This window comes from Oryx dammah, unplaced genomic scaffold, assembly GCF_014754425.2.
Source record: "Oryx dammah isolate SB20612 unplaced genomic scaffold, SCBI_Odam_1.1 HiC_scaffold_10, whole genome shotgun sequence".
Taxonomy (NCBI): Eukaryota; Metazoa; Chordata; class Mammalia; order Artiodactyla; family Bovidae; genus Oryx; species Oryx dammah.
The window spans coordinates 76001551-76289908 of record NW_024070194.1 but is presented as its reverse complement, the minus strand read 5'-3'; the positions used below and the strand labels follow the sequence as shown (position 1 = coordinate 76289908).

Sequence of the window (288358 nt, the reverse complement as noted above, 5' to 3'; positions counted from 1 at the left end):
TTTTGTGCAATTCTGACTGACAGGTGGCTTTTGAGGATGGAAGAACAAAGTAATGGGTACAGAAAGTGACAAAGTTTGTGGAAAGTGAACCATGAAAAGAGAGTTTTGTACATGTTTTAAAATAAGCTTAAAATAAATTTAATTAAGTTTACCTTTTAAATAAAGTAAGCTGGTGCAAAAGCTTGAATTTAGCTTTTCTCTCTGTTAAAGTGAAAGTGAAGTTGCTCAGTCATGTCCGACTCTTTGGAACCCCATGGACTGTAGCCTATCAGGCTCCTCCGTCCACGGGATTTTCCAGGCAAGAGTGCTGGAGTGGATTGCCATTTCCTTCTCCATTTCTCTCTGTTAAGATGACACCTTTTCTTCAGATGTTGAACTGCCTCTGATAATAGATTTAAGTTTTTTTATCTCTGAAATCCTTTTGTTGCTTTGGTTAAGTGAATAGCTATTGTTTCACAGTGACCTATAACCATATCTGACTGAGTGTTCTAAACCTTTTTGATATTTGTTGACAAAACTTCCTATATCATTCTAATGAAGATTTCTAGCTAACTTTGGGATGCCTCAGAGGGCCCCTGAAACATCTCAAAAGAGAAATATTATACTAATTAGGTTCATTTTGTGTACAGAATTACATGGGGAGTATTGTCAAGTGAGTAACAAGTCTCAGGCTATATTGTATGGTAAATGTTACTAACATAGATATCCTAGAAACTGGATAGGAGAAGGCAATGGCAGCCCACTCCAGTACTCTTGCCTGGAAAATCCCATGGACGGAGGAGCCTGGTAGGATGCAGTCCATGGGGTCGTTAGGAGTCGGGCACGACTGAACAATTTCACTTTCACTTTTCACTTTCATGCATTGGAGAAGGAAATGGCAACCCACTCCAGTGTTCTTGCCTGGAGAATCCCAGGGACAGGGAGCCTGATGGGCTGCCGTTTATGGGGTCGCACAGAGTCAGACACGACTGAAGCGACTTAGCAGCAGCAGCAGCAGCAGCAGCAGCAGCAGCAGGAGCAGAAACTGGATGGAGTTCCTAAAATTCTGATATGTTTGGGTAAAATGTTATTAGGCATAATTCTAGTTACTATCTCAAAATATTGCCCTAGCAAAAACCAAGTTTTGCAAAACTGCTTCTTCTTCAAGAAGATTTATAGAAAGGACTTTGGATAAAAAACAAGTTTCTGAACTGGGTAAAGATTCAAATGGAAAAATCTGATGACTTCACAAAGGTTAGAAAAGGATTAAATAAACTGGTGAATATGCTTATAACTTTTAATGGTTTCTATCTGAAAAATTACTGATTTGAATCTGTGTTTTCCAGGTTTTCCCTGGTGGCTCAGACAGTTAAGCATCTTTCTACAATGCAGGAGACCTGGGTTCGATCCCTAGGTCGGGAAGATCCCCTGGAGAAGGAAATGGCAATCCACTCCAGTGCTATTGCCTGGAAAATTCCATGGACAGAGGAGCTTGGTAGGCTACAGTCCATGGGGTCGCAAAGAGTCAGACATGACTGAGTGACTTCATTTTCCTTTCCTTTTCCAGATTTAAGAAAAAACCTTCTGCTCAAACTAACTATGATGGTAATTTGGTAAAATTATATTTATAAACCAATTGAAGCATTTATCTTTTCTCTCTATGTGAACCCTCCAGAGACTGGAAGCTCTTAGTTTCCAGTTACTTTATCAGATAAGTTAGGAAGGTTATCTCACTAACAGAAATCTCAAGGAATTTTGGAGACCCTAAGAAGGGAGGAACTTACTTAGATCTGTCAGGCAAAATATGTGATAAAACTCTCCTAACCATAAAAGGTTTTATTTTAAAATTTCAGTCTGAGACTTTATAAAAGTTTCAGCAAAGCAAAAAGGTGTATGATCAATTATGGTTATATAAATCATCAGACCAAGTTTACTGAGACCATACCTATGTTACAAACAAGTCTTAATTTTGTTATATTTGGTAAAAATGATGGTGATTTTAGGCGAAAAAAGATGTTTCAGTGAATGTTAAATCCCATTTTGTTAATGGAGGTCTGTATCTACTAAGACTCATTTCCTGGATAGTTCTATGCTGCTAGGATGTATCAATGTAAAATTTAATTGAATTGTTAAAGGTCACACTAGGGTTGTTTCTGAAGCTTATCTCAGTAATCTGTCTTTGGATGATGATCAGATGCCTCACCCATGACCTGCAATCAAGACTGGAAGAAAATATAGTTTAAGGACCTGTCTCCAACCTGGATGGAAGGACCTTTCTATCAGGTTCTCTTAACTAGCTCATGCCCAGTGAAACTGAAGGGAAATTGACTCAGGTTAACTCCCACTTCCAAAGGCCCCTAAGCTGGACTGGACTATAGAGAGGCCTGCTGAACTCAGACTCACCTTAAAGCAATGCTCAAACAGAAGAAACTAACCTACACTAAGATGAGAAGATCATGTCCACATCCTAAGTAGACAGCTTGCTCAAGATGCTGATCTGACTTATAAGATCATTTATAATGTTTTCTTGATTCCTTGTTCTTATGCCTGTCAATCAAATGTTTTCTATCATGGACATGCATCTATGCTAGTTTGAAACACAATCCAATTGTTGGGTTGTGGCCAATTACCTGTGTCTAGTACTTCTCGGTTCAGTTCAGTTCAGTCGCTTAGTCATGTCCAACTCTTTGCAACCCCATGAATCGCAGCACGCCAGGCCTCCCTGTCCATCACCAACTCCCGGAGTTCACTCAGACTCATATCCATTGAGTCCGTGATGCCATCCAGCCATCTCATCCTCGGTCGTCCCCTTCTCCTCCTGCCCCCAATCCCTCTCAGCATCAGAGTCTTTTCCAGTGAGTCAACTCTTCTCGTGAGATGGCCAAAGTACTGGAGTTTCAGCTTTAGCATCATTCTTTCCAAAGAAATCCCAGAGTTGATCTCCTTCAAAATGGGCTGGTTGGATCTCCTTGCAGTCCAAGGGACTCTCAAGAGTCTTCTTCAACACCACAGTTCAAACACATCAATTCTTCGGTGCCCAGTCTTCTTCACAGTCCAACTCTCACATCCATACATGACCACAGGAAAAACCATAGCCTTGACTAGATGGACCTTAGTTGGCAAAGTAATGTCTCTGCTTTTGAATATACTACCTAGGTTGGTCATAACTTTTCTTCCAAGGAGTAAGCGTCTTTTAATTTCATGGCTACAGTCACCATCTAAAGTGATTTTGGAGCCCAAAAAAATAAAGTCTGACCCTGTTTCCACTGTTTCCCCATCTATTTCCCATGAAGTGATGGGACCAGATGCCATGATCTTCGTTTTCTGAATGTTGAGCTTTAAGCCAACTTTTTCGCTCTCCTCTTTCACTTTCATCAAGAGGCTTTTTAGCTCCTCTTCACTTTCTGCTATAAGGGTAGTGTCATCTGCATATTGAGGTTATTGATATTTCTCCTGGCAATCTTGATTCCAGCTTGTGTTTCTTCCAGTCTGGTGTTTCTCATGATGTACTCTGCATAGAAGTTAAATAAGCAGGGTGACAATATACAGCCTTGATGTACTCCTTTTCCTATTTGGAACCAGTCTGTTGTTCCATGTCCAGTTCTAACTGTTGCTTCCTGATCTACATACAGATTTCTCAAGAGGCAGGTTAGGTGGTCTGGTATTCCCATCTCTTTCAGAATTTTCCACAGTTGATTGTGATCCACACAGTCAAAGGCTTTGGCATAGTCAATAAAGCAGAAATAGATGTTTTTCTGGAACTCTCTTGCTTTTTCCATGAGCCAGCGGATGTTGGCAATTTGATCTCTGGTTCCTCTGCCTTTTCTAAAACTAGCTTGAACATCAGGGAGTTCACAGTTCATGTATTGCTGAAGCCTGGCTTGGAGAATTTTGAGCATTACTTTACTAGCATGTGAGATGAGTGCAATTGTGTGGTAGTTTGAGCATTCTTTGGCATTGCCTTTCTTTGGGATTGGAATGAAAACTGACCTTTTCCAGTCCTGTGGCCACTGCTGAGTTTTCCAAATTTGCTGGCATATTGAGTGCAACACTTTCACAGCATCATCTTTTAGGATTTGAAAGAGCTCAACTGGAGTTCCATCACCTCCATTAGCTTTGTTCATAGCGATGCTTTCTAAGGCCCACTTGACTTCACATTCCAAGATGTCTGGCTCTAGATTAGTGATCACATCATCATGATTATCTGGGTCGTGAAGATCTTTTTTGTAACTTCTGGGTTACCTTCGTGCATTTCTGTTCTCTAGGGCTCTGATTGGTTACTCCCTAGGAAATGTATTTTAGGTGAGTGTTCAGTCCTGTTCTGGGATCCCCTCACCTGGCCAGGATCATTCAGACTCAGTCAGAATGATGAACTAAGTCTCAGTAAAAAAAAATTAACCTCTCATCTATTAAAAGGAAAACTCCCACCATCATGGGGAGGATCTACATGGTTAACACCAGGCTATGGTCATTCAAGGTTAAAGGCTCCTCTATGTTGGGAATGAATTATGAGACAAGACTGGGTGCTTTATGAACTATGCTTATTATTACCCTTAGAGAGAGTGATTGGTATGGAACTCAGTGGATTTGTGGCACTAATTTATGGCTTTGACATCTACAGGAATGGATACAAAGGTGTAGGGATTTCCATGAATTTAAGGTCATACACATTAGCAAATTGGAGGTAACCCTACCCAATCTACCATTGGTATGATCCCAATGGGTCAAAGATCTATATTCTACTGGCATGGCCATTTAGCAGCTTGTGTGTGTGTGTGTGTGTGTGTGTGTGTGTGTGTGTGAGCCTTCGTTGGGGTTAGAGATTGTAATTGGCCATACTGAAGCCTTAACAACTTTCATAAGCTTTAAATGATAGTAACAGGATATTAGCCTATTGAATTCTGAGACCTCTATGATGACAAAGGCAGTGCTACAAAACTGCAAGGCCCTTGATGCCTTGCAGCATTTCAGGGAGATATCTGTGCTATAATTCAAAGTGAATGCTATATTTATATTTCTCCTGATAAATCCTTTAATGTAACACATTTGATGAACCACATGAAAAATCAGATTTCTGCTTTAAGTGACCCATTCCCTAGTCTTGATGAGCTTTTAAAAGCAAAACAGACAAACAACAACAACAACAAAACTGGTTTGGTGTGGGAGGCTCATGGCTAAAGTAAGTAACTGTTAGTCACTCAGTCATGCCCGACTCTTTGTGACCCCATGGACTGCAGCCCACTAGGCTCCTCTGTCCATGAGATTTTCCAGGCAAAGATACTGGAGTGGGTTGCCATTTCCTTCTCCAGGGGATCTTCCCAATTCAGGGATCAAACCCGGGTCTTCTGCACTGCAGGCAGATTCTTTACTGACGGAGCTACAAGGGAAGCCCCATGGCTAAAGTATTTACTTTTAATTCCCCTGATGTCATTAACTATATCATTTGCTTGTTTCACAAGATTATTATTTCTTGTATTACCAAGTGTATGACTGAGCCTCCAACGGAAATAATGATGACTAGGCTTGAAGCAGCTGACCAAATGTATAGTTCGATATATGATCAATGACCGTAACAGTGTAACTCTGGATTTGGGAAGATGCAATGAAAGGGGAATGCTTTCCTCCTGGACCATAACTAGAAGACAGGTGTCCAGGGATCTTTGACTATTAAGACCTAGTCCAGGAACAGCACATTGAGTGGCCTATCAATAAAAACTTTCTTTAGAGCTGGGAACTAGCCTTCTCAGCAATGCAGAACAAAATGGTAATGAAAAGTCCCCCAAAGTATGCCTGGATTTGTGACCACAAGGGGGCTGTGTCAACTACAAATTGGCACTTACCAAGATCATCGCCAATGACTGAACAGCAAAGGCCTTTGCCATCTGCCTCTGCAGAGACTGAACCCCATGCTGCTATAGCTGTTGACCTTCAACACCCCCTGAGGAAGTTCAGGTTGGAGTGAGGCACTCTGTGCTCCAGGGAATCTGGTGGGACAGGTCTTTACGTTAAGTTCAGTTCAGTTGCTCAGTCGTGTCTGACTCCTTGCGACCCCATGAATCGCACCACACCAGGCCTCCCTGTCCATCACCATCTCCCGGAGTTCACTCAGACTCACATCCATCGAGTCCGTGATGCCATCCAGCCATCTCATCCTCGGTCGTCCCCTTCTCCTCCTGCCCCCAATCCCTCCCAGCATCAGACTCTTTTCCAATGAGTCAACTCTTCGCATGAGGTGGCCAAAGTACTGGAGTTTCAGCTTTAGCATCATTCCTTCCAAAGAAATCCCAGGGTTGATCTCTTTCAGAATGGACTGGTTGGATCTCCTTGCAGTCCAAGGGACTCTCAAGAGTCTTCTCCAACACCACAGTTCAAAAGCATCAATTCTTCCGTGCTCAGCCTTCTTCACAGTCCAACTCTCACATCCATACGCGACCACTGGAAAAACCATAGCCTTGACTAGTCGGCAAAGTAATGTTTCTGCTTTTGAATATACTATCTAGGTTGGTCATAATTTTTCTTCCAAGGAGTAAGCGTCTTTTAATTTCATGGCTGCAGTCACCATCTGCAGTCTTTAGGTAGTTGGATGTTTTCAGGAACAGATTTTATAATCTCAATCATTGTATCTCCTCATATCTAGAGAAGCACTAAGTCCATTCCTGGTGACATCAGATCCTCATGACTGACAAAAACCTTTTGTAAAATGAGTGCTTCATGGTATTGAATTCCGCCTTCACCAAAACCTTACATATTGTCTTCCCCCCACTGCTGCTTTGGAGCAGTCTCTCAGAGCTATCTGAGATGCTGCCTCCTGGGCTGCAATCCTCATTTTGCCCCAAATAAAACTTAACTCACAACTCTCAAGTTGTACATCTTTTTTTAATTGACACTTGCTGCATGAGAAGGGTGAGGGGGACCCTGTATTTCATGTCAAGAACTAAATTTTTTCCTCTTAAAATATTTGCTATAACAATCTTAATCCTAATCTGTTTTCCAACCCCCTCCCCTTACCCCATCAATTTATCCATTCCCTTGCTTTGAAGCAAAAAAAAAGACCAAAAGTACCTCAAGAAGAGGAAGAACTCACAAACACAGAAACATAGTCTCAAAATAGATGTTCTTATGTTTCAAAATGTTACTCTCAAGAGACACAAAAATGCATGAGCATGAAATACACCAAAAGTAATTTTGGCACATTTCCCAATTTGCCAGCATGTAACAAATCCTAATTCTTTAACTTATCCTAAATCCATCAACTTCAGAAGACCTGGGTCAAGTAATTCTGAAAATAAAAGATGGACGTTAGTAACTTGTATTTACATTGTGTTGTATTGTTTGCAAGATGCTTTTGAATACTTACCTTAGAAAAGAAAGAAAGTGAAGTGGCTCAGTCGTGTACTACTTTTTGCGACCCCATGGACTGTAGCATACCACACTCCTCTGTCCATGAGATTTTCCAGGCAAGAGTACTGGAGTGGGTTGCTATTTCCTTCTCCAGAGGATCTTCCTGACCCAAGGATCAAACCAGGGTCTCCCGCATTGTAGGCTTTACTGTCTGAGCCGCCAGGGAAGTCCTAAAATACCTCCAGCTCAGATGTTACCTCCAGTCCTACATGAAAGTGAAAGCGTTAGTCACTCAGTTGTGACGGACTCTTTGCAACCCTATGGACTGTATCTACCAGGCCCCTATGTCCATGCAATTCTCCAGGCAAGAATACTGGAGTGGATTGCCATTCCCTTCTCCAGGGGATCTTCCCAATCCAGGGATTGAACCCAGGTCTCCTCCAGGGCAGGTAGATTCTTTACCGTCTATGCTACCTGGGAAGCCTGGTGTAACCCTGTAACACCCTGTGGGTTCTGTTTTGCTGTCTTCACTTAGAGGCCTAGAGCAGTTCATCTATTTGCCACCAACCAATATGGTGGTGGTGGTGGTGGTTTAGTCACTACGTCATGTCCTACTCTTGTGACCAACCAACGTGGAGCTAGACTTTTAGAACAAAAACAAAACACATTGTAAGGCTGCCTTTCTTGTGGATTTAGAGGTAGAAATGAAATGTGTACTGGGGGTGAACTCTTTTTGCTTTCGTAGGAGACACTTTAGGAAAGTCCTTCAGATGGTAACCAAACATTCTAGTGCCCTGGAGAAACACTCAATAGAAGTGAAGAAACTGAATGAGGTGTGCTACTGAGAAAGAAGTGCCTTGTTCAGAAACAAGAAGCCACTATCTCCCCAGAACAGAGTTCTCCTTAGCGGCTATTAGGATGTGAATTGATACTTCATTTCCTGGGCAGGGATCAGGGACAGGGGTTGGGGGTCTGTACTCCGGAGGATCCTAAAAAAATTGGACTCTTGAAATGGGAGATAGAAAGAGTCCCAGAGCAGAGATAAATTGCTGAAATTCTAGGAAAAGCGTATCTAGTATTCTAAGTTTACCCTTTTCTGCATTGCGATTTCCTTCCGGCATCTTTAAGCGTCAGTAAGTTCTGTTGTACTCAAAAGGTACATGCAAATGGTTCTTTGAGGACTATCTCAGACCATATAGATGTCAACCCAAAATAGGAACAATGATAATAATGCAGGAAGCTGCAAACAAGACTTTATTTGGCGTTTTAAGAATTTCAGCTCCAGAGACATAGATTGAGGTAAAACCAAGAGTGTTCCAAGGAAGTGAAAGAGTCCAGGTTTAAAAAAAAAAAAAAAGAAAAAGGCCCCAAGGTTGTTAAAAGTTGCCTGACAAAAATCATGATTCACTCTGACTGCAGTCAGAAGATACTTGTCCTTAAGGAATCATGAGTTACTTTTAGAGAAAAGGTCTGATAAGTAGATAGGCTATCAGATGTTCCAGACGATATCATCAGGTCAAAGCCATCCAGACTCCTTCATGGTCTTGGGGCTTAATTTCAGAGCAATACTGACTCTATCTTAATTTCCCTTTCATAGCGAATAGCTACATACAAAGAGAAGGGGGGTGGGGGCAGAGACTTGGAGAAGCAGAGAGGGAGGGGAGTGGGGAGAGATGAGTCTCCATATGGTACCTGAGCTGCTAAGGATACAAGTGGACCGGTGGAACACTCCCATGCTCCCCAGTGGTCTCAGAATACCTGCTCACGTCCAAAGGGAGCTCCAACTTAAGACCACCAGATAATAAAAGAAAGAGGGCATCCCACAGTACAGGACACCTGGGTACAACTGTTACCCCAACATGCAGCCAACCCAAACACTGTGGGTACAACTGTTACCCCAACATGCAGCCAACCCAAACACTGTGGGTACAACTGTTACCCCAACATGCAGCCAGCCCAAACACTATGGGTACAACTGTTACCCCAACATGCAGCCAAACCAAATATTGAGACACTGAGGTTTGCAGTGGAAAGCATGTTTATTCACAAGGTAGCCAGCGAGGAGATGGGAGAACCACTCTCAAATCTGCCTCCCTGAAGGTGAGGGGCTCAGGGTATTTATGGGATAAAGAATAAAAAAGCAGTGTGGTCTGAAGGGTGGAGGGCACAGGGAAAGGTGACTGGGGAAAGGCACAGTCATAATTGTGCCTAAGGGTGAGTAATGGCTGATAGGGGACCAATCCTGATGAGAGGGTTGGAACTTTCCACCCCACCCTCTGATTTCCAGGAAGGAGAGAAGGCCTGGAGATTGAGTTTCATTACCAATGGCCAGTGATTTATTCAGTGGTGCCTTTGTAATGAGATATCCATAAAAATCCAGAAGGACAGGGTTCAGAGAACTGCTGGGTTGGTGAACAAATAAAAATTGAGGGAAAAGTCAGTCACAGAAGCTCCTTGACTTTTTCCCCATGTCGTGCCCTGATGCATCTCTTTCTTTGGCTATTGATTTATTTATTTTGTATTAAACCAGTCATCTAGTGAGCACATTGCTTTTCTGAATTCTATGAACTGCTCTAGGAAATTAACTGAACCCAAGGAAAGGAGGGGATTGTGGGGACTGTGGGAATCTATTGACCAGAAGCATTAAATGTACAATTGGCATCTGACGTGGGGGGCAGTCCTGTGGGACTGAGCACTTCCCCTGGGGCATCTGATACCGTCTCTGGGTAGACATGTCAGAATCGAGTTGTCAGACTCCCAGCGAGTGTCAGAGAACTGCTTGGTGTAGGAGGAAACCTACCGCATGGGAACTGGGTGCATAATCTTACTGGCCCTTAGTAAGCGCCATGTGTCCATCTAGGCGGATGACAAATATCCTATGTATACCAGCTAATGGTCCAGTGATTTTCAAATTTATTCTAGGAAAAATGAAAACTGCAAGTTAATTGGAATTAAAATGTTCTAGCCCCTTGCATTTTGGCATTTTAAAAAACATTGTTTTTCAAAACAATAGGGAAAAAAAAAAAAAAAAACCCTTCTGTGCACTTTGGGGTTGGCTTCCAGCTCCTCACAGGTGGCGTTTGCATTGGTCTGACAGTAAATCTGTCCAGGATGCTCAATAAACAATAGTGTGCCTCCAGTTGGATTTTCAATTATACCAAACATGTCATCTGATGTCTGGAAGCCCGAGGCTGCTGAAGAAAAGACTGCCTTTGCAAGGTTATTTAAAGGAGATCTTTGTTTACATGCCCCAAAATATCCTCACCTCATATATCTCTTCCAGTCTGACATGCTCTCTTTAAATCCCAAAGGTTTTCTGTGTTCAGAAGCTCCTTATCTATTATAATATGAAAGTCCCTGGGGGGTGGGGTGGGGAGAATTCTTCATCAACTTATATTTCAAGTAGAACTGCAGCATCAAAGGCTAACAATTTCTTGCAACCCAGGGTGATGGGAGAGGTGTATGGAAGTTAGGGAGGAAGGTGTGGGGCAAGGACAACTGAGGATGAGTTATCTCTAAGAGTGGAGGCAGATGAGAAGGATGGGCTCTGGAAACAGGACAAGGTTCAGATGCTCACGAAACCAGCGTCCATGTCTCTCAGCTTCTACTTCCTCCCCTAAACAAGAGCAGAACAATATGTCCCTTACAGGGTGGTCTCAAACAAGTGAGGTAAGTGGACCCTGCTTGTCACTCTGCCCATTAGAAGAAAGTGACAGTCACAAACTCCACTCTGGGCTCTGGGGTCATGGGGGTCCAGGGGTCAGGGCTCTGGGGTCGTGAGGGTCAGGCCTCCTCCACCACTTGTGTGACCCTGGGCATCCCTGGACCTCCATGGATATAAAGTGCAGACACAGCCTACTCATAAAGAAGGTTATATATGAGGGATTTTTTTTTTAACTTCTAGTTAGAAAACCATATCATTCAAGTCTGTTGCATTATGTTAACCATTTAAAGGAAGTCATCAATTGATATTAGGTTGATGGCTTATTCATTATTCATCTGAACCAGAACTAATCAAACTAGTTATTCATTAGTCAGAAATGTTTGTAGCATTATAGTTGAAATACTATGTTTCTGGTGTGTTAGTGGGTAAGTCTTGTCTGACTCTCTGCGAATCCATGGACTGTAGCTCACCAGGCTCCTCTGCCCATGGGATTCTCCAGGCAAGAATACCAGGAAGGGTAGCCATTCCCTTCTCCACGGGATCTTCCCCACCCGGGATCTTCCCCACCCGGGATCTTCCTCATTGCGTGCAGATGCTTTACTGTCTGAGCCGACAGGGAAGACCATCTGTCTCATAGCTATACTGAAAAATACCTGAGGAACTATGACACCTAATACAAAGGAAAATGGAGAAAAAGTGAGGGCGAAATTTTAAAAGTTCAAGTTTCTTGTGTTCAGACCCCACTCCCTACCCCCACCCCTGTGCCCCAACTCCTCCACTCATTTCTCGGTGAAACGCTTTTTTCCGTCTCAGCCACAGGGTGTCAGTCTAAGCTTAGTCATTGTCTCTTTTTTTCCCCGGAGCCTGAACAGATTTCTTTCTTCCCTTCCCTTCCTCTTCATTCCCAGCAGATGGAGCATCTCTGGATCTCCGGCACCAAGTACACCGCCATCCTTTCCTTGAACTCCGAGCACTTCTAAGGGTCTCCGCTCTGCTCGGCGTGCAGTCTCGGGAAGAGCCGCCCGTCCTTCCCGCCGCCTCGGGAGCGCGGAGTTCCCGTGCGAGCGAGCGCATCCGCGGTGCTTCCTGCGCAGGGACAGAACCTGCTGTCCTGACTCGAGGGACGGACCCAGCGAACCTGCCTCCCAACAGGGGCGGGGAGACGGTACAGGGCTGGCTCAGCATCTCCGCGGTGCGCTCCCGGAAGAAAATGGCTTTCCCTCTTGTAGCTTGTCCCCTTCAAAGTTGTCATCAGAACCTTCCCTGGGGATGAGAAATAAATTCGGGAGCTTCTAGAATCACGTTCTCTCCACGCATCAGAAAAGGCAAAAACAAGCAAACAAAAATGCAGCTTATCTTTGCTTTGGGTATGAGGAGCCTCTAGCTTCCTTGAAAACAATGTTCAGTGTCAGAGATCAATGATTCAGGCTGAATTCTAGAGCTGGAGTTGATTCTGGAGTGATGAATTTGAACTTAGGACACATGCCCGTCTGCCAGGAGCTGGGTGAAAAAAAGAAAAGAAAAGAAAAGAAGGTCCAGTTGTGACTCTCAGGGAAGACTGAAGAGCTTCGGTAAGACAAGCAAGGAAAACATCAACTTAGCTGCTGCCTTTTGCCAGAGGAAGAGATCTGTAGACATTTCTCTAAAGAAGACATCCAGATGACCAACAAAGATGCTCAACATCACTGATTATTAGAGAAATGTAAATCAAAATTACAGTAAGGTACCAACTCATACCACTTAGAATGACCATCGTCAGAAAGTCTACAAATAATAAATGCTGGAGAGGATGTGAAGAAAAAAGAACCCTCCTACACTGTTGGTGGGAAGGTAAATTGGTGCAGCCACTATGGCGTTCCTTGAAATACTAAAAATAGAGTTACTGTGTGGTCCAGCAGTTCCATCCTGGAGCATGTATCCTCGAAAGATGAAAACCCTAATTTGAAAAAAATACATGCACCCGTGTTCAGAGCAGCATTACTCACAAGAGCCTAGACATGGAAGCAACCAAAGGGTCCATTAAGAGAAAAACTGATAAAGAAAATGTGGTGTATATACAATGGAATATTACTCAGCCATAAAAAAGAATGAAATAACACCATTTGCAGCAACCTGGGTGGACCTAGAGATTATCATACTAAGAGAAATGAGTCATGAAGAGAAAGACAAATGTCATGTGATATCACTTATATGTGGAAGATAAAAAATAATACACATGAACTTATATACAAAACAGAAATAGACTCACAGACATAAAAAACAAGCTTACAGTTACCAAAGGGGAAAGAAGGAGAAGGATAAATTAGGAGTTTGGGATGAAAATATACACACTTCTATATATAAAATAGATAAACATTAAGGACCTACTGCATAGCACAGGAAACTAAGGGACATGAATTTGAGCAGACTCCAGGAGACAGTGAAGGACAGGGAAGCCTGGCGTGCTATAGCCCATGGGGTCACAAAGAGTCAGACACAACTTAACAACTGAACAACAACTGTATATATATGTGTATATCTCACTTTGTGTTTACTTGAAACTAACACAACATTGTAACTCAGCTATAGTTCAGTTTAAAAGCACTTACATAACTGCTGCTGTCACCTGCCTAGGCCCCAGCATCAAGGCAGGTGCAGGGAGCCCTGGGGCAGGTGTCAGGAGCCAGGGGTTCTGAGACTTGCTCTGCTGAGACTGTAAGAACTTGAGAATGTGCCTTTGCAGTCTGGGCCTATTTTCTTCCCAAAAGGCAGCCTGTTGCTTCTAGCAGTGTGCAAAACCAGTCTGTGCCATGGCCCCTCCACTAGGGTAAGCAGCCCAGGCCCCTGCTTGTCTCTTGCTCTGCCCTTGGGCCCCCAGAATGATGGCCATCAGTAATTTCCATCCAGATGAACTGCTATGCTTGTGGAAACTTTGGAGAACACAATCCAATGGAAACAGTCTCGGACCTTTCCTGCAGCTGATCTACGGGGATCTAGTATCCGGACACAAAAGTAAGGCATCCTCTTTCTGACTGACTTCACTCCATATGATATTCTCAAGGTCCAACCACATCTCTGCAAATGGCAGGATTTCATTCCTTTTTATGGCCAAGTAATATTCCACTGTATATACGTACCACTACTTCTTCATCTACCTCTCTGTCAATGGACATTTAAGTTGCTTCTGTGCCCTGGCTGTTGTAAACACTGCTGCTATGAACACTGGGGTACAAATTATGGTTTTCTCTAAATATATGCCCAGTAGTGGGATTGCCCAGTCATATGGTAGTGCTATTTTTGCTGTTGAAAACAACACAACACTGTAAAGCAACTATACTTCAATAAAAAAAATTTTTTTTTAAGTAGGACATTCTAAGTAAATGGGCCTGGAAAGGGGCTTGATGTGCATGCCTGTAAAATGGGACACATGTTGGTATATTGTTCACTGGACAGGGTTGTGTAAAAAAACATTCAAATGTGATGCCCTAGGATGACACCTTCAAGATCATGGTCAACTCTGATGAAAGGGAAGAGGAGACAGCAAGGAGAGCTGGATTTTGGTTAATATTTTTCTCTTTAAAACACTTTTTTTTTTTTTTATACGGAGAAAAACATGTTGCCTGTTAGGATGCAGATGGTGTATGAATGGTCTCTGTAGCCTGGGTGCATCTTCCCCTGGAGCCTCGGGGCCTCGGGATACACTAAACCCACAGGGCAGCAGGTTTCTGCTGCTCCAGGAGTCAGCTCCAGGGTAACTTCCGTGGACAGTGAAGGAAAGGGACTGCACGAGGCTTGTTCAGCTTCCCCAGGGAGCAGGTGGCTCAGAGTGTGAGAAACTCAGCAGTGGTCAGAGCAGCTCCAGGCTCCACCTAGAACAAGTCAGGCCTGTGAGCTGCCTTTGGCTTCTCCTCTCAGAACTGTGTGCAGAAGAGAACATGACATGCAGGAGGAATGTCATGTTTTGAAGGAGGCTTTGCTAAGGTTGGACAGAAAATTTGCCCAGCCAGTCGCTGCCTTACTCCTGTCCCAAGAAAAAAATGCAGTAGGGGAAGGGGCTGTGAAGCAGGAGGGAGAGGGGAGGGCTAGCTTCTTCTGGGGTGCAGAGTGTGATGTGTGAGTCAGTGGACCCTGTGCACAACCTCCGCTCCCAGCTCAGCCACCTGGGGCAAGTTCCCTGCATATGTCTGTAGCTCAGTCTTTTCCTTGGTAAATCCTTCCAGTAATAGAACCCACCTCTGCTTGTTAGGAGGTTAAAACCACAAGATTCAAAACAGTGCCCATGTACTGCTGCTAAGTCACTTCAGTCGTGTCCAACTCTGTGCAACCCCATAGACGGCAGCCCACCAGGCTCTGCCGTCCCTGAGATTCTCCAGGCAAGAACACTGGAGTGGGGTGCCATTTCCTTCTCCAATGAATGAAAGTGAAAAGGGAAAGTGAAGTCGCTCAGTCGTGTCCGACTCTTAGCGACCCCATGGACTACAGCCTAGCAGGCTCCTCCGTCCATGGGATTTTCCAGGCAAGAGTACTGGAGTGGGGTGCCATTGCCTTCTCCAGTGCCCATGTACAGTGCTCAGTGTATGTTAGTTCTGGTCATCTTTACTGTGATTTACTAACTACCCTGATTATGAAAAGATGATTTCTCTGAGCCTTAAATTTCCCGCCTAACTCCAAGTCCCAGAGAGATAATAGTTGAAATTTCTATAAGGACCACCTACTGCAAAGTTGTAATGAAATCCAGACCCTCCTCAACTGGGTCCCATTGACATGAACAAGGAACTCCCCAGCCTGAGCTCTGCATCAGAATCACCTGAGCCTTTATAAATAAAAATATTTTTAAAGGATGCATGTGTGCATGCTAAGTCGCCTCTGTCGTGTCCGACTCTTCGCAACCCTCTGGACTAACCCACCAGGCTCCTCTGTCCTTGGCATTCTCCAGAGAGAATACTGGAGTGGGTTCCCATGCCCTTCTCCAGGAGATCCTCCTGAGCCAGGAATAGAACCCGAGTTGCTCCTGTCTCCTGCATTGGCAGACATGTTCTTTAACACTAGTGCCACCTGGGAAGGCCTGAAAGGATGATACATCATAATAGTCTAAACTGGTAATGTTAACTACTGGCATAAGCAAATGCAGTCACCTCTTGGTATCCTTGGGGGACTGGTCCTGGGACCCTACAGATAGCAAAATCCATGGATGCTCAAGTCCCTTTTGTAATATGGTAGAGTAGTTGCATATAACATACACACATCCTCTTACATACTTTGTTATCTCTAAATTATTTGTAATACCTAGTACTCTGTAAATGCTTGTAAAGTTAACCTCTGAAAATGCAGAGGTTAGGAGCACTAACCTCCCCCAAACCACAGTCTAATATCTGAGTATAATTTTACGGTCAGCTCTCCATGTCTACGAATCCCTATGGTACTATAGTCAATATTGGGTTGGCCAAAAAGTTCATTCAAGTCTTTCTGTAAGCTATTACGAACTTTTTGGCTAACCCTATATTTAACAAGTCTATGTTGTTGAAGGGTATTTAAATACAATGTGTAAAGGCTATGAAATAGTTGTCAGCATGCAACAAATTCAAACTTTGCCTTTTAAAATTTCCTGGAACTTATTTCAAATATTTGCCACCCATGTTCAGTTGAATCCATGGATGTGAAACCCACGACTGTAGAGGGCTGACACAGTAAAATAAGCAGTTCTGTCAGTGGAAGGTCACAACTTGACCTTGTGACTCGAAATTATCTTCTTTGATGGCAATTTCCATTTCTGTTTAGACCACAGTACCTAGAAGTCTGTCTCTAGCCCAGGTTTCCAGGGACATACCCCTAGAAGAGTTCTTCATTCTATATTGTCCGTGCTCTTCAGCCACTGACCACAGGAAACAGATCTGTGGTTGAATAAGGTGGTTTATGGCTTATTAAAACAAGGGAAGCACTGTGGAGAACTTTGGGGTCTCTCTTTAAGAGCAAGATAAAGGTTGCAAGTTTCTAGACTATATGGTCTGGGCCTGAGTTAGGTGGTCTAGAGGAAAGTTCAAGGAATTGAAGCTTTGCTCTGCAGTGGATGCTGTCAGGAAGTGGAGTTGATTATATGATGGGATGACTTTACCTTATCTAAATTTTGGGAGGCTTTTCTTCTCCAGGCTCCCCTGTTGAGTTGGAGCTGGGCAGGGAGGGGCCATACTGAGACCAGTAAGCAGAGGCCAGACCCGGCCATGGAGCAGACTGTCCCGGAGCCACTGAGCAGCCAACTCCATCTTCCTCACGGTGCTCAGTGTGGGTGGCACCTGGGTCTGCATCTCCACGACCACAACGCAAGATTTCTGGAAGGCTCGGGGTACCTGCCAGTGAGGCCCGCCATCCCGTTACAGAAGGAGCCACAACCATCGACAGATTTTGAAAGTCTGAGAAATTGTCAGCACTGCCAAGTGTTGGAGAAATCTTTTCTGCTCCTTTGATGGAGAGAAATGAGCAAATCCAATCCAACAGTAGGCTATGGAAGACAGTCATCACAGGCTGAAAGGAAACTGTCAATGAAATGTGTGATTCACTGCTTATCACCTTGAACTATGGTCACTCAATGCCAGGAAGGTGCTAAATCGTGTACAGTGAGAGAACAGAATAAATAGTGTGCAGCTCAAAACAGAAGCTGAAGGAGCAGTGAGACAGTGGAGGAGGAAGACCCTGAGCTCACTTCCTCCTGTGAGCACACCAAAAATGCAGCTACTTACAATGAGAGCACTCTAAAGACGAGAAGAAAATATCTCTTACAACTAAGGATGTAAAGAAAGAGCCACGATGATATGGGGAAGAGGGACCACGTAGAAGGACTTGGTCCCTTTTCCCTTAGTCACAGGCTGTTTTACTCACCTAGAGTATGTAGCTGAAGCAGGAAATGTTTGCGACAGTGTAAACTCCCCCCTTGGTTGGTTAAGAGGAAATTCACATATTGTGATTATTCATGTCAACTCTGGCCAATAAATTTAAACTGGTTTGCTCGGGTTCCAAAGAAGAAATGGTGCCATCCACAATATCTGCTAGGGTCAGAAATAAGTCTTGAACTCAATGCAATTTTTCCAGTTGCATTATCCCTACCATGGGGTCACTATTCCCAGTGTATGTGTGAAGGGGTCTGTTATCCCTCTCGGAATTCTCTCAAACTCTATTTGCCTCTTTCTGGAGGTTTCTGGATATTTATTCCTCAGGGAAACATGGTCTCCTAGAGAGATGATAGTTTTAAATATCCAAAAGTTTCTAATAATTGTCCTGAATATGCAAGATTCGTATGAGGCAGATGATACACACCAAGCTATGCTTCTATTTGGGATCATTCTGAGAGCCATGTAATCGGCAGAGCCTAGTGGGGTGTGAACTCTACTGGGATTATTAGACATTAGTTTGCAACAGTACTGACCCAATATTTTATCCCTCAAGGAATTAAACAGTTCCGGTAAAGCAGCCTGGAGTATATCTGACTATTGGACCAGTCTTATATCAGTCTCCACTGGGGCAGGCTTTTTTGAGAGGACTGTAATAGCTTTTAGCAGAAGCACTGTGTTGACGTAAGTTAAGGTTCAGTTCCGATAGTCTGAACTTGGATCAGTTATGTGAGAGAAACTTATGTACTAGAAATAAATGTAGGAGAAAATTTACCTTAAATTTTTGCAAGGATAGTTATTAAATTTTTGTCCAGAAACTATTGCCTGAGAAAAATACACCAGAGTGGTTTAATTTTCCCCAAGCAGCAGAAAACTGTGGCATGGGGTGGAGGGGTCAGAAGGGACAGGTTGAAGATAATGTGAAGATGTTGTCATAGGACCAGAAATGATTTTTTTTTAGTATCATTTTTTTTAATGTACTTATTTTCTAATTGAAGGATAATTTTTTACAGGATTTTGTTTTTTTCTGTCAAACAACAACATGAATCAGCCACTATTTGATTCCAAGGGGAGGGGTGCTGAAGAACAGAAATGTATCTTGTCCTGATGCCTTGGGTGAAAGCTATCTTGTGGGCTCTCTGTCTTAGATTAAAGAAAGGAAGGCGGCAGGACCATGGCTACCAGACAGGTGTTAGTCCGCTGTTTTTTATGTAATACCAAGTCCTTTGTGAGGCATCCATGGGACATGTGTTACTAGGCTGTGTTTACTCCAAAAATTGAAGAGACTCAAAGCAGAAAGAGGATATCAATGTGTTTTATTGTCTTCAATATCTGAGAGAGAAAAAGAGACATGTGCCTCTACTGCTGGGTAGAGAAGGTTGAAGAATGAATGACGCAGGAGAAAAGACAAGCTCTCAAAGAGCTGGGTTTCTGTGTCCAGGTGAGCACCCTCACAGGACTACCGTTATGTACATTTAGGGGTAAGCGGTAACCAGCACCCAGCCCTGACCTCGTGGGCGGCCTCAGAGGGTAAATCACTAACACTTCTACCCTGCTGCCCAAGTGCTCTGCTGCCGACACAGGAGCCATCATCAGCTAAGCCAGTATGCACGCGCCACCAAAGTCTGGGGTGTGCGTGTGATGGTTAGGATAGTGTAGTCAGGGTGATGCTGCTGGTGCTTCTCCGAGGACGGTGCTTCTTGCTGATTCTTTGTTCTGCTTGGTAACTGTGCTGATTAGATTTCTCAGCTGTCCTGTCTCAAATGCTGTCCCTTTAAAACTGCTGTGCCTGTACAACAAAGATGAAAAGTGATAAGAACTGGCTGATGGGAATCCTGACTGTCTGTATGGGATTATATTGTTTTTTCTGGAAATCCTAAAGTTATTCCTCCCATTAACTGAGCATTGACCCATTCTAATAAAAAGCATACATTTTAAAATTATTCCGTGGACAAATTGTAACCAATTTTGAACGTAGCAGTAAATTTAAATATATGTTTGGAGGACTCAGTTTTGTTTTTGTTGTCATTGTACTTTAGCTGTCTTCTGATATTTGGGTTATTTCATTTTTCTTCCTCACCTCCCCTGTAACTGTTTTTTTGAAGCACCATGTGGGATTCTAATTAAAACTTTATAATCTGGTCATGTTAAAAATTGCTTGATTTCTGTTCAGATGTTACTTATATCGCCTTTAATACCAAGTCCTTTGTGAAGGTTTTTTGAGAAACTTCTTATCTTCTCTTTATAAAGAGCAGATAAAACAAGAGTAACTATGTGCTGCCAAATCTCTTCCTCTGTGAGACATATCTATTCATTTTCCAGAGGTTGACATTTTCTTCTTACAAGCAACCTTTCTGTACTATAAGACTAAGGCTGATTTGGGGAAGATTTTAGTTAAAGTTCATTTAGAACCACATTGTAAGGCATGTAATAGTTCAAAATAGATCAAAATTATAATAAAATATTAAGAATGAGCTTCAACTGCTAACACATATGGTATAGTACAGGCATATCCCATTTTATTGGGCTTCACAGATACTGTGGGTTTTTGCTTTGTTTGTTTGTTTGTGCAAATCAAAGGTATGTAGCAACTCTGCATTGAGCAAGTCTCTCAGCACCATTTTCCCAACAGCATTTGCTCACTTCATGCCTCTGGGTCACATTTTGATAATTCTTAAAATATTTCAAACTCTTTTCATTATTACTATTGCATTTGTTTTGGTGATCTGTTATAAGTGATCTTTGATGTAACTATTACAACAAGATAAAGACTTTCTCAAGGTTAATGCTAAACAATGATTAGCATTTTTTAGGAAAAAAGTATTTTTGGTATGTACATTGCTTTTTAGATGTAGTGCTATTCTACACTTAATAGACTATAATTCATTTTTATATACACAGATAAACAACAAATCTGGTGTGACTCACTTTATTTCAGTGGTCTGGAATCAAACCCTTGTTATCTCCAAGGTATGCTTGTATGTAGACATAACAAGGACTAACTTCTTCAATTCCTGTCACCAGAAATCGGCCCCTATTTAACTGGCTACTGTAGAGAGTATTAAATATAGAACTAGCCTGAGTTTTTCCTTATGATACCCTTGCCACCATTTGAAGAGTCTTCCAGGTTCATGGACATTGACCCATTTCCATTAGTAAAAGCACATAAAATAAATGCACACGTTTACCCACACTGCATTCAGATGTGTGGGAAAAGACGGCATCTTTATTTCTCTAAAATTAACTTATTTTATCTCACAAGTGCCACCTACTGGGTTGTCTGTGTGCCTGTGACTGTGTATGGGAGTTCAGATGCACCAGAATTTTCAAGAAAATTTTTTTGTTGAGGGAAAATATGCATAAGAAAATATGCAAGTATCTAAGTGTTCAGCTTTGGGATTTTCCAAAAACGCACCCATGGAGTGAGCACCCAGATCTAGGAAGGGAACATTACCAGCACCCTCAAACCACCCCCTCAGGCCACTCCCTGCTACTAAACCTAGAGCGGGTGGTGGGCAGTAATTGATATAATTCAATCTGGTAACCCGGATCTGTTTCAATATTTTAAACTGTTTAAAAAATTGTCCTTTATGTAACATGCTCAATCTGTCACATGATATATTCCCTTTTCCCCCTTTTCTGTGCTCAGCAGAGAGAGCATCTAATTATGGAGGCGGTGGGGCAGAGGTGTTGCCGTGATCTGAAAGCAGGAGGGTCTCAGACCTGCAGTCAGAATCCGCACGGGTTTTGGGAAGAGCCGATGCTCACTCTGCTGTCCTCAGCTTCTGGTATTCTGGTATCTGGTGTCACTCAGGTACCGCACAGTTGAGCAGCGCCTGGTTACTGCTTCTGCTAACCGGGCCCCCATCAGTGCCTCAGTTCTGGATGATGCTGTGAATGCCTTTGGTTTAAGGCCATGATTGGCCTAGACGGTTCTACAGTGATGCTTCTTTCTCTACCACAGTGAGCTTCAGGCAAGATCCTTGACCTTTCTCCCAGGTCCTCTATTTCTCCTCTGAAGGGGGATGTAGGAGATTTCAGGTCCCACCCATGCCACGTAGGAACTGAGGACACCTTGGGGAGACCTGAATTCAAGCTCTTTCCTAGTGCCTAAGTACACAATGCGGGAGACATGGGTTTGATCCCTGGGTCAGAAAGATCCCCTGGAGAAGGGAATGGCAACCCACTCCAGTATTCTTGCCTGGAGATTTCCATGGGCAGAGGAGCCTGGTGGGCTACAATCCACGCAGTTGCAAAGAGTTGGGCACGACTGAGCAACTAACAGGCAAGTACATTTCACTTGAACACAGTGAAGCTATCTTCCCCAGGGTCATAAATGTGAACTTGGTCTTGAAAGGGCGACTAGACACACGTCTGATCACCCATCCACGCCCTGGGCTGGGTCTTTGGTGCCTGCAGGAGAGTCGTTGCCCATTTTCAGGTTAGAAGTGGCCCTATGCTGTGCTCTCTTAAGGTCTGCAGAGCCTCCCCAGTGTTTCAGGGAAGTGAGCCGTCTCCCCAGCGTTCTTGGGCTGCCCTAGACCTATCCGTAGGTTTGCATGTTAAAAGCCCAGCCACACTAATAGGAGTTAGAACCTCAGCACCTGATACATTCCCTGCTCCACCTCCCCCTCCATCCCCTTTGCTCCCTCTCTTTAAAGCAAAGGTTGAGTATTTAAAGCAATAATCCTCAGGCTTTTCTTTCTTTGATATTATATCCCTCCCAGGGCAGTAACCTTCCACTGGGCTTTTCTCTCCTCCACTGTTTGCCCATTCACCCTTCTCCCAGCAGCCATGGATGGAAGAGGTAGAAAAACTCTATGATCCGAGCTGTCCACACTGTTTATCTGTTCAATGGGACCACCGGAGTTTTAGAAGATTTTCACGTAACAAAGCCCGATTCTCAAGACTTTGATTTAAAAACAACAGCAACAATTATTTTATATAACAGGTTATCTTCTTTACTCTTTCCATTTCTGCTAGAACAATTCTCATCTCTCGCCATCCTCCCAAACCCTCACTTTACCCGTCTGCCCAAGGAGACAAGGTACTTCAGGAAACTAGAGAGGCCATATGTACAGAAACCTAAAATAGAAGAGCGTATTCGTTTATTTCAAAATGCCAATCCTAACATACAGAAATGAATTAATGTAACACACAGGAAGAATAATTTTAGCATTTCCTGTCAGTAGTACTGCACTAACACAGAATCATACATTGTAAACTCTTATTTACCAGCTTCAAAAGCATTAAGATTTGAAAATTTTAAAAATGTATATTTATTTTTATAGAATATTGTTTATGGGATGCTTTCACATAAATTATCTCATCTTATTCTTAGTGAAGTACGTATTACTGCCCTTATTTGGAGGTCTAGGGAAGTAAAACTCTTTGTCATCAGCATATAGTGAGATAATGATATGAAACCATGCTTGTATATTAAAACCCATCTTTCAGTTCACTTCAGGTCAGTCACTCAGTTGTGTCTGACTTTTTGCGACCCCATGGGCTGCAGAACGTCAGGCTTCCCTATCCATCACCAACTCCCAGAGCTTGCTCAAACTCATGTCCACTCAGTCAGTGATGCCATCGAACCATCTCATCCTCTGTCGTCCCCTTCTCCTCCTGTCTTCAATCTTTCCCAGCATCAAGGTCTTTTCCAATGAGTTGGCTCTTCACATCAGGTGGCCAAAGTATTGGAGTTTCAGCTTCAGCATCTGTCCTTCCAATGAATATTCGGACTGATTTCCTTTAGGATTGATTAGTGTGATCTCCTTGCAGTCAAAGGGACTCTCAAGAGTCCTCCAACGTCACAGTTCAAAAGCATCAATTCTTCGGCACTCAGCTTTCTTTATAGTCCAACTCTTACATCCATACATGACTACTGGAAAAACCATAGCCTTGACTAGACAGACCTTTGTTGGCAAAGTAATGTCTCTGCTTTTGAATGTGCTATCTAGGTTGGTCATGGCTTTCCTTCCAAGGAGCAAGCATCTTTTAATTTCATGGCTGCAGTCAACATCTGCAGTGATTTTGGAGCCCAAGAAAATAAAGTCTGTCACTGTTTCCATTGTTTCCCAATCTATTTGCCATGAAGTGATGGGACCAGATGCCTTGATCTTTGTTTTCTGAATGTTGAGTTTTAAGCCAACTTTTTCACTCTGCTCTTTCACTTTTATCAAGAGGCTCTTTAGTTCTTCTTTACTTTCTGCCATAAGGGTGGTGTCATCTGTGTATCCAAGGAAACAATGTTTCTATATTAAAACCCATTTTTCACGTACCCCTGAAGGTAAAAGTTAAAAATAGCAATCAGGATAGACTCACTTGTTTTTGAGAAGAACTATCTTTCTGAGCCAGTTTTGTCATGAAATGTGTAATGAGCCCATTATTTTGGGAGGAATTGAACACTGGCAAGGTAATCTTAGTGCTTCCAAATGAGGAGATAGTTGTCCCATTTAAATATGTGCTGGGCTGTGGGGTTACATGACCGCAGAGCTGAATGTGATGTGATGTGGTTTCATGCTTTGCTTCATCAGAAAAGGACTAGAGTCAGTTCTCTGGTTCTTCCATTCTGAAAGACACTAAAAATCTGCTTTTCTTGGGACAAAGCACGTACCCCAGTATATGGCATCAGGCCAGGAGCTTTGTATGGCCAGTGGAGAAATCAAAGGGAAATGGCAACTCATGAATTCTCAGAAAACAGAATTTTAACTTTTCCCTTTGGGCATTGCAGTTCCTAGATGTTATCCAAGTGTCCTGAGAGTAGAATTCGCACCCTTTCTGTACGTTATGATTTTGTCCATGCTGTTTGTCAGAACAGACTTGAGAGAAGAACTACAGAGTGGGAAAGGGGTCAAAGACCGGCAAGAGGGGACTGAGCCTGCAGCTTGAGGTGTGAGGGGCACAGGTGGGCTTGAGAAACTTTCTAGCGCTCCTCTGGGGTCTCAGAAGTAACTGTCAGGACCCACGGGGCTGCTGGAGAGGGAGTGGAGGGTTAGGGTGGGGCTTAGAGCAAGGACAGGTGAACAATATGGGAAGACCTCCTCCCATATACTGGAAATAAATTGGGTGCAGAGCTAGTCATTTTTGTGTTTATACTAAGTCATGCCCGACACACTGCGACCCCATGGTCTGTAGCCCGCCAGGCTCCTCTGTCCATGGGATTTCGCAGACAAGAACACTGGAGGGGGTTGCCTTTTCCTTCTCCAGGGGATCTTCCTCATCCAAAGATTGAACCTGAGGTTCCTCCATTTGCATGCAGATTCTTTACCACTGAGCCGCCAGGGAAGCTCAGAATTAGTCGTATTTGGAGGTGTCATATTTGGAAGTAATTCTAACCTGTGTGGGACTTCCTAGGTGGTTGTCATAAAGAATACGCCTGCCAGTGCAGACTCAGAGGAGACTCGGGTTTGATCCTGAGTCGGGAAGATCTCCTGGAGGAGAAAATGGCAGCCCACTTCAGTATTCTTGCCTGGAAAGTTCCATGGACAGAAGAACTTGGTGAGCTATAGCAATGGGACACAAAAGGTCAGACACAACTAAGCACGCTTGCACTTAACCTGTGCCATTTGGATCAGCTAGAAACATAAATATTATCTTTCTCATATATACCCTTCAAATTCAATTAAGGAATATCACCACACCATCCGAAAAAAATTAGCTGGTTTTGTTTTCTTTCTATTCTCATGCCACCTCTGTTCGCACCCACTCGCCAGTCGACAGGAGACATTTGTTAGTGACACGGCTATTTCATCGTCAACCACAAGATGTCAGCGCAAGCTCAGTCTTACCATTTCCCACGCCCGCGGAATCAAGCTTGTTTTCTTCCTGTCCGGGAGGAACTTAGAGATTTCAAGATACTCGGGGTCAGGTACAACGACCACAGAGGGTAAGGGTCTTCATGGGTAAGACCCCCGGCCTCGCGATTCCGAGCAGACGGAGCACCAAGCACACCGCCGTCCTTTCCTTGATCACTGCTCACTTCAAAGGGCCTGCGCCTCCTGGGTGTGCAGCCTCGGGAGGAGCCGCCCTTCCTCCCCACCGCCCTGGGAGCGCGGAGTTCCCGGGGCCGAGCGAGCGCATCCGCTGAACCCCTGCCCTGACCCGCAGGGAGGACGCGCTGTATCTGCCTCCCAGCAGGAGCTCCGAGACAACCCCGGGGCGCTTTCGGGTCTCTGAGATGGAGAGACGGATGAAAACAGCTTTTCCTCTTGTAGCCTGCCATCGTCTGTTAGAAGAACCTACCCTGTGGTGCGGGACGCCTGTGGGAGCTCCTAGAATCACGTTTTTGCCACACATCAGAGAAGGGAGAAAGGAGGCGTGGAGCCGCCCTGTGAATTTTGTAAGGGTGGAAATAACCGCTTCCAGACACGTCCCATCATGCACGGGCTTTCGGCTTTTTCCTGGGCCAGCCTAGCGCTGGCGGTCACCGGTAATGACCGGTGGAGGACACCACCATGCGTATGGAGCAGTGAGACCCACCCCCAGGGCACGACAGACTCCCCCAGACTCCCAAAGGCCCCTTTTATCAAGGCTGTTGGGGAGGCCGGTAGTTGGCAGATTCTGCTTCACCGGATGAAAATCTGAACCAAAACAAACAAGGAAAAAGAGCTGCCAAAAAGTCACATGAGAATGCACCCTCTTCTCAGTAAATCATTTAGAAGTGCATACCCTGTGTTTTACCTTTGAGAAGTTCTGTGTAGTTAGAGTGACTACTTGAAGGGTGATTTGTGAAATTTTAATCATTTGGAATGCATTTTTTTGTCCAATCACTAAATCTCAACATAAGGGGGTAAAAAGAAGAAAAGGCTTTCCTCTACTTTCCACAGTATTGTTTTCCTTGGAGGTCTGCTGGATTTCCTTGTCTAGTCCCTTAGGTGCATATTCAGCAGAGTCAGTGATATTATAGTCACTTTCAATTCCAAGATTATATTCATTTAAAATTTTAATCTAAATGCCCATTATATGATATGTGCTCAAACACTCAGTCGTGTCCAACTTTTTGCAACCCTATGAACTATATAGCCCACCAGGCTCTGTCTGTGGGATTTTCCAAGCAAGAATACTGGAGAGGGCTGTCATTACCTGCCAATTCAGGAGACATGGGTTCCATCCCTAAGTTGGAGGAGGAAATGGCAACCCACTCCAGTATTCTTGCCTGAGAAATCCCATGGACAGAAGAGTCTGGTGGGTTATAGTCCATGGGGTTCTCAAAAGAGTCAGACACGACTTAGTGAGTAAACAAACTCTCTCTCTCTCTCTCTCTCTCTCTCTCTCTGTGTGTGTGTGTGTATATATATATATATATATATATATATATCCTCTCTCCTCTTCTCCAAGCAAAGGCCCCCATTTCAGAACGGATGAGACAGTGATCCTCTTTTACTCCAGCAATTTGGAGCTGGTAATGGGAAGACATCATTGACCTCTGAGATCGCTCCTGATTCTCTTCTAGCCTTGGGCTCTTCTGGTGTTGGGTGAGGAAGAAAGGTTCAGGGAAAATAGTAAAAGCAGCCTTTTTCCTGAGTGAGTTTGCCATTTTTTTCTCTGGCGGCTGCTGCTTCTGAGCTCCCACAGACTGGCCACCAAACACTCCAAGTGAAAGACACTTTCAAACACTGGCCCTTCCCAGATTTCATGCATAAAATCTTTCAAAGGTCTCCCTGCTTCACAGTTTGCTGCCCCTTTCCAGTTTCCTTTATATTCCTTTCCTGGTGGAGACTCCCTGATGGAGACTCTAGTTCTCCACCTTTCCTGGTGGAGACTCTAGTCCTTGGTGAGCAGGCTTTGCTTTTAAGCAACCGTCTCCAGTGAAGAGTTGATGTATCTGCGTGCTTAGTGTCTCCGTCATACCCAACTCTCTGCAAACCCCTGACTGTAACCCACCAGGCTCTTCTATCCATGGGATTTTCTGGGCACGAATACTGGAGTGGGTTGCCATTTCCTCTTCCAGGGGATCTTCCCAACCCAGGGATTGAACCCGAGTCTCCTGCATCTCCTCCACTGACAGGAGAATTCTTTACCACTGTGCCACTTGGGAAGATAAAATGACACAAAACTGGCTCTTTTCTATGATGCCACTGTAGCCAGCTCTGCATTCCAGCTGTGGGTGTGCAGATATCTCTGTCACTGGTCCTTGCTTTCTGCCCTGGCCCTTGTCTTTTCTCTCCATCTTCAGTTGGGATTGGGAAGGTGGGTGAGCCTACAGGCCTGGGGAGACATCCATCAGGGGAAGAGATGCAGCTTTCCCCCTTTGCAGGCACCCCCATCTTTATGAGTGATTTTGTTAGAAATGTCATCATTTGGTTTTGGAGATCAAAACACGTCACTATTATGAACACCCGTTTCCCCAGGCTGATACCCACACTTCTTATGAATTCCCCTGCTTCTCCTGGTGCTTCTATATTTGGCTGACTTTGATGAATACTAAAGATGATGTGTCTCACTGTGGGAGGCCTGGAGCTGGGCCTAGTCCCATTGGTTTTAACAAGATGGGTGTGTAACTCACTTTGTCCTTAGGTTCACTGTGTTAAAGAAAAGTAGACAACTCTAATATGTTTTGAGTACTTACTTTCTTTCAACTAACTATTACAGGAAGACAGTAAACTAATATGATTCTCACTTGTTAAATGAGGAAAATTTAAGCTTTAAATACTCAGAGGTCTTACAAATAGCTGATAGAAGAAGAGAAGTGAAAGGAAAAGGAGAAAAGAAAAAATATACCCATCTGAATGCAGAGTTCCAAAGAATAGCAAGGAGAAATAAAAAGGAGAAAGACTTAAGTGAACAGTGCAAAGAAAAGGAGGAAAACAATAGAATGGGAAAGACTACAGATCACTTCAAGAAAATTAGAGATACCAAGGGAACATTTCATACAAAGATGGGCACAATAAAGGACAGTAAAGTACAGAAGTAGCATGGACCTAATAGAAGCAGAAGATGTTAAGAAGAGGTGGCATGAATACACAGAACTATACAAAACAGATCTTCATAACCCAGGTAACCACAATGGTGTGATCACTCACCTAGAGACAGACATACTGGAGTGTGAGGTCAAGTTGGCCTTAGGGAAGCATCACTACAAACAAAGCTAGTGGAGGTGATGGAATTCCAATGAGCTATTTCAAATTCTAAAATATGATGCTGTTAAAGTGCTGCACTCAATATGCCAGCAAATCTGGAAAACTCACAGGACTAGAAAAAGTCAGTTTTCACTCCAATCCCAAAGAAGCACAATACTAAAGAATATTCAAGCTACTGCACAATTGCACTCATTTCACATGCTAGCAAAGTAATGCTCAAAGTTCTTCAAGCTAGGCTTCAGTATGTGAACTGAGAACTTCAGATGTATAAATTGGACTTTTAAAAAGACAGATGAACTGGTTTTTTGTGAACTACATGGTCAAAGGCTTTGGCATAGTCAATAAGGCAGAAGTAGATGTTTTTCTGGAACTCTCTTGCTTTTTTGATGATCCAACAGATGTTGGCAATCTGATCTCTGGTTCCTCTGCCTTTTCTAAATCCAATTGGTACATGCCTTTGACTGTGTGGATTACAACAAACTGTGAAAAATTCTTAAAGAGATGGGAATACCAGACCACCTGACCTGCCTCCTGAGAAATCTGTAGGCAGGTCAAGAAGCAATAGTTAGAACTGACATGGATCAACAGACTGGTTCCAAATCGGGAAAGAAGTACATCAAGGCTGTATATTGTCACCCATTTTACTTAACTTATATGCAGGGTACATCATTCGAAATGCCAGGCTGGATAAAGCACAAGCTGAAATCAAGGTTGCCGGGAGAAATATCAATAACCTCAGATATGCAGATGACACCACCTTTGTGGCAGAAAGTGAAGAAGAACTAAAGAGCCTCATGATGAAAGTGAAAAAGGAGAGTGAAAAATTTGGCTTAAAACTCAACATTCAGAAAACTAAGATCATGGAATCTGGTCCCATCACTTCATGGCAGATAGATGGAGAGACAATGGAAACAGTGAGAGATTTTATTTTCTTAGGCTCCAAAATCACTGCAGATGTTGATTGCAGCCATGAAATTAAAAGATGCTTGCTCATCAGAAGAAAGGTTATGACCAACCTAGATAGCATATTAAAAAGCAGAGACATTACTTTGCCAACAAAGATACATCTAGTCAAAGCTGTGATTTTTCCAGTAGTTATATACCAATGTGAGAGTTGGACTATGAAGAAAACAGAGCAGCGAAGCCCAGCTCTCCAATTGTGGTGTTGGAGAAGACTCTTGAGAGCCTCTTGGACTGCAAGGAGATCAAACCATTCAATCCTAAAGGAAATCAGTCCTGAATATTCATTGGAAAGACAGATGCTGAAGCTGAACCTCCAACACTTTGGCCACCTGATGCGAAGAGGCAACTCTTTGGAAAAGACCCTGATGCTGGGAAAGATTGAAGACAGGAGGAGAAGGGGACGACAGAGGATGAGATGGTTCAATGGCATCACCGGCTTGATGGACATGAGTTTGAGTCAGCTGTGAGAGTTGGTGATGGACAGGGAGGCCTGGCATGCTGCAGTCCATGGGTTCCCAAAGAGTTGGACACGACTGAGTGACTGAATTGAACTGAACTGAGGAACCAGAGGTCAAATTGTCAACATCTGTTGGATCATACAAAAAGCAAGGTAATTCCAGAAAAACATCTACTTCTGCTTCATTGACTACACTGAAGCCTTTGACTGTGTGGATCACAACAAACTGTGGAAAATTCTTCAAGAGTTGGGAATACTAGACCATCTTACCTGCCTCCTGAGAACCTGTATGCAGGTCAAGAAACAACCATTAGAACCAAACATAGAACAATGGACTGAATCAAAACTGGGAAAGGAGTACACACAAAATTGTCAAGGATATATATTGAAATACTTCTCAGCCATGAAAAAATGAATTTTTACTATTTGTAGCAACATGGATGGACTTGGAGGGTATTATCCTAAGCAAGATAAGTCAGATATAAAAAGGCAAATACTGAATGATGTCGCTTATATATGGAAGCTAAAGAATACAACAAGCTAGAGAATGTAACAAAGAAAGAAGCACATTCACAGACATTAGAGAACAAACTAGTGGTTACCATAGCAAGAGGGAAGGGGAAGGGTTAACGTGGTAGGGGATTAGGAGGTACAAGCTACTAGATATAAAATAAACTGCAGGGATATATTGTACAACACAGGGAATATAGCCAATATTTCATAGTAATGATAAATAGAATATAACCTTTTAAATTGTGAATGACTTATTGTATACCTATAGTATATAATATTGTACGTCAACTACATTTCAATTTAAATGTCAAAAAAATGTTTTAAAGAGTTGTTGAGGGCTTACCGTGAACAGAGAAGAAATGGAATGTGATATGTTATCATCTTTAAACTAGTTTTCAACTGGGAAAGGGCCGAAAGGCATAGAGAAAATGAACTATAATCAAAAGTGAAAGTGAAAAATTCTATAACAAAGGTAAACATCAAATTCTAAAGGGATTCTGAAGTTCAGGTACAGGTTTGGGGGAGTGGATGTCTAGAACATTACAGTCTGAGCTGAATCCTGGGGAATGGACAGTCCGTGGAGATAAGAGATGTCAGGGACAACTTGAGGGTGGAGAACAAACAGCAGGAAAGAAAGCAGAGAGGCAAGAAATCTCTTAGCACATTTGGGGAAAGCTAGTTTGGCTGGAATGTAAAGTGTAGAATTTATATATTCAGGATTGAGAGATAAAGTCAGAAACTTAAGTAAGGGTTGGATCAAAGAGAATCTTCGATGTCAGGCTGAAGTTGTGACTGAGATGCCATTCAAAGAATTTGAGCTGAGAATTATTTCACTGGAGTTGAGCCTGAGGGCAGTAAGCCTTGAAGATGCACATAGGATCCATTAGAGTGGGAGAAACTGAAAAAGTGAAAATAAAAGGTGGAACAATCAAGCAACCATTACAGTTATCATGGGATATATTATAAGAGGAAATATTGGCAAAGAAGTGTAGCAACTGGAATCTTGCTACACTGATGGTTGGAGTATAAAGTGGAACAACCATTTTTCAGAGTTGTTTGGCAAATTTCTTACAACGTTTAACCCTATCTTAAGGCTCAACAATTTCACTCTTAGGTACTTACCCAGGAGAATGAAAATATATGTCCACAAAACACTAGTTAGGGAGTTTGGGACTGACACGTACACACTGCTATATTTATTTTTTTTAATTCTTTTTTTTATATACTTTATTTTTTTTTACTTTACAATTCTGTATTGGTTTTGGCATACATTGACATGAATCCACCACGGGTGTTAAAATGGATAGCTAACAAGGACTTCCTGTATAGGACAGGGAATTCTGACATTCAACATTGCTGAATCTCAAAAATATAATGTTAAGGACATCAGATAAGAGTCTGTGCCTTTTGATGTCATTTACATGAAGTCTAAATTCAGGGAAGTTCATCTATGGCAACAGAAATAAAAAACATAGTGGATGTTAAGGGGGGAAAAGAAAGGAATGGATGGAGAATGGGGTGGAAAGCTGTGTGAGGGCACTTCTTAAAAGGTGCAAATGTTCTGCATCCTATTTTTGGTGGTGGTTACATGTATTATATAATTGTTCAAAACATTATCTGAACATGTGACAACTCTGCACTTTATTTTATGTTAATAACATCTCAGTTTAAAAAAAAGAAAAACTAGGACATTGATAATATAGTACCCCCTCAACCTCCCTGAGAAAAACACCTAACAAGTCAAAACACTCAAATTTATTATCTGAGAAATGAATCAAAATAAAATGGCAAAAAGCTGGTTCTTTGAAAGGATAAATAAAATTGACAAACCATTAGCCAGACTTATCAAGAAACAAAGAGACAAAAATCAAATCAATAAAATTGGAAATGAAAATGGAGAGATCACAACAGACAACACAGAAATACAAAGGATCATAAGAGACTACTATCAGCAATTATATGCCAATAAAATGGACAACCTGGAAGAAATGGACAAATTCTTAGAAAAGTACAACTTTTCAAAATTGAACCAGGAAGAAATAGAAAATCTTAACAGACCCATCATAAGCACGGAAATTGAAACTGTAATCAGAAATCTTCCAGCAAACAAAAGCCCAGGTCCAGATGGCTTCACAGCTGGATTCTACCAAAAATTTCAAGAAGAGCTAACACCTATCCTACTCAAACTCTTCCAGAAAATTGCAGAGGAAGGTAAACTTCCAAACTCATTCTATGAGGCCACCATCACCCTAATACCAAAACTTAACAAAGATACCACAAAAAAAGAAAACTACAGGCCAATATCACTGATGAACATAGATGCAAAAATCCTCAACAAAATTCTAGCAATCAGAATCCAACAACACATTAAAAAGATCATACACCATGACCAAGCGGGCTTTATCCCAGGGATGCAAGGATTCTTCAATATCCGCAAATTAATAAATGTAATTCACCACATTAACAAATTGAAAAATAAAAGCCATATGATTATCTCAATAGATGCAGAGAAGGCCTTTGACAAAATTCAATACCCATTTATGATTTTAAAAAAACTCTCCAGAAAGCAGGAATAGAAGGAACATACCTCAACATAATAAAAGCTATCTATGACAAACCCACAGCAAACATTATCCTCAATGGTGAAAAATTGAAAGCATTTCCCCTAAAGTCAGGAACAAGACAAGGGTGCCCACTTTCACTGCTACTATTCAACATAGTTCTGGAAGTTTTGGCCATAGCAATCAGAGCAGAAAAAGAAATAAAAGGAATCCAAATTGGAAAAGAAGAAGTAAAACTCTCACTGTTTGCAGATGACATGATCCTCTACATAGAAAATCCTAAAGATTCCACCAGAAAATTACTAGAGCTAATCAATGAATATAGTAAAGTTGCAGCATATAAAATCAACATTCAGATATCCCTTGCATTCCTATACACTAATAATGAGACAGTAGAAAAAGAAATTAAGGAAACAATTCCATTCACCATTGCAACGAAAATAATAAAATACTTAGGAATATACCTACCTAAAGAAACTAAAGACCTATATATCGAAAACTATAAAACACTGATGAAAGAAATCAAAGAGGACACTAATAGATGGAGAAATATACCATGTTCATGGATCAGAAGAATCAATATAGTGAAAATGAGTATACTACCCAAAGCAATCTACAGATTCAATGCAATCCCTATCAAGCTACCAGCGGTATTTTTCACAGAACTAGAACAAATAATTTCAAGACTTGTATGGAAATACAAAAAACCTCGAATAGCTAAAGCAATCTTGAGAAAGAAGAATGGAACTGGAGGAACCAACCTGCCTGACATCAGGCTCTACTACAAAGCCACAGTCATCAAGACAGTATGGTACTGGCACAAAGACAGAAATATAGATCAATGGAACAAAATAGAAAGCCCAGAGATAAATCCACACACCTATAGACACCTTATCTTCAAAAAAGGAGCCAAGAATATACAATGGAGTAAAGACAATCTCTTTAACAAGTGATGCTGGGAAAACTGGTCAACCACTTGTAAAAGAATGAAACTAGATCACTTTCTAACACCACACACAAAAATAAACTCAAAATGGATTAAAGATCTAAACGTAAGACCAGAAACTATGAAACTCCTAGAGGAGAACATAGGCAAAACACTCTCTGACATAAATCACAGCAGGATCCTCTATGACCCACCTCCCAGAATACTGGAAATAAAAGCAAAAATAAACAAATGGGACCTAATTAAAATTAAAAGCTTCTGCACAACAAAGGAAACTATAAGCAAGGTGAAAAGACAGCCTTCTGAATGGGAGAAAACAATAGCAAGTGAAGCAACTGACAAACAACTAATCTCAAAAATATACAAGCAACTTATGCAGCTCAACTCCAGAAAAATAAATGACTCAATCAAAAAATGGGCCAAAGAACTAAATAGGCATTTCTCCAAAGAAGACATACGGATGGCTAACAAACACATGAAAAGATGCTCAACATCACTCATTATCAGAGAAATGCAAATCAAGACCACAATGAGGTACCATTTCACACCAGTCAGAATGGCTGTGATCCAAAAGTCTACAAGGAATAAATGCTGGAAAGGGTGTGGAGAAAAGGGAACCCTCTTACACTGTTGGTGGGAATGCAAACTAGTACAGCCACTATGGAAAACAGTGTGGAGATTCCTTAAAATACTGGAAATAGAGCTGCCTTATGACCCAGCAATCCCACTGCTGGGCATACACACGGAGGAAACCAGAATTGAAAGAGACACACGTACCCCAATGTTCATCGCAGCACTGTTTATAAAAGCCAGGACATGGAAGCAACCTAGATGTCCATCAGCAGATGAATGGATAAGAAAGCTGTGGTACATATACACAATGGAGTATTACTCAGCCATTAAAAAGAATACATTTGAATCAGTTCTAATGAGATGGATGAAACTGGAGCCAATTATACACAGTGAAGTAAGCCAGAAAGAAAAACACCAATACAGTATACTGACACATATATATGGTATTTAGAAAGATGGTAATGATGACCCTGTATGTGAGACAGCAAAAGAGACACAGATGTATAGAACAGACTTTTGGACTGTGAGGGAGAGGGAGAGGGTGGGATGATTTGGGAAAATGGCATTGAAACATGTATACTATCATGTAAGAAACGAAGCACCAGTCTATGCTCGCTCGATACAAGATACAGGATGCTTGGGGCTGGTGCCCGGGGATGATCCAGAGAGATGATATGGGGTGGGAGGTGGGAGGGGGATTCAGGACTGGGAGCTCGTATGCACCCGTGGTAGATTCATGTCAATGTACGGCAAAACCAATACAGTATTGTAAAGTAAAATAAAGTAAAAATAAAATTAAAAAAAAATTTTAAAAAAAGAAGTTCCCTGAAAAAAAAATAAAATAAAATGGCAGAAATAATAGTTGAACAAGACCTAAGTGTGAGCAATAAAACCAGTAAAAAACAAAACACAAACAAAAAAAAAATCTGTAGTATATATGAAATAACATACTCAGGTTTAAAATATGAATATAATTATTTTTGTAAGAGATAGTGAATGTTATAAAATTAATACTTTAATAGTCACCTATATCTCAAAGGCTAAAATTACAGCCCCAAATTCTGAAGTCACTGGGAAAAGATAAAGCAGTGGTTTGTTCAAAGAAATCTATAATTAAAATGACTAAAGTCCTACTGTAGAAAAAAATATTATGCTCAAATGTCATATTTATATATTTAAAATATATAAATATATATTTATATTCATGTGTAAACTCTTTTTAAGGAATATTTTTTCAATTAGGTTCATGGCTCATAAAAGTTGCTTTAAGGATCAAACTGATTTGGCTGCCTATATTTCTCAGCATGAAAAATAATATAGTGCTTACAAAAGTATGCCCTTCTATCCATAGGGCAGATAGAGCTCATGTACAAAAGATAGCATACAGCTTTATGCAATTAGCTTATAAAGCAAAATTAAATTACTGTTCATTATCTTTCATCCAGATAAGCTCTATGAAGCATATACTTAAGATTACCTGTTTGGGAAGTCAAAAATTATATTTCCTATTCAAAAACAAGATAGAGACCTGTAGAATCTGTTGTTCTTGTGACTTACTTGGGGAATAAAAGTGAGTTAAGGGCAATAGAAAGTCCAGTTGAGAAGGAAAATGTAGCCTTGCACTATGCAACAAGTACAAGTATAACTCATGTACTTCTTTTTAGAAGGAGAGATAAGCTGTTACCTAGAGGTATATTTTCAGTGATAAGCAGGTAATATTCTGTGTAGAAATGCCAGAATTCTGTGCAAATATTGTGTAGAAAGTTGAGAGTGTGAGAGAGTGAAACAGAATGCAAACTCTGGAAAGGCACCAGGATAGTCTGGGGCTCTCCATGCTCCCACTCTGGCTACTAGTTACTTCTCTCAGCCTCTACTGCTCTAAGAGACTGGCACATGGTTGCTGGAAATAAATGGAATGACTCTTAACAGGCGAGTAGTTGAATAAATCATGGTAAATGTCTATAAAGAAATATTAGATAGTTAATAGATGGAGTTAGTTAGATCTATTTTGACATTGTGTACTGTTTATATGTTACTTGAGAAAAAGCAAAATTCAGTATTCATATTGGCAAAAACAATTCATAAACGGAAAAAAATCCCCATATAAAGTATGAAAACATACCAATAATATTGTCCAGATTTGTGGGAAAAGTTGACAGATCTGTTTACAATATGCATGTCAACTGCTATAATGAAATGGCTTAGAAAATATGTGGACTGTATAGGAAAATTCAGTAAAGCTGGGTTAATATGGATGGATGGATGAGTGGATGGATAGGAAAAAAGATGGAAGAAAAGAAAGGGGGAAGAAAACTTATTTTTCTTCAAAAATATGAAGGCATTGTTCTATTGTTATTCTAATATCTGAGGTTTCCAATGATAAGTCTATTACCAAAATATGTTCTTATCCTTATTGCTCTGATATTTCACAATCGGGATCTAAATGTGAGTCTTTCTATTTAAAGAATTTGGTTCATGATTTTCCCTGTTATGAAAATTTTCACTATTATGGGTTGCAATTCCAGCACTGTCACTTATCACCTAGATGATCTTAAGTGTTTTACTTAATTCATAATTTTCACTATTATTTAATAGTTCTTTACCAAATAGACCAGCACTTCCCAACAGAACATTCTATGATAATGGAAATATTTCATGTCTCTAATAGCCAGTATGGAAGCCACTAGCTATACATGGCTTTTGAGCCCATGAAATGCAATTCATGTGATTAAAGAAGTGAATTTTTGTTTTAATTTCCTTTTAACTGCTTCATATTCCAATAGCCACATGTAGCTAGTGGCTACCATGTTAAACCACAAGTATGAAGACCTTTATTCATCCATATAGAAGTGCTTTTATGAGGTATAATTATTAGAATCATAAATCAGGAGGTGAAATTTTTAGTTACGTAATTTAGAATGCCATAGCCAAAGGAAAAACAGCATATGAGAGGTTTAAAAGGGAGCCAGTCTTCTTCTTCCTGAAAATACTAAGCTTCTTAACTCTGTTTCTTTTCTTTTCTTTCTTTCTTTCCTTTCTTCATCTCATTTAAGAATTCCAGGTGTGTGGTATAGACCTGTCTACATCACAGCAAAGGAAGTAGCATAGTTTACTGGATTGCACAAGCCCAAAACCATCAACAGTGCAGGAAATGCGTGAGGCACTCCCCAGAAGGTTTCATTAGGATAGATCTTATTTCACCTGTAATGATCTTACCCACCAGTCCTAATGAGTGACTGACTCACGCTGGGTCTTGAACTCATGCCAAAGCAGTACGTATTCACAGCTGAGCTCTCACTGAGCATCCTCTTGTTTCTATTATTTGAGACACTGGACATCTCCTTGAACATCAGGGATGTGTCCATTTCAACAGTAGACCCATCCATAGAGGGACTTCTTCCAAAGCTATTGCCACTAAATACAAAATATTTTAAGAATATGGATGGATATTTCAACCATTTCTTCAGATTATATTCTGCATAGCATAGGCATAGTCTTGTGAAAAGAGTTCTGGATGTTGTGTCGGGAGGAATGGTCTATAACCCCAGTTCTGCCATTAGCCAATGTGTTCTTCCTGTCATGGACACTCAACTGCACTAAGCCTCAGTTCCCCCAGCTGCAAAGGGGGTGGGGGGATCTTCTATGACATCAACGTTAGCATCTCCTACTGCTTTCTAGTTGGAAAGGTTGTGTCCCCCAGAACTGACCCAGGTAAATAGGTAGGGGACGGGGCAGACTGAGGGTTCTGTTTCCTTGTTGCTGGATCCTCAGAACAGGGCATCCTGGTGGAAGGAAAAACAACCTGCTGCCTGGTGACTGGATGATGTTAGGGACTTCTAGAACACATTTCTGTGTCCAGATGATGTCATTTCTCACCGTCCGTCTGGAGACTCCTCAATCACATGTGGACTAAGACGTAGGAGACTGGCAGCCCAGCGGGGACTCTGCAGGCAAGAGCTCCTTCCCCGCCACAGCTAGAGCTTCTCAGCCTGGCTGTGGGCAACAGTAATTTGGAGCTCTCAGCGTCACTATAAGCGTCTTGCTTCCACACTCATAATCATTGACCCCATTTGTCTTGAGGCTTTCTTGCTTTATCTTTAATGGCCTGCTTTCTACTTTAGGAAAGCAATTCCTGAGAGTATTTTGGGGTCATTGTGGGTGGTTCATGCCCCTTCCGTAAAGACTGCATTTTACATCCCTTTAATATGCATTTCACTTTCATAAATGAAAGTCTATAGGATATCTACAAAGGTGGAGTCCATAGAATAAACCTATTCAAAACAGAATGCCAGTTTCATTTTCAAATAATGGGCATTACTTTTAAAACAATGGATTTAACTGTTGGAAAAAAATATATAATAAATATACCATGAAGTGTTCAAAAGTCTGGAAACACAGGGGAAAATGGTATATTTATTACTTCATCTACTCGGTGGACATGAGTTTGAGCAAACTCCAGAAGATAGTGAAGGACAGGGAAGTTCTACAGTCTCTGGGGTCACAAAGAGTCAGACACAACTGAGCTACTGAACAACTGCAACAATTGTTATTATACAGATGGGAAAATTGAGTCTCTGAATGGCTGAGAGCTCAGAGTTGGGTAAGGAGTGGATCAGATCCAGAATCCAAGCCCATATTGGTTTGTGTATCTTGTCCCACATTAGGTATAAGCATCTCAAATTAGAACATGTCTGTATATTTTTTCTCACTGAAAGATTATAAATACCAAGACACCAACCAACTCACCTTAAAAGTGATTCAAGACTTTAACAAAAATCATTATCTTTTCATTAATTTACTTAAAGAATGTTGTGAAAATTTTCATGTACTTTTAAAGAGAAAACTTTTTATCCTGAAGCCCATTTTTGTGTAGAATGAACGTGTTATCTTTCTGTGACATTAAATATATGTGCATATCAAAGTTCCTTGCTAAAAGTAGAAAGCTTAATTGCAGGGTGCATCGTGTCTAACCTGTTTATACCACATATGGCCCAATATCCTGAGCAGCTACAATAATAAAGACCTAAGCAATCTTCAAATGCTTGGGCTGAATACGAGATTGTAATAGGCTCTGCCAACCTCCTCACTTTACAGATGAATAAACCGAGGCTCATTCATTCATTCAGCACACCTTTGTTGGACATCTGCCGTGCGCCTTTCATAGCATTCAGATCAGTAGGTTAGAAAAAGATGAATCTGCCCAGAGAAGTCAAGTGATTGCCCAAGAGCACACACAGTCACATGCCACATCTGGGATAATGACAGCTGGGGCACGGGGATCAGAACACCTAAGACTGAAATGAGCTGGCACCTCTCTGACATTATTCATGAAGAGGCTAGTGGTAAGAGGACCAATGGATACAAACTTACTGAGTACAGAGGGAAGAAAGTCTGAGGAACATTTTTTAAATATTAAAGCCTAAGAACTTCACAATACTCTGTAACTATCTATAAGGGAAAAGAATCTTAAAAAAAAAAAGAACAGATATATGTGCATGTATAACAGATTGAGAGAGTTAGGGTGAGTGCCGAAGAATCGATGCTTTTGAATTATGGTCCTGGAGAAGACTCTTGAGAGTCCCTGGGACATCAGGGCGATCAACCAGTTCATCCTAAAGAAAATCAACCCTGAATACTTATTGGAAGGACTGATGTTGAAACAGAAGCTTCCATACTTTGGCCACCTGATTCGAACAGCCAACTCATTAGAAAAAACCCTAATGCTGGGAAAGACTGAAGGAGGAGGAGAAGGGGGCAGCAGAAGATGAGATGGTTGGATAAGATCACTGATTAAAGAACATGAACTCAGGCAAACTCCGGGAGATAGTGAGGGACAGGGAGGCCTGGCATGCTACAGTCCATGGGGTTGCAAAGAGCTGGACATCACTTAGCGACTGAGCAGCAACAGCATAACATACTCACTTTGATGTGTACCTGAAACCAACACGACATTGTAAACCAACTATACCCCAGTAAATCTTTTTAAAAAACTGAAAGCATCAAAGACATATTTCCAGGCTTCTCTAGCCATGTCACTTGGATTGAAGAGGCATGGCCAGATGGACAGTTGAACATTTAACAGCAGATTCTTCAGAGAAACCCAGGCTTTGGGGTGGTGTGAGACTCAAAACGTATAAGGTGAACCCCATTAGACGCTCAAGCAGTAGTTCTTGCCATGGTGCTTCGGACTCACATGTTTCTCTCCTCCACCCTACTCTGCAAGTGAAACCTAAGGGCATGCCTGCCTAAATGGATACCAAACAACAGATAGAATCAAGCCTTTCTGAGAAAACTAGGAGGCTAAGGGGAAAACAGCAAAAGCAAATCCATTTTGATATCACTTCCCCACCAAGGAACCCACCCACCATGTGAGCATAGCACACTGAAATTTGTAATGGAAACCTCCCACACTTGTTCTAGAAAGGATTAGAAGAGGCAATCCAGGCCACCACGGCTCCCAAACCATTGCTGATGCCTCCACCAGATCCTTGGCCTCTGGGCAGACCCAATTTACCTTCAGGAACAATGAGATCATAAAAAGACTAACACACCATTGCTTATGCCTCCAAAGCCTACTCAGTCTTAACTCTGCGGGAGAGGGCCTTCATCTGTGAAACTCCCTTTAGATTTTTTCTGGCCTCAAGAAGGTTGCCTTTGGAACTAGAATGCTTCCAATGACTGAGAATCTAGCTAAGGTGCAAGGGGCCCGTTTCTCTATGCCCCCTAAGTGTGTCATAGTATTTTGTAATGATTTACAAAATCAATATTATTTTTGTTGTTGTTCAGTCACTAAATTGTGTCTGACTCTTTTGTGACCCCATGGGGTGTAGACAACCAGGCTCTCTCTGTCTATGGAATTTTCCAGGCAAAGATACTGGAGAGGGTTGCCGTTTCCTTCTCCAGGGGATCTTCTCAACCCAGTGATTGAACATACATCTGTTGAACTGGCAGGCAGATTCTTTACTCTAAGCCATCAAGAAAGCCCAAATGTTATTCTTAAAAGTCTTCGATCTCTTTTCTCATTTAACAATCATTAATGAGCTTTCCTCCAAGCCAGTCTTAGAGATCTAAGGCCTTCCTTATCATAGCTGCAAAGCTGTTCATTCTATGGATGTACCACAATTTGCCCAATCATTGCACAGCTAATGAACATTCAGCTTGTGTCCAGGGTTTTTTGTTTGAGGCCATTTATTTTTCTATTAAGAGCAGTGCTCTGAAAAACTTGATACATGTGATACACATATCTTTGAGTCCTAGTACTTATATAGGATAGATTACTACAAGCAAAATCTTTGGATCAAATTGCACGAGCATTTTTATTTTACCAGTTAAAGCTTGTTAATTTCTCAAAATTAGCAACAATTTGACACTCACTATTGGATTTCCCAGGTGGTGCTAGTGGTAAAGAACTCAATTGCCAATGCAGGAGACTTAAGAGACGTTTGTTTAATCCCTGGTTTGGGAAGATCCCCTTGAGGAGGGCATGGCAACCCACTTCAGTATTCTTGCCTGGACAATTCCATGGACAGAGGAGCCTGATGGGCTACATCCCATAGGATTGCAAAGAGGTGGGTATGACTGAAGCAACTTGGCACACATGGGATACACGCATCAATGTATGAAAGTACCTATTTCCTTGAATCATTGCCAACATTGAAGGTTGCTATACTCTAGCATTTTTGTCATTCTTATAGCTCTTGGTGGACTTCTATACTTAAAAAGATAGATTTGTAATTTTTCGTTTCTTTATACTTTAAAAGTGCTGATGTGCTGTTATAAAATGTTCGTTTTTTAAATCAAAAAGCTTGCATGTTCCTATTTTGCCTATCAGATTTTTATTACAATAACAGTTTTAGAATGTAACAGATATAGAAAGCAACCATCATCTCTCATAAATATTTTCCAGTTCTTGTCCATATGCATTTGAATTTTATGAAGATATAGTTCTCGCATAGTGTAATTTTGTACTTTCAATTTTTTACTATGCATTACAAAATAAATACTGTCCTTGTCTTCCATTTTACCAGCTGCTTAATGTTTCATGGTGTATATCTGGGAACTAATTAATGATTCATCCATTGTTGACTGTCTGAGCTACTTTCTGGTTTAACATTTACAGATAACTATGAAGTTAAAATATTCATAAATATCAAACCATCCTTTTTACAGCAGGTTTTCCTTGGAAAATGTTCAAGGACAGAGCAGAATAAATGTGTTAAGAGACCTTGAAATAGAATGACACACTCTTTTCCAGAAGTGTAGTACCTATTCATCTGGGCACAAGCAGAGGGTTAGATTTCTGAATGACATGCAAAGATCTCTACATAAGAACTTGGCAAGCTTTATTTTTCAACAGCTTTTTTTTATATATGTATAACATTTTAAAACTATGGTATTCAGAAGGGATTCTTAGATGAGGAAATGATTAGAAGAGAATGTAAGGGGAAATAACATGGCCTTGTTTATGTTCTGTTTCTTGAATTGGAAACTGATTAGTCAGATGTGTTCAGTTTGTGAGAACTAGAAGAGATGGGGCACTTTTCTCTATGTGTGTCGTACATCGATAAATGTGTAAGAAACATGCTGCTGGAGTTCCATGGGAATGTCTGTCACATTGCAGAAAGACACCTGAATGCTCTGAAGTACTTTGCCAAGCACAAACTTTGGAGTGAATTTGAATGCCTATATACATCATATATTTTGCGCCACATACCATCAAGAATGTTCCAAAGTCCTGCGGGGGTTAGGAAATTGCCCCAAGTCTCAGATGACCAAACATTCTTTGTTTCCTAAACTTTGGGAGCAGTCTGCATGCGGCACCATCTGGATTACCAGATCTGTCCACCAGGAGCTTACTATTTCTCAAATTAAACTTTGGGAAATTTATCTGGTGACAAAGCCCAGAAAGGTTAGATAAAGTTCTGAGATCCGCAGCTAACTTGTGGAAGAACTAGAATTAATCCCAGGCCTCCAGATCCCCAGAATGGGTTTTTCCCAACTTCTCTGCGGCCTGAGAATGTTAGCCATATGGCTGTTGCTCAAACTCCGGCCAGGCCTGGAGTCAGCTGTGTTTTCAGTCCTTCCCCAAATCATTCTTAGCCTTGCCTCTTTGTTACTTTGGAACAGGTAGTCTTCTCCTGGGAAAACCGTGGACTGTTTTTTTTTTTTTTTTTTTGGAGTATAATTGCTTTCCAGTGTTGTGTTGGTTTCTGCTAGAGAACCAAGTGAATCAGCTACGTGTATACATACATCCACTCCCTCTTGAGCCTCCCCCTACCCGCTCAGCCCGCCCCATCACAGAGCACCGAGCTGAGTTCCCGTGGTGCACAGCGCCTTCCCTCTAGCGGTCTGTTTTACACAGGGCAGTGAATACGAGTCAACGCTACTCTCGCAGTTCATCCCAACCCCCTCCTCCGCCCGTATCCACATGCCCGTTCCCCACATCTGCATCTCTGTTCCTGCCCTGCAAATAGGTGCATCTGTACCGTTTTTCTAGATTTGATATATATGTGGTATTTGTTTTTCTGCTTCTGACTTACTTTACTCTGTATGATAGACTCTTGCTCCATTCACACCACTACAAATGATCCCATTTTGTCCCTTTTTATGATTTAATAATATTCCATTATATATAAGTACCACATCTTCCCTAATTCCTTCATCTGTTGATGGACATTTGGGTTGCTTCTATGTTCTGGCTGTTGTAAATAGTGATGCGATGACCTTTTAAGTACAAAGAAGACATACAGATGGACAAAAACCACCTGAAAAGATGCTCAATACCACTGATTATTAGGGAAACCCAAATCGACAGTGTAATGAGGTATCACCTCACTATGATTGTCAGAATGGCCATCATAAAAAATCTACAAACGATAAATGCTGGAGAAGGTGTGGAGAAAAGGGAACCCTCTTGCTCTGTTGATAGGAATGTAAATGGATATAACCACTATGGAGGACAGTATGAAAGTGCCTTAAAAAACTAAAAGTAGAACTACCATGTTACCTAGCAATCCCACTACTAAGCGTATACCCCAAGATAACCGTGATTCAAAGAGAACCATGTATTTTATGCTTTGCACCTGTTGCTTCCTTCACCTAGAAGATCTTCCTGTGTTCAGTTCCTTGAATATCTGACCTCCTTGAACATACTCCACATGGCACTCTAAATAAAGTAGCTTTTACAAATAAGGACTATCCCAAAACACAGATACCAAATTTTCTCCCAGTTCTCATCAATTGCAAGCCCCAGGTCTGACCCCCTCCCTCTTGAGGTCTGTCTGTTCCTGCTCTGTTCCCATGGCACTTGTACGTCTTTATAGTTTCATGCACTCTGGGGTGGGCAGTGAATCCTCTGCCCTTCCTTACAGCCCTCTGAACTAAGCTTTATTAATGTCTCCACTTAACAATGAATAAACCGAAGTTCAGAAAGGTGAATGGACTTGTCCAGAGTCACACCATATCATAATCCATAGCACATACTTTAGCCTCTGATTCTATAACCTCTTTCACTTAGTTGTCTAAATATTTACTTAGGATTTATTCAAAGTACATTAAACTGGATGCCCTGGGAATTAACTACTTTTTATATGTTAGATAAATCTCTTCCACCTAATGTAGAAGCTCCTAAGTAGAACAGAGGGCACCCTGCTTGGCAGCCTCTTCCACTGCCTAGCCCAGCCTGGGGCCTAGAATCAGTATGTACCTAATACCATGCTAATTACCTTAGGATCCTCTCAGCATGCCAGCAAGATAATAAGACGCCAATCAGCAGTCAACCATTCTTTTCCTGAGATTGATTTCAGGGTCTTTCATTTCCTGGTCATTCTTCTTATTATTATTAGAAAAAAATTTTTCCTTGGGTTTTTTAAAATGATTTTTAAATTCAAGCCAGACCTAAGCAAAAGTGGAAATTCCAACCTCCCAAAATCGTATGGCAAATCATTGACTAGTTTGTCATTAGAAATTCTTTTCTGAAATGGTAATAGGCATATCAAGTTTCAGGGAAAATATACAATAAATTTTTAAACATTAACAATTCATAAATGCCTTGAATTTTCAGAATAAAATTCAATGGCACCAACAGCGCAAATGAAAAATAAAAACAAGTAAATTAGACTTCATCAAAATTTTAAAATTTTGTGTTTCAAAGAATACTATCAAAAAAGTAAAAAGATAACCTACTGAATGGGAGAAAATATTTGCAAATCATATATATGACAGACTATTTGTAACTAGAATATATAAAGAATTCTTACAACCTAACAATAAAAGGACAAATAACCCAATTTAAAAATAGAGGAGTTGAATAGAATCCTTCTTCCATAGAAGATATGCACATAATCAACAAGCTTATGAAAACATGCTCAATATCACTATTAATCAGGGGAATACAAATCAAAACCCTAGTGAGACACTACCTCATGCCTGCTAGAATAACTATAATAGGGGGGAAGAAAAAGAGAGATAATTAAAACTGCTAGTGTGGATGTAGAGAAATCGGAATGCTCATCTGTTGCAGCATGCAGTGAAAATGATACTTCAGACTGGAAAACAGTCTGGCAGTTCCTCAAATGTTAGAGTTAATATTGTTGTTGTTCTGTCACTCAGTCATGTCTGACTCTTTGTGACCCCATGGACTGTAGCACACCAGGCTTCCCTGTCCTTCACTGTCTCCCAAAGTTTGTTCAAACTCATGTCCATTGACTTAGTGATGCCATCCAACCATCTCATCTTCTGTTGCCCTCTTTTCCTCCTCCCCTCAATTATTCACAGCACCAGGGTGTTTTCCAATGAGTCAACTGTTCACATCAGGTGGCCAAAGTATTGGAGCTTCAGCTTTAGTATCAGTCATTCCAATGAATATTCAGGGTTGATCTCCTTTCGGATTGACTGGTTTGATTCCTGCTGTTCAAGGGAGTCTCAAGAGTCTTTTCCAACACCACAGTTCGAAAGCATCAATTCTTCAGTGCTTATCATTCTTGATAGTCCAACTCTCACATACGTACATGACCACTGGAAAAACCATCAGTCAGTTCAGTTCAGCTGCTCAGTCGTGTCCGACTCTTTGCAACCCCATGAATTGCAGCACGCCAGGCCTCTCTGTCCATCACCAATTCCCAGAGTTCACTCAGACTCACGTCCATCAAGTCAGTGATGCCATCCAGCCATCTCATCCTCTGTCGTCCCCTTCTCCTACTGCCCCCAATCCCTCCCAGCATCAGAGTCTTTTCCAATGAGTCAACTCTTCGCATGAGGTGGCCAAAGTACTGGAGTTTCAGCTTTTGCATCATTCCTTCCAAAGAAATCCCAGGGGTGATCTCCTTCAGAATGGATTGGTTGGATCTCCTTGCAGTCCAAGGGACTCTCAAGAGTCTTCTCCAGCACCACAGTTCAAAAGCATCAATTCTTCGGCGCTCAGCCTTCTTCACAGTCCAACTCTCACATCCATACATGACCACTGGAAAAACCATAGCCTTGACTAGACAGACCTTTGTTGGCAAAGTAATGTCTCTGCTTTTGAACATGCTATCTAGGTTGGTCATAACTTTTCTTCCAAGGAGTAAGCGTCTTTTAATTTCATGGCTGCAGTCACCATCTGCAGTGATTTTGGAGCCCCCCAAAATAAAGTCTGACACTGTTTCCACTGTTTCCCCATCTATTTCCCATGAAGTGATGGGACCGGATGCCATGATCTTCGTTTTCTGAATGTTGAGCTTTAAGCCAACGTTTTCACTCTCCTCTTTCACTTTCATCAAGAGGCTTTTGAGTTCCTCTTCACTTTCTGCCATAAGGGTGGTATCATCTGCATATCTGAGGTTATTGATATTTCTCCTGGCAATCTTGATTCCAGCTTGTGCTTCTTCCAGCCCAGCATTTCTCATAGAAGTTAAACAAGCAGGGTGAAAATATACAGCCTTGACGCACTTCTTTTCCTATTTGGAACCAGTGTGTTGTTCCATGTCCAGTTCTAATTGTTGCTTCCTGACCTGCATACAGATTTCTCAAGAGGCAGGTCAGGTGGTCTGGTATTCCGGTCTCTTTCAGAATTTTCCACAGTTTATTGTGATCCACACAGTCAAAGGCTTTGGCATAGTCAATAAAGCAGAAATATATGTTTTTCTGGAACTCTCTTGCTTTTTCCATGATCCAGTGGATGTTGGCAACTTGATCTCTGGTTCCTCTGCCTTTTCTAAAACCAGCTTGAACATCAGGAAGTTCATGGTTCACATATTGTTGAAGCCTGGCTTGGAGACTTTTGAGCATTACTTTACTAGCGTGTGAGATGAGTGCAATTGTGCGGTAATTTGAGCATTCTTTGGCATTGCCTTTCTTGGGGATTGGAATGAAAACTGACCTTTTCTTTGACTAAACCCACCTTTGTCAGTAAAGTGATATCTCTGTTTTTTAATATGCTATCTAGGTTTGTCATAGCCTTTCTTCCAAGGAGCAAATGTCATTTAATTCCCTGGCTACAGTCACCATCCACAGTGATTCTGTATCCTAAGAAAATACAGTCTGCCACTGTTTCCATTTTCCCCACCTGTTTGCCATGAAGTGATGGGATCAGATACCATGATCTCAGTTTTTTTTAATATTGAGTTGTAACCCAGCTTTTGCACTCTCCTCTTTCACCTTCATCAAGAGGTTCTTTAGTTCTTCTTCAGTTTCTGCCATAGGGTGGTGTCATCTGCATATCTGAGATAATTGGTATTTCTCACAGCAATCTTGATTCCAGCTTGAGCTTCATCCAACCTGGGATTTTGCATGATGTACTCTGCTTATAAGTTAAATAAACAGGGTGACAACATACAGTCTTGACATACCCCTTTCTTAACTGTAAACCATTCTATTGTTTCATGTCTGGTTCTAACTGTTGCTTCTTGACCTACATGCATTTTTCTCAGGAGCCAGGTAAGGTGGTCTGGTGTTCCCATCTCTTTAAGAGTTTTCCACAGTTTGTTGTGATCCACACAGCCAAAGGCTTTGGTGTAGTTAATAAAGCAGAAGTAGATGTTTTTCTGGAACTCTTTTGCTCTTTCCATGATGCAACGGATGTTGGCAATTTGATCTCTGGTTCCTCTGCCTTTTCTAAATCCAGCTTGTACATCTGGAACTTCTCAGTTCAGGTATTATTAAAGCCTAGCTTGAAGGATTTTGAGCATTACATTGCTAACATGTGAAATGAGAGCAATTATATAGTAGTTTGAAGATTCTTTGTCATTGCCTTTCTTTGTGATTGGAATGAAAACTGACCTTTTCCAGTCCTGTGGCCACTGCAGAGTTTTCCAAATTTGCTGGCATATTGAGTGCAGCACTTTAATAGCATCATCTTTTAGAATTTTTATGTATGGTCTAGCAATTCCTCTCCTATGTGTATACTCAAAAGAAATAAAAATCTATATACAAATATTCACTGCAGCATTACTCATAATAACCAAAAAGTGGAAACAATCCAAATATCCATCAACTGATGTATGGATAAACAAAATGTGGTATGTCTATATAATGGAATATTCAACCTTAAAAAAGGAATAAAGTAGTGAAAAAAAAAAAAAAAAGCCATTCCCCAAAGAACACATATTGTATTGGTTTTGCCATACATTGACATGAATCCACCAATACAGTATTGTAAAGTAAAAAACTAAAATTTAAATTAAAAAAAATAAATTTAAAAAATTTTTAAAAAAGAACACATGTTATATGATTCCATTGATATGAAACGTTCAGAAAAGGTAAAACTGTAGAGACCAAAAATAGATGAATAGTTGTCTAACTAGAGGAAGATGGTGGGGAGGTAGGGGGAGAGGGAAATTGAGGAATGAACAGTAACTTCTACAGGGTGTGCAGTTTCCTTTTAGAGTCATGAAGATGTTCTAACATAGATTTGGTGATGATTGCACAACCCTGAGTAGCGTGAAGTCATTTTCCCTTAAATAAAGGAAATCAGTGAACTGTGTGCTCTTCAGTTTCAAAACACTAGAAGAAAATATCTGATGACCTACCTCTGCCTGCAAAAGATGCAAAGGTATAACTGATGTCCATGTTACTTGTGGTCTGTTTCTATGAATTTTTTCAGACTTCCCTATGTACATGTGATATCTTCATACCCATCATCATACTACTATGGCAAGAACTAAATATTAAATAGTTCAAAATGGAGTGAGGGAAAGTTGTCAGATTCCCAGAACTGGAAAAACAGGTTGAGTTTAGATTTGGTATGTTGCCAACTTAAGTTTCCTTCACTAGCTCAGTCACAGGAGGAAAAAAAAAAAAGTCGCCATTTGGAAAAAGAAGATGATGTGTCAACAAATATCTTCTGGATGTTTAACCAATCTTGGTTACTGGGCAACCAACACCCTATTCAAAGGTCAAAACCCGGTTAATATACAACCTTACCTTCCCCACTTCCTTTCAGAGTAGAATGAATTCATCACAGTGGGTTGTGTATGTTGTTGGTGCATGAGAGAAGACAAATCTGGGGAAGAAGGAAACTTACTATGATAATAAGAGTAACAATTTTATGATTCTATACAATGAATGCTATCCAGCAAGAAGAATGAACAAATTACAGTTACATGCAACTGTATCAAAAAACCTCACAATCATAATGTTGAGGAAAAGAAACAATCTCTGCTGCCAGAAGTCAAGATAATGACTACCCTTGGGAAAGTTAAGACTGGAGGGAGTCCAGGGCTAAACCATTCCCTTAAGTCTACTTATTCAATATATTTTCTCTATCTGGATGTTCAAGAAGAAATGCAGCTCTTCAAAATGTCATGAACCATGAGATCAGGGCAGGAAAAAAACAATGAATACAAGCTAGTCTGAAGAAGGCCAGAATTCTTATATATGTTATAAGATACTTTATACGTTATACCACTACAGATACCATTTGACTTTGAATGACACCTTTCTTGGGGTTTGGCATGGTGAGAAAAAGGAAAATAATCAGGATTGACTGGCTGATTTTGAATCTGAATACCAAGCATTATCTTTTGTGCTTTTCTCTTTCCTCCGTAGAGAATAATTCATTTGATCAGCAGTTACTCATTAATTGTGTTGTCATCTATTCCTTTTCTGAAAAATATTGGTTTAGATCTTTTAATTTTAAGGAATAAATTCTATTTTACATGTACATTCCTTGCCTTCACAGTTAGATTCTTAATTGCTGGCAAGCAGGCAAGTCTCTTCAGTTGTGTCTGACTCTTTGCGACCCTATGGACCATAGCCTGCCAGGCTCCTCTGTCTATGGGATTCTTGAGGAAAGAATACTGGAATGGGTTGCCATTTCCCTCTCCAGGGGATCTTTCCAAACCAGGGATCGAACCCACATCTTTTGCAGCTCTTACACTGCAGGCTCATTACCACTGAGCCACCAGGGAAACATCTTGATAGCTAACCACTTATTATTCCTTGATTCTTGAGAGTCCCTTGGACTGCAAGGAGATCAAACCAGTCAATCCTAAAGGAAATCAGTCCTCAATATTCATTGGAAGGACCGATGCTGAAGCTGAAACTCCAATACTATGACCACCTAACATGAAGAATTGACTCATTGGAAATGATGCTGGGAAAGATTGAAGATGGGAGGAGAAAGGGACGGCAGAGGATGAGATGCTTGGATGGCATCACCTTTGTGATGGACATGAATTTGAGTAGGCTCTGGGTGTTGGTGATGGACAGGGAAGCCTGGCTTGCTGCAGTCCATGGGGTCACAGAGTCAGACACGACTGAGTAACTGAACTGAACTTAACTGATTCGTTGATTCAACTGACATGCATTACCCAGATCCTACAGGCATAAAGTAGATACAAAAATTATTGGCTCAGCAGTCTTCATTTCTTACCACATGTTGCTTTGAATTTAAATATCCAAAGCTAACAGTTTGCTTTTTCTTGAAAATACTTTAAATGAGGACCCTAAGGTCTTCCAATACTTTAAACCTTACAGGAGGATTGCATGTGTAATCCTAAGAAATTTTAACCTCAACGCTGTTCAGGGTAACAGGGTCAGGGGTTAAAAACATGCTTGATAACTATTGAAAACACAGCTGTCTTACAGAGTGTTTTTTAACTACCTGGGACCTAAAATTAAACAAACCATTCTCTGAGCCTCCATTTTTAACGTGCCAAATAGAAATTTTACTACCTATCATTGTGAAGATTATTTTGAAGACTAAATGAAATGTGGAAGAACCCTGAGAAACTGTTGGGAATATTGCTGATGGAGCAAAAAAAGGATGAGAGTGGCAGTTTAGACACCAAAGAAAGAGTTTTTTATGACAAATGGCAATAGTATAGTCTTCAAAAGAAAAAAGCTTAATTCCCAAACTTTGTTTTCAAATGAAATTTCATAAAATGAACACATCAAGGATTTTATTCAACCTATCATCAATAATCAACAGTAGTATGTTAACTGGGTCAAAGGAGAATTTGAATAATGGACAAATATTGATGTAGATAGATATAAATAGAAATGAATTTTCTAATAAGTATAAAATGGAGTAGTGTCTTCTAAGGTGATGCAATATAATGTTTGGGGTAATCTTTTCAAATTGGCAGAAATGATTATATCTCTGCCAGTCCATATTTATCTGCATTGTTAGCCACAAGAATCATCATAGCCTTTGCTATCAGTTTTCTACATATTGACTTCTACGCCCACAGAATTGTAAAATAGTGAACATAAAACCAATCAAAAAGCTTGCAGAATCAGATGTTCTCCTCAGAATTCACAAACCGTGAAAGGATACTGCATAAATTTTCTCACTTATTTCCAAGTCATGAGCATTTTTTTTCTTACAAATTTATATACAGTATACTTCAGTGTATGCAGCTGAATGGAAATAATATGAAATACTTAAGCTCACACACATCCATTTCAGATACTATAGTGGGACATTATGTTTGCTTGCTTTCTTCGTATGTGTTCATTTGTTTCTATGTCGTAAGGTAGGTAGGTGAATAAGTGTTGTAAAGGATTATTCTGATATATGTTATTCTAAAACATATGGATTATTATTAGAATAATACATTAACTAATGGGCATCATCACAGTCCTCCCCATCCCTCTTCCTAGCTGTTAAAATGTTCTATTCTCATTGAACTAAGAGGGAGAGCTTACAAAAAGAGAATGCAGAGGAATAAAAAGATTAAATAAATAAACTATTCTGGACTTCTGTGTTCCAAAAGTGAAGTGCTTAGGGGAACACAAAAACACTCACATGAATGACAGCAGCAGGTCTGGGGAAAGAGGGGTGTTCTGGGGGACTAGAGAGATGCTTCCAGGTTCAGAAGAGGGTGATTAGAAGGGAAGTAAGGCGAGCAGAGGCACAGATGGGTGGCAGTGAGAGGGGCTTGTCCTGCACCCCAGGCAGTGCTGCTTAGCAGGAGACACTCCCTTGAGCAGGAACCTAGGTGAATGGTGCCCTGGGCAAGTTTGTAAGGACCCCTGACTCCTAGTCTGGCAGAGGGAGCAGAATGACTTCTTTGCCTTCCCACATAACGCAGGGAAAGCATAGAGAAATCTGAAATGTGCCAGAATTGAAGTGGGCAGAAGGGCAGAATTAGAAGATACCCAATAGCATATACCAAGGACCAAGTGAAACAGGAGGGAAGGGGGCAGTTCGTGTGTGTTTGCTAAGTCACTTCAGTACAGTCTGACTCTTTGTGACCCTAGAGACTGTAGTCTGCCAGGTTCTTCTGTCCATGGGATTCTCCACGCAAGAATACTGGAGTGGGTTGCGATGCCCCCCTCCAGGGGATCTTCCCAGCCCAGAGACTGAACCTGTGTCTCTTATGTCTCATGCATTAGCAGGTGGGTTCTTTACCACTAGTGCCACCTAGAAAGCCCCAAAGACAGGGTACAACCTTTGAAAGAATGATATGGCCCAGGGACACAGAATAACCTGATTAGAACCAAATGGGCCCAAGATAGCCAGCAAGGTGACACCCACTAGACCTTGAGCCTCAGCATATGCTCACTGTAACACATCAGCAAGCTACATGACCTCCCACAGGCACATGAGGGTTCCAACCATCAAAGATCAAAACGTGAATGGTGGCCGAATTCTTGGAAATCTCTGCCCCTTCCCCAAAATAGCTTGAATGATCCTGCCACTCATTCAGTTCAGTTCAGTCTCTTCAGTTCAATTCAGTTCAGTTCAGTCGCTCAGTCGTGTCCGACTCTTTGCAACCCCATGAATCACAGCATGCCACGCCTCCCTGTCCATCACCATCTCCCGGAGTTCACTCAGACTCAAGTCCATCGAGTCCATGATGCCATTCAGCCATCTCATCCACGGTCGTCCCTTTCTCCTCCTGCCCCCAATCCCTCCCAGCATCAGAGTCTTTTCAATGAGTCAACTCTTCACATGAGGTGGCCAAAGTACTGGAGTTTTAGCTTCAGTGTCATTCCCTCCAAAGAAATCCCAGGGTTGATCTCCTTCAGAATGGACTGGTTGGATCTCCTTGCAGTCCAAGGGACTCTCAAGAGTCTTCTCCAACACCACAGTTCAAACGCATCAATTCTTCGGCGCTCAGCTTTCTTCACAGTCCAACTCTCACATCCATACATGACTACTGGAAAAACCATAGCCTTGACTAGACAGACCTTAGTTGGCAAAGTAATGTCTCTGCTTTTGAATATACTATCTAGGTTGGTCATAACTTTTCTTCCAAGGAGTAAGCGTCTTTTAATTTCACAGCTGCAGTCACCATCTGCAGTGATTTTAGAGCCCAAGAAATAAAGTCTGACACTGTTTCCACTGTTTCCCCATCTATTTCCCATGAAGTGATGGGACCGGATGCCATGATCTTCGTTTTCTGAATGTTGAGCTTTAAGCCAACATTTTCACTCTCCTCTTTCACTTTCAGCAAGAGGCTTTTGAGTTCCTCTTCACTTTCTGCCATAAGGGTACTGTCATCTGCATATCTGAGGTTCTTGATATTTTTCCCGGCAATCTTGATTCCAGCTTGTGTTTCTTCCAGTCCAGCATTTCTCATGCTGTACTCTGCATATAATTTAAATAAGCAGGGTGACAATATACAGCCTTGATGCACTTCTTTTCGTATTTGGAACCAGTCTGTTGTTCTATGTCCAGTTCTAATTGTTGCTTCCTGACCTGCATACAGATTTCTCAAGAGGCAGGTCAAGTCATGTCCAACTCTTTGTGACTCCATGGACTGTAGCACACCAGACCTCCCTGTCCATCACCAACCCCCGGAGTTTACTCAAATTCATGTCCATTGAGTTGGTGATGCCATCCAACCATCTCATCCTCTGTCGTCCCCTTCTCCTCTACCTTCAATCTTTCCCAGCATCAGGGTCTTTTCTAGTGAGTCGGTTCTCTGCATCAGGTGGTCAAAGGATTAGAGTCTCAGGCCGTTTCTTCCTTCTGCGATGACCCACACCCTGTCTATGGAGTGTATTTCTCTCTAAATAAATCCACTTCTCTGGTATCACTGTCTCTCACTGAATTCTTTCTGTGATGAGACACCAGAACCCAAGAACCTGAGCCTCAGTAAGTCCAGATACCAGGTAGGTGGTTCTCATTAAAATATTGTGGGTAAGAGTCCCAAGCAGCGTTTTGGCTGGTTTTGAGTCCCAGCACATGAGTTCAAGTCCCAATCTGAGGTGAATGGTTTCACAAAGACATTGACATTCTCGAAGTCTGCTGTCTCCATCACAACCTGATCTCACGAAAGCTCCTCATAACTAGATTGCCAGACTGAGATTATCTTAACCACCTGATGGAATGAAGAGACGGTGCTCAAAATTAAAACTGAGTAGTAGGAAAAGGTTATATTTGGGCACAGCTGAGTCATGGGCTGTTATTTATGTGCTGTACATATGGCGGCTGTGCACCACAGCACAGTGAGCTCAGCCCTCAGCACGTCCGTCATTACTGTGCATCGTTACTCTGCACCCTGTTACCAGGTAAGGGGTCCTGCTCAGCCGTTGGTTGGTGCTTCAGTGGGCACCACCCACAAGCAACCAACTGTTAAGAAACAATAGTTAGTAAAGGGATTCAGACCACAGTGGAAGGGTGGTCGTGACATGGAGAGTCAGGTAAGAGGCAGACCCTGGCCTTCTGCCTGAGGCCCTGCAGCTCACCCAGCCTTGGGCCAGTGGGTAAGCTGAAGGGCCTGGGGAACAGACTGGGAATTACTCCCTGCAGGGCTCCAGAGCCCTCACTAAGGCCCTCCACCAGCCTTGGCCCAGCCCACGAGGCAGTGGTGAACCTCTCTCTGATTTGGGCAGCCTGAGGCGACTGAGAGCCAGTTGGGCTGGATGGCTGACTCTCTTGGGGATGACAGCTCGGCAGAGTGTGGGAACCAGGCCCTGAAGGAGCGGCCAACTGCATCCTCTTCACCAAGACTGGGATCATGGAGCGGGAAAGTTGCACATTGGGACCTTTGCCGTTCCTTGTCAGGACAGAGAGTAACATTCATTTGATAGAGATTTAGAGGAACATTGTTACCTGACCACGGTCTGACCTCAAGAACAAACATCTGACATCAAGAAGTCTGCAACAACGAATCCCTCCCTCCCTCACCTTTTCCTTTTAAAGGGCCTTGTTGAGAGCTTTCAGTCACTGTGGAGTTCTTAGGGCATGAGCCACCCATCTCCTTGTATGAACCTGCAGTCGATTCTTCTCTGTTCCAATCTCTAATGTTTTGGTATTGATTGGCCTCACCGTGCTTGGGGCACATGGGCTTGGGATTTGGTAACAGCTGTGCTTAGAGAGGTTCAGCCCACCAACAGGCCCAAAGCTCGATCTCCAAGGATCCACAATCCTGGACCTCTTATTACCAGCATCAGAAAGGCTTAGCCACATGCCTCTCGGAAGCTTAGAAAATTTCTCCATCCCGAGGCATAGAATAACCTGAGGACTCACCTCCAGGGTCAGGCCACTAGAGGGTGGATTTATCCTTTGAGAATCTGGAACCAGATAGATTTTTTTTTTAATTGGAAGCTAATTACTTTACAATATTGTGGTGGCTTTTGCCATACATTCACATGAATCAGCCATGGGTGTATATGTGTTCCCCATCCTGACCCTCCCTCCCACCTTCCTGGAACCAGATAGATTTTTAAACTGCCCAGTAAGGGTGTAAAGTGACCCAGTCATACTCAGGAGTCCAAATATATTACCTAGGAGAGACAGGAGATATAAATGCCTTTCATGGAGTCTTCGCATTCAAGAAGTTTGGAAATAGGTTTTAAACAACAGTATTTTATGAATATTTTTAAGGGACTCCTTCCCTAGTATTCCAGTGGTTATGACTCCAGGCCCCCAACATAGGGAGCCCAGGTTCAATCCCTGGTCAAGGAACAAGATGGTGCATGCTGAAACGAAGATCAGGCACAGCAAAATTTTAAAAATTGGCCTTGACATATACCCACTGGTATATTTAAAATGAATAAGCAACTAGGTCCTCCTGTATAGCACACATGGAACTCTGTGCAATGACGTGTGGCAGCCTGGGGGGAGGGGACGCTGGGGGAGGGATGGATACACATGTATGTACGACTGCATGGCTTAGCTGTGCACCGAAAGCTCTCACAATGTTTAATCAGCTATTCTCCAGTATAAAATCTAAAGTTTAAAAAAAAAATATTTAAGAGCCTTTTATCTTTCCTGCATTGCTGCCACAGTGATGTGGCAATGAGCATATCGCCCTGATTGTGGGAAAGATGGCCCAGGGTCAGACTCTGGACCATCTGTGGTGAGATGTCTAACAGTCATCAAAGTCTACCTTTCTCTCTTCTTCCCAGATGCACAGCTAGCTTCATGGCATTTCCCAGCCTCCTTTACCGTGAAGTATGGCCAGGTGCCTGAACTGCAGCCAGCGGAATTAGGAAAACAAGATGAGTGTCACTTCCAGGCCTGACCCATAAAACTCTCCCGGGGACGCTGTTCTTGCTGTGCCTTTTCTCTTATGGTCAAGGGAAGGGAGTGGATCACAATGGCCTTGGAAGGCACGATCTGATATGGCCTGGGTCACTTCAGTGGACCTCACCCTTGAGCCGAGTTATACGGTTCCTGTCAATGTCCAGGGCCCGTCCTGGTTTCCTGTGTAGAACTAACGATTTGCAGTCACAGTCCCCAGCAGAGCCTTCTCAATGGATGACCTCATCTCACTGACTAAGCTTAGCTTGTGATCTTTGGACCTTTCTTCCTTAACTCCACAAATGTCATGATATTATCACTAACGTTATTTATGGTGGCTCAGTGGTAAAGAACCTGCCTGTCAATGCACAAGACTCAGGTCCGATCCCTGGGCTGGGAAGATCTCCTGGAGAAGGAAATGGCAACCCACTCCAGTATTCTTGCCTGAGAAATCCCATGGACAGAGGAGGCTGGTGGGTTACAGTCCATGAGGTCGCAAAGAGTCAGACACGACTGAGTGACGAGCAACAACAGTATTTGTGAGTAAAGGAGGAAGAGAGACTCAAAACTTCTGTACCGCATGCTTTCCGGTGTTCACTCACATAATCCATGTAGCAGCCCTGGAGGTCGTGATGATCTTTTATAGATGGAAACAAACAAGATTCAGAGAAACACATTCACTCAATCCCAGCAATGCTAGTTATCTATGCCACCCAGCCTTCACAAGATACATATAACTAAAATCAAAGTTGAGGCTGTTTCATTGGACAAAGACCATTCAGGTCACTGTTTATTCACATTCATTCTATGTTCTACCTTCTAAACTTGCAGGCAAAACAAAGCTACATGATGCATGTGCTGTAATGTGAAGCATCAGCACCACTGTGTGCCAGGAGCATGCATCTGTATTTTAACAATGACGTCACCACCTGATGGTATGTGACTCCCGCAAGAATGTGACAAGAGCTGAAAAAAGGAAGGAGACTGTTTTGAATTCTGAGTGCTCTTGAGCTAATTCTTATCACATACTTGTGGTTTGGCACCATATCCAAGAGCTTAGAGACAAATAGGCAAACGCTCGTGATGCCTGGTTACTATGTAATGTTTCTGAGTCTCTCCCTTCCCTTTCCTAGGACAAGTGTCCCCTCAGGTCTGAAGGTAAATGGCCTGTGAAATGAATAACATGTTCTGACTCAGTCAGTCCAATGGTTCACAAGCTTGATTGGATGATTGCTTATGCCTTTATATTACACTTAGCACTAGAAGGAGTGGGTTAAGAGCTTAAAGTAAACACAGTTTTCCCTCTTCAATCACAAGACATTTAATTCTCCCAAAACCCTCTTGATAAAAAAAAACACACAAATTGGAATCTTAAAGTTCAAAGAACCTTGCGTGCAGTCGCTCAGTCATGTCTGACTCTTTGCGACCCTATGGACTGCAGCCCACCAGGTTTCTCTGTCCAAGGGATTTCCCAGGCAAGGATACTGGAGAGGGTTGCCATTTCCTTCTCCAGGGGATCTTTCTGACCCGGGGATCCAACCCACATTTCCTGCATCTCCTGCATTCGTAGGCAGATTCTTTCCCACTGAGCCACCCGGGCAGCCCTTCAGCCCTTGATAAAATTCACTGAATTCATTGAATTGTTCAAACAAAGCTTAGAGTTTGAAAAAAAACCATTCAAACCCTTAAGATCTGTGTATTTAACTATCTGTAAATATCTACCTTAAAAAAAAAGAGAACAACCACAAACAAATCTTAATGAGATATCACTATACACTCACCCGAGAGGTGAACACATTTAAAAGACTGACAATACCGAATGTTGCTAAGGATGTAGAACACCCAGAATGCTCATGGTCCAAACACCTGGAACACTTGTCAATATCATCCAAAGATGAGTATGTGCACACTTCATGTCCCAGTGATTCCATTCCATAGATACTCAACATTAATGTATGTATATGGTTACAGAGAGATACACTGGAAAATTCACAGTGGCAACATTAGTTAAAACAATCCAAATGGCCACCATGTAATGAATAAATAAATGGTGGTATGTTCATAAAATGGAAACTCTATACAAGTGAGAATGAACAAGTTATTGGTACCAAAGGAAAATCTCGTAAGGCAATAAATGACTGAAGGAAGCAGACACAAAAGGATATATTCTGTATAATTCTCTCTGTATCAGATTTAGAGGCAGAACAAATCTGTGATATAGAAATGGAGACACTGTTTTCTGTGGCAGAGCATGAGAAGAGGTCTGCATGCTAGACATGTCCTATTTCTTGATCTGATTGTAGTTTCCAGAGAAGTTCACTTGTTCTTTTTTTTTTAGACCCACAATCAAAGAGATAACTTTATTAGTTTCTTCAACAAGAGACAGTAACATCAACTTTTTTAAAACAGAAATCTCAGGTCATTTGAGAGGCCAAATAGATCCAAAGAAGAAAGATGATAAACAGTTAAATTAATCAAAAGGCACTACACCACCACCTAAAACCTACTACCGCAGTGGTAGTGGGCTAAGGAAGATTAAGCTACAGCAGAATTATCTCATGTTAATGTTACAGATCATAGAGCAGGAATTGAGTTTGTTTTCCAGAAAACTATGGCACAACAATCGCTTGGGACCAAGTGGATATTTGGCCAGGAAAAGAAGATCAGGCCAAATGGAAAGGAATAGGAACAAAAAAAGAATCCAAGTGACAGAATCCAAGCAAAGGGTGATGGATCAGGCTTTTTCCTCCCAAGAATCGTTTGCTCTATGGTGGGTTGCTTCCCCTCAGGCTCCTGCCCTAGGGCTTCTCCAGCCTCACAAGGGCTCAGCAACCAGATCTGGGTTCAGGTTGCCCTAGGTTCTTGCATAATTTAGTACAGACTTTAGAGAACTTATCACACATTGCGGGGTGGCAGGGGGTGGGGGGATGCTGAAGCATTCACATGCAAAGTAGTCTGAGCTTCCCCAAACATATTTGGACACTCTACACAAAGCTTTCCAAAGTCCAACATCTTGTAGAAGCTGAACAGTTAAAGCTGCAAGGCTCACAAGATCAAAGAAGCCAGTATGAGACAATACAGGTAGAAAATCCCAGTGGCTACTGTCACTCTATATTTCTCTAACGTATTGGGTTGACCAAGAAATTCATTCAGGTTTTCCCATAAGCTGTTAAGGAACAACCCAAATGAACTTTTTGGCCATTACAATAGTAGTATCGCTTATATAACTGATGTGGGATGTAGAGAACTACACTGCAACAAGCTGGGTCTTCTGCTGGATTTTTCATCAAATACCAAAGAAAAAAAACAAGGGGTGGGGCTCACTTTATTTTTGAAAAACCTCAGGAGTTACTCTATTATAAAGGGATATGGCTGAACAGATAGGAGATGGATTCTCCATTGTGAGTTCTCCTGATGGCTTCTGGAGGATCATGGAGATGTCAGTCACCTGTATTTTGGAGCAATGCTTCATCTTATCCTCCTGAGGTATGGTATTGGTGACTACTACTGCTTCAAAGCATGCATTATTAATGTGAGAAATGGCTGGGCCAGAAAAGATTCCATGAGTCAGGACAGCATAAATCCTGGTGGCTCCAGCTGAGAGAAGTTTGTCAGCTGCATGGCAGATTGTGCCACAAGTGTCAGCCATGTCATCCACGAGGATGGCCACACAGTCCTCTACGAGTCCTTCATGTCCCCTACGAGCACCATGCGGTCCACTTCATTGGCCTTCTTCTGTTCTTTGTGAATCAAGGCAAAGTCCACATTCAACCGGTCTGCGATGGAAGTCACTCTCTTTGCTCCTCCAGCATCAGGTGAGACAATTGTGCCGTTCCTCCACTCAGAGATGTTCTCCCTTATCCACTTGAGGACTGCTGGCTCTGCATACAAATTGTCTACTGGAATATCAAAAAAGCCCTGAATTTGAGAAGCATGAAGGTCCATGGTGATAATATGATCCGCGCCTGCTAGAGAGAGCATATTTGCAACCAGTTTGGCTGAGATTGGAGCCCAGCTCTTATCCTTCTTATCCTGCCGGGCATAAGGGAAGCACGGGATGACTGCAGTAACCCGACTGGCTGAAGCAATCTTGCAGGCATTAATCATAATCAAAAGCTCCATGAGATTGTCATTGATTTCACTGCAGCCACTCTGAACAATGTAGACATCCTCTCCACGAACACTTTCTCCGATTTCCACACAGGTCTCCTGGTTGCTGAATTTCTTAGTCACCACCTTGCCCAGTTCCAGGCCCAGGTGGTCGGCAATCTTCTGGGATAGGTCCTGGTGGGAGCTGCCGCTGAAGATTTTGATGTTCGGCATCTTGGCCAACTACCCTAGGCTCTCTTTGCTTAACGATCACTGCTGCTGCCGCCGAGACCTGAACCAAGTCGGCCTGGAGACTCAGTACTAAGCACTCGCGTTTCTACTCCGCCATCTTCAGTGTTCTTTGGTGTATGAATATTAGATTGCAATAAAAAAAAAAAAAATTCCCAAAAGTAGTTTGGGATAGTCTATTTGAGAATGAACCTATGGAAACCTTTAAAAATATGCATTTACTGTATTGCTTCAAAACTAAAAACAATAAACTAAAGATACACTCTGTGATTTTTTTCTCTTTTATCTATTTCAAGTTAGTAGTTATAGGTACTGTGGTAGGCGGCGTAATGGCCACACAAAGATGTCCATACCGTCATCCCTGGAACTTGTAAACATGTTATCGATCACAGCAAAAAGGATTTTAGGAAGTGATTGAAATTATTCTGACATTATCTTGGAGTATCCAGATCATCACAATCTAATCACATGACTTCTTGAAAGAGAGAACCTTCCCAGCTGTAGTCAATCAGAGATGCCATATTGCCGGCTTTGAGGTGGAGGAAGGGGGCCATAAGCCAAGGAATACGGGTGGCCCCTAGGAGCTCGAAAAGCCAGTGAAACAGATTCTCCCCTAGGACCTCTGATATCTTTTTTCAAAAATTAATTTTTACTGGAGTATATTTGCTTTACAATGCTGTGTTATTTTCTACTATAAAGCAAAATAAATCAGCTATAAGTATACACACACACCCCTCTCTTCTGGATTTCCTTCCCATTTAGTTCACCACAGAGCATTGAGCTATACAGTAGGATCTCATTAGTTATCCATTTTATATATAGTATCAATTGTGTGTGTGTATATATATGTCAATCCCTGCTGATACCTTGATTTTAGCCCCGTGAGAGCCATGTCAGAGTCCTGACTTACAGAACTGCAAGGTGATGAATCTGTGCTGTTTTAGCCGAGTCTTTGATAATTTATTACAGCAGCAATAGAAAACTAATAAAGACACTGAGCACATAATTTCCATTTATCATCCCTGGGTAGCTAAAAGCAGGATCTCTGCCCAGGAAAGCTTTAAAGAAAGGATAAATCATTTTACTTTTTCTCCAAATAAAATACATGCTACAAGAATCTGTGGAGCTTGCTCCTCATTCAAATGAGGGCTTTTATGATATTGTAACTCAAAATGCATGGCTTTCCTTCCCCTGACTAGGGTGTAGAGACCTTCACACAAATATCTGACAAATATTTCCTGTAGGAAGCACAAGAGCACAGCTTTCCTGTCTCTCTCCCAAATTTATTGACATTTTACTCAATGAACGTATTGAGGTTTTTCATATGCTATCTCTCCTAATATTCAGGGCAATCTGATGTCATAATTCAAAAGATCCAATCGGATCTCTGATCAACTAACTGGGCCCTGTTTGTCTTTGATTAGGTTTCCCCCAAATAGACTCTGAGACAAGGATTCAGATGCAAGCAGTTTATTTGGGGATGTTTTCAAGAAGAATGATAGGTAAAACCGGGAAAGGAGGAATGCTAACAATAGATGCTTTCACATGAGGGTTACTGTCAAAGGGAAAGGGGCACAATCCCTCTGGGACTCTAGAGAGACTGTGCACACCCCTTAGAATCATCTCATAGAGAAGAAAAAGTATGGGGCTTTTATAGACAGCTCTTTGCCCTCGTTGGCTGAGGATTGCTCCCAGGGATGTGACTCCCCAGCACATCTGGCCTCGTTGCACAAGCGGAGCACACACTGTGGCCAGAGAATCTGCTCAGGCACAGAGAGATGCAGGAAGCAGCTGGCAGATCAGAGGACTGTCTGTTGGAAGGCAGAAGCAGTGACTGCATCTGCAATGGTGGGTATGACTTGCTTCAAGCAAAGGTGTGTGTGTGCGTGCTCAGTTGTGGCTGACTCTTTGTGACCCCATGAACTGTAGCCCACCAGGTCCCTCTTGTCCATGGAATCTTTCAGACAAGATTACTGGAGTGGGTTGCCATTTCCTACCCCAGGGGATCTTCCAGACTCAGGGATCAAACCCTCATCTCTTGCATCTCCTGCATTAACAGGCAAATTCTTTACCACTAGCACCACCTGGGAAGCCTTCAAGCAAAGGTGCATGTATATTTAATTGCTCAGTCATGTCTGACTCTTTGCAACCTCATGGAATATAGCCCTCCAGGCTCCTCTGTCCATGAAGTTCTGCAGGCAAGACTGCTACAGTAGGCTGCCATTTTCTCCTCCAGGGGATCTTCCTGAGCCAGGGCTCAAACCTGGGTCTCCTGAATTGCAGGCAGCTTCTTTACTGTCTGAGCCACCAGGGAAGCCACTAGGGAAGCAAAGGTAGGTGGTGATAAATATGTTGTTCTTGACTTTCTCAATCACAGTGGTGTGCAAAACCCAGATGCGTCAGAACTACACTTCACTTGACCTTGGTTAAAAGTAGCAGTTTCCATCAGAGAGCAGACAAATTAATGCAGTCACTTTCTGGGGTTTTTCTGAGAATTTTAGTGACTTCTTGGTCAATTCCAATTTCCAGTTTGGTGACAAGTTTCCAGCTCGGTCATGTGTTTTTTTCCCCTTGTCCCTCTCTTTCTCCGTTCTAAGGTTGCTTACACCATAGCCCACTCTGGAAGGAGCAGAAAGTGAGCAATCGTCTTTCCGTTCTCCTGGGTTTCCACGTCTGGCCTGCCGTGCTGTCTGCTCAGTCTCACTCTCTGCAACAGGGAAGCACGGGGCTTCCCCAGTGGTGTGCTGGATGCTCTCTGGCACCAACACACACTTCCAGGCAGCCTGCTGCTGACTAGCCTCCAGGACACAGCAGCAGTCCCTTTCTAGCCTTTCTGGGTCCTCACTAACAGCCTCCTTGATTTCCTGGCAGCCTTGAAGGCACTAACGACTTCACAGTTGCTTCTCAGCCCTGCTTGGAACCCACAGAAGTATCCAGATTTCCTCCCACTCCCTTGGAGAGCAGAGGATATCAAGAATGGTGTAAGCAATCCCCTCCCTGGGCATATATCTGGATAGAACTATAGTTCACAAAGGTACATGTACCTATACGTTTATGGCACGATAATTCACAACAGCCAAGACGTGGAAACCAGCTAGATGCCCATTGACAGATGAATGGATGAAGAGGATGTGGTGCATACATACAGTGGCACACCACTCAGCTGTAAAAACTTGAAATAGTGCCATTTGCAGCAGCATGAATGGACCTAAGCAGCAGTCCCCAACCTTTTTGGTACCAGGGACCTGTGTCGTGGAAGACAATTGTTCCACAGACTTAGGATGGGGATGGTTTTGGGGTGATTGAAGCATTTTACATTTATTGTGCACTATATTTCTATTATTATTACATCAGCTCCACCTGAGGTCATCAGGCATTAAATCCCAGTGTTTGGAGACCCTTGAAACAGAGATTTATTCTGCCTTATTGACTATGCCAAAGCCTTTGACTGTGTGGATCACAATAAACTGTGGAAAATTCTGAAAGAGATGGGAATACCAGACCACCTGAACTGCCTCTTGAGAAATCTATACAGAGGTTAGGATGCAACAGTTAGAACTGGACACAGACCCACAGACTGGTTCCAAATAGGAAAAGGAGTACATCAAGGTTGTATTTTGTCACCCTGTTTATTTAACTTCTATGCAGAGTACATCATGAGAAACGCTGGGCTGGAAGAAGCACAGGCTGGAATCAAGATTGCCGGGAGAAATATCAATAACCTCAGATATGCAGATGACACTACCCTTTTGGCAGAAAGTGAAGAGGAATTAAAAAGCCTCTTGATGAAAGTGAAAGTGGAGAGTGAAAAATTTGGCTTAAAGCTCAACATTCAGAAAACAAAGATAATGGCATCCGGTCCCATCACTTCATGGCAAATAGATGGAGAAACAGTGGAAACAGTGGCAGACTATTTTTGGGGGCTCCAAAATCACTGCAGATGGTGACTGCAGTCATGAAATTAAAAGACGCTTACTCCTTGGAAGGCAAGTTATGACCAACCTAGACTGCATATTCAAAAGCAGAGACATTACCAACAAAGGTCCGTCTAGTCAAGGCTATGGTTTTTCCAGTAGTCATGTATGGATGTGAGAGTTGGACTATAAAGAAAGCTGAGGGCCGAAGAATTGATGCTTTTGAACTATGGTGCTGGAGAAGACTCTTGAGAGTCCCTTGGACTGCAAGGAGATCCAACCAGTCCTTCCTAAAGGCAATCAGTCCTGGGTGTTCATTGGAAGGACTGATGGTGAAGCTGAAACTCCAATACTTTGGCAACTTGATGCAAAGAGCTGACTCATTGGAAAAGACCCTGATGCTGGGCAAGACTGAGGGCAGGAGGAGAAGGGGATGAGGACAGAGGATGAGATGGTTGGATGGCATCACTGACTCAGTGGACAAGAGTTCAAGTAAACTCCAGGGTTGGTGATGGACAGGGAGGCCTGGCATGCTGCAGTTCATGGGGTTGCAAAAAGTCAGACATGACTGAGCAACTGAACTGATTGACTGACTGAACTAGAGATTATGGAACTAAGTGAAGAAAGTTAGACAAGGAAAGACAAATGTCATATGATACGGTTTAAATGTGGAATCTAAAGTATGGTACAAACGAACTAATCTGTAAAACAGAAACAGACCGACTGACAAAGAAAACAAACTTTCCGTTGCCAAGGGGGTCGGGGAGGTTTGGGAGTTTGGAATGGGAGTTTGGGGTTAGCAAATGCAGATAAAGTATATATAGGATGGATAAACAACAAGGTCCTACTGTATAGCACAGGTATATTCAATACCCTATAATAAAACATAATGGAAAAGAATATGACAAAGAATGCATATAGATATATATGTATGCATAAATAAATTACTTTGCTGTGCAGTAGAAATTAACACAACATTGTAAATCAGCTCTACTTCCACTTCAATAAAAGATTTTTAGAAAGCAAGCTGTGAGGTGTCCTCTGGCTGCCTGCCTTCACCCCTTCCTCCTGCTCTCCCAGCTCCTTGTCCCATCTACCATTCAAAGAGGACTCCAGACTTCCTGTCTCCCTTGGAGAAAGTTGACCTGTCTCTCCTCACACTTACAAGGTCTCTTTTCTCATCTATTTTCCTATGCATGCCTTACATTTGCACATTCATGCCACTCCCTCTGCCTGAAACCTTCTTTTCCCATCTTATCTCCTGATCCTCTCCCATTCACGTTCCAAGTCTCTTTCAAATCCAGCCTTTGATGTGTGGTTTTCCATGACTTGGCAAAATCAGCTGCTCCCTTATCTATGCTCCCTGGATTTCTCGAACCACACCCCCCACCCCAATCCCCCCCCCACACACACACTTATTGGACTAGAGCTCTTGATGTGTCTCTCTTGCCCACAATTCTTTGGAGTCAAATTCATCTTTATTTCCTAAGAGCCAGGAATAGTGATTGGCCTATTTCGGCAATCATTAATTTGAAGGAAATCTAATTGAACTGCATCTAATAGACCCATCTCAGAGGTTCGTTGTTAATAGAACTCTGCTTTGATACAGGATAACTGGGCTTCATGTATATATTATCCATCTTATTTCAACCATTAAAGAGGTAACAAAATAAAACTTTATTAAAATGTTGTCCTATAACATGGTTATGAAGTTTTATTTTTAAACTAAAAATGAAATAAACTTGAAATAAGCTTATCTTAAAGATTTAATTTTTAAAAATCCATATTTTGACATCATTTGATATATATTCAGTCCAGTTCCCTATGCCCACAGAAGCCTGACAATGAGAACTGAGGCTGTAGAAGATCTAAAGGAGCAATCAGTGATTAGATTATCACAGCTCTGCTTTATTAAATGCACTGAACTTACTAATACATGAGCTAATGAAGGAACCTGATGTCCAAGGAACAGCAATACAGGAAACCAGGACATCATTGCAGCTGCCAAAGAGCTGGGTCTAAGCACACAGTGGAACAACTGTATGAGAAGAAACAGGATCCACCAAGATGCTGTAAAATGACTTTAGATTTTTTTAAATTCACTGGTGGTTCAGATGGTAGAGAATCTGCCTGCAGTGTGGGAGACCTAGCTTTGATCCTGGATTGGGAAGTTCCCCTAGAGGAGGGCATGGCAACCCACTCCAGTGTTGTCGCCTGGAGAATCCCGTGGACAGAGGAGCCTGGCGGGTTGCAGTCCATGGGGCCCCAGAGTCAGGCACGAGGGAGAGACTAAGCACAATGTGGAAACACGGCAAGCAGCAGACCATAAAGAGGTGAGCGGTGGAGGATCCAGAACGAACGCTCTCTTCCTACATTAGCAGGGAAGAACAGATTGCTGCGCAGTCTGAACTCAGAGCTCCCTGATGACACAATTGCAAAATATGGGGCCAGCCAGCGCCTGGGGACCTGAGTCAGCCCTCCCTGATTCCAACGCCCTGGGCGCACTCACACCTGTTGATTCTCTTTCCCCTTAGGAATGATATCAGGAACCTCAACTTCCCCAAGAGCCTACATTTGTTCCTTAAAGTCAGGTGATTGCATTTCCAATCCTGGGAATATTGAATTGAATAGGGGCATGATAAAGAAAATCAACCCATAGTATTAATTCTTGTCTATTAAGTTTAGGAATAATCTATGTGTGTGAATGAGCTAAAGAATCTATAATCATTAAGTTAGTATACATAACAGAATATTAAGTATTTTATAGACAGTATTAAGATATTGAGAAGAACTTGGATTTGTCATATAAATTTATTTTAAATGTGTTAAAATTATATGATTCATGTTTGTGCTTGGCTAGGTTTTTCTTGCTCAGGCTAAAAGTTTCCCCAATAGCCATTGAAAGTATTCAAAATAAAATAAAAGTGTTTTATGTTTTAAATTTTAAAGGTATTAAATTAAGTTTTAAATGTTTGAAGGTAGTGCTTTACTAAAGTTTGTAAATGGCATTGTTCCTATGACAATTTAGCCTACTCAACATACATCAATCACATATTGTTCAATTCAGTTCTGAATAATCTCTGTTTGTTTCCAAGGCAACCCATTCAATATCACAGTAATCCAAGTCTATGCCCCAACCAGTAACGCTGAAGAAGCTAAAGTTGAACAGTTCTATGAAGACCTACAAGACCTTTTAGAACTAACACCCAAAAAAGATGTCCTTTTCATTATAGGGGACTGGAATGCAAAAGTAGGAAGTCAAAAAACACCTGGAGTAACAGGCAAATTTGGCCTTGGAATGCGGAATGAAGCAGGGCAAGACTAATAGAGTTTTGCCAAGAAAATGCACTGGTCATGGCAAACACCCTCTTCCAACAACACAAGAGAAGACTCTACACATGGACATCACCAGATGGTCAACACCGAAATCAGATTGGTTCCATTCTTTGCAGCCAAAGATGGAGAAGCTCTATACAGTCAACAAAAACAAGACCAGGAGCTGACTGTGGCTCAGATCATGAACTCCTGATTGCCAAATTCAGACTTAAATTGAAGAAAGTAAGGAAAACTGCTAGACCATTCAGGTATGACCTAAGTCAAATCCCTTATGATTATACTGTGGAAGTGAGAAATAGATTTAAGGGCCTAGATCTGATAGATAAAGTGCCTGATGAACTATGGACTAAGGTTTGTGACATTGTACAGGAGACAGGGATCAAGACCATCCCCTTGGAAAAGAAATGCAAAAAAGCAAAATGGCTGTCTGGGGAGGCCTTACAAACAGCTATGAAAAGAAGAAAAGCGAAAAGCAAAGGAGAAAAGGAATGATATAAGCATCTGAATGCAGAGTTCCAAAGAATAGCAAGAAGAGATGAGAAAGCCTTCCTCAGTGATCCATGCAAAGAAATAGAGGAAAACAACAGAATGGGAAAGACTAGAGATCTCTTCAAGAAAATTAGAGATACCAAGGGAACATTTCATGCAAAGATGGGCTCGATAAAGGACAGAAATTGTATGGACCTAACAGAAGCAGAAGATATTAAGAAGAGTGGCAAGAATACACAGAAGAACTGTACAAAAAAGATCTTTATGACCCAGATAATCACGATGGTGTGATCACTCATCTCGGGCCAGACATCCTGGAATGTGAAGTCAAGTGTCCTTTAGAAAGCATCACTATGAACAACGCTGGTGGAGAAGATGGAATTCCACTTGAGCTATTTCACATCCTGAAAGATGATGCTGTGAAAGTGCCACATTCAATATGCCAGCAAATTTGGAAAAGTCAGCAGTGGCCACAGGACTAGAAAAGGTCAGTTTTCATTCCAATCCCAAAGAGAGGCAATGCCAAAGAATGCTCAATTGCACTCATCTCACATGCTAGTAAAGTAATGCTCAAAATTCTCCAAGTCAGGCTTCAGCAATACGTGAACTGTGAACTCCCTGATGTTCAAGCTGGTTTTAGAAAAGGCAGAGGAACCAGAGATCAAGTTGCCAACATCCACTGGATCATGGAAAAAGCAAGAGAGTTCCAGAAAAACATCTATTTCTGCTTTATTGACTATGCCAAAGCCTTTGACTGTGTGTATCACAAAAAACTGTCAAAAATTCTTCAAAAGATGAGAATGCCAGATCACCTGACCTGCCTCTTGAAAAATATGTATGCAGGTCAGGAAGCAACAGTTAGAACCTGACATAGAACAAGAGACTGGTTCCAAATAGGAAAAGGAGTACATCAAGGCTGTATATTGTCACCCTGCTTATTTAACTTATATTCATAGTACATCATGAGCTACGCTGGGCTGGAAGAATCACAAGCTGGAATCACGATTGCCAGGAGAAATATCAATAACCTCAGATATGCAGATGACACCACCCTTATGGCAGAAAGTGAAGAGGAACTCAAAAGCCTCTTGATGAAAGTGAAAGTGGAGAGTGAAAAAGTTGGCTTAAAGCTCAACATTCAGAAAACGAAGATCATGGCATCTGGTCCCATCACTTCATGGGAAATAGATGGGGAAACAGTGGAAACAGTGTCAGACTTTATTTTGGGGGGCTCCAAAATCACTGCATATGGTGACTGCAGTCATGAAATTAAAAGATACTTACTCCTTGGAAGAAAAGTTATGACCAACCTAGATAGCATATTCAAAAGCAGAGAAATTACTTTGCCGACTAAGGTCCGTCTAGTCAAGGCTATGGTTTTTCCAGTAGTCAGGCTATGGTTTTTCCAGTAGTCATGTATGGATGTGAGAGTTGGACTGTGAAGAAGGCTGAGCACCGAAGAATTGATGCTTTGGAACTGTGGTGCTGGAGAAGACTCTTGAGAGTCCCTTGGACTGCAAGGAGATCCAACCAGTCTATTCTGAAGGAGATCAGCCCTGGGATTTCTTTGGAAGGAATGATGCTAAAGCTGAAACTCCAGTACTTTGGCCGCCTCATGCGAAGAGTTGACTCATTGGAAAAGACTTTGATGCTGGAAGGGATTGGGGGTAGGAGGAGAAGAGGACGGCCGAGGATGAGATGGCTGGATGGCATCACTGACTCGATGGCCGTGAGTCTGAGTGAACTCCGGGAGTTGGTGATGGGCAGGGAGGCCTGGCGTGCTGCAATTCATGGGGTCGCAGTCAGACACGACTAAGTGACTGAACTGACCTGAACTGAATGGTCAGAAAGGCTAAATAAAGTAGTTTTCTATTATTTGGCCAATTCAATCAAATTTCCCAAATCATAAAAATTTCTGTTACATCTTTATTTGGTGTTTGATGATTTTCAGGATAACAGTTGAAGGAGAGATGTCCTATCTGGGAGTCACTCTGCACCCAGAAATTCTAGAATTCAAAACATACTCATGTGGCTTTAGAGAAGTCACCTAGCACATTGGAATTTTATTTTTTTGCATCAGTATCACCCTCTATTATAAAAGTAAAGACCGAGTCACTGAGAATTAATGGATTACAGATACCATATACTTCTGACCATTTGTTTTATTTGTTTCCTCCATTTTCTACCAACTTTCCATTTCTCAATAGGTTCCAGAACTTTTTCAGAACACACTACCAAGCCTCTGAACACCCCTTTCTTGCCTACCCTTAGAAGCTTGCAAATGGACCAAAAAAAAAAAAAAAAAAAGCCCCTTTAGGAAATACCGCAGGCCATCAATTAAGTACTTAGATTTTTGCCTTTAATACACTAATGGGCAGATTTACTTTAGTCTTCAATTAAGAGATCTCTTGAATAGAAGATATGCAAGGTGCTGCTAACTGCTTCCCTGTGAGGGTAGAAATTACAACTGTCTTGTTCATTGTTGTATGAAAAGGCTTAGCTAATGGCCCAAGATACAGTAGTTATTCAAACATTTGCTGAGTTTACTGGTTGATCTAAAAGCACACCTAGTTATTTATACTCAATATTTAGTTTGTGTTTTAGTGATTGATTCTTAACCCATTTGGGTTGCTTTAACAAAATACCATAAATTAAGTGCCCCATTAAACAACAGAAATTTATTTCTCTCAGTTCTGGAGGATGAGAAGTCCAAGATCAAGGCACCGGAAGACTTGGTGTCTGGTGAGAGTTTGCACACTAGACAGCCGCCTTTCTGATGTAACACATCAGGGCTGAAGGACCAAGGGACATTCCTGGGCTTCTTATAAGGGCACTAATCCCACCACAAGGGTTCCACCCTTCTGACCTAATCATCTCCCAACAGCCTCACTAGCTAATAGTTTCACCTCTGGGAATCTGGATTTCAATATGTCAATTTAGGGAGCATCAGTTTAGTTCAGTTCAGTCGCTCAGTCATGTCTGACTCTTTGCGAACCCATGAATTGCAGCACGCCAGGCCTCCCTGCCCATCACCAACTCCTGGAGTTCACTCAAACTCACGTCCATCGAGTCTGTGATGCCATCCAGCCATCTCATCCTCGGTCATCCCCTTCTCCTCCTGCCCCCAATCCCTTCCAGCATCAAAGTCTTTTCCAATGAGTCAATTCTTCGCATGAGGTGGCCAAAGTACTGGAGTTTCAGCTTTAGTATCATTCCTTCCAAAGAAATCCCAGGGCTGATCTCCTTCAGAATAGACTGGTTGGATCTCCTTGCAGTCCAAGGGACTCTCAAGAGTCTTCTCCAGCACCACAGTTCCAAAGCATCAATTCTTCGGTGCTCAGCCTTCTTCACAGTCCAACTCTCACATCCATACATGACTACTGGAAAAACCATAGCCTGACTACTGGAAAAACCATAGCCTTGACTAGACGGACCTTAGTCGGCAAAGTAATGTCTCTGCTTTTGAATATGCTATCTAGGTTGCTCATAACTTTTCTTCCAAGGAGTAAGTATCTTTTAATTTCATGACTGCAGTCACCATATGCAGTAATTTTGGAGCCCCCCAAAATAAAGTCTGACACTGTTTCCACTGTTTCCCCATCAATTTTCCCATGAAGTGATGGGACTGGATGCCATGATCTTTGTTTTCTGAATGTTGAGCTTTAAGCCAACTTTTTCACCCTCCTCTTTCACTTTCATCAAGAGGCTTTTGAGTTCCTCTTCACTTTCTGCCATAAGGGTGGTGTCATCTGCATATCTGAGGTTATTGATATTTCTCCCGGCAATCTTGATTTCCACTTGTATTTCTTCCAGTCTGGCGTTTCTCATGATGTACTCTGCATATAAGTTAAATAAGCAGGGTGACAATGTACAGCCTTGACGTACTTTTTTTCCTATTTGGAAACAGTCTGTTGTTCCATGTCCAATTCTAACAGTTGCTTCCTGGCCTGCATACAGATTTCTCAAGAGGCAGGTCAGGTGATCTGGTATTCCCATCTCTTTCAGAATTTTCCACAGTTGATTGTGGTCAATGCAGTCAAAGGCTTTGGCATAGTCAATAAAGCAGAAATAGATGTTTTTCTGGAACTCTCTTGCTTTTTCCATGATCCAGCGGATGTTGGCAATTTGATCTCTGGTTCCTCTACCTTTTCTAAAACCAGCTTGAACATCAGGAAGTTCACGGTTCATGTATTGCTGAAGCCTGGCTTGGAGAATTTTGAGCATTACTTTACTAGCATGTGAGATGAGTGCAATTGTGCAGTAGTTTGAGCATTCTTTAGCATTGCCTTTCTTTGGGACTGGAATGAAAACTGACCTTTTCTAGTCCTGTGGCCACTGCTGACTTTTCCAAATTTGCTGGCATATTGAATGTGGCACTTTCACAGCATCATCTTTTAGGATGTGAAATAGCTCAAGTGGAATTCCATCACCTCCACTAGCTTTGTTCATAGTGATGCTTTCTAAGGTCCACTTGACTTCACATTCCAGGATGTCTGGCTCTAGATGAGTGATCACACCATCGTGATTATCTGGGTCATGAAGACTTTTTCTGTACAGTTCTTCTGTGTATTCTTGCCACCTCTTCTTAATATCTTCTGCTTCTGTTAGGTCCATACAATTTCTGTCCTTTATCGAGCCCATCTTTGCATGAAATGTTCCCTTGGTATCTCTAATTTTCTTGAAGAGATCTCTAGTCTTTCCCATTCTGTTGTTTTCCTCTATTTCTTTGCATGGATCACTGAGGAAGGCTTTCTCATCTCTTCTTGCTATTCTTTGGAACTCTGCATTCAGATGCTTATATCATTCCTTTTCTCCTTTGCTTTTCGCTTTTCTTCTTTTCATAGCTGTTTGTAAGGCCTCCCCAGACAGCCATTTTGCTTTTTTGCATTTCTTTTCCAAGGGGATGGTCTTGATCCCTGTCTCCTGTACAATGTCACAAACCTTAGTCCATAGTTCATCAGGCACTTTATCTATCAGATCTAGGCCCTTAAATCTATTTCTCACTTCCACAGTATAATCATAAGGGATTTGACTTAGGTCATACCTGAATGGTCTAGCAGTTTTCCTTACTTTCTTCAATTTAAGTCTGAATTTGGCAATCAGGAGTTCATGATCTGAGCCACAGTCAGCTCCTGGTCTTGTTTTTGTTGACTGTATAGAGCTTCTCCATCTTTGGCTGCAAAGAATGGAACCAATCTGATTTCGGTGTTGACCATCTGGTGATGTCCATGTGTAGAGTCTTCTCTTGTGTTGTTGGAAGAGGGTGTTTGCCATGACCAGTGCATTTTCTTGGCAAAACTCTATTAGTCTTGCCCTGCTTCATTCCGCATTCCAAGGCCAAATTTGCCTGTTACTCCAGGTGTTTTTTGACTTCCTACTTTTGCATTCCAGTCCCCTATAATGAAAAGGACATCTTTTTTGGTGTTAGTTCTAAAAGGTCTTGTAGGTCTTCATAGAACCATTCAACTTTAGCTTCTTCAGCATTACTGGTTGGGGCACAGACTTGGATTACCATGATATTGAATGGTTTGCCTTGGAGATGAACAGAGATCATTCTGTCGTTTTTGAGATTGCGTCCAAGTACTGCATTTCGGACTCTTTTGTTGACCATGATGGCTACTCCATTTCTTCTGAGGGATTCCTGCCTGCAGTAGTAGAATAATGGTCATCTGAGTTAAATTCACCAATTCCAGTCCATTTCAGTTCGCTGATTCCTAGAATGTCGACGTTCACTCTTGCCATCTCTTGTTTTACCGCTTTCAATTTGCCTTGATTCATGGACCTGACATTCCAGGTTCCTATGCAATACTGCTCTTTACAGCATTATACCTTGCTTCTATCACTAGTCACATCCACAGCTGGGTATTGTTTTTGCTTTGGCTCCATCCCTTCATTCTTTCTGGAGTTATTTCTCCACTGATCTCCAGCAGCATATTGGGCACCTACTGACCTGGGAAGTTCCTCTTTCAGTATCCTATTATTTTGCTTTTTCTTACTTTTCGTGGGGTTCTCAAGGCAAGAAAACTTTAAGGAGCATATAAACATTCAAACCAATAGCAGTAGATATTTTCAAACTCAAAACCACCACTCACTCAGACAGACCTTCACATTTATTTTAAATGGAGGTGATATGAAACAATAGCCACACTGATTGTACATATCCAAGGTACCTGATGTTTGAAAAGAATTTCACATATTTCATTATGGCAAGTTTCAAAAGTGAGAACATGTAGTACATACTGCCTGAAAGTCATTGTGTGATTACCCAAAGTTGGCAGTCGAGATTAGAAAGAAAAAAAGAGAAGCAGATTTCAACTGTGGTTTGAAATGTTTTCTTTTGTTTTTAATTTGCATTAAATATAGTTTACATTCTGTCTGCCCTCTGAGAGATAAGGATAAGAGGCTTATGGAAGATTCCTGATGGGAGAGACTGACTGTGGGGAAACTGGGCCTTGTTCTGATGGATGGGGCCATGATCAGTAAATCTTTAATCCAATTTTCTGTTGATGGGTGGGGCTCTGTTCCCTCCCTGTTGTTTGACCTGAGACCAAACTATGGAGGAGGTAATGAAGATAATGGTGGCCTCCTTCAGAAGGTCCCATGCATGCACTGCTGTGCTTAGTGCCCCCGACCTTGCAGCAGGCCACTGCCAACCCTTGCCTCCACTGGAGACTCCTGGGCACTCACGGGTAAGTCTGGCTCAGTCTCCTGTGGGGTCACTGCTCCTTTCTCTTGGGTCCTGGTGCCTACAAGGTTTTGTTTGTACCCTCCAAGAGTCTGTTTCCCCAGTCTTGTGTAAGTTCTGTAATCAAATCCCACTGGCCTCCAAAGTCAAATTCCATGGAGGTTCTCAATCCCTTTGCCAGATCCCCAGGTTGGAAAATCTGTTGTGGGTCATAGAAATTTCTTAACAGTGTGAAAATTTCTTTGGTATAATTGTTCTGCAGTATGTGGGTCGTCTGCTCAGCAGCTTTATGGTGGGGTTATTGGTGACCTTCTCCAAGAGGGCTTATACCACAGGCTGTGTGAATAATCAAATGGATCACATAGACCACAACCTTGTCTAACTCAGTGAAACTATGAGCCATGCCATGTAGGACTACCCAAGATGAACAGGTCATGCTGGAGAGTTCTGACAAAATGTGGTCCGCTTGAGAAGGAATGGCAAACCACTTCAGTATTGTTGCCTTGAGAACCCCATAAACAGTATAAAAAGGCAAAAATATATGACCCTGAAAGATGAACTCCCCAGGTTGGTAGGTGCCCAGTATGGTACCGGAGAAGAATGGAGAAATGAATCCAGAAAGAATGAAGAGATGGAGCCAAAGGATGTGACTGGTGATAGAAGTAAAGTCTGACTCTGTAAAACAAAATCTTGCATAGGAACCTGGAATGTTAGGTGCATGAATCAAGGTAAATTAGAATGGCCAAACAAGAGATGGCAAGAGTGAACATCGACATTTTAGGAATCAGCAAACTAAAATGGGTGAATTTAACTCAGATGACTATTACACCTACTACTTTGGGCAAGAATCCCTTAGAAGAAATGGACTAGCCATCATAGTCACAAAAGAGTCTGAAATGCAATACTTGGGTAATCTCAAAAACTACAGAATGATCTCAGTTCATTTCCAAGGCAAGCCATTCATTATCACAGTAATCCAAGTCTATGCCCCAACCAATAATGCTGAAGAAGCTGAAGTTGAGCGGTTCTATGATGACCTATAAGACCTTCTAGAACTAATACCAAAAAAAAGATGTCCTTTTCACCATAGGGGACTGGAATGCAAAAGTAGGACGTCAAGAGATACCTGGAGTAATAGGCAAATTTGGCCTTGGAGTACAAAACAAAGCAGGTCAAAGGCTAATAGAGTTTTGCCAAGAGAACTCACTGGTCATAGCAAGCACACTCTTCCAACAACACAAGAGAAGACTCTACACATAGACATCACCAACGGTCAACACCGAAATCAAATTGATTATATTCTTTACAGCCAAAGATGGAGAAGCTCTATACAGTCAGCAAAAACAAAACCAGGAGCTGACTGTGGCTCAGACCATAAACTCCTTATTGCCAAATTCAGACTTAAATTGAAGAAACTAACCAATAGACCATTCAGGTAGGACTTAAGTGACATAAGGGATTAGATCTAATAGACCAGAGTACCTGAAGAAATATGGACAGAGGTTCGTGACATTGTACAGGAGACAGGGATCAAGACCATCCCCAAGAAAAAGAAATGCAAAAACGCAGTTGTCTGAGGAGGCCTTACAAATAACTGAGGAAAGAAGAGAAGCTAAAGGCAAAGGGGAAAAGGAAAGATATACCCATTTGAAAGCAGAGTTCCAAAGAGTAGCAAGGACAGATAAGAACGCCTTCTTCAGTGATCAGTGCAAATAAATAGAGGAAAACAATAGAATGGGAAAGACTAGAGATCACTTCAAGAAAATTAGAGACACCAAGGGAACATTTATGCAAAGGAGGGCACAATAAAGGACAGAAACTGTATGGACCTCACAGAAGCAGAAGATATTAAGAAGAGGTGGCAAGACTACTCAGAAGAACTATACAAAAAAGATCATCATGACCCAGAAACCACAATGGTGTGATCACTCACTTAGAGCCAGACATCCAGGATGCCAAATCACGTGGGCCTTAGGAAGCATTACTACAAACAAAGCTAGCGGAGGTGATGGAATTCCAATTGAGCTATTTCAAATCTTAAAAGATGATGCTGTGAAAGTGCTGCACTCAATATGCCACAACATTTGGAAAGTTCAGAAGCAGCCACACGACTGTAAAAGGTCAGTTTTCATTACAACCCCAAATAAAGGCAATGCCAAAGAATGTTCAAACTACTGCATAATTGCATTCATCTCACACACTAGCAAAGAAATGCTCAAAATTCTCCAAGCCAGGCTTCAACAGTACATGAACCATGAACATCCAGATGTTCAAGCTGGATTTAGAAAAGGCAGAGGAACCAGAGATCAAATTGCCAACATCTGCTGGATCATCAATAAAGCAAAAGAATACCAGAAAAAAATCCACTTCTGCTTTATTGACTATTCCAAAGTCTTTGACTGTGTAGATCACAACAAACTGTGGAAAATTCTGAAAAAGATGGGAATACCAGACCAGCTTACCGGCCTCCTGAGATATCTGTATGCAGGTCAAGAAAGAGCAATTAGAACTGGACATGGAAAGACAGACTGGTTCCATATTGGAAAAGGAGTACGTCAAGGCTGTATAGTGTCACCCTGCTTATTAAACTTACATGCAGACTGCATCATGTGAAATGCCAGGCTGGATGAAGCTCCAGCTGGAATGGAGATTGCCGGGAGAAATATCAATAACTTCAGATATTCAGATGACACCACCCTTATGGAAGAAAGTGAAGAACTAAAGAGCCTCTTGGTGAAAGTGAAAGTGGAGAGTGAAAAAGCTGGCTTAAAACTCAACATTCAAAAAATGAAGATCATGGCATCTGATCCCATCACTTCATGGCTAATAGATGGGGAAACAATGGAAACAGTGACAGACTTTATTTGGGGGGGCTCCAAAATCACTGCAGATGGTGACTGCAGTCATGAAATTAGAAGATGCTTGCTCCTTGGAAGAAAAGTTATGACCAACCTACACAGCATATTAAAAAGCAGGGACATTACTTTGCCAACAAAGGTCCATCTAGTCAAAGCCATAGTTTTTCCAGTAGTCATGTATGGATGTGAGAATTGGACTATGAAGAAAGCTGAGGGCTGAAGAATTAATGCTTTTGAACTGTGGTGTTGGACAAGACTCTTGAGAGTTCCTTGGGCTGCAAGGACATGCAACCAGTCAATCCTAAAGTAAATCAGTCCTGAATATTCATTAGAAGGACTGATGCTGAAGCTCCAATACTTTGGCCACATGATCAGAAGAACTGACTCATTGGAAAATACCCTGATGCTGGGAAAGATTAAAGGCAGGAGGAGAAGGGAATGACAGAGGATCAGATGGTTCGATGGCATCACTGACTCACTGGACATGAGTTTTAGTAAGCTCTGGGTGTTGGTGATGGACAGGGAAGCCTGAAGTGATGCAGTCTATGGAGTCACAAAGAGTCAGACATGACTGAGTGACTGAACTGAACTGAACTGAAAATATAGTTGAGTTACAACATTGTCTTAGTTTAAGGTGTAGAGCAAAGAGATTCTGTTGTACATATGTATGAATAAAAATATAAATATTCTTTTCTTTACTTTCTCTCCTATTATAGGTTATTACAAGATATTGAATAGAGTTCCCTGTGCTACACTGCAGATCCCTGTTATTTATCTATTTTATATATCATCCTCATCATATAGTCGCTCAGTCTTGTCTGCTTCTGTGACCCCACGATCTGCCAGATTCTTCTGTCCATGGGATTCTCCAGGCAAGAATACTGGAATGGGTTGCCAGTTCCTTCTCAGAAGTCTGTATATGTCAGTTCCAAATTCCTAACTTGTCCCTCCTTCCTTCCCCTTGACATGTTTTCTTTTGATGTGTTTTTTGCCCCCTTGTCAAAAAGAAAGAAAGAAAAATGTGAAGAAAAAGAGGAGAAAGAAGGATGGGGGAAGGAAAACACAGGAAATTCAAAAAGAACAGGGATGGAGAGGAAGAGGAGGGAAAAAATCTGAAAGGGTGGAAGCATCTAAGGTTCAGAAGTTTCACATCAAAATCCTTACTCAGAAATAATTTTGTAGGGTCAACAGAGCTCTGTTAAAATAACACCATGTACTTAATGTGTCTTTCTAAGGTGAGGCAGTCAGACTAGCAGTTACCAGCACTCCTTCTTACTTTGTCTTCTTTCTTTTATATAAATCTAGAAGGAAATGAGCCAACACAGATTTAGCTCCCAAATCTTAGCGGAGCAACCATAGAAGACAGTAGTCCTTTCTGCAGACAAAAGCTGGGAGAAATGCAATAAAAATTCTGATCCTGAGACCTGAAAGGGAGGGCACACTTAATACTTTTAAAAATGTGTTTACTTCTGATTGGAGGATTAATTGCTTTACAATATCGTGCGGGTTTCTTCCCTACATCAACACGCCTCAGCCATAAGTATGCACACGTCTCATCCCTCTTGAACTTCCCTCCCATGACCCACCCCGTCCCACCTCTCCAGGTCATCACAGAGCTCTGGTTTGAGTTTCCTGAGTCATACATCAAATTCCCACTGGCGATCTATTTCACATGCACTGGTATTGGTTCCATCATTTGGCCCAGGTCTCTATGGGAAAGGATACCTTCACAGGCAAAAGCATGGTTGGGAGAAGCATTCTGATCACTTCCTTTGTCTGCCACATCTTCCTGGAGGGGAGACAAATCCTGCCCAAAAGAGCTGAGAACCAGGACATGAGGCTTTGACAACAGGACTACTTCCGTCTTTTTGTTGTGTTTGCTTGTTTGTGTTCATTGACCCAAGAAATGCGTTTCTTTTCTAAGTGCCTGATGTTAAGGAAGTCTCCATTCAAGAGGACCATGAGGGCAGGCTTGGGAGGACTCAAACAGGCTGTAAATAATTAATGCTGTCCAACAATCTGTCTCATCACAAGGCCTTTAGATCTGGTGACTAGTGCATTGAGAGAATAAGAACTGGTAAGTAAACCAGAGCTATCAGGGCTAGAATGTTGCCTCCAACACCTGTGTTCATAACAAACTCCCCCATCAGAGGTTAGCCCACAAAAAAGGCTTTATCTAACTTTATAGCTGGAGAAATCAAGGTAAAGAGAGAAAACCACTTTCCCAAGGACACATAATAAAGGTAATGCAGTTATGCGTGTTCAGTCACTCAGTCATGTTTGTGACCCTATGGACTGTAGCCTGCCAGCCTCCTCTGCCCATGGAATTCTCCAGGCTAGACTACTGGGGTAGGTTGCCATGCCCTCCTCCAGGGGATCTTCCTGACCCAGAGATTGAACTCACATCTTTCTGGATCAGTTAGTACTTCTTGATGACACTGGTTTTGACATGAGGTAGGTTCTGAACAGTTTTCATTTGCCATTTTTGCATTATGGTAAAGTATATATGATATCAAATTTACCATTTTAACCACTTTTAAGTGTATAGTTCAGTGGCATAGGGTACATTCATATGGTAATCATCACCACCATTCATGCCCCAACTTTTTCCATCTTTTCTGACATTAAACAGTAACTTCCCATCTCTCCTCCCTCTAGCCCCTGCCAACCACTTCTGAACATTCTTTTACAGCAAAAAGAAGTGTTGACTTTGACCTTAGTTTACAACCAGAAATGTAATTAGATGTAGGAGCGGGGTGAGGAGGGGGTAAATGTCAATTCAACACTGACTGTCTTTGGTAGGAGACACCTGGGGACTGTACCGTGGTATGTGTGTGTGTGTCTTTAAAAGATTCTCCACCTCCCGGCCGGCCAGCCTCCTCACCATTTGCCACTGGGTTTTGCAGCCTGCCGGTTGCCTCAGTCCAGGCTAGGAGCTGGCAATCTCCTTTGTAGTTTCAGGAGCAGTTTTGTTGCCATGGAGGCCACATTCTGATTTGAGGAATGTAAAGGTAATCCTTTGCTTTTAGTTCCAAAGATCTGCCCCAAAGATAGGCTGTTGCTCTTCTTCTGGAAAAGCCTGATTGGTAGGTTTCCTCCAAGCGCTCAGTCTGAAGTGCTTTACCCTATTCCCTCGCCAACTTCAAAACTCAAGCTCTCCCAGGGCCTCTGGAAGGGAGTCTGTGGCTTCCATCGATTTCCCCGCAAATGGCTGATCCTGGAGGTGGTGCTGTTTGCAATGGGACGCTTCATAATCAGAGTGTTGCCGACTGTCACGGGGGAAACTGCTGGAAGAATGGGGTGGTGAAAGAATCCCAGGTAAGAGGCGATCCCTCCCCCTTCATCTGAATGATTGGAACATTTCAATATTTTGTTGTAAAGCTCTTTGAAGCTGTCCTCATTGAAAGTCCTTGGCAGGAAGTGTTTTCCATGTTTGGACTCTGCTTCGGCTCATTTCAAATGCTTGGCTACTAAAAAGTTTAGATATGGGTTAAGGAGGGAATTTCTTCTTTATACAGGAGAGGCGATATGTAGACCCAAGAGCTTTCAACTCCTAATATACAAACATCCCTAGTAGTTGTTTTCTCTCAAGCGTTTTGCAAGCGTTGTTGCAAAGGCTAAAATTCTTGAGCTGAATTTCAGTCCCTCAGAAAATCACAACAGACTGCGTTCACCATGCTTCATAAGAAATAAAAAAGGAAGTGAAAGTAAACACTGCTGAGATTATGTGGAGTGGGTGGCATTTTCCCCTGGTAGAGGAGGAATGCCTCTCTGTTTGAAAGGCGACTTCTTTTCGGTGTTCCGTGGGGCCTTGTCAGAACTCACAGCTTGATTTGGGGCCAAAGTCTTTCTTTGAAATTTGACATCACAAGCATTCCTTTTTATAAGACACTTCAGAAAGCGTGGCTTATTGTTACATGCTGCACACAGGAACCAAACAGACTTTGAATTGTTTTCCCATGTGAGGCTTTAAAAAAATGTTTTCACTCCTGCCCTGGCAGAATGTTTGAGGAGAATGTGCTGAGGAGGAGGAGGAGGAGGAGGAACCCCAAAAATGTTGTCAGCTTATTCAAAGAGGGAGCCAAGCCGGGTCTGCAAGCTACTTGTGAAAACAAGCAGGCAGTCTCCAGCTTCTCACTGGATGCCCAGCCCTCTGCTCTGAGCCGCAGGAGGAGCAGGGTGACCTCACCTGCTCCGGAGCAGATTAGCATAGGCAAACTGGCAGCTTTACTCATGGAAAATGAGAAGCTGAGTGGCAAGGAACCCACTCGAGAGAACTGGGGGGAAGGGGGGAAAGTCAGATGGGTCTAAGATCACAGGACAGGTGGGGCTGGTTGGAGGCCAGCTCACGATTCAGTGAATTAAATTCATGTGTCCAGTAGGATGAAAGCGGTAGAGAGGGGGAATCGCTCTGGAGTATGGGTCATTTGTAAATAGGCTGTAGTCTCCAAAAGGTGTTCCTGTCTCAACAAAAGGCCTTACCCTAGCCTTCAGGTGTCCACTAAAACCCTCAGGTCTGGCCTCCTCCAGCTGACTATTCAATTAGTCAAAAAGTTCATTCGGGTTTTTTCATGCTATCTTCCTGACAAACCCAAATGACCTTATTTGGCCCTCCCAACATAATGTGAAGAAAAAGTATTCAAGTCTCATTATTCGCATGAGGGGGATCATACTAATTCCCACCAATTCTTCATCACTGCATCAATTCAGATCATTACCACTGAAGACTCTCTTTGCCCCTAAAATGACTGTAACACTGGCCCCTGGCCTACTCACCTTCTGAACCATCCCCACCCTGAGGGCAGATTCCTTCTCTCTGTCCCTACTTTATCTTAGTTCTGTAACCACCCTCTAGTGTTTGAGGCTAGAGACTTAGCTAGATGGTGAGACCACTCCTAAGTAAGAAGAAAAGCCAGAATCCAGATTTGTTACTAAGTGCTCCTACAAGACTGCAAATAACTTTGAATTTATCGACACTTCCCTAAGAGCAGCAGGAAATATTAGGGCAGCCACTGCCTTTTCCAACAGCTCTTTCTGAAGGAAGGAACATCCAGAACCTATTTGCTCAGATATATTTAGGTGTTACTAAGTTGAAATTGGCTTCCACTGAGAGCCTCAATTATGCTTAAAAAGTATGTTCCAGAAAGAAGAAACTCTGCTGGGTTCTTAGAGCAGTAGGGCAGACAAGGGTCTGTTTTCCCCTCTGTGGTTGTGGGTGTGGTCGTCTTTACCATCATGATCCTCAGTCACTGGCTTTAGTCCATTTCGCTTTGAGGACACCTTAAGCAAACTGAGGCTTGACCAAAAGCCTTGCAGCTTGAACCCAGTCCTTACAGAACAAACTCACTCTTGGAACCCAACCACCATGTTTGAAGGAAGCCAAAGCAGCTCAGGAGAAGCCCAAGCAGAGAAAAACCAAGTAACCCAGGCAAGATGCAGTGCCAGCTGGTAGGCTGAGTGAGTCAGCTATCTTAGACGTGGGTGCCTCAGCCCTGGAGTCTGTCTGTTCCAATTGTTCTTCACGGAGTAGAGATGACTTATCCCTACTGCTGCTAAGTTGCTTCAGTTGGGTCCGACTCTTTGTGACCCCATGGGCTGTAGCCCCCCGCAGGCTCCTCTGTCCATGGGACTCTCCAGGCAAGAATACTGGAGTAGGCTCCATTTCCTTCTCCATGTCCCCACTGGCCCTGCTCAGATTACAGATTCTTGAGCAAACAAGTGGTATTTATTTTAAGAATGGTGGGGATTTATTAAACAACAATAAACATGTAAACACATGGATATTCTATTTCTTTAAAATGCCTAGAAAAATCGTTCTACAGTCTTATTACAACCATTCTCAATGCCTTCAATTTGAGGAAACAGTTTTTGCCATCAATCTTTGGCAAAGATTCCCTTTCCTAAGCTTTATATTTTTATCTTGTTTTATCTTGTATTCTGCATAAGGACTTAAGGTGAGTGTCTGGCTGGTAAAACCAAACACAATGAACTCATATGACATCAGTGCAAAAGCACAATCATTTAAAGGCTGTCAAATCCAAAGTGTAATTATTCAACCTGAGGAGGTCTGTAACTTGCTGCCTTACCTAAGAAATAGCAGGCAAAGAAGGATGCATGTGTTCAGGTTTAGCTGTTTTGTTGATTGAAAGAATATACATTTTTAAGTCTATTTAATATCTTCCAATTATAAATTAATTTTATCTATTGGTTAAAGTTTCCTAGAAAATGATTCTCTTTAGAAATACAAGTAGAAGTAGATTGACATTAACCTAATCATTTTCAAGGAATCCACTACATTTATTTTGAAATACACTTGTTTTAATCTTCCTGCTAAGTACTGTCATCTCTCTTAGTTGGCCTGAACTAACATTTTACTGAAATTCTAAAGTATGCCAACCCATAAATTCATGTGAGAAGTTGTTGCCACCATATTATTGTTAGAAAGTCATAGGGCCATTCATTCACAAATTAAACATTTGGAAACAAACAAACACTATGAGCAGGGCTCAGAGAAGTATTCAAAACTGTTCTCCATAACCTACTTCATCCATCACAATTCTCTCTAAATAATGCTTCACTCTAAAGCTTTACACATTGAAGATCGTTTGATTACAGCAGAGGTTGAGATGACAAATACCCAGCAGGCAGGCAAGGCCTGGGGTGGACAATAGAAAGTGGTCAGCATGGGTTAAGACTTCCCAGGTGACTCAGCGGTAAAGAGTCTGCCTGCCAAGCAGGAGATGCAGGATCAATATCTGGATTGGCAAGATCCCCTGGAGAAGGAAAGAGCAACCCACTCCAGTATTCTTGCTTGGAAAATCCTATGTGCAGAGGAGCCTGATAGGTTACAGTCCATGGGGTTGCAAAGAGTCCATCATGACTTAGCAACTAAACAACAGTAACAAAACATGGGTTTACCTGAGTAGAGTGAAGCAACTCAGGTAACAACAACAACAAGTACTCAGGACAGTGTTGTGTGGACAGATTTTATGATTTTCAAAAGAAGCTGGAAATCCAGATGGGGGAGGAGGGGAAGAGCATATCCTAATTTTTAAGTATTGCCATTTAATCCTTCAGAAAGCCAATAGTGTAGATTTCAAGGAGACATTGCTACCAGCCACAAGCCTGTAATCTCTGAACTATTGTTGTTTAGTCACTAAGTTCTGTCCAACTCTCTGTGACCCCATGGACTATAGCCCACCAGACTCCTGCATCCATGGGATTTTCACAGCAAGAATAATAGAGTGGGTTGCATTTCCTTCTCCAGGGGATCTTTCAGACCCAGGGATTGAACCTGCATCTCCCACATCTCCAGCACTGCAGGCAGACTCTTTACCACTGAGCCACGAGGGAAGTCCCTCTGAGCTACAGGATGAGAAAAATAAGAGGTCCTACAGAGTGAGGTTATTGATGTTTCTCCCGGCAATCTTGATTCCAGCTTGTGCTTCTTCCAGTCCAGCGTTTCTCATGATGTACTCTGCATAGAAGTTAAATAAGCAGGGTGACAATATACAGCCTTGACATACTCCTTTTCCTATTTGAAACCAGTCTGTTGTTCCATGTCATATTCTGACTGTTGCTTCCTGACCTGCATACAGATTTCTCAAGAGGCAGGTCAGGTGGTCTGGTATTCCCATCTCTTTCAGAATTTTCCACAGTTTATTGTGATCCAGTCAAAGGCTTTGGCGTAGTCAATAAAGCAGAAATCCCATCACTTCATGGGAAATAGATGGGGAAACAGTGGAAACAGTGTCAGACTTTATTTTGGGGGGCTCCAGAACAACTACAGATGGTGACTGCAGCTATGAAATTAAAAGACACTTACTCCTTGGAAGAAAAGTTATGACCAACCTAGATAGCCTATTCAAAAGCAGAGACATTACTTTGCCGACTAAGGTCCGTCTAGTCAAGGCTATGGTTTTTCCTGTGGTCATGTATGGATGTGAGAGTTGGACTGTGAAGAAGGCTGAGCACCAAAGAATTGATGCTTTTGAACTGTGGTGTTGGAGAAGACTCTTGAGAGTCCCTTGGACTGCAAGGAGATCCAACCAGTCCATTCTGAAGGAGATCAGTCCTGGGTGTTCTTTGGAAGGAATGATGCTAAAGCTGAAACTCCAGTACTTTGGCCACCTCATGTGAAGAGTTGACTCATTGGAAAAGACTCTGATGCTGGGAGGGATTGGGGGCAGGAGAAGAAGGGGACGACAGAGGATGAGAGGTCTCGATGGCATCACCAACTCGATGGACATGAGTTTGGGTGAACTCGGGAGTTGGTGATGGACAGGGAGGCCTGGAGTGCCTCCCTGGGGGTCGCAAAGAGTTGGACACAACTAAGCAACTGAACTGAACTGAACTGAATATTTCTTTTACTATAAAACTGCGTTTATATCCCGCCTTACAACCTTGAGTAAAAATGAACTCTCCAGGGAGATATTTCTTTTCTGGTGGCTTTTCACAACCCAGCACCCCTCAGGATTTCCCAGGGAACCACTTAAGGAAGAACGATAGTAGGAAAACGAGCTTTGACCTCAGCTAGAATTGGGTTTGAGTCCTAGTTTGCCCCTTACTAGCCGTGCCTCATCAGAAAGGTAGCTTCATGTCTCTGATCCATATTTCATAAGGCAATGCTGAAGATTTGATGAGATAGTGTATGCAAGGCTCTCAGTAACTCTCACATGTGTGAAGTGAAGTCGCTCAGTCGTGTCTGACTCTTTGGAACCTCATGGACAGTAACCTACCAGGCTCCACGGTCCATGGGATTTTCCAGGCAAGAATACTGGAGTGGGCTGCCATTGCCTTCTCCAGGGGATCTTCCCAACCCAGGGATCGAACCCGGGTCTCCTGCATTGCAGACAGATGCTTTACCATCTAAGCCACTAGGGAAGCCCCCTAGCTCACATGTGAAGTTGACAATAAATGGTAGCTTTTATCTGTGGAAGTTAGCCTGCAGCTATCTCTTACTCCTCTACTGCTATTTTAAGAATGTTCAATACAATGCCTGGCATGTAACAGATGCTCAATAAATGATAGTCTTATGCCTTGAATTCCCTTATCCAGTCATGGCTTTATTTTACTTGGTCTGTCAGCAGCACTTGTCACAAATAATCATTCCTCCTCCTTCAAGCACTTTGCTCTCTTGGCTTCCAGGTTATGACCCTCTTATATCACCAGCTCTTCCTTTGCAGTGTCTATTCCTGGCTTTACTCATCTCCTTGACCTTTAAACAGTGGAGTGACCCAAGGCTCAGTCCTTGTACCCCTTCTCTTTCCTAACTGTAAATATCTCCTTATTGAACCTTGCCCCATCACTGTACAAACATCACTATCCATGTTTATGTATTATGCGTACATATGCCATTTCCAATGGCTTACTTGATATTTCACTTGGAGAATCAAAGGCATCTCCAACTTAACATGCCCAGAACTGAGCCCCTGATACTCCTTCTATCCCAAACACGCTTTCTTTAGAGTCTTTCCCACTGCAGAAAATGACAACTCTAGTCTTCCAGTGGCTCAAACCAAAAACATGAAATCATTCGTGACTTTTTCATTTTACATTGAATGAGTCAGCAAATTCATGATCTTCTCTTCACAGAATATCCAGAATCTGACCACTCCTCACCTCCCCAAGCAACCTCTCTGGTCTCAGCCCCCACAATCTCTCACCTTGATCGTTTTGGAAGCCTCATCCTTTTTCCCCATTCTCTGGTTATCCACTACTGAATAACCACCCATACCAACCAGAGCGACACTAAACAAAAACCATTTTGTTATGATCATGGACTCTGCTACCTAGCACTTCGATTGGGGGACCTAGAACAGCTGAGCCTGGAGGATTCGCCTACAAGATGGAGTCCTCACTCCCATGTCCCAAGCAGTCTGAGATGGCTGAGAAACAGGGTAAGCCAAGGCTGTGGGCTGCATCGCCCATATGTCCCCACCAGCAAGGAGGGCTCCAAGAGTTTTCTCATAAGTGAAGCAGAACTCTCACAGCCTTCTGTACTGTAGCCTCAGAGGTCAGCTTCATGAACATCTGTTGAAGCAGTCACAAGCCCACCAGGTTCAAGTGCAATCTTTGAGAATAAACAGGCATATAATGCCTACTTAGATTTTTACCAAAAGTAAAGGAGTAAATTTAAGAATATGCTTGGAAAGCAAGTCGATCATGATGTTATTGTGTTTGTTATGATGTTACTTTGATTGAGGCAGACTGTCTTTATTATGCAAGACTCTTGTAAGTGTAGAGATTTTTTTTCAATTGCATTATATTTTTTTCCATTGGTATTATAAATGAAGACAGAACAAAGTAGAATGTTTTGTGATGTCATATGGCAATTGCATTTTTGTCTTTCTCTGGGTAAAAATGTATTACATCTGTAATTAAAGTCTTTTTTAAAAGCAAAAGCAAACAAATTTAAAAAAAAAACACCCACTTTTCAATGGAAAGATGATTAAAAAGCTTATAGACATCTTTTAAATTTCATATCCTGCTTCCACCCCTGCTCCCCCTCCACTACCATCAGCAAGGCTGCTCTCAATACAGCAGCAGAATGATCCTGTTGAAATGACATCAAGAGCTCACTTTTCTGCCCAAATCCTCCCCATGGACCCCATTTCACTCAGAGTAAAGGCTGAGATCCTTACAATGACCACAGGCACCATGGGCACTCTGATCCATCCATGACTCAGCTCCTGCCCCTTTCTGGGTGCTTGGGGTGTTCCAGTCACACTTGAGCCAGGAGCCCAGGACCTGCCCACCCAGGGATACCCCACATCCTCTCCCGTTTGTACTTCCCAGAAGTCCACGTGACTCTACCTCCCTCCTTTCGAGTCAAATGCTATCACAATCCTATCAGAATTGCGAACCTCCTTGCTTCCTGCCTCCCTTAACTGCTTGTTTTCTTTAGTACTTAACACCGTCTGCACGTACACACATAGATTTATTTCCTCTGTATTTGCCTGCCTCTGGTTCTAGAATGGGAGCTAGCCTCTGGCTGAGATTTCCATCTTACTCACTGCTGAATCCCCAGAACCTCACCAGAGCCAGTACACAATAGGTGCTCAATAATGGTTGCACAGTGATTAAAGACCTGATTTCAGCTTGTTTTATTTCCTTTGCTGGTTCTGGTTCTTTAAAAGACGGAAAAGGCCCCTTGCCTGGAAAATCCCATGGATGGAGGAGCCTGGTGGGCTGCAGTCCATGGGATCGCTAGGAGTCAGACATGACTGAGCGGCTTCACTTTCACTTTTCACTTTCATGCATTGGAGAAGGAAATGGCACACACTCCAGTGTTCTTGCCTGGAGAATCCCAGGGACGGGGGAACTTGGTGGGCTGCCGTCTCTGGGGTCGCACAGAGTCGGACATGACTGAAGCGACTTAGCAGCAGCAGCAGCTTATGATACACAGTCTACTTTGTAGGTTTTGAAGTGTCTAACCTCTTATTAATTAATTACTAATTTAATTATTAGTAAGTAATTAATTAGTAATGAAAGGTTTCCTATCCTTTGTTGGAGAACATAACTACTGTTTACTTCCCTCTTTTTAAAAATCAGTAGATCGTTAGATTATTTTGTGTGACCAGATCACTACCTACTTTTATGTCGATATCCAAATATTAGGTATAATCTAAGCCTGGGGTTAGGGAACCTACTTTCAGCAAGCAGAACTTTTTAAAGGAAATTAAAAAAGAAATAAATATTATTAATTTATCCTGATGATTCTACTACCTCTTAATAGAAGATGAAATATGCCTGCATTAGAGGGAAAATGACTAATACCTCAGGGTATAGAGACCTATTATCTGGTTTTAATAAAAATCCTGCATTCTCAGGATCGCATATCCAAGAAAAACCAGAATAACCTGCTTTCCCATTCATGACCCTGTATATGAGATGATTTTCAATGTTTAATTTAACAAATTTTGCATCACACTGTATGCTAGGAATTTTCTAAATACAAGCTTATTTGATTCTCAGAAGCTTATGAACTTTATTATGCAAAGCATTTTTATATTATAGAAAAGTTCAGTAAATTTGCTTAAGATTAAACCTCCTGTTAGTGGAGACTGGCCCCAAGGTCTGTGTTTTTAATCATTAGAAAAAAAATAGAAAAGCCTTTTCTTTAAACTTTTTTTTTGTGAATAATTTCAAACTTACAGAAAATTAAAAGAGTTCTGCAATGAATACTCATATACCTACCACGTAGAATCTGCAATGAACACTTTATTGTATTTGTTTCACCACACTTTTTTCTGTCTGCACTTCCCTCTACTCAGCCATCAATCCATATGTTTGGTGCATTTCAAAGAAAATTGTAAAATCAGTGCATCCTACTACTAAGTATCAGCCGAACTTCAATATTTGTCCATAGCTCTTTTTTTTTTTTCTTTTGAGGCAAAATTTACATTGAATTTTGGCTTATATCACCTTTTGATTTCTCTTGTTGGAAAGAGTTTCATAATGTAGTTTTGAATGTAGCAAGATTTAACCTCTGGACAAAAATACTGAGTGGTGTGTAAATTCACATCTAGTGAGATGGAAGCTGGGCTTCCCAGGTGGCACTAGTGGTGAAGAACACGCCTGCTAATGCAGCAGACGTAAGAGACGCAGGTTTGATCGCTGGGTCAGGAAGATCCCCTGGAGGAGGGCATGGCAAGCCCATCCAGTATCCTTGCCTGGGAAATCCCATGGACAGAGAAGCCTGGAGGGCTACAGTCTGTAGGGTTGCAAGGAGTCAGACACGACTGAAGTGACATCCCAGCACAGCAGAGATGAAATGAGGGCTCAGCAGAGACTCTTCCTCTTGAGGAACTCCCCTGCTGTACATCTGTAATTCTGCAGGGATCAAGAGCCATTTTCCTCTTTTTTTTTTCTTTAGTATAATCCAGCTAACAGGAAAGGAACTTAGTATAGAAATTCTTACAATTCCATTCCATGCCCTGTCTTTCTTACATGTGGAGGAATGAGGTTCAACAAAGCTAAGTAGCTATCTCAGAGGTCACAGCAGTGTGAGACACCCTCATCATTCTAGTCTCTTGATACCTCGACCAAGGACCTTTCTGGAAAGGTCCACTTTATTGGAAACCTCCCACCTGTGAAAGTAATCAGCCAGGGACTAAGGTATTTGATGATTCATAGTGGTACCTGCTATTGCAAATTCTTTAGCTTTGACTTCAAAATTGATGCTGCAAAATTGCATTTGTCTCATGTAAGATGTAAAGACCTCTTTTTTCCTATTTCCTCAAATAAAAGACACATGGAGGGAGCCTCCTTCTTTGTGTATCTTAGAAAAAAATATGTCAGAGAAATCAAGATTTATTGAGAGTTAATGATTGCTGCCACACACAAGATCCCACCAAATGTTTATGCTTGTTGAAATATTGTTAATTCTCGCCTATCACTTTCAAATTTCACATTAAGGATCCAAGATTCAAGGAAGTGAGATAGTCACCCACATGGAAGGCAAGTAATAGGAGGCTATTATAACCCCTAATATCACATAAGGGCTTCCCAGTCAGCACTAGTAGTAAAGAATCTGCCTGCCAGTGCAGGAAACATAAGAGACGCAGGTTTGATCCCTGGGTTGGGAAGATTCCCCTGGAGGAGGACATGACAACCAACTCCAGTACTCTTGCCTGGAGAATTCCATGGACAGAGGAGCCTGGTGCACTATGGTCCACAAAGAGTCGGGCATGACTGAAGTAACTTAGATGCACCCATGCAATATCACATAAACTGTTGCCACATCTCACAGCCCTACTGTTCTCTTAAAATGAACCGTCATGTAGAGATTGGGAGTAGGGCCTCCCCTTTGCACTGCTTGGGCTTGAATTTCAGCTTCACGTCATCATTTTGTGACCTTGGGAAAGTGGCTTAATCTCTGTGCCTCAGTTTCCTCATCTGGAAGATGAGGATAATAGTCGTGTCTGCCCAATGGATTCCTTGTAACAAATAAATATGATAGCACATGCAAAGATTCAAAATGATTTCCTGAAATTTAACCAGTGCTTGCTTGACCCCTTTTCACTTTCAGCATCAGCTGTAATGATCCTTATATCCAAGATCTTGTTGGACTCTCACAACCATGCTGTGAAGTTTTGAAGGCTATTAACCCATTTCATGGATGGAAAAAACTGGGCTCAGAAAAATAATGAGACCAAAGACACATGGATGAAGGGGAAAGAGTCGGACAAGAATCTCAGACATTTTTCAAGTGTCTAAGAATCTTAGACATTTCCCTCTAAGTTCAGGGATGTCTCAAAGGACTGGACACATAGTAGGCCCATACTCTGCACATCAACTCCATCAACTATTCCTTACAAGAACAGGTAGGAAGTTACAAGAAATCAGTGCTTCTAGTCTTCAGTAGATATATTCATAGCAAGAGATGAAGTGCTATTTTGGTCGTTACACTTAGAAGAGCAGCTTTGGGGGTCAGTCGTAGTAATTTTTTTTTGTAAAAGTCTTGAATAATGATAATTTCTATCTTCGATTTTCATAGCCAGGCAGCAGTGATTTTACATGGCACATCAGATAGCACAACTTCCTATAAATCTTTCTTTAAAACTCATTGACCTTTGTCTTTACATGTTTATGGCATATAGCATGTGTGTTCCTCAGAATTACCTTCTTCTGAGCCTTCGTGAATCCTCAATTTCATTTTTAAGTGTGTGCCATCATGAATGCTTGCTTCCAGACCCAGCATGGGAATGCAAGTCAACTCACTTCTTGGTTCCTTTGCTGAACTTCCCTGAAGCAATGTCATTGATGATGTGGTAAGGATTCTTATGTTTTGCAACACAGCCTGTTTCCCGGTCATCTACTCTGACAGTCCGAAAGAAACTAGGCTCCAGATATTCTCAAACACTAGAATATTCATAGCAGAATTGATCTCAGACCTCAGAGAAGCATGTTATCTCATTTTATAGGTATTAGCAACTTATTTCTCAATAAAGAACAGAACTGAGACTCACTTGCCCAATATCTCAAAATGGCCAATCCGGGCTAAGACAGATGCCTGTCCACTGCCAGTTTCTAGAACTTCTACACAGTACTGTTTCTCAAAGTGCAGAATCCAAAACAAACCCTGTTAGAGCCCTTGACAATAAGGTCTTTTGCCAAACCATGCAAATAACATGGGTATCTGGGAAAATCCCGCAACTGGTGTAAGGTTTGATGGACTGGTTTGTAAGTTTATGCAAGAGGGACTAGCATTTCATTCATTGGGCTATGCTTCTCACTGATCAGTTCTTCCCAAGCCCACTGCATCAGGTGCCTATATGCGAAGATACAAAAGTTCTCCACAGGGTGGCCTGAGATAATGACTCAGTGGCTGAAATAAATAGGTTGTGAATATCAGTGTACTTTTTTAAAGTGTTATATTAATCTTTATACCAGTCAAGATGACTCACGCTTTGTGTCCGCTCATTACTTAGGGCCCGTAAATTATGATAGTTAAAAAAAAAAAATGCCTGTAACTTCTAAATGGTTGATTCAGGAGTACAGGTAAAAACTAATCAAGACTAGCCTTGCTCTGGGAGAAGTTACTTTTAATTTTTTTTTTGGTAAAAAAAAAAAAAAGTTAATCAGATAATTATAGGTGTGACCATGGATGTTATCAGGTTTTCTTGGAAGCAAAGAAACAAATCATTGTGGTGCCATACTCGGGAAATTGGTTGGTTGGAGACATTATGCCTACTTTCCCAAGAAGCAAAAGGTTTTCATGGAAAATCAAATGTACACTGCCTTCCATGAAAACTGAAGATTTCAGCCAGAGAAACTGTATGCATTTAAGCAGTGCCTCTTTAAGGACACATTCTATCTTCAAAGGCAAGCAGAGAATGAGCCAGGTTATAGGTTAACTGAACCTAGACTGTTCTAGAAGTGCATAAAATGTAAGGGATTTTATAGGGTGACCGGCAGAGGGAGGGAAGGAGAATAGGTCTGTGAAACCATGAGCCAAATCCTGATAAACACACAGGAAAGGGAGACTGGTGGGATCCTGGGCAACTTTCTTTCTTGGTAGGGGGGCTTTCTGCTTCTTCAGATTACTCAATGGCAGGCACCGTTTGGTCCACCTTCAGGGAATGAGAAGTTTTGGTTGGGGTTCAGAGGTGGTAATTCAGCATAATCAAAGGCCAAGAAGAAAGTATTTCCATTTGATTCAAAGAGAAAAGCCATTGTTTATACTTCAAGTTCAGTTCCCTGAGCTCAGCCAAGTGACTCAGAACCACATTTCGTGTGCCTCTGGAGCCCCACCCTCGTTTCAGCTCACCTATGAGTCACCAGCTGCCTGGCCAGAGAAAGGAATGCTACAGCACACACCTCACTTGTGCAGCAAAGCTCGTCTCTGGTGTTAATTCACTCTCAGGTAGCTTAGGAGACACTTTCCTTTTGAGTTTTGGTCATAGGTTCCAACTTTCAGAATCAACAGAATGAGTTTGCTTCATCAGATATTCTTCCTCAATGGATACAAGAAAGACTTTTTAATTTTATATTGGAGTGTAGTTGATTAACAATGTTGTGTTAGTTTCAGGTGTCCAGCAAAATGATTCAGCTGTATGTGTGTGTGTGTATACATATATACACCTGTATCTATTTTTTCAAATTCTTTTCCCATTTAGATTAGTACAGAATACTGAGTAGAGTTCCCTGTGCAGTACAGAAAGGTCCTTGCTGGTTATCTATTTTGAATAGCAATGTGTACAGTCAATCCCAAACTCCTAGTCTATCCCTCCCTGCCATCCTTCCCCCCACATACACCCCCTGTTAGCCATATGTCTGTTCTCTGTGAGTCTCTGTTTTATAAATAAGTTCACTTGTATGATTTTTTTAAAAAAGATTCTCCATATAAGTGGTATCATAAGCTATCTGTCTTTCTCAGAATTACCAACCACACAAGCATGAATCACTGTGAATCACTGAATGTTGGAGTTCCCTGAAGATCCAATCACATACATGGCTTTGCAGGGGCTCTTATGAAAACAGATATCAGATCAGATTTTAAGCCAGCATTTGCTTAAAACTCATCAATGGCTTCCCTTAGCATCAAACCTGTGATCCTAAACTTGGTTTACAAGCTCTGTACAACCTCCCCAGCTGTTTCATCCATTTATTCATCAAATATTTATTGGATACCTACTTCGTATCAGATGATCTTCTAGGCACTGGAATACTGATGATGGACAAAGTGGATGGCATTCCCCCTTTAGAACTGACCTGCCCCTCGCTAGTCCCTGCCAGCCCACTACCCTACCCCCTTCCCTCCCCACAGTTCCCAGGCTCTTCCTCCTGCTGGGAACACTGCACCTTGTTAAATCCTACTGACTTTTTGTTCAGTCACTCAGTCACGTCTGATTCTTTGTGACCCCATGGACTGCAGCACGCCAGGCTTCCTGGTCCTTCATTATCTCCTGGAATTTTCTCAAACTCAGGTCCATTGAGCCAATGATGCCATCCAACCGTCTCATCCTCTGTCACCCCCTTTTGCCTTCTTCCCTAAATCCTGCCCAGCATCAGGGTCTTTTCCAGTGAGTTGGCTCTTCTCATCAAGTGGCCAAAATATTGGAGTTTCAGCTTCTGTATCAGCTGTTCCAATGAATATTCAGGGTTGATTTTCTTTAGGACGGACTAGTTTGATTTCTTTGCTGTCCAAGGGACTCTCAAGAGTCTCCTCTAGCACCACAATTCAAAAGCATCAAATCTTTGGTGTTCAGCCTTCTTTATGGTCCAAATCTCACATCTGTACATGACTACTAGAAAAACCATGGGTTTGACTATATGGACTTTGTCATCAAAGTGTTATCTCTGCTTTTTAATACACTGTCTAGGTTTGCCATAGCTTTTCTTCCAAGTAGCACACATCTTTTAGTTTCAAGCAGATCTTATTTTAAGTATTGTCTTCTTCAGGGAGACCTTTCTCTTTTCTTTTACAAGGTCAGATCCTGTCCTATCCACTCCATAGCCCCCTAACTTATTCATCATTTCCCTTTTGTAAGTAATTGTTTTGCATCTGTATTTCCCTTTAGACCAGGGGTTGGCAAACTTTCTCTACAATAGGCCAGATAATATTTTCAGCTCTTTGGAGCATGCAGTTCCTGTCCCAACTACTCATCTCTGCTTTATGGCAAGAAGGAAGCCATGGACAACAAATAAACCAATGTGTTTGTTGGCTAAATGAATGAACAAATATGCCTACAAATGATCGTACTAAGTGAGGCTAAGTAAGAGAAAGACAAATATCATATAATATCACTTATATGTGAAATCTAAAAATGATGATACAAATGAACTTATTTACAAAACAGAAATAGACTCATAGACATAAAAGACAAACCTAGGATCACCAGAGGTGAAATGTAGTCGGGGGGGGGATAAATTAGAAGTTTGGAATTAGTACATACATACTCCTATATGGAAAATAGATAAACAACAAGGACCTACAGTGTAGCACAAGAAACTACTCAATGCCTTATAATAACCTATAATGGAAAAGAATCTGAAAGAGAATGCTGCTGCTAAGTCGCTTCTGTCATGTCCGACTCTGTGTGACCCCATAGACGGCAGCCCACCAGGCTCCTCCGTCCCTGGGATTCTCCAGGCAAGAACACTGGAGTGGGTTGCCATCTCCTTCTCCAATGCATGGAAGTGAAAAGTGCATGTGAAGTCGCTCAGTCGTGTCTGACTCTTAGTGACCCTATGGACTGCAGCCTACAGGCTCCTCCATCCATGGGATTTTCCAGGCAAGAGTACTGGAGTGGGGTGCCGTTGCCTTCTCCCTGAAAGAATAGATTCATGTATATATGTAACTGAACCACTTTGCTGTACACCTGAAACTAATACAACATTGTAAGTCAACTATACTTCAATAAAGAAAGAGTTCCTAATTCAGAAAAAAAAAAAAAAAACTATATTTCAATCAGAAAGTTTAAAAAAAAAGAAAGGGAAAAAATGAACAAATGTGTAAATATGGAAAGCCATTAAACTTCTGGTTTGCTTTTTTCACTGCTTTACACTTGATTAGATGTTGTCACCGAGGACTTCTTACTCTCTGGTCCTGAGATGTATTCTGCATGCACAGAAAAGCTCTGTGTTCCTCAAGTGATCCAGCTGCTTTTAGGTAGATAAGAATATTTTATCCCCCCCTTGGCCCATAAGCATCAGGAGGATGGAAGTCATAAGATAAAACTACCCGAATGACTCGTCCACTGCCAGGCATAAGTGCATAAACATGGTAGTCAGCCTTCTCAGGAGAGTTGACAGCTACCCGTGCCCATCTGGGAAGGAAAAAGAGCCAGTCTCATGGCTAATTTATTTCTGAAATATGTTCCAATCTGTCATGTCTCAAAGGTTTAAGTTTTGAGCACCTCAAGGATGAACACTCTCTCACCTGGACTGAGAAATTATAACTTAACTAGAAGACAGTAGGTGGTAGTTAATCTCAGTGATATTGAAACACATGTGCATTGCTTTCTCTGGCTTATTAGGATAGCTTCCGAAAAGCTGTGCTCCTCAAGTGATCCAGCTGGCTGTAGGTAAGATTAGAAGACTGCAGTCATTACAGGCTGATGAAAGATGACCGCTTTGTTCCAATGTTCAATTATGTCCACCTGACTTTAGAGACTCCACCCCAGCTGTCAAATCAGGCAGGATCCTGGGAAAGGTCTGGCTCATCCTGCCGTGTAGGCCTATTTTGTTCCAGCAGGCACTGCACATTTCATCTCCAAACAGGCAGGAAACGAAGTCCTTGCAAGGTCCCATTCCTCTCATTTCCACCACGACGTGCCTGTGCTGATTCTCCTGTCCTGAGAGACCCTCACCTCCTCTCTCAGCATTTCCCAGTCTTGGCTCTGTCTCATTCACTCACTCCTACAGCAGATCTTCGAGTGGCTTGCTCCTAAGGACTTCATTTAGTCCCCTCCAAGCCATCCGACATTTTCGGTGACTCCTTCACTTCCCAGTCTGGAACTGCGGAAGCCTGGGACTCTTCATGGGCTGCCCTGACTTGTTCCCTAACTTCCCTGGTGGTGGATGGGCAAGCCGAAACGCGGGGAAAGCACCTTGACCTCTCAACGACTGAACTTGTGCACCATGACAAAGAAAGTTCGGAGTAGCTAATACATAAAGAACTTGTGCCTTCAAGAATTTCCATGTTTATTATCTGTCTGTCTTTCTGACTTCTGTAGCCACTGAGGCCTAAATCTTTTAATGCGATTTTTTTCTGTCACGCACTACCTCACACACAGAGATCCTCAATATATCAAGAATTAAATCTTTGGCTCAGCTTTCTGGAATAAGCTTGCCCAGAATGATTGATTGATTTTGATTGACTGATTATCTCATTCCATCTTTTTTTGAGTTATAGTTGACTTACAATATAGTTTCAGGTGTATGACATAATGATTCGATACTTTAATAGATTATACTACATTTAAAGTTATTATAGAATATTCTTTACATTCCCTGTGCTGTACATTACACCTTTGTATATTATTTATTTTATACATAGTAGTTTATACCTCCTAATCACCTTTCCCTATCTTGCCCCTCCCAGCTGGTAACCACTAGTTTGTTCTCTGTATCTATGAGTTTATTTCTGTTTATATTCATTTGTTTTAGTTTTTTAGATTCCACATATAAAAGAGAAATTACAGTAGTTGTTTTCCTCTGACTTATTTTACTAAGCATAATACCCTCCAGGTCTATCCATGTGGTTGCAAATGGGAGATTTCATTATTTTTTAATACCAGAGTATTATTCCATTTTATATATATATATATATACATATATAATACACGCGCACACACACACACACACACACACACACTGTACGTACATACATTGGGGTACATATATATCTTTTCAAATCAATGTTTTAATTTTCTGCTGATCATACAGTTGTCCTGTTTTAAAATTTTCTGAGGCACCTTCATACCATTTCCACAATGGGCACACCAATTTACACTCCCCAGATTTAAATCAAAATATTGGCTGATGCATTCTTTTCCTTGGGAAAGTAACAGTTCCCAGGCTTCTTCCAAATCCTTCTAAGCAAGATTTAGACATGAGAGAATTTTAAAACGGTTCTTATAGTATCTATTCTTCAAGATAATATTTTAAAAATATGAAGGTAATATTTTTAAAATGAGTCACCAGACTTTCCTGGTGGTCCAGTGGTTAAGAATCCACGTGCAGATGCAAGGGACACAGTTCCATCCCTGGTCCAGGAAGATTCCACGTGCCCAGGATCGACTAAGCACATACACCACAATGACTGAGCCCGCGGGGTGCTACCACTGATGCCTGTACACTCTAGGGCCTGTGCCCCACAAGACAGCCCGCCACAGCGTAAAGCCCACACGCTGCAGTTAGAGAGTAACCCGCTAACCGCAACCAGAGGAAGCCCACACGGCAACAAAGGCTCGGCACAGCCAAAATACTTTAAAAAAATGCACCACCCAATCTCATGGCATAACCCGATACAAGTTTATTTCTCACTCCTATGAAGTCCAATGGGCACTTATAGGAATCTGGAGGGGTGAACGGTGAGGACTGTGCTCCACTTGGCCATTCAGGTCACCAAGCTGAGCAAAGCTCTGCAGACTAGACCAGGTGGCTTCCAGGGTCACAACGACCGTCAGCATTCAGATGGCAACAGGGCAAAGAGAGAACGAGACGGGTCAGGAGAGAGCCACAGGTCAGGCCCAGAAATGGCACGTTTCACGTCTACCAGTTTGACACTGACCAGAACTCAGTCGCACAGTCACGCGTGTCTGCAGTGGACGTGGGACTTGTAGCCCAGCTGTGAGGAAGAGGAGAGGGAAGTGGTTTGATGCTCACAGCCAGTCTCCCCCACAATGGACATTAGTGTGAAAATATTTGAAACATTCACAAGGCCTAAGTGAGAGATAATAACAACTATTATTTTTTGCAAGTGATCCTTTATTTTCTGTCCTTTTATTAAATAACTTGTCTTTTAAAAATATTTTTGTAATACAGTGTGAGGAGTATTACAATGGTGTTATGCAGTGAGAACACCCAGCCTGCATCTTTTTAGGAAGTGAAGACAGAACTAGGTCTTAAACAGTGGATATTAGGCAGGCAAAGGTATAAAGGGATGGTGTGAAGGAGGGGGGCAACAGAGGACATTCAAAAAAGGAGTAGATACCAAGAAAATTACAGGAAAGTGTCAGCATGAGAGAAGGTTTGGAAAGGCATAAAAATCAGGGTATCAGGATGTGAAATGAAAGCAGCTCACCTGTTTGTGACAAGATGATACGAGTTAGACTAGACTGAGACAGAGGAGTTTGATAGAGCATTTCTAAACATTTATATCTGTAGCAGACTGATTAAAATACTCATTTCTTGAAATCCAAAGCAACTTTAAGATGTTAAGTACCCTTCCAGCTAGGGTAGAATTATGTACTCTCATCTCTCTCACTTCATCCCACTTTCATAAGCTTTGGAGCTGCACCATTCCTACAAATCTGTTAGATTTCAGCCAAATCTAACTGGCATTCCAAAGTATTTTAGAAGAGAAATAAATGGCAACTTTGAAATCAATAAGATTCTCAAATGTCTTAGAATAAAAATGGAAGATTCTACCGAGGAAAGCGCTGCTTTGAGTTTTACCTGCCACTATGAATGAAAGTTTATTATACATATACAACACAACATACGGCATACACACACAGTAAGGAATGTATACTCATCAGTCAGAACAGGGCACTCATTAACCAATCAGAGTGGATGCTCAGGGGAAATAACTGAGATGAATATACTGTGAATACTAGATGAACGCCAGTCCCACCCACCTCCACCCGCCTCTCACCTGGTCTACAGTTCTTGTTACTCTCTTGACTGGGAGGAGAACTGATCTACTGGGATCCTCAGCTGCCAGTACTGGAAGACTCAGATTGAAGGAGATTAAAAATAAGATGTTGTTATTCTCACGTAATAAGAGTCTAGAGTTGGGAAGAGTCTCTAATTGGATGGTCCCTGGATTGGTTGTTTTGGTCCCTTAACTCTTGGTCATCAAGGATCAAGTCTTTCCATTTCCTCTTTCTACCATCTTTTGTGCATAACCGTCTTCACCTGTGGCCACAGATGGTTGCTGCAATTCCAGATGACCCAAGCATCATGGTCTTTCTCAACTTCAGTATCTCGACAATGCCCCCCACCCCCGCCCCGCCATGCCTCTAACCCTCACCTCTTTGTCCCCTCTCACATTTACTGCCTCCTCATGGGTCCTCAGTCTCTTGCTTCTCCCTATGTATAGGTACTGGCCAGGGCTCTATACATATTCTTTCTCTTCTTTCCCAAATATTTCTCTAAAAGCAGCATCATTCATTCTAGCAGTTTCCTTTATCATAGCACTCAGAAGATTTCAGGAGAATTTAATGAGTGTTTGCTCTGGGACAGGTCCTTTGCATCTATTATCTAATTTAACTTTCAAAATAAACAAGGGATATGAACTGGGCAAATTCCGGGTGACGGTGAAAGACAGGGAAACCTGGTGTGCATTCATGGGGTCACGAAAAGTCGGACATGACTTGGCTACTGAACAACAACAGATACCTTACTAGCTCCATTTTACACCGAAGGCATTTGAGAGCAAGAAAATTTAAGTGACTTGCACCAAGTCTTACAGTCAGCAAGTGAAATGCCTGAATCCGAAGCAGGGCAGTCTCCCTCCCCCTGAGCCCTCCCTGCCATCAGGCTCTGCCTCCCTCCAAGACTGGCCTCAGATGTCCCTTTCTGGAAGCCACTCCTGATCACCCCATGTGATACAATCTCACCATTTGTGTCACTCTGATGACATTACTTTTTGTTCAGTGTAATGATTATACTTTCTCCCCTCCGCCTGTAGCATTATGCTATCAATTCTGGGGAAAAGAGGCTATATTTTTTATTTCCTATCCTCTCTAATAGTAGCCTGTTGTGCTGCGCTCTGCTCAGTCCTGTCTGACTCTTTGCAGCCCACCAGGTACCATTCTCTTCTCTAGGAGATCTTTCCAAGCCAGGGACTGAACCCCAGTCTCCTGCATTGCAAACAGATTGGTTTACTGCCTGAGCCCAGAAAAGCCCAATGGTAGCCTAGAGCAGTGAAAAACAGGCAGCCAATAAGGGACCTGCTCGTTTCCGTCGTGGTAAAGAACCTGCCTGCCAATGAAGGAGACATTAGAGAAGCAGGTATTATCCCTGGGTTGGAAAGATCCCCTGGAGGAGGGCACAGCAACCCACTCCAGTATTCTTGCTTGTAGAATCCTACAGTCCCTGGAAGGCTACAGCTAATAGGGTCACAAAGAGTTGGACACAACTGAAGCAACTTAGCACGCACAGCTCACATGCTCATTTCCATCACCTGAAAAAAATGCAGGAAACAGCCCACAGGGGGTCGCCGAGTCCCAAATGGCCAGGCACTCTGGGAAAGGTAACTCAGGATCTACTGGGGTTTCCAGTCACCCCACTCCAGTACTCTTGCCTGGAAAATCCCGTGGACGGAGGAGCCTGGTAGGCTTTAGTCTGTGGGGTTGCTAAGAGTCAGACATGACCAAGTGACTTCACTTTCACTTTTCACTTTCATGCATTGGAGAAAGCAATGGCAACCCACTCCAGTGTTCTTGCCTGGAGAATCCCAGGGACGGGGGAGCCTGGTGGGCTACCGTCCATGGGGTCACACAGAGTCAGACACAACTGAAGTGACTTAGCAGCAGCAGCAGCAGAGCTACAAAAGAAAAAGTAGAACATTGAAAGAAGGTGTATTTCTAATAGGTAGAACAAAGGAAGCGCATCACAGATCACCATGCTGTGTCGACCTTGGCTAGCAAACCTTTTAATCAAGATTTTAAGCTTTATTTACTTTGACAGCACAGATTCTCATATTTCAAAAGAATTATCCAACACCAGATTGAGAAACCCTTCCCAAGAGGTGCTACCAACTTCGATTTTCATTAAAAAATTCGGTGAATGTGTTATTTTTCATCCGTTAAGAAAGACCTATACATTTCCAAATAACATTGCTCTCCATGAAGGTATCTCATTTTCTCTCTGCCAAGCAAAATTACATTAAATTAAAAATAAACTCATATAAGAGAGAGTAAAGTAGATACCAGTTGAGGCCAACGGACACTGTTGGAAATCCCTTCTTCATGATAAAGCTATCTTCCAGAACAAATCCCAGGGGTTAAAAAAAAAGAAATAGTTACAGAAGCCCAGTCTCTGCACCCAACTGAGGGTTTTATTTCCATAGAGGTAGACGGTCTGTTACATACAGCACAGGTTTGCCTGAAAGCCAACTCAAGCAAAAAGTTCCCATTGATTTGGCCATACATGGAGCTCAGTAATGGCTTTAAGGTCAGGTAAGGAGAAGGGAAAAACACATTGATCCTCACAGGATGGCCTTGAATGTCCTGAAAGTTTCTCTTACATGTGCCTACGAGACTTGGCCGGCTTCGCAAGTGGCTCAGTGGTAAAAAATCTGCCTGCCAATGCAGGGGATGAAGGAGACGTGGGTGCAGTCGCTGGGTTGGGGAGATCCTGTGGAGTAGGAAATGACAGCCTGCTCCAGTATTCTTGCCTGGGAAATCCCATGGATAAAGGAGCCTTGCAGCTACAGTCCATAGGGTTGTAAAGAGCTGGACATGACCAAGCAAATGATCAAGTACTCACATGTGATTCAGTCATCCTCTAAATCAGCTGAAGGGCTTCATTTGTGAGCAGGTTACATCAAGGTTCTGAAGTCACCCACACTGGCACCCTTCACTCACCCTTCTTCATCTATGGTGCCCTTAAAATCAGGGGGTCCCAAAATTTGGTCCCATGCCTCCTACTCTTTTTTATTTTGTGCTTTATTATGTTTGCCTTTAACTGTGGCTCACTCAAAGTAGCTGAGTCCCCCATTTTATACTTTAGTCAGGCCTTTCTCTTTTTCTTTTTTCTCATTTAAATTAATTTATTTATTTTAGTTGGAGGCTAATTACTTTACAATATTGTGGTGGTTTTTGCCATACATTCACATGAATCAGCCATGGGTGTACATGTGCTCCCCATCCAAAGTGCGCCAGTTTTGACTGCTCTGTTTCATACATCAAACCTGGACTGGCAATCTACTTTACATATGGTAATATACACGTTTCAGTGCTATTCTCTCAAATCATCCCACCCTCGCCTTCTCCCACAGAGTCCAAAAGTCTGCTCTTTACATCTGTGTCTCTTTTGCTGTCTCATGTATAAGGTCATCGTTACCATCTTTTTAAATTCCATATATATGCGTTAATATACTGTATTGGTGTTTTTCTTTCTGGCTCTGTATAATCGGCTCCAGTTTCATCCACTTCATCAGAACTGATTCAAATGCATTCTTTTTAATGGATGAATAATATTCCATTGTGTATATGTACCACAACTTTCTTATCCATTCATCTGCCAATAGACATCTAGGTTGCTTCCATGTCCTGGCTATTGTAAACAGTGCTGCGATGAACCCTGGGGTACACGTGTCTCTTTCAATTCTGGTTTCCCCAGTGTGTATGCCCAGCAGTGGGATTGCTGGGTCGAATGGCAGATCTATTTTCAGTTTTTTAAGGAATCTCCGCACTATTCTCCATAGTAGCTGTACTAGTTTGGATTCCCACCAACAGTGTAAGAGGGTTCTTTTTTCTCCACACCCTCTCCAGCATTTATTGTTTGTAGACTTTCTGATAGCAGCCATTCTTACCAGCATGAGATGGTACCTCATTGTGGTTTTAATTTGCATTTCCCTGATAATCAGTGATGTAGAGCATCTTTTCATGTGTTTGTTAACCATCTGTATGTCTTCTTTGGAGAAATGTCTGTTTAGTTCTTTGGCCCATTTTTTTATTGGGTCATTTATTTCTCTGGTATTGAGGTGCATGAGCTTTTTATATTTTTTTGAGATTAATTATTTGTCAGTTGCTTCATTTACTATTATTTTCTTCCACTCTGAAGGCTGTCTTTTCACCTTGCTTATAGGTTCCTTCATGGTGCAAAAGCTTTTAATTTTAATTAGGTCCCATTTATTTATTTTTGCTTTTATTTCCATTACTCTGGGAGGTGGGTCATAGAGGATCTGCTGTGATTTATGTCAGAGAGTGTTTTGCCTATGTTTTCCTCTAGGAGTTTTATAGTTTCTGGTCTTACATTTAGATCTTCAATCCATTTTGAATTTGCTTTTGTGTATGGTGTTAGAAAGTATTCTAGTTTCATTCTTTTACAGGTGGTTGACCAGTTTTCCCAGCACCACTTGTTAAAGAGACTGTCTTGCACCTCTAACTGCCCCCAAACACTGCACTTAGGCAAGCAGACAGCACCCCAACTCAGCAGGTTCCATGCACACTCATTGTCTGTCCCCATGCACAGTTCTCCTTCTGTTCCCCTCTTCCTCTTATCCACATTCCAGTAACATTCCTCCCAGGTACTGTCATGATCTCTTCCTTGACCTTATACCTAGATTTCATCAAATCTATTTCCTGAGGCTCTCAGCCCCTTTTGTTAGAGTCTAGACAAATAAGGAAGGAAAGAATCCCCTTACATATCCCTATGTTGTGGAAAGAACCAGGAGGTGGGTCTTAACTGGGTCGGCAGGTCACCAGGAATGCTGGAGATGGATGCAGTTCAAAGGTCATACAGAGAACAGAAGCCAGGAAGGGAGCCAAAGATTAGCACTGGCCACCATCAGACCTAGGACTGGTGTGAGGACACAGAGGGAGGTCACGATCTCAGGAGCAGGGGTGGAGTCTGTCTCATTCATCTAGGAATTCCTAGAACCTAGCATGTTGCCAGTTCATAGAAGACATCCAACTAGTGCCCTGTGCTCCCAAATACAAGGCATTTGTTAGTTCTTTCCCCTTCCATTCCAAACCTCATGTTAAGCAATGCTCTCTGTTTCATTATTTTAAACCATCAGGTAGCACTTGGGGAAGGTATTAGACAAAAGCAACATCCAATAACATTAGTTTGGGTGGTCGAGAGAAGACACTATTGCCAAAACTCGGTTTCTAATCACCAGTGTCAAATAAAAATGCAGAGACAGAGTTTGGGGTGAAGTAAAAAAGAATTGTATTGCTTTGCCAGGCAAAGGGGCCACAGTGGGCTTCCAAACTGTGTGTCCCACCCTGGAGGGTAGAGTGAGGACTCTCACAGCGTTTCAGGGGGAGGGCACGGTCAGGTCGTGGGCATTCTTCTGATTGGCTGGTGCTGAGGTTGTCAGCATCATCAACCTTCTGGTTCCAACCAGTCTGGGGTCTACATGCTGATGAGCAGCCTGCAGCTCACTTCTCCCATCGGACAGGGGTTTTCAGTATCTGCAAAACAGCTCAAAGGACAAGGCTCAGAATATTATCTATAATATTCAAGAAAAGCTAAAGGTCCCTGAATTTATTGAACGGCTAAAGTATTATTATTTTGTTTTGCTTGACTATTTTCCTTTCTTTCTTCATTTTCTCCCTTCTCTGATTAGATTTACTCTTTGACTTTAGTTTTTCTACAGACAAAAGGCAGGGGGAGGACATGGGTGGAGGTCTATTCTGAGAAGTCTTCATAGGTTTCTGCTCAATTACAGCACTGGTATAATGGATAAATAAGGAGTCAACCATTTTAATAAGATTTAATAATATTTTGTGGGCTTGTGACTGAACAATGCCAGTGTAAAATATCATTACAAAAAGGCTTTTCAAAAATTACTTTAAAACCAAGTAATGTAAATCAGAAATATTCATCTATCAGGTAGACTTTTTTGATTGTCAGTCCTAATTCCAAAAGTACTTGCCACTCCAACAGTATAGAGGAAATAAAGGCATATAGTGTAGAACACTGTGTTGCTGGAATCAAATGGTGCTTATACTATGAGAGTAACAAAGACATTATTTCAAATTAGCATGATTTTTATATAATTTGCTGTGGTTCAGTTGCCCAATCATATCCGACTCTTTGCGACCCCATGGACTGCACCATGCCAGGACTCTCTGTCCCACACCATCTCCCAAAGTTTGCCCAAGTTCATGTCCATTGCATCGGGAATGTCATCTAGCCATCTCATCCTCTGATGCCCTCTTCTCCTTCTGCCCTCAATCCTTCCAAGCATCAGAGACTTTTCCAATGAGTCAGCTGTTCACATCAGATGACCAAAACACTGGAATTTCAGCTTTAGCATCAGTCCTTCCAATGAATAGTCAGGGTTTATTTCCCTTAAGATTGACTGGTTTGACCTTATTACTGTCCAAGGGACTCTCAGGAGTCTTCCCCAACACCACAGTGCAAAAGCATCAATTCTTTGGCACTCCACCTTCTTTACAGTCCAACTCTCACATCCATACATGACCACTGGGAAAACCAGAGCCTTGACTAGATGGACACTTGTCAGCAGAGTAATGTCTCTGCTTTCCAACACACTGTCTAGGTTTATTACAGCTTTCCCGACAAGAAGCAAATGTAGTCTGATTCTAGGGCTACAGTCACCATCCACAGTGATTTTAGAGCCTAAAATAAAGCCTGCTTCCACCCTTTCTCCCTCTATTTGCCATGAAGTGATGGGACTGGGTGCCATGATCCTAGTTTGTTTTTGTTTGTTCACATTTAGCTTTAAGCCAGCTCTTTCACTCTTCTCCTTCACCCTCATCAAAATGCTCTTTAGTTCCTCTTTGCTTTCTGCCATTAGAGTGGTAGCATCCACATATCTGAGGTTGTGGATGTTTATCCCGCCTATCTTGACTCCAGCTTGTACCTCATCCAGCCTGGCACTTCTCTTGATGGACTCAGCATATAGATTAAGCAAACAGGGTGAGAGCAGACAGCCCTGTCATATTCCTTTCTCAATTTTGAACCAATTAGTTGTTCCATACAGGGTTCTAACTGTTGCTTCTTAACCCACATACAGGTTTCTCAGGAGACAGATAATATGGTCTGGTATTCCCATCTCTTTAAGAGTTTTTCACAGTTTATTGTGATCCACACCATCAAAGGCTTTGGCATAGTCAGTGAAACAGAGGTCCATGCTTTTCTGGAATTCCCTAACTTTCTCTATGATCCAGCAAATGTTGGCTGTTTGATCTCTGGTTCCTCTTCCTTTTCTAAATCCAGTTTGGACATCTGGAAGTTCTTAGTTTGCATAAGGCTGAAGCCTAGCATGCAAGTTTTTAAGCATGACCTTACTAGTATCCCTTGTAGCTCAGTCGGTAAAGAATCTGCCTGCAGTGCAGGAGACCCAGGTTCGATCCCTGGGTTGGGAAGATCCCCTGGAGAAGGAAATGGCAACCTACTCCAGTACCCTTGCCTTAAAAATCTCACGGACAGAGGAGCCTGGTGGGCCGCCATCCATGGGGTTGCAAAGAGTCGGGCATGACTGAGCGACTAACCCTAACTAACACTTACTAGCATGGGAGATGAGTGCAATCATCTGATGGTTAGCACATTCTTTCGTACTACCCTCTTGGGAATTGGGATAAGGATTGACCTTGTCCAGTCCTGTGTCCACTGCTCAGTCTTCCAGATTTGCTGACATATTGAGTGCAACACCTTGACGGCATCATCCTTTAGGGTTTTGAATAGTTCTACTGGAATCCTGTCGCATCCACTAGCTTTATTAACAGCAGTGCTTCCTAAGGCCCACTTGACTTTGCTCTCAGAATGTCTGGCTCTGAGTGGCTGACCACACCACCATGGCCCTAGGCCTTTTTATACAATTCTTCCATGTATTCTTTCCATCTCTTCTTGATCTCTTCACCATCTACTAGGTCTTTACTCTTTATGTCCTTTACAGTGCCCATCTTTAGGCAAAATGTTCCCTTAATAGCTCCAATTTTCCTGAAGAGATCTCTAGTTTTTCCCCTTCTGTTGTTTTATTCTCATTTTATACATCGTTCACTGAAGAAGGTCTTCTTGTCTCTCCACGCTGTTCTTTGGAAATCTGCATTTAGTTTGATGTAACTTTCACTTTCTCCCTTGCTTTTCACTTCTCTTCTTTCTTTAACTGTTTGTAAGGGCTTCTCAGATAACGACTTTGCCTCCTTGTTTTTCTTTTTCTTTGGGATAGTTTTGTTCACTGCCTCCTGTACAATATTACAGACCTCTATCCATAGTTCTTCAGGCACACTGAAGAATTAACCCCTTGAATCTATTCATTACCTCCATTGCATATTCATAGGAATTTGATTTAAGTTGTACCTGGCTGCCCTAGTGGTTTTCCCTTCTTTCTTTAGTTTAAGCATGAATTTTGCTATGAGAAGCTGATGATCTGAGCCACAGTTAGCTCCAGGTCTTGTTTTTGCTGACTGTATATTCTTCTCCATCTTCGGCTACAAAGAATGTAATCAATTTGATTTCAGTATTGACCATTTGGTGATGTCCATGTGTAAAGTCATCTCTTGGATTGTTGAAAAAGGTTATTTGCTATGACTGATGATTTCTCTTTGCAGAATTCAGTTAGCCTTTGCCCTCCAAGGCCAAACTTGCCTGTTACTCCAGGTATCTCTTGACTTCCTACTTTTGTATTCCAATCCCCAATGATGAATAGAACATCTTTTTTGGTGTTAGTTCTAGGAGGTTTTCTAGGCCTTCATAGAACTGATCAACTTCAGCTTCTTCAGCATTTGTGGTAGGGGCATATACTTGGATTACTGTGATGTTGAATGGCTTGTGATGTTGAAATGAAAGAGGTCATTCTGTAATTTTTGAAGCTGCACCCAAGTACTACATTTCTGGCTCTTTTGTTGATCATGGAGGCTATTCCATTTCTTCTATGGGACTCTTGCCCACAGTAGGAGACATAATGTTCATCTGAATTAAATTCGCCCATTGCTGTCCATTTTAGTTTACTGATTCCTAAAGATGTCTATGTTTATTCTTACCATCTCCTGCTTGACCACATTCAATTTTCCTTGATTCATGGACCTAAAATTCCAGGTTCCTATGCAACACTGTTCTTTGCAGCACCCGATTTTACTTTTATCACCCAACACATCCACAACTGAGCATCATTTCCGCTCTGGGCCAGCCCCTTCATTCTTTCTGGAGCTGTTAGTAGTTCTCCTCCATTCTTCCCCAGGACCGTATTGGACACATTCAGACCTGGAGGATTCATCAGTTGGTGTCATATCTTTTTGTCTTTTTATACAGTTCATGGGTTCTCACAGCAAGTATACTGGGATGGTTTGCCATTCCCTCCTCTACTGGATCATGTTTCATCAAAACTCTCTGCTATGACCTATCCATATTGGGTGGCCATACACGGCATGATCCTGCATGGCATTTTTATAATGCATCAATCTAAATATATATGTGTAGGCTAAATTAGTATATTAAGTATTAGCAGGCACTTTACAGTTTCCTGTAAATCACTAAAAGTGATCAAAACACTTGTTATGGGTCATCTCATTTGGAAATGGAGAATCTGTGGATTGCATTATCTATGTTGAATAAAAAAATGAATGAATGCATAAATATTTATTAATTAGTAACAATTTATTCACTAATGCATTGACCAGAATTAAGCTACTATGAGCAAATTAGTTAACCAGAAACAAGAATGGTTTGGTATTTAAATATAGGACAGAAATGGTATGGACCTAACAGAAGCAGAAGTTATTAAGAAAAGGTGGCAAGAACAAGGAGAAGAACTATACAAAAAAATATCTTAATGACCCAGATAACGACGATGGTGTGATCACTCATCCTGGAGTCCAAAGTCAAGTGGGCTGTAGGAAGCATCACTACAAACAAAACTAGTGGAGGTGATCAAATTCCAGCTGAGCTCTTTCAAATCCTAAACGATGATGTTGTGAACATGCCACACTCAATATGTCAGCAAATCTGGAAAACTCAGCAGTGGCCACAGGACTGGAAAAGGTCAGTTTTCATTCCAATCCCAAAGAAAGGCAAATACCAAAGAATGTTCAAACTGCCGCACAATTACACTCACCTCACATGCTAGCAAAGTAATGCTCAAAATTCTCCAAAGTAGGCTTCAACAGTATGTGAACTGAGAACTTCCAGGTGTTCAAACTGGACTTAGAAAAGGCAGAGGAACCAGAGATAAAATTGCCAACATCTGTTGGATCATAGAAAAAGCAAAAGAGTTCCAGAAAAACATTTACTTCAGCTTTATTGACTATGCCAAAGCTTTTGTGTGAATCACAACAAACTGTGGAAAATTCTTAAAGAGATGGGACTACCAGAGCACCTGACCTGCCTCTTGAGAAATCTGCATGCAAGTCAAGAAGGAACAGAATGGAACATGGAAAAAGGGACTGGTTCCAAATTGCAAAAGGAGTATGTCAAGGCTGTATACTGTCACCCTGTTTATTTAACTTATATGCAGAGTACATCATGAGAAATGCCAAGTGAGATGAAGCACAAGACAGAATCAAGATTGCTGGGAGAAATATCAATAACCTCAGATATGCAGATGACACTACCCTTATTGCAGAAAGCAAAGAGGAACTGAAGAGTCTCTTGATGAAAGTGAAAGAGGAAAGTGAAAAAGCTTAAAACTCAACATTCAAAAAATGAAGATCATGGTATCTGGTCCCATCACTTCATAGCAAATAGATGGGGAAATAATGGAAACAGTGAGAGACTTTATTTTCTTTAGCTCCAAAATCACTGCAGATGGTGACTGAAGCCATGAAATTAAAAGACGCTTACTCCTTGGAAGAAAACCAATGACCCACCTAGAGAGCATATTAAAAAGCAGAAACATTACTTTGCCAACAAAGGTCCACCTAGTCAAAGCCATTGTTTTTCCAGTAGTTATGTATGAATGTGAGAGTTGGAGCATAAAGAAAGCTGAGCACTGAAGAACTAATGCTTTTGAACTGTGGTGTTGGAGAAGACTCTTTACAGTTCCTTGGACTGCAAGGAGATCCAACCAGTCCATCCTAAAGGAAATCAGTCCTGAATATTCATTGGAAGGACTGATGCTGAAGCTGAAGCTGAAGCTCCAATATTTTGGCCACCTGATGCAAAGAACGGACTCTTCTGAAAAGACCCTGATGCTGGGAAAGATTGAAGGCAGGAGGAAAAGGGGACAACAAAGGATGAGATGGTTGGATGGCATCACTGACTCATTGGATGTGAGTTTGAGTAGACTCCGGGAGTTGGTGAGGGACTGGGAGGCCTGGTGTGCTGCAGTCCATGGGGCTGCAAAGAGTCGGACGTGACTGAGCGACTGGACTGGACTGGACTGGACTGATACTTCAAAGTCTACTTGCCAGAGACATTTGCTGCTGTTGTTCATTCACTAAGTCACATCTGACTCTTTTGTTACCCCATGGCCTGTAGCCCTCCAGGCTCCTCTGTCCACGGGATTTCCCAGGCAAGAATACTGGAGTGGGTTGCCATTTCCTTCTCCAGAGTATCTTCCCAATCCAGGATCAATCCTGCAGCTCCTACATTTCAGGTAGATTTTTTTACTGCTGAGCCACTAGAGAAATATTTTCATTAACATTTTACTAAGAAAAATTTCAAGCATGCAGAAAAGCGAAAAAAATAATGTAACAATCCCCAGTATAGCCTCTAATGCATCTCGATTCAGCATTCTCCCAAAATTGCTTTATGTATGTGTTTAATTTTTGATGAACCATTTGAAAGAAAATGGTTATAACACTTCACCCTCCTTAAGCCTTCACCGTGCATTGACAAAGATTAAAACATCCTCTCACACAACTATACAACTACCATCACTCCTAACAAAATTAACAAATGCTTAAAAATATACATTTCCTGTCCACATCTGGGTTTCCACAGTTGTTTAAAAATATGTGTTTTTACCATTTTTTTTTTAACAATAAAAGAGGCTCTAGTGGAAAAACATACAGTACACTTGAGTCTCTTAAGTCCCCTCTCCTACCCTTCATTCTTTTTCCCCCAGCTTGACTGAGGTGTAGTTAATAAATAATAATTTATGTATTTGAGGTATACGATGTTATTTGATATATGTATACATTATTAAATTATCACCACAATCAAGCTAATTAACATACCTATCATTTCGCCTAGCTATGCATGTGAGTGTATGTGCGTGTGAGATGAGATCTACTGTCTCACTTTAGATCTACTGTCTTAGCAAATTCAAGTATGCTATACAGTATTACTCCCTCTAGGTACCACAGTGTACATTGGTCCCCAGAATTTCTTCATCTTATAACTGAAGACTTGTACCTTTGGACCAACATCTCACCATTTTTCCCACCCATGATCTGAAAGTCACCAGTTTACTCTCTATTTCTGTGAGCTCAACTTTTTTGATTCCACATATAAGTAAGATCATGCAGCATTTGTCTTCCTGAGTCAGGCTTATTTCACTCCGTATATTATAATCTAGGTTCATCCACATTGTCCCAAATGACAGAATTGTCTTGTGTGTGTGGCTGAATGATATTGACCGTGTGTGTATACACAAGCTACATTTTCCTCATTCATTCATCCTTTGATCAACTGATTGTTTCAATATCTTGGCTATTGTGAATAATGTTTCAATGAACATGGAAATCCAAATATCTCTTCAATATACTGATTTCCTTTCCCAGGAATATGCGCCCAGAAGTGGCAGTAATTCTTTTAATTTTTGGTGGAAACCCCACACTGTTTGCCATAATGATTGTACCAATCTACATTCACACCAGCAGTGTACAAAGGCTCCCTTTCCTCCACATCCTTATCGACACTTGTTACCTCTCTCTCTTTTATTTTGTCATAACAGCCATGTTAGCACACGTCACGTGATATCCCTTGGTGATTTTGATTTGCATTCCCAGATGATTAGTGACGTCAAACACATTTTCATGTAACTGTTAGCTATTTGGATGTCTTCTTTGTCTCTTCAGGTCCTCTTCCCATTTTTAATTGAATTGCTTGGTTTTTTGACTTGTATGAGTTCCTTATTATTATTAACCCCTTATCAGATACGTGGTTTGCAAATATTTTCTCTCATTCTGTAGGTTGACTTTTCATTTTCTTGATCATTTCTTTTGCTGAGCAAAAGTTTTTGGTTTCACGTAGTCCCACTTGTTTATGTTTTGCTTTTAAAAACCAAGTCATGGGACTTCCCTGGTGGTCTGGTGGATAAGAATCTGCCTTGCAATACAGGGGATGCAGGTTTGATCCCTGATCTGGGAACTAAGATCCCACATGCTGGGGAGCAACTAAGCTTGAGCTCCACAAGTGCACCACAGTGAAAGATCCTGCAAATAAACAAATAAAAATGGGAAATAAAATAAAATAAAACACAAGTCAATTGTCATATAGAAAGTCCCATATTGTGGATTATCTGATTGTCTCCTCATGAAGTTATTTACCTGATATTTCTTGTAAAATGGAATTTAGATATTAGAGTTTTGCTAAATTCAGCTTAAATATGTCATTGGTGTATTGAATATTACATCATGATAAAAGTATAGAGTGGTGAGTTGTCCTAACATCTCTGATGTAATTTGATTACCTGATTAAGGTTGTAATCCCAGGTTTGTGATTAAGGAGTAATTTACAGGCAATGGCACCCCACTCCAGTACTCTCACCTGGAAAATCCCATGGACAGAGAAGCCTGGTGGGCGGCAGTCCATGGGGTCGCTAAGAGTCGGACGTGACTGAGCGACTTCACTTTCACTTTTCACTTTCATGCATTAGAGAAGGAAATGGCAACCCACTCCAGTGTTCTTGCCTGGAGAATCCCAGGGTCGGGGGAGCCTGGTGGGCTGCCGTCTATGAGGCCGCACAGAGTCGGACACGACTGAAGCGACTTAGCAGTAGCAGTAGCAATACAGAGTGATACTTTGGTATCTTGCAAAACCCCTATTCCTCATTCATTTTTCACTTAACGGATTTAGAATCTGTTGATAATTTTTGCCTGAATCAATTATTTCTTTAAGAGTTGTGGAATAAAGTGTACATTGCTGATTACCTTCTTCAGTGATCAACTTCCAATTTTCTCCAAGTATTTTCGTAATCTTAAATGTGCTCTTTGACATGTAAAAGGTTGAAAGTTCAAAATTTTCAGTGTCATAGTTCATTGTAATGGAAGAGTGGCTAATTTTCCATTTCCATTTGTCTTTTCAGCAAAATGGAAATTCAAATTTTTACAAGCCATTTGTGGAATCCTTTGAGGAAGCACCTCTTCATGTTATGGTTTTCACTTACTTGGGATATGGAATTGGAACACTGTTTGGCTATCTCAGGGACTTTCTGAGGAACTCAGGAATAGAAAAATGCAATGCAGCCGTGGAGAGAGAAGAACAAAAGGTACGCATGAGCAGCTCCTGAGTCTTTGTCAACGCCAATTCTTCTCTGAAGTGTGCTCACAAGTGGTAATGCATGTACAGATCCTGAAAAGAGTAATATGCTCAGCAACTACTCAAGGCAAATTCTATTCCCCTGAACCCCATAAAGCCCCCCAAAGTTACCCATGTATTCATGGACTTGTTTTCTTTACAATATTTATTGAGCAATTACTAGTTGCCGGGCTGCCGTCTATGGGGTCGCACAGAGTTGGACACGACTGAAGCGACTTAGCAGCAGCAGCAGCAGGCTAAACTAAAGGTTTCCATGTACCTTATCATAAATATAATTTTTAAAACAATCCCATGAGATTTCAAAATAGCATTTTAAAGGTGAAAAATCAAAATCAGAAAGTGAGGGCATGAGTGGGACTGTATTCTGGTCTTCTAGTTGTAAGCTGAGTATTATTTATATTCTATCCTGGACTAGGAAAGTGTGTTTGAGTGACATGTGGTCAGGGTTTCACTTAGATCAGAGTTTCTGAACTTTGGCACTATTGACATTTCGAGCTGGATAATTCTTTGATGTGGGAGGCATTGCAGGATTTTTAACAGCATCCCTGACCTTGACCTGCTAGATGTAGTTAGAACTCTCCCACATACTTGTGACAATCAAAAATATCTCCAGACATTGCCAAATTCCTTACCAAGTGGAATATCACCCTCAGTGTAGACCACTGATCTGGATACTTTCAATGGTGAATGTATAAATGTCTACAGCATCTCCTTTTCACATAGAGCTAACAGGACAACTTGGAAACTATTCAGAAATCTGCGAAGAGCCTGTGTCCTTTTACCATGTTTTCCAAAATTGGTTCAAATGATATATGATGCCATGAATCTCTTTTTCCCTAAAACTTGCTTTAAAATATACAATTGTGGCCACAGATTATTCCACATGATGGAGCCTTGAACATATCTAAGTATAGCATCATTGACACATGTAATAGAAGAATCTCAAATCCTATAACTTACTGACCAGTACCCATAGTAAGCTAAACTCTTATTATAGAAACATAACCATGAACAGGTCATGTAGAACACTTATGTTGGAATTACCAAATTGGAATTAAGTTAAGCATACCTTCAGGGGAAAATCAGGCCCAGTTTGACTGTGGAACTCTCTCTTAGCTTAGCAAGGACTAAGTCGTATGTTCTATATCAAGTGCATGTGAACTATGTCACTTCAGTCGCGTCGGACTCTGTGCGACCCCATGGACTGTTGCTGGCCAGGCTCCTCTGTCCATGGGGTTCTCCAGGCAAGAATACTGGAGTGGGTTGCCATGTCTTCCTCCAGGGAATCTTCCTGACGCAGGAATCGAACCCACATCTCATGTCTCCTGCATTGGCAGGCGGGTTCTTTACCATTAGTGCCACCTGGGAAGCCCTTATAGAGAGTAATGGGGACTAATAGAGAAGAAAATACAGGTCCTTCCAGCAGAGAATTTGAAGTCTGGTATGCAAAAAAAGACTCATGGGCAAAACAAATGATAGAAAGTGATGATGGGGAGGAAGTTGATATGGGAAACAGGGCTCTGTGTCCTGTGCTTCTCTTAGGAAGTTACGAAGGCATCATGCAGGCTTAGTGGTGAGCCTATTGAGCAAGGTACAAAGGAAGACACTCTCTAAGACGGCTGCAAGCAAGTCAGATTCGTTTGGAGTTTGTATTTTGTGCCAGGCACTGTACAACAGTCTGGAAACATAGGAATAACTAAGGCAGATAATGGTTTTGGAGAGCTAACCACAAAGAAGCAATTGCAGTGGAATTTGATAAGAGGTACCATAGAGGTTAGTAGATGACATCACGGAGGCAAAGAATAGAAGCATTTAACCTGGACTTGGTGTTCAGTGAAGCCTGCTAGGGGGAAGAGAAACTTACATTCAGTCTTTAGAAGGCTGAAGAGTAAGTAATAAGGCAACAAGTGCGGCAAGATGAGCTGGAAGGAGTCTTCAAGGAAAGGAAACATGGTGTGAAGTGGCCCAGAGATAAGAGAAAACATTGAACATTTAAGGAACCAAGGAATTCTAATGATCAGAATGTTGTGAGAGTGGGATTATGTGGGGAGAAAGATTGCTTGAGAGGCAAGCAGAGACCTTACTATAAGGGGTTTTTATAAGCCATAGACATTTGTTATAAGAACAATGGGAAGGCATTGAAGGATTTCAGGCAGAGGAATGCAGATTAGCAGATTAGAAAGATCATGTTCACTGCAATGTAAAAAATGGATTGCAGGAGGACAACAGAGGGACCAAAAAAGAAAAAAAAATCCAATTAAGAGGCTGAGGCAGAAGTCCAGGTTGATAAAAAATCTAGATGATACCTTGGGCTGGGCCCAGGTTAGTGATAGCTCATGAGAGACAGGCCAAGAGATGCTTAAGGGTTGGAATCAGGACTACCCCACCAGAAAAAAAGAATGAAATCATTCCATTTGCAGTAGCATGGATGGACCTAAAATCTACCATAGCAAGTGAAGTAAGCTGGACAAATATCATAATGTACGCTTCCCTGGTGGCTCAGAGGTTAATGCGTCTGCCTCTAATACGGGAGACCTGGGTTCGATCCCTGGGTCGGGAAGATCCCCTGGAGAAGGAAATGGCAACCCACTCCAGTATTCTTGCCTGGAGAATCCCATGGACGGAGGAGCCTGGTGGGCCACAGTCCATGGGGTTGCAAAGAGTTGGACACGACTGAGCGACTTAACTAACTAATGGAGAATCTAAGCAAATAATACAAATGAACTTATTTACAAACAGAAATAGACTCACAGACATAAGAAACAAATTTATGGTTACCAAAGGGGAAATGGAGAGGGGAGGGATAACAGAGGAGTTTGGGATTATCAGATATACACTATTGTATATAAACTAGATAAACGAAAAGGACCTACTCCATAGCATGGGGAAGTATTAATATAGTCAACATCTTGTAATAATCTATAATGGAAAAAATCTGAAAAAGAATATTTATCTAATTAGATAGATAGATCTATATCTATTCTGTATAACTGGATTACTTTGCTATCAGCCTGAAACTAACACAACATTGTAAATCAACCATACTTCAATTTAAAAAAAGAAAAAAGAGGTAGAGTTAGGGATGATTGATTTGACTTGGGGAATTACAGAGATGTACAAATCAAAGTCCACACTTGGTCTATGACTTGGGCAACTGGATGTAAAGAAGGCAGTATCACATACTGAGATGGGGAATTGAGAAGGAAGATGGAGTTGGAGGAGAATGTGATCAATTCACTTGGAAACAAGCTGAGTTGAAGGAATTGACAGCTAGATAGAGAGGTCTAGACATCAGAGAAAACTCTGAGATGGATATTGTAGCATCTTCAGTATATCTGGAGCATATTAATCAAAACCATAGGAGTGGATGTGATCTCCCAGGGAAGGTCTATGGAAGAGAAAAAGACAAAGGGTGTGAAGAGGACAGAGAACTTTAGAGAATGTTATAAGTGGCAGAGATGGAATTCCAACTCAAGACTGGAAGCAATGCCACAATAAAAATCCTTATAATAGTCTAGGAAGGAGATAATATGTGCTTGAGTTGGGGAAGAGGCAGATGGAATGAAGAAAAGGAAGCTGGTTATAAAGATATTTAGGAGGTATAATCAACAAGTCTTGGTTGCTGAGTATATGGAAAATAAGACAGAGGAGGAAACCAGGATAATCTCAAATTTCTTCTTTGGTCAGCTACAAGAATGGCAGTGGCACACCCGTGACTTGAGGACTGAGTTAGTAAGACTAAGTGAAAAGATTAAAAAAAAAAAAAAAAGGCAAAATCTCCCTCCCAAAGAGCCCTAAAAAAATCTCTGACCCAGAGCACCTGCTATCTCAACAGACTTGATTAATAATCAAGACACTAAGGAGGAAAAAAGACAACCCAGACAGATACAAGGTTTCAATATTTTGCTTCAATTCTTCTTTTAACCCTTTAAAGGCAACTTTAAAGTTGAATTGCAATGTATTAAAGAGCCGGACAGGACTGAGCGACTTCACTTTCACTTTTCACTTTGATGCATTGGAGAAGGAAATGGCAGCCCACTCCAGTCTGGAGAATCCCAGGGATGGGGGAGCCTGGTGGGCTGCCATCTATGGGGTCACACAGAGTCGGACATGCCTGAAACGACTTAGCAGCAGCAAAGATCTCTAGCTATAGTACTTTCTCAGTGATGTCATGGCCCAACTTTGCTAAATCCAGAATAGGATGTCAGAAAATATAATCAAAGGAATATCAAGCATTGTCAGGGATTTTAAAAACTTCAAGTACAGCTGCATGTCTCAATCCCTGTGGCCCCTGCTGGTAAAAGACTTATCAGTTGCGATACCATGTTTCCGTTAGACCCAGGTAGTCCCAGAGCCCTAAGTAAAGCCCAGATATTTCTGGTTCATCCCCAGAGATTTTTACTCCCAATAACAAAAACGGTTCAGCAAGTTGTAACTAGAAAATTTGGACATAAATCTCCAAATGTTTGCATGAATTGAACCTCGCTCTTTCTTATCCATACTTGGCATTCTGAAACAACAGCAGGATTGGCTCAGCGTGACTTTCTTCTGAGTGTTTTGAAGGATGGGGTTCATGAAGGTCACTGGGTGTGAGGCATGGTTTTGTCCAAAGCAAACAGACGGCCCAGTACTGGGCTTCCTGTTTGGATCTGGGTGGGTCCAAAATGAGAGAGTTTCCCTGGGAACCCAACATATTAGCCAGCAGCTTGTGGGGTGGGAACACTTCAGTCCCTTCATTCTCTTCTCAGTTAACAACCAACATGATCTTTTTAAACCTAAGTCAGTTCACATGTCAAGGTGCTACAGAACCACCCTCTCGATGAGCCCTGTCCCTGTTCCGCAAGAACCTTCTTCCTCTTCCTCAAACACAGCCCCTCACACCTAACACAAGGATTTCTCACTCGCCTTTCCCTCTGCTCAGAATGACCCTTCTTCCCTCAGATACCAGTACAGCTCACCCCCTCACTTTCTTCATTAAATCCATCCGGACATCACCAGCTTTAAAGCCAGGAGGAGTCACCAGCAGAGTTATCCCCAGACTCCCCAACCAGGCTTGGTTCCAAATACCTTCTGGCTGCTTCTCAAAAACAAATGCACCCTCACAAGAAAGGCATATTTTCCATGATTGCATCTAGCTTTGGGGAAAAACTCCAAAATCAAAGTTTGAGAAATAGTTTGTAAAATATGACCATTAGTAAAATCAGATTATAACTACCCACGGTGAGTTTTCAGGTCAACATTTATTTCGTTATTGTTGTTTAGTTGTCTTGTTGTGGTTTAGTCTCTAGGTCCTGTCTGACTCTTTTACAACCCCGCCATGGACTGTAACCTGTCAGGCTCATCTGTCCACAGGATTTCCCAAGCAAGGATACTAGAGTGGGTTGCCATTGCCTTCTTCCGGGCATCTTCCCAAACCAGGGGGCAAGGCTGCATCTCCTGCATTGGCAGATGGATTCTTTACCACTGAGCCACCTGGGAAGCCCGAGTATTTATTTGGATATATATAAATATCCAAATATCCAAACACGCACAGGCATGAAATTTCTGATGTGTCCTTAAAATGTTAGTCAAATCATTTTGTTTTAGTTCTTGTACAATATAGACCTTACTGCTTCCCTTAGCAAGAAGGAACAGTAGGTTTTTAACAAGAATAGTAGCAAGGTTGATGGATCTTGATAAAGTAGAGCTTTGCTAGCGCCTATCAACTAGTACTAAGCCAAGGTGTGGAATGAGTGGGTTATGAGACTAGCCTCTTCCTGTGTCTTTTTTCCCTTTCCTTTTTATTATGGGAATAGCTGCAAAAGCTATGTTCACCCTTCCTTTCTTTTTCGTGCACTTAGTTACATATATGCTCATTTGCACTCACCCTCTCCCTTCCTTAAGGTATGTTCATAACATACATTTGTTGTGTGACTGTCTTTTTTATTTTTTCAAGAAATTGTACACTGAAGATCTTTACCTGCCAGAAGAAGATTACCTTCATTGTTTTTAATAGCTACATGATGGTATAATACAGTAGGATTATATGATTATTTATTTTTATTCTCTTTTTTATTATTGAAAATAATGCTTCAATGAGTATCCTATGCATTTATTCAAGGATAATACATAGAAATGACTTTCTGGGCCCAAGAAATAAACATTTTAACTTCCAAAATATTGGCAAATTGCCTTTAAAAAATATTGCATAGCATGTCTCTAGTAGTATGCGAGAGTGCTTGCTTTCTTGTCAGCACTTGATACATTGATATTATAAAAATATTTCTCATTTTTGCCAATTTGAAAAGGGAGCTTTTTTTTATGTTCTTGTGTTTTTCTGCATTTCCTTGGTTATAATGAGACTGAGCTTTTCATATGATTTTTCTCATGTATGCTTACTCTTCTTGAATTTCGTATAGATATCATTTGCTCATAATTTTATTAAATTATTTTTCTTATTGATTGAGAGAAGCTCTTTCTATATATCCTTTATCAATAATTTGCCTCTTAAATCTGTTTTAGTTATTTTTTCAATTCTGTTTCAAGGCTTTTAACTTTTGTTAACTTTTTCTGTGGCTTTTTAGCCACATATATATTTTTAATTTTTAAGTCACATGTATCAAACACCTCCTTTATGTTTTCTTTGTTGTTGGTTTCGCTATTTTTTTTTTTTTTTTTTTTTGCTGTCCTTTCTCTTTGTGAAGGGGGAATAGTTTAGGAAGGCTATTTTCATCTTGTAAGAAAGATAAAAAATTTTCCTGTAATTTCATTCAGTACCTTTATAATTTGGAGTATTCATTTAATCTACAAACTCATCTAGGATTTAATTCTGTGTGCTCTGTGAAGCAGAAGGACTATTTTTTTTATTGAAGTACAATTGTTTTACAGAGTTGTGCCAATCCCTACTATATAGCAAAGTGACTCAGCTATATATATCAGTTCAGTTCAGTTCAGTTGCTCAGTCGTGTCCTACTCTTTGCAACCCCATACATCGCAGCATGCCAGGCCTCCCTGTCCATCACCAACTCCCGGAGTTCACTCAGACTCATGTCCATCGAGTTGGTGATGCCATCCAGCCATCTCATCCTCTGTCATCCCCTTCTCCTCCTGCCCCCAATCTCTTCCAGCATCAGAGTCTTTTCCAATGAGTCAACTCTTCGCATGAGGTGGCCAAAGTACTGGAGTTTCAGCTTTAGCATCATTCCTTCGAAAGAACACTCGGGGCTGATCTCCTTCAGAATGGACTGGTTGGATCTCCTTGCAGTCCAAGGGACTCTCAAGAGTCTTCTCTAACACCACAGTTCAAAAGCATCAGTTCTTCGGCACTCAGCCTTCTTCACAGTCCAACTCTCACATCCATACATGACCACTGGAAAAACCATAGCCTTGACTAGACGGACCTTAGTCGGCAAAGTAATATCTCTGCTTTTGAATATGCTATCTAGGTTGGTCATAACTTTTCTTTCAAGGAGTAAGCGTCTTTTAATTTCATGGCTGCAATCACCATCTGCAGTGATTTTGAAGCCCCAAGAAATAAAGTCTGACACTGTTTCCACTGTTTCCCCATCTATTTCCAATGAAGTGATGGGACCGGATGCCATGATCTTTGTTTTCTGAATGTTGAGCTTTAAGCCAACTTTTTCACTCTCCTGTATATATACAATCTTTTTTTAATCTTCTTCTCCATTATGGTTTATCACAGAACACTGATAACAGTTCCCTGCGCTATACATCAGGACCTTGCTGTTTATTCATCCTAAATGTAATAGTTTGTATCTACCAACCCCAATCTCTCTCCCGACAACCACAAGCCTGTTCTCTATGTCTGTGAGTCTGCTTCTATTTTACAGATAGATTTGTTTGTTCCATGGTTTAGATTGCACATATAAGTGATATCATATGGTATTTGTCTTTCTCTTTCTGACTGGTTTCACTTAGCATGATAATCTTTGGCTGCAGCCGTGTTGCTGCAGATGGCATTGTTCTGCTCTTTCTTACGGTTGAGTAATATTTCATTGTGTGGACATGTATCACATCTTTATTTATTCATCTGTTGATGGATGTTTAGATGGTTTCCATGTTTGGGCTATTGTGACTAGTGCTGCTATAAACAGGAGTACATGTATCTTTTTTGTTTTTTTACTGTGATTTTTATTTTTTTTTAATGTTTAAAATTATTATTTTATTTTATTTTTATTTTTTAATTTAAATTTATTTATTTTAATTGGAGGCTAATTACTTTACAATATTGTATTGGTTTTGCCATGCATCAACAAGAACATATATCTTTTCGAATTGCAGTTTGTCTGGATATATTCCCAGGAGTGTGATTGCTGGATCATATGGTAATTCTATTTTTAGTTTTCTGAGGCATCTCCATACTGTTTTCCACAATGGCTGTTCCAATTTATATTCTCACCAACGATGTAGGAGGATTCCCTTTTTTTCTCTGCACCCTCTTCAGGATTTGTTGTGTGTAGATCTTTTAATGATGGCTATTCTGACTGGTGTGAGGTGGTACCTCATTATAGTTTTGATGTTGAGCATCTTTTCACATGCTTGTGGGCCATCTGTATTTCTCCTTTGGAGAAATGTTCACTAAGGTCTTCTGCCCATTTTTCAATTTGGTTATTTGTTTTGTTGTTGTTATTTAGTTGTGTGGGCTGGGTTTTTTTTTTTTTTTTTTTTGGTAAGTTTTTTTTTTTTTTTAATTTACATTTTTATTTTTACTTTATTTTACTTTACAATGCTGTATTGGTTTTGGCATACATTGACATGGGCTGTTTTTATCCTTTGGAGATTAAGCCCTTGTCTGTCACATCATTTGCAAATATTTTCTCCCATGTCATAGGTTGCCTTTTCATTTAGCTATTGTTTTTTAATGGTTTCCTGTGCTGTGAAAAGCCTGTAAATTTAATTACATATCATTTGTTTATTTTTTTATTGCTATTGCCTTGGGAGACTGACCTAAGAAAACACTGATATGATTTATGCCAAAAAAGATTTTGCCTAGGCTTGCTTCTAGGAATTTCATGGTGTCGTGTCTTTGTTTAAGCCCTTTTGAATACAGTGTTAAGTATGTGCTAACATCACTGCTTTACATGCAGCTGTCCACCTTTTCTGGCACCATTTGCTGAGAGACATTTTCCCATTTTATACTCTGCCTTCTTTGTTGAAGGTTAATTGACTGTAGATGGGTGAGTTTATTTTCCGGCTCTCAATACCACCCTGTTTTGATTACTATGGCTTGTTGTATCTGAAGCCTAGAAGAGTTATGAGGGGGACTACTTTTTCAAGGGATTTTTAAATTCTCTCAGTATCAGTAATTGAATAGTTCAATTACTTTTTACCCACTGATATGAAATATCGGCCAACATGTTGATTTTTTTAGGTAAATTTACAAGTTTTCAAGTAGTTTGTGAAGATTTTCTCTATATATACCTTAGAATTAGCTTTTTAGGTATTGAATTTTTAAGAAGGAACTCTTGCTGCTTTAATTGGTAATGTATTAAATTTATGTTTTGACTTTGGAAAATTTGACATCTTAATAAATAATATAATATTATTCTATTTAGTCTTCTCATTCAGAATGGTGATATGTCTCTCCTTTTATTTAGATATTTATGTCCTCTAATAAAATTTATTTCTTTTTAATTTCTTTTTAATTTAACATTTTTTAGCTTTTCTTATTCTAAAGTCATCATTTTCTCTTATTATTGTTATTTGAGTACAATTTTTTGATGATGGTACTATTTAAATAGTACTTTTCCCCCTATCTTCAATTCTAATTAGTTATTGATGGCATACAGGAAAGCTATTGCTATTTTCATATTTTAAGTTAAAAAACTCTCACCTTAATGAATTCTCTTTTTAGTTGTCACAGCTTCTCAGATAGTTGTGTTGGAATTTCATGAGTGTCATAAAAAACTATATATTGTCTTTTGATCTATTACAACAAACTTGTTAATTATGCTATTTTTTGTTTGTTTTTATTTTTTTAATTTACTTGTTTTAATTGGAGGCTAATTACTTTACAGTATTGTAGTGGTTTTTGCCATACACTGATATGAATCAGCCATGGGTGTACATGTGCTCCCCATCCTGAATCCCCTCCCACCTCCCTCCCCATCCCATCCCTCTGGGTTGTCCCAGTGCACCGGCTTTGAGAGCCCTGTTTCATGCATCAAACCTGGACTGGCGATCTGTTTCACATATGGTAATATACACGTTTCACTGCTATTCTCTCAAATCATCCCACTCTCGCCTTCTTCCACAGAGTCCAAAAGTCTGTTCTTTACATCTGTGTCTCTTTTGCTGTCTCACATATAGGGTCATCATTACCATCTTTCTAAATTCCATATATATGTGTTAGTATACTGTATTGGTGCTTTTCTTTCTGACTTCCTTCACTCTGTATAATAGGCTTCAGTTTCATCTACCTCATTAGAACTGATTCAACTGCATTCTTTTTAATAGCTGAGTAATATTCCATTGTGTATGTGTACCACAACTTTCTTATCCTTTCATTTGCCAATGGACATCTAGGTTGCTTCCATGTCCTGGCTATTGTAAACAGTGCTGCAATGAACATTGGGGTACACGCCTCTTTCAATTCTGGTTTCCTTGGTGTGTATACCCAGGAGTGGGATTGCTGGGTCGTATGGCAGTTCTATTTCCAGTTTTTTAAGGAGTCTCCAACTGTTCTCCATAGCAGCTGTAGTAGTTTGCATTCCCACCAACAGTGCAAGAGGGTTCCCTTTTCTCCATACCTTCTCCAGGATTTACTGTTTATAGACTTTTTATAGTTTATTTTTATATTTATATTAATATAGTATAATTTTATTATTAATTAAATAAATTAAATAATATATATATTTATAGTCTATTGTTTATAGACTTTTTAGGAAAACTTTTTGCCCTCACCACAATCGATATTTGTGGGGTCTTAGTTTCCCTAACAGGGAGTGAACCTGGGCCCTCAGGAATAAGAGTATGGAGTCCTAAGTGCTGGAGCACCAGATAATTCTCTGATTTTCTTTTTCAAATATCTATTCTTTTGTCATTTCACAGGGCTTTTAGATGTGTGGTAGAACACATCCAAGCACTGGATGTACCATCCTTTTTCAACCTCTCTCTAATTTCTTAATAAGAAAAATCAGATTTCACCATTCTTACTTTGTGTTTCTCATACTTCAGTGAATTGTCTATAATAAACTTACCCTTCCCAACAAAGAGGAAAAGATAAACATGTTTTGTTTTTTTTTTTTTCTGAGTTTAACCCTGGTAGGAGAAACAACTGTTTCTCAAAAGGAAGTAATATAATAACATGAAATGTTAGGGTGAAAAAAGAAGTGTTACTGTCGGCACAAGTAAAAACTGTGTTTGATAATGACTTTTCCCTCTCTCTACAAATCCATAGTTCTATTTACTACTGAATGAGAAGGTAGTTAAACCCAAAATGAAGAAACATACTTCCAAATTTGGTAGTAATTTTTGCAATAAACCATAGATTGTTCACTTAGCCCTGCAGTGTGGTTTGTTGAAAAGAGCATTCATTGGTACAAATCTCAATCTGTCCACTCAGATTTTCTGACTTTCTGTTGAATTGTCTATAAAAATAGGATAGATAAACCTATAACACTTGAAAAATGATAAAGTACTCTACAAGGTTAGTGGTAGAAAAAGAAAGAATGTCATATTGCAAAAGAAACAAGGTCATTTTGTGGCTATATTATTATTAGGGTTTCTCCACCCTCCTAGAAGGCTTCCCTGGTGACTCAGCGATAAAGAATCTGCCTGACAATGCAGGAAATGTGGGTTCTCTCCCTGGGTCAGCAGGATCCCCTGGAAAAGGAAGTGGCAACCCACTTCAGTTTCTTCGCCAGGAAATTCCATGGACAGAGGACCTGGTGGGCTACAGTCATTGGGATCACAAAGAGTCAGTCGCCAAGTTAGCAATTAAACAGCAACAATGACCCTCCTATACCCTACTCCAGAAAATGACTGTGTCCTTGTGGCCGGGAGTTCACTCTCACATCCACCTTTTGTGTCAGGAAGAAAAATATAGTAAGTAGACCACGTGACTCAGAGGATGAGATGGCTGGATGGCATCACCAACTCAATGGACATGAGTTTGAGTGAACTCCGGGAGTTGGTGATGGACAGGGAGGCCTGGCATGCTGTGGTTCATGGGGTCGCAGAGTCGGACACAAGTGAGCGACTGAACTGAACTGAACTGAGACCACGTGATGAGCTAAATATGCAGATAGATAAAGATACACCCTATTGCAGCACTTCGGCTCTCGCAACAGCTAGTCCAGATTCATATTTTTATGTAGTGACAATGCTGTGGGAGGCTTACATGAGACTAGAGGACAATGACCTTTAGAAGGCACTCACTGCTCCTGAAGAAACCTCATAGTGCTCAAAGGAGTGGGGTGGGGCGAAAAAACACCCACACAGAGGCAGGAACCTTCATGGGTGCAGAGGAATAGGAGCTCTGTAACCAGAAGGCAGAACTTCTTCACTGGACCAACCAGATCTAGGTGTTTTTTTTTTTTAATATCGAAGTATAGTTGATTAACAATGTTGTGCTAGTTTTGGACGTACAGAAAAGTGATTCAGTTATACATATATCTAATGTTTTTCAAATTCTTTCCCCATTTAGGTTTTTACAGAGTATCGAGCAGAGTTCTCTGTGCTATACAGTAGATTCCTGTTGGGTATCTATTTTTAATCTAGCAGTGTATACCTGTCAATCCCAAACTCCCTAACAATCCCTCCCCTACACCCTACCTCCACCCCCAGCAACCATAAGTTTGTTCTCTATGTCTGTGAGTCCATTTCTGTTTTGTAAATATGTTCATTTGTATCCTTTTTTAAAGATTGAACATACAAACACTATCATATGTTATCTGTCTTTCTCTGTCTAACTTACTTCACTCAGTATGATAATCTCCAGGTCCATCTTTGTGGTGGCAAATGGCATTATTCTTGCATTCTAAGGTTTCCAACCTCATTTTTCCCTCTCAGGAATAGGTAGATGACCGAGCCGGTGATTCAGATTTAAGTTAGCATTTATACCACCCACAAAAAATAGCTCTATGTGGTTAAAAATTGCCCTACCTCTTCAACAGAGAAGTTTCAAGTGCCTAATTTATAGAAATTTCTATTGAGTGTGGAGATTATTCCATAGCAGAAAGTCCTCTCTGATCTCACAAAATTGGTTAGAACGCCCATGTCTTGCTTTCAGAGCTTTTATCTCAATAAAGAGCTAGCTGCCCATTTCTCCACAGGTTCTTCTGGATCTCTGAGCCAGGAGCCAGAAGCTTGGGCAGGGTAGAGCATGTTCACACCTCCCCTCAGGGCGCCTGGTGACACACCTTCATGAGACCTCAGTGACAGAAGCTGCAGACTCTTTTCTTAAGTCAGCGTCAATTTCCAAACAATGCATGCACCCTCCTCCGTGGCATGGAGAATTGTTGGCCTTTGTATTCCATATTATAGGTCACTTTTTGAAATTTTTATTTTATATTGGAGTATAATTGATTAACATTGTGTTAGGTTCAGATGAACAGCAAAGTGATTAAGTTATATATACACATGTATCTGTTCTTTTTCAAATTCCTTTCCCATTTAGGTTATTAGAGAATATAGAGCAGAGTTCCCTGTGCTGTACAGTAAGTTCTTATTGGTGATCTCTTTTAAACGTAGCAGTGTGTACATGTCCAAAATGACTGCTGGTAGACCAGATGGAGCGGAAGTTGACCAGAGTTCAAATTACTCATCTAATTGGGCCTAGTTTTCCTCACAGGTCAAATGGGTATTTGAACTCCATGATTTCCATCGTTCTTTCTGCCCTGGTATCTTGAGCATCTTGTGGTTCCATGTCTGAAATCAATTTTATTTTAATTTTGTAGGCATACTATTTTGGTTCTTTCCTTTCTAAAATCAACTGTTTTCTTAAACCAAAGTTTAACTTCTCCTCTAAACTAACTGCTAACTCTATTCTGTGTCAGATTTCTCATAAAACCTAGAACTATAATTCCATTCAGAGTCCAGACATATTACTGACAGACCTATTTCTCTCTTTTCTTTCTTTTTGTAGGGTAGGTTTAGATGACTTCATTTCAGATAAGAAATTAAAAATTAGAAATAGAAGGACACAAGCAATGTTTGGGAATAGAGTAATTTACAGATCAGTTAAAAAAAAAAAGATCTGAGAAAAGTGTATGAAATCAAAACAGAAATAGTTTGAAAAAGATTTTCCTAAAATTACATAATCAAATTTTCTCTCAAATATATGTCCATTTCCATGTTAAATGTAAAAGGGTACAATTATCATAATCTATAGATTTAAATAATAGTAAAATTGGAGTTGGTGATGGACAAGGAGGCCTGGCGTGCTTGCAATTCATGGTGTCGCAAAGAGTCAGACACGACTGAGCGACTGGACTGAACTGAACTGAAAATCTATCTAAGGGTATTTCACTATATTTGATATAAGAATTTCCACTTACAAATATAATCAGTAGAGTTGCCCAACCGTCCTTCCAATTCGCATACAGTAGTCCTCAGGACTTTTTCTTATAGACAATCACAGTTTTCTCCAGATATGATACCATTGTCACTAAAAACCAAAAAGTGAAATAACAGAAAAAAACTGTTATGGATGCAGCCAGCAGCCATCAAAAAATGCAGATTCTATCTTTTTCCATCTGACTGGACCATCTCAGAAGATGAGAGGGCCAGGTTAGTAGCATAAGAAGTCCTTCCGCAAAGCCTTTCCCTATCATCTTCCTTGTGCCTTTAGGATATAAGCTCCATTTCATAAGAGGAAGAAAGAATTCAAAGAAAATGAGAGGGGAGTAAGGAAACTCACTACTCCCAATCTTCCATGGCTCCTTACTTCCTCCAGGGTAATGTCTGAGTTTCTCATGAGCACATGTAAGGCTCACATGTTCTGCAGCCAGCAGATATGGCAGCCTCACCCACACTACAGCGAATGATGGGGACGCAGGTGACAGAGCCAGACCATCAGAACCTTGGCTTTGACTCCAAGGGAAGTGCGAGCCATTATAAGCTCAGAACATAGAATGGCAGGATCCATCATGTTTTTTTCTTTCTCATTCTTCTCAAATATACCCTACATTTCCAGCAAAGAGACCAATTTACCCTGAGTGCCCTCTCTAAGCATACCTACCCATCATAGTCTCATCGCACCATCAGTGACCATCTCCAAAGCCTCTCCTGCATAAAGCCATCTTGATTTCTCTGGCAAAACGTGATTCTGCCTCTGGATAAAATCTTACAAACACCCAAACTACTTGACTTTACCCAAGGTTTGCATTTTCTACCTTGTTCTAGCTTAGGAGTTAGATGACAAAGTCAAATATGTCTTGCTCTGAGCCTCACCTGGATTACAGGTCCCTCAGGCATGGATGACATTTGATACAGCAAAACAGTGCTGTTTTTCAACTTTGAGAGAAGCCAAATGCCTCCAGAAGCTCTCCAACTCAGTGTCTATGCCCTTGGTCATCTGCTAGCAGTTATGCCAATAGATCCAACAATTCAAGTTCATCCACGTTTCTAAACACATTATGAGTGGGGCTATTCGTAGTCAAAAAAGTTAAGACCAAATAATCATCCAACTAATTCCTTTCCAACTAACCTGCTTTAGACATAAACACCTCTTGCTAAATTTTCGATGAAATTCACTGGGATTCATTGTCTCCAGCATTCTTTTGGAGACTTGTATTGCACTGTCATTTCTTATACCTTTATTTGCCACAGGTTTTCCTTCTCCCACTAAAATGGAAGCTCCTTGGAGGTGAAGGACTCACAGAATTATTTGTGGACCCGGCCCATCTCCTTACCCAAGACCCTTGCTCAAAATATTTGCAGATGGAATATTTTCATGGCTCCTCCACATCTTCCAGTGTTTTTTTGTAACTGAACTATTAAAAGGGAGAGACCAAAGTAAACTTCTGCCTCTCTTATAACAGGATTTTGTGCCACTGTATCAAAACTTTGAGAATTTTTATACACGGAACCTTTATATGAGAATCAGAGACAACTGGAACCGGCCCATCTGCAGTGCCCCAGGAGCTGTGTTCGATGTGATGGAAAGGGTGACAGATGACTACAACTGGACATTTAGGTGAGGCAGCCACCTGGAAGGGCTTGAAATAAAATGCTTTCAAGGAAATTCTAGCATGGGTATCAGATTACAGATCTGAAAGAAAAACAGAGCAATGAAACAGCTGGTCTTCCATTATTCAGCCCTTTGCAAGCCCTCATGATGCCAGTGGAGGAAGTCACAGTAATTAAGTTGCCAAGGGCAGCTTATTTGTATTGCAATTAAGAGAAATCTGTGGCAGAAGGTACAGGATACACAGAACCAGCCAGGAAGAGTCCTTTTCAGCTTTATTGACAAAATTGTACCCTTCTAGTTCCAGCTGAAGGAGCCCGTGATAACCATGGCTGTTTCTCTTTAGAAAGTCCTTGCTGCAATTTAAACCAGGGTGGCATGAAAGCAAGCAACCAAGAAAAATCAGAGCTGAGTAATACTCTATAGCCCAGCTACCTTTTCCCAATGCTCTGCCCGGTTTCATGATGGAGTTACTCTCCTCCAAGGGCAAATCATTTTGTGGTGACAACAAGGCCAATCAAAAGGAAAATAGAAAAGATGTGATTTAGGCCAAGCCTAAGATCTCTTTCTAGTAGTATTTTATGGGACCCTAATGTTCTTGCCTGGAGAATCCCAGGGAGAGCGGAGCCTGGTGGGCTGGCGTCTACGGGGTCGCACAGAGTCGGACACGACTGAAGTGACTTAGCAGCAGCAGGATGCTATTGAATGAAAGAGTCCTTTGTGTTCACCTGACCTTCCCTCTGCAGGTTTACTGGAAGAATCATCAAAGATGTCATCAATATGGGATCCTATAACTTCCTTGGCCTGGCAGCCAAGTACGATGAATCCATGAGGACAGTAAAGGAGGTTTTAGAGACATACGGCCTAGGCGTGGGCAGCACCAGACAGGAAATGGGTATGTACGTTCACTATTTTGAAGTTTTTTCCCAGTTAGGCCTGATTCCTGTGGCTACTTCTCAAATCTAGATCATATCTAGATTGTGTATCACAAAAAGCTATTTTAAAATACAAAAAGAAAAAGGTATATTATGGTCTCTTTGAAAATTTCAAACATTATGCTCGTACTAGGCAGTTTATTAAGCTTTTAATTCTCTAGAATAAATAAAAATGATTCTTTCCTGACCATGTGATTTGAAAAAAGCAGCTATCATACCTCTTCTATCTGGTCCTTTGCTGGGTCATTTTCTCCACTTTTCTTAAACAGCTTTGCTGTTTTTCAATCACTCAGTCATGTGCAACTGTTTGTAACCCCATGGACTGCAGCATACCAGGCTTCCCTGTCCTTCGCCACCTCCCGGAGTTTGCTCAAACTCATGTCCATTGAGTCAATGATGCCAGCTTTATTAAACAGGTTTACTGAGGTTTAATTATGCCTTGAGATATAGTAGGAAATGGCTACCCACTCCAGTACTCTTGCCTGGAAAATGCCATGGACACAGGAGCCTGGTAGGCTACAGTCTATGGGATTGCAAACAGTTGTACACAACTGAGCAACTTCATTTCTCATTGAGGTATGATTACTATTAAAAGAAAAACATTGTACTTAATATGTATAATTTAACGAGTTTGGACATATGCATATTCCTGTGAAACTGTCACCACAATCAAGGTAATAAATATATCCATTACCTAAGAAAGTGTCATATCACCGTCCTTTTTGTGGTAAGAACACTTAGCATGAGATTAACTCTTTTTTTTCTATTTTTCCCCTAAATAAAATTTTATTTTTACTTATTGAAAGTTGACTTATAATATTATGTTAGTTTCAGGTGTACACCTAGCAATTTTATATTTTGAGGTCTACTCTTTTAACAAGTGTTTCTAGAGCACAATACAGGATGGTTCTAGGCACTGTGTGGTAGTGAAGATTTCTAGAACTTATTCATCCTGCATCACAGAAGTGTCATACCCATTAAACAACAGCTTCTCATTTGGATTTCGCTCTTTCTCCTACTCTTCTGGGTGATACTCACCACTTTTGTACTTGATTATTGCCTGCTTCTGCTCCTCCTGTGAAGGCAGGAATGGGTCTTCTTGACTGTTGTGTTGAATGAATGGATGGGTGAATGCTGAATACATGAGAAAGGTGGAGCCAACAGCCTTTTTGTTTCTCTTTTAGCTGAAACAATTTTCTCTTAGAAGAGTACAGTCTGAGAAGGGAACTTCTGCTCCCCACACTTCTGGGAGAATGAGGGAGCAGCTTGTTCCTGTGGCTTGGCTTCACTGTTCCTGGCCCAGTGGCTTCTCCTATATGATCTCATTTATACCTCCCCAAAACCTGTGCTGTAGAGGCAGTACAAGTGGTGTTATTCGCATCTTCCAGAGGAGTAAACTGAGGACCACATGACTCAGTGATGTGCCCACAGTGGCAGCTGTGGTAACTCCTAATCTTGCTCAGTTTTTCTACTAAACAGTTTTCCATCTGGGATAATAAACACAGGGCTCACCAGGTCAGCCTCAGGCCTAAGAATCAGATGTAAATCTACCAAAAATGGATTCACCATTCATGAAACATGCCACTCCTAGAGAACCAGTTGGCAGAAGGGCTTTAAAATCCAGCTATTAAAAAGACCGGTGCAATAAATCAATATCATAGTAATCCAAGTCTATGCCCCAATGAGTAATGCTGAAGAAGTTGAAGTTGAATGGTTCTATGATGACCTATAAGATCTTCTAAAACTAATACAAAAAAAAAAAAGATGTCATTTTCATCATAGAGGTGCTGATGCTGCTAAGTCACTTCAGTCGTGTCCGACTCTGTGTGACCCCATAGACAGCAGCCCACCAGGCTCCCCCGTCCCTGGGATTCTCCAGGCAAGAACACTGGAGTGGGGTGCCATTTCCTTCTCCAATGCATGAAAGTGAAAAGTGAAAGTGAAGTCGCTCAGTCATATCCGACTCTTAGCGACCCCATGGACTGCAGCCTACCAGGCTCCTCCATCCATGGGATTTTCCAGGCAAGAGTACTGGAGTGGGGTGCCAATGCAAAAGTAGTACGTCAAGAGATACTGGATTAACAGGCAAATTTGCGTTGGAGTACAAAGCAAAGCAGGTCAAAGGCTAACAGATATTTGCCAAGAGAACTCACTGGTCATAGAAAACACCCTCTTCCAACAACACAAGCGAAGACTCTATACACAGACATCACCAGACAGTCAATACTGAAATCATATTGATTATATTCTTTGAAGCCAAAGATGGAGAAGCTCTACACAGTCAGCAAAAACAAGACCAGGAGCTGACTGTGGCTTAGATCATAAACTCCTTATTGTCAAATTCAGACTTAAATTGAAGAAAATAGGGAAAAGCACCAGACTATTCAAGTATGATCTAAATCAAATTCCTTATGATTATACAGTGGAAGTGAGAAATAGATTTAAGGGACTAGATCTGATAGACAGAGTGCCTGAAGAACTGTGGATAGAGGTTCATGACATTGTACAGGAAACAGGGATCAAGGCCATCCCAAGAAAAAGAAATGCAAAAAGGCAAAATGATTGTCTGAGGAGGTCTTACAAATAGCTGAGAAAAGAAAAGATGGGAAAGGCAAAGGAGAAAAGGAAAGATATACCCATTTGAATGCAGAGTTCCAAAGAATAGCAAGGATAGATAATAAAGCCTTCCTCAGTGATCAGTGCAAAGAAATAGAGGAAAACAATAAAATGGGAAAGACTAGAGATATTGTCAAGAAAATTAGAGACACTAAGGGGACATTTCATGCAAAGATGGGCTCGATAAAAGACAGAAATGGTATGGACCTAACAGAAGCAGAAGATATTAAGAAGAGGTGGCAAGAATACACAGAAGAACTATACAAAAAAGATCTTCATGACCCAAACAACCACAATGGTGTGATCACTCACCTAGAGCCAGACATCCTAGAATGTGAAGTCAAGTGGGCCTTAGGAAGCATCACTATGAACAAAGCTAATGGAGGTGATGGAATTCCAGTTGAGCTATTTCAAATCCTAAAAGATGATGCTATAAAAGTGCTGTACTCAATATGCCAGCAAATTTGGAAAACTCAGCAGTGGCCACAGGACTGGAAAAGGTCTGTTTTCACTCCAATCCCAAAGAAAGGTATTACCAAAGAATGTTCAGACTACTGCACGATTGCACTCATCTCACACGCTAGCAAAGTAATGCTCATAATTCTCCAAGCTAGGCTTCAAAAGTAAGTGAACCATGAATTTCCAGATGTTCCAGCTGTATTTAAAAATGGCAGAGGAACCAGAGATCAAATTGCCAATGTCCATTGGATCACCCAAAAAGCAAGAGAGTTCCAGAAAAACATCTACTTCTGCATTATCAACTACACCAAAGTCTTTGGGTGGATCACAATAAACTGTGGAAAATTCTGAAAGATGGGACTATCAGACCACCTGACCTGCCTCCTGAGAAATCTGTATGCAGGTTAAGAAGCAACAGACATGGAATAACAGACTGGTTCCAAATAGGAAAATGAGTAAGTCAAGGCTGTATATTGTCATCATACTTATTTAACTTATATGCAGAGTACATCATGAGAAATGCTGGGCTGGATGAAGCACAAGCTGGAATCAAGATTGCCAGGAGAAATATCAATAACCTCAGATACACAGATGATACCACCCGTATGGCAGAAAGCAAAGAACTAAAGAGCCTCTTGATGAAAGTGAAAGAGGAGAGTGAAAAAGTTGGCTTAAAGCTCAACATTCAGAAAACAAAGATCATGACATCTGGTCCCATCACTTCATGGGAAATAGATGGGGAAACAGTGGAAACAGTGTCAGACTTTATTTTGGGGGGCTCCAAAATCACTGCAGATGGTGACTGCAGCCATGAAATTAAAAGATGCTTGCTCCTTGGAAGAAAAGCTATGACCAACCTAGACAGCAGATTAAAAAACAGAGACATTACTTTGCTAACAAAGGTCTGTCTAGTCAAACTTTGGTTTTTTCAGTGGTCATGTATGGATGTGAGAATTGAACTATAAAGAAAACTGAGCACCGAAGAACTGATGCTTTTGAACTGTGGTGCTGGAGAAGACTTTTGAGAGTCCCTTGGACTGCAAGGAGATCCAACCAGTACATCCTGAAGGAAATCAGTCCAGAATATTCGTTGGAAGGACTGATGCTGAAGCTGAAACTTCAGTACTTTGACCACCTGATGTGAAGAACTGACTCATTGGAAAAGACTCTGATGCTGGGAAAGATTGAAGGTGAGAGGAGAAGATGATGACAGAGGATGAGATGGTTGGATGGCATCACCAACCCGATGGACGTGAGTTTGAGAAAGCTCCGGGAGTTGGTGATGGATGGGGAGGCCTGGCATGCTGCAGTGTGTGGGATCACAAAAAGTCAGACACAACTGAGTGACTGAACTGAACTGTGCAATAAATCGCCATTCGAACTGAACACATTGTCATCCACATACTCAGTACTTAACTAGAACTCCAGAGTCTATAAGTGGTTTTCCAGATTTCTTAGGAAAGACATGGTATCTTTTTTTCTTTTTAATATTTATTCACTTGGTTACATCAGGCCTTAGTTGCAGCATGCAGGATCTTCGCCATGTTCCATGGGATCTTTTGTTGTGACATACCAACTCTAGTTGTGGTGAGTGGACTCAGTAGTTGAGGCTCATGGGCTGAGTTGTTCCATGCTATCTGGGATCTTAGTTCCCTGACCGAGGATCAAACCAATAACCCTTGCATTGCAAGATGGATTTTTAACCATCGGACCACCAGGGAAGTTGCAACACTGCATCTTTATTTTGAGGCATGAGGGCTGGGTAAATAAGCAGGGAGAGGAAGAAAAGTTCTCCTCCTTCTGAAGAGCTGAGGACAAGCCTGGAAGGACACCCTGTCAAAAGAGACACAGAGTCAGAGACAGTAACAGACACCAGAACCTTAAGAAGACAGCCTGACACAGGATTCTAGTGAAGACAGATCCAGAATAAGGGTCCCTGATTCTGCAGATTCAACAAACTCAGAGAAACCAGAGATGAGGAACCATGTCTGCACTGCCTACCGCTGACATGCTTTCCCACCTGCTCATCCTTCTAAATTGCTGGGCTTTTAATGTTCACTTGCTTCCTCAAGCTCTCCAGCTCAAGCTCTCAGAAGAAAATTTTAACAACTTCCAAGTAAACAGAGAGAGAGAAAAACAAAAGCCACTTGCAGTAATTTTAGCAAATAGAAGAACTGAAAACAAGAATGTTAGCAGTCAAAAACTATATGACTAAACAGGGTACATACATTTGAAATTGTTTTGCAAGACTAATAGTAACCTGAACATAGCAGGTATTATTTTAAGAAATACAAGTAGCTTTTGAAAAATGTGTACTACATAGACTTAAGAAAATGTTAGCAGGGCCGACAGACTAACAATACTTTGGAAATATAGATACTTAATTTTTACTAACTGAAATAGCTTCTTGAGGAACCCAAAATAAAAGTTTAGGGACATTTAGATTGAAGGCAAAAAGAGAAGAAGACAGCAAAGGATGAGATGGTCAGACAGCATCACCAACTCAATGAACATGAATTTGAGCAAACTCTGGGAGATAGTGAAGGACAAGGAAGCCTGGCGTGCCGCAGTCCATGGGGTCGCAAAGAGTCGGACACAACTTAGTGACTGAACAACAGCAATCACTTAAAATACTTCCCAAAACTTTTAAAAATAGTTTCCAACATTCAAAGGGAGGAAGAACACAAAAATCATATTACAAAATAGAAAATTTCAACAAAAAAGAAATCAAAAGGAAATATTTAAAATGTAGTAAAAGGATGAAACATCACACATATTATGTTGGCCAAAAATATACACTTAGAACATATTTATTTACTGAAAGCAAAAGATGGAACCAAAAAGTAAATTCAACTATGGGCTGTAATCAAAAACAAATACAACTAGATGAAAGTTATTCTAAAGGGTGAAAAAATGGCAAGACTGGTCCTAACCAGACGCCTGGTTCCACCTCCCTGGTACAAGCAACACTAAAAAAACACCCTCCATGCCCAAGAGAGAGGTTGGTACAGTAAAAGGAGCAGTAAAAAGTGCCCAAGAGTAAGGTGTTTGCCAAATCTGCACCTAAAATCTTAAAACCGGGCCCAAAATAGAGCTGGAAATGACACATTTCCAGACAGATGCGTACAGAATTGCAAGTGATATTTTAAGATGTAAAATGCTGGGCTGCTGCTTATTTTTCTGAACAACTAAAAGACAGCAGAACTTAGAGCTCAGGGAGGTTTTGACCCTCTCCTGGGTGGATTTAACATTTCACAGGCTGAGGGGAGTGGATGATTGTGATTTTCTAAATGTCCTAAACATGAGACAGAGTGAAATGGCAACTTGGAATCATCATTCAAGCGTTTAAAATATCTGACCCATTTTCAATTAGTATCTTCTATGCTAGGGTTGGTTTTTGTTAGAATGCTCCCTGATCTGGGCTGTCTCCTTGAAACTGTGTGCCTTATGCAACGTTTTTGGTCACTGTAGTCTAGCTTTTTTTTTCAATAATATTTTTAATCTGTTGTGAAAGATTGGACATTTTTGACTTTAGGTGTTGACATTACGCTCTGAATTAGGGACTTCTGGAATGAACAGTCTATTAAGTGTTGAGACTGATACTCTTTGTAAGGTGGCTTGCCTTGAAATTTTTAGCTGGAAAGTCTGTAGATTAACTGTCTTTGCTGAAAAGTAGCTGGAATAACTACTGAAATTTATTTAAAAATGGATTCTAAAACTACACATTTATTTAGATTTTTAGTACTAGGATTAAGAATTGTGTAAAAAATGTTCATAATGTCTGAGTAGTAGCATCAAACAATCAGTAATATCTTCAGGAATTCCCTGGAGGTCTAGTGGTTAGGATTCAATGCCTTCATTGATGGGCCCAGGTTCGATACCTGGTCAGGGAAATAAGATCCTACAAGCTTCACAGCATCGCCTAAAAAAATAAATGAATAAAAATGAAATGGAAAAAAACCATCAGTATTATCTCTATTATGCAAAATATTTCTATATTTGATTTTTAAATTTCTTTCCTGAGAAGAACTATTTAACTTTGCTCTATGTGGAAGATGTTTGTTTGAATATATTGATTTAACAACAGAAGACACTGATGCAGTCACCCTAAGACAAAGTATGTGCAGAATTGCTTGTTCTTCCTTCATAGGAATTAAGCTTCAAGAAAAGAATAAACTGAAACTTGAAAAATAAATAAATAAATGACCAAAGGTGTGGTACAAATGCAAACAGAAAGGAAAGCAGTTAAGGAAAGTTAAGATTAAAGCATGAATTATTAAACATCAGAAGAGATTCATCTCTTGAAAATTATGTAGAGAGCTTTCTTCATAATGCAGATCAATGCAGCTCCTAGAGACTGTGCATTAAGTAACACAGCAAAGGCATAGATAATTATTATTTTTTTCTGTAGAAACTGAAAATTAGTAGGATAATGAATTATCCTAGGAGGTTTCAAAAATCATGTGTGTCAACTTAATGTGCCTGATTAAAAACAAAAGCAAGAAAAATAAAAAATGAAATAGTGATAGGAGATTAAAGTAACTTCCCTCTTTGAAAAATGAAGAAGGCAAAAAAATAAAGACAAAGAAAACATTGATGGTATAGTTATTGAGTTTAGTTTAATAATTATGTATTGAATGCTGAACTTAAAATGACCAACACAACATTGTAAAGTAGTTTTCCTCCAATTAAAAAATAAATCTAATTAAAAAAGAGAACAAAAAGTAAATTTTTAGGAAAACTTTTGAAAAAAATGAAATAGGGAAAGTTGTTAAAGGCTGCAGAATATGTTGTTACATACTATAAAAATAAAACTCATGTTTTCTGAAAAAAAAAAAAACTATTACCAGTAGATGTAATCTTTTTAAATACTAACTTAATTTTCATAAAAATTTACTATATTTTATGCACAAAGCAAACCTCATTAAATTCCAAAAAATGAAATCTACATAGGTCACATTCTTGGACCACAGTGAAATAAAACTAAAAATTAATACCAAAATTAGAAATGAAACCTTTTTAAAAATCACTTGAAAGTTTTAAAGCCCTCTCCTAAGTAACTCTTGGATCAACATGGAAATGAAGTCACAATGGCATCATATTTAGAAACTAACAATTATGAGAACATCATAGGATCCAACTAGTTGCATAACAGAGGAAAATATGTATTCTTACATTACTAAAGTAGTAAAATTGAAGCTAGTAAACTAACCAATCAAGGGAACTAGGGATAAGAGGAAAGCAAAAGTACTGAACTGTTAAAAATTAAAACAGAAAGATAAATTAGAGAAGCGTAATTTCTGTTGGGCTGAGGCACCTATATTTTACTAAGTCACTAGAGGTGATTCTGATGACCACTCAGAGTCACCCACCACTAAGCCAGCATAAGCCTGATCCCAAAATTTGACAAACAAATAAACATTTCATAAAAGGAAAATTATAAGGCAATATTATTTGAGAAAAAAATATATAAGAAATTGGCATTGCATATTCAAGAGCACAGTCAAATAACAGAATACCATGATCAAGTAGTTCTATTCAGGACTGTAAGGATAGTTAGCTCAGTAAGACACTTTGTAACCTTGAAAGACCCAAGAAGAAAACACATGATTATTTTGATAGATGTCACTAAAGCCGTTATAAAATTTAGTATCCATTCCTTATAAAACTTTTAATAGGATAAAAATAGGAGATTCTTGAATGGAATAAAAACATAACTACTTCAAACAATAAGACAGCACTTCATGATGAAACTTCTGGTTACTAGAAGCTTTCACTTTGAAGTCAGAGAAAAGATGAAGATGTGTTTTTACCACCATTTAATAATCTTTGGAAGTACTAGGTAGCATAATTATTCATTAACTTTTTATTCTTTATGTCAATAAATATCCACTGAATAACTACCATGTGACAAAATAAGAAATATATGTGCAATTAAAGAAAAGGTGAACAGATGATCTGGTCGCTTCTTTCTCTAGTTTTTAAGCCTTGATTTTTGAGGACTAAAGTGGCCCTCTGAAGGGGCTGTTCTCGAGACTATTGTAGAGACGAGGGGTGGTTGGGCACGAGGGCCGGGGCCCTAGTCTACCTCTCTCCATTTTACATAGTAAACTAACAAACATTTATTAGAAACAGCAAATATCTAATGAAGAATCCAATAAAGACCTAAATTCAAAAAAGACAATTTTGAAAATTCAATAAGTCCATGATCCACAATCAATAAGAGGACATACTGGGGAAAATAATATTATTAATAAATAGGAGGGAAAATAGCACAGACCTAGGGGATAAGCTTATTTTGAAAATGTTTAGAACCTATTTGAAGAAAACTATAAGATTTTTATAAAAGACCTAAAGGAATACTAGAAACAAACAGAAAGATATGAGTATCTTAGAAGGGAACATCTCATTCTTATAATTCGATCATCTCTTCCCTAATTGAAAAGGTAAATTAAACACAATCCCATGACATAAATAAAAAGAGCAGGCAGTGTGGGTCTAAACTGAAGCTCTAGAGACAGGCACAGTTTGGTCCACCCATTTGTATAAGAAAAAGAACAGTATTTCAAACCAGCTGGAAAAGGATCAATTATGTCATAATTTTGTGATAACTGGCTGATCATATAAAGAAATCATCCAGATTCCTGCCTCACACTTTGTATCTTAGTAAGCTGCACTTAGCTAAATTGCTAATGTGTTTACAATTGTACACAAAAACAAAAACAGTCACCAGAAATAACTCTATAAATAAAACTGAAACTGAGTGAATGACTAAATGGATGAATGGATGAACAACTGAACAGAATAAAACTACTCAGACGATTCAAGTACAAAATGCACTGGTTTTGTGCTCCATGGTAAGGAAATGTCAGACTGCAGCGCCCTTGATGTGAGCAATGCTTGTGTCTTAGTCCATGGGCTGATGTAACAAAATACCATGCACTGAGTGACTCATGACCAATGAGTGTATTCCTTACAGTTCTGGAAGCTGAAAGTCCAAGATCAGCGAGCCAGCGTGGCGGGTGGGGCCCTCTTCTGAGCTGCCGACACCTCCTTGTGTTTCCTCATGTGGCGGAAGGCGGGGGCTGGCTCTGTGGGCCCTCTTTTGTAAGGGCACAAGTTCTATTTATGGGGCCTCTTTTGTAAAGGCACAAATTCTATTCTATTTCCATCCTCGAAACCCCATCAAACCCCACCTCCAGATACGAACACTCAGGACATTAGGTTTTCACCGTATGGATTTTAGGGGAATACAAGCATTCAGACTCCAACAGCCACTCCACTAGCTTGTCACTTATCAACCCTCAGCCCTGCAACCCATAATGACCTCCGGTCTTTCCGGCTGTACTCACCTTACCTGGCAGAAGCCCACTTATGTGGCAGGGATCCATTCTAAATGATGTCCAGCCTGCCTCTATGCAACACACTCTACTCAGATCCATAGTAGACAGGGACTCTTCCTGTTAGGAAAGACAAGAGGCTCCCAAGCCACCACTAGCCACAGCTATCCTTTGGATTTCACAAACCTGATTCAGACAGTAGTCTACCGTGTGCCTGTGCTTCAGGGGATCAGAAATAGCTTTCCCAGAAACATCAAGGCAAAGGATACAATAAAATGAATCATTGAAACTTCTGTACCAAAAAAAAAAGAACCAACAATGGCAACTAAGAGTCAAAGAACAAAATTAGAAAGAATTACTCACCTATATATAACAAGATATTCATATTCTTGATGCGTAAAGTGAAAGTCATAGTTGCTCAATCATGTCTGACTCTTCGCAACCCCGTGGACTGTAGCTCTGCAGGCTCCTCTGTGGAATTCTCCAGGCAAGAGTACTGGAGAGGGTTGCCATGCCCTTCTCCAGGGGATCTTCCTGACCCAGGGATCGAACCTGCGTCTCTAGCACCTCCAGCGTTGCGGGCAGTTTCTTTACAGTCTGAGCCACCAAGGAAGTCCAGGAATGTGTAAAGACTCTTACAAATCAAAAGAAAGAGAATATCCCAGTTTAAGAAGTGGGCCAAGATTTTGACAAATCTCAAAGCAGACGAAACTTCAGAATCAGGACAGTGTGATGTTCCTCAACCCACTTTTTCATTATCACCTCCTCTAAGATACTTGAACAGCCCAGAGACACTATGTATTTGTTTATGTGGTACATGGATATCTTTGCTTTACCTAAAAGTAGAGTAAGGTATGCTCCCTCCAAAAACCAATTTTCAACCATTTGGGGGCAATATCCCTGTTTAGAATGCATATGGTACCTTTGGGGGAGGTGGATGGTGATCAAGGAGGACGCAAAGGGACTTCCTGGAAGCTGTTCATATTGTTTGCTTGTTTGTTTATCTTGATGCAGTTATATGTTCTCTTTATGAAACTTCACAGAGCTCCATATGGACAATTTGTTTCCTTTTCTATATGTATGGTCTAGTTTAAATGAAAATTTAATTTTTAAAAGTAGATCCAGTACATAAGTGGACAATTAAGAAAAATAAATATAAATGGTCAGTGAGCCTGTGAAAAATACTCTGCCCTTAAATAAAAAGTGATGAAGATCCAGAGTTACCATCTTTTACTTCATTGGCAAAAGACAAAAAATAAGATCCCATGGTTTCAAAAGAGTAAAGAAAAGATAGAATAAATTGCAGGGAAATTTGAAAATGCATCAACAATAGGCTATTTAACTCAACAGTTCCATTTTGAGACAGTTTGCTTTGAAAAATTTGAACGTGTTCAATGAGGTATGATTGAGAATAATCATTGAATTATATTTAATAATAGAAACAAATGAAATAAGTGAATTTCCAGCCATAGGAAATTGATTAGATATACTTGGTAGATCTGTTTAACATAATATTAATTAGTCATGCAGAGTTATAATGTAGTTGCTCAGCAGCATGACTGAGAGACAAGTCTCTGGGATGAGGTTGCTGGGATTCAAATCCTAGTCCTTCATTTGAACGGACTAGGGCCTGAGATAAGCTATATACCTTCCGAGTACTCAGTCTTCTCTTCTGTAAAATGGAAAATATATTATTAATGAAACTATATACTCATATACAAAACAGGAAACAGACTCAGAGACATAGAGGACAGACTTGTAGTTGCCGAGGGAGACAAAGGATGATGGAGGGGAGGAGGGCGCTTCTGGGATTAACAGATAGAAATATATTATACACAGAACTGGTAAAGGACAAGGTGCTACCGTATTGCAGAGGAAACTATATTTAATAGCCTGAGATAAACCATAATGGAAAAGAATATGGAAGAGCATGCATATACATGTGTAAATGACTCCTTTTTCTATACAGCAGAAATTAACACAACATTGTAAATCAGCTATAATTCAATTTAAAGAAAGAAAATACATTATTAAAAGAACAGAACAAGTCGTATGTCCATAGAACATAGGACAAGTCATTAGTCCACTTTTTAAAATATGTTTTACATGAATAGCTCCATTAACAAAAATGGCCATATTTTATTGGGTAGTGCTTTCTATTTTTCACAATGATCTCATATTTCTTGAGTTATTTTCTTAAAGGTCCACAAGATGAAGGCATAGTCTTATGAAAATAGTTATTGTACTTCTGAGATGTTGCCATTGAATAAGATTGACCATATTTTTTCAGTGTATTGGAGGGTCTCTGCTGCAGGTTGTGTGGATTTTTTTCACCTTAAATCTGTGTTTTCAAACTTTCGCTCACATTGGCACCACCTGCCAGGCTTGAAAACACACAGATTATTGGCCCCACCGCCAGAGTTTCTGATCCAGTCCGTCTGGAATTGGACCCGAGACTGCACTTCTAACACATTCCCAGGAGGTCCCGTGTGGTGCTGATGCTGCTATTCCAGGGACGACACTTTGGGAACCACTGGAAACTAGCATAGCTGACTTTCCTGACCACATTGTCAAAAATTTTCCAAAGTAGAATAGTCTTTCACCTTGTGTAGAATGAATACCACGTGTACCTGGGGGGTGGAGCCTATAAATAAAAACTGCAAAGTAGGTAGGATAGACAAAAGTCAGTGAAGCAATTTGATTTTGATCTCTGAATCTATTCTGACACATGTTGCTGGTCTAAATTTCCAAATTCAGGAAAGGTTAGACTCAGGCAAACTAGAGAGAAGCTTTTGTTTCCATTTGCTGATAGAAAGCATCAGTAATCTATAGGAAGAACAAAATGTTTTATTCCAGCCAAATTGAGGCCTGCAGCCCAGGAGACACAGATTTAAGAAGCACTTGAATTGTGTTCCACCAGACTATAAAATCAGGGAGGTTCATAATGGTAAAAAACTGCAAGGTACAGTTAGTTACATGAGTTGTTTATCAAGATTTATTACTAGAACTACGAGGACGTATGCATGTTTGTTAAGTAAGGATTGAGTGGGATTAGAAATGGTTGCACAGTTACAAGAGACCTTGAGACCTTAAGGTGGCAGCTGGCAACTGCTAACAGGCGTTGTTTCGAGAATGGCTGGTGGTGTCCTTGCATTTGTTAGAGTTCAGAAAAGCCAGGCTCTCGGTGATACAGGAACATGTCTGAATCCGCATCCACAACGGCCACTGTGCTCCATTTTGGATGCCTGAAACACAGTTACTCTATTTTGGTTTTTAAATGCATTCTTTACTTTAATGGTTAAATTAGAACCATTTGACAGGCCACGGACAAGTTATTCTAGTTAGCACACGTACTGTGCTTAGTTGCTCAGTCATGTCCGACTCTTTGCGACCCCATGGACTGTAGCCCTCCAGGCACCTCTGTCCATGGGGATTCTGCAGAAAAGAATATTAGAATAGGTTTCCATGCCCTCCTCCAGGGAATCTTCCCAACCCAGGGATCAAACCCAGGTCTCCCACTTTGCAGCCAGATTCTTTACCATCTGAATCACCAGTGAAGCCCCCTAAGTGCAACTTGCTCAAACCTGGGATTGAAACAAGGACCTTTAGATCTTCAGTCTAACACTCTCCTAACTGAGCTATTTTGGCAACTTAGCATAAAGACTTGACATCTGTATCTCCATTCATAATTATTTCAACTAGTTAGCATAAAGTTTTTTAAATCATGTGTAGGCCAGGATGATTTCCCCATACATCAATATGTGAAAATTTCTTCCATCAATTTCTCCCCTTTTCCCTACTTTTGGTCAGCAAAGAGATGTAGCTTCTTGGTCTTTCTTTCCATATGTACTGGATGGTTAAAAGTGGATGTGTTGCCATGTACCCCAATATTCACAGCAGCACTGTTTACAATAGCCAGGACATGGAAGCAACCTAATGTCCAACAACATATGAATAGATAAAAAGATGTAGCACATGAATATGATGGAATATTACTCATCCATAAAAAGGAACAAGCTGGATCATTTGTAATGACGTGGATGGACCTAGAGTCTGACATACAGAGCGAAGTAAGTTGGAAAGAGAAAAATAAATATCATATATAATGCATATATGTGGAATCTAGAAAATGGTACAGATGAGCCTATTTGCAGGGCAGGAATAAAGACACAGATGTCAAAAACAGACATGTGGACAGAGATGGGGAAAGGAAGGGTGGGACAAATGGGAGAGTATTGGCATATATAGACTGCTGTGTGTGAAATAGACAGCTGGTGGGAAGCTACTGTATAGCGCAAGGAGCTCAACGCTGTGATGACCTAGAGGGGTGGAGTGGCGGGGGCAGAAGGAAGGTTCAAGAGGGAGGGTATATATGTGCGCATATAGCTGACTCACTTCATTGCACCACAGAAACTAACACAACATTGTAAAGCAATTGTACTCTAATACAAATATAAAATTTTTTTAATTAAAAAAAAATTTAATTTTAAAATTTCAAAAAGTGGATGTGTAGTAATAGCATATTATCTGAATCCACATGCTCTGTAAGTCCTCTGGGATGCCATCATCTCACCTAGCAAGGGTTCAGATGTTCAGAAGTTCACTTGGAAGAAAACAAACTCATGGGATGTCACAAGGTGAATGCTGTGTCCACAAAAGCTCATCTCTTCATGGAGATTCTTCTCCCCTGAGAAGGAAAGACTTGTGCTCAATTCAAAACATCAGGAAAACCTAAATAGTATGACGACCTAGTTGAGAACACTCATTCAAATCAAATAAATTTCAAGAAGTAGGCTTGAAATATTTCCATCTTAAAAACATCAGAAAGATCATTAACTTACGAATCAATGCAACCGGATATAATAGGATATTCTGTTCCATTATCAGGTTTCAGATGTGATTTTAATATTAGTTAGGTACAAGTTTGCTGGATTTTCTATTTCTCAATTTGAGAACATTGTCCTTAACCATTAGATATTGTGTATCCTTCTTTATCTACCTGACAACTTTCTCTGCTATTATTTAATTCAAATTACTAAGGTTCTTCTTGTGTTTCTTATAGTTAGACTGAAGAAATGTGCATTATTGCTGACCTAAATATTGAAGAAGGGGCCAGCCTAAATTTGAGTTTACATTCTTAATTTGTACACAAAAAAATCTTTATTCATAGACAGTGCCAGTTCCTTTTAGACTAAATCACTGTAAATTCTGATCAAGGAGATTTCATTGGATTTCTCTCAAGACTCTTTAGTTTCACCTAAGAATACTTGTAAAGGAAGGTGGTCTCTCAGTGCAATAGTTTGGGAGGAGGAAAATGAAAATATATCTTGGTTTCCGAAAATCTTTTGGCAATTTCCTGATACTTGTTATAATTCTAACAAGGTAATCACCTTTCTCTTGAGAGTGATAGAAATTACTGCACAGCCAAATTTCAACTAGCAGAGATATTTTTGTAAGTGAAGAATTTGGCCCTGTATATTCAACAAAGCCAAGCAAAGATAACAATTTAACAAGGAATGCCAATAATTTTATAAGGATAATACGTGCCAGCAAAGTAATACCTGGATAATCAAACAAAGTTGAAACTCACAGAATTTCAGAATATATAGGTCATCTACCAATTCCCTTCACCTACAAAAATACCATAAGATACATGAAGCCTAGAGATATTTTTAATGACTTGCCAATCAATGTTCATGCAGTCAGTATGCTGAGAAGATGAGACACCAATTTTCCTAAGTCCTGGTACTAAGACTCCAAGCTCCCAATGCAGTTTGATCCCTTGTCAGGGAACTAGCATCCACACGACATAATGAAGATTGAAGATCCATGTGCCACAACTAAGACCCAGAGCAGCCAATAAATAAATATACACAAACACCGCAAAAGAACAATTCTCCTGAGTTCTACCGAATAACTCTTTGCACTGCCCCATACTGTTCAAAGCTAAAACCAGAGACCAGCTATCTTCAGGGGTTACCAAACCAATCCAGCTGCCCCTGTTTTTGTACCCCATGCAAGTTACAAGTCGTTTTTATAGTTTTAAGTGACTGCAAAATTAAGAATGATATTTTGTGACACAAAATATATTGAATTTCAGTTTTCATAGCCATAACGTTTCACTGGCACACAGCCACACCCAGTCTTTTGTGTATTAACTGTGGCTGCTTTCACTTTATAATGGCAGAGTTGACTAGTTGCCACAGAGACCACACAATCCACGAAGCCAAAATATTTTTTTCTCTGCCTCCCTACAAAAAGTGTGTTGGGACTTCGCTGGCAATTTAGTGGCTAAGATTCCACGCTTGCAATGCCAGGGAGGAGGCTTCCATCCCTGGTCAGAGAACTGAGATCCCACGTGCCATGTGGCATGGCCAAAAGATTTTTTTTTTTTTTTCAGTTAAAAAGTTTGCCAATATAGATAAGTACTTGGGAAGATTAATCCCCTAGATTTAAGAGCAAGTGTCCAGATTTCTGAATTCGGTGCATATCAGGGTATATCCAGCTCCTTTACTTCATTTAGACTAACAATCCTGATAAATCCCAATATACTAAGGATACAGGTTAACTTTCATTGACATTGGTACTTGTGTATATCCTTTAACCACTGATAAATGTCAAACAATAATCATTCTCAAAGCTGCCAAGAACAAAAAGCTTTATTTGGGATCTTAAGAATTGTAGATCAGGAAACAGATTTGAAAGAGTCTTCTGAAGAAGGAAAAGCAACATCTCTCGAGAGTCACACACACTGAATCTGAACCTTGGCTCTAGACTTACTAACCACTGCCCTTGGGCAAGTGAACTAAACTCTGGCTTTGGTGTCCTTATCTGTAAAACAAGTTCATAACTTCAAAAGGTTGTATGCCAATTAATTAATTTAAAGCTTGAAATGTTTCGGGAGGGCGGGTTGTCACATTGCTAAGGAGATAGCCTGCCCTTATTAGCTCCATCTCCTTTGGGTAAGTGGCATCACCTCCGTGCCTGTTCCCTCACTGATAAGATAAGGACCAGGGTGCCTATTTTATAGAGTGTGTGAAGGTGTAATGATTACATTTAATCACCACACTCCATAAGTGGACCCTCATTAGAAGCTGATTCCCCTTCTTTCTTCTACCTTTGTTTTTAGAAGTGGATTTTTAAAGTCAGAGAATCAAATGTGAATTTGCTCTGTACAGTAGATAATAGTGTATTAATAATAGTAGTACTGGGATTATATAAGCAAATTCCCTGTTTTTAGGAAACAGTGAAATATTTAAGGGTAGAAAAGGCATCATGATTGTAATGTATGAAGTAGTTCAGTAAAAATTACATATATAATTATATATATAAGATATAAAAAGAGAGAGAATGGTGTTTAAAGAAGTATACTAAAATGATAACATTTAGGGAATCTGAGTGAAAAGTATTTAGGAATTCTTGGTAATGTTCTTACAGCTTTTCAGCATGTCTAAAATTACATCAAATAAAATATTTAAAAGAAAAAGTGTGAAACATAATTCTATTGTGCATGTGGTCAGAGGTTATATACAGGTCATTTGATCCACTTAAAAATTCTCCTCTTATTGAGATTATTTGTGACAGGAAATCTCATCATAGTTATGTATCCATGCCTCACTTAAGGTTTTTGTTTGCATGGGATTCTAATTATCTATTAATGCTTTAACCTTCCAAGGGGTCATAAGGAGTTTGCTTGAAATTAAGGCCTGGGAAGGTGAGCAGATAAAAATTGTTTCTACTATTTTATTGGACTTCATCAGCATGAGAGTTCTCTTGAGCCAGCAGCAGTGGCCGATATTCAGAGAGGCAGGGTATTCTAGACCCATTTCAGACACCATATCTGGCTTCTAGGTTTTCCTCTGATTCACAGGGAAACCGAGGTCCTCGGGAGGCTCTGTAGGTCCACAACGCCTACTAGACTGGACATGAGTGGACCAAGCAGAGAGTAGGCATTCTAGGAACCCAGTGGTGGAGCGCTGCGGGGTGGGGTCCCTTAGGTGGAAGGCTTGGTGCTCCTTCTAATGCAGGGCTCTCCAGTCCAAGCACAGTGGCTCAAAAGTGGGCTGGGAGCCATGGCACAGTGGGAGGGGCCAGATGAGAAAGCTGGCAGGTTGCGACCTTAAATGGCCACCTACTCCTTGCTCACATCTAAGGAACAATTGACAGACAGGATATTCTGGATGAAAAGTGACTACAGTCACAGTTTGGAAAATAGTCTTCACATGTGCTGCATAGATAGGCAAAGTTGGTGGTTGGGAAACGGCTTTGTTAACACCCATGCTCTTTACTATTAACCAGTGTCAATATTATGGCCAATATCATTCGAAAATCAACTGAAATGTGGAGTTCATAACTTGCTACTTTTCCTTGAATCTGATTTTTATTGCTATGACTGATGGTGGCATATCCTGTGCTTGACATGCAAAAGCACTGCAGAGAGAGCTGCCAAGAGCATATACCCAGCTTGTATTTACTCTTTTATCACAAAGTAGATTTCCAGTAGCCACTGGATAAATAAACCATCAGGATAAGAGCAAGTGTCAATATAGGCACAATGTCACAATTTGGATATCCATTTTTACCAGCCTAGGTGTGGTTGTTATTGACTTTCAGAGACTAAAAAAAAAGATGAAAGTCATCACAGAGGGAAAGAGAAATAAAGATTATTGTGGATTTATCTGAACCTTCAGTATCTGCCTGCCAATGCAGGAGACTTGGGTTCGATCCCTGGGTCAGGAAGAACCCCTGGAGAAGTCAATGAAAACACACTCCAGTATTCTTGCCTGGGAAATCCCATGGACGGAGGAACCTGATTGGCTACAGTCCATGGGGTCACAAATAGTCAGACACAATTGAATATGCCCACACACAGTATCAGTTAGGACTATAGCTCTGCTTTCTTGGGATTCAAAAAATGCCCGTATTTACTATCAGCAACAAAAGGTTGACTATAATTCTAGAATTCCTAATGCGCTCAGATCAGTAACTACCACTTGCCAGGACTCAAGCATCTTCATTCAACCAGGACATGGCTCAAACATTGGTAGAGACAAGCTAGTTAAGTTTCTAGTGCCCATTTTGTTTCCCCAAGGTCCTTCTACATTTTTATTTCCTTTTTTCAGTTTTAATATTTTTATTGAAGTCTAGTTGATTTACAACACTGTGTTAATCCCTACACTTTCATTTCTTGAATCCAAAGAACAGGAGCAGGAAAGCAGCCATCCATTCATGTGAAGGAGACATATTATTTCTTTTTTCTTAAAATCCCCACCCCATCCCAGACCAGCCTAGTCTAACTTTGAAAGTCTTGGCTTCCTAGAATAGAAAACGTCTAGCCATCCTGGAAATCTTTCAAATCTGTTGATGAAACTTGAGCGATGGACACTAGTCAGAGAAACTCCATGATCATGGGAGTTGGGAGTGGGGGCTATTCTACAAATTGAAGAAAGTAAAGCCTTAGATGCAAAACTGCTAATAACTTGTAACCCACCTATGAGACATCCGGTCACAGAAACTGATATATGTGAGAATGTACTAACCACTCAACCACTGGAAACTCATAAGGCTGGTTTCTAAGGGACCTAATATGGTCACCGGCATTTCCTCCCTTCTTCTTCCCTTTGAGTCAAGCTAATGAAAGAGACCTGGTAGAGGGCAATTTCTCAGGCTGTTCATAGACACACCCACTCCCCATATTATCTTAAGGACTTTTCATGATGCAACTGTTATAGACAAGCCCCTAAAACATCAGATTTGGGGAAGACCTAAGTGGAGGAAGACAGCACAGTGACTCACCATGAAAATATACTCATACACTTCTGGGTGATGGGGCCAGGACACTGTTGTCCTCTGACCTCTGGGCAAGAAAGTCTCATGGAGAAGGTTACCCAGCTGACAAAGCTTGGGAACCTGCCATCCTCGCTGGAGGCCTTCCTCAGGCATCAGTGTTCCCAGACTGATGCTTCCTGCCTGGTGGCCCTGGCATCACAAGGCTTCTTGACATTTTTCCCTGTGCCATCCCCTCCTCTAGCCTCAGTCTTGGCTTCTTTTTCCATCAAAAGGCAGCATGCAACTCAGCAAGCACCTGTTATGTGTCAATACTGCCATAGGCACCATGGTTGCCAAGCCAAACGTCCCACATCCAGTGTCTGCACTCCAAGGGCTCTTCCCGTAATAAGACGGCCCCATGAACATCCCCAGTGAAGCTTACCAAGTGCTATAATCGTTCTGTGATAAGGCTCATGCAATCTCAGGGGAGAAAATGACCAAGTTTGTCTAGGGAAGCTGAGATGGCATCTGAGAAAAGATGTTATGTTAGGTGGGTCTCAAAGAATGACTCAGAGCTGCAGAAACTCATTCTAGGTGGAGGAAAGAGCACTCCCAAAGTCAAGGATGCCTAAAACAGCACTTCTCCCAATCCCTCCAGCCAGGAGAGATTGCCAGAGGCCATCCAGCTGTTTAGTGGAAGAGCTGGCATCAAAACCAGTTCCCTCATGGCCAAGCTGGGGTTCATCTCACCTCCTGTTCTTGGAGTTGCTCCTTTTAGGATGCAGTCTCTGCTAGGTAAAAACAAGTCTGACAAATGTGCCCACATTTTATCTTTAAATTTCAGTTTCTTTTTTTCACACTATATCTTGAATAATAAAGTTTTCAATTACAATTTAAATTTCTAACTATTCACCACCTCCAAATCTTGAGTGAAATTGACTCTGCTAGAATGTTTGTTTTCCAAACAATGTTTTCAGACAGTTTGGAGGATAAATGAATTCAGATTTGAGAAACAGGCTACCAGCTAGCTGTTGTGACCTCTCAGGAAGAGCAAAGATGGGTCATCAGATATTCTTTTTTATGTTAAATGCAAAATAAAATATTTGGCTCACCATACAATGCTTTCTAAAGTTTAACACTTCATCAGTTTAGTTCAATAAGCAGGCTGATTTACCAATTTAGATAAAATTCTGACATCACACTCTGTATAGTCAAATGTGTTAATAGAAGCATGATTATAATAGTCCTGAATATGCTAACAGTATTCCTCTAACTTAAATCTGAGTTAAGTCTGCTCCTATGTTCTATGAATATAAATTACAGCATTTCTCTGTTTGTACATTTTTTATTCTGTTAAGTGTATCACTTAGAGAAACAAAAATAAAATGCAAGATATGTGTAATTTAAATTTTTTTAGTAGCTGCCTTTTCAAAAGTTTAAAAAAATCAGGCAAACGTAATTTCATAATACATCTTATTTGACTCAATATATCCCAAATATTACCATTTAAAAATGTAATCAATAGGTAAAATATTAATAAACTATACTATATTTTATTGTTATTATTATTTTATATTAATAAACTATACTATATTTTATTGTCTTTGTACTATCTTCAAAAAATAATGGATATTATACCCTGCCATATGTGCTCAGCTGCTTCCCTCGTGTCTGACTCTGCGACCCCATAGACTGTAGCCAGCCAGGATCCTCCAGACAAGAATAATGGAGTGAGGATCCTCCAGACAAGAATAATGGAGTGGGCTGCCATTTCTTTCTCCAGGGTATCTTCCCAACCCAGGAATTGAACCCGCGTCTCATGCCTTCGGCATTAGCAGGCAGATTCTTTTACCCTTCCAGCACATGTCAATCCAGACACTAAATTTTCATTGGCTAAGGTGAAATAAATGTCAAATAATCTGACTAAAACAGTAAAATTGTGTTTAGTAGAGAATATTTTCCAGAGCTTCAGTTTTAACATTTAAATTAACTAAAATACAATGTAACACTCAGCTCTTCCATTGCACTAGCCATGCATAGCTGGTGGCCACAATACTGGACAGTACAGATGTAGAGCTTACAGTGATGGCAAGCGTAAGACTGTGGGAGCATTGACGCTCTCCGTGAGGCCTGAGAGGCTGCACGTAACATGGGGAGAGGCGGACGCTAGAATCTCCATACTCTTCTCCATAGTGGCTGTATCAACGCATATTCCCACCAAGAGTGTAGGAGGCTTCCCTTCTCTCCACACCCTCTCCAGCATTTCTTGTTTGTAGATTTTTTGGTGGTGGTTATTCTGGGGTATGGGGCTTCCTATGTGGCATTAGTGGCGAAGAACTCACCTGCCAACGCACAACACAGAGGAGATGCAGGTTCATCTTTGGTTCGGGAAGATCCCCTGAAGAAGAGTGTGGCAACCCACTCCAATATTCTTGCCTGGAGAATCCCATGGACAGAGGAGCCTGGTGGGCTACAGTCCGTGGGGTCACAAAGAGTCAGACATGACTGAAGCGACTTGGCGTACACACACACACGCATATTCTGGGTGTGAGGTGGCACCTTCCTGTAGATTTTTTATAGAATTGTATTTACTTATTTATTTTTGGCTGTGCTGGGTCCTTGTTGCTGCGCAGACTCCTCTCTAGTTGCAGTGCACGGCCTTTTCATTGTGGTGGTTCTTCATTGCAGAACATAGGCTCTAGGGTGCTTGGGCTCAGTAGCTGAAGCACATGGGCTCGGCAGTTTTGCCTGCTGGCCTCTAGAGAACAGGTTCAATAGTTGCGGCGCATAGGTTCAGTTGCTCCACAGCATGTGGGATCTTCCCAAATCAGGGCTCAAAACCATGTCTCCTTGGTTGGCAGTGGGATTCCTTACCACTGGGCCACCACTGAGCTACAATGAAGGAAGCCCTCATTGTAGTTTTGATTTGCGTTTCTCTAATAGTGATGTTGAACAGCTTTTCATGTGCCTCTTGGCCGTCTGTATGCATATACAGGGAATCTAGAAAAAATAGTATAAGTGAACCTATCTGCAAAGCAAAAACAGAAACTTAGACAAAGAGAACAAAAGTATGAATGCCAAGAGGGGAAGGGAGGGAGCAATCATTTGAGAGATTCGGATTGACATGTATTCACCACTATGTATAAAATATATAAATAATGAGAACCTATTGTAGAGAGCAGGGGGGGAAATAGTAAAAAAGAAATCATAATAAAAAAAGAAGCGGTCAGAGAGTAAGCTTTTAAAGGTGGTAGAGTCGTAAAAATGTGAACTTTGGAGTTAGACTTGACTGTCTCTGTTGATTTTTATCTGTTACTGCTTCCCACTTCAGTTTTCTTATCTGTAAAGTAATAATACCTGCATTATCGCATCGTTAAAATTAAATGAGATAACTTAAACAGTGGGCTTTGAAATTTGGCACATTCCAAAGGTTCAATCAATTATAGCTTGATTGCATGTATAAAAGTCATGAATTCTGCATCTAAGAATGGGGAATCTCTGAGGGAGTTAGAATTTAATTATTTGTGGGGTGTAGGGTGGGAGGAAAGAGGAATTGTGGCATTTTTTATAAATTTTATTACATGATAAAACACATATATATATATATAGAAAATTGCACCAATCATAAGTATAAAGTTCAGTGGATTGTCACAAAACAAACATACCCATGTAACCAGCACCAAGCTCTAGAAACAAAATGTCTAGAGCATCTCAAAGCTCTTTGCATGCTTCCAACAAAAGTAACCACTTTTCTGAGTTTTAGAACTTCTTTGGTGGCTCAGTGGTAAAGAATCCTCCTGCCAGGGCAGAGGTGGGGTTTCATCCCTGGGTTGAGAGGATCCCCTGGAGAAGGAAGTGGTAACCTACTTGAGTATTCTTGCCTGGGAAATCCCATGGACAACCTGGCGGGCTGTGGTCCATGGAGTCAGACATGACTTAGCAAGCAACTAAACAACACCAGCAAATACCTGACTCCTAACACTGGTACTATCGGTTGTTTTTGTCTGTTTGTAAACTACAAATGGATTCATACCATATGCGTGTATACATATCTGACTTTTTTCAGTTGATCGCATATTTGTGATGTTTTCCATGTTGTTGCATGGGATATTAGTTTGTTTTTTCTCATCGCTGTGCTGAATTCTACTATATAAATACCCCCTACGGTGTATTGATCCATTCTACAGTGTATGAGTATTTGAATTGCTTCTGTAATAGGTCTACGGCCAACAGACCTGCTATGAACACTCTTATATGTGTCTTTTGGTGATTAAGCATTGGAATTTGAGTTTTCAGTCTTCAGCCTGTTGAGAACAGAAGACTCATCCACCCTATCATTTCATGTGCAGGAACCTTGGATAAGCACAAAGAGCTGGAGGATCTTGTGGCTAAGTTCCTGAATGTAGAAGCTGCTATGGTATTTGGGATGGGATTTGCAACAAACTCAATGAATATCCCTGCACTCGTTGGAAAGGTGAGGCTTTGTTAACATAATTGTCTTCTGCTGTGTTATTCCTGAGACAATCTGAGTAAATCCTCTGTTAGACATATAGCTGAGAAGTTTCTTTTCTTAGGATTGGATGTTCAACTTTTTGAATATACGTACTATTACCAACCAGGGTCCTTTCCTAATCAATAGAAATTGATGAGACCAGACAAGAGATTAAGGCAAGGTTTTAAGGGGGCCCCAGGAGCAAAAATAAGTAAGAGGTTCTCTTACTTGCTTACTCCCTGAAGGGGGATGATCTGGTTTCTTACATGGGGTGAGGATAGAGGCGGGTCCAGAGGTCAGGCTGAAGGGATGGCTTGGGTGGTCTGCCCACTGCTCTGGTGATGTTGCGTGCAGGGACCATTTGCAGTACCCTGTTTTTGCTCCCAACACCCTGCTTTTTCTGCTGTCTCTTAAGAAGTGGCAGTTGGGTTTTGTATTTTGTTGTCCATAATTTGCAGTGTATGCATATAGCTATTTTTTAGTCCCACAAGAATAGTTGCTGTGTGCTTTGTTGCTCAAGAACACAGAGAGGTTTGTCTAGGTGCAAGCTCTGCAGCAAAGGGTCCCAGGTCCAGGTCCCAGCCTATGTCAGTACCAGCTGAGTCCAGCAAATTTCTTCATCATGATATTCCAGTTATAGAATCTCAGCCCTAGATGTGAGTCAAATTTCTCTTCAGTGATAGTTTAGCAAGATCAATTAAATTTCTAAGCTCCTGAGTCATCATGTTCAATGTAGCAAATGATTGTTAAGCATTTATTTTGACAAAACATTTTGCTTGTGTAATTCACTTTATTCACTCAGTCACTTATTGAGAATCTGCTGTGTCCTCCAATGAGGCAAAATGTAGGGCATACAAAGATGTATAAGACCTTTGTCCTGTAAATTCAGGTAGTTTACAGTCTAATGGGGCATAGTGTCCAACTCTATGTGATCATATGAACCATAGCCCACCAGGCTCCTCTGCCCATGGGTTTCTCCAAGCAAGAATACTGGAGTGGGTTGCCATGCCCTCCTCCAGGGAATCTTCCCAATCCAGGGATCAAACCCACATCTCTTATGTCCCCTGCATTGGCAGGTGGGTTATTTACTACTAGTGCTACCTTAAGTTAAGTTAGTTAAGTTAAGTCACTCAGTCGTGTCCAACTCTTTGCAACCCCATGGACTGCAGCCCACCAGGCTCCTCCGTCCATGGGATTCTCCAGGCAATTACAGAAAAGGTGTGCCCATAAATGGGGAGAGACAAAATAATTCTTTCAAGAAAGGCTGGGACGCCTATGCAAAGAAGGTGACATGAGAACAGAATCTGGTACTTATCTGTAGAGATAAGCTATTTCCTTAAGAGAAAGAAATGGAAGTATCATGTATAAAGCACTGACATTTAAAAGAATTAGAACAGAAGAGAATGACTGAAGAAGAAATCAGAATGAAGACAGGTACCAAATTGTAAAGAACTTTGCAGCATAAATGGTGCTAGAGTTTCAGAAATTCTTCTGGAGAAAAATGGAGAGTTGGTTGCCTCATTTTCAGTAAGCAAGTGCCATAATCAGATTTCTGTTTTTAAAAATCTGACTCATGGCAACTACTATAATGCAATATATAATCTTTGATTGGATTCTGCACTGAAAAAAAAACAAAAAAGAAGGAAATGAAATTTCTACAAAAGTCATCAAGACATTTTTAAGACTGTTGGCAAAGTTTGACTTTGAATTATATATTAAGTGATGACTCCTTGTGACCCCAGGGACTGTAGCCCATAGGATCCTCTGTCCATCCCATAGGACTGGAGTGAGTAGCCATTCCCTTCTCCAAGAGATCTTCCCAACCCAGTAATCGAACCCCCATCTCTTGCACTGCAGGCAGATTCTTTACCATTTGAGCCACCAGGGAAGCCCAGTCTAGGTAATAGCATTGTATTAATGTTTAATTATGATCACTGCATCGTGATAATGTAGGAGAATGTCCTTTTTCCTAGTAGATACACGCTAAAGAATTTGAGAGTGAGATATGATGATTTACAACTGTCATATGTTCACCAAAAAATTACAAATACACAATGTCTGGAGTATGGAGATGTGAGAATTTTGCTCCCTTTGGCCTCGAAAATTTAAAATGTATCATGTGTGAAATTTCTATATAACGAAAAACTCAAAGATTCTGGATGGCCACAAAGGAAAAATGCTTTCTTATTTTTTTGCAGGTCCCTGCATTTAAAATATGTTTGGGCAATTTCATAATTTATAAATCTTTAAATTAATAAAGAAAATAGTTTATAAACATTAATTGATAAGCAGTAAATTAGACTGACCTCTCCAAGCCTCAGACTGAATTGCCATCCATACTTTTCCAGATGCAGTTTTTAACTGTAAAGCAGAGATGCTTCTGTCTACGTGGATGTTACTATAATGTGGAATGGGAATCATAAAAGAAGAGCTTGAAATGTCTTGCAGGGAAAAAAAAAAAAAGAACGAATAACCCTGCCTTCTAGTCGCAGTGCTTCAAAACCATTTCAAATAATCCAGCAGGGACTGGAAAATCCCAGAAAACCCACGCCCCACCCAAAAGTATATTCATTTTCCTGCCAACCATCAATCCTGTAGCATAAAAATAATTCAAAAAGATGTTATTCCCGTAAGAGGATCCCCATCTCCATCAGCTAATTGCTCTTGAGGATCTTATCCATGCAAACATATAAACACCCATTTAAACTCTCGGCCTTTTAAAGTTAAAGAGGGCTGTGGGAATCCATGTTACAGGTCTTGAAGTGAGGTCCTATCCCCACGTGTCTCTCCCCCTTTCTTTTATTTATTGGCCTGTGTTCCATGTCTGTTTTCTACACAGGGATGCCTCATTTTAAGCGACGAGTTAAACCACGCATCCCTAGTGCTTGGGGCCCGACTCTCAGGCGCGACCATAAGGATCTTCAAACACAACAGTGAGTATCAACGATTTTATCCAAGAGGTACCACTTGCTCCTAGACAAAAGTAAAGATTATTGACACAGCTTTGTCCTTGCTCTTCAAACTGGGAGCTTAGCTAATGAAACACGGTTATGTTTATATTCACAACTGGCTTGTTAACCTCCGGTGACCTGGAACAAACGGTTGAACTGCATCACGCACCCAGATTGCTAAGTGTAACCCAAACATATTAGAGTCACTGTCATTAATGGTCTTACAAAGCAGCTGCTGAAGCTATGGCAGAGCTCTTAGAGTGCGTACAATTATCAGAAGTGTAAAATTGCCTCCTTTTTTGTAACTCTGCCTTGGGGAAGTTTGGAGACTTAAGTTTTTTTTTGTTGTTTTAGTTTAGTTTTTTTTATCAAAGTATAGTTGATTTATAATGTTATATAAATCTATCATTTAATTGTTAATTTCTGCTGTACAGCAAAGTAACTCAGAAATGGCTCAGTGGTAAAGAATACTCCTGCCGATGCAGGAGGCACAGAAGACTTGGGTTCGATCCCTGGGTTGGGAAGATCCCCTGGAGGAGGAACTGGCAACCACTTCAGTAGTCCTGCTTGGGAAAATCCCAGGGACAGAGGAGCCTGGTGGGCTGCAGTCCGTGGGATTGCCAAGAGTCACACATGACTGAGCATCCGTGCAGTCATGCATATGGTTTACCTCGGGGTACTCAGTATAGTCCTATACAGTTGGACCTTGCTGTTTATCCATTCTCTATGTGACAGTCTGCATCTACTGAAGTTCCGGTTCTTCCCTCCCACATCCACCCTCTGTGGGTCTATCTCTGTTTCATAGATAGGTTCATTTGCGTCATATTTTACTTTATTTTTTACTGAGTGTTGTTGATTTACAGTGGTGTGCCAATCTGCTATACACAACGTGACTCAGTTATACACATGTATACTTTTTTAAATATTCGTTTCCATTATGGTTTATCACAGGATATTGAATATAGTTCCTTGTGCTATACAGTAGGACCTCGTTGTTATCCATTCTAAATGTAATAATCTTCCTCGGAGATTCGATAAAGATGAAGACGATAGGTAGACAGGGTGATAAAACTGATGGGATGTGTTAATAGCTACCACAAGTGTGCTCTGCAGCACGTGCTTAGTTACTTAGTCGTGTCCAGCTCTTTGCAACCTCATCAGCTGTAGTCCGCCAGGCTCCTCTGTCCATGGGATTCCCCAGGCAAGAATACTAGAGTGGGTTGCCATGCCCTTCTCCAGGGGATCTTCTCAACCCAGGGACTGAACCCAGGTCTCCAGCACTGCAGGCAGATTTTTTACCACATGAGCCACCAGGGAAGCCCAAGAATACTGGAGTGGGTAGCCTATCCCTTCTCCAGGGGACCTTACTGACTGAGTAATCGAACCAGGGTCTCCTGCCTTGCAGGCAGATTCTCTACCAGCTGAGCCCAGTATACCAGGAAAGCCCAGTATACAACATACATAAATTTACAACCATTGATTTTTTTTTTTCCTAAGTATAGGCTTTGACCCAAACAGTTGTGTTCTTGTTTTATAGCCTACTATAATGTGGCCCTAGGCAAATTACTTAACCTTCTTAGATTGTTATTTACTAATTCCAAAAATAGCCTCTATTATGATGCCTGATTCATAGTATGCAACTAATCTCGATTATGATGCCTGATTCACAATATGTTGGAAAAGGAATATAAAATGCCTGGTAATAGAAGCTACTGAATTGTTTGTACCTGTGGTGTTATTAGATGAATCTAAGTAAAAGTTACCTGGGTGTTCTTTGTAATATTCTAATTCTTGCAAATATTTTGTTAAGTTTGAAATTATCTTCAAACAAAATTGTAATTTCTTAGTCCTTTGCCAAAATTACAATGGAAGAATTTCAATTTATCTTCCAATTTTACAAAGCTCTTAAACATTCAGTAACTTATTCTTCATACTCTGTCTTTGGGCCCAAGAAAATAGATAACAGTTCTCATTTATATCTTTTAATAAATGCTTACTGTGGTTATTTTATATAAGCAACTGGCATTTACTGAGAATTTACACTGCACCTGATGCTGAGTTGATGATCTTTCCTTATGTACTTATTTAACCCTGTGGACAGCCCCATGAGGTCAGCACTAGTTTACAGATGAGTAGATTCAGGCTCCACAACAGGTTGCTTAATATTGTCTAAAATCAGTGCTGCACTCAATATGCCAGCAAATTTGGAAAACTCAGCAGTGGCCACAGGACTGGAAAAGGTCAGTTTTCATTCCACTCCCAGAGAAAGGCAATGCCAAAGAATGTTCAAACTACCACACAATTGTACTCATCTCACACACTAGCAAAGTAATGCTCAAAATTCTCCAAGCCAGGCTTCAACAGTACGTGAACCGTGAACTTCCAGATGTTCAAGCTGGATTTAGAAAAGGCAGAGGAACCAGAGATCAAATTGCCAACATCCACTGGATCATCAAAAAAGCAAAAGAGTTCCAGATAAACATCTACTTTTGCTTTATTGACTATGCCAAAGCCTTTGACTGTGTGGATCACAACAAACTGTGGAAAATTTTGAAAGAGATGGGAATACCAGACCACCTGACCTGTCTCCTGAGAAATCTGTATGCAGATCAAGAAGCAACAGTTGAACTGGACATGGAACAGCAGACTGGTTCCAAATCGGGAAAGGAGTATGTCAAAGTTATATTGCAGAGTACATCATGAGAAATGCTGGGCTGGGTGAAGAACAAGCTGGAATCAAGATTGCCAGGAGAAATATCAATAACCTCAGATACACAGATGACACCATCCTTATGGCAGAAAGCAAAGAATTAAAGAAAGTGAAAGAAAAGAGTGAAAACGTTGGCTTAAAATTCAACATTCAGAAAACTAAGATCATGGCATCCAGTCCCATTACGTCGTGGCAAACAGATGGGGAAACAATGGAAACAGTGACAGACTTTATTTTGGGGGGCTCCAAAATCACTGCAGATGATAACTGCACCCATGAAATTAAAAGATACTTTTCCTTGAAGAAGAGTTATGACCAACCTACACAGCATATTAAAAAGCAGAGACATTACTTTGCCAACTAAGGTCCATCTAGTCAAAGCTATGGTTTTTTCCAGTAGTCATGTATGGATGTGAGAATCAGACTATAAAGAAAGCTGAGTGCCAAAGAATTGATGCTTATTTTAAACTGTGGTGTTGGAGAAGATGTTTGAGAGTCCTTTGGACTGCAAGGAGATTCAACCAGTCCATCCTAAAGGAAATAGGTCCTGAATAGTCAATGGAAGGACTGATGCTGAAGCTGAAACTCCAATACTTTGACCATATGATGCAAAGAACCGGCTCATTTGAAAAGACCCTGATGCTGGGAAAAATTGAAGGCGGGAGGAAAAGGGGACAACAGAGGATGAGATGGTTGGATGGCAACACTGACTCAATGGACATGAGTTTGAGTAAACTCCAGGAGTTGGTGATGGGCAGGGAGGCCTGACATGCTGCAGTCCATGGGGCTCACAAAGAGACGAAAATGACTGAGCAACTGAACTGAACAAGACCCATTTCAGGCCTTTAGCCTCCAGAACTGTAAGACAGCAAATTTGTGCTATTTTAAAGCCATAGATTTGTGCTCATCTCTTACAGTAGAAAACTAATAGAGTTTCAGTCTCAGATATACAAATCACTTGTTCTCACTCACTAATGAGCTCAACCCAACTTTTACCCATAAAGAATTCTCCCTGCTGCTGTATTTACATCAGAACACAACCACCTTTGAGAGCAGGGCTAGCTTCAGTGTCCTTGGAACAACTTCTCATTTGAGATGTTCCAGAAATGAGATGGTATAGGGAGGGAAAAATTATTCAATTTAGTCACAGTAGGTAAGGCATCAGTAGCTGCTGGCTGTCTTTATTGCTGGATGAGTTCTTAGATTGCAAAATGTGGGCAATTACTGTTCACCCTCCATTTCTGTGTGTTCCACATGCACCGGATTCAACTATCCATAGACTGGAAATATTTGAGAAAAAAACTTTCAGAAAGTTACAAAAAGCAAAACTTTAATTTATCCTGAAATAATCCTAAATACCTCAGTAAACAATGATATTTTAATCCTTAATAGGTATAAGTGCTGACTGGAACAAGGTAAAGATTTTTCAAAGAATCTGCTGAAGATATAAAGTTGCCTCCCTGTGTGTATAAGAGGTGTGCAAGCAGGCCAGATAGGAGCTAATAACTTGTGAGATGGAGTTTAAAAATGGCCGCCTTCATGATGTATTTAAAGTGACGAAAGAGAAGAATCTACAACCAATAATAGTCTACACAGCAATCTCATTCAGATTGGAGGATAAATCAAAAGCTTTCCAGGCAAGCAAAAGCTGAGAGAACTCAGCACCACCAAACCAGCTTTAGAACAAATGCTAAAGGAACTTCTCTAGGCAGGAAACATAAGAGAAGGAAAGGACCGACACAAAATAAACCCCAAACAATTAAGAAAATGGTAATGGGATCAGACAGGTCAATAATTACCTTAACTGTAAATGGGTTAAATATACCGACCAAGAGATACAGAATGACTGGGTGGATGGGAAGACGTGCATGCATGCACTTCCACTTACCACATCACTCTACCTAACCCCCCAAATTGTGTGTGATTATTTTATACTGCTAGGTTAATCGTATTTCCACTACGGCTTGAAACTGTAATTATCTTTTATTTTTTGTCTGGCTACTGATTGTGAAAACTGATAAACATCTTTCACTGTTGTGATTTCGTAGCTATTATTCACTTAATTGGAGAAGGAAATGGCAACCCACTCCAGTATTCTTGCCTAGAGAATCCTGGGGACAGAGGAGCCTGGGGGCTGCTGTCCACAGGGTCGCACAGAATCAGACTTAATACCACTGTATCATGATTGGTCAACAGAAAATAATAGAATTCTATATCACTAAAACTACTATTTAATAGGGAAAGAAAAAGTCTTCCTCTCTGATCCCTGTCTGATGGGCATGTTCCAAGGCTTTGAGGAAGAAATGGAAGGCTTATTTATCAAAACTGAAGGTGGCTTCAAGAAAAGAGGAAAATGCAGCACTTCAGAAGCAAAAAAAAAAAAAGACTATCTTAAAATATCAGTAACATCACACAAATAAAATTAAACGTAGCTGAGACACATGTAAAATCCTACATCTGGACTGGAAGAGTTTACTGCAGGATGAGAAAGAACTCGGTAGTGGTTTGTGTGGGGGAAAGTATTTTTGCTAACTGGGTGGCATGATTGCTGAACAAGAAAGACTGACCAGTGCAATTCCTTATTGGAAAGAGGAAAGGACTGAGCAAATAAATAAAGTCTGACTCATTGGAAAAAAGAATGGCCACCTAAACTGGAAGGTTCTTAAACATCAGGATTATGGGGTATCATACAATTGTATGTGTTCCGCTTTCTTGTATATGGACTTTGCTCCACCTGTGTCCTCTGCTTACATTTAAAGGTACTGTCCTGACCTTGGAGGGAGAAGAGGTCCTATTTTTATGGAGATTAATACCAAAGGATGCTTGCTTATTATTTAATTATGAATTAATCAGAATTCTAGGTCCTTGAATTTTTCTATTCTGTATGGGGAAAAGATATACCTGAAGTATAGTTAAGACTATTCAGACCGTCATAATAAATGTTGAATCCTATGTGACTGGATTTGACCAATAACTCTGAGCTATTCATCATTTCCCTGCCTGCCTGCTAAGTCGTCTAGGTGGAGTCCAACTCTTTGCAACCCTGTGGACTGTAGCCCACCAGGCTCCTCTGTCCATGGGATTCTCCGGGCAAGAATCCTGGAGTGGGTTGCCATGCCCTCCTCCAGGGCATCTTCCCGACCCAGGGACTGAACCCACATTTCCTGTCTCCTGCACTGGCAGGTGGGATCTTTCACTGCTAGTGCCGCCGGGGAAGCCCCCATCATTTCTCTACTCTCCCCAAATCAGAATGAGGAACTGAAAAGACTAAAAGAAGGAAAGTTCTGAAAGGAAGGCACTGCTCTCTAAGGAAAAGTAAACAATGCTTAAGTCTATTTTTAGCAGAATCTGTCACCAGGGATTAGCTCTTCCTAGACAGCAGATGCGGACAGTTACTGTCAGCCTTCCACTTCTGCCTGCTCCACAGTCATCAGATTCAGCCAACCACAGACTGAAATTATTCAGGAAAACATTTTCCAGAAAGTTAAAAATGCAAAACTTGGACTCCCTGGGGGTTTGGTGGTTAGAAATCCGCCTGCCAATGCAGGGGACACAGGTTCAATCCCTGGTCCTGGAAGATCCAACATGCGGAGGAGCAACTAGAGAGTAGCTCCTGCTTGCCACCACTGGAGAAAGTCCATGCACAGCAAAGAAGGCCTGGCAAGGCTAAAAAATAAGTAAGTAAACAAATAAAATTTTTTAAAAAGCAAAACTTTATCACAAGCTGGCAACTATTTATACAGGATTTACATTGTATTAGGTATTATAAAGAAAGCTGAGCACCAAAAAACTGATGCTTTTGAACTGTGGTGTTGGAGAAGACTCTTGAGAGTCCCTTGGACTGCAAGGAGATCCAATCAGTCCATCCTAAGGAGATCAGTCCTGAATATTCATTGGAAGGACTGATGTTGAAGCTGAAACTCCAATACTTTGGCCACCTGATGCGAAGAGCTGACTCATTTGAAAAAACCCTGATGCTGGGAAAGATTGAGGGTGAGAGGAGAAGGCGGATGGCATCACCAACTCAATGGACATGAGTCTGAGTAAACTCCGGGAGTTGGTGATGGACAGGGAGGCCTGGCGTGCTGCAGTCCATGGGGTCACAAAGAGTTGGACCCGACTGAGCGACTGAACTGAACTGAACTGAGGTATTATAAGTAATCCAGAGATGATTTAAATTATATTGGAGGATGTGCATAGATTATACACAACCACTATGCCATTTTATATAACTGACTTAAGCATCTGTAGATTTGTGTGTCCACAGAGGTTCCTGGAACCAGTCCTTTGTGGATACCAAGGGACAACCATGTTGAGATCCCAACGATCATCTATTCAACATTCACTGCTGCTAAGCACTGTATTCGGGGAAGGCAATGGCACCCCACCCCAGTACTCTCACCTGGAAAATCCAATGGATGGAGGAGCCTGGTAGGCTACAGTCCATGGGGTCGCTAAGAGTTGGACACGACTGAGCGACTTCACTTTCACTTTTCACTTTCATGCATTGGAGAAGGAAATGGCAACCCACTCCAGTATTCGTGCCTGGAGAATCCCAGGGATGGGGGAGCCCGGTGGGCTGCCGTCTATGGGGTCGCACAGAGTTGGACACGACCGAAGCTACTTAGCAGCAGCAGCAGCAGCAAGCACTGTATTAAGCCTTTTATATAATCAGCCATTTAAATTTAACAAAAATCCAGATTATATTTCTCTTCACTATTCTCACTTATTAAGGGAGAACTAGGCTCAAAGTGACTGAATGACCTGGCCAAGGACACACACAACATACGGTGAGAGTCAAAATTCAAACCCAAGTCCATTGCTCCTGTCTTGATTCGTTTTCCCCAGGACCAGACCTGAGACGCGATGCAAAGGCTAGTCCTTTCCTGAGGAAGTGATCCCAGGATGCAGGCAGATGAGCAGGGGCTGAAGACAGGGAAGGGAGGCAGCCAGGAAAGAGTGTGCTGTCTACCACAACAGACAAGCGGGGAGCAAGTCTACCAGGAGGCCCTGGGCACCAGAGTGAGCTGCCTCAGTGTCACCCCACCTGAAGAGTGGGAGCCGCAGGACGTACCCACCAGTTCCCACTTGTTGGTTGGTTGAGGGCTGTCCTAACTCAGGCTGAGTACTCTCCTGCAGCCAGAAAGAAATCTCTTGGACAAAGGATAGCCTGTGTTTGCAGTGAGAGGACCCAGGTGCGTGGACATCTCTGGATGATTCTCTTCCTCTCTCACCAAGTCCAGCTACTGCCAGACCCCATGCAGGACCCAGAGAGACATGGGTTCTCCTGTGAAAATCAGTCTAGTGTGATGCCTTATTCTGTTAGCAGCCTGTTCACCCAGAAGCTGAAGTCTGCCCTCTGGCACCATGCTAAGAATATCTCCTTGCACCATCTACTGTGGGTAGCTCCAGGGAAACAGCCAACACTTAGTTTGCATTTGTGACTCATCAGTGCCATAAAATAGACTCTCCAGCCATTTCACAGCACTGGCCAAGGCATCAGCTCCAACCAGGGCCCCACAGGCTTGGTCTCCTTCATGATTCTGGTCATGAAGAATCATAACCAGGTCCAAGCACCGTGGGGTACCTGGAGTCCTTTAGTGAACGCGTCCTCTGGGCTGAGTATATCATCACCCTGAGAATTCCAGGACTGCAAATTCTGGGGGAATTTCAACTTTCTGGAAAGGTCAACCTCTGCTTTCAGAGGTCTGTGGAAATCAGAACTGAGTTTTGTTTTCTCTTTTTCTGAACCTGCCCACTTTACTGGTAAATGCATGGGATGCAGATTCTAGGATAATGTTTCCTAGACTTTAATGTACAAGGAGGCACTGTGTGGCGACTTGGTAATATGCAGAGTCCAGACTCAGATCTGGGCAGGGGCCTGAGCATCTGCCTTTCCAACAAGCCCCCAGGTGATGCTGCTGTTCCAGGTGCTGGGCCACACCTGGAGCAGAGAGTCTGTGCATAAGCTCCATACTCAAGTGAGCCACAGAGAGCTTCTTGAGCTGGTCTTGAAGAGGAGAAGCAGTCTTTTCAACTAGGAGAGTTGCATGAGGTCAGAGGAATGGGCAGGCCAAGAATTTGGAGTGGTTTGGGAAAAAAAAAAAGTTGAGAGGAAGAGCCAGGATTCTTTCTAGAGGCATTTACAGGCCATGAGGAGAGGGGACAAAGCACACACTGTCTGTGGGAACACTCGGGACCCTGCCTCTTCTGAGGGCCCACGAGCGTCATTTGAGTGGAAGGTCAAACCCATAAACATCACTTAGGTTACTTTACAAGCCACAGCCTTTCAGATCTCCAGGCTCTTGAACTAGATTTTCACTTTAATAAATAAAGCAATTGCCTCTATACCTTTTAACAGTAAGAGTCTTGAACCGTTGCTAGAATGAAACTTTCACTCATTTCAACCTGCGCTCACTCATTTCAACCTGCGCTCACTCATTTCAACCTCAGCTACACAACAAGGCACCTACCGATTACCCCTTGTTCCAGATGAAGAAAAAAGGCAGGCGGTGGTGAGGTGACTTGTTCAGAGACAGAGCTGGAAAGAGGCAGAGATGAGATGTAAATCAAGGAGGTCTGAGTTCAGTGTTCCCCATTGAAACACAATGAACTTAGACCTCCTTTCCACTCCATGCCTCCCCCGGATGGAAGGGTGATGTACGCAATACGCTGCAGCTTCCATCTCTTATGCAACTCTCCCGGGTCAGAGCAGCTGGGTCAGGGGGAGGCAGGCAGCACTCGCTGGGTGCCCTTGGCTGCCCCGCGACCTGAAACACAGCATCTAGGTGCTGACTCAGGCTTCCACAGTGGTCCCCGAGTCAAGGCTCACCTTCCTGCCTTGATCCCACTCACCCAAGGATCCCACTCAGTTTATTCCCACAGGCCCTTGCCTGAGGATCCGAGACCTCCATGCTGTATCAGGCCCCGAATCTGAGTGCATGGGACACCCTGTCCCTTTATGCAGACTCTGTCCGCTCATCTCGTGTCCTCAAGGCCAGACATTTCTGCGATGACCCTCTCTGCTACCCCCAGCCACCAGTACACCCTCAAACCTCAGTCCAACTCCTCTCCTCCCTGCTGCCCTTTGCCCTCTTCCAGGAACCTCACCTTGCTTCTATGACTTAAAAAGGCCACATGATACCTGCCCGCATATTTTTAGATCCATCCAGAAGACCTGAGCCAAAGTATGCATCTACACTGCTTTGCAAGGCACCACTTCTCCAGGACATCAGAAATGCCCCTCACTGATCTTGCGGAGGAGACTCTATAAATGTGACTTTGAGAAGAACATTTGCTTTGCTTGCCAGAAGTGGCCATTATGATCATGTTTCCCCAAAGGCTACACAAGGGAGCAGTGCCCCCAAAACCATCTTATAAGTAAGACTAGGGAACTTCCCTGGAGGTCCAGTGGTTAAGACTTCACCTTCCAATGCAGGCGATGCCGGTTCCATACCTGGTCAGGGAGTTAAGACCCACATGCCCTGGGGATCTTAACCAGAACTTAAAACAGAAGCAATATTGTAACACATTGAATAAAGAGTTTAAAAATGGTACACACACACACACACACACACACACACACACACATAAAGGCTTTAAAAAAAAAGTAAGAATAATTTGTCATCATTCACAGTTGCTTTAAGTATCTGTTGCTTAATAGTTCACATTTGGGCTCAATATTGGATGAAGCCACTGAGTGTCTCTGAAGGCACCCAAGGACGTGGGGTGGGGGTGAGGGGATGAATGGCAGAAGAATTAGAAAGAGGAGCAAGTAGCATTTCTTCATCATCCAACCATCTTTTCACTTAAGAAGCAGCTATTGAGCTGCTGAGATCTTGTCTGTAGACATGAAAAGATTTGGGCAAGCATCCAACAGAGCAGGGAACCAGAGGATGTATCTAAATGCAGCTGCAGGCAGGTTTCCTGGAGCTCTGGGTGGTGGAGGTGAATTGCCAGCACACTGGGCAGTGTCTGGGAAGCGCAGCCTGCCATGTGGCCCCCACCATGGGCCCTGGATGGGCGAGCAGGGCAGGGCAGTGAGGGATGGCTGGGGACAAAGTTCTCTTGTCTCAACAAAAGCTCAGTTGCACAAGAGATGAGGAAAGAGGCAGCCGTGGCGGGAGAAACCGTGTCGGCACTGTACAAGGGAGTTAAAAAGAGGCCAGGGACCCAGTTCTAATCTCTAGGAAGAGGCTCTTTGAATTACACTGACCCTCCCTTCTGAGATGATTGCGGCTTCTTTGTAATCGTCTTTGACTTGGGCTCTCTTCTCAATGTCTGTGCAGATCCCAGAAGCTTGCTGATATTATCAGGGCTTTGAATTCAAAAACAGGTGCAGGAACTGACGCAGACAGTCATTGCCACCTAAGGCTGATTGGAGCTTTGGGCACAAAGATGGGCTCTTCCTGGGATTTAGTAATTGCTTAACTGGTGACAAACTAGGGCAGCTTTGAGCCAGAATGTAGCCCCTAGGCTACATCTCATCGCCTACCATGCCAGCTCCCTTCTCTCATCCTGTCACAAACCAAAGGAACCCGTCTTGATGAGCCAGATTTGGTGGTAAATAACATCTAAGGCATTGTTACTCAACTTTGTGATGATCGCAAGTCCTCAGTGTGTCATTATGACTTTGTAACAACACGGTAAAATAGCACTGTGTGGGTGCACCTGGATGGCGTCAAATGTACTCTTTTAATTTCCCTAACTCAAGTTTTTTTTTATACTCTGACCAGGAACTGATTTGTTTAGGCTGAATCTTTTTTTTTTTTTGGTTTGTTTTGGGTTTTATTGGTTTGACAAACTTCTGACTTTAGTTTGCTTATCTGAAAAAAGCCAAAACCTAATTGTTCTTGCCTACTTCTCAGAGGTGTCATAGGGATTAACATGATGTGAGTATAAGTACTTTAATAAGTATTATTATTCGAAAATCCCTTGCAGATGTTAGCACATGATTTGCTGAAACAGTAGACTCTCAAAAGGCCTGCAGAACATAAGCCACAATCCCCCGTTCCTACAGGTCTGTAACCCACACTGTAGAATTATACAGTAAGAACCTGAGAATCAGAATGTTACCGTGTTACCAGATGTTACCATGGGCCCAGAATCCTACAGTGAGTGAGGTCATACCTCTCTGTGCCTAGCTTCAGTGATTCTGTAAAGAGTTAGCTAGTTTATCCCCCAAGGGGGAAACATGACTGACGGATTCTCCCTTTGCGTAAGGATCCCAGTGGGTGGACACCAGGGGTCTTCTCAAGTTCCGCTAAAAACTTCTCCCCAAAAAGCTGTCCATTCACGACAAACACGATGAGTTCCCTGCCGTCTGCAAAAGGCAGCAAACGCATCAATGGCGTTGGCAGGCTGTCTGATATTAGAAGAATGGATGGAAACATCTCTTTTCCTTAGCAGTGTTGACTTAAACTCCCAAACTCAGCCTCTAAGATGTATGTGACTTTTTTGACTACATGAAGAGTATGATAATCTAGGCGTGTGCAGATTTTTCAAAAGCTTAGAATATCGATTTTTTTTTCATTACAAATATAGAGTGTGATAAACTTTGATGTTCGTCTACGGTGGTGATAATCTCCACTAAGAGAGCAGTCATCATTCTATTCTCCTCCAGAAGTTTGCCCCTTTGCAATCTCCCATCTCTTCCCTAAGCAACTAACTACTGGGAGAATATTGATTTTTAAATGACTTATAATTTAGTTCACTTGGGTTTTCTTTTATTATTGGAATCACACTCATCATGTATTATTTCTGTATAAAGACTTGTAAATTCCAAGTCCCAGGAGGAAAAACCCTTTAAACAGTTCTGCTTAGACTCATCATCTCTTTATTCTCTGAATCATCATCTGTTTATTCTATCCCAAGACTAACAGGCCTTCAGCAGGTTACAGAAAAGGGATCTGGTTTCTCCAAGCACAAGGGTTCCTTCAATACTTTAGGAGCCCAGCTGAAAGCAAAATGTCAATAAATGTGAAGGGCTGCTATCCCTGAAATTCTCAAAGAAAGCTGCTTTTTGTTTCCTTGGCTGCCCTCTAGTGGTCAATGATGCAGAAACGTAGGTCATGACTCAGAAGATACATCTGCCTGTCTTTAAAACAAAGCTAAAAAGACAGTTATTTAAAGAAATACTACTGCAAGCATGAGGAAACTGTCCTCACTTATAATTCATCTTTAGATCCCAAAGTGTCATTCCCTTTACTGTTTCCTGGTCTACAGTCCTTTCCGTGACAAGATAAGGAATTCAACTATTACATATCAAATTAGCTCTAACACTGAGCATTAGAACTAGGCTAAAAGGATGAATAAGATAAGGTCCCTGCCTTCCCTGGAGGATAGACATGAACTCAAATAATGAGCAATGTGATGAGTGCTTTAAAATAGAGTAGACGAGTCTGTATCTGTTTTGTGGATAAGTTCATTTCTGTTGCTTTTTAGATTCCACACATAAGTGATACCATGTGGCATTTGTCTTTCTCTGTCTGACTTACTTCACTTAATATGCTAATCTCTACATCCATCCATGTTGCTGCAAATGGCATTATTACAGCTGAGTAGTATCCCATTGTGTATATTTACCACGTCATCTTAAACAACAAAGTCCTACTGTAGAGCATAGGAGACTATGTTCAATAGCCTGTGATAAACCATAACGGAAAAGATTATAAAAAGGAATGCATAAATGTATAACTGAATCACTTTGCTGTAGAGCAGAAGTTAATACAACATTGCAAACCAACTATACTTCAGTAAAAACAAAAATTTTTTTAAACAAAATAGACACACACACACAATATCTATATATGTGTATATATAAATCATTAAGGACATGAAGGAAGAAAGAAAGTCTGCTGTATCAGCCAAAAGAGCTCTAGTGGAGTCTTGCCTGATGGGTGGAAGTTCACCAGACAGACGAGGGAAAGTGTGTAAGACAGATGAGAGGCTGTGTGTTGAAGAATACTGAGAAATAATATCAGGAAGATAGCCAGGAGCTAGGTCAGGAAGGGTCTTTGGAGGCTGCATTCATTAGCTATTCCTGCAACAAACAGCCTCGAACCCTCAGTAGCACCCAGTAAATATCCCTGATTTTTCCCGCGTGACTGAAGGTGGGTTGGGCTAACTGTCCTACTTATCTCGAAGCCTCTCTTGGGCCCCTCCTGGGACCAGCTGGGCTAGCCCTGGGGGTGTTCTTTTCCTGTTACTGGCAGAAGCACAAGAGAAAAAGAAAAAACATGGAAGGTCTCTTAAGGCCATACTCAGAACTCACCTGCTCTCTCTTTCCTGGATTCTATTAGCCAAAGCAAGTCACTGGCTGAACACAAGTCAGAGGCAGGAAAATACCCTCCACCTCTTTACTTGAATGTGCAGAGGGTAGGAATTAGGGCCAATAATAGCACCTGCCACAAGTTCTACCTTGGAAATGCTGGGTTTGAGGTACTCATGCATTTTTCTAAAATGTAGTTGGAAAACGTAGCTCAAAATACAGATCTGCTGTATAGGAATGGAGTCTAGATGAGAGTGAATACATGTATATGTATGCTTGATTCATTTTGCTATACAGCAGAAACTAATACAGCATTGTAAGTCAACTATACTTCAGTTAAAAAGTTAATTTAAAAATGTTAAAATCAAAGTAGAGAATTTTCATTGAAAAAAAAAAAAAATAGAGGTCTGGCTTTGAGTGATGGATCCAGGAGTCTCAAGACCCCACTCACCAGACTTCTGGACCCCCTCCCATGCCAACTGGCGTGAATCTCTAGGCGTGAGACTGGGAATGTGCCTGTTAACTAGGTCCCCAGACAGCGCTTCATGTTGTCTGCAGTCTGAGCCCCACTGGTAGATAAATGACATAAAATGACACTGCCTTAAAGTTTAGAAGCAGACCTGGGACTGCTGTACCCCAGAATGTGGCCTCCATGCCGCATCCATTCACCCAGCTCCCAAAGCTCAGGCAGTGAGACCCCTGCCGGCCAAACATCCTGCCACTCGAGCAAACCCAGCTAAACTCTCCCAAGATGGTGCCGAAAGGATCGACTGGTGAGTGTTAGATAATGACATCTCTCCAGGCTAATTTTAACCTGGCAACAAATCTTCAGCCTAAGAAATGCATTTCTTGCATTTTTTCAATCTCTAAGAGGCGCCAGGGAAGAGCCTCTGAAACCATGTATCGATACCTCCACTAGAGGCTTATTCTCCCTGCTTGGAAACCCAACCTCTCATCTTGTCAGAGTTAAATTTTACTAAGAAATAGACTGCTCTCTCCCCTCCAATTGTTCTCTGATTCCAGCTTTGCTCTCTGAAAATTCAGGCCCAAGCCTGAGTGTAAAATATCTGACTCCTACTCCTAATAATTTTTAAAAAAAAAGAAGGAAGAAAAGAAAAACCCTTTCATGACTCCAATTTTTTTGTATTATTTAAAGACATGCAAAGCCTAGAGAAGCTCCTGAGAGATGCAGTCATCTACGGCCAGCCTCGAACCCGCAGAGCTTGGAGAAAGATTCTCATCCTAGTGGAGGGCATCTACAGGTAGGTGAATAACCAGAGACCTATTCACACACTGAGGCGCACAGCAAGCTGATAAGTGGGGCAAGGCTGACCTCTCCTAGTGAAAGAGACAAATGAATGAGATAGAGGAGAGATGAAGGGACCTGAGCCAAATCCACCAATGTGAACTGTCAGGGGTTGGCTCACCTGACCTGTCCATGACCATACCTACGATGGAGCACCTCAGAGGCTGGTGTGCTAGAGAAAGTGTCTTCAGAAACGTCCTGACTAACAGTGCTAGCTTGCACTGATTCCTCCCACTGCCCTTGGCTGTCCCACAGTTTCAAAGACCTCTGGGACTGGGTTATTCAACTTCAGAACACTCTTTGCCTTTACGACAAAGGCAGGAAAGTAGGTACCGCTGATGGGAGCTCAGCTGCCCCTAATTCAACAGTGCACCAAACTCTAGTTGCTCCTTGAACTTGGCCAGTTGTTGGCATCAGAACACAAAAGGCCTGCACATTTTCCTCAAGGTAAGACTAACCCAGAGTGCAATTCTTGATTCAGAGCTGGGAAGAAGAGATGATTTTTGCTTCTGAAGACGTGTTCAGTCTTCTCTCAGCTTGTGGGCTGAGCAGACAAAACATCCACTAAGCTGGTGAGAACTGCACTTTCATACTGAGGGTTGCAGTTGAATTTGCTTCTTTCTCTACATTGATGATTGTTTCTGAAATCGAAATTGCCCCAAACTCGGCTTCTGTCAGGCGCCGTAATCCATGAGTCAACGAAGTTGCTCATTCCTAAATCGATGCTCAGTCCTAAAGTCAGAAGAATCAAGGGTGATACTTCCTATGATATCATTATGGAAAGATGAACAATACTGCAAGGAAGGGAGTGAGGGCTTAACTTCCCAACAAGAGGGAATGTGGTTGCGAAGGAAGTCTGAGATCAGAAGCAGCATTTCTTTCCATTCCCAAGGGCACCACCCGAGCATACCTGTCAGTTTTCAGTTGTCAGAGTCACAACAGGGCGCTGCTGGCCCCAGGTGGGCAGAGGCCAGGGATGATGCCAACCCCCTTACAGCGCACGGGGCGGGCCCTGCAACAGAGAGTTAGCTGGCTCAACATACCAACAGTACTGAGGGTGAGAAGCCCTGCTATAGACTCATGTAACCAACCACAAGCCCAGAACTTGCCACTTTTAGGAAATAATCTCATGTTGACTGTCACGACCTCCAGCTTCGGTCTTTCTCCCTGTGAGATCTGTGCCAGATGCCAGCCTGGGAGGAGAGCTCTTATCTGTCAGTCAGGCCTGGACTGGTGGGAGGGTGGATCAGCTGAGCCAGAGAGATGAGCATCTCCCTGAAGCAGAATAAACAGAACCCAACTGCAAACAAACAGAACTCAGCTCCACTAAAAGGAAGTTGTGTGTTCTAAGTACTTTGATCATGGCTGAATTAAGCGGACCACCGGCATTTCACTGTCAAACAGTTCCATCAGTTACAGAAAGAAACCCCTGGGTAATGGCTATGCTGGGGCTGGGTCCTACCTGATATCAGCAAAATCAGCAATCAACAAATGCACTGCTGCTTTCCAGAGATGTATTATGGATGTATACCTTGTTAACATCCACACGAATCTTCCTTAGAGTTTTCACTCTCAGATCTTTTTTATCTCTGTCTGTGGTTTGCCCCTATGGGCAAAGTCCCCCTACCACAGACAGCTCACATAAATCAATTTTTTCAAAACTCCCAAAAAGAGTAGTCAGCCAAATTAGTTTCAAAGTAGGTATCAAGGCAGAAAAAGCTAGATACCAAATCCTAGAAGTCAATAAACTCCACAACAGCAGGTATAAGAATAATAGTAGTAGCAGTGATACTATCACCATCCATAGATCATGAAAGTATTAATATTTATATTGAGAAGACAGGGGGTCAGGATTTGGAGGGAGGCCTGGACACGGGCACAGATCCTGTGTTACTGCCTATAGCTTTGTGTCCTTAACAGAATTCCTTTGTAAAAATTAAATGAGATCATACATGCCAGTGCTTGGCAGAAGCCCAGCCCATAGTAAACCCACAGCCAAGGGTAGCAGTCCTCATCATTAAATTTATTTTCAGTTGAGGAAGACACAGTTCAGAAAACAACAAGCCATCTGCATGGCGAAGCTGTCTGACACCTGGAGGATGGGTGTCAGAGGACAAAGTACGCATTTATTCAGTGCCTATGCATTGACACATTAAACATTTCATGTGGGCCATCTTAAGTAAGTACCTCCAGTACTCTTGAGGTTATTGTGAGGATGGAGGCATTCAGGTTCCAAGGTCTAGAAAACTTGCCCCAGAGAAGGTAACTGAGATAAAGCAGAACTGGGATTCAAACCAGGTGGCTCTGCAGGGATAGAGACCCAATGTAAACAGAAGAGTCTGCCCACGTGCCCGCATCCAATGAAGTAAACATGGAAAATGCAGAGGCATCCATTTGACCTTCCTCACCAACCCATCTAGGGCTTCATTTCTTCATCTATAAAATAGGGAGATTGAAGCTTGAAGTCTCGAGTTCCGCGATTTGGGGTTCAGAAGTACAGCAGTACTGCTTTGGTGTTCTCATCTGGATTTTCCTCTGTTTTAAAGTCACACTCTTCTAGTTTTGTGTTTCTGGGAAGCCTAGTAGTCAATTCATGGTGGTCGAGGAGTTTTAAAGTCATTCAAATATACACTAGAGACGGGGAAAGTGAAAAGTGTTAGCCTCTCAGTCATGTCCAACTCTTTGCGGCCCCATGGACTGTAGCCTGCCAGGCTCCTCTGTCCTGGAATTCTCCAGGCAAGAATAGTGGAGTGGGTATCTGTTCCGTTCTCCAGGGGATCTTCTGACACAGGGATCTCACCTGGGTCTCCTGCACTGTGGGCAGTTTCTTTACTGCCTGAGCCACCAGGGAAACATTAGAAATGGGAGATGGGTCCAAAATAACCTTGGATATAAACTAGTATAGCTGGAGCCCAAATTTTTAAAATAAACTTAATCAAGAAATACTATCTAGTCATATCCAAAACTACATATATAAACAAATGTTAGAATTTCAGCCTGCCATTGTCTCAGAATGTAAGCCATTCTCCTGACCCAAATAATGTAAGTTTAAGAACTGAGAACTTCAGTAGTAAAATCTAAACTGTATCCCTATGGTATAAATGAATAAAGACAAAGGAAAAGAAAACAGTAGTTACTTGATTTTTAATTAACCTCAGCTCCTTTTTTTTTTCCTCCTCTCTTTCCACCTTCTTTCTTCTCTTGGATTATACTCTGGGCCCACCAAGGAGATTTTTCCACCGTGTAAGTTGGCAAACCAGTGGCTTAATACCCAGTCATGCTAGTGGGTAATATGGTTTAAACACTGAGGAGAAGGTGGTGAGAGGGAGATTTAAAAAAGGAGTCTTGTCACTTAGCTAATACATTATGTAACAGAAAAGATATAAAGAGATTATTCACTGGCTTGCTGGTTTAAGAATAATCCAAATCCCTGCACAGATATTTCAATTAATGAGTGAAATTATTTTTACCTACAGTTGTATTTTAGTTTTTTTTTTTTCCCCTCTATTGAAGCCAAAAGAAAACATGACCTTCCACTCAAGAAGAAAATACTGTTCTTGGGTGTGTTTTTTTGTTTGTTTGTTTTTTTCATCATTTTTGGCACAGTATTCTTTGACAGCAATTTTAATAACATAGATAGCCTTTTCATGTATAAACCAAACTCAATATACCACTATGGGGAAAGATTCAATTCAAATTTTGTCACATTGAGAAAACGAAAACTTAGTGTGGATGAATATCACTCTTTATAAAAACTGAGTTTTCTCTAGAACTCTTGTGTGCCCTGCATTAACTCCTGGAATCAGCAGTATTGCTGAGTCATTAATTTTTGAGGAAGAAATATAAACCAGGTGGGCAGACTCCTAACATCAGCTAGACCAGTGCCAGCAAAGATGGCTAATTAGCTGCCTAGACTGTCTGCAAACTGTTCAATGTGAACTCTGGCTCCTGCCAAACTCAGTTCCAGAACAAAAAATGGCTAACAAAAACATGTCAGGTTTTTAGCGTTTTTGTGTTACCAACTTACAACATTTTAAAAGGTAAGAAGAAGGTTCTAGAATTTTGAGGGCATCCATCCATGTACTGGGTATGACACCCATATGCCTCCTTCCTGAGTCAACACAGAGGGTTCCCAATTTCTCAAATGAGGCCCCAGTGCTGCCGTTTCCTCCTAAGCTCCTCCTGAGGACAAGAACAACCCAATGGGTGCCCACTATGTGTCAGACACTTTACAACTACTATTTCTAGGAATTCACATTGAGGCTTTGTGAGCAGTGTGCTATCATCGTGTTAATTTTATACCCAAGGAAACTGAGGCAGAGAGCAGGAACTAAGTTGCCCAAGTCCTGAATTAGTAAATGATGTGGCTGCCACCTCAGCTTATGGGGTCAGAGGGCTGGACTCCCCATCAATGGCAATAACTTTAACAAGCAATTACTCTAAGAAAATACTGGAATTAACTTGCAAACTTAAGTAAGAGAAGATGACTCTGATCTTCGTGTTATTAAAATCTGAAAACATCCATTCAGAATGACCTTGTAAAAAGCACAAATAAGATGGACTTCATTAAAATTAAGAACTTCAGCTCTGCAAGATAATATCTAGAGTGTTAGGAGGCAAGTCACAGACTGGGGGAAATACTTGCAAAAGATCTGATAAAGCACTGCTATCTAAAAGATGCGAGGAGGAGAACACTTAGAACTCAACAATAAGAAAACAAACAACTGAATTTTTTAAAAAAATGGGCCAAAGATCTTAACATACACCTAACCAAAGAAGACGTACAGACGAAAATAAGCACGTGAGAGGATGCTTCACATCATATGCCATCAGAGAAAATGCAAATTAAAACAGTGAGATACCACTACATACCTACTGGAAGGCTGAAATCTGGAACACTGACAATAGTAAGTGCTGGTGAGAATATGCCAGAACCCAGAGCTCTCATTCACCGGTGGTGGGAATGCAAAGTGGTCCAGTGACTTTAGATGGCAGTTTTGTGGTTTCTTACCAACATACTCTTAACATAAAATCCAGCGATCTTGCTCCTTGGTATTTACCCAAAGGAGCTGAAAACTTCTGTTCTCTCAAAACCCTGCACACAAACGTTTGTAGCATCTTTATGTCTAATCGCCAAAACTTGGAAGCAACCAAAGTGTATTTCAGTCAGCAAATGGATAAATGGTGGTGCATTCAGACAGTGGAATATTAGCACCAAAAAGAAATGAGCTACAGAGCCACAAAAAGACACAGAGAAAATCTAAATGCGTTTTACTAACGAAAGAAGCCAATCTGAAAACATCACTTAGCGTATGATTCCAGCGACATAATGTTCTGGAAAAAGCAGAACTATGAAAACAGCCAAAAGATCCCTGGCTGCCAGGGGTTGGGTGTAGAGACAGATAAACAGGTGAAGCACCGTGGATATTTTAGGGCAAAAAAAAAGTAGTACGTATTATATCATAATAACAGGTATGTGTCATTATGCATTTGCCCAGACCCATAGAGTGTATGATGATGAAACTCAGCCCCTGTGCACTGGTGCTAAATTGAATCTCAGAGACAGAGTTTTGGATGGAGTAGAAAGAAATAGCTCTATTGCTTTGCCAGGCAAAGTGGGACGCAAGAGGATAATGCCCTTAAAACTGTGTGTCCCAACCTGGGGGGATTTGGTGGGGAGTTTTACAGCAGTGGTTCCAAGGCAGGGTTCTGGGGGTCAGGGTGTGTGTGCAGTGCCTGTATTCCTTTAATCTGGCCTCAGGTGGTCTCCAGATGAGGTCATCACTCTGTGACCTCTGGAATGAAGAATGTGTCATCAAGTATTTAACATCCTCCATTTGGGGGTTTTAGTTCTGCAGAAGAGCTCGAAGACACTGTGTGTGTGTCACTTGACGCAGAACCAGAACCCGGCCCCAAGGCTGCCCTGTTGTCTCTTGACTGCTCTTCCCTGCTCCTCCTCCCTGCCCTGACTAGCAGCTTATGGGCTTCCTGGTGGCTCAGATGGTAAAGAATCTGCCTGCAACGCAGGAGACCTCGGTTTGCTCCCTGGGTCGGGAAGATCCCCTGGAGAAGGGCATGGCAACCCACTCCAGTATTCTTGCCTGGAGAATCCCATGGACACAGCAGCTTGGCAGGTCACAAAGAGTCAGACACGACTGAGTGGCTAACACTTTGGAACTCAGGGAAAGTTATGAAGGCTAAAGCCTATTCCCTATAAACAAGACACAGGGGACAGAAAGGCTTTTGTGCCCAGGAAAGGCCCTGCTCAGTTTCACGAACAATACCAAGGGTGAACTCTAGTATAAACTGTGGGCTTTAGATGGTGACATGCCGGTGGAGGTCAACTGGCTGAAAGAAATGTACTGCTTTGGTAGGTGTTGTTGACAAGGGGGGAGCTTATGCCTCTGTGAGGCAGACGGCATATGGGGAAACTCTGTACCTTCTGCTCAGTTTTGCTGTGAACTTAAAACTGCTCTGAAAAATAAAATCCTTTTTTTTTTTAAAGTGGGGCTTCTCTGGTGACTCAGTGGTAAAGAATCTGCCTGCCAATGCAGGAGGCTTGGGTTTGATCCTTGGTCCCAGAAGATCCAACACGCCACAGAGAAACTAAGCCCGTGCACCCCAACTACTGAGCCTGGGAGCCGCAACTACTGAGCCCAGACGCCACAAGTACCGCAGCTGTCAAGGCCTGGAGCACCTCAGTGAGAGAGCTGCACATCGCAACTAGAGAAAAACCCATGCGGCAGTGAAGACCCAGCACAGCCAAAGTTAAATAAATAATAGATGATTCTTTTAAAAAGATCACCCAGTACCCACTGGTCTAGGTGACTACCCAATAGCTGGACTGTTTTGACAGAATGGACCTAATACTTAAGCTACTTTCTTAATACATTAAATTTAATAAATAAACTGAGAAGAAGATATGTTCAGCTCTCTGTTTGCATCAGTTGACTAGCTCTTGAACTAAACTGATGGGTTGTTTGAATTGTTTGACAAGCTCCTTCTTAGGGGTGAGAGTGTGAGTCTGTGTGTTTTCATAGAGCTTAGCTGACAGCACAGTCAAAACTGTGTGGGAAAACACAGCTCACAAGATGTCCTGAGAACTGATTGAAGACAAAAGTTCTTTTAAATCCATTGGGTTCCAGAGGTGCCATGTAAATACGAATGCTCATTTGACTTGCTTATTTACCTCCTGTCTTTCCCTTTGCTGGAGAACTTAAAGTGGTTTTGCAATTTAAAATCCCAAGGAAAGTTACCAATTGCAAACTGCCAAGAAAAATTAAGCACTTAGGGCTAAAACAAAAGTTGATCTATAGCAGTGGTTCTCGTGTTGTCCACAGCCAGAAATCCTGGAATCTTTCGGGAGCTTGATAGAAACGCAAGTTCTCAACCCACCCCAGACCTCCATTGGAAACTCTGGGTGGGGCCCCGAAACCTGCCTTGTAACAAACCATTCGAGTGTAATAAAGCATTCAAAGGATTCTGATGCTCACACAAGTGAGAAGCATTGCCCTAAAGGAAGAGAGGGGACACCAGCAGACGCCTCAAATAAGCCTTCAGGTTCAATAAGAACTCAACAGGAGAGCCTAAGGCCTTTCTCCTGTGCTTTAGGGAACACTGTGATGTCTTAGGAGACTTCCCTGGTAATGATGTCTTCAAGTTCTTCTCTGTGTTTTTTTTATTTGTTTGTTGTTCCTTATATTAGGCAGAAGTGCCTTTCCCTCTAACTTCGGTGCTGATCTGCGTTTTTAAAAATAATTTTTTTTATTTATTTATGGCTGCGCTGGGTCTTCACTGCTTTTCACGGGCTTCTCTCATGGGTGAGGGGGACTACTGCTTGTTGAGATGCACAGGCTTCACTGAGGTAGCGTCTCTTGTTGCAGAGCAGAGGCTTCAGGAATTGCAGCACAGGCCCAGTAGTTGCGGCACAGGGGTGTAGTTGCTCTGGAGCACGTGAAATCTTCCCAGACCTGGGATCGAACCTGTGTTCGCTGCATTAGCAGCTGGATTCTTATCCACCGTGCCGTCAGGGAAGTCCCTTTTGTGTGTTTTTACTTCCTTCCTTTAATATTCAGCAATTCAAGCACTGAGTTTAGGTCAGACGTGCTGCTAAGTCACTTCAGTTGTGTCCGACTCTTTGCGACTCTATGGACCGTAGCCTGCCAGGCTTCTCTGATCATGGGATTCTCCAGGCAAGAATGCTGGAGGGGGTTCTGGCCAGGGATCTAATCCACGTCTCTTGAAAGTGTCAGTCTCTCAGTCGTGTCTGACTCTTTGCAACCCCATGGACTGGAGCCCATCAGTCTCCTCTGTCCATGGGATTCTGCAGACAAGAATACTGGAGTGGGTTGCCATTCCCTTCTCCAGGGGATCTTCCTGACCCAAGGATCAAACCCAAATTACCGACAGATTCTTTACTGTCTGAGCCACAGGAAAGCCTTAATTCGTGTCTCTTAATGTCTCTTGTATTGGCAGGTGGGTTCTTTACCACAGGCGTAGCCTGGGAAGCCATTCCAAATAGACAGTAGCAGGCTTATATAGATGCAATGACATAGAGAAATTTAATTAAAATTATCAAAATACCTGGAATCCAGTCTGATCAGTCTAGTTATGCTAATCAACAGCACAGTGAGCTAATTATTTACTTGGGAATTAGCTTTAACAACTCAAAGCACTTAAATCCATTGAATGTAAATTAATTTCCCCCTAGTGAAATGAAGCCAGAGCAGCCTTACAAGACTGAGAGCACATCTACACCAAATGAAATATGCCCGGTTGTCCCTGTTTGGTATCAGGGCAGAAAGGGAGAGTGACACAGAGCCTCCCTGGTGGGTGCACACTACTCACGAGCATTTCTTCTTTTGCCCTAGCATGGAAGGTTCCATCGTGCGTCTGCCTGATATCGTGGCTCTGAAGAAGAAATACAAGGCTTACCTCTACATAGATGAAGCTCACAGTATTGGGTCCGTGGGCCCAACTGGCCGGGGTGTGGTGGAGTTCTTTGGAATAGACCCCAGAGATATTGATGTACTTATGGGCACTTTCACCAAAAGCTTTGGAGCTGCAGGAGGTTACATAGCTGGAAGGAAGGTAAGAGACAGATCCCTTGCATCTATTTAAAACCTGGATGCCCTGGGAATGCAGTCTTGGGGGTCCTCTGGTTTCCCTGAGGGCTTCAGTTGTGTTTAGCACACCTGACTGATTAAGGCGGCCTGGGCAGCATGGGTTCACAGGCACGAGAGGCCCAGAAGGTCAAGGAGCTCATCCTCTGATAGTGCAGAGGACCTTGTGATGAGTAATCCTGTGATCCTGAAATGACAACCCTGGCTGTGCACATAGGCAAAGACAGTGCAAAGGAGAGGGCAGGACCGAAGAAGTCTCAGAAAGACTGTCAGTCTTGTGGACCAAGGGTGGCGAGGGGGTGTGGGGGTCATATTTCAAAAAGAGAGAATGCTGTTTACCAAACCACAGAAGTGATGCTGCAGAACTAAGTAGTTTGGGAAAAAGCTGGTAGGAACAGTGGCAGAGGTCAGATGTTGAAGGCACTGACCCTCTGCGACAAGATGTGGGTTTTCAGAGTTTTAACAAAACAGTGGCAAGATTGGAGATCTTTTAAAATGTATGTTATTGAAATATAGTTGCTTTACAATGTTGTGTTAGTTTCTGCTGCAAAGCAAAGTGAATCAGCCATGCATATACAAATATCCCCTCTCTTTTGGATTTCCAACCCATTTAGATCATCACAGAGCACCGAGTAGAATTCCCTGTGCTACCCAGTGTGTTCTCACTGGTTATCTACCTAATACATATTAATAGTATCAAGAATGTATATAGGCCAATCCCAATCTCCCAATTCATTCCACCCACCTTTGCCTCCCTTGGCATCCATATGTTTGTTCTCTCATCTGTGTCTCTATTTCTGCTTTGCAAATAAGTTCATCTGTACCTTTTCCCTAGATTCCACATATAAGAGATATTATGCAATATTTGTTTTTCTCTTTCCGACTTCTTTCACTCTGTATGACAGTCTCTAGGTCCATAAGAGATTTTTCTCTGCAAAGTAATTCTCTCCCACAATCTTGGAGAAGCCATGAGTCAAATCCTGTCATCCTCTCATATCTTATTTGTGTGACTGAAGATTCTGAGCTGATGGAATTAGACTAAAGTGTTATCCCTGCCATTCTACTGCCAACATCACCCAGGAGGTCACCAAAATGAAACAAATGTTTGAAAAGGTTTTAAAAGAAGAGGGAAGAAGATGAGAGAAATAAAATGAAATATTAAAACCTGACTTTCAGGGCTCAAAAAGCCAGTTCTCTGCTCCATCATACAACAGTTTTACCAAAACCCTGATGGTTCTCTCCTCCAGGTGTACATCTGCCCCAGAGGGTGTGAGGGTGGTGTTGGCTCCCCCGGGCAGGGCACAGCAGTGTATGCAGATGGCCTATGGCTTCTCTGAAATTCCTGATTCCTCCCTCACTGTCACCAACAGGAACAGGAGCTCAGACTCCTGGTAAACCAGCTAGACAAACCAGGGAGTACAGCTGAAAACAGTCTGGGGTCAGAAAGCCCATGATTTGAAACGGCAGATTTTACTGCGTGCAACTCACCTGCCATGAGACACTGCACAAACGCTTAAAATGTTCAGAGCTCCCGGTGACCTTCACCCTTCAAAATGCACCACTTTCATCTGAGCTCAAAGCACTGCTGTTCAGCCTCCTTCCACAGGCCTGCAGGAATTCATCGAGGGGTACTGAAAACATAGGGAATGCCCGGGATCTTACAGAATTCAGCTAAGTCTAGCGCGAGGCTCGACATTCCCTTCCTCGACTGTCGAAGCCATGGGGTCAGAGGGTCCTAAATGTAGGTGAGCCCTCGCCCAGGCTACTTTGCTTTGTGAGCTCGCAGCTTTGTGGTGACTTTAGCAGCAGTTCTGAGCTGCAAGATTTTTCACCAAGCGTAACTCTGTTTCCTGAGCCGAAGGAACCTGAATAAACTAAAGTGAGCGGATCCCTGAAATGCTGCCGAGTTTGGCAGCGGTCACCATGCTCCCCCTTAGAGCTCGAAACAGAGGCTCCTGCTTGCCAGCTCAGGCCCAACTCAGTCCGCGCTCTCACACACTCCCTATCCTGAAAGCAGGTGGACTGTTTTTAAAGTATAGTTGCTCTTGCCTACCTACCTTCTGCTGATCTGCGGTAGATACGGAGCCATTGTAAAAATCATTAATATTTAGTATTTGCCTTAATCAGGAACAAGAAAAATAGGTGTATCATTTTTTGCTCTTTAAAAAACAGCTTCTTCGCATACTTGGAACCAGAAGGATGGCTGTCTCATCCTGTTCCTTCCCCCGTCTCCCTCTGTATCACACTGCAGTCTCTGAATTTACCACTAGGTGGCAGCGAGAATTAGAGAGTGACAACAGACTGGTTCCAAATAGGAAAAGGAGTACATCAAGGCTGTATATTGTCACCCTGCTTATTTAACTTATATGCAGAGTACATCATGAGAAACGCTAGGCTGGAAGAAGCACAAGCTGGAATCAAGATTGCTGGGAGAAATATCAAGAACCTCAGATTATGCAGATGACACCATCCTTATGGCAGAATATAAAGAAGAACTAAAGAGCCTCTTGATGAAAGTGAAAGAGGAGAGTGAAAAAGTTGGCTTAAAGCTCAACATTCAGAAAACGAAGATCATGGCATCTGGTCCCATCACTTCATGGGGAATAGACGGGGAAACAGTGGAAACAGTGTCAGACTTTATTTTTGGGGGCTCCAAATCACTGCAGATGGTGATTGCAGCCATGAAATTAAAAGACGCTTACTCCTTGGAAGAAAAGTTATGACCAACCTAGATAGCATATTCAAAAGCAGAGACACTACTTTGCCAACAAAGGTCCATCTAGTCAAGGCTATGGTATTTCCTGTGGTCATGTATGGATGCGACAGTTGGACTGTGAAGAAGGCTGAGCGCCCAAGAATTGATGCTTTTGAACTGTGGTGTTGGAGAAGACTCCTGAGAGTCCCTTGGACTGCAAGGAGATCCAACCAGTCCATTCTAAAGGAGATCAGTCCTGGGTGTTCTTTCGAAGGAATGATGCTAAAGCTGAAACTCCAATACTTTGGCCACCTCATGTGAAGAGTTGACTCATTGGAAAAGACTCTGATGCTGGGAGGGATTGGGGGCAGGAGGAGAAGGGGACGACAGAGGATGAGATGGCTGGATGGCATCACCAACTCGATGGATGTGAGTTTGAGTGAACTCCGGGAGTTGGTGATGGACAGGGAGGCCTGGCGTGCTGCGATTCATGGGGTCGCAAAGAGTCAGAAACAACTGAGCGACTGAACTGAACTGGCAGAGACCCGTTAGCCCTGTACCGGGAAGATGAAAAACCTAGAAAACGCGGGCCAGTTTTCAAGGCGTGGAGGGTGAGCAGGTTATGAGGCCTCTTGAGAGAGTGTCTCGTGTTGTTCCCTGATGATTTAAAATTCAGTCTGGTAAAGAATCCACCTGCAACACAGCAGATCCCAGTTTGATTCCTGGGTCGGGAAGATCCCCTGGAGACGGGATAGGCTACCCAACTCCAGCATTCTTGGGCTTCCCTGGTGGCTCTGACGGTAAAGAGTCTGCCTACAATGCGGGAGACCTGGGTTCGATCCCTGGGTTGGAAAGATCCCCTGGAGAAGGGAAAGGCTACTCACTCCAGTATTCTGGCCTGGAGAATCCCATGGACAGAGGAGCCTGGCAGGCTACTGTTTGTGGGGTCCCAAAGAGTCTTACCCGACTAAGCACAGCACAGTACAGATAAAAACACCTCCTGGAATCATCTTGGCGAGCCTGTGATAAATGCAGATGAATCAATTTCCTTCCAGCCTAATGAGCCCATGAGTTAATCATACTTAGCATCTGCTCCTCTGTGCCTTTAACTTGTTAAGTTATTTCAATTTTAAATTATGTGTAGTTTCCATTTAAATCATGGTTTTTAATTCCCCTGGACTTTGAAGAATTTTGTGAAGAATTTTTACTTTGAATTTGTTTTTTAATTGATAGGCCATAGAATTGGGCAAATGCTGAAGATCTTTGGGAAAAAAATCTTTCTAATATCTGTTTGAATAATTCGAATTCAGTTTTCAGAGTTTCATCTTACATACTTTTTTCTGAATATTTTAAAATAGATATCTCAACTCGGGCGAGTATTATAAAATATCCAACATTCTAGATATTAATTCTACAAAAGCAACAAAAGTAACCATAAACAAGTTAAAGTGTACACACTAGGACTTTACATTTTTCTGAATTATTGATAATTTCAAGTTCACTATGTTCCTGGGCTTCCTAGTAAATCTTGAGAGGTGAAATAATCACTTGGGGATCCAAAAATCTAGAAAATGATAAAAACTCTCTGGGTCTTAACTCTCTTTTTAAATGTCAATGTTAGTGGTACAGGGACTGTAATTTTAATAACAGTTTCTAGGAGGCTCCAGAAATCTTTATGGAGCAGGTCAAGGGCAGAAGCGCATGCATTAGCAACCAGATGTGTCACAGAAGAAAAAATATTTGGAAACACACAAGAGAAAAATTGCTTTGGTGCTAAGATGCAACCACAGAGAGTAGAGATTTTGTCTTCATCCCAGCCCTCCAGTAACAAAATGTCCTAGAAATTCATGTCTGCCTTGACCCAACCTACTCTCCTGACCCCAGGGAAACTGCTAAAATGGTCTCTCAAGAGCCAGCTGGGTTTCATTGTTTTGCTCACTGTGGGTTCGGAGCTGCTGTAGCTGAGCCATGAACAACCCACACTGAAGTTGTCTGTCCTTTCAAGATCTTCAGGTGACATGTCAGGTACTTCTCTCCACCTATCAGAGCTCCCTCCCTTCTTCTTTGAAGAAAGCCTGAGCTGATGGGGATGGTTTCCTTATTTTTTTAATTTGCATTGACCCAGTTGCCGAGGAGATGGGGTCAACAGCACAGACCCCAGCTTCTGGGGTCCAGATTTCTCTCAGGCACAGATCCCGCATCCTCTTGCATGCCTGGAGCTGACCACAGGCTTTCACAGCCTCCGTGAGACCAGAGATTTGCAACCGAATGCAGCAAAGGTGACCCTCAGGGCTGGGCTGGTGCAGGGCTGGGATTCTGGAGGAGGGACCGAGGGAGAGCAGCTGAGCTTGGTGTGAACATTAGCCCAGAAGCCTGGCACCAAAGGCGGAAGCCAGCTCTGCTCTGCATGCTCAGCCCTGGCTGGAATTAACAGCCCTTTGAAGGAGATGGGGGTCATGGAATGAATGCCAAGATGTTTACCCTAAGAACCTCCTGTCCGACTTCCTCAGAAAAGCCACTCTTGTCCTTGAACTCCAGACTCAAGGTTTTGCACTTCCTAATGGTCTTGGAAATCTCAGTCTGAGAAGACCGCTAACCCTCCCTGAGGGAAAACACAGCCCAGGCTCTCCTTGCCTAGGACCAAAGCCAACTCTTCATTCAGGGCTCATGGCCTCCAGTGGGCGAGTGATAGGAGCAAATCAGAAACCAAGAGCCAAGGCTACCCTGAAGATGCTCTGCTGAGGTGCCCCCAGGAGCTCCCCTCTCTGAAGCACACAAGCAAGCTAACTTCCATCCACACACTCAGACTCTGAGAAGGTGGACTCGGTCTGAAGGAAATAAGATTGTGGACAAGACAGTCTTTCTCTTAAAAGGAAGTGATACTGTGCCGATGAGGCACTTACTCAAACTAAGGATGCACGTGGCCTTGGCTTTGTGAAATTTCTCAACTTGTGAGGGAACTTGAGGACTGAGGACATACCTCTAGGAGGCAAATCCAGCTTTGTTTTGCTTCTTTGATCTTTGTCAGCAATGCCCCAAAGCTAAGAGAATATTGCTACACTAGTTCCTAAGAATACAGCTTTGTACCCCCTGACTGAACTTCAGGGACCCTCAGCATCCTTCCTTGGTCCCTAGAACCCTTCCGATTTCCATTAGACCATCAGTATTCACCAGACCCTGCTACGTACTCACCACTATAGATTTTAAGAGAGTATATAATAAAGTGTGTAACTGTTTGCTACTCTCAAGGAGGTCCCAGTCTCTTTGGAAAAATAAGAGTAATATACAGGACACATTTTGAGACTGATACAGTTCAATCCACGGTTTAGAACTGTGAACAGGTGTGTGTATTAGAAATTCTCCCCTTCCTCTCCTCCCCCCAGGGGTGCAGTCTCTGTGGATTAGGGAAAGCGCCACATAAGTAGCAATGAACACATTGCTAGCAGTGCCACATAAGTAGCAATGAACACAGTCTTCTCTGCATTCCCCAGGGCCTCCCCATCCCCTTACCAAGCCAGCTCCTCTGCTCTGAAGAAGTAATATAATCTGATGCTAAAGGGTGGGAAGAGGGGGGACTCTAGAGCCAGAATCTTTGGGTACAAGTCCTTGTTATCGAGCCACTTTTGGTGGGATAATGTTCTGATCTGTTCCTTAACACAGTGACCCCACCTATAAAGTAGAGATCAAAATAGTACCTAACTCATAGTGTTACTGAGAAGCTAAAGTGAGTTAATGCATGTAATTATGCATGTGAAATGCATTTAAAATCCTTACAGTGGAGCCTCAAGCAGCGCGTGGATATGAGCTCTGGGTCCATCACGGCCCGTCAGCTCTACCGTCTCTCCAGTGAAACACTGTTATCATCAGATCTAGGATCTCCCTTCTTTGAAGTGCCTCTTCCTTTCTTTTCACTCTCACTGTTACCACCCAATACGGATGGGGGAAGTGTTGGGGTGCAAATCTTTGATGCCCAGATCTACCAATGTGTGGAGGCATAAGCATACAGCAGGACCCTCTGCTGGACGAGGGGGCTGGGATAAAGACACACCAAGTGTCTGGTTTTTGCCCCCTCCTCCCACCTCGTGCTCTGAGTGTTCAGACTCTCTGAGCTGGCCGTCCATTAACAATAGCCACCAACAGCAGCAGATATTCAGTATGCAGCAGATGCTTTTCTAGGCACCATGTACATGTTAGCTCTAATCCTCATAATGACTCTGAAAAAAGTATAGCCGTTATCCCATTTCTCAGAGAAGGAAACTAAGGTGCAGGGAAGCTTAGTAATTTGCCCATGGTCTCATACCAGCAAGCGGCAGAGTCAGGATTTGAACCTAAGTGATCCAGGCTCCAGAGCCTATCTCGTAACTCTGAGGTCAGACCTGCCCTGGAGGGAACAACCCCTCATTACCTGTCTTGGAGGCACTAGCTTTTTCGTCTGCCTTCATCTGGCTCCTCCATCCTGTGCTGATTAACATGCCATCTTTATTCCTAATTTTAGCCCATGTCCATGCCTCTCCCCTCATCAGCAACTATCCATATCTACTCTTCCTTCAAGGCCAAGTCATCTCCTTAAAACTCTCCTTCCTGGACCACAGGAGCCCACATCATCCCCTTTCCTGCATCCCACCCAGCATCCTGCTGGGAGGCCCCAGCTTTCAGTAGAGAAAGAAAACCCCTGCTTCTGCTCATAGAGGAGCATGAAGAAGAGCCTGGCTGCAGCTCCTCTGGAAAATGACCTCCTCTTTCTCCCTGATGCTCCCCCCATCCTCCATGCTCCAAAGTGAACTTCTTGGGTACCATGTGGTCAGTGCCTCCGTCAGGTGATGAAGATGCTTATAAGATCACTAAACAAAAGAACAAACAGAAAACTTAATTTTGATTTTAGTGCAAGTGGAGATTGGCTGCCAGGGACTAGGCTCTCTGCCCTCCTCCCCTTCTCAGGTTCCTACTCGTGGAGCACAGCCCAGAGCATCTCCTTGTACAGACTTGCTGGAAAGAAAGAGAGAAGGAGCGTGGAGGCAAGGGGGATGGGGACAGAAGTCGGGGGGTGGGGGAGAAGGGAAGGAAGGGAGCCAGGGGGGAAGGAAAGAAAGGAAGAAATAGAGAGGAAAAAAAAGACTGGAATGGAGAGTCTAAAATTAAAAGACCTAAAGAGGAAACCATAGTAGAGCAATGGAGAAGGAAAAGACACAAAAAATCAGGGCTGAAGAGTGTGAAACGCAGGAGAAAGAAAGTCAGGGGAGGGGGAGTGCCGGGGAGGGGACTGCAGACAAGGACGTTCCGAAGGCAGCAGGGCAGGCGGACTGGAGCTACCTGGTCCCCCAGGGGGCCAGGCAGACGCAGCACACCACCAGCCACCTGGGAGGCAGGCCACTAACTGCTGCACGAACATTTAGGAAAGCGCATAGTGACTTCAGGTACTTTACTTACGTCACCACTAACTTTAGTTACTAGCTCACAGGAAGATGAACAATGTACACTTTAAATGCTTGGGTAAGGACGCATGGCTGTGAGCTACCAGGATACCCACCCTGAGAGGGAAAAGTGACAGGCGGGCATGGTGCCAAGCACAGGGGTGGGTGTGGATGTGGCCAGTGCAGGGGGGGTCAGGAGGAGACGGTCTGCTCAAAGCAGAGGTCCCCCCAGGTCACCTTCCAGGCAGTGACTGAGAAGACACTGAAGTGGGGTTCTAAGCTGTCTCATGATCCTGGAAGATAAGTGACCGCCGCTTCATGGACCCCACTGCTCACTCCGAGCCATCCTGAGCACAATAGCATTTCTGCAGGGCACCCCGAGGGTCCCAGGCTGTGAGCCAGGAGGATGTCTTCCCAGGCGGGCTGAGTGCCCCTGGGTGCCAACGCTGAGCCTCCCCTGACCACACCACTGTAGAAGGAGGTGACTGGAACTCCTTCAGGCTCTCAGCATGCTTACCGCTGACCTCAGGTTCAGGCTGATCAGGCATCCTGGTGGAGAACCATTTCCACCACCGTAGGGCCCAGCATCCTGCAGCGAGTCAGCGCTCCAAAGACTGCAGTGCAAACATCCCAGTGGTTCTCTCCAGCCCACGGCACACCGGAGTTTATCTCGTCCTCACCTCCATGTTGGGTCAATCTCTCCTCTCCCTTCTGCTGCTCCCTTACACTGGAACGTTTCTTTCTATCTTTGTCTTTCTTCAAGACGCAATCCCACTGCCTCACTGGAGCTTCCCGTGTCTACTCCCAAGCAGCACATCCCGCCTTTCTCCTCTGCCTTCTGGTAGGCTCGCTGCATATATTCGTCTGCATATCTTGTTACTTTCCCTGCTGTTACTTCTTCATGGGCAGAAGCTCATATACTATGCTCAAGGACAAAAATAAAAAGACACATTTTAGATCCTTTAGAATGTGTAGAGGGTACACAGTCTTTGTACCCTCCTGAATACTAAACCACTGCTTGCATGACCTGGATACCCAAACAAATGTCTAGGAGGCTGTTTTTCCTTTACACATCTGGTATTGAGTTTCCCTGGTGGCTCAGATGTGAAGAATCTGCCTGTAATGCAGGAGACCCAGGTTCGATCCCTGGGTCGGGAAGATGCCTTACAAACCTCAACTCCAAATCTGGAGCTCCTAGTTTTGTATACCTTCTATGTTGTTGAGGGAGAGGCTGAGAAGAATGGGTAGAAAAAACAAATAGCTTAGTGCTGCGCCTGGAAAATTAGACTGCATTCAAGAATCAAATGTCTTCTGCTGTAATGGGTGGAGATGGGTCCACCAACACAGACTTATTTGCCTTCTTTTTGGATTTCCCTCCTTCGGTAAAGGACCTTGTGGATTATTTACGGACTCACTCCCATAGTGCTGCTTATGCCACATCCATGAGCCCCCCGGTAGCAGAGCAAATCATCAGAGTAATGAAACTCATCATGGGACTAGATGGGACCACAAAAGGTAAGAGGGTCTGCAGCAAGCCCATCTCCCATTAAATCCTTTCCTAGACCCCTCTCTGCCTCCCTTCTGCCCCATCAACCTCTCCCCTTCTCAAATATACTGCTTTGTCTTAATATAGCCAATTTGTAAATTAAGCCATGTGCATGTTAATAATACATAATGTGTAATAGTACGGAGTACATAAATGTTCTGGAACTGCCATCAGCACACAGAAAGTGTGAGCAGGGCAATGCTTTTTTAAAGCAACGAACACTTTCTAACTCACCTCTTCATATGATCAGCAAATCTGGATGATTTTGTTTAATTAGTCATGTTAAAATGAAGCCTGCCTTGGTGTGTGTTTGCCTGTGCTTTCTGGGGACGGTCATTTGTTTCCCTGAGAATGAACTAGTCAATTTAATATTCTTTTTTTAATCCCCCGCCCATCTATTCATTCATTAATTCATTTCTTCATACATTTCTTCAATCATTACTCACCAGGGTTTGGGGAGAAGGAATCCTCCACTCCCCATTCAAGTATATACAGAGAAAACACTCACAACAGTAGTTGGTCATCCATTTCTCTGATGTTGGGTCTCCATGGCCAAGACGTGCTACTTCGTTTGACTCAAATGAGCTTACTCTTTTTTTCTTTTTTTTTGAAATATGCTTTCATCAAGGGCTCTTAGACTTCACCTTCTATCTTTAAGATATAGTTTATAGAGCTTCTACTGTATACCACAATAGGGGACAGTGATGACTAGGGGAGTTCTTGCGGTCAAGCAATCTAGTGAGTGTGTTTATAGAAGCAGCAAATTATCCTGGCGCTAGAACTGCCGCCTGGGCTATACCTTCCATGTGCCCTGCCCCACCTCCGAGCTGATGTGAAACCCTACAATGCTTAGTGCAATGTTCTGAGCGAGCCTACTATTTCAGTAAAAGTATGAGATCCATCATTGTTTAATATTATTAAAGCAACAAAATACTTGATTCACATATCCTTTGTACCCAGAAACCTACTATGTAAAACGGACTAGAACAGGGCTGATATGGATAACGTAGTGTCTTTGAAAAAGTGTTAGTCGCTCAGTTGTGTCTGACTCTTTGCAACCCCATGGACTATAGCCCACCAAGCTCCTCTGTCAATGGGATTCTCCAGGCAAGAATACTGGCATGGGCAGCCATTCCCTTCTCCAGGGGATCTCCCCGGCCCAGAGATCAAACCAAGTCTCCTGCAATGCAGGCAGATTCATTACCATCTGAGTCTCCAGAGAAGCCCTTACGTACCTCCAAACTGATGGTCCCTGATGCCCTTCTGCTGAGCCCTAGTGTTCCCCAGGTCACTAGGTTGAAAAGAAATGATAGACTTTTCTTTTTCACTAAAGAAAAAATGGATTTGAGGGTGACTTTGTTCCTCCATGTAAAATGTAATGATTGACTAACTTCTACGGTCATTTCCAGCCTTGCCTTTGGGGTTTTTATGATTCTGTGTCTTATTGAATAGTCTATGTGAAAAGGAAATGTGATTCCAGTCTATTCATGGTGCAGTGCTTAAGGGCATAAACTGAAAGCAGCTGCCAGGCCTTGATTCCTGAGACACTGCTTAACTTGCTGTGTGGCCTTAGGCAAGTGTCTTCATTGATCTGTTCAACTCTAAGTTACTTCTCTGTGCTTCAGCTCCTCCAGTTGCAAAATAAGCGAAAGGCTATTGATGAGCTAAGGTTTTTGTGAGAATTCGGTAAAATAAGACATAAAAGATTTCATTATGACTGAAACAATTCTGTCTATGGTAAGCATTATATAATTGCTTGCTAGATTACTTGCTGTTATTCCTGAAGTGTTCAAGAAGTATTTGTGCTACCTCAGGGATGCTGTAGGAAGGATTCTTATGATGGAAGTGAAGTAAGACTAGATTTCCTTCAAGGTCCTGGGTTAGTCAGGATAAGCTAACTTATGCCAGTATAACAAATAAGCCTGGAAAATCACAGTGACTTAACCAAACCAAGGTTTATCTCTTGTTCATAGATCTAGTATCAAATATAACACAAATTGGACAACTTTCTGTCCACTTTCCCTCATGGGAAGTGACTCAGGCTTCCGCTGGCTTGAGGCTTGGCTGTCTCAACACATGGCCTCCACAGTCACCATGGTAGCAAGAAAGAGCATCAGCCCAGAAGTAATGCTTCTCATCTTGCTTACCATCCATCAGCCAAAACTAGTCACATGACCTGCCTGAATCTGGGGAGGTGGTAGTAGTAAATTAATGGGTATGAATATGGACATGAATGAGCAGATATTATTCAATCTTTTAAAACTGAAACTCAAAATAGACCTGTCTCCATTCCCACATGAGCTACCGGGTTATGTGAAAAAATTAGTTTGGAACCACTGGCTTCTTGCAAAGTCGTCTTAATGATATTCTTGACTGCATGGATTTCTTAATGAAAAAAGTTATTTGAGACTTAAGCTAAAATGCAAGTTAAAGAATTGTACTGTGATGACCAGAATTATCCATTGATCTTATTTTAAAGACAAATAACTAGAAAAAGTTTACTCTGAAAATTAGCCTATGTCTTCATAAAGATCATTGACTCTTTAAACCCTGCAGATTATATGTTTTTTGTTTTCTTTTTTTAATTAATTAATTTATTTTATTTGAAGGCTAATTACTTTACAATATCGTGATGCCTGTAGGGTATATGTTATCATCGTCCATTGATTTACACATTCCCAACTCGACAATCTTTTCCTTTTCTGCCTCTGGACAGCTTTGCCACTTCATCACAAACAGAACTCACTCTGTTTGATCAAAGAGATCTGCAGAAGTTACATTCAAAGATATGATCGTAAGCCCTTTGATAGCCATCTGTCATCAGTTTTTCTCCCTCCAAGGAGGGAGATATTTCCTTTAGTTTTCTCTCTTAGCCTCATAATTAAATACTTGCTTGGTCGTTATTTTTAACTTCCCAGTTAAAGTGTCTCTCTTCAGTCTTACTGCCATTTTCAGAGGGAACAGAAAGAAAAAAATTAGAGAAAAAGCTATGTGTACAGTCTGTGTCCTCAGAATCTAGATAGGGGAAAGCAGGGAGAAAGATCGAACAGTTTCTTTTCAAAGAAATGAACAAAAGAAAGCGATAGAAAAGAAAATTGATAGAATCATCAGCCAAGTTGCAGATGCCTCAGCCTGACATGGCTTTTGAAGAATTCAAAGGCACCCAGTGAATGATCACCCTGGCCTCATTGACAACAGTGCCTGCTTTAAATAAGATAAACAAGGCTGGTTGGGAACTTTGCATTAACTCACCCCTTTCTGCAGAGATAAACCAATTCCCAGGGTAAAGTTGCCCAAAGCTTAAAGAACTGCACTACATCAACCCCGAGCTGCCTTACAGGTTCTGAGAAAGTGCCCTGCTCTGAGCCTTCATCTTCAGCCTTCTCCCCTCCTGCTCTGATAGGAGCCTTTCAAGGCTTTGTTTTCAGGTTGAGTTTGGGGAGCGGTTGGCAAGATCCGTTCCTTGATGAATGTCTTCACTTTAATCTGCAGGCAAAGCCATACGCTTCAAAGAAAGGCAGGCTGCAGGAATAAGGTCAGTGTTCCTTTGAAGCCAAGGTTCAAAGATGAAATAGCAGTCCCAGTGAAATGACAATGTTTATGCACAAACAGCCACCTTGACTGCAGCCAGGCTCCTCACGGAGCTAATACACACAAGCTGAGGGTCTGCAAGCCACCCAATCCTTTCCCCAGCACCAAGGCCCTTTTCCTGGCCTATCACCCTGTACAGCACAATGAACCCAAAATGGAGATTTGGTTTCTCCATCCTACCGGACGTTGAGTGGTCCACCAGCCAAACACCAACACTGTGAGCCCCTCAAGAGCAAAAGCTGTGTCTTACATTAATCTGATATTCCTCTGAATATCCAGCCCACTGCTTGGCTTAATAAACATTCCATGATTCAACTTTCACCTTGCAGGCCTACTCAATTTCAGGTCAGTGTTTATGCTGAACAAGATGGAGGGAATGTTTGTCTCACAGGACTGGGAGCTGGGGGGCAGTCCCACGCCAGTTGTGGCAACTGCAGAAGGGGTCACTTAGCGATGGGAACTGCTCAGAGAGGGACACCACTTTGGCAGCGGTCCGGAAAGATGGCAGCTCTGTCGTTTTCTTTATGGCCCAGACGGCCACAGGAGGGTGAGCCCCAAACCGCACCAACCTCCCCTGAAGGAAGCATTGTCTACAATTGTCATCTTATTACTTATTTAAATTTTTGATGCATATTTTTCAATTAATGTCAACATTCTTTTTGAACCCCTAATTGGGGTTCTCTGTCCCCGCTGGCTCTGGGTAATCTTTCACTTTTTCAGAGGAAACAGAAGTTGTATCACGTGGAGGGTTTAGGGTGTGTGCTTTGCAGCCAAACTGTGTGGGGCCCGGTCCCCGACCCACCACTTGCTCCATGAAATGGCCAGTTGCCTGCCCTCTCTTAGCCTCAGTTCCTTCATTATAAACTGAGGTTGTGGAAGGATTACGTGACAGAATACAGAACAGTGAACTCGGCACGATGCTTGATGCGTAGTAAGCACTCATAAAGGCAAATGATTCCTTCCTCCTCTAGTTTTTCCAACAGTGTTTATGCACCCTGGAATTTCCCCGTCTCTCAGGCCTTACACCTGCTCCAGCAGCAAATCCAGCAGCAGTTCGTTTGACGTAAACCCGGATGTGGGTCTTCTCACGCACCCCGCCACCCCCTCCATCAGCTCTCACTTGGATCCCTGGAGTGACTCCCCACTCCCCATGCTTGTGGTCTTGTGACATTCTCCACACAGAAGCAAGATTCCCTTTTTTAAAAAAGTCACTCAGACCAGATCACTGCTCCACTCAGAGTTTCCCACTGTTTTCCATCTTAGTATAAAAGTCCAGACTGTGGCCTTCAGGCTTCTTCTCCTGACATGACTTTCCACGTTTCCCACCACTCGCTCCCCTGCTTGGTCTGCTCAGAGCAGGTGGTGTCCTTGCTTTTCCTGGAACCCAGGGAACAGCTACTACAGAGGAGGGTCTTCGCGTTTGCTGGTCTTCCTGGAGCAGCATGTTCAGCCAACACCCGCGTGACCCGCTCCCTCACTGTCTGCCCATCTCTGCTCGGAATCAGCCTCCTGAGAGGAGCCACTGCGTCCTGAACTGCACACCCACCACCCATCCCTCTAATCCTCCTCAGCTTGCTTCAGTCATCACAGCACTCCCAGGCAAATAATCCACAGATCTGCCTGTTTTCTGGTTTCCCTCGCGAGAATGTGAACTCCAGGAGAACAAGCGTTTCATTTTAGTCTTTACTCTGAGAACAGTGCCTGGCAGTGACAAGTTCTCAACAAATATTTGTTGAATCCTTCTCTCTTTCCCTTTCAGCTCAGTAAATAAAAGACCCTTATCTCCTCCACACCTCTGTGCTTGATTCTCTTCCTTCCCACCTTGTAAATGGCATTGGCCCCTTTTCTCAACTATGAACTTGATCATTTCGTCCCCCGGAAAAGCCTCCCCTCACCCCTCCTTTTGTTTCTACAGCCATTGAGTCGCATCACTTCCATTGCTGCAAATCTTCCTGAAAGAATGGCCCATGGGCCAGCTCCCTTTCTCCTCCCCACGCAGCCATCAGCCTTCGTCCTCTGGCCATTTCCCTGGGCTCTGTACCCTCAGAGGTCACCACCACCCACCTACCCTGCTGCTGTTCCCCCAGCCAAACTGGACAGACGTCTCCACCTCACCCTTCTTTCCTGAGAACAGGCTTCCCTTAGTTGTGGAAGACGCTCTTCTTTCTGGTTCTTCTTTCTTTGTCTGTCCTTCCTCTCCTTTACTGCTGGGTCCTCTTCCCCCATCTACATTTGCTGGAATTCCAGCCTCTGCTCTCTTTATGCTTTCCTCTGCACATGCTTGCTCCCCTGTTCCATTCTGTTGTGTAGAAACATGCTTCTCAAACTTGAAGTCACATCAGTCACCTGAAAAAGTGATGGAAAAAAGCTCTCCACCTCAGGACACACAGTGGATTGCTCCATTGGCTAACACATTCCTTGTCTCACCAACACGGCTGTTGAAAAAAGGATCTCTGTGATTTCATCAACTTTTCCTGCTGTTACTTCAGTGCTAGGCCGATGGAATTCACCAACTCTGAATCACAAAGCCACTTTTGCTATCATAAAAAAGTGAAAGTGTTAGTCACTCAGTCACATCTGACTCTTTGCGACCCCATGGACTGTAGCCCAGCAGGCTCCTCTGTCCATGGAATTCTCCAGGAAATACTGGAGTGGGTTGCCATGCCCTCCTCCAGGGGATCTTCCCAAACCTGTGTCTCCTGCATTGTATGCAAATTCTTTACCATCTGAGCCAACAGGGAAGTCCCTTTGCTATCATATACATGGCAATATTTGATTTGTTTATAATTGAGTGGCTGATAAGGTTTCCCTAGAAAGGACAGAGTAGTGGAAATTTACATACAAGTGAAAATAAATAGAGTTCCAATTTCTAATATATAATATCCAACTTCAGTAGAATACATTTTCATTGTTGCTAATAAAATCTCGTATGCTTAAACAATAAAGGAAAATAGAAGATTCTTCTAAAAATAGAATCTTCTAGTTTTCTTCAAAATCACACTTGTCTTTCCCTTAAATAGGACCTTCTGGGTGGCAGAGTGGGTGGCAAGATAGAATAATGAATTGTGTTCTTCCTTATGTAAAGCAACTAGCTATACAGGATTTGACAGGATGAAACACAATAAGCTGTCTTACCTTTGTAATTTAACATGTTTTCTCAATATAGTATTCTGGGATTATTGCTGCAAAAAAGATGAGACAAATAGTATTACCAGCTTCCCTCTTCAATCATCTTATAAATCAAACTTAGATATTATCCAGATATTTACCTCAATTCTCCACTTTCAATATTTCAGTGTGAGACCCAGGCTTTGGTAAACATTAGCAGGAAGGTCAATAAGAGAGGGATGGGGTAACTGACCCCCCAAATTAGATCTAAGTACCCCTGTCATTGTGCCAATACAGGCATTCTTCCTAAAGTGGAGCTTCCTTTGCTCTTTAGAAAATAAAAATTGTGATGAGCCCAAGATCTGAGGAGGAAGTGTTAAATAGACATGCTCCCCAACAGAGGGCCTCCTCACACTGATTTTCTGAGATTCTTCTTATTTCTTGCATGACTTGAGAGGTATTCAAAACATTCTATCCATGAAGAAGCTGTTACCTCAGCCCTAGGTTTCTGTTTGCATGTCCCCATGCTATCTTTGGCAAGATTAAGAAATGAAGATTCAGCTAATGTGATTGCTCTTCTTTTTCCCTCTGCATACTGGCCTCTGGTGTGAGGAGACTCTCCACTCTTGAACGGGGGAGGTGATGTCTTTTAAATCCACATTTTGATTAGATTATAGCATCACTAGTTTATGGTGACGTTGCCCATTCTCAAATTAAAACTGAGTGTTCTGTCCCTTCCCTGCAAAATCTCTGGTTCTATTCACCGAGAATATCCAAAGAGTTCAAGAAGACTGTGGTTTCTATTCAAAAAGGAACAACAGTGGAAAAGGGAAAAAGGATGATTCTGGTGCATGATGTTAGTGGATGAAGTCCAGATCATGTTTAAAAACACAGATAAGTCAAAATCAGAGAAAACAATGGTGGTCCTTTCTGCTTTCCAGCAACTTCCACTTTCCTCATTGTTGACCCCTGGACCACCACCCAGACCTTCCTGGCTCCCAAAACCAGACTCAGAAGCCCCTGTGTTTTCTGCTACTCCGGCTCTGTCTCAGAACTTCAGACTGAAACTTGGGGACTGGATGAAATCTGGACTCAGTACAGCTTGTAATGATGGGCGGGGGAGGGGGGGTGTTGATGCTGGAGTGACCCTTCTAACTTGTGCCACTAACCCCAGACCTTCCATAACTATCCTTTCTAAGTATCGCCCCCTCCCTTGTGGGTAACTATCTGCTCCTTCATTCCACACCATTTTCCTCCATAGGGTCCATCACCACTTAGAATTATGTTCTTGCTTCTTTGGTGATTGTCTGCTCCCCCAGGAGAGTACAAGTGCCATGAGGGCAGTGACATTGTCTCAACCTCAAGCGATATATGTTGGCTGGATGAGTGACGCCCCCCATTCAGTGTAAGCTTTGGCCATATCCTATAACTATTCACAAGGCTTTGGTACCACCCTTCTGCATGCTTGTGATGTTTCCTCTGTCTAGAAGACTCTCATCTCTCCCCACACATCCCCTATACCTACTCTTCATCTTCTGAACCTTTGTTCAGGCTTCTAAGCCCTGTCTTGATGTCACAGACAGGAAATAATCCTTTCCTCCTCTGTCTCATGCAATCCTTGCCTCTTATGTTAGTCACACATACCTTAGTCCAGTCCTCCAAATATGTAGTGATTACTTAATTATTAATAATTGTGCCTTAAGCATCAAATGGGCTTCCCTTGTGGCTCAGACAGTAAAGAATCTGCCTGCAATTCAGGAGACACAAGTTCGATCCCTGGGTCAGGAAGATCCCTGGAGAAGGAAATGGCTACCCATGCCAGTATTCTTGCCTGGAGAATCCCATGGACAGAGGAGCCTGGTGGGCTACAGTCCACAGGGTTGCAAAGAGTTGGATGCAGTCAAGTGAGTGAGCACGCATGCAAGCATCAAGGATATGAATGAATGAAAACTGAATGACCAAATTTAAGGCTAAGCGATTCCCTGAATTCTAATCACTCTCTATCAATAATTATAGTATCATTGCTATAGAGGTTACTTATAGAATTATTTTGGTTCAAATACTGGAGTTATGATCACTTCCTTAGTAGATATATGCATAAGCCAAAATGTACAGTCCCTTTTCTATTATTTTGATAAATGAATAGTTTTACATGATTACATATGCTAAGGCTTGTTCTGGACACCATCTAATATAGAGATGAGTAAGCAGGATAATTCAAGTTATTGCTACCGAATCACAGAAGCAAAAATGGAGTTTTTCCTTTAATTATCCAAGTAGTAGCTGAATCCTTCACTTAAGGTTTCCTATGAAGACACCATCCAAAGCTCAACTGTGCATTTGACTCACACAGTAATCAGCAAAGACTGGTACCAGCTAATCCTCTGTCCGAGCTGAAGTGTATTTCCAAAATACAGGTAAGAGGGTTTTCTTACACATCCAAAATGGCATTTTCCACTGAGTATGCTGAGGGATCACCTGCCCTCCTCTCCCCTATGTTAATGGTGATTTGCACTTAGGATCCTTTTCAATCAAGAAATTTCATGTTTTCATGACATTCCCTGGCAACTAGTAATGAGAGATTGAGGAACTAAATTTCCCACATAAAAATTAGAGTTTCCCTTGTTGCCATTTAGCCAACAGAAAACAAATGGTCATTAGGATTTTGAATCCTTGAAAATTTTTCATGGTATCTTTCCTTACAAGGTCAGTTTTAGTTAAGTTTAACTTGCTGTGGTAATAAAGTCCAACACATAAACACAATAGACATTTATTTGTTGTTCATATAAAGTCCTAAAGGGATGTTAACCCAGCCTCCTTCCATCTGGTGGCTCCTTCCACTTCGATCTATGGTTTAAAAGGTTGGTGCAAGGAGCGAAGATGCTCTGTGTGGGGGACCTTTTCAGGGGCCATGGCTGAAAAGGCATGTTTCATTTCTGCCCACATCCTCTTGGTAGAACTGGGTCATGTGACCTTGCCTAACCACAAAGGATCCTGGGAAATGAAATTAGCCATCTGCCTGGGAGAAGGAAATGGGTTCGTTGAATAGCCAGCCAGTCTTTGCCACAGTACTTAACCTCAGCCCAGGACATCCTTTCCCCAGCCTTTCTGATGGATGTATATTGTGGGAAGACATTGTATATTTTAGACAGTTTCCCAATCTTTCTCTATTGACTTAGTAAATAAACTCTTGACCTGGAATGGAATAAAAGTAGCTAAAGAAAAAAGAACAACAAAGTTCAAAAGACTGAAGATGAATCCGTTCCTTTTATAGGGACTCTCAGGGCTTCTAGTCTGGCTTTTACTAGAAACACTTCTGCTTCTTTTTCGCAGAACGTGATCCCAGGCCATGGCAGGTACTGAGATTATGATGGCGCTAAATTCCCCAACGCTGTGTGCTTTTTGGAGGCAGAAAGTGGACCCTGGGCATAACGCTTCCCAGAAGAAACTAAAAAGACATGAAATTGGAACAGCTCTGGAAGTCAAGCCAGAACAGGGGAGAATGTATATTTTGGAAGTGGTAACACACTCTTAGAAATTCAGGACATTTGGCGGGAAGGGAGGATGTGATGAGATAGAAAATTATAAATTGCATCTTTATCGGAAAATTATAAATTGCCATCTAAAACATGCCACTTAAAACCATGGGCATTTGGGTTAATTATCTGAATTGGGTGGGTTTATTTTGAGACATCCCAACTCTCTTATTCAGCCACACTTTGGTTATCTAGGGACATGGACTAAAAGGAGGCTAAGAGGCTAAAAAAGTATCAAACTTCTGATGTTCATCGTATCAGCACCCGGCAGGTGATGAATCAAGGCAAACCAGTCAAGGGAAAACTAAATTCTAAACCCAGGTAGGAAGATAAAACTAGCAACTTTACATAAAGATGGAATGTATATGAAAATACGATTCTATGCACATTGCTTTAAGCATTCCATCTATTTTGGGAAGCATTAAAGACTGTGTGCTTCTGTTTTGTACACATGGGCGAATTCAGTCCACATAATTTGTTCTTTACCATATCTGGGATTTTATTTAAAATTTTTCCAGAGGCTTAAATTTCTTTTTTTTTTTTTTAATTCTTAACAGGGGTTGAATAAAATGGCAAGATCTTTCAAATAACTTCATTCATTTATGAACCTCAATCATTTTTCTTTTCTTTATCCTCTGGAGAGGAAACTTAAAAGAGTGAGACTTAAACTATAATGCATTTCCACTGGAAAATCCAGCCATGCCTCATTTTTAAAATATTTTGTCTGGATTATTTCATTCATCCTGCTCATTTGTGAAATTTTATCGTGAGATTGGCAGGTGAGATACTGACCCCACTCCTAACCCGACATGGACTTGGAGAAAGTGGCCTCCGCACCTTCCAGCTGTGACCTTGGACCTTTGCTCTGGTCCCTGGAACAGGGCACACATATTTTTACACTTGAGTTTGATAGGTTTAAAAAAAGGGAATACTAACTGGGAAGATTTAGGACTTTGAAGGCGGAGAGAAATGAGTCCACTGGGTGACAGCAATTCACTCTCCAGAGTGGAATTTTCTTGCTTTCCTGCTGTTTACATTTGACATGAGACTCATTCACGAACTTCTCTCCTAAGATATTGCTTCTCCACAGGGCAAGCTGTTTGGAGGGCTGCAAACCACGCTTCTCCATCCAAACCATCAAGCTTATCCTGTGACTGTTCTTGCTAACTTACTCTTCACCCAGAAGCTCTATGAGGAATAAAGAGGGACAACCAGACAGGACTGTGATCAGGCAGATGAAGCCATGATAATTAGATGCGGAGTTGGTAAAGGTCTTCTCAGCACCTACCTTGGCAGGAAGTTTAGCGAATACAAAATGCACTTCCTCCAAGTTCTTTTCTCCCCTGAAACCCCAACACATTGTTAGTTCTGTCCCTCTGCAGTCCCTCCGTGAGTGCAGAGAAGTCCACAGAGAATCCCACCTGAAACGGGCTGTCTGGAGCCCTGGCATCTGAGACCCATGGCCTTGCTCAGGGAAGACCCCTGCCGCTGCTTCCTAAATCTGTTTGGCCCTTGGTTGCCAGCTGGAGACACAGAGAAATGCAGAAAAAGAGGCAGAAGGCGCAGAGGGCTGCGCTTTCTAAACGGTTACAGGCCACTGGCCTTTCAGCAACAGTTAATGCAGAACAGATGGCAGGTGCTACGCTCGGCTGGCTCTCAACTGAGAGGCTGCCTCTGTCCATGATTAATCACCTGTGCTGGGGGGTCAGAAAGTTCTACCTGGCCTGGGGTTGGGGAGCGACCTAAGGTTGGAGTTAGCAAGCAAAGTGACAGTCATTGCCTCTCTGCCCTATGGCTGCTCACATGTTTTCAGGACCACTGCGGGGTGGGGAGGGCACCCAATAAACAGAATTAGCCAACCCGTGGAACCCTACCTAGGAGGGGAAGTTTGTCTGGTTGTGCAGAAATGGCTCAAAAACTGGTCCATAATGTTCGGTCCCTTCATTTACTTCCCCTTGAGTTAGCCAAGGGTAGAATTTTATGGCAGAGCAGTAAATTCTGCACTTGCTTTGAGGCCTCAAACGATTTCCCCGGCACAACTGTAAAGAGAATCTGTTTGTCTTTTCTATGGCACTGGGGCAAAAGGATAGTGTAGCCACTTTCTTCCTCCCGTCCTACAAACAAGATATCCTTTTACACCGTGAGTCCTGCAGAAGCTTCCCCTTCACTTTTGTTTCCTCTGTGTGGATGCGGAGACGGGGGCGTTGTGATGTAACACGCATGGAATTCTCTGTCGGTTCAGTCCAACTGGAGAAGAACGTGATTCCGGCTGTAGGATCTTTGAGGGTGAAGGGGAGTTGCTGTTACACATTGATCTTTGTTTTCCCTGTCACAGGTCGTTTTCAGCTGAACACCAAAAGTCACCAACACACTGGGGGCCATACCCTAGCCCCACTCTTGTCTGGAGAAGTTGGGGAGAAAACCATTTACCCCACCAGCCACAGCTGGGGAGGATTAAGCAGGTGGATGCGTGGCTGTGCTCTGGGCGAGAGAGAATGTGTTACTTCTCTGTTTCTGCATAATAGATGACCACGAATTTCAGGGCTTTCTGTTTTTATCTTTTGGCCATGCCACACAGCATGTGAGATCTTATTTCCCCAACCAGGGATTGAAGCTTTGCCCCCTGCACTGGGAGCACAGAGTCTTAACCACTGGACTGCCAGAAAAGTCTCAAACTTCAGGGGTTTCAAACAACACCCATTTATAATCTCACAGTCTCCTAGGGTCGGGAGACTGGGCAGTCTCTGGCAAGGCAGAAATCAGAGTGTCAGCAGCTTTCTTTGGAGCTCACCCTTCTCTTCCATGGGTGTAGCAGAACCCAGTTCCTGAGGGTCGCCAGACTGAGATCCCGGTTTGTCTGTCAGCTGGGAACCCACCTCAACTGCTGAAGACTTGAATTTCTTACCATATGACGCCCTCCATTTTCAAAGTCAGCAGTGGAGAATGTCCCTGTTAAGACCCCTCCTTCCCTGAGAGCCCAGGCCTTTCTCAGAGCTAACCTGATTAGGTCTTAAGTATTGGTTAATGCCCCTAAAATTCATTTTGCCTTTGTAAAATAGGACTTTATGTAAAGATTTCCAGTAGTTATAAGCTTCATCTTGAATACTCAGAATGAATGTTAGTCTAGTGAATACTTAGTTCTGGGAAATAAGAACATATAAAAAGGCATGTCCTAGGCACCAAAACAAAAAAGAAGCAAACAAAAAACAGGTTATAGGAACAACCAGAATGGCTGTAGATAGCGCAGGTCACTTCTGTTGGCCACAGCTTCAGAGAGCAAATCCAAGCAAGTCAGTTCAGTGCTCAGTGATGACTGAAAATGAACGGTTTTTAATCTTTTTGAACCATAGAATTTTTTTCAGATGAAATGTACATGGAAGCCCATTTTATAAAATCGTTGTATAATTTTACAACACTCTTATAGGACCAGTTGGGTACCAGACACTCTCCAAAGTGCTTAAAATAAAATCCTTGTAACAGTACGAAAGGGACATGCTTATTATTGTTATTGTTATTGTCATTGTCTTTAGTCACATTTTACTGGTGAAGAACCTTAATTGCAGAAAGATGAGATGCCTTGCTCGAGGTGGCAGAGTGGAGTTTGAACCCAGGGAAATCAGGCTCTCAGTCCTCAACTCTGTTGGTGTGGAAGCAAGTTGGAGGTGGGGGGTCTGTTCCCCCAGCTGCTGAGCCTCCACCTCACCTTTTCCCCACACCCTCTAGGCTTCTTCAGTATAACCTGCCCAGCAAACACTCTGAGAACCGGAGCATCTGAATACTGTACACACTGCCTCAAAGGGGCTACCGAGCAGTTTCTTTCTCGTGCACTGTCTCTTGGGGCCCTTTCAAGGAACTCCAAGAAGTCGATTCCTCAGCCACAGTCTCTCCTCTGCCGCAGCCGTCGCTGCAGCCCCTCTCTCACCCATTTCTGCTGCCACTCTGGCCTCCTCCTGTGCCTGGCCACCTCCAGCCTTTCCTTTATCCTACTCCATGCACTACATGCTGCAATCTCCTCTCCCGAAACCCCCTAGAACATGGCGTATCCTTTTTGTGCTGCTGCCTGGACGCTCTAGTGCCCACCAGCTCCTAGGCTGGCAACTCTAGCCCTCTGGGTCTTATTCCACTGATCTTTCTCCTGACAGTGTTCTAGGCAAGTGGGCTACCGACCCCACTCTGGTGCACAAGGTGTGTTCTTGCCACCTCCAGGGTCTTTGTTGCAAACTCCCAGAGCATTTCTTCCATAGGGCATTCAACTTTCTACCGTTTATAATTATTAATTTTCCTCGTCTATAAGCTCCTTGAAAACAGTAGACACGTTCGTCTTTCAATCCTGCAACACAGCAGCCCCTGTGCTGAATAGCACTAAGTAGCATTCTCCCCAAAGTCCCAGGAGACAGATCGTCACCATCCCCACTTAACAGAGCAGTAAATTAGTGCTCAGACATGAGTGGCTTGCTCATCTTCAAGGCAAAGAGAAAAGGGTGTATAGACATACAGATCTGTAGATGGAGCAGAAAAATGCAAAAATACTTGGAGACAAAATTGCTCTCCAGAGTCTTCAATTAGAATCATCCTTATTATCTTCATAGAATCAACAGCCACAATAATTCACGACTACAAGGGCTGGTTTTGAACTAGGGTACACACCACAGTCACCCAGGGGAAGGCTTTCAAGAAAGTCCACACCAGTCCTGCAGGAGCAGAATCTCTGCAGATGACGACTTACCCATGAGTATCCTAGAAAACAAAAAATTCCCTGAAGACGCTGGTGTGTTCCCCTGTTTAAGAATCACCAATTCACAAGGTTCCCAGAAGACTCCAGCCTCCCAAATTACCCTCATTCCCCATCATTAGTAACTTTCTAAGGAACTGCTCTCTGTGTAATGCAAATTAAAATTAAATCATATCACTTATTCTGTAAGGATTCAAGAAGCACTGCTATGCGACAGGCCTGCTGACTCTGTCTCATTTGTCTTACAGCCCTTCTCCTGTGTCTATTATCTGATATCTGCCCGGTCTACTGGTAGATTGTATGCACGTGCTAAGTTGCTGCAGTCATGTCTGACTCTTTGTGACCCCATGGACTATAGCCCTCCAGGCTCCTCTGTCCTTGGGATTCTCCAGGCAAGAACACTGGAGTGGGTAGCCACGCCCTCCTCCAGAATGTCTTCCTGACCCAGGGATCAAACCTGTGTCTTTTGTGTCTCCTGCACTGGCAGGTGGGTTCTTTACCACTAGCAACACCTCAGAGGCACTAACTGGTAGATTATTTCTTGCCTAACTGGTAGATTATTATACAGCCCTAGAATTTTTTTTTATCTTCTCCTCCATATTAGCAGGTGGCCTTTCTCTGGTACACATCGAAGGCTTTTCAGTGGTGAAATGTATGAACCCATGAACCATGGGACTCACACCTCATCAGGAATAAGTTTCACAGCTTCTTCAAAGAGCAGACTCTGATAAACTCGATGGCACCACCAATGTCCAGATCCACCGGGTAACGCAAAAGCCACCTCCCAGCCTCAGTCTCCTCGTCTGTGAAGGGGACCCAGAAGCACAGTGCCTGGCTCATAGTAGCTGCACAAGGGATGTTCATCCTTACCTCTCCTTGTGGATTAAGCCCCTGACGGTGTCTTTGAGCCGCAAGTGGCGAGGTGGAGGCACGGAAATGACACCGTCTAGCCTGCCCAGTCCCGCTCCTGCGTGCATTAATGGGGGCATGGAGAGGCCTGGGCAGTCCTTGGCACATGTGAGTGTGAGCATAAAACACGCCGTAACCTTGGAATCTGGACATCAAAAGGGAGCGCTTCAGCGCCTGATAAAAACGTGTGTTCCTTTCCGCAAACCACTCCAAACCCTGTTTTCGCCATCCCACTGGGAAGCTTGTCACTGCTAATGTGATTCTTATGATTCTTGCTGCTCTGTAGCCTCTTGATCTTTCCTGAGATCTCCCTGCCCCAGAGTGTGTTGGAAACAAAATGTCCTGTCTGGTGTCCAGAGCTTAAAATAACAGACGTTGGGTTCCTGCTGCCACGTTGAAATTTTACTCCAAGGTCTCTCCCCAGCACCCCCGCCCCCGCCCCTCCCTGTGCCTGGAGGAGAAGCCTAGTGTGAGCATCAGACAAATAAATGGAAGGAAGGGGAAGCCGTGGAGGGTTGGGGTGGGCGCAGAGGGACAGGGGAGACCTTCTGAGACCACTGCGGGCACCCTGGAGGATCAATTTGGTTGTTGAGAAAGATAAACTTCTTAAATTGTGCGACAGGTTTTAAGGGAAGATTCTACCCATCTCTAAAGAAAAGAACCACCTTTTCCCAGCACAGCTGCCAAAAAGCAGGTTTGAGGTCTCCCAGGTCTGTATTCTGCACTGGTGAGAGGAGTACCATGTGTGTTTCTGTATGTGCCCTTTTCAACCTGGGGCATAATAAAATGAGTCTCCCCGACGGCATCTGGGTCTATGCACATTTCCTCTGTTAGACAGCGAGCTCGAAAAGTCTGCAGAAAATAGAGAGTGTCATTGGTATTGGCTGGCAAACGCGCTGGAGCCTTACAGAGGGAAATGCCTTTCTTTTTCTTGCCAGCCGATGGTTCAACAGAGAAGAAATTTTGCTTCTTTAGCTTCTGACAGGTCATTCTGGGCATGTCCTCTGTCCACAGTGCCTCCTGGCCCTCTGAAGATGGAGTTGTCCCAAGCATATTTGTGGAAACTCCACTGATGATTGTTTTTATTAGGGGACTGCTTGGCTTTGTAGTGGGACGCTTAGGGTTTTATTTGTTTTCCTTCCCCGGCCCCAGCTGTTTTTGTTTTAACAGCATTGGAGAGAAGGTTAAACCCAGTCCATCCCTCAAGTCAGCAGAGCTAGAAACCCGAGTGAGCCGAATGGCACCCTACAGGTCGTCTGCCCGATTGGGTCCATCCCTGACCTTATCCAGCCTCACGGGAGGGGTGAGGTTGACAGTGGGGTTGATCTCCAGTCAAGTGAGCATTTTGGAGCAGATAACTGTCCGGGAGCAAGTCACCCCCCAAATGTACCACTGGAGACCCCAGGCATTCAATAACTGCTGGGATGTCATCTTGCCAAACAAGAAGCAAGGACAAATGCCCATCTTTTTACTTTCCATGTTCCACCAAGGAGCATGACTCAGCCAAGACACGGCCAAACACAGCCACCCATGGCCTTGGGGCTGAACTGGTAATGGCCATTGTTTCTGAGACACTGAGTTTCCTTGGCTGCACCTGGTGAAAGCCAAAACTCATGCTTGGTCTCACTCCCAGAGATGCCGATTTCATTGGTCTGGGGTACAGTCCGGGCATGGGCTTTGCCAAGCTCTCTAGATGCTCCAAGGTGCCACTGAGGCTGCTGAGAACTGCTGCTAATGGAAAAATGTAACTAACCTTGTAAATACCTGTTTCCCAGACACAGTACTAAGCATGTTCCTGCACTAACCCCTTTATTGCTCCAAGTCTTCCTGTGAAATAAGTTTATTTATTTTCAGGTAAAACTGAGGTTTTAAAGCCTTAAGTTGTCCACGTGGAGTTTGGAGTTTCCTAGTCCATTTAACTCCAGAGCTTATTCCTTTTCCAGAGAACCAAGAATACAGCAAAATAACACAGTTGCATAAGCTCTCCAGCACTCTACATAAGAGATCTGACCCCTAACTTATTTATCTGGGCGGGGCCTCCCCTGTCTTCTCTATAATAGGTTGAAGGAGAATCAGAAAGTATTTAACTAGGGACCTTATGTGTTGCAAAGGGAAGGTCACTACCATGCCCAGTCTTCATGTCATCCTGGCATGCCCACCCCTGTACGAAAGGACAAGTGCAAAAATTCCTTCTACTTTGACATAGTGCTTTTCAAACAAGAAGCTCAAAGTATAGCATAATTAATCAAATCACCCACATCCTGCAGATGAGTAGCATTTTATATGTACAGATTTCTCTCTGCCTCCAGGCCCAACACTAGCAAAATATTTCCAATTTTCAGAAGTGAGCAATAGAGTAATTGAAAGGAGCTGTATCTTGGCCAGCTCAAAAGACATCAAGCCATCTATAGTAGCCCTACGTGAGAAAAAGTGGTGTCCACAAAGTGTGTCCTAATGGCCTGCCTGCCATGCTATGCTGCGTGGTTCAAAGAGGGAAAAGATGGCAAGAATAAAACATCCAGTTCTTAAGAGTCAGCTGCCCCTGTGATCAATATTCTGATCCATCTGGTCAACTCTCCAAAAGATCTAGAAACCAGAAAGTGATGACATTAGCTGGTGATCCAGTTACTTGGGTTAATCAAGGCAGAGAGGACATTCGGGGCCGATTAAGTAGTGGGGCAGCCCAATGATGGATGAGTCATTATGGGCAAGTGCAAAGATAATGCCATTGGGAAAAGCAATATAAGTCATTCAGGTACTACCAGACCAGGAAATCCATCTAGTCCTAGAGGGGGATCATTTAGGAAGTATCAGACTCAGCCTGATGAACTCATCTATTCATTGTACAGCTAACAATCAACAGAAGAGCTGAACATACAAGGGGACAGGCCATATGGAATACATTTTGAAGACTGGGATGTATATCTGTGCCTTCATTTGAAACACCTTTTTTTTTTTTTTAATTTTACTGATGTATAGTTGATTTACAATGCTGTGTTAGTTTTAGGCATAGAGCAAATTGATTCAGGTATACATGTACATATATATACATCTGTTTTTAGATTCGTTTCTCATAGGTCATCACAGAACATTGGGTGGCGTTCCCTGTGCTATCTATTAATAAATATATAGTAGATCCTCACTGGTTATCCATCTTATGTATCGTTGTATGTGTACATTCATGCCAAGCTCTTGATTTATTCCCCCGATGTTTCCCCTTTAGTACCCATAAGTCTGTTTTTTATAAGTCTGTTTCTGTTTTGTAAATAAGTTCATTTGTATCTGAATCACTTTCTTTAAGCAAATCATACTCCAGCCCCTCTTTTCTGATCCACAATACCCCTGCTCCTATGTTCTCATCTTCCTAAGCACACACTGTTTCAATGTATGGATGAAGAAATTTGTTTAAAGTAATGACAAATATTTTTCTTCTTTACTTCTAGTTCTGTCCTTCAGATAGCTTCCTCTCTGTACCAGAAGACACTTCAGCATGTTCCAAAACAATTCTTTTTTTTTTTTTAAAGCACAAAAGAGGCTGTGTCTATGCAACAAAATTTATGCAAATGGTTCTATACCTCTCCAAGTCCCTTTCTTGGATTCACGTTGCAAATCTGACATTTTAGGGGAGAGAGCTTATTGTTTCAAGAAGGTGGGTAGGAAACTAAAAGCCCATATGAATGAAAGCAAACTATACCTGCAACTAATTGTGTCTTTAAAACCAAGTCCCAGCTAGGAACCTCACAGCAAAAGTTATCCATGAGTGCACTATCAATAACGCCAGTGAATGCCAGTTCTCCTGACTTCTTTTCCCTCCCTGATTGCTCCTGCTTTTGTCTCCCTTTTAAGCTCCTCTTCCCAAGCACTCAGTGCTGGATTCTCCAATTCCCTGTACTTCTGGTTTTTCAGACAGTCTACTCACTGTTCCTTCTGTCTTGCCCTGCCTTCAACCACATCTTGCTGGTTCTCAACCATTCTGTTTTGTCTACAAACTATAGGACCTTTGCATCTGTTTCCTGGGTGAGGAATTCCCTCCTCTTTATTTTGGTAACCTTTGTCTATCTTTCAGATCTCAGCTCACTCACCAGGCGTTGCTTTCCTCAGACTTGGTCTAAGCTCTCCACTGCGGACTCTCAAACACCCCGTGGCATTCGTTACCACCCTCATCAGAGCTGCAACTTTACATTCATCTGTGATTCTTTGATTCACGCCTGTCTCCCCCAGGAGCCTGTTTCTCTTTTCTCTTGTCGCTCCTATCTGACCTTGCACTGCCTGCTTCTCTACTTCGTGGCTACCCTAGTTTCTACTGACCAGTGATTTCCTCTGTCTCACAGATTCCAGTAATACAATTTTCTCTCAATTCCCATCATTTTTTGTTTTTCATCCAATTGTTGATTCTCTCTAAATTTTTTATAGTCATGCTCTACTAGCAAGACAGTCTTACTGGTCTAATTCATATGTATTATCTCTTTGGCAAACTTCCCATGAGAGACCCACTCACCGCTCCCTGGGCAGCAGCCAAATGAACTGCCCTTAGGCCAAGCGTGTCCTTCATCCACGGGCTGTTGCCAGCCTGGGGGACAGGTCAGCTTTCTCAAGAAAGTACAACAAACAATTGGGGTTTTCTCCCTCACGGTCAGCTTTCTGAGGACTGGCAGAGCTGGAGAGGGATCTTCCTGGAGAACGAGGATGGGGGAAGGGGTGAAGAGTAATAACGGAAAAGAGGGACAGTTGAGGTTTGCAACAATCTCCTTGGTTGGTGTTCCATTTCCTGTCACACTCCCTTCCCCTGAACTAATGTGTCTAGAGCACTTAGCAGATGCCACACGCTGTGGATACCTAGTAAATAGTAGTTTACCTCCTTCATCCTGGCGAGACACCCTTCCTGCTCCCCTGCTGCCCTGAAGCCTAGCCTGACTGTAGTTGGCAGCAGTAGCCAGCAGCACTATCCCCCGGACCCTGTCTTCCAGGAACAGGGAGGTCCCGGGCATCAGTGCCCATACCTGCCCACCAGGAGGTCTTTGCCCACCCTGCTCTGACCATCCTCCAGCCCTTAATGCAGATCTGCAGAAAGACTTAACAGCACTTGCCAAGACAGTCTGGCATCTGCTTCCCTCTTCCAGGTGGGAATTAATGGATTTCATGCCTATTTCCTTCCAGGGCTGCAGAGAGTACAGCAACTGGCAAAAAATACAAGATACTTCAGACAGAGACTAAGCCAAATGGGATTCATTGTGTATGGCAATGAAGAGTCTCCTGTGGTCCCCCTGCTCCTTTACATGCCTGCGAAAGTAGCGTGAGTATCCAGCGGACCCCCACCATAACACCTAAGCCCCAGGGTGATCTGATGGAGATGGCACTCCAACACCAAGGACCCTTTCAGCGCAGGTGCTGCTTTGCATCTTGAGCAAGATGCTGAGCTCAAAACTCACTTGTCCAGTTCCTCAGAAGTCACAAGGTCTTGTGGGAAGGGAGCCAGCTGCTGTGGCCCACCATTTCCATGCTCTGTGAATTGGGTGAAACCACTTGCTGCCTGAGGCCTCAGCTATAAATGAACAAGGGTCTTGCCCTTCCTCCTGCCCCAAGATCTTTCTCAGGGAGAACCTCAAGAAACCCTCTCTCCCAACATTCAAAAGCAACATGACCAGACTCTGTGCATTCTCCCGTTGAACTCTCACAGCCATCCTCCAAAGAAGGCAGCCTCCTGTGTGGGGAAACTGAGGCTGAGAGCAGTTAAATAGCTTTCCAAAGTCAAGATCAAGTGTAGGAAAACCAAAAGGCAAACCCAAACTTAGGCTCTTGCTCCAAAACTCTTGCTCCCAACACCAAATTTTAATACCTCTCCTGTAAGCCGACTTCAGGTTGTTTTCCACTGATTGTGACTCTGAAGTTGAGCATTAGTAATAAGTGCATAAAGAAGAAAAAAAAAGACTTTTTCTCAATATGGTGTCGATGAGTTTTTCCAGGAGTCATTCTCTAATCTGCTAAACATGAATGAACTCTGTGATTAAAAAGAAATTAATTAAAATCTTTTCTAAATATAAAATATTTGTGTGTCTGACCCAGCACATGGGAAAAAGTAATTATCAACAGATGTTCATCAGATTCTGGAGGTCCTGACACTCCTTTAACACAACAATATTGATGGAACTTTCTATTCGATTCTCTGACAGTCTAGGTTGATTGGCTATTAGAAGTAGTGCAGAAAAGAAGCTCTGGGGCTACTTGTTGAAAACTCATGATGGTTAGGACTGAGTTAAACATTCCTAAAAGATGGTTTCTTTAATGTCCACTCTCACGTCATTTCGCCAGGGCCAAATGACACACACACGAGTTGCCTCGTGCACCACAGTTGTCCACCACTGAGCCCTTTGTTTGTGGATCCGGGTCAGGAAATCAGCACTTGGGGTGGCCCAGAAGACAGGGTGCTGTGGATGTCACAGACACTGCTCTGTGCTGATGGCGGGGAGGGGGGACAACGGTGATTCCAAGCGGCAGATTTCCCAAAGCCCTCTAGCATCTGGTCTTGGATGGCACGGAAAAAATCCACATTTACTCAGAGTGGCCGGGGAAGTGGTGTGTTCCAACTCCACGCTTAGCCCATGCTTATCTAATACTTTATGATTTGCTCAAATGAAGACACCGAAAGTAAGCTTGCTTTATTTTGAAATGTGTTAAGCACACAATACTGGAGGGTGGTGTTAGGGAGTGTGCTTGATATGTGATGATGGGAGCTGGAATTAGAACCTCAACAGGATGGGAAGTTGAGTCCATCTAATGAGAAGAGCCCACAACGAACGAAACAAATGCACTTAAGTGCGTGGCAACAGAAGGAGAGTTCCCCTCCTCCTTTACATGACAGGAGTCCTGACTTGGCAAAGCTAATGCGAAACATGAAAATAAAACTGAGAAGGAGTTTCTTGGAAAAGTTATGTTCTAGAGTATAATGAGATGTTTGGAATGAAAAAGACTTTTCATTCTGTCTCTTCCTCATTGAACCAAACTTCTGAATCTCTGCTTTCCTCATATTGAAAATGAGATATATCAGGGTATATTGGCCAGTAGTGGGATTGCTGGGTCATATGGTAGTTTTATTCCTAGCTTTTTAAGGAATTTCCATACTGTTCTCCATAGTGGTTGTATCAATTTACATTCCCACCAACAGTGCAAGAGGGTTCCCTTTTGCTTCATACCCTCTCTAGTGTTTACTGTTTATAGATTTTTTAATGATAGCCATTCTGACCAGTGTGAGGTGATAATTCATGGTAATTTTGATTTGCATTTCTCTAATGATGAGCAACGATGAGCATTTTTATACCCTGAGAAGATCATAATTCAAAAAGATGCATGATGCATGTACCCCAATGTTCATTGCAGCACAGTTTACAATAGCCAGAACGTGGAAGCAACCACTGACAGATGAATGGATAAAGAAGTTATGGTACATACATACAGTGGAATATTGTGCTGTGCCAAGTCACGCAGTCATGTCTGACTCTTTACAATCCCATGGACTGTAGCCCGCCAGGCTCCTCTGTCCACAGGGATTCTCCAGGCAAGAATACTGGAGTGGGTTTCCATGTCATCCTCCAGGGGATCTTCCCAACCCAGGGCTTGAACTCATGTCTCCCATATTGCAAGCAGATTCTTTACCATCTGAGCCACAGGGAAGCCCAGTAGAATATTATTCAGCCAATAAAAAGAACAAATTTGAGTCAGTTGAAATGAGATGGATGAACCTAGTGTCTATTATACAGCATTAAATAAGTCATAAAAAAACAAATATCACATATTAACACATATATATGGAATCTAGAAAAGTGGTACTGATGAAGCTATTTGTGGGGCAAGAATAAAGACTGTGAAAATAGAGGGGAAAGGAGAGCATGGGATGAAGTGAGAGAGCAACATTCACATGTGTATGCTACCGTGTGCAAAACAGATAGCTAGTGGGAAGCTGTTGTGTAACACAGGAAGCTCAGTCCAGTGCTCTGAGGATGGGAGAAGGGAGGGAGGGGACGCATGTGCAATTATGGCTGATTCAAGTTCTACAGTGGAAACCGAACAACATCATGAGACAATTATCTTCCAATTAAACATAAATTTAAAAAAAAAGAAAATGGGATTGAATAGGACCTATTTCCTAATATCATTTGAAGATTAAACAAGATGAAGTCTATCAGCATTGGCATGTCGCCTCTTACAGGGGTCTACTCAGTGTTGGCTGTTATTTTTAATAGTATTAATAGTGCATATGAAGCACTTAGTATAGTGATTGGTTAAGCACTCACTCAGTGGTAGACATCATTATTACAGCTACTTCTACTACTGTGGCTACAATGATTATTATTACTAGTTTCAACTGAGTGTAACATTAAGTCATTGTGGTTGCATGTCTTTTTAAAATAATTATAATATTTAAAAAATATTTATTTTATACAGGATAAAGTAAAATATTTATTATCCTTCAATAAAAATAAAACTTCCAGAAAAAGAGTAGAAAAAGATCTTGCTATGCCCTGCATCAACTGGACCTTGGATGATATGTCAAATGATCTAGTACCTTCCCTTGTAAGATAGTTTTAAGGAGGAGCTAATATTGCTGAATGTTAATTATATGCTAAGGAAGGCTCTTAAACCCAGTGTTCAGCCATTGAAGGTGGGATGCCTAGCTTGGGTTTAGAAACGAAGACACCTAAATGCACAGAAGTCAAAACTGTTTTCTCAATGTCACTCCTGTTGCAGGTACTAGAGCCCAGAGTTCAGGTCAGTTCCATTTGCCTCCTAAACCAGGGCTCTTTTCAATGCACTGCACAGCCTCTCAAGCTTTAGTCCTTGGGGGAAAATGCACATCTCTTTAAAGCAATGCAGAGCATAATTTAACCCTCTTTACTGTCATCATTGGCGAATCAAAAGGGCATGGATTAGTACAATGGGGACTGTACAATTAGCACCAAAAAAATCTAATTATTTCTGTTGTTAAAGAAAACTTAGAAAAGGTTAGTTCCAAAAGGTAATGTTATCTATTGTTGTCTGGAGTAGCCATTCCCTGGTCTTGTTTTCTTCTCTGATATTCCTTTAATGGAAAGTTTATACGCAGAAAAGCCTTTGAAACAGGGAGTTAGTTCTCTCAGCCAGTGTCTGAACACTTTTTCCATTTGCTTATTTAAAAACCTTTGATTTTATTAAAGAATTGTGATTTCTCCACATTTCCCCCCAGTGCAGAATAGAAATATGATCTCTAGCCAGGTATCCTTCTGAATAAAATCCTACTGCCGTTCTACCACTGGACTCTTCTATGCAGTAGAATAGAATGTGATTTCACTGCACATATAAAAATTCACTTAAATAATCAGAAGAATTGTATTTCCTATTTGGTAGAGGACTTACATTTTCCAGCCCCAGGCCTCATCATCTGCTTGGAGGATGGTGGTGCAGAAAACGCACTGATGCTGTGCGCAGTGCAGAGCTCATATTTTATTCTTCTTATTCAAGTAGTTTAGTTTCTTTTGGGCTATGCCAGCTCTAATTTGATTTGGGGAGTACAAACCCAGAGGCTCATTATGCTGCACGTTCATAACAATCATATACATTAACTGAAGGAGGCTAGCTTTAGTTGTGTAAGTTGTAAGCTTTAAATCTAGACATGCTCCAGGGAGGCCTCAGATTAACCTAATGAATCAGCAGTCATATATTTCACTCTACATTCTTTGGCAAAACTCACTTCCTCTGGTACAAAGAGAAAAGTGCAGACAGTGAAAATGGTCTTTGGGGAGTCCCAAAAGCCGGCCAGAAATCATGGGTCAGGTGGTTTGTACTCTAGCAATAAAAGCACTTGACTTGTTTCTCAGACAATTACAAGCTCTCATCCTGTGCAGTTCCGTGGGCAGCCTTCCATAGGGTGATCAAGAAAGAGAAAGAATGGCTGGTTTTCAAACTTCCTCAGTTAGAAAGCTCCATCTCCTTGCAACCTTTCCAAATCAAAGGCTGAATCTCGCCTTGCCCGAGCCAGGGGGTCAGAGAGGCTGTGTTTGGTGGTCCCTGCAATCTCCATTGCTTCCTTTGACAACCTGCCTTCTGCACGAGGAAACCTAAAAGCTGTCAGCTAGACAGGAGGAGAAGGAGAAACCCCACAACCTTCCTCTCCGTGGCTGCATCGAGGATTCTTCTTGAAACTCAGTGTTTCTGGGGTGTTGTCAGCTTCCAGCCTAAAATAAGACACCTACAAAGGAGAAGGAAATGGCAACCCACTCCAATATTCTTGCCTGGAAAATCCTTGGACAGAGGAACCTGGCAGACTACAGTCCCTGGGGTCACCGAGTCGGACATGACTTAGCAACTAAACAACAACCACCGCCTCTTAAGCCTAGAAGATCTGAGACATTTACCCAACTTGTGGGCAGAGCTTCTCAGGGACAAAGGAGTCCTGTGGGGAGCGATGAGCACAGAGAGGGAAATACTCACTTACTTGGATGTGCAAGCCTGTGCCTGAGGTTGGATCTCAGTGCAAGAAATTTACAGACTTTGAGAGCTCAGTATTCTAGAATCGTTACTGAGATTAGCTCTGAAATAAAAAGATGCTAGAAATGGTTAAGGGGAAGGAATCGTAGCTTTAAAAGGTTTTACTCTGTATCAAAGAGCTTTGTAATTCTATGACCTAGGCCTCTAGGCTTCTTCTAGAGAAAGACTCTGTGAGTGCACACTTCTTTCCCTCCCACCCTCCTCCCCATCCCCACTTAGTCCAGCTGATGGGTTTATTATCCCTGAAGGCACACAAAAAGTGAGAAGACCCTTGCTATTTCATATCTTTGGCTTGATGGAAAATAACATCCTTGTCTCTGGAGAGAGAACATGGCTTGGGGTTGTCTCCCGCAGACCCTCTGATCCTGATTCTGAAATTACAGTCATGAAGTAGAGGCTTCTCAAAATCTCCATACTGTATTATGGGTACTGTATTAAGTATTGAAAGCATATAGTTTTGCATCTAACAAATTGTTTCCTTATGTAGTTGCATTGTGTTAGGGTTCTTTTTATTGGAGTATAATTTCTTTACAATGCTGTGTTAGTTTCCATGTACAACAACATGAATCAGTCATATGTGTACATATATCCCCTTCCTCCTGAGCCCCCCTCCCACCCCAGCCCCACCAATCCCACCCCTCTGAGCCATCAGGGAGCACAGACTGGGCTCCTTGTGTACACAGCAGCTTCCCACTAGCTGTCCATTGTACACAAGCTAATGTATATATGTCAATGCTACCCTCTCACTTCATCACACCCTCTCCTTTCCTCTGTGTCCACAAGCCCTTGCTCGAAGTCTGTGTCTCTATTCTTGTCCTACAAGTGTGTTAGGGCTTTTAATCCTTAGGAACTCTGCAGACAAAAAGTTTCCATATATGTGAATTTGTTCAACCGGGTCACGGTCACGTCCATGTCCATCTGCATTTTCTGCTCAGTGTTGAAGACTGAACACATCATTGTCTAATGAACGGGCCATGTCCCACAATATACACACACAGTTATGGGTGCTATCAAGTGACTGGCTGCCACATTTCCTGGTCAATTGTATTTGACAGAAGTTTCATTACTTCAGTTATCTTCTACTTATTTTTTAAAAACAAAGTCATTAGCCACATTCCTTTTTTTGCAGTAGAATTTTGTCATCTCTCAGTTAACCTCCTTCTTAATCTTTCCCTTAGGGCTTTTGCAAGACATCTATTAGAGAGAAAAATCGGTGTGGTGGTCGTTGGATTTCCAGCTACGCCCCTTGCAGAAGCGCGGGCTCGGTTTTGTGTCTCAGCAGCACACACCCGGGAGATGCTGGACACGGTGAGTGCCACGGCCCAGCAGAAGCAGCGGGACGGGGCCTTGGAGTCTGGGCGCCTTCTTTTACAGAGCTTGCTTGGGTTTCCCTGGATTTCTCTTGGATCCAACACCAATAGCCCTCACTATTTTAAAAAGGGGGACGGGGGTGAGGGGAGTCCCAGCAATGCACAACAATGTGATCAACTCAGCAGAAAGAAAAGAAAATCAACCCAGGGAAGACTTGAGTCAAGTCACTCTTTCAGTTTCACAGCAAAGACTGACTGAGAAGCCAGACGTCTGCTCTTGGCTTCTTAAATGCTGATGGTGATTTCTTGTGCTATTTCAGCAGCAATTGCCTACATCCTGGCACTGGTCAGAGCCACTACATCCATCACAAGAAAATAGGACCCAAATAAGCCAGATTTGGAAAGCCAACAGCAAAGACAGACCTATTGTAAAAGCTCATCCTACCTGAGGTGCAAAGGATTTCAAAACCATTTTACCATTTTACTGTCCTTAAATTTCAATCTCTGTATGAATGAATAATATCAGAGCCAAACCAGATCAGTCAGTCTGGGGTTGATGAAACTGTCTCATAAAAATCAAAGCAGTTTAGCAAACGCTATCAGGTATCTGCTCTATGCAAAACTCTAGGGCAAAAAGTCTAAGAGGATGTACTATAAACAGGCACCTCATAATAATACCAGAGAGAATAAATTCACCTAGTAAAGAATGACAACTGCAGGACAGACACTCGAGATGACAATCTGGCAAAGATAACTGCAGGAGCATGGAGGTGCAGTGAGTCATCACATGTTTGGAGCTATCTGAGCAAAATAAGAGATGATGAGGTCAAGGGCAATGGGAGCAAAAGAAATTACTCTAGGAACAGATATTATGCGTGCATGGATCTGCCAAGACTTGGCAAATATTTGGATGCAGGACACATGTAGGCCAGGAAATCAAGGATAATCTGAGGTCTCTAGCCCTCTAGGGAGTGAAGAACAGCAGAGCCAAGTTACTAGGAAATAAGGTATGTGGCAAAGAATAGCAAATCACCAGCAGGACTAGGGGAATCAAATGAGCTAAGTTGTAGACATGTAGGGATTACATGTCTATGAGCCATTGGTGGAAAAGTTCCAATATTATACATAGGTTGGATAAATAATGAGGACCTACTGTATAGCACAGGGAACTATATTCAATATCCTGGGACAAACCATAATGGAAAAGAATGTGAAAAACAATATAGATATGTATAACTGAATCACTCTACTCTGTAGAGAAAATTAATACAACTTTGTAAATCAACTATACTTTAATAAAATTTTTAAAAAGGAAAATCCAATTCTACAGCTTAGGAGAACATGCAAGACTGGAGTTGCTGTAATTTGAGGAACTAAGGGGAGATCAGGGCTTCCCAGATGGCTCGGTTGGTAAAGAGTCTGTCTGCAATTCGGGAGACCTGGGTTTGATCCCTGGGTTGGGAAGATCCCCTGGAGAAGGAAATGGCAACCCACTCCAGTATTCTGGCCTGGAGAATTCCATGGACAGAGGAGCCTGGTGGGCTACAGTCCATGGGTCACAAAGAGTTGGACATGACTGAGTGACTTTCACTTCACTTCAAGGGGAGATCACTAAAGTCAATGGTAGAAGAAAGTATTGTCCAAATATAAGTACATGGGCCAAGGGCAGACTCCAGAAGTGCCTGCATCCGTGGGTGGATACAGGAATCACAGATGAGGACCTGGGCTCAGATGGAGCTCAGTTCATTTCAGTTCAGTCACTCAGTTGTGTCCAACTCTTTGCCACCCCCTGAACTGCAGCACCCCAGGCCTCCCTGCCCATCACCAACTCCCGGAGTTCACCCAAACCCATGTCCATTGAGTCAGTGATGCCATCCAACCATCTCATCCTCTGTCATCCCCTTCTCCTGCTCTCAATATTTCCCAGCATCAGGGCCTTTTCAAATGAGTCAGCTCTTCACATCAGGTGGCCAAAATACTAGAGTTTCAGCTTCAACATCAGTCCTACCAATGAACACCCAGGGCTGATCTCCTTTAGGATGGACTTAGTGCAATCCCAAAAGTCACGAGCTGGCGTACTGCCCAACATTAAACAGGCAAAAGCTCCAAGTTGGGGGAGAATCAGCAGAACATCCAAATGCTGTGAGAGGGGAGAAGAAATCATTAGCTTAGCAGTTACCAGGAGCTTGCTGCTGCTCCGAGCAGAGCGTTTTAGGGGAGTGAAGGGAACAGAAATAAGAATACAAAGAACTAAAAATGAAGATGATACTTTGAGTTCAAATTGCACACATGTGCAACCACACCACATACACACATACACGGATCCATATCTTTCTGCTTCACCATTATATTTTTAGGACTTAAACCAATGTGTAGAACATAGTATGTGATGCTGGGGAAGACTGAAGACAAAAGGAAAAGGGAGCAGCCCAGGAAGAGATGAATAGATAGCATCCCTGACTCGATGGACATGAATTTGAGCAAATTCTAGGAGATGGTGAAGGACAGAGGAGCCTGGTGTGCTGCAGTCCACAGGCTCACAGTGTCAGATGCGACTTAGCAACTCAACAACAACAATAACAAAACACAGTAATGATTCATTAGATGGCACATTAACAACTGAACTAACCCTAGGTTTTGAGATGATGGGAGAACTTTGCTGTTTCTGTTCTACATTGTCCAGTTTCTCTAAAATGAGTATATATTTCCAGTATATTAATTTTAATAAATTGTTTCTTCTAAATGTAATGAATGATGGTAAGAAAGGGTAGATAAGATTTTCAAGAAGTTTGTAAAAACAAGAAAAACTGGTTTAGAAAAAGCTTTTGAAAGTGGAGGGAGACTTGAGCATGTTTACACACTGATAGAAGAAGGGAGTTATGAGAAGAACATTGCAGGTGTGGGGTGAAGACCACGTGCCCAAAAGCAAGCTCTAGAGACAGCAGAAGGGATGAGTAGCTTGGGTGGATTTGCATCTTATTTCTGACCCAAACAGCATTGAGGCACTCAATGAACAGCCAGTTCAGTAGATATCAGACCCTGTGGTTGTCTTCACGAGTTAATTCCTACAGATCACCTGGTTTAGAAGAGGCATGGAACTCTCGCCTAAACAAACGCCTCTAAACTTTTGAGATCATCAAATCAATACAAAATTTTGAGCAGGTTTCTTACAGAAGAGAATATGAAAAATGACCCCTTGAAAAGTCAGGGCATTAAGGTGGTAACTGAACATAAACAACACTTACCAAAAATACACATTATTAGACAAGTCTATTCAGTGACCGTCTTCAGAACAAGACAGAAACAGGGCCACTTTACAAACACAAAGTGACTTAAAATGTACTTCTTCTAACGTGAATGGCAGTCCTCAGTGAAGGACTGAGGTCAGCTTTAGTGGTAGCAGTGGTAGAGTTAGCTCTCAGTCGAGTCCAACTCTTTGCAACCTCATGGACAGTAGCCCACCAGGCACCTCTGTGCCTCGAATTCTCCTGGCAAGAATACTGGAATGGGCAGCTATTTCCTTCTCCAGGCGAGTTTCCTGACCCAAGGATAGAACCCAGGTCTCCTGCATTGCAGGCAGATTCTTCACTGTCTCTGCCACCAGAGAAGCCCAAGGTCAGCTCTAACCTCCTTTTAATCTTCCCACCTTCCAAATAGGAAATCTACATACAGCCAACACTGAGTTTCTCTCACTTCTTGGCAGCATCCTACCCAGAACTGGCCCCCTATTTTCCTAGAATCCTCTCATGCATGAGTCCAAAGGTGGCAAGTAACTCTTCCCAGATGTTAGGAAGATGGTTCAGGAGAATGTATTCCCTGAGGCAGCAAAAGCTGCATAAAGCCAGCTTTTCTTGAGTCCTGGTGTGTTTCAGGTAGTTGATCAATGAGCCTCAACATAAATCCATTTTGAGATTATATATGCATTACAGCTTATTATGCACATTTTACAACAGACATCAAAAACAGTTAAATAGTTTGAGATACTACGTCACATCTGTCAGAATGGCTGTCATCATAAAGAACACAAGTAACAGGTGTTGGCAAGGATGTGGAAAACAGAGAACCCTTGTGCACTGTTGGTGGGAATGTAAATTGGTGAAAAACAGTATAGAGGTTTCTCAAAAGATAAAAATAGAACTGCCACATGACCCTGGAATTCCATTCCTGGGTATATATCTGAAAAAAAAAAGCAACTAATTTAAAAAGACACATACACTCCCAATGTTCATGGCAGCATTCTTTATAATTGCCAAGATATGGAAGCAACCTAGGTGTCCATCAAGGGACAAATGGATAAAGAAAATGTAACGTGTACACACACACACAATGGAATACTATTCAGCCATAAAATAGAGTGAAATTTTTCCATTTGCAGCAACATGGATGGATGTGGAGGGCATTATGAGAAGCAAAATAAGTCAAACAAAGACAAATTCTGTATGATATTGCTCATCTGTGGACTCTAAAAACTACAACAAATTAATGAATATAACAAAAAAGAAACAGACACAGACATAGAGAACAAACCAGTGGTTACTACTGGGGCAGGAGGGGCAATATGGGGGTGGCTGAGCAGGAGGCACAAGCTGCTGGGTTTAAGATGGACTCAAGGGTGTATCGTGCAACACGGGGAATACAGCCAATATTTTGTAATAGCTGTAAATGGAAAGTACCATTTAAAACTGTATTAAAAATAAAAATATATTTTTAAAAGATTGAGATTAATAAATAATTGAAGTCCTATGCTTCCCTCCCACATCGTCCATGAACTGTCTCCCATCGCCCCCAAGTATGTGGGTCCATCATTTTCAAAGTCACCAACCTGCCCCATCCCCCACCTTCAGCAAAAGCAGTAGAAACTATCACAGATTTATGCCACTTAAAATGTAATGTCTGTTGCTTTTTCTTAGTGCTTATATTTGGTATAAAAGGTAAGCAAATGCATTAAAGTGAAAAGAAAACTTTAATCACCCATAATTCTACCACCTAGAAATAAACTATTCATAACATCTTGACAGAGATCTTAACTGATGTCAGTTTGAAAGTCTTCCTAACAGAGAACATCCATAAGCCCCATGAGTCATTTATTCTGATGTTAGCAACTCTTACTCTCCCTTTTTTCTAAACATTAGACTCTAATATCTTTCCATTTTCTTTTGACTGGTTGAGAAAAACAGAACTAAAATGTTAAAAAAAAAAAAAAAAGCATGCCCAATTCTGTAGATTTCGAAATGGACTGGAAGGAAAAATTACATTGTGTATATTCTAGATTTCAATTGTTTCATTTGTAAAATTGTACATTTACCTGCCTGGATTAAGAGAATTGAAATAGATGAGCTCTTGGTCTCTTACAGTTTTAAACTCATTATTCTATGGAGCGCAGAGCTGAGTATTTAAAAGCGGAGAGTGGGAGGGATGGGGAAGCATGGAAGAGAGAAAGGAGGATGTTCATTTCCCTACCTATGGATTAAACCTGGGTCTCCTGCGTTGCGGGCAGATTCTTTACTGTCTGAGCCACCAGGGAAGGAATTAGTTACCACCATGTTCATTTTCTTCCTGGTCAGGTTGATTTCTTGTGTCATGAGGGCTTAACTCAAACATAATCTGTGAACATTTTTCTTTTTCTCTCACAAGTTTATACTGTCATTAAATTTTAAAAATAAAGACTTCAAGGGTAAGCATGAATCAAATGCGTTTCTTCCTCTCTTCACATCCCCACAATATCTTAAACATGCGTAATGTGGAGTTAGACTGTTAAAGAATATGAAATAAAATGCATTAGCCTCTAACATTCCTCTAGAGCTGGTTTATGATCCTCAGCTTACCGACTTGGATCTTTTTTCCTTTTCTTTAAAAAGCAAATAAGCTGGCAAAAGAAGAGTGTGGTTTTCTGTGAGACCTCAGAGGGCAAGGCCACTTGGGAGTTTAAATAAAACTAATGGAAGGCAATCTCTTTGCAGGTCTTGGAAGCCCTGGATGAGATGGGTGACCTCCTGGATGTAAAGTATTCCCGGAACAGGAAGTCAGCACGCCCGGAACTCTATGATGAGATGAGCTTTGAACTTGAGGATTGAGTTTCCTGAACCTGAATGGACCCTAAAGACTTGGCCAGGAAGACCTCCTTCTTTGTCTCAAAAGGAATATAAATGGATTTCTCCTCCTTTCTAAGGACAGTTTCGGTTTCCAAAACAATTTCATTGAACCAAGGGAGACACAATCACTGTGGTGTTTTTCATGTCTCTGTAGAGACATTAACGTTCTCCTCCCCCAAGCATCCTGCCACAAACACACACACACATTTCTTAGAATATTTGTAATGGCAAAAAGCCTGCGTTTTAGCTGCTACTGTGCAGCCTCTTCAGTCCAGACCCTTTTAGGAATTCCAGCCAAATAAGAGGATTTTGATTTTTACTTCAGTAGATCTCACTATGTGTTTGCTAACTTTATCTGCAGATGGGGGCAAGGGTGGTGGGCAGTAGCTTCTTACCCATGAAAGAACCAGCTAGAACTCATCCATATCATGGGAAGTTCCAGGCAGGAGGGTAAAGAAATGTTGCCTCTACCATTTGCCACATTTGGACTTTTTCCAAGGACAAGTGTCAGAAGCCATATGGAGTATTTGAAGGGAGAGCGCAGACCTGGCCAGCAAGACCAAAGACGTCTTTACAGGAAACTCTCCTTTTCCTCTTCCTGGTTTCCTACAGTTTTATAGCCGAGTTTTTGAGGTTTAGAAAATTCAAGACTTTTGTTTCATCAGGAAAAGGGAAGAAGGCAAGCAAGCCAAATGTAGGCCTAGACTAAACTGATAAAGGTATGACAGTGTGAGCGTCCTTGGTGCCTTGTGGACTGAATGTTTTGTGTCACTTTTACTACACTGAGGAACGAGCTCTCCTTTTCCTACTGAGTGTGGAGGACATGGGGAACTCAAGTTCCTTTAGAGTTGACTCCTAAGACTATACGTGAAGAACGGATTGGTTCAAAAGTAACATTTAAAAGTAAATGCTATTCAGCTTTTCAATTCTGATCCCTCCATTCAGACCAATTAAACCGTACTGTCCTCTGGCATAAGCACTCCACTTTGGTGCTAAGGGGGCTTTACTTGAGTTGCCTTTGTCTGTCTCTGTCTGTCTCTATACATCTGCCTGTCTGTCTGTCTCTCGCTCTCTAAATGTGAACACAAACTTCTCTGCAAAAGTAGCCCTTTGCTAATTGAATCTAGTCGGTATAGAAAAAAGCCAAGAAAACCTTATCTTTAACAAGCCCCCAGATGGTGCCCAGATTGGGAAACTCAAAAAGCAGTGGTGACCTTTTACCAAAGCTTCTGTAATAGTTCAAATGAGTTACAGAACATTCCACTCCATCAAATGACACTCTAAACAAATCACTTCAAGAGAGGTTTGACTTCACGTGACACGTGACGCGGATGGGCGCAGCTCTCATGCTGTGTGCTGGAGCAGAAACCCCACCCGCAGCCCTCATGTTCTGGGGGCCTGGATGCTCACAGCTTTTTAAAGGGTAAAGGTGATCAGTGTGGAAAGCTTTTTATGGGGGAAACTATTACCCGAATAGGTACATCAGCTTAAAACTGGATCCCATGATAAAGTTCCCTCTGAATTTTTGTAAGGAGTCCTATAAGCAGAAGAGGACAGGAAGTGGGTCCTGAAAATGCAGTTGCTCCATTCAATGGCTGATTTTGATAACTAAATTCCAACAGAGACTAAATTTCAACTCAGTGAATCAGTGCAGCATTCCTTGTGCAAAGAAAATATATATTGCATACATGTGCCAAGAAAAGGAAGGCACAGAGGTCTTTTCTCTTGAAAATGTATGTTTAAATGAAGTTGATCTTAGTTGATTGTCCAAAATGAATCTTCATCAAGATGCCAGAGTGCTGAGTCATTGATTACATTCTCCAACATGAGATCAATAACCTAGCTCTGTCAGACTGTCTGTGCTGAATATGAACTTATGAGAACAACTGTAATCCAAATGGAATGTTTCCTGAGCACATTAGAGGGGTTCAGGCCCCAGAGGGTTAATAATATAAGGGTATATGTCTTATAGAGTGAGACTGGTTAAGAGGGTACTTGTGAGAATTTTTCATTTTTATAAGAAAAAATCTACTGCTAAGTTAATAAAAGTGTGATTTCAATCCAATAGGTATTATTGGGTCTTCACGGCTATACCAGAGCCAAAGTCCCTTTGGTTGGCTCTGTTTGGAAAGATAATTTTCTAACAGAACTGTAGCATCTTACACCCCCAACCCTCCCAACTGTGAAGAATGCATGTGCGCGCACACACACACACAAGCACAGTTTCCCCTTTCTTTACAGAGCAAGAGTTTAAAGATTCAGAGATGAGAATCTGGCTGACTAATAAATAGATGGAAGATGCTGTTTCTAAAAATGACCTTCAGGGAAGCAGAAGAGGAAGGATCTAGACTGATATTTGTAAGGAGGGTATATTTGCATAATAGCAAAAGGGCATAGACACCTTCCTAATATTACGGAATGCAATATCCTGTTGTTGACTATCTTGCCTTTTAGCATGTTTTAGTTCGACAGAGACTATGGGCTTCAGAATGTACTAATATAACATATATAAATATATGTTATTAAAATAAAGATCTATATTAAAATAAAGACCTCTGGGACCCAAACCAGACTTCCACTGAATCAAAATAGCTCCAGTGCCCAGGAATCTTGCATTTCAGCCTGTCTTCCCAGGGGATTGTCAACCAGGTCATAATTTGAGAACCAGGGTTTCCCTGGAGTCTCAGCTGATAAAGAATCCGCCTGCAACGTGGGAGACCTGGGTTCAATCCCTGGGTTGGGAAGATCCCCTGGAGAAGAGAAAGGCTACCCACTCCAGTATTCCTGACCTGGAGAATTCCATTGACTATATAGTCCATGGGGTCACAAAGAGTCGGACACGACTGAGTGACTTTCACTTTCACTGGGACTGGTAACTCTAGTAACTTACCAGGAACTTTGTTCTGATTCTCTGTTGGTGACTAAGAGTGTTTATAGTGTTAAAGTAAATTAATTATTCTAAACTTTTCACCCCAATAGAACATTTTGTTCCCATTTCAAGGTATCTTCTCTTTCCCCCAAAATGAACCCAGTATTGAAGATTAACCTGCCATTCATTTGAACAGAAGTATCTCTTCTCTTGGAGAAGGCAACGGCACCCCATTCCAGTACTCTTGCCTGGGAGATCCCATGGACGGGAGAGCCTGGTGGGCTGCCATCTACGGGGTCGCACAGGGTCAGACTCGACTAAAGCGGCTTAGCATCTCTTCTCTAGTTCTCCTTTGTACATTTCTTACGAGATGTTCCTTTTTCTTTTCATGACTTTGTTCCATCGATTGTGGTATCTCCTTTCCTTTTTTTCTTCCCACCCCCTGAAAAAAAATCTCCAACTTCTGATTATTTATTTATTCCAGCAGGAGCTCTGGAGCCAGGTGAAAGTCTTAACAGCGTCCAAACATGCAATGCTCCTCGGTGTTTGTCTTCAGAGACAACAAATATTATAAATGAGTTACTCTAAGGAAAGCTTGGCTCTCTTAAATATAGGATTTGATTTATGGCAATAATAACAATTGTAATTTGAACTTATCATACTTCCTGGGCAGTTTTTTCCCAGTTTCACTAAGAACAATATATTTGAAGTCTTTTTTCTCAGAATGCTGTATGGAGCTGTGTAACATTTAATAAATTAAAAGGAGACCGTATTTTAAGTGTTTCTAGGTATTTATCGTGGGGCATTGTCTTAGGGTGTTGTGGTGTGGTGTTTTGTACGTGTGTATGTATGTGTGTGTTTCACTGAAACATTTGAGGTGACCAACTTCATTTCATTCTGCTGTGATACATTAATTTCTCTAATAAACCAATCACCCAAATCGGCAATATAAAAAAGAGTTGATGTTTTTGTGTTGACTTAGTTTGGGTCACCCACTCCAGTGTTCTTGCCTGGAGAATCCCAGGGACAGGGGAGCCTAGTAGGCTGCCGTCTATGGGGTCGCAGAGTCGGACACGACTGAAGCGACTTCGCAGCAGCAGCCCTAAAAAAAAAAAAAAAAAGACTAAGATTTGCTTTTAAGAATTTCACTGAGAAAAAATGGCCCAGGAGAGAGAGCCAGGACTTGCACCGTGTCACCAGAACCAATGGTGCTCGTCTCTTCCCAACTGTTTTCAGTGCCATCACCTTTGTAGCTGGAAACTGGCCTTGTTGGGAGTATTTACACCACAGAACTGGCAAACACTACAGATTAGCGGTCTGGAGAGCTGGCTGTTCAGCGTTCATCAGGCACACCACTGAGACTGCATACAAGGTTACCATATCTAGGTTGGAGGGAGGGAACAAGATCGGAAACAGAAGTTGCGCTGTGATGTCATCATAACAAAGGCTTCAGTAAGCCCCAGAGAAGCTGCACAACTGAGATGGGCCTTTAGAAGTAGCTCAAAAGAAGGCAGGGAGCCAGGTCTGTCTCCCCCACCTACTAGGTAAAGGATGCAGGCTACCAGGGCATCCCTGGGGGAGAGTGGTAACGTAGACAAGATAATTCCTTTCAGTCAAGGGAAATTCTTGGGGAAGGACTCAGCTTCGAGCTGATAGCCATCCATCCACTTAAAACTTTTACTTCTAAAATGCATAATTAAATACCCCTGAGTCTCTGAAGAGAAAAATATATATTTTATATATTTCTAACTTATGTATGTAGTTTATTTTGTTATACACCAGTTCAGCTTAGTCGCTCAGTCGTGTCCAACTCTTTGCAACCCCATGAATCGCAGCACGCCAGGCTTCCCTGTCCATCACCAACTCCCGGAGTTCACTCAGACTCACGTCCATCAAGTCAGTGATGCCATCCAGCCATCTCATCCTCGGTCGTCCCCTTCTCCTCCTGTCCCCAGTCCCTCCTAGCATCAGAGTCTTTTCCAATGAGTTAACTCTTTGCATGAGGTGGCCAAAGTACTGGAGTTTCAGCTTCAGTGTCATTCCTTCCAAAGAAATCCCAGGGCTGATCTCCTTCAGAATGGACTGGTTGGATTTCCTTGCAGTCCAAGGGACTCTCACAAGTCTTCTCCAACACCACAGTTCAAAAGCATCAATTCTTCGGTGCTCAGCCTTCTTCACCATCCAACTCTCACATCCATACATGACTACTGGAAAAACCATAGCCTTGACTAGACGGACCTTAGTCGGGAAAGAAAGATGATGCTGTGAAATTGCTGCACTCAATATGGCAGCAAATTTGGAAAACTCAGCAGTGGCCACAGGACTGGAAAAGGTCAGTTTTCATTCCAATCTCAAAGGAAGGAAATGCCAAAGAATGCTCAAACTACCACACAATTGCACTCATCTCACATGCTAGTAAAGTAATGCTCAAAATTCTCCAAGCCAGGCTTCAGCAATACGTGAACCGTGAACTTCCTGATGTTCAAGCTGGTTTTAGAAAAGGCAGAGGAACCAGAGATCAAATTGCCAACATCCACTGGATCATCAAAAAAGCAAGAGAGTTCCAGAAAAACATCTATTTCTGCTTTATTGACTATGCCAAAGCCTTTGACTATGTGGATCACAACAAACTGTGGAAAATTCTGAAAGAGATGGGAATACCAGACCACCTAACCTGCCTCTTGAGAAATCTGTATGCAGGTCAGGAAGCAACAGTTAGAACTGGACATGGAACAACAGACTGGTTCCAAATAGGAAAAGGAGTATGTCAAGGCTGTATATTGTCACCCTGCTTATTTAACTTATTTGCAGAGTACATCACGAGAAACGCTGGACTGGAAGAAACACAAGCTGGAATCAAGATTGCCAGGAGAAATATCAATAACCTCAGATATGCAGATGACACCACCCTTATGGCAGAAAGTGAAGAGGAACCAAAAAGCCTCTTGAGGAAAGTGAAAGAGGAGAGTGAAAAAGTTGGCTTAAACCTCAACATTCAGAAAACGAAGATCATGGCATCCGGTCCCATCACTTCATGGGAAATAGATGGGGAAACAGTGGAAACAATGTCAGACTTTATTTTTGGGGGCTCCAAAATCACTGCAGATGGTGACTGCAGCCATGAAATTAAAAGATGCTTACTCCTTGGAAGAAAAGTTATGACCAACCTAGATAGCATATTCAAAAGCTGAGATATTACTTTGTTATACATACCTATATATAATAAAATATGTTTATTTTTAATAACTATATTTATTTATGTTATTCTTTTTAATGACTATTACAAAGAAATTAATACAGTTTAACATTACTTTAAAGATGTTGACTTCTTGGATTGTTTGAAAAATTCAGTCAGTAAAAAGATGACCTTAAAGTTGAAAAAAATTTTATTTCTAATTTACACACTTTAAAAAGTTTTATAATGGAAAAATCTAAACATACAATAAAACAGAACAGTATAACACACCCACACATGCCTATCACCAAGCTCCAAACATTATCAATACATGGCCATCCGTTTCATCTGGTGCCCCCTCCCACCAAATTACTTGAAGGCAACCTGCAGGAATCTTATGATGTCATCAGTATGTATTTCACTGAGTCTCTGTAAAGGGTAGCTATGTCTTAATATGTTTCAACCTCATTAAAAGATAACTCTTCAGGATAAAAAGAAAAAAGACACCAAAATGAGTTAAATGTTCTCTGTCTCACATCCTGCACGAGAATTCTCTGGAGTAAGAGTAGGAATTATTTCTGAAGCAGATATGTGGTGTCTTGAAAGATAATCAATCAATCATGTTGGGACATTTTTCATGCACCAGACACTATATATAGAGCTGTGACATTGGGACTTGCCTGGGGGTCCAGGGGTTAACATTCTGTGTTCCCAGTGCATGGGGAACAGGATTGATCCCTCGTCAGGGAGTGAAGATCCTACATGCCACCCAGTCCAGGCAATAGATGGAAAAAATTCCCACTAACCAACAGTATATCATCCTTAAAAAAAAAATAACAAAGAGCTCTGACATACATTATCTCCTAGGACTCTCTTGGAGATGAGTAATGGACTCACGGCCACAGTATTGAAGATGTCAGGGGAGGAGCAGGGCCTAAAGAGGACTTCCAAGACTCCAACAGGGTGTTGCTTTTTTCTGCCCTCCTCCTTCTTGAGTCAAGTTTCTTAAAAAGTTATTTCAGCTAAACTTGATATATTAGCAGAGGTAATTCAAGCAGGAGTATGTGAACCCAGCTTATGTACTTGAAAAAAAGGTGATGCCTGGGACCGGGTTGAAGGTAGAAATTGTCACTCTCATTCTCATTCTACTCCTTGGTCCAGATGACAGGATCACATCCACTGCCCTGAAAAGTTATCACTGATACAAATCAATGAAACATCCATCATGAGAAGGTAGGAGTAGAAGAAAGAGGGTGTGTTGTTTTTTCTTCCCCACTACGGCATGAAACAGTGCTCCCTTTCATTCAGTCCAGATGCTGATTTTTATATCAAAAATATTGATTGAAGGGGCTAGTGATTTTGGCTCCCACCCAAGTTTATTCAGGATCTTTCCTAATTAGGTTTGGGTATACTGCCCATGGCCAGGGTAGAGTGTGGCTCCAATCACCACATGCTCTCCACTTCATCATCGGCTGAGGAATAAGGCAAGGAAATTGCTGCTTCTTTGTTTCTCCAATCCCATGAGTTTGTTTTGTTTTTTTTTCCCCCTCTGGATTTGAGGCATGCATGGAGCAAATGTGCAAAAATGACTGAAAGAAGTGTAACGGCTTCACTGAGATGAGCTCAAGCTAGCCTGCTTGACTAGGGATCCCCAGCATGAATAAGGCCCTGTGTGTGAAAAAGGAAGGGGTAGCCATGTGAGATCATGGAAAAAGATCTTGACATCTTTTAAATGAAAAATGTTCACCAGGTTGATGCAGCCAATCAGACTATGCGTTGTTTTTTTGGTTTTATTTTTTTTTGGAAGGGAAAAATAATCTCTTTAACCAACAATACATGATTTCCTCATAATTTGTCTACTTGGATATGATTGTAGTTCTCATACAACTATTTTAATAATGTTCATATCAATTTCATACACTTTGTACCAGTCTTTTAAAAACACTTCTGCATGCATAAATATCAATAAATCTTGGTCAATAATTATAGACACCTATGATGAAAGGGGGTTTTCAATAAGCATAAAACAGTGTGTTGATCTTAAAAAATACAACCCAGATTCCTGAAAATATTTTCAACTAAATATCTAAGAGTTTTTAACTCAAAAAAAAAAAAAAAAAAAACCCCTAGGCAAAACCTCAAAGTACATATTTGTAAGATTTTTTATTAACTGGAAAATTCATTAAGTTTGATCAACTAAGTAAGATGAACCAAACATCAAAGATTGTCCACATAGATACTTCTATAACTCCTATAGGTGTTACAGGTATATTATATGGAAAATTAAAATACCATATTAAAGTGGGTCTATTCCTACTACAGTGAACATTAACTCATTGAAAAGTTGTATGTTTTACAGGATATTGCATGTACTATTTCAATCAGTCAGTCAGCTCAGTCCCTCAGATGTGTCCAACTCTTTATAACCCCCTGGACTGAAGCATGCCAGGCTTCCGTGTCTATCACCAACTCCCGGAGTTTACTCAAACTCAAGTCCATTGAGTCGGTGATGCCATCCAACCATCTCATCCTCTGTCATCCCCTTCTGCTCCTGCCTTCAATCTTTCCCAGCATCAGAGTCTTTTCCAATGAGTCAGTTCTTCGCATCAGGTGGCCAAAGTATTGGAGTTTCAGCTTCAGCATCAATCCTTCCAATGAATATTCAGGACTGATTTCCTTTAGGACTGACTGGTTTGATGTCCTAGCTGTTCAAGGGACTCTCAAAAGTCTTCTTCAACACCACAGTCCAAAAGCATAAATTCTTTGGTGCTCAACTTTCTTTATAGTTCATACATGTCTACTGGAAAAACCATAGCCTTGACTAGATGGACCTTTATTGGCAAAGTAATGTCTCTGCTTTTAAATATTCTGTCTAGGTTGGTCATAGTTTTCTTCCAAGGACCAAGCATCTTTTAATTCCATGGCTGCAGTCACCATCTGCAGTGATTTTGGAGCCCAAGAAAATAAAGTCTCTCATTGTTTCCATTGTTTCCCCATCTATTTGCCATGAAGTGATGGGACTGGATGCCATGATCTTCATTTTTGGAATGTTGAGTTTTAAACCAGCTTTTTCACTTTCCTTTTTCACTTTCATCAAGAGGCTCTTGGCTTTCTGCCATAAGGGTGGTGTCATCTGCATATCTGAGGTTATTTATATTTCTCCCAGCAATCTTCATCCAGCCCAGCATTTTGCATGCCGTACTCTGCATATAAGTTAAGTAAGCAGAGTAACAATATACAGCCTTGATGTACATCTTTCCCAATTTGGAACCACTCAATGTCCAGTTCCAACTGTTCCTTCTTGACCTGCATACAGATTTCTCAAGAGACAGGTAAGGTGGTCTGGTATTCTCATCTCTTTAAGAATTTTCCACAGTTTGTTATGATCCATACAGTCAAAGGCTTTAGCATAGTCAATGAAGCAGAAGTAGAAGTTTTTCCAGAATTCTCTTGCTTTTTCTATGATCCAATGGATGTTAGCAATTTTGGTTCCTCTGCCTTTTCTAAATCCAGCTTGAACATCTGGAAGTTCCTGGTTCACGTACTGTTGAATCCTAGCTTGGAGAATTTTGAGCATTACCTTGCTAATGTGTGGGATGAGTGCAACTGTGCAACAGTTCTAACATTCTTTGGCATTGACTTTCTTTGGGGTTGAATGAAAACTGACCTCTCCCAGTCCTGTAGCCATTGCTGAGTTTCCCAACTTTCCTGGCATATTGAGTGCAGCACTTTAACAGCTCAGCTGGAATTCCATCACCTCCACTAGCTTTGTTCATAATGAGGCTTCCTAAGGCCCACTTGACTCCACACTCCAGGATGTCTGGCTCTAGGTGAGTGACCATACCATTGTGGTTATCTGGGTCATGAATATCTTTTTTGTACAGTTCTTCTATGTATTCTTGCCACCTCTTCTTAATATATTTTGCTTCTGTTAGGTCCATACCTTTTCTGTCCTTTATTGTGCCCATCTTTGCATGAAATATTCCCTTGGTAACTCTATTTTCTTGAAGAGATATGTAGTCTTTCCCATTTTAATGTTTTCCTCTCTTTCTTTGCATTGATCACTTAGGAAGGCTTTCTTATCTCTCCTTGCTATTCTTTGGAACTCTGCATTCAGATGGATGTATCTTTCTTGTCTCCTTTGCCTAATAATAGCCAAATAGAAAAGAAACATGCCAGCTATTTAAACTATTAATATGTTCCTTGATTGTGAATCTAGATGGAAGATCAGGGATTACCAGATATTTGAAGAAAACCAATAACACCAAAATGAATAGCAAAGATGAAAAAGGAAAAAAAATTCACCAATAACAACAGACAATCATAGAATAGGGAACTTTTAAAATATTCTAATATTCTAACTTTTAAAATATTTTTATGGGTCAAGTTGATTATGTAAAGATATCACATTCCCCAAAGAAAAAGAGGTTGATATGAAAAGGAACCAGAGTTCATGAAATTAAAAATAGTATTTAAATGTTTGGTGAAAATAAATTAATAGTGCAAACTAAAAAAGCAACTTTAAAATTTTAATCTCTTTCAGAATATAAATCCAAGGACAAAAGAAATGGAAAACATGAGAGAAAATTTTCAAGATAAAGGAGAGCCATGCAGAAGAACCAATATCTATCTAACAAAATGTTGAGAAAGAAAGAATAAAGAAAACTTAAGGCAGGGGAAAAAAAAACATTAAAGAAATAATATAGAACTATTTCCCTAAGGCTGAACGAAAACAGATGGTAGGAAAGGCCCAATAAGCACTGAGTTGATCAATAAAAATAGATTTGCACTGAAAAGCATCTTTGTGAAACTTTGCCACAACAAGGATAAAGAAAACTAAAAAATTTCCAAACAGAAAAACAAAACAATCTCACCTACAAAAGTAAAAGGAACAGATTTTACTTCTGAATATTACAAATGTGTCCTCCAGAAAGTTTGCTCCAATTTTCATAGCCATCAAATAGTCTATAAAGATATTCATTTCCACCTTCTGGGTCAGTGCTGAATATTACCATTTTTATAATCTTTGTCAACCTGATGGAGAAGAAAATGGGTTCTTACTAACGTCTGACTCCCGTTTACTAGCGACACTTTTCTCGTGAATGGGTGGCTGTTTGTATTGGTCTCTTATGCATTTTTGGTCTGTATCCCCTGCTGCTTTTCCGTCAAGGATGTCTCATTAGCATCTCCCTATGCGAGAGAGAATGAAGAAATGACTTCGATTTCAGAGGGAAATAGTTTTGAGTCTAAAATCCTATATCCGGTAAAATACGTCTAACCAGAGTAGGGAGAAATAGGGACTTTTTTAAAGATTTCTTTTTTTTTTTTTTTAATGTAGGCCATTGTTAAAGTCTATTGAATTTGTTACAATATTGCTTCTGCTGTGTGTGGTTTTTTGGCCATAAGGCATATGGAATCTTAGCCCTCCAACCAAGAATCGAATCCACGCCCCCTGCACTGGAAGGTGAAGTCTTAACCAATGGACCTTCAGGGAAGTCCCAAAATAGGGAGTTTTTAACATAAAAAGTTTACAAAGTTTACTTGCTCAGTACCTTTTCTTTACAAAATTTCTTATCTAATAGTCCCATAAACACATCCAAGCAAAAGAAAAACGGGGTATCTAGAAAAGAACAGAATTAACCCAGGAGTATAATAATAATAAACCAAAATAATAATTTATTAGTTAAGGTAGATTAAAATTTGGAAGAAAGGTGATGGGCTGGTTTTTTTCTGGTAGAGAAGTCAGAATCCATGTCTCTAGGTGGCAAGCTCCTCCTCATGTTTCCAGGACACAGCTACCCACCATGGCGCCACTAAGCCCTAGGACCTTGTCATGTCATGTGTGGTTAAGGCTGCAGATGTCAGCCTGTATGAAAGGAAAGGTGAGCATAGAAGAGGTCCAACTCTTAGCACCATCTGATAGTCAACTAAACCTTGACCCTTTGGACGTCTTCCAAGGAGGATGACAGGCCCTGCTTCCACAATCCCAAAAGGAGCATCCAGAGACCAATAAGAAGTAGAATTGTGTGGTCACTCACCTAGAGGCAGACATCCTGGAATGTGAAGTCAAGTGGGTGTTAGGAAGAATTACTACAAACAAAGTTAGTGAAGCTGATGGAATTCCAGCTGTGCTATTTCAAATCCTAAAAGATGATGCTGTAAAAGTGCTGCACTCATTATGTCAGCAAATTTGGAAAACTCAGCAGTGGCCACTGGACTGGAAAAGGTCAGTTTTCATTCCAATCCTAAAGAAGGACAACGCCAAAGAATGATCAAACTGCTACACAGTTGCACTCATTTCACATGCTAGCAAGGTAATGCTCAAAATCCTTCAAGCTAGGCTTCAAAAGTACATGAACTGAGAACTTCCAGGTGTTTAAACTGGATTTAGAAAAGGCAGAGGAACCAGAGAGCAAATTGCCAACATCTGTTGGATCATAGAAAAACAAGGGAATTCCAGAAAAATATCTACTTCTGTTCACTGTTCTAAAGCTTTCGCCATCAAAGGTCCATCTAGTCAAAGCTATGGTTTTTCCAGTAGTCATGGAAAAACCATATGGATGTGAGAATTGGACTATAAAGAAAGCTGAGCACCAAAGAATTGATGCTTTTGAGCTGTGGTGTTGGAAAAGGCTCTTGAGAGTCCCTTGGACTGCAAGGAGATCTAACCAGTCCATCCTGAAAGAAATCAGTCCTGAATATTCATTGGAAGGACTGATGCTGAAGGTGAAACTCAAAGTTTGGCCACCTGATGCAAAGAACCGACTCATTGAAAAAGACCCTGATGCTGGGAAAGATTGAAGGCAGGAGGAGAAGGGGATGACAGAGGATGAGATGGTTGGATGGCATCACTGACTCAATGGACATGAATTTGAGCAAGCTCTAGGAGTTGGTGATGGACAAGGAAGCCTGGCGTGCTGCCATCCATAGTCACAGAGTTGAACATGACTGAGCAACTGAACTGAAAGCCTTTGATTGTGTGGATCACAACAAACTGTGGAAAATTCTTAAAGAGATGGGAATACCAGACCATCTTACCTGCCTCCTGTGAAACCTGCATGCAAGGTCAAGAAACAACAGTTAGAACCAGACATGGAACAATGGACTTGTTCAAACTTGAGAAAGGAATACATCAAGGCTGTATATTGTCACACTGCTTAGTTAACTTATATACAGAGTATATCATGCCTGGGCTGGATGAAGCACAAGCTGGAATCAAGACTGCTGGGACAAATATCAATAACCTCAAATATGCAGATGACATCACCTTAATGGCAGAAAGCCAAGAGGAACTAAAGAGTCTTTTGAGGAAGGTGGAAGAAAAAAGTGAATAAGTTGGCTTAAAACTCAACATTCAAAAAACTAACATGACATCCAGTCCCATCACTTCATGGCATATAGATGGGGAAACAATGGAAACAGTGACAAACTTTATTTTCTTGTGCTCCAAAATCACTATGGACAGTGACTGCAGGCATGAAATTAAAAGAGGTTTGTTATTTGGAAGAAAAGCTATGACAAAACTAGACAGCATATTCAAAAGAAGAGGCATCACTTTGCTGACAAAGGTCTGTATAGTCAAAGCTATGGTTTTTCCAGTAGTCATATATGGATGTGAGAGTCGAACCATAAAGAAGGCTGAGCATTGAACTGTGGTGTTGGAGAAGACTCTTGAGAGTCCCTTGTACTGCAAGGAGATCAAACTTGTCAATTCCAAAGAAAATCAACCCTGAAACTTAGTTGAAAAGACTGATGCTAAAGCTGAAACTCCAATACTTTGACCATCTGATTCAAAGAGCTGACTCATTGGTAAAGATCCTGATGCTGGGAAAGAATGAGGGCAGGAGGAGAAGGGAGAGAGAGGATGAGGTGGTTGGATGGTAGCATCAGTTCAATGGACATGAATCTGAGCAAACTCCAGGAGATAGTGATGGACAAGGAAGCCTGGCATGCTGCAAACCATGGGGACACAGAGACTTGGACATGACTGAGCTAGTGAACAAGAACACCACCCTGATTTCTCAGTCCCTAGAGATCCAGCCCTCCTCCTCCAGCACTGCTCCAATACCCATCCCATTTACTCCTGACTGATACGTGAGACCTTGTAAGCTCCATCCACAGGCTGGTCCTAGAGCCCACTGTCAGCTCCCCACAACTAGTTGGTGAGCAGGTCAACCTGTGCCTTACCCCATGTCTCGCTCTCTTTCCATACACTTCATTCCTCAGAACCAACGTGTGCAACACTCTCAGCTAAGGCATCTTTGGACAGGGTGAGCTGGCCCCCGCTGGAGGAGGGGGCACTGCAGTGGTGGGTGTCCATCCACATTCAGCTCTCCAGCAGTGGGAACACTGTCCTGGCCACCAGAACTCTGAGCGTGCTAAGTCTGGCCCATATGCTCCTCAGGATATGAAAGGAAAGGTGGTAGTTTTCTCACCTCTACGATCTTCACTCTGCCTCTCAAATTGTCACACCTCACTTTGGGACCCTCCTGTGTTTCATTAGTGACGGGGAAAGCCAGCCAACTGGGGATTAGTATAGGTTTGTTTGGGGTTGGTTCTTTTAAAATTCCACTTTCACAGGGGAATAGCCTGGGGTCAACTCTTCAGTGAAATGCTGGAAACAAGAAAATATGGTGCACTTTATGGCTTGTTTATCCATCTGCATCTTCCCTGGTACATGTTCCTGGGGTCTCTCCCCCTCCTAGGTTATGACCTTTCAGGATTTTGCAGATTGTTCAAAGCTACTCTTCAGTGACAGTTTAAGGACAACAAGAGGTAGCCACTAAAAATAACAATGTGCACAGCAATTCATCCCTGCCCCATCCCTGAGCAGTGTCTTCCTCCATGTTAACCTTTCAGCTTTAAAGGTGAATATAAGTGAACGATGTGAAAATAGCATCTATATGTAGTAGGGCCTCACCTTGCAGAAGTAAGAATGAGGTAACGTGCTTTTAGAAAACTCCTGTTCAGCAGAACTCCAGGAGCATTCTTGTCTAGTTCTTTTAAATGTGTACTTCCCAAGTTTATGATGAGACAGATGTTCTATTAAAAGGGGAAAGTACTAGAAACAAGAATCTAACAATGAGCTTCATACTTTGAAACGCTGTTTCTGCCCCTGGAAAAAATTTAAAGATGCTTAAAAGGAGAGACACATGAGTTGAACACAGATTTAGTTAACCAAAGAGATAAGAAATTATTTCGAAGCTGTCCTGTGTTCACTATCGTGCCCTTGAATTATTCTGATATTCCAATGGGGACAAACTTTAGTCCTAGTCTAAGTTACCAGGCACAATGATCACTTCCTGCTTTAAGCACCTGCCTCCTTCTTTCTAAGGGTTTTCTGTGTATTCAGGAGCCCCCAACCACACAAAGCAAGAGTTGACACCCCAAGAGCAGCCCTCCTCAGTGTGTGATGAGAGTCAGCAGATGAGCACCTTGATTCCTTTCCCATCTGGGGGTATCATCATTTGAAGGCAAGTTTTACATAGTCTCTCAGAGAGCCCTCAACAGGCTAGAGCTCCAGCTGCTCACTGTGGAAACCTGCTCATCAATGAACATTTGATTGGCTGTCTTCTTGCCTACATCTCCCTTCCCTATGCTCTCATCTCCCAAATAAACTCCAACTGTTCAAATACCTGTCCCTGAGTCCGCCGTCAGGTGAACCCAAGCAAGATACCTCTTCCCTTTGGCCCACCAGTATCTAAGTTTGAGGTCTGTGATCTTACTGAAGTCACAAGAACTTGTCCAGTCTAGCATGATGTTATTACAACCTTCTCCAAGAAACCAAAAATTGACATTTCCAGAGGACCATCTTGCCACAGATGTCACCAATTATACAGAAAGTGCCCAGGCTAGATCAGGTGGATCTCAGCTCACTCACAGAGAGAGGAATGAAAACTAAATGCCAGGGAGGGAAAGAGGAATCCTTGGAAAAATATGTCTTCAAATATTTTCCACCACAAATCCCTACTCTCCATAGGTAAAAGCATTGCAAGAGTCTTATCCCATCTTGAGAAGGTGTCTATCTCTCCCTCCAGTCCCCTCTAGTCTTCTCGTTCTATCTAATGTGGGGGAAGCAGGGAGAGGCAAAGTCAACAGGGGGTAGGGCTCCAAAGGAATACATCAGGAATGCTACAGCCAGGGAAGGAAGTAGAGAGCAGAGGAAGAAGTAGCAGTACCACTAGGATTCACTTGTGAAGGTCACAGCCCAAAGGCACAGGATGGCTAAAGCATTGGGGATTTAATTGCAAGATTACAAAACATTTCCCCTTCCCAGTATATTGTGACTATTAAGACTCCAGTACAAGAACAGGGGGTTACAACTGAACGTGCTCATCCAGAATTTCTCTGAGAAGAAACACTTAGAGAAGCCCAGTGAAGTGAAGTCGTTCAATCGTGTGCGACTCTGCGACCCCATGGACTGTAGCCTACCAGGCTCCTCTGTCCATGGGATTTTCCAGGCAAGAGTAATAGATTGGGGTGCCATTTCCTTCTCCAGTGGATCTTCCTGACCCAGGGATGGAACCCGGGTCTCCCGCATTGTAGACAGATGCATTACCATCTGAGCCAAAGCCCAGGGTCAAGATAAAAACCAGAACATCAGAGTCATTTAAGACCTCTTGAACCTATAGCTACAACAAGCCTTACACAGACCCCTAAACAGAAAAGCGTCAATCCTCACACTAAAGGCTTATTTTCCCAAGGTCCTAGAGGCCAATAAAGCATACAAAAAGAAGAAAGAAAAAAAAAAAAACTAGTCTGAAGAAGAAAGCAATCATTAGAACAAGATCTGTATGTAGCATAGATATCTGAATTATCAGGCAGGGAATCTAAGGCTTCTCTGGTGGCTCAGTGGTTAAGAATCCACGCAGGACACACAGGTTTGCTTCTTGGTTCAGGAAGACCCCACATGCCACATAGCAACTCAGTCCACGCACTACAACTATCTGGCTCCCCAGACCGCACCAGTAGTGAAGAATCTACCTGCCAGTGAAGGAAATGGAAGAGATACAGTTTCAGTCCCTAGGTCAGGAAGATTCCCTGGATGATGAAATGGCATTCCACTCCAGTAGTCCTGCTTGGAAAATTCCATGGGCAGAGGAGCCTGGTGGGCTACAGTCCATGGGGCCACAAAGAGTTGGACACCACTAAGTAAGTGATATATATACTATAAATGATTAGTATAGGACTTCCCTGGTGGCTCAGATGGTAAAGCAGCTGCCTGCAATGCAGGAGACCCAGGTTTGGTCCCCAGGTTGGGAAGATCCCCTAGAGAAGGGAATGGATGCCCACTCCAGAATCCCTGCTTGGAGAATTCCATGGACAGAGAAGCCTGGCGGGCTAGGTCCATAGGGTCACAAAGAGTCAGACATGACTGGGGACTAACATGCACACATGATTAATATACCAAAGGTACTAAAGGGAAAAGTAGAAACAGGTAAGAACAGATGGGTAATGTAAGCAGAGAGATAAGAACTCTAAGAAAGAATCAAAAGGAAACGTTAAGGGAAAAAACTGTAACACAAATAAAGAAAACATTTGATGGGCTAATCAGTAGACTTGACATGACTGAAGAATGAATCAGTGAGCTTGGAGACAGAAATTTTCCAAAGCAGAACATCCAAAAACCACAGGGCAATTTTGAAAAGTGTAACAACATACAAGTAATTAAAGTACCAGTAGAAGAAAGAAATGATAAGGCATAAGAATTATTTGAAGTTACAGTGGCTTAGAACTTTCAAAAACTAATGACAAACACTAAATCATCACAGATCCGGGAAGCTCAGAGATAAAGAATAAATACAAACAAAAGAAATGAAGCCATTTTGTATATCATATTCAAACTGAAGAAAAAAAACAAAGAGAAAATCTTGAAGAAGCTAGAGGGGAAAAAATACTTTACCAAGAGAAGAACCAGGATTAGAATTACAGTGGGCTTCTCATCAGAGACCACTCAAAGAAAAGGGAGGTGATATGAAATATCTAAAATGTTGAAATAAAACACACCACCAACCGAGAATTCAGTATCCAGTGAAATTATCCTTCAAACATTAAAGAGAAATAGGGACTTTCTCCAGAGAAGGGAATGGCACCCCACTCCAGTACTCTTGCCTGGAAAATCCCATGGATGGAGAAGCCTGGTAGGCTGCAGTCCATGGGGTCGCTGAGTCGGACACGACTGAGTGACTTCACGTTCACTTTTCACTTTCATGCGTTGGAGAAGGAAATGGCAACCCACTCCAGTGTTCTTGCCTGGAGAATCCCAGGGACAGGGGAGCCTGGTGGGCTGCCGTCTATAGGGTAGTACAGAGTCGGACACAGCTGAAGTGACTTAGCAGCAGAGACGTTCTCTGACAAACGAAAATGAGGGAATTCATTACCAGTGGGCCTGGTCTGCAAGAAATGTTAAAAGTTCTTCAGACAGAAGGAAAATAATATAGGTAGGAAACTCGGATCTGGATAAAAACAGGAATGTCAGAGAAGGAATAAGAAGAGATAAGGTAAACTATATCATTCTTATTATTCTTAAATCAGTTTGAATAATCACTTTTTAAAAGTAATAATAGTAGCAATGAATTACAGTGAAAATAGCATATAGATAAGTGAAATTAATAACAGCAATGTCACAAGGGATAGGAGAAATAAGTTGGGAACATTCTACTAAAAGGTACTTGGACTTCATGTGAAGTGTGATAGTGTTATCTAAAGGCAAACTTAGCTTTTTTTAAGATATATTTTACAGTCCAGGGAAACCACAAAAATTATTTCAAGTATAACTGATCTGCTAAGAAAGAAGATAAAATAGGACTGATCATGTAAAATGCTCAATTAAAACAGACAAAGAATTACAACAGGAAGAAAAAGAGAAGGGAGAAGAGGCCAAAAAAAAAAAAAAGACATACAATGAGAAGAAAACAAACATGGTAGATGTTAATCCAATTATATCAATAATCACTTTAAATGTGAATGCTCTAATATGCCATTTAAAATACAGAGATTGTCACTTATGGATACCAAAGGGGGAAGGGAGGGTGGGATGAACTGGGAGATTGGGATTGATGTATATATATACTAAGTATAAAACAGGTAACTAATGAGAGCCTACTGCATAGCATCCGGTGCGCTACTCAGAGCTCTCCGGTGACCTCAGTGGGAAGGAAACCTAAAAAAGAGGGGATATATGTATAACTGATTCACTTTGCTGTACAAGAGAAACTAACACAACATTGTAAAGCAACTATACTCCAACAAAATTTTTTTTAAAAAAGCGGTGATTGTCATAGTATTCGGAAGATCGAACAGGTGGTGACTTAGATATGCTTAGATATGCTCCCAAGACTGAATCCCTGATAGAGGTTCTTTCTGCTTTACCAGAGCAGTGGTTTATTTTATTTAAAAAAAAAGAAAAAGCACTGACATGTTTGATATAAAAATATCTCCTGAGCTAAGTTACATCTGTCAGAACATAAGAACAAAAACATGGAGTAGAAATCTGAAATAAGCCTAGATATTTAAAAAATTGTTAAGTGATTGCATATACTAGTTTGAAATGCATGAGGCTGCAGGTAAAATAATACTCAATAAACACTGGCTTAAATAAACAGGGCTTAGATTTCTCATCTAAAAGAAAGTCCAGAGACAGGCAGTTTCTGGCAGGAGTTCCATTGCTCAACAGTACCATCTGGGAGCCAGACTATTCCTGTCCTTTCACCCCCACTTTCCTTGGCTTTTGTCCTCATGTTTTTTGCCTAATTATCACAAGCTGGCAACCATAGCTCTGGACTTCACATAATTGCCTAAGACAGGGAAAGGTGGAAAGGGAAAAAGCCATCCTGGTAGAATAAGCCCCGCTTTTAAAAGAAAAAGAAATGGAACTGAAAGTCTCTCTGAAGAACCTGTTTACATCTTATTGGCTGAAACTGTATCACATAACTACCTGTAGCTGCAGGAGGCTAAGAAAATGAATATTTTGCTTTTCCAAGCTATTGAAGTGAGGTAGGTGAGGTAAAAGAAGGCAGAAAAAAGCCTTGCATAGTGGCCAACATTGCATATCCAAATAAAAAGAGAATATCTGATTTTCTAGCTGTCATTAGTTTCACTTTCTTCTTTTGTATTCTTGAATGTATGATTTCTTGGGGAAAGAAATGGTTCCAATGAATATTCTCCACATAAGACATAAGTTTACTTAAAAGTGAAATATCTTTCTTTTTCCTCTATTTAACTTCCTTGCTGGTCTCCAAGCTATAACCTGGACTGTATTGAAGCTTTCATGGATTATGATTATACATTTCAAGTGATAAGTTATAATAATTTAGGTGAACACGTTATGCAACTGACAAGTAAACTCCCTCTAGGTTCTGCATATAGGAAGTTTAAGTTATTTCATCCTAGGATGATGAGGGGCATTTGGTGTGGAGCACCAAGCAAGGTGCATTTTTGAAAATACAACTCCAGATGATATTTTTAAACAATAAATGGAGTTCCTCAGCTTCAAAGCTTTATCCACCTAATCAAGAATGTGACCAAGGACCCTGTTTTTGTTTTTCACTTTGAGGGGTCTTTTTATCTGTCTTTTCTACCATCAAGGCCATTGGCTTCACCCTAAGGCTGAGTTGTCTCACGCTCACATGCTGGCTGTCAGGAACTACAAGACAATGTATTTTCTGATACACATGTAAAATATAAAATCAATAAAGAGATATCTTTTTCTTATCCTGCCCATTTAGTTTGCCACAGCCCTTCACTTTGCTCTAACTGAACTGAATCAATCATTGTGTCTACTAAGGACACAAAAGTCTGGCTGCCTTCAGCCAACTGAAGCCCATCCCCATAGCTGGGGATGGAGTCAATCCCACACAAACTGCAAAGCATAGTTGCAGAGTGGGAGAGAGAAGACAAGGGTGTGCTGGGGAGGCAACAACCATTTTCAGTAGAGCCGGATTCCTGCAATGTTCCTTACCATCTGTGAAAATGGGTCCCTGTGAACCTCAGATCCCTCCTCTACATGAGGTAAAACCTGCTCACCATCTCAACCCATCCCTCAAGTCCTTGTAAAGATTAAGATAACATAAATGAAGGTCCTTTGTAAACAGTGAAGTTTTCAGTGCTACAAGGTACACAAATTATCTAGTGCTAAAAGTAAACTACTGGATGGGTTTCCACTGTACATACTGAGCAGCTGCTCTCATTGACCTCCATCACTTGGCCTTTAAAACTCCTGCTCACACCATCCACCTTGCAACTGGCCATAATTCAGTTCAGTTCAGTCACTCAGTTGTGTCCAACTCTTTGCGACCCAAAGGGTTACAGCATGCCAGGCTTCATTGTCCATCACCAACTCCCAGAGCTTGCTCAAACTCATGTCCATTGAGTTGGCCATCTAACCATCTCATCCCCTGTAATCTCCTTCTGCTCCTGCCTTCAATCTTTCCCAGGGTCTTTCCCAAAGAGTCAGCTCTTTGTATCAGGTGGCCAAAGTATTAGAGTTTTGACTTTGGCATCAGTCCTTCCAATGAACACTCAGGATGGAGTGTTCATCAACACTTCCAATGATCTCCTTTAGGATGGACTGGTTGGATCTCCTTGCAGTCCAAGGGACTCTCAAGAGTCTTCTCCAACACCACAGCTCAAAAGCATCATCAGTTCTTCGGTGCTCAGTTTTTTTTGTAGTCCAACTCTCACATCCATATATGACTACTGGGAAAACCATGGCTTTGACTAGACGGACCTTTTTCAGGAAAGAATGTCTCTGCTTTTTAATTTACTGTCTAGGTTGGTCATAGCTTTTCTTCCAAGGTGCAAGTGTCTTTTAATTTCATAGCTGTAGTCACCATCTGCTGTACAATGTCACGAACCTCATTCCATAGTTCATCAGGCACTCTATCTATCAGATCTAGGCCCTTAAATCAGGAGACAGGGATCAAGACCATCCCCATGGAAAAGAAATGCAAAAAAGCAAAATGGCTGTCTGGGGAAGCCTTACAAATAGCTGTGAAAAGAAGAGAGGTGAAAAGCAAAGGAGAAAAGGAAAGATATAAGCATCTGAATGCAGAGTTCCAAAGAATAGCAAGAAGAGATAAGAAAGCCTTCTTCAGCAATCAATGCAAAGAAATAGAGGAAAACAATAGAATGGGAAAGACTAGAGATCTCTTCAAGAAAATTAGAGATACCAAGGGAACATTTCATACAAAGATGGGCTCGATAAAGGACAGAAATGGTCTGGACCTAACAGAAGCAGAAGATATTAAAAAGAGGTGGCAAGAATACACAGAAGAACTGTACAAAAAAGATCTTCATGACCCAGATAATCATGATGATGTGATCACTAATCTAGAGCCAGACATCTTGGGAAGTGAAGTCAAGTGGGCCTTAGAAAGCATCCCTACGAACAAAGCTAATGGAGATGATGGAAGTCCAGTTGAGCTGTTTCAAATCCTGAAAGATGATGCTGTGAAAGTGCTGCACTCAATATGCCAGCAAATTTGGAAAACTCAGCAGTGGCCACAAGACTGGAAAAGGTCAGTTTTCATTCCAATCCCAAAGAAAGGAAATGCCAAAGAATGCTCAAACTACCACACAATTGCACTCATCTCACATGCTAGTAAAGTCATGCTCAAAATTCTCCAAGCCAGGCTTTAGCAATACGTGCACCGTGAACTCCCTGATGTTCAAGCTGGTTTTAGAAAAGGCAGAGGAACCAGAGATCAAATTGCCAACATCTGCTGGATCATGGAAAAAGCAAAAGAGTTCCAGAAAAACATCTATTTCTGCTTTATTGACTATGCCAAAGCCTTTGACTGTATGGATCACAATAAACTGTGGAAAATTCTGAAAGAGATGGGAATACCAGACCACCTAACCTGCCTCTTGAGAAATCTGTATGCAGGTCAGGAAGCAACAGTTAGAACTGGACATGGAACAACAGACTGGTTCCAAATAGGAAAAGGAGTATGTCAAGGCTGTATATTGTCACCCTGCTTATTTAACTTCTATGCAGAGTACTTCATGAGAAACCCTGGACTGGAAGAAACACAAGCTGGAATCAAGATTGCCGGGAGAAATATCAATAACCTCAGATATGCAGATGACACTGCCCTTATGGTAGAAAGTGAAGAGGAACTAAAAAGCCTCTTGATGAAAGTGAAAGAGTAGAGCAAAAAGTTGGCTTAAAGCTCAACATTCAGAAAACAAAGATCATGGCATCTGGTCCCATCACTTCATGGCAGATAGATGGGGAAACGGTGGAAACAGTGTCAGACTTTATTTTTGGGGGCTCCAAAATCACTGCAGATGGTGATTGCAGCCATGAAATTAAAAGACGCTTACTCCTTGGAAGAAAAGTTATGACCAACCTAGATAGTATATTCAAAAGCAGAGACATTACTTTGCCAACTAAGGTCCATCTAGTCAAGGCTATGGTTTTTCCAGTGGTCATGTATGGATGTGAGAGTTGGATTGTGAAGAAGGCTGAGCGCCGAAGAATTGATGCTTTTGAACTGTGGTGTTGGTGAAGACTCTTGAGAGTCCCTTGGACTGCAAGGAGATCCAACCAGTCCATTCTGAAAGAGATCAACCCTGGGATTTCTTTGGAAGGAATGATGCTGAAGCTGAAGCTCCAGTACTTTGGCCACCTCATGCGAAGAGTTGACTCACTGGAAAAGACTCTGATGCTGGGAGGGATTGGGGGCAGGAGGAGAAGGGGACGACAGAGGATGAGATGGCTGGATGGCATTACGGACTCGATGGACGTGCATCTGAGTGAACTCCGGGAGTTGGTGATGGACTGGGAGGCCTGGTGTGCTGTGATTCATGGGGTCGCAAAGAGTCGGACATGACTGAGCAACTGAACTGAACTGAACTGAGTCACCATCTGCAGTGACTTTGGAGACAAAAAATAAAGTCTCTCACTGCTTCCATTGTTTCCCCATCTATTTGCCTTGAAGTGATGGGACCGGATGCCATGATCTTCATTTTCTGAATGTTGAGTTTTAAGCCAACCTTTTCATTCTCCTCTTTCACTTTCATCAAGAGGCTCTTTAGTTCTTCACTTTCTGCCATAAGGGTGGTGTCATCTGCACATCTGAGGTTAATGATATTTCTCCCAGCAATCTTGATTCCAGCTTGTGCTTCATCCAGCCTGGCATTTTGTATGATGTACTCTGCATACAAGTTAAATAAGCAGAGTGACAATATACAGCCTTAACAGTTGCTTCTTGACCTGCATTTCTCAGGAGGCATGGCAGGTGGTCTGGTATTCCCATCTCTCAGAATTTCCCACAGTTTGTTGGGATCCATAAAGTCAAAGTCTTTGGCATAGTCAATAAAACAGGAGTAGATGTTTTTCTGAAACTCTCTTGCTTTTTCAATGATCCATCAAGATGTTGGCAATTCGATCACTTTTCTAAATCCAGCTTGAACATCTGGAAGTTCACAGTTCATGTACTGTTAAAGCCTGGCTTGGAGAATTTTGAGCATTACTTTACTAGCATGTGAGATGAGTGCAATTGTGCGGTAGTTTGAGCATTCTTTGGCATTTCCTTTTTTTGGGATTGGAATGAAAACTGACCTTTTCCAGGCCTATGGCCACTGCTGAGTTTTCCAAATTTGCTGGCATATTGAGTGCATCATTTTCACAGCATCATCTTTTAAGATTTGAAATAGCTCAACTGGACTTCCATCATCTCCACTAGCTTTGTTCATAGTGGTGCTTCCTAAGGCCCACTTGACTTTGCATTCCAGGATGTCTGGCTCTAGGTAAGTGGTTATCTAGGTCATGAAGATCTTTTTTGTATAGTTCTTCTGTGTATTCTTGCCACCTCTTCTTAGTATCTTCTGCTTCTGTTAGGTCCATACCATTTCTGTCCTTTATTGTACACTACTTTGCATGAAATTTTCCCTTGGTATCTCTAATTCTCTTGAAGAGATCTCTAGTCTTTCCCATTCCATTGTTTTCCTCTATTTCTTTGCATTCATCACTGAAGAATATTTTCTTATCTCTCCTTGCTATTCTTTGGAACTCTGCATTCAAATGGGTATATCTTTCCTTTCCTCCTTTGCCTTTCACTTTTTTTCTTTTCTCAGCTATTTGTAAGGCCTCCTCTGACAACCATTTTGCCTTTTTGAATTTTTTTTTTCTTGGGGATGGTCTTGATTCCTGCCTCCTGTACAATGTCATGAACCTTGGTCGATAGTTCTTCAGGCACTCTGTCTATCAGATCTAATCCCTTGAATATATTTGTCACTTCCACTGTATAATTGTAAGCAATTTGATTTAGGTCATACCTGAATAGTCTAGTGGTTTTCCTTACTTTCTTCAATGTAAATCTGCATTTAACATTAAGGAGTTCATGATCTGAGCCAAAATCAGCTCCTGGTCTTGTTTTTGCTGACTGTATAGAGCTAGTCCATCTTTGGCTGCAAAGAATATAATCAATCTGATTTCAGTATTGACCATCTGGTGATGTCCATGTGTAGAGTCTTTTTTTGTGTTGTTGGAAGAGGATGTTTGCTATGACCAGTGGGTTCTCTTGGAAAAACTATGTTTTTAGCCCTTGCCCTGCTTCATTTTGTACCCAAGGCCAAATTTTCCTGTTATTCTAGGTATCTCTTGATTTCCTACTTTTGCAAGGGCAAAGGAAAAGCCTCAGCAAGATGGTAGGAGGGGCAAAATCACATTTAGAATCAAAGCTCATACTCAGACAAAACCTTGTGCATGCCAGGAGACCCCAGAGAGACTGAGCCAGACCTGCCTTTGAGTGTTTGAGTGTCTTCTCCAGAGGCATGGGTCAGCAGAGGCTGGCCATGGGGCCAGGGGCTCTAGGTGCAGCAGACCCCATGGAAACTAAGCCAGACCTGCCTTTGAGCATCTGAGTGTCCCCCTGCAGAGGCACAGGCCAGCAGTGGCTGGCTGCTGGGCCAGGAGCTCTGGGTGTAGCAGACCTTGGTGTGTCATAAATCTTCTTGGAGGAGGCCACCATGAACCCTGAGCAGACACCCCACAAACTGCAGAACAATTATACCAAAGAAATTCTCACACTGTTAAGAAAGTTCTAGGACCCACAACAGATTTCCCAACTTGGGGATCTGGCAAAGGGACTGAGAGCCCCCAGGGAATTTGACTTTGGAGGCAAGTTGGGATTTGATTACAAAACTTACACAGGACTGGGGAAACAGACACTTAGAGGGCACAAACAAAATCTTGTGCACACCAGGACCCAGGAAAAATGACCAGTGACTCCACAAGAGACTGACCCAGACTTGCCTGTGAGTGTCCAGGAGTCTCCAGTGGAGGCGTGGGTCAGCAGTGGCCTGCTGCAGGGTTGGGGGCACTGAGTGTGGCAGTGGGTGCACAGGACCTTTAGAAGGAGGCTGCCATTATCTTCGTTACCTCCACCACAGTTTGGTCTCAGATCAAACAACAGGGAGGGAACACAGCCCTGTCCTTCAACAGAAAATTGGATTAAAGATTTACTGAGCATGGCCCACTCCTCAGAACAAGACCCAGTTTTCCCCACAGTCAGTCTCTCCCATCAGGAAGCTTCCATAAGCCTCTTATCCTTATCTTTCAGAGGGCAGATAGAATAACAATCACAATCACAGAAAACTAATCAAACTGATCACATGGACCACAGCCTTGTCTAACTCAATGAAACTATGAGCCATGCCATGTAGGGCCACCCGAGATGGGGGGGTCATGGTGGAGAGGTCTGACAAAACGTGGTTCACTGGAGAAGCAAATGGCAAACCACTTCAGTATTCTTGCCTTGAGAACCCCATGAATAGTACTCAAAGGCAAAAAGATATGACACTGAAAGATGAATTCCCCAGGTTGGTAGGTGCCCCATATGCTACTGGAGAAGAGTGGAGAAATAACTCCAGAAAGAATGAAGAGACAGAGCCAAAGCAAAAACAATGCCCAGTTGTGGATGTGACTGGTGACGGAAGTACAGTCTGATGCTACAAGGAACAATATTGCATAGGAACCTGGAATGTTACGTCCATGAATCAAGGCAAATTGGAAGTGGTCAAACAGGAGATAGAAAGAGTGAACATCAACATTTTAGGACTCAGTGAATTAAAATGGACTGGAGTGGGCAAATTTAACACAGATGACCATTATAACTACTACTGTGGGCAAGACTTCCTGAGAAGAAATGGAGTAGCCATCATAGTCAACAAAAGAGTCTGAAATGCAGTACTTGGATGCAATCTCAAAAATGACAGGATGATCTCTGTTCATTTCCAAGGCAACCCATTTCAAGGCAAACCATTCACTATCACAGTAATCCAAGTCTATGCTGACCAGTAATGCTGAAGAAGCTGAAATTGAACGGTTCTATGAAGCCCTACAAGACCTTCTAGAACTAACACTCAAAAATGATGTCCTTTTCATTATAGGGGGCTGGAAGGTAAAAGTAGGCCACACCTATGGCTGAGGCTTTTCTCTGGGCACCAGAGCCCTCTTCACATATGTGGGTGTCAGTTCCCAACTGCTGGGAACTAACATCCTTTCCTGCAGCTCAGGAGTAGCCCAGCCTGTGTCTGATGCAGTTCGGGAATAAATTCCTTGCTCCTGTGGTGGGATAATTCTGGGGCTTGTTCTGCACAAATGCCAGAGTGGTGTCTCCAGTTGTCTGCTCTGGTAACTGGCTTGCTGATGTACCTGGTATTGGCTTTCTTCCCTCCCTGTCTCATTCATCCCCTGAACCCCTGCTCCCTGGGATCACCCCCAAATAACCTCCTTGCACTTACAACCTTTTCTTAGAGTCACCTTCTAGAGGAATCCACATGAAGCCATACACCAAAATCATATCACACAAACATGAGAATGCTTATTTGACACAAAAAGCATATTCCAGACATTGTATTTTAAAACATATGTAATGATTCTTTTAAAGTAATTTCTGTGTGACTTTTCATTTTCTATGTATAGAGTACCTTTGTTGCTGATTAATTCATTATGTTACTAAACTCACTGAAGGGTCAAACATAGCCTGACTCCAGAGAAAGATGAAACACAAGCAATGGTCCCCAGATGTATTTTTTACAAAGTCCTGTCTTGAAGATAGATAATGCCATTAGAACCCAGAAGTTACAATTAGTATATTTATCAGTAAAATACACGCTAGACTGTGATGAATTTGCATGTTTGAAGGCAAAAGAAAAAAAAATTGTTCAAGATGCATCCACTTACCCACTGCTTTTTTAAAAGAAGTTTTGTTTTGCACGAAGTTCATTTTTATTGTAATCAAGTGATTAAACTAAACTGGAGAGATCATTTCACTTAGGCTCATAAGAAATAACAGCCTGTTGTGTTATGTAAGCATTCTGAAAAATCAATTTGGTTTTAAGCCATTTAGCAGAATAGCATACAAGTATTATAAATGGAATGTCTAGCTATATTTGTTTCCTTATTTTCCAATTGAGTTCAAGTTTGTTTTAAAACTTAACTCTGCCTCAAAGCCTTCATACTTGATGATTCCTTTATCTCTGCATGACTGGCTCTTTCTTATTATTTGGTGATAGAACGTCCCTCTTCACCTATACAGTCATGAATAGAAGCCACTAGCCATATGTGGATGTTGAGTACTTCATAGGTGCCATCAATTCAGTTCAGTTGCTCAGTCGTGTCTGACTCTTTGCAACCCCATGAATTGCAGCACGCCAGGCCTGGAAAATCCCATGGACGGAGGAGCCTGGAAGGCTGCAGTCCATGGGGTTGCTAAGGGTAGGACACGACTGAGCGACTTCACTTTCACTTTCATGCATTGGAGAAGGAAATGCCAATCCACTCCAGTGTTCTTGCCTGAAGAATCCCAGGGACAGGGGAGCCTGGTGGGCTGCCGTCTCGGGTCACACAGAGTCGGAAATGACTGAAGCGACTTAGAAGCAGCAGCAGCAGCAGGCCTCCCTGTCCATCACCAACTCCCGGAGTTCATCCAAACCCATGTCCATTGAGTCAGTGATGCCATCCAACCATCTCATCCTCTGTCGTCCCCTTCTCTTCCTGACCTCAATCTTTCCCAGCATCAGGGTCTTTTCCAATGAGTCAGGTCTTCGCATCAGGTGGCCAAAGTATTGGAGTTTCAGCTTCAGCATCAGTCCTTCCAATGAACACCCAAGACTGATCTCCTTTAGGATGGACTGGTTGGATCTCCTTGCAGTCCAAGGGACTCTCAAGAATCTTCTCCAACACCATAGTTCAAAAGCGTCAATTCTTCGGGGCTCAGTTTTCTTTATAGTCCAACTCTCACATCCATACATGACCACTGGAAAAACCATAGCCTTGACTAGATGGACCTTTGTTGACAAAGTAGTATCTCTGTTTTTCAATATGCTGTCTAGGTTGGTCATAACTTTCCTTCCAAGGAGTAAGCGTTTTTTAATTTCATGGCTGCAGTCACCATCTGCAGTGATTTTGGAGCCCAGAAAAATAAAGTCAGCCTCTGTTTCCACTGTTTCCCCTGTTTCCCCTTCTATTTGCCATGAAATGATGGGACTGGATGCCATGATCTTAGTTTTCTGAATGTTGAGCTTTAAGCAAACTTTTTCACTCTCCTCTTTCACTTTCATCAAGAGGCTCTTTAGCTCTTCTTCACTTTCTGCCATAAGGGTGGTGTCATCTGCATATCTGAGGTTATTGATATTTCTCCTGGCAATCTTGATTCCAGCTTGTGCTTCATCCAGCCCAGTGTTTCTCATGATGTACTCTGCATAGAAGTTAAATAAGCAGCGTGACAATATACAGCCTTGACGTACTCCTTTCCCAATTGGAATCAGTCTGTTGTTCCATGTCCAGTTCTAACTGTTGCTTTCTGGCCTGCATACAGGTTTCTCAAGAGGCAGGTCAAGTAGTCTGGTATTCCCATCTCTTTCAGGATTTTCCACAGTTTATTGTGATCCACACAGTCAAAGGCTTAGGCCATACAGAAGCCATTTACATAATACATACATTAGGTGTTAAAGACTTAGTATAAAGAAATCTAGGAAACATCTCATAAATAATTTTTATATTGATTATATGTTGAAATGCTATTTTGTATATAGTAAGTTAAATGTGTATTATTAAAATTAATTTTGCCCGTTTCTTTTTACTTTTCTTCGCATGACTGCTAGAAAAGTTTAATGTTACATACAGCTCATATTTTGGCCCACATGGTATTTCTGTTGTTCAGTGTTGACCTAAAGTTGGGCTCCCATCAACCTCAATACTCTGCTTTATTGTCATCACAGGACTTTACCACCCTTCTGTGTGTGCTCAATCACTCAGTCATGTCTGACTCTTTGAGACCCCTAGGACTGTAGCCCACCGGGCTCCTCTGTCAATGGAATTTTCCAGGCAAGAATACTGGAATGGGGTGCCATTTTCTACTTCAGGGTTCTTCCCAACCCACGGATCGAACCTGCATCTCTTACATCTCATGCATTGGCAGGCGGATTCTTTACCACTGCACCACCCAGGAAGCCCCTTATCACCCTTACAGAAGCCAGTTCTAAACTGTGCTGTGCTGTGCTTAGTTGCTCAGTTGTGACTGACTCTTTGCAGCCCAATGGACTGTAGTCCAACAGGTTCCTCTGTCAATGGGGATTCTCCAGGCATGAATACTGGAGTTGGCTGCCATTCTCTCCTCCAGCGATCTTCCCAACCCAGGGATGGAACCCAGGTCTCCTGCATTGCAGGCAGATTCTTTACCATCTGAGCCACTAGGGAAGCTGATGAGTACTGGACTGAGTAGCCTATCCCTTCTCCAGGGTATCTTCCCAACCCATGAATCGAACTGGGATCTCCTGCATTGCAGATGGATTCTTTACCAGCTGAGCTACCAGGGAAGCCCAATTCTAAACTAGTTACTTGTAAATAATGCCATTTGCAGTAATATAGTTAGTCCTAGATATCATCATACTAAGTAAAGCAAGTCAAAGACATAGCAGATGATATTATATATTTATATGTGGAATCTAAAAAGACACCACAAATAACCATGCTTACAAAATAGAATTAGACTCACAGACATAGAAAACAAAGTTATGGTTACCAAAGGGGAAAGGTGGAGGAGGAATAAATTAGGACATTGGGATTAGCTGATACACACTAGTATATTAAAAATAGATAACCAAGGACCTACTTACAGCACAGGGAACTATATTCAATATCTTGCCATAACCTACAACAGTAAAGAATCTAAAAAATTACATATATATGTGCTATATAAAGCTACATATATATATAACTGAATCACTTTCCTGCATACCTGAAACATTGTACATCAGCCATACTTCAATTAAAGACATAAACTACTTGTATACTATACAAGTAAACTCTGAATTGTTAACTTGTATACTGTAAGCTATGGACTTCCCTGGTGGCTCAGAAGGTAAAGAATCTGCCTGCAATGCAGGAGACTCAGGTTCGGTTCCTGGGTTGGGACGATCCTTTGGAGAAAGAAATGACTACCCACTCCAGTATCCTTGCCTGGAGAATTCTATGGACAGAAGAGCCTGGTGGGCTACAGTCCATGGGGTTGCAAAGAGTTGAACACAATTGAGTGACTAACAGTTTCACTTTCATACTGTAACCTCCAAGGATCTGGTCAGTCAAGCTTACCCTACACAAGTGTCTAGCACACAGTATAGCTGAAAACATACTTTATGACATGAATAGATGAAGAAATAAAGGAATGAGTGGCCCAGGCACTCTGTACCTGGTCAGAGGTCCCCTGTCAATCACAACTCAACTTCATTCGGTTTCCACCAGTTTGATGCGCTGGACAGGATATCCCTAGAGGCAGAGAAAGGGCAGGCACATAAAAGAAACAGAACTTGCTCACTGGCCATTTCTTAATTCTATTTCATGGTTTTCTTTATGAACTCACAATCAGAAATACAATACATTTGGCTCATCTGGTAAGAATGACCAACACACCCAAGACAGATCTAGTTGAGCAGAGGATTTGCCAGTTATTAGGAAGCTAATGACTCAGTAACTAAGGTGACTGGCTGGGATCAAAAAGACTTTAACTGACCTTCTGCTTAGCCAACAATCATTACAACAATCAAGAAGCTGGAGGTACTTGGTTGGGCTAGAAGTCACCACTAATTGCTGGCCTCTGAGTCCTATAACTGCCATCAAATGGCTACCAGTGATATAATTAAACTTCACAGTTGACAACCCCATTAGGATGAATGGGAAAGTTCACACTTGACTCACTACTATTATTTTTAGATTGCCTCTCTAAAGACTCAGAGACTTTGTCCAGACCAAGTCAAAGTCTACTTATCTTTTGCTCACAGAATTGGCTCTGTCCTGTATGGAAAGTCATGAGTCAGGAGTTAGGCAACCATTGTGCTCTATAAGTTATATGATAAATTGAACTGTTTGCTCCTTATTATCCTAGAATAGAGATTTCTATATTCAAAGAACAGGAGAGGTATGCAGTGTTCAGCTCACATCCAGAGAGCCTAGGGTTCAAATTTTATCTTGGCCAATGATTTACAGGCAGGTTTTAAACACATTTTTAACCTCTTTCTGTCTCTCTTTCTTGATTTTGGATATGCCCACACCAAAATACTTTAGTTGCCATGAAAATTTTTAAAAAAAGAATTTGATTCTCATGTATATCCTAATTATGCCTTCCTAACACAGAAATTATTTCCAAAAATTAATTGAAAATATCATCCTGTGTGAATATATAAATAGCAAAGCTTGGAAAATTTCAGTCTAATTAATATCTTGATATTATTCTAAATATATCACAAATATTCAATTATTTAGGAATGTTTGGATTTTTTTATTTTTCAAATTATGAAAGTATGATAACACATTTACAGAAGACTTGGAAAATACAGAACAAAGTTACATAGCATTCCAGTACATATCACAACTATTTTTTAAGTAGATAAATTAAGATTTTTGGTTGGCGTTTCAATATCAAACTTTCAGAAATTAACAGAATGAATATATAGAAAAGTAGAAGAATACAGTAGACCTGAAAAGCACCATGAAACATTCAACATAATTAATGCAATAATTTATGCAATTTTCACACAACAGTAGGGATACTAATTCTATTCAAGTTCCCATAGACTACTGTATCACATATTTATTTCCTGGGTTCTTTTTTTTTTTACAACATAGTACTTCTTTATATTCTCAGAATTGGATTAGAATGTCTAGTGGAAATATCTGAATTTTTAAATGCTTTGGTTTTAATTAGATTCTCATTATTATGTAGACATGAACTGATAAAGGGCTACTCTCTCTTCCTACCTTATACCTCATGCTTAGACGCTCAGTCACATCCAACTATTTGCGACCCCATGAACTGTAGCTTGCCAGGTTCCTCTGTCCTTGGGGTTTTTCAGGCAAGAGTACTGGACTGGAGGAACTGGTTTGTCAGTTTCTCCTCCAGGGGATGTCCCCACCCAGGAGTAGAACCCGGATTTCCTGTGTTTGCTACATTGGCAGGTGGATTCTTTACCACTGAACCACCAAGGAAACCTTATACCTGATGTCTGGAAATCAGCCCCACTCTCTCCGGTTTTTGTTTCGTTTGTTTTGCTTTTTCGTGGGGTTTTTGCTTTTGTTTTTTTTTGTTTGTTTGTTTGTTTGTCTGTTTGTTTGTTTTGCCATTAACTCCACCTCATTCACAAACCTACTTATTCATTTTCATTCTTGGTCTTGTCATTTCCCTCTACTAAAACGTTCTTCCTTTTCCCCCCCCCCCGTTTCTCCATCCTGCCATTGGATGCTTGTTCAGTGTCTTCCTCCTTCCCGAAAACTGCCTGTGTTAATTGGCTTCTATTTGAATAACAACAGCACAGATAGTTTAATTCATTCCCCCCTCCTGCCTTTCCTTCTTTCTTTTTCCTTTCCTTGCTCCCTTCCTCCATGTATTCAAAAAATATGTCTTGTGCTTCAACTCTTCACTAAGGCCCAAACAGTGAGTGAAACAGACCTGGCTTCTGCTCTGTGAAAGCTCCTCTCATGAAAGAAACAAACAGGAATGCGTTTATCTCCGCAGCTCATTGACCAGCCCTCTTGAGGCGAGGAATCCTTTGCATGCCGCCAGACAGAGGAGGTTCTGAGGAATGCCTCTTAAACTGACGAAGACCCTACAAATGAATTAATGTTTGTGTTCATGACTGATGTGTGTGTTTGCCTCCCCAACTCTAGTTCTGATTTTCAGTAGCCCACCATCCCTGAGGAAGTCTCCTCAGCCTTTCTGGGGAATACAGAGGAAGCAAGAGGGGAGAGCCTGTGCTCAAGAAGCTGCCAAGATGGTGACCAATCAGGGATTTACAAGTCAAAACATCACTTGCACTCCAGGTTCCGAGACTTTCTCTTCTGAGCCAGGATGGCTCTGCTGTAGATTAACTCTGTCAACAATGGTGTTGATTCCACTCTGTGGATAGCCCAGTCCCAGGGCCTGAATTGAGAACTCATACACTTGAGGCAGCTTTATTTTTGAACTATGGTGCTGAAGAAGACACTTGAGAGTCCCTTGGACTAAAAGGAGATCTAACCAGTCAATCCTAAAGAAAATCAACCCTGAATATTCATTGGAAGGACTGATGCTGAAGCTGAAACCCCAAAACTTTGGCCACCTAATGCAAAGAGCTGACTCATTTGAAAAGACCCTGATGCTGGAAAAGGTTGAAGGCAGGAGGAGAAGGGGGCCACAGAGGATGAGATGGTTGGATGGCATCACTGATTCAGTGGACGTGAGTTTGAGCAAACTCCAGCAGATAGTGAAGGACAGGGAGGCCTGGCATGCTGCAGTCTGTGGGGTCCCAAAGAGTCAGACATGACTGAGCGACCAACAGCAACAGTCACTGGCAGTGATAAAATCCAGTTTCAGAAACATGTGAATTTATCCTTAGAAGATCCTTTCAGACTCCAGTGTCTCTCTTCAAAATGATTCCAAGGAAAGAAGTAATTTTCCCCTTCTCATAAAATATGAGCTGATTTCCCAAAACTCAAATAAAAGTCATTAAAAAAAAAAAAAATTCACGAAAGGCCTACTAGCTTCTGCACTGACATTTTTGCAATTGCATCCTTCCTGAGTTCCAAAATCAAGCTAACGAGCTGAGACAGAAACCACAGAGATAGAAAGAGTCCGTTAAAATGGTCATTGGCACCATAATCTGTGTTAAGGAAATGGGGCTCCCTGTGAATGATGTTGGTTGTTGAGATGATGCGTCTGTTTCATTAAACCATAATTTTCCCAGAGTAGCAATCTACTAGGGGTGTCTGCTCTACTTCAGTGAGCACTAAATATATTCCTAAAAGTTGGTCAACCCCCAGACTAAATAATAAACCTCAGTATCTAGGAACTAGGAACTGTCACTTTCTACTAAAAGCTCCTCTCTTTCTCCCTCTCTTGCTCTCTTTGGATCCCAATCAAGGAAACAGTGGAAACACAGTGTTTGAGGCTGGAGAAGAGCATGGTATTTAGGACATGTTTTGCTTATTTTACCGTAAACCCAGTTGACTTAGTTCATCTACATCCAATGTATAGTTTCAAAGAGAAGGAAAAAATAAAAAGCCTGGAAATACTAATAGAATGACCAAAGGAGGAAAATGACATTTGAGTTAAATTGCCACCGTCTCTGGACTATGTTCAGGGCTGCTCCCCATGCCTCAGCGATGGGGAGGGGTTAGCATCGAGCTTCATTAGCCATAATGATAATTACACATACTTTCAAAGAGGCTTTTATCCCCAAAGCTTGAAGTGCTCTATAAACACTAATTAATTTAAGCTCTGGCTAGTCCAGTGCCATTATGTCTTTTGTAAAGAAGGGTAAACAGAAGTGCAGGAAGTTAAGTGGTTTCACTAGGTTCCTTTGCCAGCTGGCTGCAGAACTGTGAACAAAATCAAGTCTGAATGACAGCCTCCCACCCCAGTCAGAGGCCACAGAGGCTCAGGTGAGGGAGGGATAGCGGAGATCCTGCAAAATTAGGGAAGGCGAGGAAGTGGCTAAATTTTAACCAAAGATGCAGGGAAGCAGTGCAGCTGATACGATGGACATCAGCATACAGATCACTGACTCCCTTTGTTTTTGAGGTGGGGCTTCTCTAAATTTAGTATGCAGATAAATCTCTTGGGGCGCCTTGCTAACCTGTGGATCATGGTTTGGCAGGTCCCTGGAGAGACCTGAGGGTCTTTATGTCTAAAGAAGCTCGCTGGTCTTGCTGTGATGTATGTCTAAGAGTGTTTTTCCTATGTTTTTCTCTAAGAGTTGGAGAAAGAAGAAGCGGCACACGCATATACAGTGGCATATTACTCAGCCATAAAAAGGAACCAAATTGGGTCTATTATAGAGATATGGATGGACTTGGAGTCTGTCATACAGGGTGAAGTAAGTCCGAAAGAGAAAAAAATTGTGTATTAACACATACGTATAAAATCTAGAAAAATGGTACAGGTGAAACTATTTGCAGGGCAGGAACAAAGACACGGATGTAGAGAGCGGACACGTGGACACCAGCGTGGGACAAACTGGGAAATGAGGATCGACAGATACACGTTACCATGTGTAAGATAGAGGGCTAGTGGGAAGCCGCTGCACAGCACAGGAAGCTCAGCTCAGTGCTCTGTGATGACCTAGGGGGTGGGATTCAGGGGATGGGAGGGAGGGACAAGAGGAAGCCGGTGCATGTATGCATATAGCTGATTAACTTCTTTGTACAGCAGAAACTAACAACACTGTAAAGCAATTATACTCCAATTATACAAATAAATAAACTTTCAGTTGATACTGCTGGATGCTGCTGGTCATGGACCACACTGTGTGACAATTTCTTTTATTGTTAGAGTTTTTTTTTTTTTCACCCAATTCTGTACTACTTGACTTTTTTCAGTAACTGTGTGTTATCTTTTTTTCTTTTTAAGGGGGACGGGTTACATAGATCTTCAAGTGCTTGATTCTCTGAGTTCTAATGAATCCATGCATCTAGATGACCCACAGTCCTATCAAGACGGAGGTCATTGCCATTTCTGTAGGAATTCACAGACCCATTCTTCGTAGCCAGGGTATAGGGCGTTTCTGTAAAAGGTCAAAATAGAAAGGGATATTGGAACTTCTAAAATGAGAAGCATGTTACTACTCTAAGCCTTTTCAGTTAAGAAAATGGAGTCATCACAACCTCACTCATTTCATTGTGACTTCCTTTGGAATTTGGAGGCAGGACTGCAAACACATTATGCTGCAAACATCAGGCTGGAATCTAGGTCACCTGCCCTTTGATCCCGACACAGAGAGATTGCCAGTCCTTTGAGCAGGTCTGCCTTCGCTCTTCCTACAAAATGTGCAAGAGGAATTTCACTTCATGACATTTATTATTCAGTATTGGTATTTGTAGTATTTCTCAGCCTTTCCTTAAAGAGGATACACTAAAAAAAAATGATTTTTAAAGAGCAAGAACTAGACTGAGGCAAATTTGCACTCCTAGAGCAAGGGACAATATAGGTAAGATGAAAAGAAACAAACCCCAGGGACTTTTTAGACAATGCTAAACTACCAAGATGAAAAAGAAGGCATCTAATCAGTCATTCAGAGTTTTCTTTTTTCTTCCATGAAGATAAACATCTGGACATTTGGGAACATTTGGATAATTAACTCAGCTTTTCATCATAAAAAATTTAACTGGTCAACTTTTACTGAGAGTAGGGTTATCTGAAAAGTATAGTGCTAGGTTCCTGCCCGGGAGTCACAACTACTAGGCCAACATGCCCCAGCTACTAAGCCCAAGCACCCTAGAGCCTGTGCTCTGCAACAAAAGAAGCCGCTGCAATGAGAAGCCTGCACACCACAGCTAGAAAGTAGCGCCTGCTCGCCACAACTAGAGGAAAGCCCATCCGCAATGAAGAGCCAGCACGGCCAAAGATGAGTAAATAAATAAAATTAGCTTTATTTTTAAAAAAGAAGTCGCCACAGAGGAGGTGAAAGGCTCAATGAAGGGCGTACCATCAGGGAAGACCAAAGGAAAGCTCCCAGAAGAGTAGCCCTTGAGATGGGACCTCAGGGACAGCAAGTGGACAGGAGAGGCAGTGGGTAGCCTGGCAAAAAGAAACAGACGAGTAAAGGAATAAAGGTGGGAAGACACAGATGTAAGTGTTGGGAAACAAACTCTTATTATCTCGTCAAAGGAGGGGAAAAGCAAAGTGAGGGTTATTTCCATTTGAAAGTGGTAGTTACAGGAAAATGTAAGTCTGGGCTTAAAGAAGTCTTCATGCATAGCCACGCTTTCATCTTTCATTCAGGAAATGTTACAGAGAGCCCACCATGTGTCCGCACTGTGCTAGGCTTTGGGTGGGCTCTGATGGAACAGACATGGCTTCTGAGCTCAGGGAGCCTACAGACTCACTAGGGAGGGAAGCAGCCAAAAAGAACAGTAAATAAACCAATACACATTGACACCTACTGAAAATTTCTGTAAATGAAGGGAATGCAGACTTGTGGAAAAGACATATAAAAGGAGGGACATATTTTATATAGGATGGTCAAGGAAGACCTCTCCGAGGAGCTAACATTTCAGCTAAGATCTGTAGGCCTTCAGGACTGAGAGTTGGAAGGATGGTGACTTTTGGCTGGGTTGTGACAGTCTCTCATTGTCTGAGCTCTTGCAAGAAGAGGAAGTCTTTCTTCTTTCTGGTGGGCTCTGCTACTGTTGTCCTAGGGCATGAGAGCTCCCCCTTCTGGCCTCCTGAGTCTATTTTAATTGAAGTTTCTTTTTAACAATTTTTAAAGCCCCAAGACAGAAAAGAAAGAACGTATTCCAGGAACTGTCAGAAAAACAATGACTCTGGAAGTTATGAAGGCAGGCATAGAATGGCCCAGATCAAGTGTAGTATTGTGGGCCTTGGCAAGGAATTTGCATTTAATTCTATGCAAATCACAACCCCAGGTGGGTTTTAAGAGAGGAGTCACATGGCTTTATTTGCATTCCTATAACCAAGTCCTAGAGATCTAATGTGAAGCATAGGGCCTATAGTTATTATACTATATTGTGGGTGTTAAAATCTGCTGAGAGGGTAAATCACAAAAGTGTTCTTATCACACACACTCACAAAATAATAATAACAATAATAAATAAAGCGGATGGGAGGAAACTTCTGGAGATGATGACTGACTATGCGGATAGCACACGGTTTTACAGTCATAATTCAATAAGTTTTTTTTTAATGGAAAAAATAGAGTTAACGTATTCTGAAGAAAAAAAAAGTAAAGCCATTCCTTCTACTGTGAGAAAAGGGGATTACAGAAGGGGAAAAATGAAAATGAAGTCAAGACTTTTGGAGGAGTCTTGTTGAGAGCCAACAGAGGTCTGGCTGAAGGGCTGGCACTGGGGGTGAGAAGCTGGTGAATTTCAGATATATTTTTAGAGATTAAGATCCAGCAGGGCTTGGTAATGGACAAGCTATGGAGAGTGAGGGAAAGGAGAACTGAAACTGGGTGGATGGTGGAGCTTAATTTGATGCTACTTTAAATTTTCCACGCCATAGCTTCCTGTATTAGTATACATCTTTGAAAAGTGAAAGTGGCTCAGTCATGTCTGACTCTTTGTGACCCCATGGACTATACAGTCCATGGAATTCTCCAGGCCAGAATACTGGAGTGGGTAGCCTTTACCTTTACCAAGGGATCTTCCCAACCCAGGGATCAAACCCAGGTCTCCCGCATTGCAGGTGGATTCCTTACCAGCAGTCACAAAGTAAGCCCAAGAATATTGGAGTGGGTCACCTCACCCTTCTCCAGGGGATCTTCCTGAACTAGGAATCGAACCAGGGTCTCCTGCATTGCAGGCAGATTCTTTACCAACTGAGCTATCAGGGAAGTCAATGCATCTTTAAACACTATCAATTAAAAAGAAAATGCAATATCCAATTCTCCTATGAATTCTTAAAATGCTATACATATGCTGCTGCTGCTGCTGCTGCTGCTAAGTCGCTTCAGTCGTGTCCGACTCTGTGTGACCCCATAGATGGCAGCCCACCAGGCTCTGCCATCCCTGGGATTCTCCAGGCAAGAACACTGGAGTGGGTTGCCACTTCCTTCTCCAATGCATGAAAGTGAAAAGTCAAAGTGAAGTCACTCAGTTGTGTCCGACTCTTAGCGACCCCATGGACTGCGGCCCACCAGGCTCCTCCGTCCATAGGATTTTCCAGGCAAGAGTGCTGGAGTGGGGTGCCATTGCCTTCTCCTATACAAATGCTGCTGCTGCTGCTCCTAAGTCGCTTCAGTCATGTCCGACTCTGTGTGACCCCCTAGACAGCAGCCCACCAGGCTCCCCCATCCCTGGGATTCTCCAGGCAAGAGTACTGGAGTGGGTTGCCATTTCCTTCTCCAATACATATGCTACTGTTGCTGCTAAGTCGCTTCAGTCGTGTCCGACTCTGTGCGACCCTAGAGACGGCAGCCCACCAGGCTCCCCCTTCCCTGGGATTCTCCAGGGAAGAACACTGGAGTGGGTTGCCATTTCCTTCTCCAATGCATGAAAGTGAAACGGGAAAGTGAAGTCGCTCAGTCGTGTCGACTCTTTGTGACCCCATGGACTGCAGCCTTCCAGGCTCCTCCGTCCAGGGGATCTTCCAGGCAAGAGTACTGGAGTGGGATGCCATTGCCTTCTCCGAATACATATGCTACAGAAAGTTAATTATCGAAATGTTTAAGGGCAAAGAAAGAAAATAAGGGGAAACACATGCAGATTTCATCCTGAGTGATCAGAAATATAACAAATATGAGTTTAGTTTTCTGATGTGATAACCTGTGAAAATTTAAATGTGAAGAAAAATTGGAGATGAACAAATAAAAAATACGTGAATGATAAACTTTCTGAAGATTTCCACCCCTCCCAACATCTCTCCTGTCCCCACAGGCCATACAGAATCAGTGATGTGCTGATTATCATTTATTTTGATGGGAGGAGGCTTGAAGTAGGGAGTAGAGAGTGGCGGAGCCCTGATTTGCATATTTACTGATTTCTATGGGATGAGTTCCCTTGGTATCTCTAATTTCCTTGAAGAGATCTCTAGTCTTTCCCATTCTGTTCTTTTCCTCTATTTCTTTGCATTCATCGCTGAAGGAGGCTTTCTTATCTCTTCTTGCTATTCTTTGGAACTCTGCATTCAGATGCTTATATCTTTCCTTTTCTCCTTTGCTTTTGCCTCTCTTCTTTTCACAGCTATTTGTAAGGCTTCCCCAAACAGCCATTTTGCTTTTTTGCATTTCTTTTCCGTGGGGATGGTTTTGATCCCTGTCTCCTGTACAATGTCACGAACCTCATTCCATAAATCTATTTCTCACTTCCACTGTATAATCATAAGGGATTTGATTTAGGTCATACCTGAATGGTCTAGCAGTTTTCCCTACTTTCTTCAATTTAAGTCTGAATTTGGTAATAGAGAGTTCATGATCTGAGCCACAGTCAGCTCCTGGTCTTGTTTTTGTTGACTGTATAGAGCCTGCATCTTTGGCTGCAAAGAATATAATCAATCTGATTTCGGTGTTGACCATCTGGTGATGTCCATGTGTAGAGTCTTCTCTTGTGTTGTTGGAAGAGGGTGTTTGCTATGACCAGTGCATTTTCTTGGCAAAACTCTATTAGTCTTTGCCCTGCTTCATTCCACATTCCAAGGCCAAATTTGCTTGTTACTCCAGGTGTTTCTTGACTTCCTACTTTTGCATTCCAGTCCCCAGTAATGAAAAGGACATCTTTTTTGGGTGTTAGTTCTAAAAGGTCTTGTAGGTCTTCATAGAACCGTTCAACTTCAGCTTCTTCAGCATTACTGGTTGGGACATAGACTTGGATTATGGTGATATTGAATGGTTTGCCTTGGAGATGAACAGAGATCATTCTGTTGTTTTTGAGATTGCATCCAAGTACTGCATTTTGGACTCTTTTGTTGACCATGATAGCTACTCCATTTCTTCTGAGGGATTCCTGCCCACAGTAGTAGATATAATGGTCATCTGAGTTAAATTCACCCATTCCAGTCCATTTTAGTTCGCTGATTCCTAGAATGTCGACGTTCAGTCTTGCCATCTCTTGTTTGACCACTTCCAATTTGCCTTGATTCATGGACCTGACATTCCAGGTTCCCTTGCAATATTGCTCTTTACAGCATCGGATCTTGCTTCTATCACCAGTCACATCTACAGCTGGGTATTGTTTTTGCTTTGGCTTCATCCCTTCATTCTTTCTGGAGTTATTTCTCTACTGATCTCCAGTAGCGTGTTGGACACCTACTGACCTGGGGAGTTCCTCTTTCAGTATCTTATCATTTTGCCTTTTCATACTGTTCATGGGGTTCTCAAGGCAAGAATACTGAAGTGGTTTGCCATTCCCTTCTCCAGTGGACCACATTCTGTCAGACCTCTCCACCATGACCCACCCAAATAGAGGAAAAGAACAGAATGGGAAAGACTAGAGATCTCTTCAAGAAAAATAGAGATACCAAGGGAACATTTCATGCAAAGATGGGCTTGATAAAGGACAGAAATGGTATGGGCCTAACAGAACCAGAAGATATTAAGAAGAGATGGCAAGAATACACAGAAGACCTGTACAAAAAAGATCTTCACGACCCAGATAATCACGATGGTGGCAGACATCCTGGAATGTGAAGTCAAGTGGGCCTTAGAAAGCATCACTACAAACAAAGCTAGTGGAGGTGATAGAATTCTTATTGAGCTATTTCAAATCCTGAAACATGATGCTGTGAAAGTGCTGCACTCAATATGCCAGCAAATGTGGAAAACTCAGCAGTGGCCACAGGACTGGAAAAGGTCAGTTTTCATTCCAATCCCAAAGAAAGGAAATGCCAAAGAATGCTCAAACTACCACACAGTTGCACTCGTCTCACATGCTAGTAAAGTCATGCTCAAAATTCTCCAAGCCAGGCTTCATTAATACATGAACCATGAACTTCCAGATGTTCAAGCTAGTTTTAGAAAAGGCAGAGGAACCAGAGATCAAATTGCCAACATCCATTGGATCATGGAAAAAGCAAGAGAGTTCCAAAAAAACATCTATTTCTGCTTTACTGACTATGCCAAAGCCTTTGACTGTGTGGATCACAACAAACTGTGGAAAATTCTGAAAGAGATGGGAATACCAGACCACCTGATCTGCCTCTTGAGAAATCTGTATGCAGGTCAGGAAGCAACAGTTAGAACTGGACATGGAACAACAGACTGGTTCCAAATAGGAAAAGGAGTATATCAAGGCTGTATATTGTTACCCTGCTTATTTAACTTATATGCAGAGTACATCATGAGAAATGCTGGACTGGAAGAAACACAAGCTGGAATCAAGATTGCCGGGAAAAATATCAATAACCTCAGATATGCAGATGACACCGCCCTTATGGCAGAAAGTGAAGAGGAGCTAAAAAGCCTCTTGATGAAAGTGAAAGTGGAGAGTGAAACAGTTGGCTTAAAGCTCAACATTCAGAAAACGAAGATCATGGCATCTGGTCCCATCACTTCAGGGGAAATAGATGGGGAAACAGTGGAAACAGTGTCAGACTTTATTTTGGGGGGCTCCAAAATCACTGCAGATGGTGACTGCAGCCATGAAATTAAAAGACGCTTACTCCTTGGAAGAAAAGTTATGACCAACCTAGATAGCATATTCAAAAGCAGAGACATTACTTTGCTGACTAAGGTCCGTCTAGTCAAGGCTATGGTTTTTCCAGTGGTCATGTATGGATGTGAGAGTTGGACTGTGAAGAAGGCTGAGCACTGAAGAATTGATGCTTTTGAACTGTGGTGTTGGAGAAGACTCTTGAGAGTCCCTTGGACTGCAAGGAGATCCAACCAGCCCATTCCGAAGGAGATCAGCCCTGGGATTTCTTTGGAAGGAATGATGCTAAAGCTGAAAGTCCAGTACTCTGGCCACCTCATGCGAAGAGTTGACTCAATGGAAAAGACTCTGATGCTGGGAGGGATTGGGGACAGGAGAAGAAGGGGACGACAGAGGATGAGATGGCTGGATGGCATCACTGACTCGATGGACGTGAGTCTGAGTGAACTCCGGGAGTTGGTGATGGACAGGGAGGCCTGGTGTGCTGCGATTCATGGGGTCGCAAAGAGTCGGATACTGAACTGAACTGACTGATGGGATGAGTATGCCTTCCATGGCCGATTTCAACTACCAACATAAATAACATCACTGAACACAGAATTGTGAGGAAACATACAGAAGCACACCGTTATATAGTATTTTCAGCATATTGCTACAACAGATATGAATAAACTCGACACCATAGGTAATGGTAAAATCGAAGATAATGAGGAAATAAGTTTTGAGCATCACTTTTGCTCTTATTATAACTTATTTAACTGTTCAGTTCAGTTGCTCAGTCGTGTCTAACTCTTAGTCAGACCTATTTAATTGTGCATTTATGTAATTTAATTCCTAAAAACAGCCATGTTTAAAAGCAAGCCCGTAAAATTCCTAGTGATTAAACATTTGACTCTCACAAGGCAGTCTGTCTTTCTCCCGCACACTATTGATCATTCCATAACTCACAACACATACCAATGAAAGTGTGATGAATAAGCTTTACTGGCCACCTGGACTAACAAAATGTCTATCTTCTCATTCAAATTCTAGAAAAGATTTATCTTGGAACTTCCCTGGCAGTTCAGTGGTTAAGACTCCATGCTGCCAATGCAGGGGACACAGGTTTGACCCCTGGCCAGGCAACTATGATCCCACGGGCCTTGTAGCCAAAAAAAAATAATAATAAAAGACTTGTGTTCTATCTTAACTGAATATCCATTAATAAGCAATTACTAAGCATTAGCTACATGCTCAGTAACTAGGGGTTGAGGAATATAAGTGACATATATTGATAGTTACAATGTGCCAGACACTGTTGTAATTTTTAACTGAATTAATACCTGCAGCGATAGTAACTACTAGCATCAACAATGGTACCTAATAGTATAGCAGATACAGTTATTGTCCCTATTTTATGAGGTAAATTGGAGCACAGAGGCCAATAGGTTGAAAACATGACAAGTTGAATCCTTTCTCTAAAGTTAATATAAATAAATAAAAATGAAGCAAAATCTCTCCTTCAGCAGTCTCAGGATGACCCATGTGTATATGTATCTACTTCATATGTAAACATTCATCTTAATGTTCATGGATCAAACTTTCCTGCCTTGTCTAGACACCGGAAGTGTTTTTGCATTGTCATTGCCTCAGTGCATTTGAAATAGTGATCTATTTTCATAAAATGTGCCTTTATGGATAAAAAAATAGAATTTAGTTAAATGACAATAGGAAACAGCAATCATTGGATTCAGTTAACATGGCCAATACTTAATAATCAGCAATGATTTATCATACATTTTTTATAGCCTTTGACTATTTCTCTTCACGCCACAACCTGTAGAGATTTAAGTTATAAAAATAGTTTATACGCCTGTAAAAACCAGAAGCTCTGTTCAATGGAAAACAAAGAAAGTAATTTGTACTGTCAAACCACCTTTTACAATTTTAAAATAGACTGGGGGCTGGGAGCTTCAGACTAAGAAGTACAAAAACTACAAGGATAAGCTTACCTTTTAAAACAATTTCTGACCCAACTCTTTAAATCCATTTTGAAATGACAATAAATACGCCTCTGGGTGGGGGGGTGGGGGGTGGGGAGGAATGTGTTTATTGAAGTGATTGTCACATTGGTTCACACCAAAAACAGCTTTGCAAAATCGTTTCGCATAAAACTTAACAACACAGTAAGACTTCTCAGAATCCTCATGAATGTAACAACTCAAATAGTAGTACTCCAGCATCTATATGTTTAAAGACAGACTTAATCAGTCTTTTGAGTACTGATTGGTTTTGGATTTCCATAGTTTTATTTTAATTATGAGACGTTTTAGTTCCAAGTTTCAAACAACATAATTGCTTTCACAACAGAATTCCCCCACCTTTGAAGGAAACGGAGTGACAGAGGCTCCCCTTAGAGTGCTGAGTTGCTCTGCCTGTCTGAGCCACTTTTAGTCAATTATTTTACATTTCCAGCTCACAGTTGCCCTCCACCCCACCCTCTTTGCCATCTCCAGGACCCCTTGTTGGAGTTTTCAAGGGCCCATTCTGTTAACCTTTGTAATAGAATTCTTCCCCTGGGCATGGAAATATTGCTGGAGCCTCCTTCAATAATTTTAACAGGGTGTAGTACAAAAAGATAATTATTTCTTGTGGGGGCAATGTCCCTTTAAAAGTGGCTTATGTTTTCTTCGCATTTTGAAGGAAGCCCACTTTGGATTTGGTATGAGGTAGCGGGCAATTTAAGTTGGGTTGGTGGGGAGAAATACAGGAGAGGGCCCAAGGTGTCAGTTAGAGAGCAGTTGAGGTGTCTTTGCCCAGCCAGGCCACTTTTACTGCCGGTTCTGACTGGAAGGAGGAGCAGACAGCCCGCAGAGAGCCTGGCAGTGGGGAGCAGGGGTTTGATCAGTGTGTGTAGAGGCCCTGGACCCCACCGGCCCAGCCTCCCCTCCAAGTGAGGGGCTCACAGTTGGGCAGCTATGATCCCTTTTGCTGAAAGGGCCAATGCCTTGGCTCCCACATTTTCTGGAAAATTCTGTTATTGAACTCTGGAAACATTAATCAGGTTAAATGGCTCCTCTGCTTAAGACCCTTTGCTGGCTTCCATCTTTCTTAGCGTGAATTCAAACCTCTATCCAAGGAGGTAGCCCATGCCCAACTCTCCCCATCGTCCACCGGCTCATCTCTCAGAGCTGCCCCATCGTCCACCAGCTCGTCTCTCTCAGAGCTGCCCCCATCGTCCACCAGCTCGTCTCTCAGGGCTTTCCCATCGTCACCGGCTCGTCTCGCAGAGCTTTCCCCATCGTCCACCGGCTTGACTGGCCTTGGGCACACCAGGCCCTTCCCACTTTCAGGACCGTTTGAAGCACCTGAAACTCTCCTCAGTATGTTTCTTCTCAAATTATGGTCTCTGTTCACAAGTCATCTCCTTAGAAGTGCCTTCCCTCGAGCCGTCTGCCATAGTGGGAGGGGCGTGAGCGCGAGGGGAGGGCGTGGAGGCAGGTGTTAGTGGGCAAGATGCCCCGTGGGCAACGGGGACGTCAGGCCCTCTGAAGACCTACTGGGAGACTGTGGAACAGGTCTTGAAGAAAGCATTGGATTGGCCCATCACCTCCTGGGTGTGCTTTGGTGGAGGGGCTCCAGGATCACAGGTGATCATAGCAGAGAGTCTCTGACATCTCTAGTGGCACCAAGGCAACACAGGGCATTGGCAGTGGGGCTTACCAGCTCTTCCCTAACCTCCTGGGACTAAATCCGTGGACAGCATTCCAGGAATACAGCTAGTCTGAGATTTGAACTCCAGCTCTAACTCGCTGAGCACACTTGGGTGGCCCCTTCCCTCTCTGAGGCTCAGTTTCTTCTATTGTAAAATGGGGGTTTGGATCAGAGCAGTGGTCAGGAAGATCCCCTGGAGAAGGAAATGGCAACCCACTCCAGCATTCTTGCCTGGTGAAATCCATGGACAGAGGAGCCTTGTGGGTTACAGTCCATGGGGTTACAAAGAGTCAGACACAACTGAGCGACTAACATTACTACTACTAGTGTTTCTAGGGGCATATATGTTACAAGTGGCACAGAGGTAAGCTTAGGTCATAAATGGCTGAGTTTGTTCTCATCCTAAGGGTTATGCATTTTTAGTAGACTGGTAACTCTAACTTCTAAAACAAATACCTTCAAGGTTCCCAGTAGTTTAACACAGTAAGCATTAATTTCTCACCCCTGAAGGGTCCAGGGCAGACTGGTGCGATGGCAGGAAGGGTAGAAAGAATGTAGGAAGATCTCTTATCTACAAGGCGGTTTAAAAATCAAGGTTCCTTCCCGCTACTGACTCTGCCATTTTCTAGGACCCTAGAGTCCTAAACTACATTCTTTTGCATCCAGGAATCAGGCAAGGAAAGAGAGAGAGAGAGAGGAGATTTCAAGAACTGAGTCTAGAAATGAACAAATCAGTACTGCTGAGCCTGACTATTCTTGATCTAATCATTCTTGTTCAGAATTCAGTCATATGGTCCCAACTAACTTGGAAATGCAATCTTCCTAAGTGCCCAGAAAAATAACAAATGACATTTGATGGAGGCACACATAGAATGATCACCACCACAGAATGCAGAGATACACACACACACATATAGATACAAGTACCAATATATATATGAAAACTATAACACATTGACATTTATACACTATTGGTGCTTTGAATAAAATAGATGACTAATGAGAATCTGCTGTATAGCACAAGGAACTCAGTGCTCTGTGGTGACCTAAATGGGAAGGAAATTCAAAAAAGGGGGATATATGTATAGGAATGACTGATTCAGCTTACTGTACAATAGAAACACAATATTGTAAAGCAACTATCCTCCAATAAAAATTAATAAAAAATATAACACACCAAACTTTAATTTCATGACTGTTATTGCTTGAATATGGAGAGGTGTAAATGTGAATCTAAACTATTGATTTATAATCAAGTCAAAGAAAGGCATTGGGTTGGTACTAATAGAGAAGTTATGTGGATGTGACATATTGTAAAAGTGGGATGCCAATGTTTTCCAACTAATAATTTTATGTAGAATTTTTTTTTTAAGTTTTGTGTCAAGGACAAAGAATTTAGATCATTTTCATGGAAATTTGAGGAATCCATTAAACAGTTCTACACTAGGGATGGATAGCAATCACCTTAAAGTTCAGTGGCTTAAAACAATAATCATGTATTCACGTGTCTGCAGAACAGGTGGGGAATGGGTGGCCTGCTCAGACCCAGCTGGCCTTGACCCTGGGCTGCCAGTTGAGTCTAGGTCTGCTCCATACACACCTCTTTTGCTCCTCAGAACAATAGCTGCCCCAGGGCAGAAGCACAAGAGAGTGAGAAGAAAAACACAGTATCTCTCTGCTTTTTTAATTAATTTCTTTTGGAATATAGCTGCTTTACAATATTGTGTTAGTTTCTGCTGTAGAGCAAAGTGAATCAGTTCTACATGTGCATATATCAAGCTTCCCAGGTAGCTCAGTGGTAAAGAATTTGCCTGTGATGAAGGAGACAAAGAGTCCAATCCCTGGGTTGGCAAGAGCCTCTGGAGGAAGAAATGTAACCCACTCCATTATTCTTGTCTGGAGAATTCCGTAGACAGAGGAGCCTGCCAGGCTATAGTCCATGAAGTTGCAAAGAGTCAGACGACTTAGTGACTAAATAGCAGTAGCAGCATACATATATCCCCCTTTTTGGATTTCCTTCCGGTTTAGGACAGGATGCAACACTGAATAGCATTTCCTGAGCTACATTGTCAGTTCTCATTAGTTACCTATTTTGTACATAGTATCAGTAGTATATTCACTCCCTATCTCCCTGAAGGCCTGGCCTCAGATCTGACACACCACTGCTTCTGCTCACATGCTATATGTATGGTATGCTTCAGCCATGTCCGACTCTTTGTGACCCTATGGACTGCAGCCCTTGAGGTTCCTCTGTCCGCGGGATTCTTCAGGTGAGAATACTGATCTTCTCGACTCAGGGACTGAACCCACATCTCATTTGTCTCCTGCATTTGGCAGGTAGGATCTTTACCACTAGTGCCATCTGGGAAGTCCACCTACATGCTATAAGCCAAGGGCCAAGGCAAGTTGCATGGCTAAACCATGTGTAATCAAAAAAGAGATTATAGACTCCTCGGAAAAGATATATTCTGTTTAGGAATCAGTGAACTAAAATGGACTGGAATGGGTGAATTTAACTCAGATGACCATCATATATACTACTGTGGGCAAGAATCCCTTAGAAGAAATGGAGTAGCCATCACGGTCAACAAAAGAGTTGGAAATGCAGTTCTTGGGTGCAATCTCAAAAATGACAGAATGATTTCTGTTCGTTTCCAAGGCAAACCATTCAATATCACAGTAATCCAAGGCTATGTCCCAACCAGTAATGCTGAAGAAGCTAAAGTTAAATGGTTCTATGAAGACCTACAAGACCTTCTAGAACTAACACCCCAAAAAGATGTCCTTTTCATTATAAGAGACTGGAATGTAAAAGTAGGAAGTTAAGAGATACCCAGAGTAACAGGCAAATTTGGCCTTGGAGTACAGAATGAAGCAGGGCAAAGGCTAACCAAGTTTTCCCAAGAGAAAACACTGGTCATAGCAAACACCCTCTTCCAACAACACAAGAGAAAACTCTACACATGAACATCACCAAATGGTCAACACTGAAATCAGACTGATTACATTCTTCACAGCCAAAAATGGAGAAGCTCTATACCATCAGCAAAAACAAGACTGGGAGCTGACTGTGGCTCAGATCATGAACTCCTTATTGCAAAATTCAGACTTACATTGAAGAAAGTAGGGAAAGCCACTAGACCATCCAGGTATGACCTAAATTAAATCCCTTACAATCATACAGTGGAAGTGACAAATAGATTCAAGGGACTAAATCTGATAGATAGAGTGCCTGAAGAACTATGGATGGAGGTTCGTGACATTGTATAGGAGGCAGTGATTAAGACCATCTCCAAGAAAAAGAAATGCAAAAAGGCAAAATGGTTGTCTGAGGAGGCCTTACAAATAGCTGAGAAAAGAAGAGAAGCTAAAGACAAAGGAGAAAAGACAAGATATACCTATTTGCATACAGAGTTCCAAAGAACACCAAGGAGAGATAAGAAAATCTTCCTCAGTGATCAATGCAAAGAAATAGAGGAAAACAATGGAATGGGAAAGACTAGAGATCTCTTCAAGAAAATCAGAGATACCAAGAGAACATTTCATGCAAAGGTAGGCACAATAAAAGACAGAAATGGTATGGACCTAACAGAAGCAGAAGATATTAAGAAGAGGTGGCAAGAATACACAGAAGAACTATACAAAAAAAGATCTTCATGACCCAGGTAACCATGATGGTGTGGTCACTCACCTAGAGCCAGACATCCTGGACTGTGAAGTCAAGTGGGCCTTAGGAAGTATCACTATGAACAAAGCTAGTGAAGGTGATGGAAGGCGAGTTGAGCTATTTCAAATCCTAAAAGATGATGCTGTGAAAGTGCTGCACTCAATATGCCAGCAAATTTGGAAAACTCAGCAGTAGCCACAAGACTGGAAAAGGTTAGTTTTCATTCCAATCCCAAAGAAAGGCAATGCCAAAGAATGTTCAAACTATTGCACAGTTGCACTCATCTCACATGCTAGCAAAGTAATGCTCAAAATTCTCCAAGCCAGACTTCAACAGTACATGAACCATGAACTTCCAGATGTTCAAACTGGATTTAGGAAAGGCAGAGGAACCAGCCATCAAATTGCCAACATCTGTTGGATCACAGAAAAAGCAAGACAGTTCCAGAAAAACATCTACTTCTGCTTTATTGATTACGCCAAAGCCTTTGACTGTGTGGATCCCAAGAAACTGTGGAAAATTCTGAAAGAGATGGGTATACCAGACCACCTGATCTGCCTCTTGAGAAATCTGTATGCAGGTCAAGAAGCAACAGTTAGAACTGGACATGGAACAACAGACTGGTTCCAATGAGGAAAGGAGTATGTCAAGGCTGTATATCGTCACCCTGCTTATGTAACTTCTATGCAGAGTACATCATGCAAAATGTGAGACTGGATGAAGCACAGGCTGGAATCAAAATTGCCAGGAGAAATATCAATAACCCCTGATATGCAGATACCACCACCCTTATGGCAGAAAGTGAAGAAGAACTAAGAAGCCTCTTGATGAAAGTGAAAGAGGGCAAGATTGGAGTCAGGAGGAGAAGGAGACAACAGAGGATGAGATGGTTGGATGACATCACTGATTCAATGGACACGAGTTTGAGCAAGCTCTGGGAGTTAGTGACGGACAGGGAGGCCTGGTGTTCTGCAGTCCATGGGGTCACAAAGAGTCTGACACAACTGAGCAACTGAACTGAACTGATATACTATTTAACTCAAAAAGGCATATATATTTTTAGAAATTATGAGATTACTGTATACTAAGGAACTTATGGGTTTCCCTCATAGCTCAGTTGGTAAAGAATCTGCCTGCAATGCAGGAGACCTGTGTTTGATTCCTGGGTTGGGAATAACCCCTAGAGAAGGAAATGGCAACTCATTCCAGTATTCTTGCCTGGAGGATCCCTGTTGGGCTATAGTTCATGAGGTCACAAGAGTCAGACAGGACTTAGCGACTAAACCACCACCACCAGAGAACTTTATAAGAAATGTAGTCCAAACCTATCCTCAGAGACGTTCATACAGTATTCATATTCTTATTTCAGTTAATTGAGGTATAACTTACCAGCACCCAGATCAATAATGGAACACTTCTGGTACTTTGATGATTTCCTTGTGCTCCATCCTAGTCTATACTCCTCCCAAGACACTATTTCAATCACTCATTTTGATCAGTTTATTTAAAAAAAAATTTTTTTTTTTTTGGTCACACTGCACAGCTTGTGGATTCTTAGTTCCCTGACCAGGGAGGGAACCGCGTCCCCTGCATTGGAAGACAAAGTGTAAATCACTGGACAGCCAGAGAAGTCCCACCACTTCAGGGTGGTTGGACATATGCTTGAGCTTCATATAAATGGAGTGATATAGAACGTATTCTTTTGTACCCATTTTTCCTGTTAATCATCATGTCCATGAGAAGCACCCATATTGTTATACACAGCAGTTGACCACTAATTCTTTTCCATTGATGACATTGCATGGATTTATTGAAAATTGTTTATCCATTCTAAAATTGATACACGTTTGGATTGTTTCCAGCTGTAGATTATTAGGAACAAAGCTGCTCTGAATAGTCTTACATATGTCTTTTTGTTGATACAAGCACTTATTTTGGTGGGTATATCTCTCTTAATGGCCTTTTAATTAAGGGGATTTTGTACAACATGTGTCCAAAAATAGAAGTTAGGCTAATTAAATTACATATATTCATACAAGATAATATGCTCAGCCATTAAACGTTTTCTTACAGACAATTTTCAATGACCATAAGCAATATGGTTTCAGTCATGTCCGTAAACTATGTAAAAATATCTAAATAGGTACGCAGGCTATGTATATTTGCATGTGTGCATATGTGCATGTGTTTAGCGTGTGTACATGTACATGTAAACAGAAAAACACTATACCAGAAACTTAATGGTGGTCATCTGTAGATGACAGAAATATGAATAATTTCAATTTTCCTTTTTTAAATAATTTCCCATATTTCCAGTAGTGAAAATATATTACTTTTATAATGACAAAAAAGCTTAATAAAAGAAATAATAAGAACATAAATCTATTCATTAGTAAAGTCTTGTACTACAAACCACATTTCCACAATGCTTCTTTTCATATATTACATTGACTTAATCTACATGATATATAAAATCTTGCCTCTTACCATACCAGCTAATGAGTCAGGATTGATGTGGTCAGGCTAAGCAGACATCCTCCTCCATGGCTCTCACTAGACTATCCTGTGGGTCCAGGTTCTCATTATTATAGTTGTATAATAACCAGGAACAATAACCATCCTAACACGAAAAGAGAAGGAGGAGCAAGAAGAAAGCCAGCATCTGAGGCCTTAATTGAGATCAGATTATCAGATGAATCTCCATAAACACAGTCATTACAAAGTACCTAGATAATATTAGCACGATATAACGGCATGTTATGTTGCAGAAGCAAACTCTTTCATAATGACATAAAGGTTTACTCTATTTTGAAATGTAATCTAATATTTATTATTATCCAGGGTAGAGTAAATGTCTTTAACTGCTATCTCCTGTCACTGTTGCCACTCAAAGCTGGTGTTTCATTCTGCCTCATCTTCATCATTTCAGTTAAGTCTATTTGTTGCTGTTTAGTCGTTAAGTCGAGTCTAACTCTTCTGCAACCCCATGGACCACAGATTGCCAGGCTCCACTGTCCATGGCATTCTCCAGGCAAAAATACTGGAGTGGGTTTCCATGCCGTCCTCCAGGGGATCTTCCCCACCTAGGGATCAAACCCGCATCTCCTGCATTGCAGACGGATTCTTTATCACTGAGCCATGGGGGAAACCCAATGAAGTCTATATTCTCCTATAATTTGCCACAAATGTTTATCTGAAAAACTCAACCATAGTCAAAATCAGCTTAGGAAGGGTCTGAGAAACAGGCAGATTCCACAGAGTATTTCCTTATAGAATTTATCTAGTCCAGGGGTCAGTACAGGGGCATTGTCCACAGGCCAGCCCATACTGTCACCTTCTGTACCATCTTGGAGCTAAGAATGGTTTTCACATTTTTAAGCAGTTACATTTTAAATGATTATAAAAGTACATATGTAATGTACTTAATTTTTCTTCTTGCCTCACAAAGCTAAAAATATTTGTTATCCAGCCCTCTAAGTAAAAATGTTAACCCTTGCTCTATCCAGCCCACCCATGACACTACAAATTTTTTTCACATACTGGTGTTTTAGCAGGGATAGTTCTATATGGAAATAGTACGATGCCTTGGACATAGCCATTTTATATTCCTCCTAGACATACAAGAATTGTCCATTTTCCACCTCTCCTAGCAGCTGGGTAGAGCCACATGACAGAGTCTCAGCCAATGGTATGCGGTCCGGCCCTTAGAGCCTCCTGAGCAATCTTCCCTTTCTCTCTTCCCTTGTCTGCTAGATAAGGCACTAGGCCTTTAAATCAAAATCAAACGAAGGCTGCCCTTTGAATACCAACGTATTCGTAGTATTGCAGTACAAGCAAGAAAATAAATTTTTCTTGCGTTAAGTCTTTGAGTTTGGGGGGAAGTGTTTCTTACAACAGCCAATGATACTTTCCCTGGCTGGTATATGTAGATTTTTTTTTTTTTTTTCAGTATCACTGGGCCTGATAATCACCATGGCATATGTTTACTCACAATACACACACACAAATGTGAGAACAGTTTACTCTTCAATCTTTATGAGTATCCAAAACAAACAAGATGATTTGGCTTTGATATCCCCAACAAATAAAAGCTTCATTCTCAAAAGCTAGTTTTTGTTGCCATGGATAAAACTGAAGTACAATTTGAGAACCAAGTTAGACACCAGGTAAATAAAGGACAATCTCAATCTTGTAAAATAACAACTGCCCCAAATTTGAGCTCCAAATTTGAGCTCCAAAAACATGTAAACAGTTCTTTCATGCTTATACCCCCACAAGGCCATTTCACGTCCAGCTTTCATCATCCTGTTTACCAAGTGAGAATTTTCGGATTTCAGTTTAGACACATCTGGTTCACAAATGAGCCAAGACACCCCCAATCATTGTGAAATCCTCACCACAAGCATTGGTGATGAGATCTTGTGTTTATTAGTAAAGATGTGAGAACCAGTCTGTTGTGAAGCTATTTTGAGTGGAGACATCTCTGATGTGGCATTTTAGAGGTGTCAGTTTGATCTTTCTTTGTTGAAGAACTATTGTCATTAAATTCACTTCTAATTGAAAATTCATCAGTTTTAGCTTTCAGATATAACCTCACCTGGATCAAAATATTTTTGGAAAAAAATAATTCAGCTGCTCTTTAGTTGTTAAAAAAGAGTTGACATGACCAATCTGTTGGTGTTTTCTTCATGTCTTTTAAACTTCCCTAGGTATCTTTAGATTCCTTGCAACTTTTTCAGTGCATCATAAAACTAAGTCATTTACTATTTTGAGATCGCTGAAGTCAAGGGTGATTAATAGCAAATTAATTTCTCTTTTGTGTTATACCGAATCTGGCTTACTAACAAAGAGAGGAGAGAGAGAGAGATTGAGGCTAAACTACTCAGAATGAATTGATAATGACTTTTGATTAGAGCAAACAAACAAAAAAATAATAACTGAATCACAGCCTATGATGTACACCTCAACTAATACATTGTAACAATCAACTATATTTTAATATAAAAAAAATCAAATCTGGAAATAATTAATTCATTAATTTAAAAATCAAGCCTCTAGCCCTCTCTATTGCTGATCCTGCTCACAGTGCCAATTGTCTTGCTTTTTGCACTGTCTGCACTGTTGGTTGAGCCCAGGGTAGGCAAGGTGTGAGCTGAGGAGCTGAAGGAGACTTGAGGAGCCGTAGGAACTGCAGACGTGTTTCTTCTCTCCTGGCTGGTGCAGCAGCCGTGGCAGCAGCCATAACTTAAGACAGCACAACCATACACAACCCTTCAGGGCTTTTCCAGGTGAAGCTCATAGAGGCATTTCACACCAAGTTGTTGAGACCAAGTGCATACCTCGTGATATGCATGCACAGTGCTATAAATGAGCTCAGTTCTTACGTTATTGTTTACAAAACGTGGGGCGAGAGAGCGTGTACACACTGTCTGGGCTAATTTGCTCTCTCCCTACACCCTCCTCCCGAAAAAGACCCAGTCAACATTACTACATGAAGAGGTTCTTATTTTATGCAGTTTCCAAATAAGTGTCTTTACATTCCACAGAATTTCCAAGATGCTTGACTGTGACTGTCAAAGAACATATTTTGACTAAATAAATATATAAATAACTTATTCATAAAAGAAAGTCAACCTCTAACATGGTCACAGCCCACTGCTCTGAGGGGCCTGGACAAGGTTAACAAAGAATTTAGGACAAAGTGGAGTAGGTTCCCGGGAAATTAGATGAACTCTCTTTGCACACACCTACATATTCTCAGTCAACAACTCTTCCCATTTAATCAAGACCTCTGCATCTGGAGAGAGATTCCCCAACAACTGGGCCATCAGGAGTGTGGGCCCTGTGATGTGATATACACATGAGAACACATCACCATCCGGGCAGTATTCCTGCCCAAAGAGCATAATCTGAAATTAGTCCTGGAGAAACAAACACACTAGAGTGAACTGAAAGTCATTCTGCAAAGTCACCTGACCTAGACTTTTCAAATTGTTAATAAGACAAAAGACCAAAAGGAAAAGGGTGGGGTGGGGAAGAGGTGGCAAGTGTTCAAGACAGATATAATGAGATGGGACCATGGCAACTACATGCAATAGGGAATTCTCACCTGAGTCTTGAATAGAAAGAAGATAACTAGAAAGGGCATTGTGCTGCATGCTATGCTCAGTTGCTTCAGTTGTGTCTGATGCTTTGCAACCCCATGGACTGTCACCGGTCAGGCCCCTCTGTCCAAGGGATTCTCCAGGCAAGAACACTGGAGTGGGTTGCTGTGCCCTTCTCCAGGGGACCTTCCAGACCCAGAAATCAAACCCATATCTCTGGCCTCTCCTGCATTACAGGCAGGTTCTTTACCCACTGAGCCGCTTGGGAAGCCCCAGAGTATATTGTAGGAGCAATTAGAAAATTTTGAATGTGAATGTAAATTAGATATAATTGTATTGATGGTAAATGTCCTAAGCCTAATTATATTGTGATGATGGAGGAGAATCTCTTTATTCTTAGGAGCTATGCACTGAAATACTTGAAGTAAAGGGTTGCATTGAACACTTTTTTCTGTGTGAGAAATCCCCACAAGAGCAGCTATGTATTTAGTTTATTTTTTTATTTAGACTCAGCTCCCCTGGGAAGTTCCTGTGAGCTCTGTTGGGGTCCCTTGTGTGTCTGTGATCAGCAGCCAACCAGTTGGACAGCTTTGCTTCTGAGGTGAGTCTGGTGGTTGGCTGGAGTGAGTAGGACTCTGTCTCGGTCCCACCTGCAGGTTAGTCCTGACTTATTCACAGGCAGAGGCAAAGTTCCAAGAAAGATACAGAGAGAGAGGAAGCCTGTGAAGTTTCTTGAGACCAGACCACAGAACTGATACAACCTCACTGGTGATGCATTTTCTCAAAGCAGTCACAAGATCTGCTCAGAGTCTGGGGGTGGATGCCTCTGCGTCATGGTGGGGAAAACTGAGAAGTCACATTGTAAAGGGCCTGGCTGCGGTGAAGGAAAAACTGTGGTCATTTGTGCCAGCTACCACAAGGATGGATGGGTGTTCCTTCAATTACACCTGAAATGTTTCTATAGGATTAAAAGCCTTCTAAATATAAAGCTCCCAAATCACTGTGGATGGTGACTGCAGTCAGGAAGTTAAAAGATGCTCGCTCCTTGGAAGAAAACCTATGACAAAACTGGCAGCATACTAAAAAGCAGAGACATTACTTTGTCAACAAAGGTCCATCTAGTCAGAGCTATAGGTTTCCTAGTAGTGGTGTACAGATGTGAGAGTTGGACCATAAAGAAGGCTGAGTGCCAGAGAAGTAATGCTTTCAAACTGTGGTGCTGGAGAAGACTCTTGAGAGTCCCTGGGTCTGCAAAGAGATCAAACCAGTCAATCCTAAAGGAAATCAACCCTGAATATTCATTGGAAGGACCGGTGCTAAAGCTGCAATACTTTGGCCACCTGATGCGAACTCATTGAAAAAGACCCTGATGATGGGAAAGATTAAGGGCGGTGGAGGGTGGGGAGGGGTGGCAGTGAATGAGATGGCTGGATGGCATCACCAACTCAATGGACATGAGTTTGAGCAAATTCTGGGAGATGGTGAAGGACAGGGAAGCCTGGCGTGCTGCAGTCCATGGGGTCATAAAGAGTTGGATATGACTGACTGAACAACAACAGCAAATAAGAAGTTGAAGAGAGAAATGGAGGCCAGCACTAGAAGTGAGATGCCAAGAGATACCTCGTAAAGTTGTGCTGTGTGCTTAGTCGCTCAGTCGTGTCCGACTCTTTGCGACCCCATGGATTCTAGCCCACCAGGCTCCTCTGTCCATGGGGATTCTCCAGGCAAGAATATGGAGTGGGTTGCCATGCCCTCCTCCAGGGGCATGTAACTTGTAAAGTTAAGTTTATATTATTGTCTGCTGCTGCTGCTGCTGCTGCTAAGTCACTTCAGTCGTGTCCGACTCAGTGCGACCCCATAGACGGCAGCCCACCAGGCTCCGCCGTCCCTGGGATTCTCCAGGCAAGAACACTGGAGCGGGTTGGCATTTCCTTCTCCAATGCATTCAAGTGAAAAGTGAAAGTGA

The 288358-nt window shown here is 41.9% G+C and overlaps 1 protein-coding gene and 1 pseudogene across 1 annotated transcript; one reads left to right on the top strand and one right to left on the bottom strand.

The window, feature by feature from the left end:
- Window positions 1-60161: 60161 nt before the first annotated feature.
- LOC120869171 lies at window positions 60162-62272 on the bottom strand (annotated as a pseudogene).
- Window positions 62273-82340: 20068 nt separating this feature from the next.
- Window positions 82341-231342, top strand: SPTLC3 (serine palmitoyltransferase long chain base subunit 3). The gene is made up of 12 exons (XM_040248292.1): window positions 82341-82773; window positions 116522-116704; window positions 132738-132892; window positions 133630-133778; window positions 158351-158475; window positions 161333-161426; window positions 176580-176685; window positions 185600-185819; window positions 195346-195472; window positions 216537-216672; window positions 223076-223205; window positions 229168-231342. Exons 1-12 carry the CDS (start codon window positions 82663-82665, stop codon window positions 229279-229281), a joined length of 1650 nt encoding a protein of 549 aa, XP_040104226.1. The 5' UTR covers window positions 82341-82662; the 3' UTR covers window positions 229282-231342.
- Window positions 231343-288358: the final 57016 nt, after the last annotated feature.

Coding starts and splice junctions, on each gene's coding strand:
- SPTLC3 (XM_040248292.1), top strand. CDS start 82,663: ATGGCTGATCCTGGAGGTGGTGCTGTTTGCAATGGGACGCTTCATAAT. Junction 161,427..176,579: donor AAGGATCTTCAAACACAACA/GTGAGTATCAAC, acceptor TATTATTTAAAG/ACATGCAAAGCCTAGAGAAG. Junction 216,673..223,075: donor TACATGCCTGCGAAAGTAGC/GTGAGTATCCAG, acceptor TCTTTCCCTTAG/GGCTTTTGCAAGACATCTAT.